Genomic DNA, 214476 nt, shown 5'->3' with positions numbered 1-214476 from the left:
GATGTGGACATACAGAGCATAGGAGGCTATTTCAGCTGCTATATGGTTGGCTGTCTGTACAGTTATGCAAGTTCAATGCTATTAAAGAACACGTTTCTTCATATAAAATAAACACATTTTTATGCAGTTTAGAAGTTTTGGGGCTTTTTTTTGGCTCCTACGCTGCTGAAATAAGGGCGTCCTTTATTTCTATTTCTGAAAGTTGGCAACCCTAGGTGCAAAATATGCCGTGAGCATCCCAATCTGGCCGATAAAAACTGTAACTTTTATACTGACTCTACAGACTAACACGCACCATAATTTGTTAATTCATCTTTATAAGTGAATAAATATCGTTTCGCCTATAACTTATTCCTGCATCCCTCTTTTATCGATCCGGCGAGACGGGTCACCGCGTTTTTGGAGCCCCAAGTCACATATCCAGGGGCTCCTCTGAGCACCAGACCAAAATAATTATGTGCAGCCCTGGTTATTTTGCTTGGCAACCTGGAGGAGAAGCTAGCACCTCCTGAAACCTGAACCACTGACGTCTCCAACCTGCAGTAGCAGAAACACAGCAAGCGTCTCCAGGGACAGAGATAAGTTCTGCTGTCTGCCTCCCGCTGGAACAACCAGGTGGAAGCTTTCATTTATGTCAGAGCTTAATTCAGTGCCAGTTGAATAAACTTGTGTCTGGCCGTAGATTGTGAAGATGGAGGGCGGCTTAAAATGTCAGTTTGTGAAAACTAAGATTGGAAGGCAGTATTGCACGTTTGTGAGATCATTATTCATGCACAGCTAGGGTGTAGAGAGGAAAAAGGAGGGAGCAGTCAGGTTTTAAGGACTAAAAATGAAGGGATAAGGATACGGAAATGGTAAACAATATTTTTTATTAGAACTTAAAAATCTGCCACAGAAGAATAATCTCAAAAACAAAAAACAAAACAACAAAAAACAAACAAATAAAGCAAGAAAAACAGAAGTAGAAGACAAGAAGACAGGAGCGCAACAGATACCGGCAACAGGACAGGGAAGGAAGAAAACACATGACTATACAGTATACAGACAAGATTAAGAGAGACAGGTGTCAACAACAGCACAGGAATAGGCATTACAGAGGACAAGCCTTTCAAAATAAAACAGTAAATTAAGTCGAATAGAAAATGGGAACACAAACAGAAAAGAGCATCAATAAACCAAGAATAAAACTTATAACAAAAGAAACAAGCAAGACTCAAAAGATCTCTAGCTAACAATGATTCCCACACGATGACAATGTCTCCAGTGCACCACCCATCTGTCTGCAGGGGGCTGAAGTCAGCAGTTCGGTCATACTTTGGCTGTTTTCCAGAGTGCAGGGTCATTTTAGGGAAAAGGTGCATTTCAAGGCAAATCCTTACTATATCCGAATCGTTTGTAAAATTACACAAAAAGAAGCGGAGAACAAACCAGACGAAACACAGCTGATCCCCAACGTTCACGAGCTGCAGGGACAAAGGCAATATCAAAGGGAAAGACATCGGTTTCAGATTAGAGCATAATTCTGTGCTGCCTTTCCAGCATCTTATCGTGGACTTTTTTACTCACTCAGAAAAAATGTTTCTACCCATAATCCACTGCTAGTACGTCTCAGTACTCGTGTGACTCATATCTTCTGACTGTGACAATGACTGGTACTGGCACTGATGAATGGACTGAGCTCATAAATGAGTGATCATGTCCAAAGGTCGGTTCTTTAACGGCTAAATGTGTCAACTTTCAGTAACTATCTCTTAAGAGTTTTCATGGGGAAATGCAGCTGTGAAGCCTCTCTCTGGCACGACAAACAGCAGTCGATCATCATTAGTTTACAGTTTACACCTGTAATGCACACACTCCTACACCATCGTTCACTTCCTCAGAGCTGTCACCCAATATCAATTATCTCTGCAACTTCTTAATTTCTTGCTGTTATTGTTTTCATGCAAACTGCAAATAAATACCAGTAAAATTTAATGAAGTCCTCTGTGTTTTTGTCTTGCCTCCAACTGTCTACTTTTTTTTCTTTTAATGTCTTTTATTCTTTGGCAAGCATTGATGCACTGTATATGCATTCTATTTTAGTGTCTATACTGGGTGCTTAAGGCTAGATCCCCCACCATGTCCAAACTAATCCATGATCAGTGCAACATTTGTTGTTGAATCTTCTTCATTCACTTTTAAATCCAATTTGAATTGACATTCTTTATTTAGATATAAAAGCCTATCATTTGAATCTCAGTCTCTGCTCTGCATGGTATCTGAGGAATCTGCAAACATAAGAATCATACAGTACGTAAGTGTTTCTCTCAGGAGACTTCGGGAATACCCTGAAGTGTCTAAACGTGCCGATCAAACAGCTTCCCCTGAAATGCCAAGGGAGAGCTGTAAAACCTTGGCTGATCCACGAGCGGAGGGCTTCTGTGGTACAGGAGTTCTCCTCGCAGAGAAACACCAAGCCTTCAGCAGGCTCCTTCTTTGCACTTCTGCACTCTGAACCTGGTCTGGACCGCCGACAGATGAGGTGGAGGTGGAAAGCAGCCTGCAGCAGGTCCATGAGGAAACAGCCACACGGTTTTGGAGCGAGGTAACATGTGCATTAGAGGTGGGGCCTGCGCTGAAGGAATGGGTGGTAATGTGTCCTTGCGGCTTGGCGAAGGGCACCCCAGTTCTCAAGCAGCGCCCGTGCAGGACGTTGTGGAAGGCTCTTTTGAACTCCTGGCTGAAGCACGGGTAGATGATGGGGTTAATGCAGCTGTTGAGGTAACCGAGCCAGAAGGTTATCTTAAAAATGGTTTCAGAGGGCTTCCATGATGGGAAGATGGACCCTGAAAGAAACACACAATCGGACACTAATCATAAAAAGAATAAAAAATAATGAAATCCCAGGTGTGACATCCCCAGTCACTGCCTATGTTTTTTTCTTTTTATTCACTATATCCACTGCCTTCTCTTGCATGTTACGAGAGAACTTTGAGTCTATAAAAAAGGCTTACTATACTGTTTTTTTTCAAAACGCAGTATGCAGTATGCAAACAACTGCACAATCTGTAGAAGGCAAAAAATAGTGTCATATTTTTCACAAAAATGTCCAGTATGCAAATGACTAGTCTACCTTGCGTACATGCTTATATGAGACATCAGGAGAGATTTCTCACCCCAACGTCTTTGACACCTTTCCTTCAGACACGCTCTGGGCCATAAAGGCAAGCAGCAACTGGCCGGAAGAAGAAGAGAGGTGGGTGGAAGTGGAATTCACTGAGCCAGCATATACTGCCCAGGCTGAACAATCCTATAAATTGTTTCTCGATCAATTATTAAAACATACATTTCCATGCTACTTTCCATACATATTTGTGACCGTTTGTGATGGTCCAACCCTTTCTGTTCCAGTTTGGAGAAACCTGATTAGCAGCAGTTCATTGCTTTGTTGTAAATATAATCATTCCGCAATTAAAACGGCACCAAAGATTTGTGTTCATGTGAAAATAACTACCGTATTTTTTGGACTATAAGCCGCTACTTTTTTCATAGGTTTTCAACCGTGCAGCTTATACAAAGGTGCAGCTATTCTGTGGATTTTTCTTCCACAGCTCGGGGCGCTCTAACCGGAATTAGAATCAAAACTAAGACAAAATAAATGCAAAGAAGAATACGATACTTCTTCTTTAGCAGATAGAAGTAGAAGCAGATTTCAAACAGATAAATAGATAAATAAATACCGGTTATTTTCTCTTGGTTCTGTCCCGTTTTAATCAGCAAAGTTGCTGCTGTGTTAAAATACACTGTTAGGAAAGGATCTATTTAGGTACAAACATGTACATCATTTACAGTTCAAAATCCTTCTGTACATGTAGTAAATATCTAATCTAACAACATAAATATCTGCGGCTTGCATATCTTTTTTTTTTTTAAATAGAGCGGATGCGGCTTGTATGCAGGTGCGGCTTATAGTCCAGAAAATATGGTATTTAATTTCCTCAGTTTTAGTATGTCTCATCTAGCGTTTGCAGTCCTCTGTATGTTCCACCTGGTAAAAGCAGCTAACGTAAGTTTTTGGTTGTCATCCCGGTTCTCTGTTCTGACAACTGCAGATCACTTACAGCCATGTGTCACAACAACAACGATCACAGAGCTACAGTGGACATCCGAGCAGAAGCAGGGGTGAAAGAGAAATGACTGAAGAAGACCAAGCCAGAGTAAACCTGCACCGTTTTGTAAACACTATCTTACAATTGATCACAGTTTATTTATTTGTGTGAGTTTTCTTGTTTTTTTTTTCTGCTAAAAGCTACATGAATGTCCCTGAATCCAGACTGATAAAGACATTGGTTTTCCACCTCGGTGAGGCGATATGCACCAGTCTGCACAGGTCTACCTGAAACTAACCCGTTTAAACACTCAGGTGCTGAGCCAACAACAGCTGCTGACCCACCAGCTGTGCTGGACCCCACTGACATTGGTTCATGCTTATATCCCTGAACCATCTCTGGACCGCTGCCTGTGCATTTTGTGTCTGCTTGAAGTCTGCAGCTAAATTTAAAGTGATAGTTGAGTTTTCCACATTACTGTTCAAACGATGCAGAGATTAATGGGTGAAATTCTTTTTTGTGAGTACGTATGAAATGTTAAGTAGGATAACAGGCAGAGAGATATAAAAGCTGTGGTGTCTGGAAAGGCTACAAGAAATACTGTATTACTAAATTTAACTCAAAAGAGAGTGAATTCATGCTGTCCAGTTAAAAAGTATTTCGAGATAAACTGATGCTGCTGTATGGGCACTTTAGGATAAAAGCTAAAATGTTAAAGTCTGCGGGATGGAATCCTTTAATCATCACGAATAATTCAGTTCCTGTCAAGGTTTGACATTCCCCCCAGCTTTCAGTTTCTGTCTTGCCCCGCCTGTGTCCCATCTGCCCTGATTGTCTGCACCTGTGTCTCGTCATGTCTTGTTATCCCTTGTGTATATCTGGTCTTGTCATTCCCTTGTTCCCTGTCGGACCGTACTGTTTTGTTCCTCATGTTTCCTGCCACGTTCTTCCTCCTCCAAGTTTTTTGATCCCTTTAGTTTGTTTTGATCCTGCCAAGCAGCACTTTGTTTTTCCCTTTTTGTAAAATAAATCCTATTTTTTGCCGACTCCTGCCTCCTCCTCTCCTGCGTTTGGGTCCACACCTTACCCCCAGACGTGACAGTTCCCTTTTATATGTATAGTGCTTATTCACAACAACATCAATGCACTTTACAAAGAAAACAAATTCAGTCCAATTCGGTTAAATTGTATGCCAATTTAATCCATCCATCCATCCATCATCTATACCCGCTTTATCCTCTGCAGGGTTTGCTGGAGTCTATCCCAGCTCATTTTCAGGCGAGACGCAGGGGTTCACCTTGGACAGGTCACCAGTCCATCGCAGGGCCTGATTTAATCCAATTCATTCCAATAAGGTCCAGATTCAAGGTTTATCAGAATCAGAATCAGGTTTATTAGGTCAGCTTAGAAAAACTGTTTTTGACTTCGGATACACCGGCAGCGACACGATGGTATTGTGCGCCTGTTTTATATATTGCTAATCAATAGAAAACAGCAAAGGCAAGGATCCTAAGGAAATGCATCAAATCTTCCATTGGTTCTAATCCTCCATCAGGAAGAGTAAAGAGCACTGCACCAGTGCATCATGGGAGGTCCCCCAGTCATCTACAGCTGCATTACTAAAGGGATGGTTTGGGCAACCTGAGCCATCCTTAACAATCTGTTTCATAAAAAAGAAAAGTGTGAAGTCTAATCAAAAAATTCAGAAAGGGGCATGTACAGTACATTTGAAACTGTATTGGAAAGCAAAGATTGGAGAAATATGATCTTTCTCCCTGATCCTCACCAGAAATCTTGCTACAGCATTCTGAATGATCTGGATTTTATTCAGAGTAATTTATGACATCCTACTAATAGGGAACTTCAGTAGTCCATTTTTAAAGAAACAAATGTTTTATTTGAGTTGCTAAATTACAAGGCAATCTATTTGTGAAGCGCTCAGGGCTAAAGACAACAACGTCATTGACATCTGAGTTTCCAAGCAGGAAATTAGCATTTATCCATGTCTTTATGCCACTTAGAGGGTATCCTTCAGGCATTTGCATTCATGAAGCGCACACTATCATGAGTCTAAATATGTAAATGAATCTTCAGTCAAGAGAGCGTTTGCAGAAATTAACAATTTACAATTTACAATTAACATTAACAATCAAGATAAGGGATTACGCCAAGATATGTCAATTATCCTGGCTGAACTTAGTCTCAAGTCAGTTTCCAAAAAATGAGGGCAGATAAATTACCATGGACATTTATTCCCTGCAGCTATCCTGGTCTAAACCACGTTTACAACCAGCATGTCCTAATCCTGCTGCTCCACCTGTTCAGTCAGCTTTCACTCTTATTAAGCTTCTGTATGTTACTTCACTTTCATTAGTGTATGAACATTTTACTGAAAAACTGGCATTGTATTCATCATAATTATGATTTTACACTCACTGGTCACTTCATCAGGTATGTCTGGTACACATAATAATGACTCTTTGAAGGCTCATACTCTTACTGCCGCCAGACAGCAAATATGTTTTCGGTCTTATTACTGCAGTTATGATTACTGAGATTGGAAAGGTGATTTTGATCAAGTCAGTGATGAGAGCCGTAGTCCAGGCTAGATACAGTCCCTGTTATGTCAAGCGTGATGCAGTTTAGCTTTTTTTTGTAAAGGATAAAGGTAACTAAATGCACTGAAGTTGGGTTTTTGAAGCAAACATTTGGAGTTGTGGATAAAGTATCTCTCATAAATAAGTCATGGATAAATGAACAATAGCATCTCCATATTTTCAAGGCCAAATTTCTTCAGCCAAACCATACATATACCGTATTTTCTGGACTATAAGCCGCTACTTTTTTCATAGGTTTTGAACCATGCAGCTTATACAAAGGTGCGGCTATTCTGTGGATTTTTCTTCCACCGCTCGGGCGCTCTAACCGGAATTAGAATCAAAACTAAGACAAAATAAATGCAAAGAAGAATATGCTACTTCTTCTTTAGCAGATAGAAGTAGGTAGAAGCAGATTTCAAACAGATAAACAGATAAATAAATACCGGTTATTTTCTCTTGGTTCTGTCCCGTTTTAATCAGCAAAGTTGCTGCCGTGTTAAAAGACACTGTTAGGAAAGGATCTATTTAGGTACAAACATGTACATCATTTACAGTTCAAAATCCTTCTGTACATGTAGTAAATATCTAATGTAACAACCTAAAATATCTACGGTTTGCATATCTTTTTTTTTAAATAGAGCGGATGCAGCTTATATGCAGGTGCGGCTTATATTCCAGAAAATACAGTATATTTATTTGTGTCAGACAAAAAGTTGATCAAATCAATCAACATTTTTGGGAACAATTGTTTCTATCTTTTCTGGAAACAATTCCAGATGAGATGTAAGTTTCTTCAATACTTGTTTGTCTTTGTTTAGACTTCATTTATATTTCTTCATGAAAAATGTCTTTTAGACATTTTATTGAACATAAATGTTTTTTTTGGCATCAACCAAAACCATTTCCAGTTAATATTCTTAAAGATGTTTATCCTAAAAGTGATGCAGGAGGGGGAAGACAGATGTTTTTATGCCCTTGTTGGATGCTTTATCCCTGATTAAGGTCGAAGGCTCTTGGATCACTTGTACAGTCTATTTTGTCCCAAAATTCAGCATCACAGCATGGATTTGGGCACAAACCATACCTCAGATCTGCATTGCTTTGTTTTCTTTCTTTTATGTTTTGTTTTTCAAATTTTACTTGTAACATATTTTAATGTTTCAGAGAGAGATGCAGAAAATCTCAATAAAGGCACTATTTGCAGTGCCATTAAAGCTGTATGCAGGGCACCTTACAGAGCTATAACATAACCAAATACCCATGCTGTGTTACAGCTTCCCCTGGTGTGATCGATCCTCTGAACTGCGTATACATCCACATTAAACATCCCTCAGGGGCATATGAAAGAGACTTTGTGAACAGAAAAGCCTTCACAGGAAATTGGCCATATTGGCAAACAAGCAGGTAATCCAAGAGAGACGTCAACACATCAGGAGGAAAAATGTAAAGCAATATGCTTTGAAAATGGACAAAAATCATGAAATACAAATAGTCAGAAAAGAAAGTTGATCTTTTTGACCAAACAGTGAGAAGGTGGTGCAGGGAAATGGGATTTACAACAACAATAACAACAAAGCATTAACTCCTCAAAAAAGTAGAAAGAATGAGAAAAAAGAACGTTAGAAAGGGCTAAAGAGAGGTGGTCATGGACCGTGAGCAACTGGATGAAAGTGATATTTAGTGATGGATTTCAAATCTGTATTGGGGAAAGAGAGGATGCTGGAATCTTGTTGGAGTGGCTAAAATGAAAACTATGTGGATGACTGCCTGCTGAGCAGATTTCCACAGTCATTGGTGGAACAGCCTGTGTATCAAAGAAAGGAGCAGAGGAGATGGCAGTCACCGTGTTTACAGTAAATGTGCACTGAAATGTTGGACTCGTTTCTCTTTCTCCTTTAAATAACAGTGATGATGAAGTCATTTTTCACACCAATGCACTAAAACTTTTCTTCGGGAAAGACAAATCAGCTCACAACGTGGCCAAAAACCCATCCAGACCTTAATACAACTGTTAATATATGGTGGAAACAACAACAACACCGTCTACTACAAGGCTCAGCTTTGATCTGCCAACTGCAGCAACTTGTTTGTTGTGTTTTAACACAGCCAGACTGGTTAGCTTTAAAAAATATATTATTTAAAAACATATTAGGAACAAACACTTTTATTTTGGGCATCAAATATCTATTGTATTATATATGATATTTAGTTTTTAACATTCTCTCTGAAGTTCTTAAAATGTTGCCTCACTTCTACGATGATGTCTCAAAAGTTACTGTAAACTAAAGCAAAGTAAATCAGTCATTCATTCAATAGTTAAAAATGAAATGAAATGAATGAAATGTATTATAAGTAGTGACTTGGGGGTGTTTCATCAAATGTTGCTTTCTTCCCTGGTGTGTTAGTTAGTCCTACAGTACAACAACTCTTTTCCACCTGTTTTCCCAGTGCTGTCAAACTGATCTGATTCTTACTTTTGATGTCACTCTTTCAGGACCAGGGGGCTTCTTGCCCCTCATTTTTGACCTGCACCAGGCTGGGAAGACTGAATCTGCAATAAGTAAGCAGCTTGGTGTGAAGAAATCAACTGTGGGAGCAATTATTAGAAAATGGAAGACATACAAGACACTGATAATCTCCCTGGATCTGGGGCTCCACGCAAGATCTCACCCCGTGGGGTAAAAATGATCACAAGAACGGTGAGTAAAGATCCCAGAACCACACGGGGAACCTAGTGAATGACCTGCAGAGAGCTGGGACCAAAGTAACAAAGGAACCGTCAGTAACACACTACACCGCCATGGACTCAGCTCCTGCAGAGCCAGACGTTCCCCCTGCTGAAGCCAGTGCATGTCCAGGCCCCTCTGAAGTTTGATCGAGCATTTGGATGATGCAGAAGAGGATTGGGAGAATGTTATATGGTCAGATGAAACCAAAATAGAACTTTTTGTTGGAAACACAACTTGTTGTGTTTGGAGGAGAAAGAAAGCTGAGTTGCATCCAAAGAACACCAAACCTACTGTGAAGCATGGGGGTGGAAACATCATGATTTGGGGATGTTTTTCTGCAAAGGGACCAGGACAACTGATCCGTGTAAGGGAAAGAATGAATGGGGCCATGTATCGTGAGATTTTGAGTGAAAACCTCCTTCCACCAGCAGGGCATTGAAGATGAAACGTGGCTGGGTCTTTCAGCATGACAATTATCCTAAACCCATCGCCCAGGCAACGAAGGAGTGGCTTCATACGAAGCTGGTAGTGCAGCCGTTTCACAGCAAGAAGGTCCTGGGTTCAATTCTCGCCAGGGACGCTGTGTGAGCTGAGGGCGTGTTAAGTTCCCCCATGACTTCAGCGCCCACACCCTGGGTGGGGTTGGTGAAAGGGCCTTTCTGTGTGGAGTTTGCATGTTCTCCCCGTGTTCCCTTGGATAGCTAATGTGAGCTACCCTCACAAAAACATGCAGCAGTCCTGGGCTATACATGCCCCCTCTGGCCAACCGGGGCACCAGATGGGGTGGGGAGGATCTGGCCGGAATAACGTGATCCTTCCACGCGCTATGTCCAGCCGGAGTAACCCCACCCTGTCTGGTGAAAAGAAGCTGCTCACTCCTGAAGTAAGGAGGAGACCTGAGCTCAGTGTAGGAACTCCCGGGGTTGGTAGAGGAAGCAATTCCCAGGACTGACACTTAGTTAGGAGCACTGGGTGATGAAAATAGGAAAAAAATCGGGGACAAAATATATATATATATATATATATATATATATATATATATATATATATATATATATATATATATATATATATATATATATATATATATATATATATATATATAAAAAGAAACATTTCAAGGTCCTGGAGTGGCCTAGCCAGTCTCCAGATCTCAACCCCATAGAAAGTCTTTGGAGGGAGTTGAAAGTCTGTGTTGCCCAGCGACAGCCCCAAAACATCACTGCTCTAGAGGAGATCTGCATGGAGGAATGGACCATCTCTCTCATAGTTGAGATACCTGTGATGAAAATTACAGGTGGTGAAATGCTGCATCAGGCCTCTCTTATCTTTTTAAGCGGGAGAACTTGCACAACTGGTGTCTGACTAAATACTTTTTTGCAGCACTGTACTGTGTGTGTGTATATATATATATATATATATATATATATATATATATATATATATATATATATATATATATATATATATATATATATATATATTCATAAAAGAAATTAAAAGCCATAGAGTCTTCATAACTTTACGCCTCTCTGGTCTTGCTCAATGATGCAGCATTTCACAGCAGCTTTCCTTTATGAGCTGCAGTCACCAACATTTTATGAGCTCACTAAGCACTCTGTAGGGACTAAATGACTTTTTTGCTACAGCAACAAGTTTTCAGCGATTGAATAACAGAGATCATCAGCACTACTGCAGAAAACAGACTTCCCATCTAATGGATTAAAGACATAGAAAAATTCAGTTATTTTCTTTTCCAATATTTAATCCAATAATCGCAGCCAATCAGTGCTTCAGTGTGGGAATGAGAGCTGTGAGCCATGAAAGTCTGTTCTTATTGAAATGCATAACAATGTTTCTATGACTGGTTGCCCCAGGAGTCACACGGGGACCGTAGATGCTTCCTGGCTCTACAGCCCATTAGGCCCTGTGCTTGTTATCTATAATGGCTTTCTTAGGAGGCAGCAGTAGTTGGGCTCATTCCATTTCACCCCACAGTAGAAACCCACTCCACTGTTTGGTTTGTTCTATGTGCTTGCTTGTAATTGGATTTTTTTGATGGACCTTCAGAGAAACCGAAATTATGCTGCAGTTGAGGGGGAGATGTTTTGTCCACAGAGGTGAACATGTTATGTTACATTGTCCAAGCGATTTGTTTGGGATGATAGAATATCCACAAAATATGTAAAAGAAAATCTGGAAATACACACAGAATCAAATTAGGAAAGAAAGAAGTCCTGACGTTGATTTTTATATCTTTACGGACAGTGGGAACCCTGCGACATTTAGTCTTTTTCATCAATTTAACTACCGTAGCTTAAAGCAGCACAACGTAACTTTCAGCTTTTGTTGAGTTTGGCGGCATCTTTTGGACAAAAGCGGTATTGTTTTACCAGAAAGAACACTACGTTTCCCATGAGCACCAGCGCGTACTGCCGGAAAGATCCTGTCCCGTCGTGTGCATTTGTTTTGATAGCGAATGAAGACGGGACAGACTTTTCTGTTTCACCAAGTGAACAGATGGAACACACAAAAAAAATGTTAAACTGCTGGAAAGGAACTGGAATTTACCGGGATACCTTAAACAAGGAAGCCAGGGAGCAGTATATGGAGAAAATAATGATTATTAACGGTCTCGATCCATATGAAATCCCTACTAAATAATGGAGCTCCTCGTCGGAGCTGCATTCTTAAGAAGGATTTACTGCCGCAGTTCTGCACAACCCACGTCTTAGGCTACCTTGTTTAGGAGTGTTTGGCAGCTGCTTTGGTAAATGTTTGACTCGCCCTGTGTTTCAATAAATTTGTATAATAGTACAACATACAGTACATGTTTTGCATTACTCTTACTTTCTCTTTTCTTTTTTTTTGACTGCTATATTATGCTGAAGAGACTTTCCTCGTGAGATTATTTTTTTCCTCTGCAGCTCCAAATAGAGTTAATATTTTTTCCTCAACAAACTAGTTTTGAAGATTGGGGTTAATCGCACCGCAGAGAGCTGGCCAGCAACTGCGTTTAGCTGGAGAAGTGGGAATAAAACCTGTGTTTTGATCCGACCCCGGTCTGTGTGCGTGTTAGTTTGTTTACTGTGGAAGGTTATGTTTGGTCGTTACAGCCGCGATCCAACCGAGCCAACGCTCTTTCACTCTTTTACTCTGTTATCTCAGATACTTGGCCTCCGTGGTTCTGCCTCCGAGCAGGAAACCGGTGAAAAGTTAAACCATTAGCGATCTTTTCCCCAGGTCTGTTATGTGGAGCTGCTGCTGCAGCAACGGGTTACCAGCTTCTGCGGAGCTCTGCGCTCCACGCCCCGCCGATTTTCGTCTCGACTGCGAATCGGGAAGGAGGGGGAAGTGACGTATGCCGTAAAGCAGTCAAAGCCGTAAAATATTGTAGTTTTTAGTGTGGCAGGGTTCCTACCATGCTCCTCAAAGTTACATAGTGCCAGTGAAGGTGATACAGACCCTCTCAGACCATGACAGAGGTTCATTAAACCTGTTGGAAGTTGATGTACCATCACAATGACTCTGGAAATATGATATTAAGGTGGAAAAGTTACGTTGTGCTGCTTTAACCTGTTAATATACTGTCTATCCACTTTTTCATCTAAGCCCTGCAGAGCAGAGCACGTCAAAAAAGAGAAAAAAAGAAGAAATGGAGACTAAAAGCTGGAACAGGTGTGATTTTGTGCCAGCAAAGAGATAAAAGAATAAAAGAATACTGACGTTGATTCACATGCCAGAAAAAGTTAGGACTGTAAAACTTTAACCACTTTGTAAAGTGTCATTCAGGATGTGTGAAATGTGTGATTCAGGATGTCAAGAGATGTAGTCTCAGTGTTATTTTGTCCCAGTCTTCTTGCAAAAATTGCTACATTTTTCATGTAAAAAAATCTCCTCTCGTTCTCTGCTGGGGTCAGGTCAGGAGAGCAGGCGAGCCAGTCTAGTACCTGTGGCTCACCCTCTTCTTCTCAGCCGTGCCGTGAACCTGGTTCTGCACCGTCTTGTTGAGAAGTACTTGTGCTTAGTTAGAAGAGAATCAGTCTTGAAGGCAGATGATGTCGCTTGAAACTCTCAGTTTAGTTTTCTGCATCAATGCTGCCATCACAGAAGTATTTGGTGTGGAGCAATATTTATTATATATCTGATTTATATATATATATCTGATATATCTTATGTATCTGATGTGTGCGTTGTGTGATGGTCCACCCCAGATGTCTTAGAGCCCAGACACATGAATGCTGCTTTTGAAGTTTGAAATAGAGCTTCATTTTTGTAAGGCTTTTAGTTGACCTTGTGAATGTTGCTGCGTATTGTAATGCTTGAGAAAGGTTGCATTTGTGCTTCTATCACGGTTCTTAATGTAGTGCCTTCTGAGTGGTCTGGAACACGGATGTTCAGTAGACTTTGATGCTTGTACCTCATGAACCTGAGTCGTTGAATCACTGAACTATTAAAGTGTTAGCATCACACAGGTTGAAGGAGAAATAAGCCAATCTCTTCTTTGTTCCTCAAAGTTTCAGGCTTTCAGGGATACTACGCTTGTATCAAACCACAATGAAAATCCCCCGTTCATGCCACCCATTAGGAATAACATCATTATTTTCTGTCTTGTTCCTGGCCACCGTTAAATTGCTTCTGTAACAGCTTCTTTTGGGGACTGCTGGCCTGACACAGTTATAACATCACACACACACAGACATGCACACACATGATCCTTTTTTCTTTTTCTTAGTCTTTTCTCCCCCTAGTTATTCCTACTGTGGATATTTGAACATAACATCAACATGACACGAGCAAGCTGCTCTCTGGGCGTGTTACAAGTTGTATATTTTAAAGTCTTTAAATGTGAATTTATAAATTCCAATCTTTTAATCCACCCGGTTCCAATCAATCTGAATAATGAGCTCCAGATTAAATCTGAACTGGGAGCCAAGTGTTACCTTGCACCCCCAGGTCCACTACAGTGATCACTTATCACAGTCCCTCAATAGGAATTAATTATTTCAAAGGTAAGAAAGTAATTAGTTGTTTGTGTTGTGATGACATCGCCGATATCACCCTCTGACAAAATACAGATACAATTAGTCAGAAAAACCTGTGATTCTCTTAGTGGGGCTTTACAACAGCTGAACTACACTGAACAATCAAGTTTTACTTTGGCCTCGATATGAAAATTTGACCTAAAATATGTAATAATTGCAGAATAAATCAAGTCTCATTTAAGATACTGACACTAAGTCATATTTCAAAAATAACTGACTTATTTAAAGGAGCATGAGGCTCCTTTTAAGAAATGAGACTCTCTAGCGCCACCCTTCACCACGATGGCCGTTGGGGGTACTGCAGCCAACAGTGAAGCCGGCACGGGAGAACGGGGAGAACGCGCATGCAGCGTCATGTGACGTCACATCCTCAGGACAGCGCGGGAAATTTGGGCCCCAATTGCAGCACATTTTGCAGCACACAGCCTGTTCAAGGCAACGGAGAGATACACTAGAGGAATCATTCTTTTGGGTTTGGAACGCTTCACCTGACATTATTACTAGAAAACTTAAAATGCATATGGATTTTTTTCATAAATCCTGCCTCAATCCTGCCTCAAGCTCCTTTAAGTGCATAGTTTACATTTGTGTCATTTTAACCCTACTTGGATAAAAAAGAATAAAAGTGTGGCATGTTTGGCATAAAGTATCTACAAACTAAAATGAGTGAGTTGGAAAGCATTAATCAAATGTTTTACCTGGTTGGACTTCTTAAGTGTGCTGCAGCCTTAATCACTCTCAGCTGCAATGTCACTGCAGTATGCTCAAATTACTGCTTTTACTGATGTTGGTTTTGTTGCTCAGCCGAGAGGTAAGTGCTCGCACTTTTTCCACTTTGACTCAGAGCATCAGAAAGAGGCACAGGATGCATAGCCATGGCAACGCGGAATATTGTGAATAATTCTTCTGCAGTGAAATGTATTGATCTGTTTTGTTTTCTTGGCTTCTTGCTCATGACATAACCTAAGTGGGACCACAACGGGCAGAAAGAAATAAAAAAAATCTCGATGTAAAAAGTTGGCAAAATAGGGCACCAGTAGGGCAGCCCATATTTCAGAGAAAGCTTTGCTGCTTCAGTGGGATGCCTGCAGAAAAATACCTCATGCCCAAATATGCTGAAACTACGTAGGTTACTTGTGGGCAGGCCCGACTAGGGGTTTCCCGCAGCAGACCCACATGGAGGCCAAAAGTACCAGCGGTCCCGTCAGCTGATCCACATGTGGTCTTTGTGGGTTATTTATTGACAAACCCTTCTGCGGTTTTCCCTGCAGAAGACTCAGATGTGGCCTCATGTGGGTTAGCCCTCTTTGGCCTCCTTTTCTTTCACTGAGAGTGTCTAACCTTTGTGAAAAATGAATGAAGAGAAAGAGGTGAAAAACAGCAGTCCCGAGGTTTTTCTCGAGAACCCAACTCGGGAAATGAGCGATATCCTAACAGAGTTCGAACACAAGCAAGGGAAGCGACGCTGAAATGATCACCAGAAGCTTTGACGTGGCCTCCAGCCTGTCACTGTTGAGTTTGGGTTCCTGTTTTTTTTTTTAAATCTTACTATATGTGAAGATGCTCTTTTAAATTATCTACCAGAACTAAAGAGTAAGATGATTGCAATTATTCTGATCAGCTGGTATTTCTTGGTTTTACTCTGAAGAGAATCTCAGACTGTGTCACTGTTACCCCTTTTACACCAAGCAGGTTCCAGGGCTGGTTCTGGGCTAGAGCCAGACTTAGCACCAGTTCTTTGGTTTTACACAGCCTAAGCACCGGCTCCTGGCTCTCAAAACTGGTGCTAGACAAGAACCAACTCTTTGCTGGTCTAGAGGAAAGAACCACGTTACGTCGGGAGCTACGTGCCTACGTCAAGGGCTGGGGGCGGGGCTGGGGGCGGTGTTACTGAACAACCAAAGCAGAGTAAACACGGAAAAGCGCCATAAAAAATATCACATATAAAAAAATATCACAGAATATCTGTACCGTTTCTGATTGGGTGGGCACTGCGCATCATTTTTAGACACAACAATGAACGGCGGAGGGACCCGGAGGGACCCTACTTCGCAGCAAAATGACCACAATAGAGAAGTGCAGAACAGAACACACTGCAGGCTGATTTATGGTTCCGCGTTTCACCAACGCAGAATGGTGCGCGTCGCCGCGTACCCTACGCCGTACCCTGCGGCTTAGCCGTGGCAACAGAGCTTGCAGGGCACCTCCGCAGCACTGCAGCACCGCAGCACCGCAGCCACGGCGCTCCACGGCGCTCCACGGAAGAGCACAGCGTAGTCCTCCATCTTTGTTGTGGTGACTGAATTTGGCGCTAGTTGTACCGGGAAATGGTGACGTACACAGTAACGTGATGACGTGGCTCTCTGGCCAGCTGCTGGCCAGCACCAGCTTGTGTAAAAGCAAACGGTTCTTACTTAGAATCAACCGCGAACCGGCTCTAGCACCAGCACTAGCACCAGCCCTGGAACCAGCTTGGTGTAAAAGGGGTATGTGTGCAGAGGAGCTTTGGAGTTACCTACCGATGGGTAATACCAGGAAAAAGGGAAGCCAGCACAAAATGAAGCATCCTACAACAATGCCTAGAGTCCTCGCAGCCTTCTCTTCTCTTGAGAACTTCAGCAACTTCGACAGGGAAAAGGAGGAGCGTTTGTGCATTGCAGTATCTCCTTCATTCTCCTCTTTGTCTGTCTGGGCAGAATTCCCTCTGTGTATCCTCAACCTCACTCCCTCCATCTCCACTCCTGCTCCCTTCTGGCATTCCCTGAGGGTTTTGGTCTCTCTTCGTGCCACAGTGTACACCCGGCAGTACATGGCTAAGATGATGGCCAGTGGTATATAGAAAGAGCCTAATGCTGAAAACAAAGCATAGCCGGGCTCCTCTGTGATTCGGCACACAGTCTCATCCTCTGGGTCGGGCTCCTTCCAGCCAAACAGAGGGCCCACCGATATGGCCGCTGAGAGTCCCCAGAGAGCGGCCACTGCAGTCAGGCCTCGTCGCCCGGTAGCCAGAGCAGGATAGCGCAGAGGGTAGCTGACAGCAACATACCGATCGATAGAAATCACACACAGGCTGAGGATGGAGGCGGTGCAGCAGAGGACATCTAGGGCAGCCCAGACGTTGCAGAAGGAGCGACCAAACACCCACCTGCCGAGAGCTTCCGAGGTGGCAGAGAAAGGCAGGACGGCGGAGCTGAGCAGCAGGTCTGCGGCTGCCAAGTTGGCAATAAAGTAATGTGTCACAGAACGCCACTGGTGATGGAACACCACGGACAGGATGACCAGGATGTTGCCGAAGACGCCAAACACGACGAAAACCACCAACACAACCACCAGAATTATGACTTTGGCTACATCCACATCTGGATGATTTGAAGAACTGCAGTTGGGGCAGAAATCTGCAGCAGAAACAACGCTCGTGTTCTCAGCAGGTAGCATTGTGAACAGCTTTAGGGCATTACATTTCTTGCACCCTCATGGAACTCCTGTCACATTTTTCCTCATGGACTGCAGTCCCAACCTTGAGCTGTTTTCTGCTCCATCAGTGCAGGAGATGAAAGTGTTTCCGGCCACATAAAATCGCTCATCCACTTCATTTGCAGATTCAGCTGCTTCTGCCAACAATCCACTCATCACATGGACAGAAATCCTTGGCTGAATATCACGTTTTGACACAAAAACACTGCCACAGTTCATCATATTAGTCAGAAAACAGACAAAAGAACGTTCAAGATGCAGTCTTTGGTGGATTTGAAATGTCATGTTGAGTCATGCTGACAGACCTGACTGCAAATTCTGCAAAAGAAGAAAAGAGAGAGCATATTTAACAACACGTTCACAAAAGCAAGCTTTTATAAAAACTCCAAACATTTTTTTTCTGTTCTTTTTCAAAGAAACAAATCAATACACAAATCGCACAACACATTAAATATAAATAGCTAAAGAAGCTGATTACACAGCACACAGTTATGATTAAAGGGTAAAAGCAAACACTTAGCAGCTTTCTCACTTCATTACAAATGCAGCAGGGAAACCAAGTAAGCGAACCAGGGAGCATTTACAATTTCCTTCTCAGCCAGAAAAGCCGTGCAGCCTGCTGCATTTGTCTTTTTCCCTCTGTGAGGGAATAACTGACAAAATCGTATCAGGCTTTTGTTTGACCTTTATTCAACCAGCCAGATTGATGTTCTGTAAGGATGGCGAGATTATGAGAAAAAGGAAAGTGAGATATAATCAAGAACAACAACATCAGTAAACATAAGGACACTGCAGCTGAAATAATGATTCTTCAGGGGTAAAAGGAAAATCATTTGTGGCTTTATGAGAAATCCAGCCAAGCGTGCTGTGAGAAGATAAATGAAAGCAGAGCTAATTATGTTTTTCAGGGGAGACATTCAGCCGGAGCCTGTGACGGCTTCCTTGAAGGACTTGCGTGTGCAGGGTGGGATTTAACTCATCCCTCAGATGACAGGCCAGGAATTGAGCCATGAGGGGGTGGGGGCACTATATAACCCCCGGTGAGGGCTTCAGCTGCTGATAAACCCACTCAGTACCCCTCTCACTGTACGTGTTTGAGATAAAGAATGTCGCAGACGGAGATAGGCGATGGCATAGCAAGAAAGGATGAACCCCCCCCCCCCAGCTGAGATAAAACCTTGGGAGAGCACAGTCATGCTTGTCACATGTTCACGCAGGATCAAAGGCGTCTGCTTGCAGCATGTCCTACTGTGAGGCGGAATCAAATATGCCCAGATAATGACGCTGGAATTTCTGACATCAGCCGGAGGAGGGCCTAAAATGAAATAGGTGCGGAATCTTGGATCGTTTCTTTGTTTAAAATGCATTTCCTGTTGAAATAAGACCTCACCCCTCATTGCAATATATAAATTAAATTACCAACTAATTTTAATTCTAATAATTATTCTTGGCATTATCATGATGTATTGTTTCATAGTTTATTATTATATTAAGTTATGAAATCTCATGGGATGTTAAACTATAGTATTATTATATTGTTATGTATAATAGTATGGTGATATAATTTGGTTATATGTTATACACACACACACACACACACACACACACACACACACACACACACACACACACACACACACACACACACACACACACACACACACACACACACACACACACACACACACACACACACACACACACACACAAACTGATGTCGTCTTTTGTCGTTGGTTATGTTAATAAATAAATATTAAAAAAATAAAATAAATCAAAGTAAGATAAAGATTTTTTTGTGGCTCTACTGGCCCTTTATTCAAGTTGCAGACAGGAAGGGTGTAGAGAGAGAGAATGGATGACATGCATCAAAGGTGCACAGGCCAGGATTCAAACCTGCGACCACTGCAGGAGGACTGTAGCCTCAGTATATGAGCTGCTGCTTAACCCACTGCGCCACCCAGCAGCCCGTAATGAGATTTCTTATTGTGATGAAGCGCGGGTGAAAACAGATTAACTGCAGCCAGAGTAAAGTTTTTTTCTCTCTTGAGTGAGCAAATGGTGGATTATCAATGCGTTAGAGTGAAATGGGTCAAAGAGGAAATAAATAAACAGTGAACCTGAGGTAAAACAAGATTGCTGACAGGTATGTGATGCCATCCTTTATTTCTACGCCCAGCAGAGATGTGATGCATGTCCTCAGGTTTTGAGATGCAGTTGTAAAGACAACTATTTCCTGGATTTAAAACCAGCGCCATTAATCAGTTCCAGGAGGTGCATTCATGTCATAGAGCTTATCGGGTGACACATGGCACTTATAAGACTTTATTAGCATCCGCTGCATTGATGGCTGGCCCAAGGCTTGACACACAGCTTCATCTCAGTAACCCAAAACACGTTTCTCCTCATGCTTCATTCATGCATGTATTACAGTGGATGTGGCAGAGGGGTGAAGGCAGCACAGAGACGAGATGATGAAGAGGTGTAAGATGTGAAAAGTGATCTTTTCACTTTACTTCCTCTATTTATTGCCCTCCTGCTCTTTTGAGCTCCATCCGATAACTTCTTGGTGTTTCTTTTTTTACTGTTTTCTTGTGTTGAGTCGGTCTGCCATCGGGGAGCACAGAAAATCACCGTAGGTTGTTGCACCAAACTGTATTTTCTATTCCAAGCTCTCAAAGAGGATTGAATGTGCTTCGACAATTTTCTTTTCATTATCTTTGGCTTTGGGCTTGGACCACTCTCTGAAATGTTATAAAGTACCAAGATAATGTGGAGATTAAAAGATAAGTATACTGCTAGTTGCCATCATGAAGAGATTTTCTTTCCATTGACCAGCTGCCAGTCCCTGCAGAGACTGAAAGCAGCATATCCTTCTCCACGGATAAGATTTGATTAAAAGTCATCAGCGAACATTCTATTACACCGATTTAAATCTGAAATCCAAAGAGTGATCTGATCGTGTTGTTGCATTAGCGGACAAGAGGGAAAGATGGAGCTTTGTCCTTGAAGCGGAGAAGCCATAACAGAATTGAAAAAGTCAGCCAATTAAATGTAGGCCCGCATTCATAATTAGGGTTTTGAATGAGGAGACAGAATATCAGCAAGCAAATTAGTCAGCTTAATGTAGCCTGACTGAGGGCACTTTCATACAAATGAACAGTTTATAGTCTGAGGCAGAGTTAATATCACAATGGTAACGTACAATATGAACTTCGATTATGGTAAACCAACTTGACATTGCCCAGCTCTGTCTGTCTGTTCAGGCAAACTGGATCCAAAGTTCTCGTGTGCTGTGATGCACGGGAGATCTGCAAAAATGATCAAAGTCGTGCACATCTTACCAGTGCATTAGGCTACGCCGTAGACGGCGTAGCCGTGGCTCTAGAGCCTGCACCGCGTGGCTCTAGAGCCTGCACCGCCATCCGCTCTCCGCTCTCCGTTCTCGCCGGGATGGAGACGCCGGTGGGCAGGATGCAGGTTTGGGTGGGCATAGCCCACCCCTGCCCCCCCCTAAAACCGGCCTTGGTGCTGGGTGATGACAGACCAGACGCTGAGGGGACTGGCCCGGGACTTTGACAAAACGGGAGGCGCAGACTTCGCGTCAAATAGGCAAGAACATCTTTATTTAATTTAATGATGCCAGATCTGGCTGGGGTTTTTATTGTAGCATCGGCTATCTGCTAGTTGAAACGTGTGGTCTGTTAGTTAGATAGTTCATGCTTTATGGTGCGGTACTTTTTTTAAACTTTTTTGTAGGTGCGCCGTCACCTTAATGTTTAGCTGTGTTTTCATCTGTGTTTCTGGGTGTCAAAACAGTGGACGGGGGCTAGCAGGTGCCACTGTCTGACGTCACTACCCAGAATGCATTGCGGTGTAAACAACAATGGCGACCTACGAGTTAAATTATATTTTCAAATTTTATAAAAACGAAGACATCAAAAAGGTTTTTTATATCACATTGTTATAATTGATACCAACATTTATCTTTTAAGACCTACATGTCTTAATAGCCAGGGTTCCCTTTAAATCATAACTACCTGTACATAAAATGCTTAGCCAAACTTTTAAAGCAAAGTGTGGAAAAAAATGGAAAATATTACTCAAAAACTAATGTTTTTTTAGTTATGTACATATATTATAATATATTTACATATGTTTAAGCATTGGTGAGGACCAAGTGGTTATGTTTAGATTTTTACTGATTAGAATAAAGCTGTACTGGTTTTATTTAGCGAGAACATTATGTGGAAACCAAGGTCTGAAAACCTTTCCAAAGAAGTAATACTTGTCAAGTCCTTTTGTAATAGTTCTCTCATATTTGTCATGCTAACTGAGGCCTGTTGAGGACTGACATGATCTTTGATTTTTCTTTTATTTGTATCTTTATTTATTTTAATGTTGCAGTTTCCTGGGGTGAGCAATTGCTTTTCCAAAAATATTGCTATGTCTGTCCTCTGTCCTCCCGTGTTGTATTAACTCCTTCATGCTGCAGTCTAACAAAATGCTTTGCCCACAGTTGCTGCTAATTGATAAATCAAGTACATGTGATTAGCAGCCTCTTGTGGAGTAATAGTTTATTTAGTTTTTCAGACACCGTTTATGTATTTTAGCTTTTTTTTTTGTTTAATCAATCAATAAAACATATAAAGTTATATGTTACATTTTATACATCTGCGGTTATATTTACCTGAACAAGTGGTCATGTCTTGATTGTTAAACCTTAGAATTTACTTTCTTTTTTTCATACAAGTGCATATTTATGTAACTTTGTTACCAATTTGCACTTTAATCAGGGTATGACCACCTTTTCTAGGGGCTCACCTGTAACACAAATGATTTAGCTCCATCTCCCAAACTCCCAAATCATTTAATAAAGCAGGGAAAGCGGGACTCAGAGAGTTTTCTCAAAACTATCATCATTATCCGTATTAAAATCCAACAAATCCCTTTCCACCACCGCTGCCCTGATTAAATTATTTCTTTCACATCATGACATCACATCGATGTTTCATTTCAGTATTTTCTTCTTCAACCAGGCTAGACTAGGTAGTCCACACATACAAATTACTCTTTCCATAAAAATATTAAAGGAGGAGGCCACTTCTGTGAGGAACTAAGGCACATCCAAATTGCATCTCACATGAAACACTGGATAATTTCACAATTCAGCATGTGTATGACTTTCATCATCAGTGCATCAACCCTGAACTCCAGCTACTCAAAGTATCTTGCTTTTCATCCACCTGAAGAGGTTAACTGGTTCGTGCAGTTCAACTCCCTTGCTGCAGATGTTTTTTTTCCTTTTTAAAATTCCTTTCTTTTCATTCACTACATTTATTCATATCCCCGTCATCATCTACAATTATTCTGGCTTGAATAGGGGCCTACCTGTTGAGGGGAAATTATCTGAATTTCAATTTAAACAAGGCTGATGGCAAACAAATCTGGCATTTTTTTCTAAATGTGTGTGTCAGTGGCCTGTAAAAAAACAAAAAACAACAATCTCGACCTCTATCACATGATTAACATTCATGAAATCAAACAACCACAATGATTCACAGGGAAAAAAAATTCAGAGTCCCTCAAGCATAGAAGAAAGCCCCTGCACAGAGGGGAAAAAGAAAAGAGTCTTACCTTCCTCGGGGTCTGCACATCTCACTGCACCCAGAAAATAATTCAGCTAATTCTCTCAGAGTAGTCATTTGTTGTTGTGTCTGCTACAGACAGCACTGAGAGCCCAGCCAAGTGCTGTTCTCCCTGCTGCAGTCCTCTCTTCCCTCCTCTGACGGAACATAAAGTCACAGAGGACCACGATCCTGATCCTCACAGGCCCCGCCCCCGCCTCAGTTCACAACCTTTTCAATACAGGGGAACCCTCCTGGTTGGACTAAAGGTTGGATTCATGCTTTTACATGACCACCACAATCAAAATTAAATGAACATATTTAAACACAAAGAGACCTGATTGTTACTTCTTCTTTTTTTTATGTCTTGTGACTTCTTGCATGATTTTAACTGTTAAATTTTTAGAAATAAAATAAAAAATCAGCAGGTCAGACTTAAGAAAATTGGAAATCAGTAACAGCTAGAAAACTAGTGCATCTTTAGTTTAATGCTTAAAAAGTTGTAATAACAACCTAAAAATGTGTCGCTCTATCGTCAAGTTTAAGAAATTGTTTAAAGAAAATATTGTAAATAAATATAAAACACTATAATTATAAAGTATACTATCAAAAACATTCTAGGATGTGAAATGTCAATTTTATATTTTGTCTTACTTATTTTTTTTTATCCTCTTTATGTATTGTTTGTTTTCACTGAGTAAAAGCTAATGTCTCATATTTTTTGCTGATCAAAAGAAAAAAGGGTAGGCACTATAAGCTACGGCTTCAGCCTACACCTTTTTGGCAAAAGAAATGTTGGTTTTTTTTTTCTTCCTTTTCATCTTGTTCTGTACAAGCCGAAATAAAGATTCATTCATTCATAAAGATTCATTCATTCATTCATTCATTCATTCAAATATTGATCTATGTTCAAATGTTGATTTTGGTTTTTAATTAGTTAGTTGATTATTTTAAAGGGTTGTTTTGGTATGAGAGAAGGGGTAGAGATGTCACGATTGACAGTTTTGATTGGCATTTGCACTGGATGACACACCAGGATGAGTGATGTGAAGGGGAAGAGTGTTTGTTTCAAGCTGGAAATATCAACTGTTCTGGACTAAATTTGGCTGTAACAGTAAGTTCTGGGATATTGAATTACTATTAGAGAGTATATTCTCAATGTAATGTAATGCCTCTCGTATTTCCTCTTTCTTTATAAATGAATATGTCCCAGCTGGACCATGGGGCTACACTGTGCTACGCTGGTTTGCGCTGTTGGAGAGATTTCTGGCTTTTTCTAAGACTAGTGTATTAAAGAAAATACCTATATACTGTACATACCAGTTTGCATTAATAACAGGATTTGGTTGGAGTGAACACCCCATGGTCTGATTACTACCCATTTGCCCCTTTTGAGCCAGTCATGATTTGAATAGACCAGGGGTCGGCAACCCATAATGTTGAAAGAGCCATATTGGACCAAAAACACAAAAAACAAATATGTCTGGAGCCGCAAAAAATGAAAAGTCTTGTAAAATCCTTACAATGAAGACAACACATGCTGCATGTTTCTATATTAGTTATAACTGGGGGAAGATTTTTTTTTCATTATGCACTGCATTATGCAGAAAAGTCGAAATGTCGAGAAAAAAGTTGAAATTTCGAGAAAAAAGTCGAAATTTCGAGAAAAAAAGTCGAAATGTTGAGAAAAAAGTTGAAATGTCGAGATTAAAAAGGAAAGGAAAAGGGAAGAAAAAAAGAAGAAAAAAGAAAAAAAAAGGAAAAAAAAGAAGAAAAAAAGAAAAGAAAAAGAGAAAAAAAAGGAAAAAAGGAAAAAAAGAGAAAAAAAGGAAAAAAGAAGAAAAAAGGAAAAAAAAGAAGAAAAAAAGGAAAAAAAAGGTCAAACATTTTTTAAAAAGCTCCAGGAGCCACTAGGGCAGCGCTAAAGAGCCGCATGCGGCTCTAGAGCCGCGGGTTGCCGACTCCTGGAATAGACCATTTTCACCACTTCACTTACGAAGAAAGAAAATGCAGTAAATATGAGAGAGACTGACTGAAATAACCCAACTTGAGAGTAAACTGCTGGGCAACTCCCAAAGGCTATTTCAAAGTTTGAAGAGCAGGATTATTTAGCCACCTTTAGAAACTTTAAAATCAAAATGTCACATCAGCAGAAAAAGAGAAATGAACCATGACTATAAAAGAAAAGAAACAGTAAGCATGTACGCTTACCTTTTGCCTGAAAGCCATTCATTTCAAGTTGTGTGTTGGAGGACTGGGTGTGTGAGGTTCCTGGGAAGGTAATGACTGCCTCAAGCCTGCTGCCAGACGCTAGATGTACTGCCACACCCCCTGTATGGGGCCAGGAGGTGCCAAGGAGTACATCAATAATATCTCACAAATGATGGATAGGCTATTTCATCTTTCAGGTTATTGTTTCAGGCTGACTTATTTATGGCCGAGCAGTTCAGCAGTCGGACCGCAGTCTTCTCAGAAACTGCTGAGGGCCCGGGCGTCTGCGTTCACCCTGACCCCCCCAGCTCTGTCTCAGATTCAGGAAGAGTACGTCTATCTCGGATGACAGAGTTGTCTCATATTTTAGCTGTGGCTGGGAGTATTGATCACATTTCTGGATCTTTTTGGGCCTATTTTATCTTACAACTTTCAGTTCACGTTTGAGGGCTGTGACATTGTCCTCAGACACGGTCCAGGAATAATTTTATTCTCAAGTGGTCGATGCAGAAATGGTTTGTCCAAAACATGATAAATAGATGAACAAATTAGGAAATGGTCATCCTTAGAGGTGAAATGGTTGGCCGGGTTTCCCGACGTCGAGATGGTGCTCTGTTCAACTTCTTGCTGGGGCCTTTTCTGTGATGTTTACTCCGAGTTTACGGTGATTTCTTTCAGATACTCCAGCTTCCTCCCAGTCTTGAGTGTACTGTTTGTCTCATTTGTCTCTTTGTAGCTAATGGACTGGTGACATGTCCCCAGCGTACCCCTCCTCATGATGATCACTGATGGTTGTGACAGTCTCTGCTGTCTAAAACCATCAATATAATTATAACATCTAGAGGCAGAAAATCAAATGCTTGGAAATGAAATCATGGTGTGTTGGAGAAGAGCTATGACACTTGTTTAATTTGTTGGCCACCTGCTGGTACCCTCCGTGAAGCCGAAACCAACTAATGAACACAAACGCAAGTGTGAGCTGCTAATTAGCAGAAGAACTAAAGAAGACATCAGTCTATTATTTATTAATTTAAACCAATTTACAATACTTTTGTTCCACAAAGAAAGTGAACATTTAGGTTGTTATAAGACGCTTATCAACATGCTGTGCTATAAATTTGGAGTTTTTCTGACGGTGTGACTGAATATGAATATTTTTCCTCTCCTGCACAAATTATTTGTCCTGGTATGATAAAAAATTACTGTTATCATTGTGCAAATAAATAAATAAATAAAAATAAATAAATAAATAAATAAAAAGAATATGAGACCCAGGTCAGATTCCTGTCGGGCGCCACTGTTTGCTGCATGTCTGTATTATATATATCCCCCGACTCCTTTCAGGATATTGCTCTGTATTATAGTGCCTGACAAAGATTTAAGAAAGTAATCTAAATGAATCCCTTGCCACGATGGGTTCATACTGTCAGAAAATAAATAAAAATTAAAGTAAATATAAAAATCTTTTTTTTTTTGTCATTTCCCATAAGGCCCCAGCTCCTCTAATTTTGGGCTGTACTGTATATAGTCCTTCGATTTAAAATCGTCTTACCATTTCTTTTCTCCGCCCCCTGTTTTCTCATTGCCAGGGGAATGCAAATACTTTCAGCTCCAGCCGCTTCTGTTAAGAAGAGAAAGAAATAACCATTTTGCTGTTAATAGCTTCAGTTGGTAAAATGGTAAATTATTCATAGGGAGGTAAACGTTTCCCCTCATGAGATTACTGCGCTTAATTGTTCCTCCACGAACTGCCTGAACGTCACCATCCTGGATGATTTCTGTAATGAGAAAATGAAACATGACATTCAGTCATTTTTTTACAAACTGCCATGAACTTTTAATATACCTCCAACATTTCATGTTCTGGAAATTAGACTTAAAATGTCTCTTACATGAAACCAAGCTATTCAGTTTCCACTGACTCCAGTGCTTTATGTGGAAAAAAATAAGTGCCGTTGCTCCCCCTATTGACCAGCTGTCTATCACACAAATATGGGACAAAAACATGATTGATATGTATACAGTCTACAATATACATACTGTATAGTCTGTCAGTCTATCATTTTATTGTACAGAAATGACAAAGAACAAAGCCGGTTCTAAATCAAAGATGAAGCCAGATCCAGATGAGCCAGTGTGTTTATTAACTGTAACCTTCATTTATTAACCTTCATGGTGTTGACATGGCATGGAAAATATCATTCAAAAAATAAATATATAAAATAAAAGCATCTCAAAAACATAAAATAGATTCATTTTCAGTATTAGGGCCTGGCCTCTACAAACTCATGCTACTTTTTTTAATATATTTTTATCCCCGATATTTTTTCCCCATTTTATCACCCAGTGCTCCTACCTAAGTCAGTACTGGGCATTGCTCCCTCTACCAACCCCAGGAGGTCCTACACTGAGCTCAGGTCTCCTCCTTACATGAGGAGTGAGCAGCTTCTTTTCACCAGACTGCACCTCCATTTTTCTGAAACTCATACATCCACTTGAATGTGTGCTGCATAACGTGTAGTGCGCGATGATGTGGACGGCAAACATTTTGCATCGAAACAAAAAAGTTTTATTTTGAGGCTGCGAATATATTTTTTATCAACAAAAAAAACTAGCCGGGAACTGTGGCGATGTTGGAGTAAGGTTCTGACTATTGAAGAAAGCCGGGAAAAGTCCCGGGACACACCCTACATTGGAAAAAAGTGCAGGAGGGGCATTTAAAAGTGTTGGTACTGCATACCGGTGCATACCGGCCCACCTCAAGCACTGATTGACTCCCATGTTAACATGCCCCATAAACTTAGAAATTGGCCTCAATAATGTTGTGTTATAAAGTCTCTTTTTCATTGCCATTATACTGCAACAGTTGCATTTACAAAATGAAACAGGGGTTTCAATGGTTCAATTTGTTTATGTTTTTAGGGTTGAATAGTATATAGTAGTATAGATGCCGGATATAGTCATTGGAAAAGTTTAATCTTTTATAAGGAAAATGTGCTAGTTTTGCTGTACCTGTAGATCTTCCCTAACGTTAACCAATAAGGTTTTATTACCTCAAGTGGTTAACCCCAGTGGTTTGGTAGGTAAAATTATGTCTAAGCATAGGCTTGACTTAACTTTAAAGGTCGTGGAGAATACCACCCGTCCAGAAAAGTCTTTAACTCTAAATACTTGTTTTATAACAAATATAAAAATGTAAACTCAAAAACTAAATAACTATATTGTGAGAAAGTGAGCAACCCCTCCCCTTCTCACCGTCACCGGACTTGTTTAATGTGTGTGGCAGAGTGGAGGATTGGGCGTGGTCTGTGGGGGAGCAGCACACAGGTGTACCTGGTTCTGCTGATTGGGCCCCCCTGCCTGGCTTCATAACCAGTGGCTGGATACCAGAAAGGGGGCTGCTGAGTGGAGCTAGCTTGCTGAGAGGCTATACTCAATGTGCCATTTTTTAGAATACTGATTTTGCCTTCGTCTGTATGTCTTTGTGCTTTTTTGCATAGAATAAAAAGCCTTATTTTTTGGCATTCCACGCTCTGCAGGGTCTCTCCTTTACACCTCATCATCCAGGTCCAGTTTGCCTGATCCCCTTGTACGTGGGGAGGCCGCTCTGGTTCCTCACATATATATAATAAGCATGTTCTCTATGACCACCCTCCCCCCACTGTCCTTCAAAACAAAGTAAGATGACGTTCTAGTTTCTTATTCTTTTATGATATCAGAAAACCAGCTACCAAAGAATAAAAGAAGCATTGTCACAATTAACTAGCCCCGGTAGCTAGCCTAAATAAACAGATACCAGCAGAGGTGGAGATTGGTTACGACTGAGACAGAAAACAGAAATAAAATGTCTGAAGTCCTTAACCAAACAGAAAGCACTCCAACTACTTCACCTTTGAAAGCCAATCACAAAGATAGGCCTACAGCAGTATCATTCTGGGGGTTCAAATATCTGTAAATCTCCTTTCACCCATGGTTTCTTCAGTATAAATGAAAAGTTCGAGGAAAGGACCTTCCAAAAGTTTTTAGTTCTTAGATGTGGAGAGTAGACCCATCATAATAATAGAGACAGCATGAAAGATAACCTGCCTACAGCTGATGACTGCTAGTCACAGGAATTTATTTTCTCATTCAAGAAAATATATATACTTTTGTTAAAAAACACTCATTCTTATGATGTGTTTGCCAAGTATTTGTTTCCCTCACAGGGACTTAAACTGAAGACTGTACAGACCAGAAGCATATACCTAATAATTTAATTTTAAATGACTGCTGCTGAGATTGAGAATAAAAAAAAAAAAACATTCACACACATACACACACAACTGAGAGATGCTGAAACAATTAAACATCTGCCCTTGTTATGTATGTAGTCATGAAGTTTCCCTTCCTGAGTTAAATAGATAAATAAGAACAACTGATCATACTGGCTCCATAAAAAAAGCAAAAGACAACGAAGATGTATAGATTTTGATAAAGATGTAATCATCTGTGAGGAGCAGATGCTGCAGGGCTCAGATAATGTGCAGAGGAGGTTATGAATTTTTCAAGTTGTGATAATTACCGGCAATCTGGAATACTGGCAGAAGACATTATCAGGACAAATCCATCGCCAACGAAAAAGTTTGCTTTAAAAAAAAAAGAAATAGTACAACTGTACCAAAGTGGCGAGAACTATTTAGGAGAGTGTGCCACATTTCACCTCAAAAGGGAATCGGCCCTAAAAACAATAAATCTCAGATTTCCCAAAATGATGCTTTGTGCACAAAATCAGTGTGTCACAGAAATTCTCATCACACAGCATGAAATCAATGAAACAACCACCAAATTGTGCAATCTTGGGGTGGAGGTGTACTGGATCAATACATGTCTTTTTGTGCTTGAGTTATTGTTCCCGTTGTAATTCTGAAAACAGATGCTAACTGAGCTTGGCAATTAGCTCTGCATAAGTGCCACAACTAGAAACAGCCTCACTGGTTGTGCGTCATGCTTAAAATAAGCTTGTGTGTTTACACAGTTACACAGCTGCTCAAACAAATCTCAGTGTGTTCATCAAAGCCTGTGATCCTTACAAATAAAAAGTAGCATTTTTGTGTAAGTAATGACCACCCGGCACTCACAAGATGGCAGCAAAAGGCCTAATATGAAACTCTGTATTCTCTTTCGTATACCTATAGTACATGTCCATGAAATTACTTTGGATCGTAGAATCCTATGAATTAACTCAAAATGGCCACAACTAGGTAAGGAAACAATATTTGTCTTTGATGACAGTCGACGTCTAAATGTTTAAACATGGACACGAACGCTTGTAATGTTATGTGGTTTGTAAAATTAGTTTGACTAGTTAGCTCAGGATAGGAAATGCTTGGTATCGATGTAAAGACGAACTTAACTAGTTTGAATCGACACAAATGAGAGAACCGATTCCAAATAATATCATACTAATGTACGACCACTTGTGGAATATTGGGTTTCATTACCGTGGTATCACACCGAGGCCTCGTGTTCATGGTCGATGGGCGGTCCTTCTGACGTCCTTCTGCGGAACTAAAATACAGATGAGCCCAATCTCGGATAAATGCGAGTCATCATGTTAAATGGTATATCTCGCTGTACATGTCTGACAGCAGCTCTGCAGATATTTCAGCTGGGTTCAGCTGAAGGATCTGGGAGCAAGCTAACTTTGATTGGCATACAATGGGCGTGTTTCCACTGGCTTCCGAAGCAACATGACTGCACCCCGGCATGAAGAAAAACAGGCCTCAAAACTGGTCTTAAGAAACCAGTTGGTGACCAAATCCATTGTTTTATACAATCTATGAACATTTCCTAACTTTTGATGGAAGTTACCCTGCAGCCATAACACATCGAAGACATAATTCATTTTGGCAACACACTATGTCAGCCCATTCAAATTTAAATAGATGGTGATGCTCAGCATGCTCCCAGAATGTACCTGTGAGCCCACACTTAGGAGGTCACGGTTAGCTTTCATGTTTATCTCACATCATTCATTATTCATTACAAAACAACCGTAATTGTTTACGGCACTGTGTAAATCAAAAACAATCGAATTAGCTGGCAGAACATAATGGTGGACAGACTTAGAAAAGTAAAAAAAAAAAGCAGGACGCCAAATGAGAATATATCTTGGGCTGTGTTCTGAAGTTCCCACTGGTCGGAAACTTCCTCAAAAAATCTAATAAGTTGCTTGAGAATTTGAACAACGTTCATGCCTCTTCCAATCTCTCTGTGGAACTCCACAACCGCCTCTCTCTGCTGCCGAGGAATATGCTGTGCTCACCAGAGCGCATGCATCATGAGCTGTAATGCACAAGCATATTTAAAGCGGACCTATTATGGCATCTAATACCTATTTTAAACAGGCCTTGAATGTCTTAAAAACAAGCTTTTGATTGTTTTTGCTAAATAAATTAGAAATTCAGTCTCTAAGCCATGTCTTAATCTTCCCCGTTTCTAACCTCCATCTCTATGCGGGATTCTGAGTGGGCGGGGCTATGATAATGAGGCACTGTGCTGATTGGCTGCCTGACGAGATGACGCGAATGACGCGATAAACCGCTACGAAAAAATGGCGGAAGCTCCGGCCGGCGGAGTTAGTTGTGGTCATGGTTTCACGCATCGCTCCAGCCGTGACGTCACGACGGGCGCAGAATCTGAACGGATCGTAGAAGCCACATGACACTGGACGGCTCATCCAGGCGGCTGTACAGACACTGCAGAATTTGGTTGCTTTCCTCCTTCTCTGAGTTGGCAGGCTGAGGGGAGACCACTTTATATATGTTAAAGCAAGAAAAAACGTGTTTTTCATAATAGGTCCCCTTTAAGTCACTTTACTACAGAAATCTGAGGTGTCACGACAGATACCTGATAACGAATCATTGATGTAACAAATGAGGGTAGATGCATTTTATAAATAATAAACATTGTACAACTGTTTCACATCCACACTTCTACAAGCAGTGGCATGCAAATGTTTACTTGAAGCATGGGAGCGGATGGGTAGGGGGGACTGTATGGAAGGTGTGTGGGAATTTGATTGGTATTTGTCCAATCAGAACCAGCACGTCCAGCTCCTCCCCCAATCAAAGTCAGCTCCTCCAATCGTAGTCAGGGGCTTTGATCTAGATCCATCAGCCAGCGGCTCTGATTGGAGGAGCTGCAACCGGAGCGGTGGAAACTTGTAAGCTGCATCACGAGTTGCTGGTTGTGCCATAGGAGTGGATTTGTTTCCCTTATATCCAGTTTATGAAATATTATCTGAAAAAAGAGGTCATTTAAGCGAATTTGACAAAAATGCACTTACCAACTGTTACTTTAACCTGTGCACTCCCTGAGCTAAAAAAAATACTTTCTGTCACTTTAACTGTTGTCCAAACAATGTTTTGCCAACCAGGTCCTACTCTTGTTTGCATTCCTTCTAGATTCCTCCATCATGCTAATTTACAAGTCTTGTTAAATCTTCCCACAAAGTAGTTGCTGCCATAACTCATTTCATGCAGTTTTCTTTCAAGTATTGGCCTTCAGAAAAAAGAGATTAACATGATAATCTGAAAATATGGAAATTGTTTTAATGATGCATGATACACTTATTAACAGTTCATAATACTACCACCAGCAGCTTTCTTAGTTCTCTGACCTTGTGTAAACTCACTCTCTTAAATACAAGTCAGGAAACCTTGTTAGTCCATAGTTAATCTTTTTAAAAGGTCTGATCGTGCACTTACATCCATCAAATGTAAGACACGCTGTTCCTCTTTGCTGTGTAGATATGGTTAGGCAAATGCTTCAAAGAAATTATGTCATTCATAATTTAATTTCTTGTCCTGTGCAGGAGTCCACAGTGATGCAAGGAGATGCCTAGCAAGAAAAATGTTAGGGCGAAAAGATTATTTGGTTCCCATTTAATCAAAGAGTGCATTTAGAGATAGGCAAAAAGGATTTGAAATTAGCACTTTTGGTTCATTAACTTACAAAGAATCGGGTAGACAAAGGGGAGGACGGCTACATCAACCACTGAGGCAAGAAGTAAAGGAAGTGGAAATGAAGGCCTGAGGCGTGCAGTTAATGGCAAGCATTTGGCTAAGCCATCTTGAAGAATGAACTGAACACTACAAATGCAGGGATTACGACTTATATTCAAATAAGCACAACCGGCTCTTTGAATCCTTTCATGTCTGCTCCAAGCCATTAAATAAATGTTATTCCTGAGTAAACACTTGTTGAGTGGGTTTAGCTTTGAACGTTCTCCATAAATAAGGGCCCACTATTCCTTTTTTTTTTTAAACTTAAAATAATGCTGTAGCAACCTCTTTGCCACCGCGGCCGACCGACAGGACAGAGGACACAGGGTTTCAAGGAGGAATTGTTTTATTTCACCCAACGCACGTGCAGTCTCCCTCAGCAGCTTCCTCCAGCAGCAGCCTCTCTCTGGAGCGCAGCTGCTCCTTATCAAGGCAGGCAGGGTGGAGAGGTTGATTGGACACACCTGTACCCAATCTCCTGAGTGGCTGCCCCTCCACCCTGCCACAAATGCTTTATTTCCTTTGACTATTCCTGGATTTCCTTCTTTTGTGAATATCCATCCATCCATCCATCCATCCATACCTGCTTTATCCTCTGCAGGGTCACGTGGGTCTGCTGGAGCCTATCCCAGCTCATTACAGGTGAGAGGCCGGGGTTCAACCTGGACAGGTCGCCAGTCCATCGCATATATGCCACGACATATACAGACAACCAGACACACTCACACTTACACCTACGGGCAATTTAGAATCATCAATTAACCTAGCATGCATGTTTTTGGACTGTGGGAGGAAGCCGGAGTACCCGGAGGGAACCCACGCAAGCACGGGGAGAACATGCAAACTCCACACAGAAAGGCCCCTGCTGGGTCTGGGAGTTTAACCAGGGACCTTCTTGCTGTGAGGCAACAGTGCTAACCACCAAGCCACTGTGCTGCCCCTTCTTGTGAATACTTACAGTTAATTAGAAAAAACGTTACTTGATTACAAAAAAATGAGTAAAATATAATTCTGAACTTATTTTACTAAAATATATCATATAAATGCATTCCCTGGGAAAACATGACTCAACTCATGTGAAAATGAGTTGTAGTGTTGGTGGTGGTGGCGTCAACAGCAACCGTAGGTGTATTCCTCCTGAGTCTTCTCTCCTGTCTCCTGGCTGTCCTAACCTCCTCCAGCAGGCGAGTGCCATCCTGGCACAGCTGACGCCAGGTGTTACTATCAGCAGCCACAGCTTCCAGGGCCTCAAGTCTGATTTTACACTTCCTTAATGCAGTCTTCAGCTGGTCTTTATAACGCTTCTTCTGCCCTCCAGCTGAGCGACGACCATGGTGTAGCTGGCCGTATAGCACTTTGCAAGGCAGGCAGTCTGAGGGCATCCTTACTACGTGGCCCAGCCATCGTAGTAAGTGCACACACACACACACACACACACACACACACACACACACACACACACACACACACACACACACACACATGCGACAGTCCAGCTATCCCACGTGGAAGGGTTGTCCTCTCATGTTGGCCTAGAAGGGTCCTGCGCAGGCATGACCCAAGTCCTGAACCGGTCCCTAGTGGTCCTTCAAATAATCACTTTCTACAACTGCTTTAAGCAGGAAACATGGATAATGCTCCTTGGGGCAGACATTCTACATCAGTGTTGTCCCATTCTGGCCCTCAAGGACTGCTGTCCTGCATGTTGTAGATGTTTCCCTGCTTAAATACATCTGGTTCAAATAAACAGATTGTCATCAAGGTCTGCACAAATCTGTTCATTACACAATCATCTGATTCAGGTGTGCTGAAGCAGGTAATCATCTAAAAGAGTGGTCTTCAGTTCCGTTCCTTGTGGGCTGGTGTCCTGCACATTTTAGATGTTTCTCTGCTTTAACACAACTGATTCTGATTAATGGTTGTCATCGGCATGTCAAGGTCGCACAAGTCTGATAATGACAGTCATTTGTACTACGGTGTGCTGAAGCAGGGAAACATCTAAAACAGGAGGGCCGGAATTGAAGACCACTGATCTAAAACATACACAGTGACCTTGGAGGACCAGAATCGCACACTTCTACTCTACATGTTACATCTCAAATACTGAACCAGGCCAAACTACAGAGGATGGGAGTGTGCAGCTGGATTGCATGTTCTGTGAGGAACCAATTAAATAAGAGACCCCTCTTTTTTCTGTATTGCAGAAAAAGATAATTGTCTTCATGGGCTATTTGTGATGTACAGACTGCTCTAATAAATACATTAATAAAAACTTTAATTAAATAAAATAACATCACACCCCCCATTTAATTGCATATAACGTATCTTCATTTGTATCGATTATACTACTAAAAAAGTATCTATTTTATTCAGTTACATATTTAGATTTTTTTTCCTTATGAGGAAAGCTGTTTATACCTTATTAGGGCCCTAGCTGTAACTAGATGTATCACTCAAGAATACTGCTCACCTTGCCATGATCTGCATTCACCCCATTTCACTCTTCCAATTTGATTCTGAACAAGCCCTGTCACAATCAATAAACAACTATAGTGCCCCAGAAACATAGTGCTCGTCATTGTATCCTAAGGGTGCGTTTTCCCCAGCAGGAGAAAGTTTTTAGACATCGAAATACAGAGAAGGTTCTGTTTTGGTAGATTTACTCACATAGAAACGTTTTAATGTATTTATAGTAATAACACAAATGCTCATCTCTGTGTGCAACTCAGTAATTTTATCCATTCCCTCTACTGGGTGTGTGAAGCAGCCCAGACACAATGCAGAGCAGGTGGTGAGTTCAGCAGGTGTGACACTACTTCAGTAAATACCTGAGTACATGTTACTAAATGCTGACATAATTTACACTTTCTTCCCAAACTGCAAGTTGACAGTAGTTTCCTTTGTGTTGTAACATATGAAACCATGTTAGTTTGATTTTATGCTTTTAAGACATGCTGTTTTCTGTATTGCACATAGACTCTCATAGAGTTAATATATTCTTGGCTACTTCATATTTCTACATGAATGAATGAATGAAATAATTTATTTATTTTGAACATGTATATAAAAAAATTAAAAAATATAAACAGTAACATCTTCATATGTACATAGGTTCGAAAAAGGAGTAGGAAGAAGTATACACTTTTTCCTAATTCCTACCCCTTTATAACTCTATGAATTTACATTATTGCTATTATTATATCTGCACAATATCCATATAAATATAGTCTATATGAATACTATGTAAACATTGTATTACTAGATAATTATCCATGTAAGTATATAGAAAATATAAATATTACATAAATATTATATCAATATATAGAAAATACAAATATGATATAAATCTATATAAATATACACTATATAAACTACGTAAATATCCCTATAAATATATATATATGCTACATACATAATATATAACATATATTACATAATTATAACTATCCCTCTCAACATAATATATACTACATAAATATCTAAACATATCTTAAGCAAGTATAATATACAATTTTTCCCAATTTTATTTGTTTATCACACTCGTTAACCCATTTCCTCTTCCATATACCTGTTTATATATGGAGTGCAGTGTATATGTATATTACATATACATTTTTGAAATATGAAAGCAGTGCCTTAAGTGTGTTTCTACGAATGTAAACAACCATAATTAAAAAATACTGTTTATAACTGCTTGGCATGTAGTTATTTATATAGCACAATTCAAAGCAAGGTAATTCAAAGTGCTTTATATCATCATTAAAAGCGGCAAGTCATTATTATACAGCAAATAACAAATAAAATGAAATAAAATTATGAGAAAAGAAGGTAAAATAATAAAAAGCACAAGTTGCTGAAAACTAAGGGCAGCAGAGTACAGCAGGTACACATCTCATTCGCGGTTTTCAGGAAGTATTTCATTTAAGAGTATGCTTAAATAACAAATAAATGAAATAAAATGATAGGAAAAGAGATAAAATAATAAAAAGCACAAGTTGCTGAAAACTAATGGCAGTAGAGTACAGCAGGTAAGTTTGTTCCACCGGTGAGGAGCAGAATAACAAAACGCTGCCTCACCAGGGAAGAAAACTGAAGTTATACGAATACGTTTAAAACTTTTCAGAGAAACTGTAATGTTTCATACAGCCATCCCTTCCCCCCCGCAGCGCAGCTGCCGCTTTAACAACAAACCAGCAAGTCAACGCAAGAAAGCGTCCCAGACTCCTGTGCGCATGCGCTGTAAAATCAAAATAAGGAAGTTATCGGTTGACAACAACTCTGAGGCTCATTTAAACATTGGTTTTGTTTTCTTGACATCACATAAAGGTAAGAAAGTAACAATGAGAAGACATTAGTGATAAACTAATGCGCCCGCGTTATAGTTTACAGCGTGTGGCTGATAGCGTGACTTCCTGCGGGCTAATGCTTGTTTGACCTGAACAATCACGACGTAGAGTGGTTTTAGACGTGCATTTAAGTTAGTTAAAGCTTCAGCTTTGTTTTGTTACTGGCGGTAACACAACCTATGTCATTGTTCATATGGTTGTGTTATAGCTAGATGAAGCACAGCCACAGTGTAATGTGGTTATTAGGTTGACAGATATAGGATAATACCAGCGTGTGTGCCACATGTGAGAGCTCATCCTGCCTTGGTGAATTATTTCTCATGGATTTGTGACTCCTGGAGCTCAAGGCAACGATCCTTGACAGAGCCAACATCTCCAGGGTACAAGAGTTAAGGCTTAAGCCTGTGTGGAGCGTTTGGTGTTGCAGGACTACTTTGTGTGTGTATCTATATGTTATTATATTGCATAAAGTATAGATTTGATAATTATTTTAATTGATGATAATAATATTAATGAAAGATTTGAAAAGGCAAGCTGGTATTTTTAGAAGTAAATTTAATCTAATAAAAAAAAATGTTTTGTTTGTGGAAAGCAAGAATTGGTAAATTGTGTTAACCCTTTAAAGGTCAGTCGATAAAATACTTTCATGGACAGGATCTCAGCCGAGCTGAGCAAAAAAGCACAGCTCTTGATTTACCAGTCGGTCTTATGTTCCTATGGTAGTGATCAAAAGAACGAGATCGTGGATACAAGTGGCACAAATGATTTTCCTCTTAAGAGAAGGTGATTTAGAGTCAGGGGGGATCGTATCTTGGACCAACCAGACCCAGAGGAGGCTGCTGGCCCGTCGTGGATCTGACCTCCTGTGCTTCTCCTGGTCTGGGCAACTCCCAGACCCCAAGGAGGGGGTCTGCCCACTGAGGAGGGGCTTTCTTATTTTTATTTATTTATTCATTTATTTTATTTATTTATTACATTACATTACCCCCATACATTTATTTCTAATTTGATTGATTGGCAGCCAACGGTTAGCCATTATCACTTGTTTATCCATAATTGTCATGCTACCGTGCTTAACAAACCAGTTAACTGTGTCTACCAACTAAGCAACTAAGCATTGGCTAAATGTGGCAGTAATTTTTGATTTTTTTTTTCACCATCGAATCAATCAATCAGTCAACTTTATAACTAGAGCACTAATCGCAGATAAAAATCACAAAGTACTTTACAATAACAAGCAGAGCAGGATAAAAGAAGAAAGAAGAGATGTATAACAAACAGGGATTAAGAACATAAAAAAGAAACAAAACAGCAAAATAAAACCGAGTTTAAAAAATAGCAAAGTCAAGGTTATTCAGTCAACTAAAAGCTTGTCCAAATAAAAGGGTCTTCACTTCAAGAGTCAGCACTGTTGGTCAGACACACATAGAGAGGAAGAGCATTACACGATGGACTGAAAAGCATGATCACCTCTTGTCCTTTACCGGGATCTTGGGACAGATAATACGTTTTGTTCTGATGACCCGAGTGAGTGAGCTGGGGCATAAACACTTAAAAGATCACAACTATATTTTGGGGCTTGGCCATGAAAAGCTCTAAAAGTCAGTACAAGTATTTTAAAATCAATTCGTTGCTCTACTGGCAGCCAATTTAAAGAACCAACATGTTAAATGAGGTCCTGTGCTGTAGACGTCTCCTAGCAGCTCTGCATGTATTTGGGTGGGGATCAGATGGAGGATTTGGTAGCCACAGCTTACTTTGACTGATATACGGTGGGTGTGTACCTGCCGGCTTCCCGAGCAACGTGGTTTTGTTCAGTATGAAGAAAATGAGACTTTAAAACTGCTCATCAGAAACCAATGTGTCACTCAAGAATCTAGTTGCTTATTTAAACCCCGTTCCTCTATTCAGAAGAATCAAAAGTTCCCCAAAGGCTTCCCAAAAGCAGAAGTGACTTGGCATAAATGAACTGAGAGGATAACTTTTCTCTTAAGTTTTTTTCTTTCTTTTTTCTTTCGGTTGCTTTTTCGAACACGTGACCTTACTTTTAAAAATGTTATATTTGTTCTTGTCTGGAATAGGTAGCCATATTTTACAAGATTTTAATTTACATCTTCATTATACACTGAGAAAGTAATTATTGTGGACCTCAGTAGCCATCTTTGACATTTCTTGATGTGTATTATGATCTTTGAACAAATCAATAAGCCGAGTTGCTTTAATTGTTTTTTATTTATGCTTCAGTCTTATTGTCTTCCTCTTTTTTTGTTTGCATTCATTAAAGCAGATGAGCTTCACTTATATTGGACTACAAAACAAAACATTTAAATTACTTTTAAACAACTTTTCCGGATCTTTTCTTCCAAACAGCTCTTTTGTCAAAATGAAGGCAGCTAGAAGCAACATATTATCCACTGGAACCTCCAACAACAAGGTCAAGTATTCACGGTTGGCTGCTGATGACGATGGTTACATAGACTTACAGGTGAGAAAGACTTGTGTGTCGCAATAATCTCAAATGTTTTTCATACTAGACATCAGTGCAACATTTATTACCACTAACAGTAAGTCAGAAACAAATCCAAAGAATGGATTTCCCGTTAAGGAGGTAGTAACAACTCAAGAGAGCCATGCAAAGACGTGGCATTAAAGTTAGAATAAAGCTGCTTCTTGAGATAAGGTCATACATCTTTATACATGCAGTATGTGTATGAATTCATTAAAAATAATATGATTGCATTCAGGGGATTTAGTCTAACTAGGGTTTTCATTATAAACAGCAGCAGCTCTCTTGCGCATTCACAAAGATATTCGGCAGGTGATTATTCAGCTATATTTGAGAATTTGTTACACTACTCTGGATTCAGGCTGTCTCAGTATACCGTACATCAGCATTTAACTGATTCTTTAATTCTCAGATTATTGATTTGTTTTCAGAATAGGCCACAGCTTAGATACTCATTTCTTTTGCATGATGATTATAATAAACCTCTTAAAAAATACTATAAAATGTTGTATATTTCCGAAACTCGTTGCAGTTCAGGAAGAGTCCACCAAAGGTTCCACACAAGGCGATCGCTCTGGCAATATTCCTGTTCCTGGTTGGGTCCTTACTGATAATCTTTGGGGCGCTGCTTCTGGCAGGAACCATAAAGGTTGAGGTGAGTTCATGTAAAACGTTGTCTTCGTGTCAAAGATCACATTGATGGGTCTGAGAAGAGAAAGTTTGGACACAGATGAACTGTGTACTTCCATCATGTAGACTGAAACAAAGTGTTTGGTGTGTTATGTTCAGCATGTTTTTGTCAATCACATCCTGCAGGACTTGTTCAATGAAATGTGCAAAACAAAATCAGAAAGAGTTCGGATATGGCAAAAAAAATTTACTTACTTATGTTTACTTTGATTTTATTTATTTCCATTCCATTATTACATTTTTTTTCTTGTCAGCTTCATTTAATTTGTTCAATTACTTACTTTCAGGTGAAAAAAAAGGTTGCTCTGGGGTCATTTAAAGGTGACCTATTATGGTTACTATGGTACTCACAGTTTGGTTAAACAAAGGTATTCATCAAAATGTGAGTCTTTGAGGAGCAAAGATCTGAACATGTGAAAATATGTGAGAAATCTCTTGAAACGTTATAAAAAAATCAATTTTCATTAAAGAAATGTTGGAAGTATTTTCCTATTCCTCTCTCTACAGCACATGAAATCATTAAACATTTCAAGGAAACTGGAGGAATGCAAGCATAAACTGCACACCTGCGGTCTCTGATTCATTAGTCTGCACAGCATCAGGGATAGCCTTTCTGGAATAGCTGATGTAACCACACGGGGTTGGTTTAGAAACCCTTGTTAAGTACTGCAGTACTGAGCAATAATCACTAATACAACTGCCAACATTCACAAATATTATACCATGACACCATCTTAAGATGTGTTTGCAGAAAGAACTAAAAGCAGTCTAATTGTCTAATTGCTTAGTATCTATCTATCTATCTATCTATCTATCTATCTATCTATCTATCTATCTATCTATCTATCTATCTATCTATCTATCTATCTATCTATCTATCTATCTATCTATCTATCTATCTATCTATCTATCTATCTATCTAATTTCATATTTTCTAAATTAATCTCTTAATTGAACTAACTCTCTGCAACAAAGGATAATTAAACTCCTCCAGATAAATGAATGTCAGTTTGTAATATATGAGACAGTCTCATTAATTTTATGATAATGATGATTTGTGTGGCTGTCATTTTTAAGACTACAGCAGACAATAATCTGGAGGTGTTAATGTTCTTCAGGGTGCAAATGCAGATGCTCTACTGGCTCAGGTTCTTGATGTCTGATCTGTTTTCATACCGTCTCTGGCATTGTTCTTTGGTTACGGCTTTTAATCACAATGTTTCTGTTTGTCAGAAATAAATAATTGGTGTCCCTTCAGTGTGAAGTATTCAAATAGCAAACATTGATATAGGTAGAACAAGAAATGACTTAGACAACATTTAACTTAGAATTTAGGAACCATCTGAACTGAGAAAAGATAAACATGATGGGGAATCTGATCAGATATCCCCTACCTGATTTTGGCACATGATCAACTGCTTGTCTTGGCAAGAAAACATAGGTGAGGTAAATTTAGTGATCGGTGGTTCAGTCCCATTAAGTGACCCAGCGAGCCATAACAGCGAGGATGACTGCACAATATGAGGTTGCTTGAACGAGCCCACCTCCGGGAAATTAGTCTTTTTTGTGTGTGTGTGTTTGTCACAGATCAGACCTGTGTTTTTTCTGGCTTTCATGAGACAAAAAAAGCTCTGTTGCAAGTGAAACCCAGTCTTGCTTGTGACATTGAGACGATGAACACAACATCCAAAAATTCAAACTCAAATCATTAAAAACCCCCTCACACCCCTACAAAGAAACCGCTTTCTTCATATTTTATGGTTCTGCAGCCAATTTCCTGCTGGTCACAAGGCTTTTTGGTGTGTTTAAACATAATGAATGATTTAATAGCAGGAAGCGCCAACTTCAGTGGATCTCTTGCTGTGACTTCCGCATCTCAAATTCATGCCACCATGTGGGAGATTTCTGAGCCTGAACGTTTTATATTAGTAATTATCAGTAGGATCTTAATGGGATTTTTTTTTCTCGCTCTTTGGCCCAGTCTGCAGGTTGTATTTGTAGAAATTTTAATCAGACTTCAGCATCAGAGTATTGGAGCCTGCTGTATTTGCCAATCAGGCCACATGAGTAAAGGTATCATGTCTAATGCTGGGAGATTACAGGAGATTCGAGACAAAGAGCAGACTGGTTTTTTGTGGAAAAAAAAGGAAGGAAGGGCTTTAGACTGAAGAACAAGGTTTAATCTGTTATTAATTTCTTGTTTTACATCCCTGCGAGCACTTGGGCTGAGGAAAATTCGAAACAACTTTCTGCGAGAAATCAAAAAATTTGAAACTAATTAAGGAATTCAGTTGTTTTATATTTTACTCAAGAAGAGACTGAATCTGATTAAAACCAAGACTTGGGTTTTTCCTATAAGTCTGGTCTGCATGTTGACAAGTAGTACACGGTTTTGATCCCGTATTCATGCTGCAGGAGCAGTGGGAGGTCTGCAGCAACTCCGTGCATCAGCCTGCCATCTGGTGGAGGATGCACACCCATCACTCTGCTGTTGATGGAGGCGGCCTCTGCCTCCTGGTGGTTAGCCGGCCTGCACCACAACCAGCTGCTGATTTACATGAAACCAGACCTCAGATGAATGCAGTCGTCACGCCTGCACACCTTCTTCACCCTTTTCATTTGAACGATTTATGTTGAGGCATAATGAGTGCCCTGGTGTTTACTTGGCTGAGTGTAATATTGTGAATCCTCTTCTGGCATCACATTATCTGATAATATATTCTAATGTGTGATTTGTATTCATTTATGTTTGAAGACATGGTGAGGGGACATCAGAGAGTACAAAAGTAGCTCTGATGCATTTGTAAAAAATCTGCGGTTTAACGTTAGCGAGCTTGCGGCTTGGCATAAACCTTTCACTGTAAAAACATATTCTGTGATTCTGTGTCGTCTCCACAGCATCCCGACCGCACCATTCCCGTCATCATCATCGGCCTGCTCGTTTTCCTTCCCGGATTTTACCATTTGAGGATAGCCTACTACGCTGCCAAGGGTTACCGAGGTTACTCCTATGACGATATCCCAGATTTTGGTGACTGAAACAAGAGAAAACTGCTGCCTGTTCTTCCTTTGACGTATGGCGTACCCTGTACTGTATGCTGCCCCTGTTTACTTTATGAATGTATGAAACAAAAGAGGCAATATTCATTCTGCCATCAGGTGGACTTTTGCAGGAGCTTTGCTAATATGCTATACATTTATCCATATTATTTACTTTTTTGCCCTGTTTCCTCTAATTTCTTTTAAACTTTTATTGCTCCTCAGAGAGCAGCTGTTTTTTTGTTACCAATGAATAGTGAGGGGTCAGTAATATGTTGCTGTTACACACACACACACACACACACACACACACACACACACACACACACACACACACACACACACACACTACTACTTCCACAGGGTAAGATGCAGCCAGGTGCTGCTAATTATCAGCCCTTGATGAATTGATTCTCAGCAGATGTTCAGATGTCTGGGAAAGCAGATGTTTTGTCAGTTTGCTGGTTTGGAGCACTCAGCTGGTTAACACACTATCAATAGGGAGAAGACATAATCATTACTGCTGCACATCAGCTGGACAGAACTTGTTACAAAACCATTTCCAAATGATTAGAATCTATTGGTTGGTTCAGCTTTTTCACAATCAGAGGATATGTTTTTTCCTCAGTAAAACACGGAATCAACGGAGTCTTCACAGATGCCGCTTGAATGTTGGTTTCACAATATTTAACTTGAATAAATGCATTATATATTTGTATTATGCTAAATCCTTATGAATGAATTATATTTGCAGTACTTGTAAAGTTGATGTACAATGTGGTTGTATTTGTATATCTTCTTGCTTTAGGTGTATTTTAAACTACAATAAATACAAATTGGTATAAATGAAACTGCCACGCTTGAGATTTAATTGCACCTTGTTGTATTTAAATTGAATTGATCTGATGTTTATCAATAAACTATATATATATATATATATATATATATATATATAAAAAGTTTAAATGTGGTATATGGTTATGACTCATGAATATGTTTGGGGGTCAACGACTGATCTTACTATTGCCTTAAGCAAAACAGGCATCAGGACTAGTTCTTTTTTTCTTTAATGAAGATACAGTAATAGGGGGGAAAAGGTAATATTAAAGTCAGATATTGATATCAGCAGAGACAGAGTGATCATAAATGCTCATTTAAATGCTCATAAAACGCGTGGCTGTTAGTCGCAGGTCTTAACGGGTAACTCATCGCCTTATTTAGCTCCTTATTTGGCTTCCATCATCACCTGGACATTTGAGATGAAATAACAACAAAATAAATGGGCAAACAAAGACTGCACAGGTTTAAACATCCAGCACATTTCAGGCTGGGATATTTTAAAGTCCGCTTTGATGCGCCCTGGACGCTTTGAGCGTAAAGCCTGAATTATGGTTCTGCGTTAAATCGACGCAGAGCCTACGCCGTAGGTTATCGCGGCGACGCGCACCGTACGGTAAATACGCCGCAGGCTCTGCGTCGGTGTAACGCGGAACCATAAATCAGCCTTAACCAGGAAACAGGAGCTCCCTCCGGGGGGAGAGGGAGGAGGAGGAGGCTGGACCAGAGCAGCGGAGCGTCGATGCCTCACTCACCTGGACGTGAAAAGAGCACCTGTTGCCGGTGGGCTTCTGAAAAAGCTCACATTTCAGCCGGACTTTCCAGGCCCGCCCGTCCATAAAACTCGCATTGGACTAAAAGATACCTGGAAAGGATGAGTTTGTGAAAAGGGAGTTCCTCAGCGGCTCTAACTCTGGTAACAGGTATGATATTGGGGGGTGTGAGGGGGGGAACTACCTTTCAGTTTAACAAAGAAAAGGTTTTACACATTTAAACTCTAGTGATAAAGAATAGTTATAATGTTAAGGTTGGCACAAAGGCAGGATAGTGAATTCAAACATCAAAGGCTTTGCTAGTGACCTCTGCCTCAGGTGGCTTCTGCCTTCATACGGTGTGATAACCTTTGTAACGCGTTACTATACTCTCTCTGGACTCTGACAAGTGCTCACTCAAACAGTGTTGTCTGATAATTGGAAAACTTGCTTCAAACAAGTAAAATGATTTTTTTTTCTGAAATGCAAAAGCCTCCATTTATCCATGAACACAAACAGCAGTGAAACGTAGTCAGAGTCAGATCCAGGATATAAATTGTTATATTTTCGACTGTTCTACTGACCTGATATTAAATCCCTTTTTATTTCAGCGATTATAACGGAGTTATGAGTTACCTCATACCATTTCCTGATGAGCTTCGTTTAGTGATTTGGTCTGAGGAGGCTGCAGGCACCAGCTGGCAGCAGCTTCTAGTTATATTTTCCAGAAAGTTTGGACCCTAGAGGGAGCTTAGTGGAAAATAATGATGCTTGTTTCTTATGAAAGACAAAAACGGGTGTGGAATCCTGTAAAAATTTAACCCACACATTGAACACTAGACCTCTAAAATTCAAAGCAGTCCGAAACAGAAACATGATCCCACACTCACATTTTGCATCCCGACTCTTTCTTTTTCTTTTTTTATTCCCTTCTTTCGAAAGGCCCTTTGTTGCATGCATTGATAATTAATAACTTATGAAATTATTTGGTATTTTAAAATATCCCTAGACCCTTAAACTTGACTGCATAATTAAAATGTTTTCTTGTTTTTTTAATTACTAGGACTTGGAAGCATCGATTAGTTTGATTAGTTTCGATATCAGTTAAAAGGCAAATATCTTAATAGTTTCAAATGTTGCTAAATCCTGATTGGTGGAGGGAAGGAGTGGGTGATGTCAGACTTTTCTTAGCCCTGCCCACTTCAACGTTTTTAAATGGCAAGAGACTGGAAGGGTTGAGAGGATCTGAAATTATTGTTTTATTTGTGAGTAGCAGGAAATGAGAAGCTTAACATGTAGGATAGATGTGGGCTTGATTATATGTTGCAAACACTTTGATAAGGTTTTTTTTTTTTTTTTTCAGGTAGCCTAATATTATAGTTTGCAATCATATTTGTGATGGGCGTTAACAATGTTTTATTTTTCCTTATATGCTATGCCCTCATCTTCATGTCCCTCCCATCAGTCAGTTGTATCTGTATTCATCGGCCTTTATTAGGTAAACCTGCTATATCAAATGAAGAGGTATAGTGGAAGTACTTGTTTTCATAAATGAGCACCGCTGGAACGGTTCAGAGCCTTCTTCCTTCACTAACTTGTGCTTGCAGATGAAGCAGCAGCATTCTGCTGCTGTTTTTTTTAAGCTATGCCACAAAATGTTCAGCCCACAACTTTATCTCGTTCTCTCAATATGCACGGTGTGAAATGTCCCTGTTAAGACCCGGTAGCTCATTTTTGTCCTGTCTCCTATCTCCAGGGGATAGTTGAGCAGCACACTGATGAAAAGGTTTTTGAAGATAGTGTTGTATTCCCAAACGTCATTCATACTGGGTCTCCGCAAGATTAAAAAACAACAAAGCAAAACTGAAACATAGTCAGATTTCATGTGTGATCGAGCATATAATATTATCATGTTATTTATAGAGGGAAAAGGGTTAAAGTTGGGCTCCAGCCCCGAATGACTAGTGATAATGAAGGTGATGGGAATATCAAAAACATTTGCCTGAGGAAAAAATGTCCTCATCTGAGGGTCAATCAGAAAAAACAATGTGTAGTTCTCCCCTACCAAAACACAGTGGACAGTAATCGTGAGTTTTAGCTAGGGATGGGCGGTATGGACTAAAAAAATGATCACGATAATTTCTGGCATTTATCCCGATAACGATAAAAATGACTATAAGAAAAATACCAATTCAACTCCACCTTTGTAACTATAAATCTATCACCACATTCAGTCTTTGGAGCCAAAACACTGCTCTAAAAGATACTAAATACTACAAAACTACACCAATTAAATTGAATTAATAAAAACCAATGAAATGAGTTACACCTGTACTGCAAAACTGGAATGACTCAGATCCGCCATGTTTGTTACACAAACACGTATCAATGGGAATTTATCCTTTTTTCTTTGTTTCTTTCTTTGTTTCTTTCTTTGTTTCTTTGTTTCTTTCTTTGTTTCTTTCTTTGTTTCTTTGTTTCTTTCTTTCTTTCTTTGTTTCTTTCTTTCTTTCTTTCTTTCTTTCTTTCTTTCTTTCTTTCTGGCTCATTTCTTTCTTTCTTTCTTTCTTTCTTTCTTTCTTTCTTTCTTTCTTTCTTTCTTTCTTTCTTTCTTTCTTTCTTTCTTTCTTTCTTTCTTTCTTTCTTTCTTTCAGGCTCATATCTTTCCTTCCTTCCTTCCTTCCTTCCTTCCTTCCTTCCTTCCTTCCTTCCTTCCTTCCTTCCTTCCTTCCTTCCTTCCTTCCTTCCTTCCTTCCTTCCTTCTTTTCTCCCTTCCTTTTCTCCCATCCTCACGTCCTTCCTTCCTTCCTTCCTTCCTTCCTTCCTTCCTTCCTTCCTTCCTTCCTTCCTTCCTTCCTTCCTTCCTTCCTTCCTTCCTTCCTTCCTTCCTTCCTTCCTTCCTTCCTTCCTTCCTTCCTTCCTTCCTTCTTTTCTCCCTTCCTTTTCTCCCATCCTCACGTCCGTCCTTCCTTCCTTCCTTCCTTCCTTCCTTCCTTCCTTCCTTCCTTCCTTCCTTCCTTCCTTCCTTCCTTCCTTCCTTCCTTCCTTCCTTCCTTCCTTCCTTCCTTCCTTCCTTCCTTCCTTCCTTCCTTCTTTTCTCCCTTCCTTTTCTCCCATCCTCCCATCCTCACGTCCGTCCTTCCTTCCTTCCTTCCTTCCTTCCTTCCTTCCTTCCTTCCTTCCTTCCTTCCTTCCTTCCTTCCTTCCTTCCTTCCTTCCTTCCTTCCTTCCTTCCTTCCTTCCTTCCTTCACGTACGTTGTGCGTGGATTTAACACAGAACCATAAATCAGTTTTACACAAAAACGTCATCAACGGGAATTGTTTTTACCGCGAGATGACAAATTCTTACCGTGGGGAATTTTTTTGACGGTTTATCGTGAACGGTAAAATATCACCCATTCCTAGTTTTAGCTATGTTGGTGGCTTCAAGTCACATGACTGTAACCTTTGCTAGCCATTAGGATCATACTTAAAATCTGATATTTTGAGCTGAAGACCTAAATCTGACCTTCACACCAGTCATTTGTGTTTTTTTATTCAGAGTTTGACTTGGAACAGCCTTCAGCCCAGAGATTAAAAGCTTAATTACAATAATCTCTCCATTTTCGCAACAGCAGCTCCACTTTGGATGCATTCAGCAGCAACCACTCATATCATGTGAGCTGTGGGACCGAGGTGCTCTTTGCAATGCAGATCAGCAGAGATGTCTGTTTAAAGTCTGTTTTATTCAGATGTAACAACTCTTTTTTTTTTCTCTTTTTTTTCTTCCTTTCTTGTCCTCAGTACATTACAACCAGTAACATGCAAAACATTTCACAGAGAATACATAAATAGGAGCTGAAAAAGTTTAATATGCATAAATATGTGTATTATGTCACGAGGGTTAGTCTAGTGAAAGCATTCAACTGGAAGTGGAGCTGTGCAGAAATGACTCTATTTGATGTGACTTTACAGCTTAACAGTGAGTGTGCAAAATGGATTTAGTCAATAAAAGATTGTGGCATTTACCTTGACTCAGAAAAAAACGTCACGTTTATACTCTCTCTCTCTCTCTCTCTCTCTCTCTGCTCTCATCTTGTGTCCTTGTCCGACTTTACTTGAAGTCCACATCACACAACTACACGGAAGGGCTTCACTGCGTTTGAATATTAGAGGAACAGGTTTTTCCTACCCGCAGGCAAGTCATGAAAGAAGAAGTTGTGGACTACCACAGGGTAGATGAAATAATGTCAGTGGAAAAGCAACTCGGAAGTAAATTGATCAAAATAAAGATGCGTCTGAAAGGCCACTATCAGCGTTCTCATGCTTGAGATGTGGCCGGCACTCACTCTGATGAGATTTTTCCAAATCCCAAAGGTGTTATTGATGAGATTAGTAGAGAAGATCTAGGGATTTAAACTCCGATTATCGGAATATGGTCAATATGATACTGTTTATAGCTGTCTACAAGTATGTGCTTCGAAAAAAAAGATTTAGTGTCACTCTAAAGTTTTCATCACACCAGGCAATTCAAATTCAGGACTACAAAAAGAAAGAAAAGGAAATTTCTTTGAAGCTGTGGTGTAGTTTGTCCTTTTTTTGTGGTGGGATCACGCTGTTCAATGCGTTCAGTGCGCTGGGAAGGAAGTTCAAACAAAATTCTTAATTGTCTTACTTTTCTCTTCATGTTTTCCTGTTTAGCTAACAGCAGGTTGACATGTAAAGTTTTCAGTCAAACATGTACAGAAATATTGACTTTAGTCATTTTAATACCTTTTAATAGTCATACTGTAATTGTTTATTTTGAATTAAGTCTTCACAAGCTGCAATTTTATATTATCTTAGTTTCTTTTTTGTAGTAAAGTGCTAAACTAAAATTATGCGTAAAATATTTTATCTGCCACATTTTAGCTCGCTTAATAGTGAGTGATCCATGCTGTTATTGCTGTATACTCATCTCAAAGGGTCAGTACATCGTTAGACACATCTCCATGTACATTACTTGGCAACGTTTGTTACCTTGGACAGATTTTTTTCTTTTCTTTTTTTTACCTCACCTTTGACACGCTTGTTGTTTCATGAACACGTTGCCCATATTTAAATTTTTTTAGTTGCTCAAAATTCCTGCAGTCAGTTTTCATGGGTTGTTACAAAAAAAATGTCCGTGGTGTCACAATTTGTATGTTTACAAGAGTTGAACCACTCTTTGTTATGATTATAATGCTCTGATTTCCAGCCTGGTGCCTCTAGTTATGATGATGTAGTGATATTTTGGACTGGGAGTTTTCTCAGCGTGTTTTATTTTGAAAATAAACTTTGTTCATTGTATCTGACTCCCTGCTAGGCTTAACTTCTACATGCAGCTTGTCGAGATTTCCTAATGTGTGTGTGCGTATTTATATAATGTTTTTTTTTGTGAAGTGGAATGAATATAAGCATGATCTGGAGAACATATGATCAATCCCAGGAACTCCAGAGAGAAAATGATTAATGGGCTGTTCATTGATGGAAATATAGTATATCGTATGAAGTGATTTCTCTTTTGTATTACTGGTAAAAATCCACTTTTCCTTTTTCCCACAAGTTGGCTCAATTTCTTATGGTCTTAATGAAAAGTTGACAACATGATTTGGTCATAATATTACAGGAATAACGTACAAAAGTCCCCATAAAACAATGTTTCGAGGCAGAATCTGCTACCCCTCCCATCAACACGGTGGTACGTACCTCCAAAGATACTCTATACAGAAGATAGCGCATTACCGTTACTGCCAATGGTATGGAATGGTATACACTTCCTGTCTCCTAAGTGGGCGTGGTCGCCCCTCTCCCCACATCGTTTTGGAACATACAACACTAGATACAGTACAACTTTCTTCCAAAAAGACTTTTATTTTAGTTTTAAACTTCATTTTATCCGATGGGAAAACGACTTTGGCAGTTCTGCAGTGACCGACGACTCTGAGCAGAGCTATGAGAGCCAAATCTCGCGAGAGTGTGTTGCTCAGACAAAGACGGGTCTCAAACAAAGTTCATTTTCTCCTAATCTGTCCGTCTGAAAATTGCCATTTTGGTGTCAGTATGTACAGAAGGTTTGTGGCTTTTGAAAAATGGGTCCCATATTTACTTAGGTTACTATGGGGCGAAGGAATTGGTAATAATCTGTGCTCACGTTCACTTTTCCCATAGGACTCAATAGACTCAGGACCTGCTTCCTGTCTCCCAAAGGGGCGGGGCAGTGGGGAAACCCACGTGACACAGATACAGGAAACACAACCGTAGTGGGCTGTCTCATTTATTGAACGTCTCTGGTACCTTTTAATAAATCAGTCATACAGCTTTGCATCACCCGGTTATGACAAGATGAGGAAGCTGGAAAAAACCTGACCAGCATTTGCGATGGCACAGTCCCCTGCAGATATGAACAGCTGACTGAATGACGTGTTTACAGATGTAGTTGGCCCCAAACAAAGTGACAGGCTTGCGTTATGTTTGACCTGTTAATTTAATTGTCACGTAAGACACCCAATACATGACCTCAAGCACAGGGGAAAAAAAGGCAACTTTTAAATGTGAAACTGGGGGGGGTAGTAGTTGAGAAGCCTTTCAAAAGCCATTCAAGTGCATGGTTTCGTCTCACTTTCCTATTCTGAGAGCAGTGCCTTTGAAACAATCTTTTTCTTAGTTGAAAGCCACATTTTTCAATTGAGTGCACTGTGTACTTTGTGGCACTTGCGATATTCCAGGTATGACCTTTCCCTCTCTTTTTATTTGTTCTTCAGTCAGGGGTTAATGTTCACTTAGTTTTATGGCAGAAACTAAATATAGGAGTAATCCTAACCCAGTGAACAAACGACCTGTTTTACCGTAGGGAGCAGCGCATGTAGCTATCTAAATCAACACAGGAAATGGATAACACCCGTATCGAAGACAAATTTGACGACAGCAATGTGGACCCCAGCAATACTTTTTGGAAGACAAATTGAATTGGATCGGGAAACATTTATCTTTTGGTTTTAAGAGTGCTGTGGTAAGCGTGGCGAGAGCTACTGATAAATGTGCTGCGGTGCGTCAGTCATGATTAATCAGCTGGTCCCCTTTGGTTCTCTCTTTATGTAGATTAAAATGGCAACAACAAACTTTCAGCCTGCCACTGATGTCTTTATTTCTGCTGGCTGATAGTGACAGGCTGCACAAGGATGCTTCCTTTCGGGTTCCAGAGGATCATTTATTACAGCTTTGAATGATTTGCAGAGAGCTGTGCTGTCAGTGTGTTTATATTGATGCACATCTTCAGCGTCAGGAGGAGGGAAAACATGTCTAAGCGAATGTTCTGGAGACCATCTGAATTATGTTCTTGAGAGTTCGTTTGAGCAGGTTGCTTTGCTTTTATTTGGTTGTGATTTTGCTCAGACTATTTCTTGCACCTTTTTTAATTAGATCTTTTATGTTTCTTGCCTCTTGCTTTATTTTCCTCTTTCTCTCCTGCATCTTTTGTTTTTGTCGGTGTCACCAGACAGTGCTTTGTGGAAATGTCTGGTTTTAAATCGCTGACATGGTGATTGTTATTATTGAGTTTTCGATCCTTAACAAAAGCACATCGATGGAGTACGAGATGATGATGCTGAGCATCTGTTCATTATGTGCCAAAAAAGGATGTTAGTCACAGGAACAGAAGGCTGCAGTGTGACTATTTGTTGTTTGCTTCTTGTGTTCTCTGTAAAGGAAAATAAAGCAACAGTACTGAAGTTGTGCAACTAACTTCTCCTTGGCTGACTTTGTTCAGTCTCTGCAAACGCAGCGGGCCTAAATCAAATACAATAAGTTGAGAATGAAACTTTCTGTGCTTTGCATAAAGTCGCACAGCTGAAGGACAGAGGACAGAAATGTTTACGTTCCAGTGGACTGTGTGAAACAGTCGTACTGCAAATTTTGCTTTTATATTTTTGATTTTCACATGGACTATGTAGAAAATGTGTGTAAATCGTGCTGTTTGCTGGAGCATGGAATGTGTTGAACCAAGCACGGCAGCTGTTGACAGCCTGCGTAATTGTTTTCCACTGGTTCAGACTTTGCCTCAGCCATGAAATGAAAAAGCCCATAAAATCCTTATGGTTATGGCTTGAAAATAGAGTCTGCACAGGGGCTGAAGCAGAAGTGTGTTCACTGCTCATATTAAGGTAGTGCAAAGATCATTCAAGATGGCAAGAGCTTTGTTAATCTCTGATCTTTCAAATCTATTAAACCATTTAAGACCAAATAAGCTTTGGAATATTGTCCGCCAAACAAGGCTGCTAGAAGATTTTGTACTGAATGATACAGTCCTGTAGCACTGCAAGGACACACAATGAGTAATGACCATTGAGGACAGCTGAAGAGCTGAATGGCATCAATTCAACATTGCCAACATTTCTTACCAAGAGTGAAGTCATCTTTCTGGGTTATACTGTGTCTTTTCTCTCTGTCATTCCTAAAACCATCTCCGTTTTCAAACCACAATCTAAAGCAGGAGGGCGGGACATAGCCGAGATCTAGTAGCCTATTGGCTATTGATTGGCTCAGTGCCTTATGTTAACGCGGGTAAGTCATTAACAACTTTATTAGTGACATTATTCTAATATACGACCAAGAAGGAAGACGTTAAAAACGTAGCTCTGCTTGTTGGTTCTCCATGACCACAACAACAGGTTTTTGGCAGTCTTGAAGTTGATGCAGTGCGCTACTAGATCTAGATGTTGGCTATGTCCCGCCTCCCCGCTGTAGATTGACCCGGCTCTGATTTGACATTCATCTTTAGAATTGCAAGCATAACCGAGAGAAAACAGAAATTGTTTAAGAACTGATGGAGAAAAAGAGAAGTGTAACCACAAAAGATGGTTTCACTCTTCTTTAGAGATATGTTATATCTTGGATACAGATTCTGGGTTTTGGTTATCAGATTTTAGATGCTGATTTCTGATTTGCAATACATCAGGCAATGATCTGACATCTGCCTCGTTACTTTGCACTTTTATCCCTCTAGATTGCAGTTTTTTATTGTCAAAATTACTTCTTTTTTTCCCCTTCATCCAAATCTGGGTTGGTTGGTTGGTTAGTTAGTCAGTTAGTTAGTTAGTTAGATTAGTTTTATAGACAAAGACAGAAATCTTTTCTAAAATGTATTTTAAAGCTCTATGATGGCAGGGTTCTGGGGATGGATGATGAGTTCCTGGATGTTGTAGGGTTGTCTTGGTTTTTCTATTTGACATTTTATTTTTTCGGCGCCCTAGTTTTGATTTTCCCATCACTCCTGATTGTTTGCACCTGTGAGCATATATTGTCTTTTATTTTCTGTTCATCCTTGCTCGTCTGTCTGTCTGTCTACCTTTTTTCTTTTTACTGTCCTATTACTATTCTGTTTTGCTGCCATGTATGTTTTGTCCACCCTTTTGTAGTGAAGGGTGTTGTGCCACAAAGGGGGTGCTGGTTCAGTTGTTAAAGAGTTATTAATAATCGTCTTACGATAGTTATTAATAATTAATAAAGGAGATTACTTATCAAAATGAATTATCAAAATGAATCAATCAAAACGGGGCACCACCTGACTTATCAGGAAAATAATAACTTAACAGCAAAATCAGTCTCAAAGTAGCTGTTATTCCCTACGTGCCAGCCTGTTGCCAGGGGTGTCGCTATATAGTAACAGTGAAGGAAGGAGTCCGAGCACAGAGCTTTGCAACCAAAAATAAACACAAAAATCTTCTCTCATTCAAATTAATCAGAATGTATTTACACAAGTGGTAAAAGATAGTGAAACAAAACTTGGGATAAATTGTGATGGCTAAACTACACATAAACAACAACTAATTAAACATTAACACAAACTATATACGTGTGTGTGTGTGTGTGTGTGTGTGTGTGTGTGTGTGTGTGTGTGTGTTTGTGTGTGTGTGTGTGTGTGTGTGTGTGTGTGTGTGTGTGTGTGTGTGTGTGTGTGTGTGTGTGTGTGTGTGTGTGTGTGTGTGTGTGTGTGTGTGTGTGCGTCACGATGGCTGTTCATACACGGGAAAAGAAAAGATGCCTGACAAAGTCAGGTGGTGACTGAGTCTTGCGTGGTTCAAAATGGCGGACGAGATTTTGTTTCATCCACTGAAAAACAAACTCAGAGGCGTTATGGCCTAGATAAGAGTGTGTGTGGGGGTTAGTAGGAGAGGATGAGAGGGGAAACGTCAAACCCAAGACACTAGAATAACTTCTCACTACCAGAAAACCAAGTTCTTCTGATGTTTCCCACACAGAGACGCACCATTGTGAAACTAACCTCACCTGTGCGCTCTGGTCATTCAACTGGGAAATGAGGAAGGGCTTTGTTCTCTGTTGTGGAAGAGCATGTAATCAAGCAATGTGGATGCAGCAGTAGACAAACAATAAAATAAACAAACACACTTAAACTAATAAACACAGTTATGACGGGATCAGCGGTCCGGCTCACAACGTAAAACTAAACTAGTTAAATGTGTTAACTATGTTTCTCTGCCCGGACACAAAACAGCTTCTTACGAGGATCTTTGTAGTTGAAGAAAAAGGTGGTTTGGTCATCGTTCCTTGGTGAACAGCTGGGTGGTTACGCTCCACAGGTGATCCTGATAAAGAGCGTTTCTCTCTCTCTCCTGCTCTCCTCATCTCAGTGTGGATAAGGGTGCAGCATGGGAACTGCAGCTGGGCCTCCTTCAGCTCCAGGCCGGTCCAAAGGCGTTCACGTTGGGGCATGCAAGGGTCCCTCGTTCGGCTCATCTGGGGCTCTGAACGTTTGCGGGTCACTCGTTGCAGCGCTGCAGACTATGGTTGCCATTTCATGGCCACCAGACGGTTCTTCAGGCACGATAATGGGGAAGGCCAACCCATAGCTAGTAGTTCTTCATGCTAAAATAGGAGCTGTGGCCTTCTTCTTAGCTCACAGAGAACTCCATGGGACCGTGGACAGGTCAGAGGTAGAAGAGATCTTGGGAGCAAGAGAGGAGGAACAAAAGAGTTTGGGAGAAAAAGCACGAGAAATGGGGGAGCCTGCTCTTTATAGCTGGGCCCAGGTTGCCATACATCGACTGTGGCCTCTCCTGTGATTTGGGGTCCATTCCCAATGAGGGGGCTATTCCTTATCATCGAAGGGCCGTATAGGGAAAGCCTGCCGTGGCTTTGAGTCATTATAGAGGTTCCTTCGTTCGAACCATGAGGTCGGCTGTAAGAAATCAGGGCTGGCCTCAGAGTTAGGCCTCAGAATTGAAATCAAGTCTTTCCATGTTCAACACAGGACTGTGGCCCAACGAGGGTTTTGTGTTTGTTTGAGAGTTCTTTCTGTGCAGCACCTTTTTTAAAAAATAAGACTCTTTTTTTTTCCAAACTATGGACTTTGGATCTGGCTCCTCCCCCCTCCCATGCCTTAACATGCGACATATACATCCTCAGCAGGATCCTGGAGGGGCCATGAGAGTTTGCCCAACAAGTTCAGATGTTCCTTTTGAACTTCGAGAAGGCATTTGACCATGACCCTTGGAATACTTCGTTGTTTGGCTGCTTCAAGTGTATGGGGTATGGGACCTGTAGCTACGGGCTATGCAGTCCCAAACAGAAAGGGGAGTTTGGTCCACATTGCTGGATTAATTCCTGGTGGTTGTTGGACTCCGTCAGGACAATTGAAACAGATTAACATGTTCTATGACCATTCTAGTTATTCTATGCAACTTCCTAGAGCTAGCAAGATTTGAAAGTGGCGCTTCCTCTAAGCCCCGCCCCCCCCCGCCCCCACCCACGAGCGCTCCGTCCAAAGCCATGCCCCCACAAACACGAACGCGCATACGATTATTAAACATTTTGGACAGAACATTTACAGCAAAACTACCCCATGTCTCATTCACCTGTAAGCGGGGCCGGTTTTAGGGGGGGCAGGGGGGGGCTCCGCCACCCAAACGTGCATCCTGCCCGTTTGGGTGGCGGAGCGCTGCGGTGCGCTGCGGTGCGCTGCGGTGCGCTGCGGTGCGCTGCGGTGCGCTGCGGTGCGCTGCGGTGCGCTGCGGTGCGCTGCGGTGCGCTGCTGTGCGCTGCAGGCTCTAAAGCCACGGCTACGCCGTAGCTGCGGCAACAGAGCCTGCACGGCACTGCAGCGCGCTGCCGTGCCGTGCACCGGCGCTCTCCGCTCTCGCCATGAGACGCCTACATCCCCACGGACCCCATACAGCTTCCGAGCCGGAGCTGCCGCGGCTTTTCACAGCTGCGGCTGTTCACGTGTCCCCGCGGGCTGCTGCTGCTGCAGAGGCTGCTGCTGGGCAGAGAGCAGCAGCAGCAGCAGCAGCAGCAGCAGCAGCGGACTAACGGCTCCCGCTCCCCGGTCACACACAGCGGAGACCGAGCTGCTCTGGAAATAACTACATAATATCTATATACTGGGGTCTGTGGCAGAAGGGAGGGAGGGGGTTACACTGGGACACTGTGAGCCCAGGAGGACCCGTGGGAAGTGGACACGGGGGCGGCTGGAAGCGAGTGCGCGCATGGGACAGGGCGGGGGGGCGTGGTTTAAAATGAAGACATCTGATTGGTTCTTTCCCTTCCTGGACCTGGACCAATCCGTATCATTCGGACCGAATGGGGGGGGCTTAGAGGTGCCTCTTTCAAAATTATTGCTAGCTCAGGGAGAATCAGGGAGAATGCCTTTAAACATAGTTTTAAGTTAGAATTAGCAGATAGTTTAGACTGGTAGCTAAGGTTGGGCCACTTTATGCCAATTTAACATTGAAAGAATAATCTTATGTCATCCACCACTGTGCCTCTACTACATGAACCCCTTAATAAAGCTTTTTTTAAACATGAGTAACACTTATATTTCACCACAATGTAGGTAAACAGATGGATTGTTTAAAAGATGTCAGACATATAAAATATCTCCAAGAATCACCATCATTTTTTACTACTCTGCTCTCTTGAGCTGGGGTTGTATGATGTATTTATACCCACGTAATGTTTTAAACACCAAATCACAGAAAATATCAGACATATTTCTTTTTATGTGAAACCTTCAGTTCACTTCCATACAACACCTTTATTGTGTGAACAAAGTGTATTTATGCTTCATTACCTGGAGGTCAGAGAGGTGTTTCCATTGTGAAATCATCCTGATGCATAATTATATAACTTCAGTACATTGCCAGGTGAAAAAGTTAGTAATGATAAAATAATCTGTCCCAAAACTGATTATTGTGTTTTCTCTCAGATTTAAATATTCAATCATATATTGTTCATTGATCCAGACTTAACTGGTGGTTGTATTTTTGACATTAGGTCTGACTCCTCGATACTTAGGCGCTGCCATCAGCTCCAATGCTCTCTGTCCTTGAATGCTGAGTCTCCTGGCTGCTGCAGCCGAATGCCTTCGTTGATGTACTCAAAATAAAACACTTAGACGCTGCTCCATGCGTGACTCTCCAAAGATTTATTTGACAACTATGACATTTACTTCTCAAGAAAAAGGGGATATATTGCCAGGTTATCTGGTTGCACAAGCTGCTATACCCATTTGTGTAATGATACGGGATGAATTGCAGTTATTGGAAAACTGTATAAAAATGTGAATGCTCCTCTCCTCGTTTTTGTATAATCATGACAGAAGTGACAGCTCTACTACAGGCTTTTTAGCTTGGAAAGCTGTTACAGATGGCTATCTTCTGTGCAGCCAAGGAAATAATGTGAATGTGACCATGTCTCTTCTGTCAACAGGCTGCAAGTGGCGTGAGTGACAGATATGGGGTCAACGAGATCGTACTGGCAGACTGTGACAGTCGTGACAGTTATTTACAGCTTGTGTAAGTATCTGCACTGAATTCTTTGAAAGATCTTTGACAACTCAATACAATCCCATTACAACCTGGGTCCAATCTCTCATACTGCTGCTGTTAAACCCAGCAGTGACCATTGAAGGTGTAAGGACCGAGGTCCGCGGAAAGGCGGGAGGCACGGTGAATCTGGAGTGTGTTATTCCCCCATCGGACCCTGCAGTTGCATCCCAGCATGTGGTGGAATGGATACGTCAGGGACTCGACATCCCTGTTCTCATTAAATTTGGGTCCTATGCACCTCGAGTTCATCCACATTATGAGGGTGAGTATCTATCATCAAAATAAGTAGCCTACATGGCTTGTTCCGGTTCACTTTTACTGCTATATTTTATTGACATTGAATAAAGTAAAATGTTTTACTAAAATTAACGGCTGTTCCTAATGTAAATGCATTACTTTCGTAATTACGAAACTGCCCAAGAGTTTACTGAAGACTAGAAAGCACAAGGATTACTTGGTACTGCCAACATGCCTTTGATAGTCAGTGTTCGCAGCCAGGCTTTATATGTGATTACACAGGTTAAAGTGTTCACACTGAATTGCTTCAAAATCTCTTTGACTAAGTTGAAAACATTTACAGGGATCCTTTTTCTCTTAAGGGATAATAACAACTGAAGTATGCACTTTCCTGCCAGAAACATTCATTTGTGGGTTGTTGTGGAGTCGCAGATGCTTTTACCGAGAGACTTTCACCGGTATCTGGGTCTCTGCGCCACACCTACGGTCTTTCAGACAGGCTAGTTTGAAACGAAATGAAACTCTCACGTTACATCATCCTCCATTGTGCACTTCTCTGCCCACAGCACAGAGAACAAAGACTGTCCGTGGTGATAAAAGTTCCTCAGAGGGCTTAGACTACCATTGTGGCTTCTGTTATCCTTTAAAGTCACAAACAATGAAACACATGTGGGGGTACAGAAGAAAAGAGGGCATGTCTGCGTGACCCTTTTGTTCAAGCCATTTTCTTTTCTGCGGAGACACCCGAGGAGATATCCAGGCTATGAACTTCTCCATTCTGAGTTTCTTTTGGAGTAAAATCTGTGATTTTGATTAAGGGCCGTTTGAAGGAGCCACCTGGGGTAGCAAGGACATACCTCACCTCAAAGAGTGCTGTGTTCTGGCTACCACTAGGATTAAGATGTCAGCCTTTTCATTCGTTTTCAGAAACAGTGAAGACGAAGGTTACATAGAAGCAGTCAATATTTATTTAAATAATTACTGCTAAAGCAAATGTTTTAATTTTCTTCAAAGCCCATCTTACTCACTGTTGCATCAGCCATTCCTGGCTGTGCAGTTATTCACTCTTTAAACCATCACAAATACATTTTGAATTCTAGTATACTGTATGTAGACGTATGGAAATGAAGTTATAATTCACAGATGCGTTGAACAAAAAAATGGATTGTTAGCCTTCTTTTTCTCCCCATGAAAGGCTTTTACATCATTGTTCTTGCTTGAACTCAGGTCAATGAATCAATGGATGGATTGATCAAAATATGGTCTGACTGTGGCCCTGACTGTGACTTTGCCCTTTGCCATAGAATTATAACTTTGTGCTTTGTTTATATAACACAAAGCACCTTCTTAGCTCAGAAGATCCACCTATAAAGCGAGGATCTGGTTATTCTGGAAGTTTAATAATTAGTAGTAATTAAAATTAACCATTTGCTCCCTCAGAAGAGTTCATCACAAAATACACCGTCATTTCTCCAAAACAGCTGGAGGTCATCGTTTTTAATAAATAGTTACCAAACTGGAATTTATAAAAGCATTTTTGAACACATTCTGTGCTCTTTTGCGTTTGTCCAACATCAGGATGTGCAATTTGTGATTAATTAAACATAGAACATTAACAGGTGCATCGTTCAAGTCACTGTGCTGTATTTGTTCAGAGTAACCACATCTTTGGCATCCGATGCAGTGCTTGTGCTGACTGAATAATGCAGAGTAACACGCTGTAATCTGTGCATTTATGTGTGTGTTTTATCTGTGGAAAAGATCAGTGCCTGCTTTTAGCTGAGTCAAAGCCTTTCTCATTTGAGTAGGGTGCCACTCCCTAACCCAGCCTGACATGAAAATGTGATACTGACATTTACATAGCAATAAAGTTGTGGCAAACCTGAGCTGATGAATTGTCTTAAGTGGGAGCAGGACAGACTTTAATTTAGCCCAAGCTCATAAACGGCAGTAGCCTTTTGTTGCTGACTCAGACGACGAACCACAACGTACATTGATGTCGTAGCTCATTACCCTGGATGTTGGCTGCAGAGAAAGCAGGGCTGTATACTGGCAGTAATAACCCTAAAATTTGCCTAGCCTTTGGCCCATGAATTATACCTTTTGCTCACTTTACTCAACTGTGGAGAATTCTTAACAGAAAAGATTCAACTCTACAAGACGGGGGATGCTATTCACAAGCCTCTGTGGTGGCTCACAGAAACCTGTTATTGTACCGTTACAAAAGGTTTAAAAAGATGCTTTGTTCCATCTGATGCTGAGCCGAGGTTTTCTCACAGGTAATGGCTGGTGTCTTAGTAACAGGTGCAGCATGGGAAACTAAACACTATAGAGTCGAAGTGGCTGGTGTGCATTTCATCCCCTCAGGCGACACACCTTCTCAGGTGTCTCAGCAGTTTGTAGTCAGAATCCAGACGGCAACTGTTGTTCTGCTTCTGCGATACTAATGCAAGTTATCCAAGTGATTTGCTGTGAGCCTCATCATCATCGTCTATTATTCATCCCTTGGCTCCATCATAGCTCTGTTGAGCCCGAGTTCTGAAAGTTTTAGTTTTTAAGTGTTTGTTGAACTTTTATATCACATTAGAGACTTTTTGAGCATTTATGGCATTTATTTTTTATTTTGACACGCTGGTTTTCCAGGAAAGCTTTGATTATGTAGGTGGCACCAAGGTACTGGAAACTGATGTGTCAAATATGATACATTTGGCATCAAAAGATATTGAACCCCGGGTGGTCACAAAAGCACAAAAGATACATCTCACAGTCTACAGGCCTCCATTTGTAGGAGATATTAAGGCCCCGTTTACACATAGCCGGGTATTTACAAAAACGGATATTTCCCCCTCTACGTTTTGAAAAATTCCATCGTTTACACGAGATCGTTTTCAAAATCTCTTCATTTACACTAATCCGCATAAATACGCTGTTAACGTCATGCCAGCCAATCAGAATCCTGGAAAAAATATCAACAAATGACACGAGTAACTTCCAGTTAAGGCTGATTTATGGTTCCGTGTTACACCAACGCAGAGCCTACGGCGTAGGGTACGCGGCGAGTTGGCGACGCACACCGTACGGCGCGCATCGCCGCGTACCCTACGCCGTAGGCTCTGCGTCGATTTAACGCGGGACCATAATTCAGGCTTTACTTCCAAGACGGAACAAGAGTCTTTCGTTTGGAGTGACAGAGAAGTGGAGTTACTTTTAAGTGTGACTTGAGAATATAAAACAGGTAAAATACAAGAAAATATTGACGGTGGCCAAACTAATTGTAAACACAGGTCGCACACATGACGCTGGTGACGTTTCTGTCGCATAATGTGACGTTCTGAAGCCCAAATCTCCGTTTTCCTCTGTTTAGACGCAAACGTGAAAACTGAGTTTTTGAAAATCTCCACTTTGGCCGGAATTTTCAGAAATGATCGTTTTTGGTAACTTTGAGCTCCGTTTTCGTGTAAACGAACGGCCAAAACGCATGAAAACGCCTCAGTTTTTGCTCCATGTAAACGGGGCCTAAAGCTCTAGTGGGCTTTATTTGACAGCAGTTTGATAGGAAACGGGGGTAGAGAGAGGGGAAAGACGCAGCATAAAGGGTCAAAGGCTGGGAGTCGATCCCGCCCCTGCTGAAATTGCATTGTCTCTTTATTTAAGGTAGCTGCTCAACCAAACGAGCCATATTTGTTGAAAACTAAATACAGCATACAACCAACGAAACCGGGTCACGGGAAAGGTCGATGATCCCAAACACACCAGATCTACAACAGAAGGGCTAAAAAAAAGTTCAACCTGATAGAAGTATTATGGTTAAACGTTTCATCCGTTCATCTTCATTTTAAGACCAAATGATTTTCCTCATGTTGAAAACCTTTAGAGTAGAAAGAGCTACTCCACTTTCTTGTTCACAACTGTACAAGAGATAGCAAGGATTTAAAAGTATTCGCTGTAATAGAGCAAAAGATCAAAGGATTACTGTCAGGATCCCTCAGTACTCATTGATCTACTGACTGTATAAATGCACTGTTTGCAAGCTCTTGACGTGCAAATCCCAACACAATCAGCCTGTGTGCTGAAGTTACATCTTACACACGGCCAAAAAGACTAATGTGCTTCCTTTCTCACGTGGACAAACATGACAGGCAGCTGCAGTCTGGGAGTACTCATGTTCAACACAGAAGCAAGCAGCACTGCACTTCAATTCAAATTTCAAACCGTGACACAGTGGAGCGTCATAAAGCCGCAAGACATGAAGAGTGCAACCTTATCTGTCTTTTTCTCTAACCGAAACCTGAATGAATGCCGCTCCACAGTTTGCCAAGAGCTGACGACATCCCTTAGAAACGATATGGGCGTGCTGCCCGTGAATATCACATTTTCAGGGACATAAATGTCTGTGTTGCACAAAATGGTATTGGATCTAAATGATTTTCCCCTTTTAAACCAAACAAGACACTATAATTCAAGTAAGGACTTTTTTTTCACATTATTTTGAAACTTCATCTCCATGTGTTAATACATCCATTGTAGAAAGAAAATCTATATCCCGGGTGGATCTTTTACTCTGAATAAACGGGAAACGCACACACTGTGGCCATCTAAATCTTCCTATCATGAGCTCATGAAAGCTGAATTTCAACATCACACAAAGATCCTGACAATTGTACCAAAAATAAAAAAAACATAACACAAGTAAATCATTAATGATGAGGAACACAGCTCTGCACAGTGACAAAAACACGGTAATGGATCAAACATAATTTTTAAAGGACCAGTTGATTAAAATTCCAATTAAGATGATGTGATTCACTTAAAACTTCAATTACCACAAACATTATAATTGTTTCTAATTTGTAGCTCACTTCACGCAGGTACTGTAGCTTCATTTTTCCTTCAAAAGCTAATGTTTTAAGGGTAATAATAATAGAGTCTTTACAACTCTAATTTGAATCTGCACATTCTTTTCTTTCCCCACGTGTGGAGAGTCGTATCCCTTCAAGACGCTGACTGGTTTTGAGTTTCTGTGTCACCTGAGAGTGTCTCTGGGGATGAAGCCTTTAGGGAGCTTCAGTTGGAGGCAGTTTGACAAATAGATGCATTGTGTGTGTGTGTGTGTGTGTGTGTGTGTGTGTGTGTGTGTGTGTGTGTGTGTGTGTGTGTGTGTGTGTGTGTGTGTGTGTGTGTGTGTGTGTGTGTGTGTGTGTCTGTTTGCAGGACTGCATGTTGAATTGAACTGAGAGAATATTGTTTGCCTGGATGAGTGAAAAGCCTGCAAAGCAATGCTTTGGCTAATCTAATGCTGTTGTGCAGAGCAGAAGGAGAGGTAAATATTGCTGGTGAGCATGATTTCTGTATACATTTCAGGCTGTCTTGTAGCAGTTAAGCCAATTTGTTACTACTGTTTACTCTGCTGTTATTTTAAAGTAAATTCACTGCAGCGCATTTCAATATTTCTAAGTCCCCTTGAAATCCGATTTAATGTTTAAAGACGTATTCTGTTCTTTTTTCTCCACAAGGGGACATGATTTACTGAGGTCTAAATTAAGATGGCTCTGACATGCTTTGGTGAAAATAAAACTCAGATGCAAAACAAAAGCTCCCTGTTCGACTATGTCAACACCCCCCCCCCCACCCCACCCTTACTGACATGGGTTTTGCAGGTTTTCACGACCCACTTCTGATGAAATGAAATTGGTGGAGACTGGAAATCATTTTGATCTAAGTTGGGGATGTGTCAGTAATCGTCAAATATACACCTGCCTGGATGATGTGGTGTTTTAGGTAAAGGCGTCTCCATCTACAGGGTATGTTTCCTTCTTTTAAAATGTAGAGGTCCTGAAGCACAAGAAATTCTACATATATACATACATATTGTAATGAAATAGCTTCAAACATAACTTCAAACATATATATATATATATATATATATATATATATATATATATATATAATATCATTTTTATTATATTTTTATTATATATATACATATATATATATATATATATATATATATACATATACATATATATGGCATGCCGTTCAGGAAATTAATATTTGAATATATTGAATGAACCTTGAATATATTGAATGAAACCCCGAATATATTGAATGAACCTTGAATATATTGAATGAAACTCCGAATATATTGAATGAAACCCCGAATATATTGAATGAACCTTGAATATATTGAATGAAACCCCGAATATATTGAATGAACCTTGAATATATTGAATGAACCTTGAATATATTGAATGAAACCCCGAATATATTGAATGAACCTTGAATATATTGAATGAAACCCTGAATATATTGAATGAACCTTGAATATATTGAATCAACTTTGATATATATTGAATCAACTTTGATATATATTGAATCAACTTTGATATATATTGAATCAACTTTGATATATATTGACTCAACTTTGACTGACGTCATCATTAACGCCATCTTGGACATCATATTTGCTGCTGCTGCAAAATATGAGCCAGTCAGCTCCAATCTAGCCACAGAAACCAGAGAAAAAAATATCAGTATCATGTTATAACATGAAACGTTTATTGTTAGAACAATAAACGTTTCACGTTTATGTACTATTAATCACGTGATAGTGTGTTGTGGCTGGAGTCGGGCCGGGCTGAGTCTCATGTGTTCCGGTTGTGAACTGGCATCACCACGACCCAAAACATGGATAAAGTTACTCCACTGTTGAGCTTTCTACGAAATCGCGGTGTACCAGAAGAGTTCCTCTCACGCATGGAACAAGAACATGTGAGTGTATAAAACTTCTTGTGAAAACTTTATTTCACTGCTGTCAAGGCTCAGTCATGCAGCTAGTATAACCTAGTTAACTTAGTCAGCCAGCCAGGGTTACCGGGTAACACCGGTACTATGCACAGTTTTGCATCCCTGCCCCGAATTACCATGTGATTTCTATCAAACTTTGATTTTAAAGTGTCATTACTGAGTGTTAAGGGGTTGAGTTAACGCGCGATGACGCAATTCTAGCAGGGATGCAAAACTCAGCATAACACCGGTGCAGTTACAACAATTACCAGGAGAAAGAGATGCTGGTTCTTCAGGTCCTCTGTATGAACCGAACTGAACCTATATTCAACCAGAATGACCCTATTTATACAAGAAACCACATTTACTAACATTACAACAAAATCAAGTTATTGGGCTACTTATAAACTTTTTATCCCATAGCCTACATACACTCCAACATCTGCCAAGTAATGTCAACTATTTAGCACTTTTAAAACAGTATTACAAAGTGCACCGATTTAAGCTTCAGACCCCAGTATAGTTGTTAAAGGTAGCAGTGTGTGTGTGTGTGTGTGTGTGTGTGTGTGTGTGTGTGTGTGTGTGTGTGTGTGTGTGTGTGTGAGCATGCACATGGCAGGGTTCCCACGGTGTCCCCTCATTTTCTCCTCCTCTCCTTGTACTCTCTTGCTCCTCCTCCTCCTCCTCCTCTCCCCATCACTCCTTCTCTTCCTCTCCTTCTCCCCATCACTCCTTCTCTTCTTCTCTTCCTCCTCCTCCTCCTCCTCTCCCCATCACTCCTTCTCTTCCTCCTCCTCCTCCTCTCCCCATCACTCTTTCTCTTCCTCTCCTCGTCTCCTCCTCGTGGAGTAAGAGCCTCATTATTGCGCCCTATGATCTATATATTGTTCTGCTTATTTTAAACTACTATTAATGTCATGGAAATTGCGTCAAATATTATGGAAAAGTTTAGCAAATTAATTGATAAAACTGTGGGAACTGTGGTGGGAGGATGTTGTCTTGTCCTTGAGTTGTAATAATTCTGTCTGTCTTGACAGATTGATGCCACAGTCATTGACTGTATGGATGATGACACTCGGGCTGGAACATCCCAACATATGGAGATCAGATATCAGGAAGACGCTTCTGTATGGAAAATCAAGGTGCAAGTGCAAGAGAACCAAAATAACATTCACTGCTTGAAAAACTAAAGAAAAAGATGGGCATTGATGGGAATGATGATAAGAAATCTGATCAGGAGGAGACTTCTTCTCCAAAGCAGAAAATACGTTATCGAAAAAACTACAGATCGGCTGAAAAGAAAGACCAGAAAAGTTGAGTTAGGGTGGATTCATGAAGGTAAACAAGTGAAGAAATGTAAAAGAGGCGGAACAAGGGCCATTGATGTACCCAAAGAACCAATAAAAGCTGACATGTTACAGTATGCTAAAGACCTTTTTTCCCACACGGAAAAAAGAAATTTGGAAAATTTGAGACATTTAGTCATGACATATTAAACTATCAGGAGGAAGCTGTATTTGATGAAAATATCACAGTTGGGGAACTGTGCACGGTACTTAGGATGGCAGAATGAATCAATATGGTTAAGTCTATGGTTTTAGACACGTCATTTTGTGATATTATATATGATATGAGATGCATGTTGCTACAATGCCTAAATGAAAATAAATGAATAGTTGCAGCTTTCAAAGTGAATGTTCACTGTCATTTTTGGTCTTTCATAAAATTTCATTTTTCTCTTATGTTTATTCATAGAAACCATATCAAATTAAGACCTCTCTCGTTCTATATGAACGAAAATAATGACAAGTGCATGACAAATGTACTTGATCTATAACATGTTTTATTTATTCTTAAATGATTTTGACATTTTTCATATTTTGGCATTTGACAGAAATCTGTCAGTAAGTGAGTGTTAGTAGTTTCACTGATTATTGTCATCCAAATACGATTTAAAACAAATCCACATTGGAAACATGAAGGTTGACAAATGTTTTTGGTATCAACAGTGAAAAAATGTCTGTTTTATATCATGAAAACAAAAATAAAGGGATACAAACAACACAACAGTCTCAGAGTTTGGGCAGGAAGAACCTCTTCTCATGATGAGCAGGACACAGCACTGAATGAACTCTACTGCCACGTGGGACTCAGGAGCCTGGCCCCTTTTTGATAGTTTTAAGTGAGCAGATGTGCAGTGCACGCAAAATATTTTGTTAAACCCATTTAGATATTCTCTTTTTCTGCACAGATTAAGACGTGCAAACTGGTCTTATACATTTTCCATCTGCCAAACTGTTTATCAGCAAGTTGTTGCATATGACAGCAAATGTGTTGTCACCCAATTATTATTTTTTCCTACTTAATGCAAATATTTGTAAACAAACAAATATCCATGGTTATTTAAAGTTGATCATTTCTTTGAATTTAACTGGAATTTGTGTCTTTTTCATTACCAGTGGTGTTTATTGCACTGTGATTGACGGTGCAGAAACAGATGTCTTTAAAAAATGAATATAGGATCTATAGAATATAGGGCTGTGGGAACATGTAGACACGCTCCCGCACAACCAGTACACTTCATTTCAGTCAGCAGGTCAGAATGCTTGTCTGTAATTTCCAGACAAATTTATAAGGCTTTAAGTATGTATGTTCTCAGGAAGGGTGTAAGAATTTCTCTGCCATTATAAGGCAACACAAGCTGAATACAGTTTCATCACAACTTTGTTGGCATTCTTGTTTACAAGCCTCCACTGCTTCCTGAGAGACCTCTTTCAGGTGATCTTGTCCTCCAAATAGACGAGGGATGGTGTACATAAGAATTGGACGTCCATTTGGAGCTACTGCATTTCTGCTGTTACGGATAATGTGGGTATTCCATAAATGCGCACCTTGCTGCAGCTCTTCCTGTAGAACAAAATACCAGTAAGAACAAAGATTAATGTAATGCTTCCTGTTATGAGTCAATATGATACATGCAGATATGTTCTCTTATGGACACACACACACACACACACACACACACACACACACACACACACACACACACACACACACACACACACACACACACACACACACACACACACACACACACACACACACACACACACACACACTGCTACCTTTAACAACTATACTGGGGTCTGAAGCTTAAATCGGTGCACTTTGTAATACTGTTTTAAAAGTGCTAAATAGTTGACATTACTTGGCAGATGTTGGAGTGTATGTAGGCTATGGGATAAAAAGTTTATAAGTAGCCCAATAACTTGATTTTGTTGTAATGTTAGTAAATGTGGTTTCTTGTATAAATAGGGTCATTCTGGTTGAATATAGGTTCAGTTCGGTTCATACAGAGGACCTGAAGAACCAGCATCTCTTTCTCCTGGTAATTGTTGTAACTGCACCGGTGTTATGCTGAGTTTTGCATCCCTGCTAGAATTGCGTCATCGCGCGTTAACTCAACCCCTTAACACTCAGTAATGACACTTTAAAATCAAAGTTTGATAGAAATCACATGGTAATTCGGGGCAGGGATGCAAAACTGTGCATAGTACCGGTGTTACCCGGTAACCCTGGCTGGCTGACTAAGTTAACTAGGTTATACTAGCTGCATGACTGAGCCTTGACAGCAGTGAAATAAAGTTTTCACAAGAAGTTTTATACACTCACATGTTCTTGTTCCATGCGTGAGAGGAACTCTTCTGGTACACCGCGATTTCGTAGAAAGCTCAACAGTGGAGTAACTTTATCCATGTTTTGGGTCGTGGTGATGCCAGTTCACAACCGGAACACATGAGACTCAGCCCGGCCCGACTCCAGCCACAACACACTATCACGTGATTAATAGTACATAAACGTGAAACGTTTATTGTTCTAACAATAAACGTTTCATGTTACAACATGATACTGATATATTTTTCTCTGGTTTCTGTGGCTAGATTGGAGCTGACTGGCTCATATTTTGCAGCAGCAGCAAATATGATGTCCAAGATGGCGTTAATGATGACGTCAGTCAAAGTTGAGTCAATATATATCAAAGTTGATTCAATATATATCAAAGTTGATTCAATATATATCAAAGTTGATTCAATATATATCAAAGTTGATTCAATATATATCAAAGTTGATTCAATATATTCAAGGTTCATTCAATATATTCGGGGTTTCATTCAATATATTCAAGGTTCATTCAATATATTCGGGGTTTCATTCAATATATTCAAGGTTCAAGGTTCATTCAATATATTCGGGGTTTCATTCAATATATTCAAGGTTCATTCAATATATTCGGGGTTTCATTCAATATATTCGGAGTTTCATTCAATATATTCAAGGTTCATTCAATATATTCGGGGTTTCATTCAATATATTCGGGGTTTCATTCAATATATTCAAGGTTCATTCAATATATTCGGGGTTTCATTCAATATATTCAAGGTTCATTCAATATATTCAAGGTTCATTCAATATATTCGGGGTTTCATTCAATATATTCAAGGTTCATTCAATATATTCAAGGTTCATTCAATATATTCGGGGTTTCATTCAATATATTCAAGGTTCATTCAATATATTCAAGGTTCATTCAATATATTCGGGGTTTCATTCAATATATTCAATGTTCATTCAATATATTCGGAGTTTCATTCAATATATTCAAATATTAATTTCTTGAACGGCATGCCATACATATATATATATATATATATATATATATATATATATATATATATATATATATATATATATATATATATATATATATGTATATATATACATACCCGATAAATCTCAACAGACTTTGCTGTTTGGGGACTGGAACGCCACCTCTCTAACTCCTGTTTTTACAGGGAAATACATCTGCAGACACAAATATACCTATTTGGGAATATCAGAGATCACTGTATCATAAATTTGTTTAGCTCGATGGTTTAAGGTTTTGGGGCACAACTTTTAAATTCAAATATAGCATTTAAAAATGAATTCCACATTACTTTCTAACCTGACTATACACACTCCAGTTCATTAGTGAAGTCAACATGTTGGTACATAAGCTAGTTGTACTTCACAGAATTAGGACTTTGTGCTGCGGGCCAGTGGAGCTGGGGATCATGTTCTGTCTTTGTGAACATAGAGAGTGCTGAAATTTTTATGATGACATGATGTGAAAAGGTAGATTTAATAAGTTAGTTGAGGAAAAGAGGTGAATTCACTGCAGCTCAGTAGCACAGACAGCAGTGCTGCATGGCAGAGTGCCACTAACAATAAAAATCAGAATGACCTTAAAGGCCTTTTAAATTAGCATCATGAAATATTTGAGCTTATAACCAGTCTGTGTTTAACAGATGGCTGTGTTTTTCTTTGATAATGAGTTATATGTTTAACTAAGATGATTTTCTCAATATTATTGTTTTAACTATATTACACCATCATACTTTATATATATTTTTGTTTAAATATCAGTTTAATTGGAAGATAATTTTGATCACTATTAAAGGAGCATGAGGCAGGATTGAGGCAGGATTTATGAAAAAAATTCATATACGTTTTAAGTTTTCTAGTAATAATGTCAGATGAAGCGTTCCAAACCAAAAAGAATGTCTCCTCTAGTGTATCTCTCCGTTGCCTTGAACAGGCTGTGTGCTGTAAAATGTGCTGCAATTGTGGGGCTGAATTTCCCGCGCTGTCCTGCAGATGTGACGTCAAATGACGCTGCATGAACGTTCTCCCCGTTCTCCCGTGCCGGCTTCACTGTTGGCTGCAGTACCCCCGACGGCCGTCGTGGCGAAGGGTGGCGCTAGAGAGTCTCATTTCTTAAAAGGAGCCTCATGCTCCTTTAAGAAACGTTGTCTAGTTCTTGCGGTCTCAGGTAACTTTGGACTCCTGACCCATTTGTGTCTTGTGACAACTGCATAACTTTACGACACTTGTCACACACTTTGCACACAAACTAGTGTATGCTGACTGAGAGAGTCTAGCTTTTCACCTAACTCTGATGGCTTCTGTGTTGTACTGCTCATCCAAGTCAGCCTCACTTAAAAATAAAGACTCCACGATGCCAAACTTAAGAGCCTCACCACAGATTTGGTTTGTTTTTTTTTTTAAACAAAGTTTCATTATCACTTGCTGTTTGTCTAGGTTTAGGCAAGAATCCTCCTTTGTTATGTTTAGGACTTGGTCTGGATTCAAATGAACCCTTTTTAATAGATTTATTTTGATACTCATACTAGTATGATAAATACTGGGACATACTGCTAAAAATAAGGGTTGGTAGATATTTTGTCCGTTGTTATTGTGTTCTCCTTCTTCCTTTAAAGGGGACCTATTATAAAAAACAGGTTTTTTCTTGCTTTAACATATATAAAGTGGTCTCCCCTCAGCCTGCCAACTCAGAGAAGGAGGAAAGCAACCAGATTCTGCAGTGTCTGTACAGCCGCCTGGATGAGCCGTCCAGTGTGATGTGGCTTCTACGAGCCAATAAGATTCTGCTCCCTTTCGTTACGTAACGACGGGAGCGATTTACATAGGTTGGCCTCCGATGCGTGAAACCACACCAACAACTAACTCTGGCTGGAACAACAACTAACTCCGCCGGCCGGAGCTTCCTCCATTTTTTCGTAGCGGTGTATCGCGTCATTCAGGCAACCAATCAGCACAGAGCCTCATTATCATAGCCCCGCCCACTCAGAATCCTGCATAGATAATAAGGTTAGAGAATGGGAAGATAAAGACATGGCTCAGAGGCTGAATTTCTAATTTATTTGACAAAAACAATCACAAGCTTGTTTTAAAGATAGTCAAGGCCTGTTTAAAATAGGTATTAGATGCCATAATAGGTCCCCTTTAAGTTCTTAAATAACTGGATAGATCTAGCTATCTACGTAAGCATTATGTTGGCACTAAAAGGTTAATTTAGGGTGGAAAATCCCAGTCAAAATTGTGACATGGTCCTTCTGCAAGGTTGCGGTTTCCATAGGTGGCATGAATGTTGCTAAAAATAACATGAGCAGCCTTATTTAGCATATCAGGATACATCAAGAGAAAAAGCCCAAGTTTATCAAGCCAAATGAAAAGAAGGACACAACTCTGGAGTTTTAGAAATAGGATAAATTCCCCAAAGACAGCGAGATACCCAGAGCAATGATGGACAAAGCTGTGGAAATTTCTGAAACTGCTCTCTCCAAGCAGTTATTTTTTTAATGTTGGCTAAAAGAAGTGCAGATAATCATCATTTGTATTCAAATGTGAACATATAAATGTGTTTTTATTTCCCATGTTTGGGTCTGTGCTTTCAGTTTCAATCCTAGATATCTTCACTTAATATATTTGTATTTAATGTTAATTAAACAACAACAAAAAGCATGTTTAATTTTCTTTTTTTGTCTCGTGAAGGATGGGACGTCCAGGGAGTACTTGTGTTTTTCACAATAGTCTCCAGCAGATCACACTGACTGAAATAGGAATAACTGAGTATAGAACATGGATGGAGGGACGGATGGATATTTGATTGGTTAAAAAGAAAAACACTGCTATCAGATCAATACTTAGTATCAGCAAAATACTACTACTACTACTACTACTACTACTACTACTACTACTACTACTACTACTACTACTACCACCACTGTCATTTAGCAGACGCTTTTATCCAAAGCGACTTACATCTGAGAGAACGAAATACATAAAGCCCATGTGTGGTATCGGTATTAATAAGAAAAAAGTGGTATTGGAAAATCTCTCCTTTTTAATGGTTCCCATGGTTATCAGCTTTGCCCAAAAAACGTGCATTGTCCTTGAGTGATAAAACACTCAGTGGGTACAGCAGGTTGTTGGTTCAGTGTATCATTGGTAAACATCTTGACAAGGCACTACATATTTACAGATGATTCATGATTCAATCCTCAATAAAATGAGACGACACAAAATAAAACATGTAAATATAACTATTATACATACTAAATTTGAAAACTAATTTAATTCGAATGCTGACCAGAATAGGTCCTGTTTATCTCACCTAACACTCAAATTACTTTTCCCTCAAATCTCTTCAAAACACACATTTTTTAAATGGCAGCATTAGTGGTATTAGGTCACGCTTTTACTCCCCCTCCCAGTCTATTCTTCCCCTCCCTTTTATATGATGACACCATGTTCCTTCCCTCAACATCCCTGCCTCAGCACAACCTTTCCTGCTAGGTGCCACAGAGACCCGTATCACACTAATGCAGTCAACATGAGAGAGGGGAAGAAAAAAAACCAGCTCAGGGTCAAAGGGTGGGATTTTGAAATGTGCTAATCCCCTGAATGTATGCGTATCTGTCTCCACCCTCCACCCCCCCAGTGGATTTAGTCCACTTTGGAAGCTTGGAAAATTAAATAGGGTCTGTTATCACTGCCAAAATACCCAACTTCCTGGTTCATTTTTACTGCCAGGCGTTTCCCTCTCTATCACATTCACAACAATTCAGAGGCTCTGTTAATAATTAGCTTCGAAACAGACATTCCAGTGTCAGCGAGGCAGACGGTTTCATCTGTCTCTTCACATTTGACTTTAATCGACAGTTTCTCTTCTTCCATGCTCTCCAACACTGTTGGGTCACTGGTCAATTATGTGTCTGTTAAGGTGTTAAAACCAGGTGGACAGTTGTGTGCTGTATATTGGAAAAAAATAAAGGGGTTGATTTTTGGAACTGGCAACCAAGATATCCGTTTTCTAAGTGTGTGGACATGTGAGTAGTGTAATTGTGCATTTCTTTGAGTGTGTTTTGAGAACATTGTTAAATTTCTGTGCAACAGAGCAAACACAAAAAGCTACTCACCCCCTTAGACCCAAAAGATGCCCAGGGTAAGCAGAATGACATGCGTTTGGCCCCTCACATTTTCCAGCTTGTTTACCCTTCTCTCTTCTTTTCTGCTCTCTGGGTCTGCAGGGAGGGTGTCTCTGGTGAGGGTCAGCGCACTGAGGTTGGAGCGCCTGCAGCTGGATGACGAGGGCTCGTACGAGTGCAGAATACTCTCACTGGACAGGCCCACGGATGAGATCTGGAACAGCACCTGGACCGTGCTCTCTGTAACTGGTGAGGCTGATGCAGTCATTTGCATGATTTCAAAGTGCATTATACTCCGCTTAAAGACAAATATATGTATATATATATTTGTTTTTACATATACATATATATATATATATATATATATATGTATATATATATTCCAGGTTGCGATTTGTGAGGGGGGGGGGGGGGGGGGGTAATTTTGAGAAATATTTTTATTCCGAAAAATTCCCACACAACAGCGGGCCAACATTATAGGCTATATGAAAACTTGTTTCTTGTGTAAACCTTACACTTAAGCTAAATAACGTAGGCGGTAGGCCTATTTTGAACATGAACTGAACCACTGCATTTGCAGAAATATTTTCTCCTAATATTGTTTTTAAATGTGCCAAATAAAAATAGATAAACAAAATTAATATTTTTTTAATTCTTTCTTGATATCAGTTTAACTGAAAACATGGGAGCTTTCCTCAGCCGGGGAGATGCTGCTGTCCACCATCCGATCAGCAATGTCAGATCTTGTTTCATCTTTTCATCAGTGACCTTTTTTTTTTGAAAACTTTAGTCAATGTTTTATGATTGTTGAAATTATAGATCCCTCACTATCCATCTGCTCTCAGTCATGTTGTTTTAACAATTCGTTGGCAGCTCAGTGCTGATTGCTCAATCCAGCCGTGTCTCTTTTATAGACCCAACATTGGTGCTGGCAAATGACCCGACTGTCAAATCTCACAGCAACAAGTGGCCAGTTGAGATCCCTGTTCAGTGCTTGCCTTGTGCTGTCCGAAACAAAATAAAGATTAATGAACCCAAGAATAAAAAAAAAAAGAAGGATGTTGTTACAGCAGAAAAAACACCTTGAATCCTTACTGGACTTGAAAAGATGTTCTTTCTTTTATAATGAGTGGTGGTAATGGTAATAATTAAAGAGAAGGTAACAACTAAAGTCTCGCTGTCTCTGGAGGCTCCCACTGCTTTTCTTTAGAGGTACACCATGCTGATCAAATGTTGCTGTTTTCTGCTGCATAGTGTGCACCACCAGCCAAATTTGGTTTATTTATAAGAGTAAAAAATAAAATGAAATAAAGAATGTTTTTCAGCCTCATTAAGCTATCTCTGGTTTTTAAATTTGAACTTCCTCACATCTTGTATTTCATCTCTTCTGCAAAGCAGAGCTTAGGCTTCACATCTTGACAGGTAGAGTATGAAACAGTTCTCTAAACTTTTTGTTGTTGTCAAAAAGTCTTTCAAAAAGCATCTAAAGTTTCTGCATGGATCGGGTTTTCCTATGTGTAACTTTAACGACCTCTGACTTTTCTTCACAAAGGGGATAATGGCACACTACCTCCGAGTTATCATCATACTTGTTGATGGGTTAAAATATTTAATCCTGATATGAAATATGCATCATTATTTTTCGTTCTTTGAAGTTTAGCTGTGTTTTGGAAAAGCTTTGCTATGAATCCACACTCAAACGTACGGAAGAAATCATCCGTGTGTTGCTGATCAAAGCGGTGCCAGACAGTTTCTCTCCACTGGTCTGGGTGAGCTTCAGGTTTGAGATGAAAGTAATAATAGATTGTGATTGCGTGCTTATGGCGTTCTGTTACATGCCCTGGAGCTATGTTTTTTACCTATTGTTTTTTTTTTTAAATCTAGTATATGAGAGTGTTGGTGGCCTTCGCAGTCTGGAAATCCAGAAATAAAAGAACTAAGTAATGAACATGCAACAGTTCCATGAATCATTACTGTGAAAAACAAATTTTTAAGCACAAACAAAAAAGAATTGCTCATTTATTCATGACATAAAAGTAAAATATGGAGTTGGAGAAGATGCAGGTTTATGTTTGTATTGTTTGCAAACCTTTAAAAAAACAAAGCTCTCCGGTGATATGTGTGACTTATAAAGTGGCAGCAAAATGTTTACTTCAGCAGAACTTAAAGGCAACATTCGCAAAAGACGTTTTCCCTTTTCAGTTTTAGAAATAATAATGCATCTTCATGTCAGTACACTGCACAAGCTGCTGTTGCTTTACAAAGAAGGAAAAGCTGCTGGCACACCTTATCTCAGTTGGAAGAAAAAAAAACAAAAGAAGTTGGTTGCACAAGAAAGGAAGGATTTATAGTAAAGTCCTTTTGTTATTGCTAGGGTTTGAAAAGCATTGTTTGTCTTCTTGTATGCTTCTCTTTTGATTTGGACAGGTTCAACTTGTCACGTTCAGGTGATTTGTTTGTTCCTTCACAGACAATATTGTGTTTTGTTTTGTTTTTTATAGCACCACCCACCTTCACTAAAGTCCCGCCTCCTGTCCTGGAGGCCTTGGTTGGAGCGCACCTCTTGCTTTCCTGTGTTGCTACTGGCAACCCCATACCAACCATCACCTGGCTGAAGGATGGCAACATCATTCAAAGCAGAAATGATGAGGTATGTGTGTAAGTTAAACCAGCATGTGTAATGCGTTCATGCAACTCTGCCATAAAAAGGAAGAAATAAATACATCTGTTTATTTATTTCTCTCAAATATATAATTGTAGTCATATACTATCAGATGTGTCATGTAAAATTGTGAATTACTTTTCTTTCATGAGCCCCTCACAATTTAACTGCATTTTATTGTGTAAACAACAGTTGATGTGTTGAATCTTGTACTTGAAAGTGATGTTATTTGTTGCTTTTTAGATGTTCTCCAGAGCTCTAATTGCAACCTATACACAGTATTGTATTACACAGGTACATGTTATACGCATAATGTGAGCAACTCAGACCTTTTGCCAATTCTGCAGAGAGAGGGAGTAGCATTGCAGCATAACCGTGCATTCGTCAAGCATGAAAAATCGCCTGTGGTCGCAGGATGCCTGCATCGCGCCGCCTGTCGACGCTTGCAGTGATCGAGGATTTAAAGCTGCGCTGCAGAACTGAAGGGAATATTTGCGTATATTTGGTTTTCCCTTTCACCATGGATCGCACTTTGGGAAACCGTCTTTATATTTCAGCAGTGCATTTGCTGAGTTGGCACAGGTCCCGTGCCGTAGGTCCATCTGGGTCCACAAAGTGCTGCGAACCCCACGGGGAGTTTCATCGTCTGATATCTGAGCTCCGTTTTGACGATGCTTGGTTTCGGCATAATTTCCGCATAGATAAGACTGAGTTTGATGCTCTCCTTAACAAGGTTGGTCCCTGGATCAGCCGGATGGACACCAACTATCTGCGAGTCATTGGTCCGGTTGAACGCCTGCAGTCTGTCTGCGGTGAACACCACTGACACACCGGGTAGTAGCGAATTTGGTCATAATGTTTAAACTGTGTTTTTTTATTAATAAACACGGTTTTTAATGATTTAATTTAACAGACCATACAGCTCCTCCAGTAACCATCAGTTACATGTTTCCCAAAACAAAAATGTCAGTTTGCTAGATTAAATAGATTAATTCCTGATACAATAAGTTTATGTGCACAGCTATGCTAATGTATGCATGTGAATGAGTATATGTGTGTACACGAAAGTACAATGTGCATTGGGCAAGGCTTCTTGCTTTGGGAATCCCAGTCTGTGATTGGACGCTGCCTCAGCGTCGCTGCTGCTAATTTGCATAAAGTTGAAATTCTCTCAACTTCAAATTGATGCTCTGGACCCCTCGATCGCACCTCACCACCTCCATCGCCTCCATCGCCTCCGACGTCTCTTGCAGCGAGCGTTCATAGACAGTGAATGGCAGCCAGACGCTTATGACGCCCGTGACGCTTTCGGTGTGAATGCACAGTAAGACCTCAAAGGAAGTACAGGGAGCTCAAATTAAATGAATCAGTACTTCCACATGCCCTGTTTAGTTGTAGTTCGACAAGGCCATTAAATTGGACCCATTCGTCCGTCCAATATAGATGCATGTTAAAGGAATCAATGTACCCACTGGAGTATGTCAGACTCTGCCAGGATAGGTGGGGATACTGCTCTCAACTTGTTAGCTCTGGGCTTTTCTGATTGACCTATTGTCACACGCAACAAATAAATCTATAGTTTCACTGCAGTAAAATAGAAAAATGAAGAATTAGACACATGTGCAGCTCTGTACATTTTGCACGCTTTAGTTTTTATTTTAGTCTCTGTATTGCTTGTTCCAGTAGCTTCAGGTCAGTTCCTGGAGAAGTGTGGGGGGAGCTTAGGACACGTCAGCATATGGAAGGCTTAGCCTCTCAAACATCTCTTCCATTAAGAAATCATCTGACACAATTCAACATTTGAAGTCTGCAGTGAAACATCTGAATAAGATACTGTTGTTCTGTAAACTGTATCAAACACAAGCTATTTGGCAATGATAATGAAAAATGGGTTTGAAAGAAAATGTGCTATTGGCTGTGTCAAAAAAAGAATAAAATGCAGGAATATGTCAGTAAGTTATGGCTTGTAGTGACATCAACAGCTCAAACTGTTGCATATGCTGCAGCGCCTTTTTCTGTCTTACTTTATGCGTGTACCTGTCCCTCTCCCTGTCTGCGTAACAATGATATGTCATAATCTTATATGTATTGTTTGCATCTAACCAGTACTCAATTTATCTGTCAAATCATATTTACCAGGGAGAAGTCTTATCTCTGCCAGCAGTGAGCACACAGTCAGCAGGGCTGTACACCTGCCACGCCTCCAACACTGAGGGAAACGTGACTCGCGTGACAAAGATCATGATCAAAGGTCAGTTGTTGACTGCCTGTCTTTCTGTGCATCTATCTTTTGCGCCTGTCAGTTCCTTCACTTGCTCTGATCTCTGTGTGCCTGACTGGCTTAAAGCCACCGCAATTTACATTTTGGTTTCTCTGTCTTGCATCACTCAGCAGAGCGGTAATAGAAACTAAAGTTGAAAATGACCCTTATCTTTTAACTATGTGATTTCTCTTTTTTCACCAGCATATTGAGTAGGGATGTTATCTAGGACTTTGGAGTGGAGTCTCTTCATGATTAAGCGTCTTATTTTGATGAGTTTTTTCAGAGATTTAGATTTATATGAAAAAAAGTAGACCTGTTTACTAATGCAACTTGTGATAAACAACACCACTGGACGTGATCATTTATTTAAGCAAAAATTACAATCAGCATGTGAAGAACCAAGTATCCTTTAACTGTTTCCAAATAGGAATTAAGAGAGTAAGTGGCAGCCGAGTGCTGCCAATCAATGCAATTGATTTGGTGATCATCACCTACTCTCTACGAAACCAGGCATTTTGACAGCTCCACTGTCCGGAGCATTCGTCTATGTCTTAACATAATACCAAGGAGGAAAGACATCAGCAATCATCTTCAACCAGCAGCCATTGTAGTCCATCAATCTGGGAAAAGATATATCTTTAAAGCGATTACAAGTCCATCATCCTACAGTGAGAAAATGAACAGGTTGAAAACATTCAAGTTAGTTGTGACCTCGCTATGAGTGGAAATCCCAACAAACTAACCTCAAGGTCAGACTGTGAGATGTTCAGAGATGCAGCCAAAAAAAGTCCAAGAGCTAAATCAAAGAATCTACAGGCCTCAGCTGTCAAATCAAATGATGTAATTTATTATAGTCAGTGAAAGTACATGAAGAAATCTGGGTTTTTAAGGTTTAAGGTTTTTAAAAAAAATGAGAAGGGTTGCCAGGAGAAAGCCTTGTTACCTTGAGCTTGAAAGTACAGCTTAGGTTTGCGTAGTAGCATTGGAATAAACTCTATCTAAGATCCAAAGACAGACGAGACCAAAGGAATATCTTTGGCGTAATGCACAGAACTAACAAAAAACGAAAACAGCGTATAGCCAGAAATTGCTGGTAGCATCTATCAAACGTGGTGTTGGTAGTTGATAATTTTAGCTTCTTGTGTAGCCGCGGGACCTTGCACCTTGCAGTCATTGGCTCGTGTAGAAGCTATAGTGGAATAATTTCCCTACCAGCTGAAGAGAAACTGATCGTGGAGTAGAACAGCGGTCCCAAGAACAGGAAAAAAATGCAAGTCCCAGTTGAAGTTCAGACCTCAGCCTGATTGAAATGCTTAAAAGATCTATTTATTTAGAAAAGCTTACAAATCTCAATGGTCTAAGCTAACGATGTAAAGAAAAATAAGCCAAAACTCCTTGACAACAAAGTCTGATAAAGTTGTTCAGAATGTAATTTCGCTGCTGAAAGTGATTCTTCTATTGTATTTAAACCTAAGACATTTCTGGAATTTAAATACATTTGTATGTGTATTTGCTTGAAAGCATATTGTTTTTGGATGTCTGAAATAAAACTCAAACAACAAGGCAAAGCAACCTTGTCAATTTGATTGTGGCCACTTAAGTCTGAAAACTTGTTTTTCAGTAATTCACATTTCTAGGACAATATGCAAAATGTTATACTGCCACTCAAGTTCACCTCCCGCTGTACCGCACACACTGGCATCTTATTTTGTAGCAATGATTTCAAAAGAGGCACGGATTTCCAAAGATGCATCTCCATTGCCTAATGCCAGCTATTATACTGTAGATATACAGTAGCTGAGCAGATCTGGCTGAAGGTCAGGTTTTGTTCTGGAAGTGTACTGTGATTTTGGACAAATATCTCACTCATACAGTATGTCACGAAGACCTTGAGACATTGTGTCTACTTTTGAAAACCAACAGAAGACTCTTAATGGGAGAACTCCATGAAGCTCTCCAGCATATGGCTTTGAATTATATTAGCACCAACATTTCATAAAATTATTTTAAACATTAAGGAAAATAAAAGTTTACCCTCAAATAAGAACTAATATCAGCCTCCTATTGAAACCAGACAAGGATACTACCTCCCATCGAGCTACCACCCAATATCCCTTATAAATGTAGATCTCAAAATATTCTGCAAAGATCTTTCCAAACGTTTGGAAAGAATAACCCCTTCTATTATACACCCGGATCAAAAAGGCTTTATTAAGCGTAGACATTCTTCTACTAATACACGTAGACTAATTAATATTATAGATCATTCGAATATCAATAATCTGGAAACTACAATTATATCTCTAGATGCAGAAAAAGCATTTGGTCGGGTAATCTGGAAATTTCTATTGGCAACTTTGCATACATTTGGATTTGGCAAAACTTTTATTGATTGGATAAAGATATTATATAGCTCTCCCAAGGCATGTGTAAGGACCAACGATCAAATTTCAACAAGCTTTAACTTGCAAAGAGGTACCAGACCTGGTTGTCCTCTTTCTCCTTCACTATTTGGGATATTTATTGAGCATTTAGCAGCTTCTATTAGGCAAAACCAAAATATTAAAGGCACACAATGCAAAACTTTAGATCACAAGATAAGTCTTTATGCTGATGATGTATTACTCTTCCTCCAGAACTCACGAACCTCACTGTCACAGACAATTGCACTCTTACTCTACTATCAACTGGTCCAAATACACTGTTTTGTGCATCAACTGCAATTTCCAGAATACAACCACTACTAAATTACAAACAGGGAACATCAGATATTTAGGCATAAACATCTCCCCTTGGCTGTCAGAGCTAACAAAACTAAATTATGTTCAGCTCTTAAAGAAAAATAGAGGATGATCTTACCCAATGGAATTATCTTCTCATTTCAATCATGGGGAGAATTGCCACCATCAAAATGATGGTTTTACCAAAAATAATTATCTTTTTTCAATGATACCCTTCAAGCCCCCTTCCTGTTGTCACTGGACTCATACGTATCAAAATTTCTTTCACCACAAATTAGCTTAAAAACGTTACAAAAAACCAGACTGTGGAGGTTTAGACTTACCCAACTTCCAGTACTACTTGTTAGTTAATAAGTTACAGTATATCTTAAAATGGTGCAAAAACCACCCACTACTGTAGATAGTTAATGGCTGGATTCAGAACAAGTGTTTTGCAATGATTGCAATGGAAATGTCAGATTTACCATTTATCAGTCAAAACAAATCAAGCATCATAAATACTTTAAAAGTATTAATATTAGCTCAACTCTGACAGCCTGGTAGGACTTCCTGAAAATAACCAAAGTATCACTTTCTCCATGTGATCGCACAGCCATCTAGAAAAACCAAGACATTCTGAAAAATGATAAAAAGACAGTAAACTTCACTCAGGGGAGAGACCAAGGAAAAAAATAGTTACAACATATAATCATGAGTGGAAATTTTGTACCCTTTAACACACTCACTGTTCAATATGGAATTAGCCGTAACACATTTTTAGAATACCAACAACTCAAGTCCCTAATAAGTAAAACATATAAATTCAACTAACTGGATTTGCAACTTCCCATTAAGGTGAATGAATTACTTAATCTAAACACCCCACAATTACTATCAAAACTCTACAGGTTAATATCCAGAAAAGATAATTCAGTCTCTCTTCCGATCTCAAAATGGGAGACTGACTTATCTCTTAAAACTAATCAAATTTCTTGGTCACAAATATGTTTAAATACTTTCACTATGACCAAGAATCCAAACTTGCAACTTAAACAATACAAACGTCTTTACGGAATACATTATACAGGACAAAGGATGTTCCAGACCGGTTTTGCACCCTCTAATATCTGCTCACAGTGCACAGAGAACACCCCTGATAATTATATGCATGCTTTATGGTTTTGTACACCGGTACGGAAGTTCTGGAAGGAGATATGTGAAGATGTATCCACATGGCTCAATTACAGAATTCCTGTGTGCCCCACGCATTCTAGCTCACCTGGGTAATATCCACATGGAACCTAACATGGCTCACTTGGTTCTCACTGCCTCATGTATCGCAAAGAAAACCATTCTAACGAACTGGAAACAAAAGTCTAATCTATGTATTAATCAATTTCGGAATCTTTTGGTAAATCATATCAGTAACGAGATAATGTCTGCTTCCACTAAATATCATTCGGCAGAACTGCATTCTCTCTCGTCCCCGTTTATGGGCTTCATCACCTAGTGGGGTCGGGTGGGTGGTGATCCTGTAACTCTTGGAATTGGGGGTTTACTTGGGGGACTGGAAATGGATTTGGGGGGCGGGTCTCTGGGGCAACCCGGGGGGGCGCGGCAGCTGGGGGACTCATTCCCAGGTTTCTATGTTCTTTGTCGTGGGTGTGAATGGAGACATCTCCCGCTCCACACTGGGGGCTCTGACAGCGGCGGGGGGGCTCCTGGGGGTGCAGCGTGGCGCTGGCTGGGCTTGGTGGACCAGGGCCATGCCTCCTGGCTTCGTACCCCTCTCCTCCTCCTGCTCCCCTACATGACTTACGCACACACTCACTTAGGTCCGAGGGGTTGAGGGGTCCAGGGTGTGGCATACGCCGGGACTACCTGCTCCTCATTTTTAATAACATCTTAGACAACTCTACACTCAACAGATACACACTCAACAAGGACACTTAGGGTCTTTCTTCCTGTCAAATGTGGCTACTGGCAAAGCCGTATGGTGGCCTGACCTCCCCCTCCCTGTTTTAACCACATTAGTCACACCACACACACTCGTCACCAGGGGCGGGAGTGAGGTCGTCCTCCACCCATGTTTGCCGCATTCAGCCTGGGGCAGGGGGACCACAGGGGGGGGCTGATGGCTGAACCCGGGCATGGGCTTTGCCGTGCTGCCTGGGGGAGATGGGAGTGGTGAGAGAATGATTGTCCATGTCTTTGTTAGTGAGTGTATGTTGGTGTCTGTGTGGGTGGGTGTCCTGCGGTGGACCGGCGGCCTGTCTGGGTTGTGCCCCTGCCTGTCGCTGTAGTTGGCTGGGGCGGACCCCGTGACCCTGCAAAGGATAAGGCGGGTATATAAAAAGGATGGATGGAGGGATGGTTGAATGGGTGTCCGTTGTCTAACTTGGGTTTGGGGCTCTTTGCTGTTGGGCGTGTCTGGGTGGCTCCTTGTCGGGGGGTTCCTGCTCTCCGTGCCTGTCTCCGCTTCCCCCCCGCTGCCCTTGTAGCTGGGCGCGCCTTTGGTTTTGGGGTTCCCGCTTTCGTAGGGATGGGTGCCGGTCTGCCGGCATCGACGGTCGAGGTGGCCCCGTCCCTCCAGGCAGGCTGGCCGGCGTGGACCTCTTGGCCCCATGGTCGGCCTATGTTGGGTGCCTTGTGCTCAGCTGGGTCCTGGTCCATCACCGTAGGTTTTCTTGGCTGCGTGGGGGGGGGGGCTTGCTGGCGGGGGGTTTCCTCCCGCCCTCTTCTGGTCCTCCGTGGGGCTGCTGGTGTCCTGGGTTCGGGTTTCTTCCTTGTCGGCTTCTGGTCTCTCGGGTGGCGGAGTCCTGCCCTCTCTCCTCCACTGTAGTAGCAGTTTAGGTAAAACCTTGCTTTCACTTTGCACACACACACACACACACACACACACACACACACACACACACACACACACACACACACACACACACACACACACACACACACACACACACACACACACACACACACATACACACACACACACACACAGACTTACACACCTGCTCACTCATCTCCATACTCACCCTACAGTTTTGAGGGACAGATAATCGCAGTAGCCTGGTCTTGATTCAGTTTTAGAGACCTGAAATGGTTGCTGTCTGTGTCTCTGCCTGTTCTTGTGTCTGTTCGCTTGTTTTCAAGCCGGTGTCCCCGTTGTGTGTTTTCTTGTGTTTCTCTCATTTCAAATTTGCAGCGGATGTCACCCCTCAACTAAAATCATCACATCCATTTTTCTAAAATCATGACACACTGAATGGAAAAATATAAATGTTTCTTGATGAGAAAGGAAGAAGGTCTGAATAGAATACTATTGTAAGGCGTACAATATGTCCAAATATACAGATTACAGATTAGCAGTCCAGTTCGGCGATGAATACATGAAGAATATGCAAATAGGCAACTGTGTATAATTGGATTACACCAACACAGCTCTGCATAATACACTGTGGAATCTATCTCTGATTTGTTTATGCACTCCTACTCCAACTCCTACTGCGCCCCTAAACCCCCCCCCCCCCCGCCCGCGGAGAAAAAGGACTCATTTGTACCAAGGTGCATGAGGAACACAAATGTGAGTGTATGTCAGTGTGTGTAAAACACACTATGTCCACCTTTTGACTAAGAGGCTATATAGCTTCATCTGAGCTTTGGATGCATTTTTTCGCAGCGTTGCCACACTTATGGATTAGGTAATACTAATACTCGATCTAGATGGAGTGTGTCTGAAAGCTTTTAGCAGCCCTTAAACTGTCACTCATGCGCATATCCATCATGCATGTAAGATTATAAACCTGATCTGTAATGAGTGCAGCAGAGATTATGTGGTTGTTTATATGTACAGAGACCTCTTTTATTAGCTCTTTGCAACCAGCTCACATATCAGCGTGAGGCTGGCGTGGCAGATAAATGGGACATCATAACACCACTCTGCAGTAGCTGCGTGAGATTAATTTTCAAGGCAATTATGTAGTTATATTTAACAACACAGGGTCCTGGGAATATTGTGACATTACTATTTTGTGGTTTCTTTAAAAGGTTATGTCTGAAAAATTATTTATGGTTGCTTTGTTGCTCATTTTCCTTCTTGACCTTTCACCTCACTTTATATCAGCGCATTTATCAATGTGCTCGTTGTGTGGAAGGGAATATAAAAAAGAATGGATCCAATTTTTACCATTCAGGAGCAAGTCTTCATTATTTTCAAGAAGGTAGCTTTGGAAATGATGACAGTTACATTTTCATCCTGTTTTTATGCTACTTAGCAGAGAAGAAAAAAAGTGAACGTTACTTGTTGCTTGAATAGAAATGACGAAATCAAAAAGGCACAGACAAAACCCTGAGAACAAGAAAAGGTACATACAATTATGAAATGTATTATTATTATAAAGAAAGCAAGTAAGACATTAATAAGCAGTGATGCACTGTGTCGACGAGAAATTAGAAAGTGATCAAAACAATGGAGCAACCCTGAAAAAGGAAGAAGAGAGATTTACAGAAGAGAGAGAGAGAGAGAGAGCAGTCATAACTGTGAATGCTGCAGGGCACAGATGAATTAGTTCTTCATGTAAATTATAATAATAAGAACATTGCATTATGTGTTTTTCTTTTCAGTAATGCTTCATAGAGGTGGTTTTTCTTGAGCCTCATCACTCCATTTTCAGTTTCCCTCACCCCATGAACACTCGGGGTGAAGAAAACTAAGAGCCGTTGCCTGTGTTGGAGAGAGAAGATGATGACAAATGGAAGGAGATCATGTGTGACATGTTGAGTTAGTCATTTGCTGTCTGTTGTCGCTGCCGCCTCACTTCACTTGCACCCATCCGCTCCACTGAGCAGCCGGTCTGAGTGATCCCTCGCTGACCAACCTGACATGTTGATTCGGCCGAAAAAAAATGTAGACTGGATCCGACGACGTGTCACACGGCGAGAAAGGCGAGCGAGACACACATTCGCAGACGCTCCCAGATTTCCCAAAGGCGGTGTGTATGAGAGGCCTGAGGATTAGGGTTACAGACAGGCACATAGATAGTTGACGTTGGGGTGAGACTCTAATGGTTGCATAAAGTCAGCAGAGAAAGACGTGAAATAATTTGAGACAAGTGTTTTGACATGAATACCTTTAAAATTTACATTTCTCAATAGACTGCAGTTCTTGCTGTTAAGTTTTTAGCAAACTTAAAGTCTGCTTTTCCTAACCCACGCTCACATGTCTCACTGAGAGGGAGAGTACAGGGATACTTCATAATCTGTAATACCTACATCCTTTTAAATAAAGGTTTTGCATATGTTGTCAGAGAGGATAGGACAATCTTCTGCTAACACAGATGTAAAGCAGTTTTTAATCCTAGTTTATTTGGTCCCACTCATTGACTTCACAGAGTATTTCTCCACAGAAATGTTTGGGATTTCTGTTAGATTCCTGATACCTCACAGGTCTGTGTCATCTGAAAGCTTGTATCGTCCTCACCGCTTCATCGACAGATCATGCTGAGAGGCAGAGTTGGTATAATTCAAAGCTGCATGTCAGATACAAAACAAGACACTGAGCTGGATTAATCCATATTTTGTGTTTGTAAGAAGGGATTTTAAGTCTTTCGCATTTTTTTTTTCAATTTCAGTCTATTGTATGTTTCTTAACCAAAGCCTCTGTTGTGCCACAAAGGGGGTGCTGGTTCAGTTATTAAAGAGTTATTAACAAACGTCTTACGATAGTTGTTAGTAAAGAAGATTACTTATCATTACTTATATTCGAATCATGCGGTTGGCTGTAAGAAATCAGGGCTGGTCTCAGAGTGAGGCCTCAGAGCTGGGCCTTAAAGTTGAAATGAAGGCTTCCCATATTCACATAGGACTGTGGCCCAACATCTCCTTTGTGTCTTTTCTTTCTGGTTGAAGGGCAATGAGTCACAGTATTCTGAAGCAAAAGAGTTTCATTCATTTAGGGACTTAAGGAAACGGCAAATGGACAATGAGAGGTTCATGACACCAAACATCTGCCTGAAGACGATGTGCAATTATATACATATTTTTAAATGGCATTAATTATTTCCAGCATTTTCAGCAGACCATTTGCATGAGTTTTGTTATTTCCCTATAAAAATGTTAAACCATCTAATTTCCCTTAATTACAATAATGTTTCACAAACTTTTCATTTTGGTCCCCAGGATTACTTTAAACTTACATATCAAGTGTTTCAACTCAGTCTTTTCTCTGGTCAAATTAATGCTCGTATTGCTGCTCAGCTAAACTTGATAATTTTCAACGAGGACAAAACCATTTCGTGACCTGATCTGATGTCTTTTGTCACCTGTTTCTCTCTAGGTCCTCCTGTCATTATTGTTCCTCCCAAAAACACGTCCCTCAACATGTCCCAGGATGCATTTCTCCAGTGCCAGGCAGTGGCCGACCCCCCCAACATGACCTATGTGTGGCAGAAGAAGGGGCAAAATGTCCATCACATAGAGTAAGTGGAGTCCTCACTTTCCTTTACCGTAAACCCTTCATGTTCTTACATATGCATGTGAGCAGGTTGCGCTAAACCCGCTTTCTTCCAAAATAATGTAGCAGAAAAAAGTCTGTTTAATATGCCTGTTGTTTACTTTATGTTTGTTTCGCTGTGAAAAAAATACAAATATAAAAGGTGCAAAGACATTTTTTTTCTTACTGCACCACAGAGACAAATTTGGAGAGAAAAAAACCTGCTTCTTTGTCTATACAGATATTTAACTCTGTACGTCTTAGTTCCAAACAGTGAAGCTGCATAAAAACCTGTCACCGCGGATCAAACAAATCCACAAGCAACACCTTCAGGAGCACTCTTCATCTCTGAAGGCTGCTGTACTTGTGTGTTAGTCCACAGAGGGATTTGATTACGTTTTTTTGCAGTTAGCGGAGGAACTTTTAGACTGGATCTAGTTCCTGCTTTTACCCCAGAGCTGCACGTGTGGCTACATTGCTCTGAAGTGCAGTAGAAAATAACAAGACATTAAAATTTACTCATGAAATTCTTGAGAAATTCCCTTAAGTGCATTATTTTATTGTCTGATATTGGCCTGTCACGGATACATCCAGGTGAAGATGTACAATGTCAGATATGTTCTTTTTTACAAAGATGAAATCATGGGTCAGAGGCTAATTCAAAAACTGTGCCATAATGTGGTTTGTCCTAAAAAAGCTGCTTCAACTTTATTATTCACAACGCTGTTGGTTCCTGTCTGTTTCACAGTATGGATCACAGATGGGTAAAATACGCTGATAAAGCGATCGTGGTATCACCTGTTGATTTGTGAATGCCAAGGTTTAGCATTTAGCCGTCTCCATCTTGACCTTTTGGGAGGCATTGATACCTCTCTTTCTCTTTATGCTATTAGATTCATTTCAGAAGGACCACCGAGTGATCTGGTATGCATTCAACCATGAAACCTAAAAAAGACTTGTGGGAAAATTGTATTACCTCCGAAGAGGTTATGTACTTGGTTCCGTTTGATTCCATGTTTGTATGTTTGTATAGCTCACTCAAGAAGCTATAAATGAATTTGCATGAAGGATTTTTACCAGAGGCCAGGATTGGTCTGGCTGGATACAATTTTGTTGTCAGCCCAGTTTTTAATCTGGTCCCAGACTTTTTTCTGTGTATCCTTGGTAGAGGATATTGGACTGTCCCTGTTAACTTTTGCTTCAAAAAAAGAGTCTGCAATGTTGAGTCAAGCAGTATTGCTGCAAAAAGTTGACTAGATTCTGAAATATATAGCTGGAAATATGAAAAACAGTGAACTCATTGTTTACTTTGTTTTACTATTATTAATAAACCTTTAAAATAAACCTGTCCCTCGTGTAAATGCTTGATAGAGATGTATGTGTTTTTGTATATACTGTATGTACCATTAGATTGATACTAGAATTTATTTTTTTCTTCCTCTGTAAAATCGCTGTGGGCATCGGATCCAAAATTCCAAGCCCAATTCTAACTGAAACACATCAATTTTAAATCTTAGCATCCCTTAATCATTTATGACAGACTCAAAACTCCTGCCACTCAAGGTTTAAAGAGTCAGCTATAAGATCAATTTTTCATGGAAGTTACACAGATGCCTTTTTTGCAAATCCCTGCAGGGATGATTTGTTTTTCTTTCTTTTTCTTTTGTATGTGAGCTAACTAACTTTTGTTTGCCTTAAAATAGCAACACTTAGCAAGTGAAGTCCTGATAATGCAGCAACAATGCAAAAGAAGGCTCCTTTGAGGCACATGCAAGCTCATTTGCTTGTTCTATTCACCAAAAAAACAAAGTGGCATGTCTTGTGTTCCCCAAGACGGTCTGTAATGAGCTCAGCTTTGTTGTTCCTGCTTCGGACCATGCCGTCACTGTCCTAACATTTTAACTACTGAAATAGACAGTGCTCTCAAAGGTAATGCCTTAACCATTTTTAAATGTCTAGTTAGTATACAGGAAATGCATTTGCTTCAGTCTTGTCATGTAATTTTAGAGTGACTACAATGCAAAAGACTGAAGGAAGGAAGATAAGAAAAACCTGTGATGGGAGCAGGTGAAGAATGGATTTAGTGACAATATGTTTGTAGCAGGGCGAGTGCTACCGGGGCCGACCGAAGGATGGAGAGACACGGAGTTTCGTGCAGACCCTTTTATTTACTCCAAAACACCGCCAACACGTGAACAAGCACCTTCACAGCAGCTTCACAGCTTCAGTCTGAACCCTTGCTGCTGGGCAGCCATGCCTTATGAAGGCTGGCAGAGTGGAGAGGCTGATTGGGCCCACCTGTGCCCTAATCAGCCTGAGTGGCTGCAGCTCCTCCACCCTGCCACACACCCCCAACGCCAACCTCGAGCCGGGGTCCATCCGGCCGAGCCTACTCCCCCCCCCCGCCCCCTCGGAGCGGGAGAGGAACTCTCTGGGCTTCCTGGTCGGGTGGTCGCCCACGGCGTCGGCCTGAGCCGCGGAACGGTCGGGGTGGTCGCCCCCGGCCCGCCCGCCGTGGAGGATGCGCTCGGGGCCGGGCCCATCGTGGCCTCGGGCCACCTGGTGCGCGCACGACTGCCTCCTTCACCTCCGCGGGCTGCTGGTCCGCCTCCAGGACCGCCTCGTCCCCCACACTCTGCTCTGGCCGCAGGTCCGGCCCCGTCTCCGCGGGACCCGCCGTCGCTGGCGGCTGCGCCTCCGAAGCCGCCTCCCCCGCCAACTCCGCCTCCGTCTCCGCCTCGGGAGCCGTCGCCTGGCGGCCTGCAGCCACTGCCTCACGGCCGGTCGGCTGCAGCGCCACCAGCGCTTCCGCGGCGAACCTCAGACGGGGTGCAGGGATGGGTCGCTCCGCGGGTCCCGCCGCCTCGGGAGCCGTCGCTTGGCGGCCCGCAGCTTCTGCCTCCCGGCCTCTCAGCTGCGGCGCCGCCAGCTCCTCCCGCGTTGCTGCGGCGGCCCTCAGACGGGGTGCAGGGGTGGGTCGCCCCGCGGCCACCAGGGCTTCTATGGCGGCCAGCTGCCGCTCGCCCTGGTCCCGGAAGGCGGCCGCCATGCCCGCCATGGCCCGGGCGAGCGTGTCCAGGGCCCGCTCCATGCCTCTCTCCTCCATCCTTCGCGCCCCACGTTGGGCGCCAGATGTAGCAGGGCGAGTGCTACCGGGGCCGACCGAAGGATGGAGAGACACGGAGTTTCGTGCAGACCCTTTTATTTACTCCAAAACACCGCCAACACGTGAACAAGCACCTTCACAGCAGCTTCACAGCTTCAGTCTGAACCCTTGCTGCTGGGCAGCCATGCCTTATGAAGGCTGGCAGAGTGGAGAGGCTGATTGGGCCCACCTGTGCCCTAATCAGCCTGAGTGGCTGCAGCTCCTCCACCCTGCCACAATGTTACTTTGAGGAAGGTCATACAAGAAGTCTGTGTTTTATATGACTTTTTGATGGTGTTGTCGTCATAAATGAAACAACTAAATTATTATTCCGTTCCACATTAAGACATTAAAGGATTTGTGGATAGGAACTATGACATAGTCTGCTTCTAATTAAAGAAGGACTGTAGGAATGAAAGAAAGCCGAATGAAAGCCTTGAGAAAATTGTGCTCTGCAAAATTGCAAACAAAATTAAAGGATAACTTTTTCTTACTTAAGATATAAAATTCAAATCAACCTTTTAAAAAAAGATAGAAAATCAATCACCTCGGACATTACATAAATCCAAAGTAACTTCCTGGGGCCTGATATTTTGCACCAGCAAAACTATTTTGAATTTTGCTAAAGCTGGTTTTACCTTGGGAATAGTCTGTTACTTCAGGCGAGGAAAATAAATTCACATTCAGATCTTGATTTGTTAAGTCAGTGCAAATGTCTTCAGCTTCTTGGTTTTGTCAAATCATAACAAAAATCCTCTTATCATTGTCTGTCACCGTATCAGGCAAGTACAACCTCAGACAAAAACAATAAGATACATTTTTGATACTTTTTTATTTAATTTTTCAGGAAAATAAAGACAAAGTTTTGATTAAAAATAAATAATGTGGGGAAGAATCCTGTTCATATTTATGGGATTTAAAATTGATTAATTGCACCCTTTTTTAATTATTCAACAGCAGATATTTTGGCTTACTTGGTGTTAACATACACCTGAATAGGTGTATGTTAACACAATGCCGCCAGGGCAAGATGTGAGCATTTTTACTTAGAGAAGCTATTTGTAATCATATCTTTTTTTTTTCACCTGCTTTTTTTCCTTTTAAATAAACATTGGGATGGTGAAAAAAGGATATGTTGTTCTATGTTTGAGGTTGTATTCAAGTTTGTTCGTGAAGAAAAGTAAACTACTACATTTGATTAATTAAGTAAATTAGCAAATGAAACACCTGCAGATCAAATCAAGACGTAAACCGTCTTAACGAAACATTCACATGTCTTATTGTTTTTCTCCAGATATAAATAGTGACTTGAGAATGAAATTAAAAATATTTCAGCACTTAACAACGGAATAGCCTGGATGCACTTACATTACATTACATTGGATGCAAGGGAAGGGCAGGGCAAGACCATTTAAAGATTTGAAATCAAGTAACAAAATTGTAAAATGGCCTCCTAAATGAACCGGCAGCCAGTGAGGATCAGACAGGAGTATGGGGCGCTCTCTATCATGTTCCAGTTGAAAGCCATGCAGCAGCACCAGCTGAAGGCGATACAGGGAGGACATACTGTACGAACATACGAAGAAGTCCAGCAATGCAGCCGAGTTGTGATGAAGGCATAGAAGACAGTTTTAAAGTGATTCTTCGAAAGAATGCTTTTCATCTTTCCAACTGTCTCAGCTGAAAGGAGCTGTTTTTCACTACTGCACCGATCTGACGGTCCAGCCTAAAATCCTTGTCCATCTTAAAACCCTGATTCGTGACAGCAGGATTGTGCCAAAGCCCCGTGTCCACTGGGTGACTTCACAGGAGTCAAACACTGGTGAAGCCATGTTTTTTTTTTTTTTTTATAATTCAAATGTATGAAGTTCAGAGCCATGGCTGGACTGACAGACTCATAAAAGCGTTGCTCAGTGCCGAGTAGACAGTCTAATTAGGGAGGGAATTCTTCATCATTGGCAGCACATCATATACCAGACAATTACCCACTCTCTCAGAAAACAGTAGCTGGGATAAGGTTGACCAGATGGAGGTTAAATTTGCATATCTTCTCCTCTCTACGTTTCTCTATCAAACCCATCATCATTCTTTATTGTTGTACAGCAGTTAATAATCAACCTCATTCAGATGAAGAACACATTCAGAGAGGCTTTTTGGAGGCGGCATACTGTTTTATACTGTTAACAGCTGGGTGGAACATATGAGGATTATTCAGATTATCTATTAATAATTATGGTAAAATAATCTCTTTTGTAATTGCTTTTTATATATAGTAAGGTGCTCAACAGCAATGCCAGAAAAGAGATCCTACACTCAGCTGTCAGGCATTTCAGTTTTACACTTAAGGATCTGCTTTCAGTCACTCTTTTTAAGGTAGCGTTTAGAGTCTGCCATGTTTTAAGAAGTGTATATGCGGATATATATTGCATTCATTGTCTTCTGCAGTCATTCCAAGTGGCCTCTTACACATTTTTCAAGTGATTCATCCTTAATACATGAGAAATACTGTATTGGCAAGTTGAGCTTTAATACTAGGACACAGACTCATTTAGTGGTCTAGTTTGATGCTATTATCAATGCAAGATGGGAAAGAGAGCAGTGAAGAAGCATATTCAAGTTGCTCACAGCTGATGAGTCAATTCGGCACCAATCTAATGAACCTAAATGTTAAATCGTGAGTCTTTCCGTGAAAACACATTGTCAACATGCATATAAACAGTGGGGCAAAAAAGTATTTAGTCAGTCACCAATTGTGCAAGTTCTCCCACTTAAAAAAGATGAGAGAGAGCTGTAATTTTCATCATAGTTTCACTTCAACTATGAGAGACAGAATTGGGGGAAAGAATCCAGGAAATCACATTGTAGGATTTTTACTGAATTAATTGGTAAATTTCTCGGTAAAATAAGTATTTGGTCACCTACAAACAAGCAAGATTTCTGTCTTTCACAGACCTGTAACTTCTTCTTTAAGAGGCTCCTCTGTCCTCCACTCGTTACCTGTATTAATGGCAACTGTTTTAACTGGTTATTAGTATAAAAGACACCTGTCCACAACCTCAAACAGTCTCACTCCAAACTCAACTATGGCCAAGACCAAAGAGCTGTCAAAGGAACGAGAAACAAAATTGTAGACCTGCACCAGACTGGGAAGACTGAACCTGCAATAGGTAACAGCTTGGTGTGAAGAAATCAACTGTGGGAGCAATTATTAGAAAAATGGAAGAAATACAAGAACACTGATAATCTCCCTCCATCTGGGGCTCCACCAAGATCTCACCCTGTAGGGTAAAAATGATCCCAGAACTACACGGGGTACGTAGTGAAGGACCTGCAGAGAGCTGGGACCAGAGTAACAAAGGAACCATCAGTAACACACTACACTACCAGGGACTCAGATCCTGCAGTGCCAGACGTTCCCCCTGCTGAAGACAGTACATGTCCAGGCCCGTCTGAAGTTTGCTAGAGAGCATTTGGATGATGCAGAAGAGGATTGGGAGAATGTTATATGGTTAGATGAAACCAAAACAGAACTTTTTGGTATAAACACAACTTGTCGTGTTTGGAGGAGAAAGAAAGCTGAGTTGCATCCAAAGAACACCAAACCTACTGTGAAGCATGGGGGTGGAAACATCATGATTTGGGGATGTTTTTCTGCAAAGGGACCAGGATGACTGATCTGTGTAAGGGAAAGAATGAATGAGCCATGTATCGTGAGATTTTGACAGCATGACAACCATCCCAAACACACCACCGGTCAAAGAAGGAGTGGCTTCGTGAGAAACATTTCAAGGTCCTGGAGTGGCCTAGCCAGTCTCCAGATCTCAACCCCATAGAAAATCTTTGGATGGAGTTGAAAGTCCGTGTTGCCCAGTGACAGCCCCAAAACATCACTGCTCTAGAGGAGATCTGCATGGAGGAATGGACCAAAATACCAGCAACAGTGTAGAAAACCTTGTGAAGACTTAGAGAAAACATTTGTCCTCTGTCACTGCCAACAAAGGGTATATAACAAAGTATTGAGATGAACTTTTGTTATTGACCAAATACTTATTTTCCACTATAATTTGCAAATACATTCTTTAAAAATCAGACAATGTGATTTTCTGGATTTTTTTTTTCATTTTGTTTCTTATAGTTGAGATATACCTGTGATGAAAATTATAGGCCTCTCAATCTTTCTCTCAATTAATGTATAACAAATCAGATGAGATATATTTAATCTCCTTTTCTGCACTGTGGCGAATAACTTGGAGGAAAGAAAAAAAGAATAACCTCCTACACACTTGATGCTTTGAGTGTTTGTTTTATTTAACACGGATGGGAGAGCTGAACATTTCACTCTGGTTTTGAAATAGATGTTTTATCCTTTTGACGCCGAAGATTTCCCTTATGTGTTTTCTAAAAGGTCTTTGAAGTCGCGTGTGAAGATCGTGGTGGATGGAACGCTTCTCATCTCCAGTCTCATCCCAGAGGACTCGGGGAATTACACTTGTGTCCCGACCAATGGCCTGCTGACTCCACCAGCCGCCTCAGCCATCCTCACAGTGATGCGTATGTATGAGAGTCTGGTTGGGGTTCTGAATATCACAAGGCACTTTATGGTTAAAATAAAAGAAATGTTTGAATTAAAATATGTTTTGTTTTTAAATATTGTATTATCCAAATACATAGTTGAAATATTAAAGGCGCCATTTTATGCAAATACTATCTCTATTCATCCTGATCAAGCACCACAGTAGTCCTTTTACTTTGATCGGGAATCCAAAGCCTCAAATCCTCGGCTTCTCTGTGTACTCAGGTAAATGCCTGTTTGGTTTCCCACTCCCCTCATCTTTGCACACTCTGTTGTTATTGATTAATATCCAAACCATCAAATATCATGTTCTGGGTCTCTGAAAAGCGCCTAGAGACAACTTTGTTGTATTAGACGCTATATAAATAAAATGTAATGTAATTGAATTGAAACCAATCAAACACATTCCAGCCACTCATGTGCCAGAGATAATTTGAGGAAGTTTCTTTTTGACTATATCACGACTAAAAATTCTGTGTCAGAATGCTTTGATAACTACAATGTACAGCAGTGACTTATCCCATCAAGACATAAAAAGGCTCCCTTAAAGTATTCACTTTATACAGCCACATAGGAGGGCAAACTCCCCTGAGTGAAGCCCCCACTTAACCTACAGTAGATGCATTTCATCCCTCTGTGTTTCACTAAAGATGTGGTGTAACACCCCGTCATTGCCTCACTAGTAGAGAGGGTTGTCTCCTAACTGGAAATTGTTGAATCCATTGACTGAAGAAACAGTATTACATATTGTATGCAAAGTGCATATTAGGCCTGGGTGATAAACATGCATTTATCCAACGCTGTCCCGCTTCCAACGCTGTCCCGCGGAGCAATGCGCTTCAGCAGGCTGCTCTATCTGAACTCTTGGCTTCAGAACACCTGCAGGGCTCTTAACATTGGTTTTATCGACAATTTTAATCTTTTCTGGAATCGTCCCTCCTTTTACAGACCCGACGGACTTCACCCAAATAGGCTGGGGGGCCGCGTGCTGGCTGCAAACATTCAGCACGCGGTTCTGTCGGCTCCACGGGAGTGACTATTTTCTGGCCACACCCACACTCCCAGCTCTGGCCCGGAGTCTTCCTCTTCACCTGTGGAGCCAGCCGCTCACAGCACTGCCCCCCTCTCCAGCTTCCCCCACAGGTCACAGTCATCATTGCCACCCCCACCAGATAATTCTTCCATAAAACCAGCTACATCTGGCGCCACCCACACACCAGATCCTCAACCAATTCATCCCCTGGTCACCGCCCGTTTTCCCCGTCAGATCCACAGACCCACTGGTTTTAACAGAGACAATCTTGTTTTTATCAACCCGGTACGTTGTAGTCGTGAGCGCACGTCCAACACAGACATTAACTTGGCTGTGTTGAACGTGCGCTCTCTTTTAAACAAAACCTTTATTTTAAATGATCTTATTGTGCATCACAAACTTGATGGTATTCTTTTAACAGAGACATGGCTTGGCACGGACGCTGCATTTTCCCTCATCCAGGCTTCTCCACCAAATTTTAATTTTTTATTTACTACACGGGGTGTTAGAAAGGGAGGCGGCACAGCTTCAATTTTTAAAAACATATTAGCTACAAAGGAGGTCCCTTTTAACAACTACTCCTCATTTGAACACCTTGCCTTTGTTTTTAGCAGTCCTCCTATTCTTTGTTTAACTGTTTATAGACCACCCCATCACTCCACTGTTTTTATCAGTGAATTTTCAGAGCTTTTATCAATCATACATACCACTTACAACAGAATTTTAATAACTGGTGATTTTAATCTACACATTGACAATACCTCCGACCCACTGTCGAGAGAATTTTTAAACCTTTTAAACTGCATGGATTTTACCCAACATGTCACACAGCCGACTCACAACAGAGGACACACCCTGGACCTAGTCATAACCTATGGCCTGTCCACCGGTGTGTCCTCTGTTGTCGATCTGGCTGTGTCTGACCATTACTGCGTGTTTTTTAACGTCACCAGTCTTAATCATCAGGAAGCCTCGATGAGAACGGTGAGGAAACGCTACCTAACTCCTGAAGTGGCTGCAAATTTTATTGAGATTTTACAGACTAGAATCCACTCTGAACTCAGTTGCTCCACTTTTAACAAAAACCATAAAAACTAAGCCTACACCCCCATGGAGAACTGAGGAAGTCAAAAAATCAAAAAGAAAATGCAGGAGTGCTGAGAGAAGGTGGAGAAAAAGCAAACTTACAATACATTATCAGATATTTCGTGATCAACTCAAATCCTACAATAAAACCGTCAAACAAGCAAGAATTGCCCATTTCTCAAAACTCATTACAGACAATAAAAACAATTCTAAATTTCTTTTCTCCACCTTCGATCTTTTAACAAATGTACATTTTAAGAATTCCTCACAACCACCAACAGACAATCTTTGTGAGGATTTTGCAGACCACTTCAGAAGTAAAATTGACAACATTAGGTCCAGTCTTTTACCACATCAAAATGTCATTTTTAACACATCTGGACAGTTGCTTTTACCCGAGGAAACACTGGAGAGTTTTGCCCTGGTTGATGCGAGGACACTTGGTCGAGTTTTCTCCCAGGTAAACCCAACAACCTGCCTTTTAGATCCCATTCCCACATCACTTTTAAAGACATTTTATGAATTCTTTGAGGAACATATTTTAAATATAGTAAATTACTCTCTTCAGACGGGTGTCTTCCCTGCCGCCTTTAAAATGGCGGTGGTGAAGCCCCTTCTGAAGAAGAGTAATTTAGATCACAGCATTTTTAATAACTACAGACCTGTATCCAACTTACCCTTTTTAAGTAAGATTTTAGAAAAGCTGGTTTTTAACCAAGTAAATTATTTTTTAATAAGAAACAATATTTCAGAGAAATTTCAGTCTGGCTTTAGGATGAACCACAGCACCGAGACAGCCCTTTTAAAGATTTTAAATGACATCAGGTGCAATTTAGATAACCGCAAACTGACAGTCTTGGTTCTACTGGATCTTAGTGCCGCCTTCGATACAGTAGACCATCACATTTTATTAAACAGACTGAAGCACCTGGTGGGCCTCTCTGGTACTGTTTTTAACTGGTTCCGCTCCTATCTCACAGATCGATCTTTCTTTGTAAGTTTGGATACATGTTCCTCCAGAATGCATGAAATTAAGTGTGGGGTCCCCCAAGGGTCAATTTTAGGTCCGCTTCTTTTTAACCTTTACATGCTTCCCTTGGGGGACGTCATCAGGAGACACGGCATCAGCTTCCACAGCTACGCTGACGACACACAGCTGTACATCGCCGTGTCTCCTGATGACACAGGGCCACTTGATGCCCTTTTTAACTGTATTTTAGATATTAAGTCATGGATGGCAGATAATTTCCTACAGCTCAACCAGGACAAAACAGAGGTTTTAGTTATTGGTCCTGAAGGCCGGAGAGAGAAACTTTTACCAAAACTACAAGATTTTAAACCTTCGCAACGTGTAAAGAACCTGGGTGTTATTTTTGACTCTGAGCTCACTTTTATTCCACACATAAAGAATATCACGAAAATAGGTTTTTACCATCTTAAGAACATAGCCAGAGTCCGCCCGTTTCTCTCTCAGGCCAGCACGGAGGTGCTGATGCATGCTTTTATCTCTAGTCGTTTAGATTATTGTAATGCCCTGCTCTCTGGTCTTCCTAAAAAGAGTATTAAGAACTTACAGCTATTACAGAACTCAGCCGCTCGCGTGCTGACGAGGACCAGAGGGCGGGAGCACATTACACCTGTTTTAAAATCGCTGCATTGGCTCCCCGTCCGTTTCAGGATTGATTTTAAGGTTCTTTTACTGGTTTTTAAGTGTCTTAACGGTCTTGGGCCATCTTATTTATCTGATCTGCTTTTACTGTATCAACCCTCACGGACCCTGAGGTCCTCTGGTACCGGCCTTTTAACCATTCCCCGAACCGCGACCAAAACCCACGGTGAGGCTGCATTCAGCCATTATGGCCCCTCTTTATGGAACAGCCTGCCAGAGAACCTCAGGGCCGCAGAGAATGTTGATATTTTTAAAAGGAGGCTCAAGACACACTTTTTTAGTTTGGCTTTTATCTGATCTCATTTACCTAGTGTTTTTAGCTATATATTGTGTGTACTTCTTTAGCTCTTTTATCATCTCTAAAACTTTAATCCATTTTAGTGACTTTTTACTTTATGTTATTTATTATTCATCTTAAGTTTTATATATATTTCTCTAAAAATTTTACACTTTTAGGCATTTTTTTTTACTTTCTTTTAATCTTTTAGTTTTTAGCTCCAGTGTTTCTTCAAGGGGGTCGTTCACACTGGGAGGTGTGCCTGCTCCGCCCATGGGGGTGTCGTCATGGGGATCCCTCAGGCCTGGGTAACTGGGGGGGGGCTCCACCTTCTGTGTGGGGTCTGCCCCGGTCTGTCCGGGTTGGGGGGGTCTCTGTGGGGATGCTTCTGGTGGTCGTGGTCGGTGATGCCTCTCGGTGTGGACGGCCACCCATAGGTAGTGTTTTCCTCACCTGGATCGTTAGTGCTAAGCCATGTCACCAGTCCACTTATTGTGTGTGTGTGTGTGTGGGTGTGGGCGTGTGAGTGTGTGCACAGGTATATGAGTGTGAGTGAGTGTGTGTGTACCATGGGGGGTGGGGTCGTATGGAATGTTTTAAATTGTGTTTTTTTATTGTTATTTTATTCTGCATGTAAAGCACCATGTGTTGCATTTTATATTGTATGATTTGGCGCTATACAAATAAATAAAGTTTAAGTTTAAGTTTAAGTTTATCGTTATCGTGCATTTATCTTTATAGGGGTAAAACTGCCCAATTTATCGTGATATTGATTTGAGATCATATCGCCCAACCCTAGTGCATATGGATGAATTAAAAAAACAAAACAAACAAATGAAACACACTTATTCAAAATGAAATATTCTATGCTATTCTAAAAGTGCTTTGTAGAACGTATACAAGGTTAAAACAGGTTTATAAGTGCAGACCATTCACAAATGCAGCAAATTGTTTTAAAGATGTACTAACCAATCTTGGGGTCTGAGCCTATGGTAACAGGAAGAGTAAATTGTGGTGGAGTGGAAGCTGGCAGTTGACAGATATCACTTAAATTAAATCATTAGTGAGCCCTGAGCAAAGTCAGCAAGCAATTCCCAAAGCTCGTTCCCATGACAGGACAAATCAGTAGCACTGCCTGAGCAAGCTACGAACCACACAAAGTCATGAAGTCCTGCGTTCGGCCTTAGTTCAGGTCAAAGTCTTCATCAATGGGCACCTTCCAGAACTGATTACAGTTATTGTTGTTTTCCTCACTGACCATTGGTTTTCAAGCATGAGCCCAACCTGGGCGAGCCCATGGACTGGACTTGACCAAGCTGAGGTTCAGAAGGGTTGAGGTTCTGCAACACTAATAGACTAATGTGGACATTTGCATTGGCTAAAGACATTTATGACCATGATAATAATATAGGTAAGGAATGGCAACTTCTAAGAGCTGAAATTCCATTTAAATATTTATTTAAAAATATGGTTTTAACAATAAGGTAACAAGGTAATTTGCATTTTAACTGAGTTTCATTCATCTGAGTTCATTTTTATTTGCTTGAGAGGTATTTTTATCTTCCTTCAGTGGGAGTGGAGTAAAAACAGAACATGCTGAGTGTAAACTGTCAGTGGAGTGTTTGTTTTATAAGTGATAATGAGCTTTTGGAAATTAAATTTAGAATCAACAGAACCGGTCTCTCACCTTGTAATAGCTGGGATAGTTTACAACGCCCATGACTCAACAGAATAATGGTGATTATTAAAGGGAGTAAGGAAATAAAAAGAAGATGGATGGGCAAAGAGGTGGTCATAAATTTCAGATGCAGCATGCAACAGTTTAGTAAAATGCACTCCACGACAATCGAAATTATAGTATGACAAATATTGGAACATGAAAAGACAGATGTTTTTATGTTTAAAACTAGACTTAATGATTTTGAAACACCAGCTGTTTGAATTCTGGTCTTCATTCAAGAACATATCTAAGATTTTGACCACATTTTCGGGTGTTTTGCATTTTAAGTCTTTTAGCGGCCATGCTAATCATTTTTTTCTCCATAACAACGTTCCCCTGTATTTGACTTTGATTTCCATAGGGGCAGTGCTGACGGAAACCTCTAGATGATATGGGATAGGCATTCAACCAGTCAGAGAAACGAAGCATGAGGTCACGTGACCCACTGGTTTCTGAAGACTGGTTTTAGGGTCTGTTTTTCTTAGTGCGGGGTGCAGACATGTTGCCCAGCAAGCCGATGGGAACACGCCCACTATGTGTCAGTCAAAGTTAACTTTAAGCCCAATGCGGAAGTAAGATGGTTGGCCCTTGGGCGGCACCTATCTTAGGGCCTGATTTACTAAATGTTTGCGTGAGAGAGAGTCTTTATTCTGCTGCATGCTATTTTAAAAATGGTTGCACAAGTTTTATTAAAGGCCACTTTTTCTTTAGTTCTTCGCCTTATATCTTGCCACCTTCTTTTAACCTCATCTGCCGTTCTTTTTGTCTTACCAACTGCATTTATTCTATCGCAGATTTTCTCCCATATTGCGTTTCTTTTGGTAATGTTTAAATTTCTTTGCTGTAGTTCATGAATGTGTTTATTTGCCTCTTCCACTAATATCTCTAACTCCAACTCGTCAAATTTCATTTTGCGCTTGCGACTATCCTGCTTTCCATCCAGACTCTCCATGGCGCAAACCATAAGACACGCAACACCTCATTTAAATACTGCAGTTTGCACCTGTTATCAATTGCGCAAGCATTCTTAGTTGATCACCCGCAAAACACACAACAACAGCACGTGCAAACTTTTTCAGTGCACACGCAATTTAGTACTCTTTATTTAGGATCTTAGTAAATCAGGCCCTTAGTTGGCTCCTGGTTGTTCTTGAATGAATCATTGCATAAACCCCGGCCCCGCCCTGTTAGGATTGGTTCAGAATGGTGAAAATGGCAGTGAATGGGCCGGGTTACCAGACCCATTTCATGAGGGAAAATTTTCATGAATTGCTGCCTGTGCTTACTTTTAAAAGGTATTCGTCATAAGTTGTACTTAAACACCTCTCTCACATGCAATTTCCTGACTATATTTATATTTATAATCTCATGAAACATAAAACATCCACCCACTACCCAGTAGTGTTGTTATAGTTTCAGGAGTGTGTTTTCTTACTTTGTGTCTACCGTTCTAAAAATGTTCTTGGATCAAATATCAAAGACATCCCTATCTCTTTTTTCTTGCCTCTATTCAGATCCCGCCCAGGCACTTCACATGCCGCGGGAAACATATCTTCCCATTGGTATGGACGGTGTGGTCCGCTGCCCAGTGGCGGCTGAGCCTCCTCTGCTCCGAGTGGACTGGATGAAAGATGGAGAACCTCTTGATCTGTCCTTGGTAATGACAGATAATAAGACCCAGACCGTTTACATTACACTGAAATTACACACACAAAAATGTGCCAAATTACCCACAACACTCTGCAAAAAGGTCTTAAGACCTTTGAGGTTTTTGTCAACAATTGCCAGGATATCACTCAGGTGATGTAGACTCATGCAAAAAACATTTCAAAAAAAGGAAAAAGACAACATTACCCCCTCAGGAGACTCTTCTAACTCCTCTTGTCAAACTTGATTTGGGGCTGGACTGCCCTGTGGGTCTTGGTACATTACCAGTTGACACTGATAGATTGATCTGATTGACTCCAGACGTGTCAGGAGGTGCGCGAACGTCCTCAAATGGTCCAGCTGGGATGGAGTCCAGCTAATGTGTTAGTGATTTAAAAGCCCTCTTTGTTGACATTAATTCAGGGAGATCAATGGCATAGAGAGTGTAAATAAGAGTCTAAATCAGGCTTTTCGCAGCTGCAAAAGCTGCTGGGTGGGAAGGATTTTCTTTTTCTCTATTTAACAACATTTTTTATTTAAAACACTTCATAAATTCCTTGCTGCTTCACACTGATTAAATGCATTGTTCAACAATAATTTGGCTCTTTGTCAGCTTGGCCACAATGCTAAGAAGGAAACTGAAGTTATTTTTATTTTCTCATGTTTGCAGCGAGGAGCATGTAGAAGCCCTATATAAGGTTTCTTTCATATTAAAATCATGTTTCAGATATATTGAATGCCATTGCCTTTTTTAGATTCAGGATGATTTAGATTAATCACTGGTGACATGCTTTCTTTTAAACAGTGCAAGCTATTTGGTAAAGAGAGTGTTTCCATAATAGTGATTTAGAGGAGAGAGACCTCCACGTTTTATTATTTCTATCTAGTCTGCAAACAAATGTGAGATTGAGAAAATAAATAGATGGGTTCTTTGAAAATTTGTGGTTGAGCTTCAGGAAAACAAAATCAACCTCGTATTGTGTTAGAAAAGATTACTTCTGATTGTTCTTATGAAAATGGAGCATGGGCCGCGGGCTCTCACTGTAACGACTGACTGAAAAAGGAAAATGAAATAATGGTGCCACTAGGGAGTACAGGAGGGAATTAAGGTGACTGAAACAGAGCCCAGAGTGGAAGAAGAAGGGATTCAAGGGTGTTCAACCATCACTATGTGCTTTAAAGTCCCATTTCTGTCCCTTGTTTATAACTACTAGATAAACAGTGAATGAATCGTGTTGTTTTCTTTTAGCAGAGGCATGCATTGTCATCATCTCAGTCTGACCATGGGGCTTTATATATATATATATATATATATATATATATATATATATATATATATATATATATATATATATATATATATATGTATCTGAATTTGTATGCGTGCAGTCGCTGTGTAGTAATAGCATACTTCCTCTCTTTACTGATGGATGGATCCTCTCACTTTTTTAGTGCAAGGCCATTCAATCACATACATTTTAATGAATATGGGTAATGTGTTCAAACTTAAAAGCTTTGGAAGTAATCCCTCAGGAATTCCTCATCACCCCGTGATCCCTTTTTTTTTTCTTTATTCATTCTCACTTCCATCTTTTGCTCACCTCATTGAGGATGTGAGTGAATGAACCAATATAGATTAGGTAATGGGAACAAACTTCCCTGCATTTTTAACCTTTATGCTCATCATTTATTTCCGATTGGAAAATTATATTTCCTCGTATTACTTTCTTTCAACTTGAGAACCCAACACGGCAGCATATGAAATCACTCCTTGTGTTTTATATGCAGAAGGTTCACCCGATCCTCAGCACCTTGGTTTGAGCGATGGACATGTTAGTGGAATGAGATGTACCTCAGGAGATGGGAGAGATTCCTGCAGTGCAGGACAGCGGGGCTGCAGTCAGGCTCTTATTCAGCCAGTTTTTCCAGATCTTTAATGGATGTCAGAAGCCTGCATACCAGCCGGGACATATACTCACAGATCCAATCCGGAGAGAAGAATAGCAACTTAATCAAAATAAGAGGTTAGCTTTGAGAAGTCATATCATAACATAAGCCTTTTAGTGTGGCTTAATGGAGAGAGAAGAAATCTAAAACGTTAATGCTTTTAATGAAAATGCTAATAAAGATTATCCTAAAGACTGAACACGGTATATCTTTTATGTATATTTGGATTCAATTAAATCAGAGCAACATGAGGTCATTTTATAATCTCCAGGTCATTTAGACTCTAAAAGATTTTAAGATATTAAAATAGTGCATATATTTAAAGGTTTAAATTCTTCTAGCTTGTGTGAAATGTTGTTTTTCAGTGTAGGCCTGGGGCAGGCAGAAATCCAAAAACATCATTTCTGCAAATCCTTCAAAAACAATTGAGAGTCTAATATGGTTCTTTTACATTTTTTTTTCTCTTTCTGCAAATTTCTAGAATAACAGATGCATATGTAATTTAACATCAAAACCACATACTGTATGCCCTCTTTGTTTGTCGCTCTCAAAACAGAAAGATGATTATGGTTTTCTTTCAGTATCCAGGATGGACGTTAAAAGCCGATGGCTCTTTGCTCATGGCTACGGTGAATGAGGATGCAGCAGGCACGTATATGTGTGCTCCATATAACAGCTATGGCAGCATGGGTTCTTCCGTCTCGACCACCGTCATTCTACAGGTGTGTGTGTGTGTGCATTTGTGTGTGTGTGGTGGAATACTTTTCCTGCACTAAAAAACACCAGGCTGCTGGTCAGACATGCCTTAAAAATTTAGTTACTCCCACTCAATCTGTCTTTCTGCTTCTGATGTCCTGTCTTTTTCGACTGCATTTTAATTAACCACTACTGCATCTGTCACAGCAAATTAAAACACTCAACAGAAATGACATTTTACTGACCTTTTCACACCCTCTGATATTAATAGAAGTCAATGTCGAGTCACTACAATGGTGGCACATGGTGGGGAGTTAATTGTGTGGCTAATCCTTATTATTAAAATAATCTGGTCCAAAGCAGCAGTAATCCAGTCCCAGAATCCATTGCTGGCACTGCTGCAGTCTCTTTGATTCAACTATATTATTTTGGCAATTCACAGGACCCCCCCTCATTCAGCATCACTCCAGAGAAGCAGTACAAAGAGGAGGTTGGCAGAAAGCTGCTTATACCCTGTCAGGGAAGTGCAGACCCAACAATTAAAGTTACCTGGAGCAAGGTAAGTTCCCACTGCAGGTCCCCCTATTTTCCAAATGACTCTGCAAATATTCTTTATTTTTACTGTATGTAAAGAAGGTAAAAAATTCTTACAGGACAAAAGTCTAATTTCTACATGCTTACATGCAAGTCATTTACTGGCAACATACGCAACCCTTCCAGTTCAGGTCGCTGCAAGAGAAAAATAAAAATGTATTTAGTGGTTCTGGGCTTCAGTTTTTTTATATTAATTAACATTTTCTAAAAGCAGCTTGTACAGCAGGACAGTTGTCTGGACTTGCGTTGAATTCCAAAGGTGTCCATAATAAAAGCGTTTAGAGCCGGCAACTTCTGATTTAGAATGAAATCAAGTATAACATGTCTTTCATCTGCTGAAAGTGTCCTTGGCTAAGCGCCGTGTCTGCGGTCCTTTACATTGTGCATTCCTTTGTGCTTCTTCAGAAAGGTTTGAACAGCACATCGTACTTTCAAATTCTTGTATAACTACACTACTCGTTTCTGATGGACTGACTATAACGCAAAGAAAAATAATCACTGCCTTTGTGCAAGACTACCTAGATAGAAGAACTGATGACAAAAGGGTAGTCATACTGAATAACAATTTGAGTTATACTGTTCTTCTGTTCACTCACTTTGTATTTTATAAATTGATTAAAAAAATACCCACATTTTATATTTTTGAAAACATTCTTCCTATATAGCATTTCTCTCTTTCTCTCCTACATAAGAGTTTTTGCATTGTACTGTATTCTCCCTCTAAAACCTGCACATATCTGTCAGCATAGAAGTTTTGTATCACAGATACTTGTTTTTGAATTTAGCACCGACAACAAGCAGGATGGACCAGCTCCTCTTTATTCAGGCAGATGTGGTGACCATGGTTTCCAGAAAGCTCAGTCCATTTTAAATGAGCTTAAGGCCAAATAAGGCAAGAGTATTTCAGGATCATGTTAAAATGGGGCTTTTTCTTTGCATGATGGAGCTTTGACTGAGATTTGCTGATGTCACGCTGAGCTGTGTCCTCAGACGGTGGTTTTTGGAAGTGTTCCTGCTTTTATGTAATATTTCCGTTATAGGTTCATTTTTGATGAAAGATGAATTTTCAGTGTTGATGTCATTCACACATACATATTTCTCAAACTCTTGGAATCGTTGGGTATTATATGTGGTAGATGATGAGATATGCAAAGCCTTCACAATTTTATCCTCCGGTACATCAGTTCGATTTTCTATCTTTTTTTAAAACTATTTCTGGATGCAGTTTTTCAGAGGTCGGTAAACCTCTGCCTATCTTTTCACCTGTAAGACTGCCTCTCTAAGGTGCTCTTTTTTTACTCCCAGTCATGTCACTAACCGGTTGCCTGTTAAACTAATTAGTTGTAAGCTGTTTCTGTTTAGTGCTGCTTAATTTTCCAGCCTTCTTTGATATGTGTGTCTGCTATCAAAGTCAAAATGAACTAATATTTTTCATTACCTTTTCATAATATTCATGAATCACCACTGGAGCTATTTCCCACAATGCATCAGCAGCTGTCTATCACTGTCCCGTGGTGACTCCTCCATATACAGTATCAAACACATCATAGTGAATAAGTGAGTGAACAAGTAGACAATCCAAACACAGCCTGTGTCGATATTAGATCAAAATCTGAGCGACGGCAATAAAAGTGATGCAGCAGGTAAAATGTATGGCCCTTCCCGCCCCTAAATATGATATCTAATTTGAGATATCTGTTTCATATGCTGTGAAAAATTCCCCTCTGGACTCTCAAGTAGAGGAAGGAAGAGTTCAGCTTAAAATGTGGCTTCGCAAAAGATAAATTAACCAAATCCGCCAGTTATTTCATGTGGCTTGAACTGGGCAGACCACATGAGCACAATTTTGCTTCAGAAATTCTTCAGAAATGTAAGTAGGAACATGGAGATGCTTATCTCAGACAGAGAACGATGATTAAACCTAATTCATGAATTTTGGAAATGTAACTTGGCTTGGATGCAGGATTGCCAGGTATAATGTCGGGTAGACTCATACGACGATGAAGAATGTGCTCATAACTTCCCTATAAAAGCTTTGAGAAATTTAAATATTCCATCAAATGACATATACATTCAAAATAGTTTAAAAAGTAATTTTCAGCATTAAACCAAAGAAATTTGGTAAGATCTGTGATTTTTTTCTTTATTTCTCATTAATCAAATCATCAGATATGATATATGATATGTATGGTATGTATGATTAGAATTACATGATTACAACACACATTCATTTCAAGCTATGTGGCTCTCGGGAGCATCACAGATGGGCTTCCCGAGGGGGGGTGGAGGGGTTGCAGCACCCCTACTGACAGAGAGTTGTAACTGCAAGGAATCAAGTTGACCAAAAAAATCCCTTCATCTATCCATTCATCCATTTTCTACACTCACTTAATCCAATGCAGGGACACTGCTGGAGCCTATCCCAGCGCACCAAACACATCAAATGAAAAATAAAAGAAAGAGGGTCAAAGAGGGTCCTGTATATATGGCTTTTCATAGAAGAGTTTAAACCAGCTCTGTCATTTATTTTTAAATGAAACATATTTTTTAGAACTTTCCTGTGTTTTCCATGGAGCCTGCGTGAGGCATACACACATGTATTCACAGCTTGTGACAAAGCTAGGGGTGAAGGATTACAGATGGTGACCAGCAATGCCAAGTCCATGTTTAGGGCTTTAATTCAAGTAAGCTGATTTTTTTTTTTTCATTTTTTGCCAGATTACATCCTCAATTTGTTCTTGGTTGCAGTGATTTTGTTGACCATCGTGTAGGCCCGCCACTAGTTGTTTTATTGGGATAAGTCATCTTAATTATAGGCTGTCTGAAAACTAGCTATTATAGAGTGCCATTCATAGAGTGTTTGCCATATTGTAGAGCTGTCCACAAACTGTATGTACTGACATTTGTTAGACCACTCATAGTGCTCTCTAAGTATCCACTTATGTATCATACTAAACAGTGCACATCTGAAGTTCAATGCATTAGCCAACAGTTATCCATTATGTTTTAATCATTGCAATAGTCATGACGCAATGAACATTGCAATTTCCATCTAGAGACCATCTCCAAACAGCTTGCTGTTCCTGCTACTTCCTGGAACTACAGCCCAGTACAATAGCCCAGAACAACTTTGACCTTCACTTCACAGTTCACTTTGAATCTCTTTCCAAGTATATCAGTGTTAGATCGCACCATCTGTCACTGTTTAAGCCAAAGTGGACGACTGGGGAGGACTCCACTGTTGAAAGTAAATCACAAAAAACAGACTGGAATTTGTCAAAATGCATATTGTTTTGCATTTTGTTGCAAATGAATATGCCATAAAGCTTATGGGAGAATGTCCTTTGGACAGATGAGACAAAATTGGAGCTTTTTGTTGGGTCCCATTGACTCTGGCTTCACAGATGCAACAATAAAGTACTCAAAGAAAAGGAGACTGTCTCATGTGAAACACGGAGGGAGCCCGGCAATGTTCTGGGGCTGCTTTCCTGTGTTTAGCATGGGGTGTCTTAAATCTTTGCAGGGTACAATGAAATCTAGAGACTATCAAGGCATTCTGGAGCCAAATGGGCTTGTAGAAACCTCGGTCTACAAGTGGAGAAGTCTCACTAAGAGTTACAGAAACCACTTGATTGCAGTGATTGTCTCAAAAGGTAGTGCAAGCAAATAATGTTATTATCTTGTTTTTTTTTTCTCTTTTGGTCAAGGCCAGTTTTAGAAGTTTGTTTCTGCAAACAATTCAGTTGAACCAAAGATAAAAAGCAAAGTTTTTTATTTGTCACCTTTCAGTAAATTAGTTTTATTGTTACTTTTGTCAGCTAAAGTTATTTCAGTGACCATTGTGGGATTCTTTTTTTAATAGAAGGCTACCAACACATTTGTCCACAGCTGTACATGTTGCGATAGTTTAGTTGTTTTGCTTAGTTTGTCACTTGTTTATTGTGAAATGGAAGCAGTTATGTTGCAGGTTAACTCTTCTAAAATGATTGCATTGTTAGATATATGAATGCTATTGTGAATTGTAGATGTTGTGTATGCTTCCTATTGTTAAGCCAATCTTTGTAGTAATAGCACTTCTGACCATATGGGGGTAGCATTCAAATGTGTCATCCCCTGGTGTAAGATACGATGATGTTTACCTCTAGTTCTATTATCAGACGTGCCGGTACATCCCGACTCATTAGTACAGTATTTTCAGTGGCTCTTATGTCAACACACCAGATCTTTATGTGGTCAGAAGTGATATCGTCACATAATGTGGCTTTAACAGGAATATATTATGTTTGGAGTAATTGCAAAGTAAAAAAAAAAAAAAAGAATGCCAACTTAAACCTGGAAATATGTCATTTCATAACATTTCATAACGTTATTTTCTCCAGGATTTGTGAATGTTTGTTTAAAATTTCCAATCCCATCAAACACATGGTTTAAAAGAAAACCAAAAAACAGTTGACACAGCAGGTAGAATTAAAATGTTGGAGCTTGTGTTCATTATATGGAGGCTGAAAATCCCCACGACTCCCCAGGTTTAAATCCTGCCAGTGTGGCGAGTCAGCTGACTCTCTTTACATCTTTCCTGTCCTCCCTGTTGTATAATAAGGACTACCATTGCAAACAAAAATAAAAACAAGTGTGCAATAGAGATTTAGGCAAGTGCAAGTTCTTGCTGTTCCATAGACATCCGTGACATGAACTGAAGGAGGCGATGAGATTTGACTTTAAGTGATCTACGCAGTGGTAACTTGTACTTACACAAATGTGCAAACAAACACTGTTGTAAAGCATATGCTGACGTTTGGATATATTTGCACACATTTTAATTTGGTTCATGGTTTTCCTGATGCACTTTTCTAAATGAGAAAGACAACATTTTCCACATCGCAGTCCTGCATGCATTAGACTCATGGTGACTCATCCTGCACTCAGGCATGTATACATAAATTTATCCAATCAAACATCTTTTAGGGCGATTAAGCAACCCCTCCCAACCTATAAAACTGCACTTGACCTTCGCTTGTGGGTAGTAGTAGCTGTCAGAGCAGTGTAATGTAATGTAGGAGGTGTGTGTTTTCATAGAAACCAGCAGAAACTTTGTTTAGCCTGCCAAAAGAGTGTGCTGGAGGTCTAATTTATTCATTTCTTATTCTTCCTACACCTCTTCTTAAAAAAACATTTAGAAAAGGGGGGGGTGATTGTTTTGTAGATGGCTCTCTGCAGCCCCACAGTATGTTGGGTTGTCGTTGTTCAGCCAGCCCATTTTAGTTATCCGGTAGTCTAATCACACAATCACATGCTCTATTTCACTCTGAGATAATATGCAATACTATAACAGGCCATTTCATTTGTCTATGAAGGACAGTAACTAAGGACCATCGCCAAGAGATGCCGAGCATGGCCCCGAGCAGAACCTCTGTCAACCCTCTGAGATCAGTGCATCGATGTTTTAATCTTCACTGAGCTTTTGTCAGCAGTTGATCTGGAAGTTTTGGGTGGTTCCACATCTTTTTTTAATGTTTTTTTCTTTCTTTTACCTGCTTGATAAGAGAATCATTCAAGCACACTGAAACATGTCACTTCACACCGCCAAAGAATTCCTGAACACCTTATTGTGCAGGTCTGTCAGTAACAGAAAAGACGTTAACAAAGGAACATCCTGTTGTGGATCAGTCTACAGTCTCAGGCCACATGTCAACTGTATTTCAAAATTTCAACTGAATCCTGGTTTCAGCTTTGCTATTTTGATGAAATGCATAAAGACAAAAAGAAAGAAAAATACTTCAAGCAGAAAGCCAGAGAAAAATAATTGACTTTTAGTATGTGACCCAATAAAAAAAATGTAATAAATAGTTTGGAAACGATAGATTTCGCGAACTGTAAATGTGTCCAACTGCGAATATTCCAGCGAGGATTTTAAGGTTTAGAGCAGGGGTGTCCAAAGTCGGTCCTCGAGGGCCGATGTCCTGGATGTTTTAGATGTTTCCCTTTTTTTATCAAACCGTGATACAAGGAGCTTGGTCATCAACAGAACTCTCCAGACTTTGATGACAAGGTGGTGAAGACCGTTAATTAGAATCAGGCGTGTTGATGCAGGGAAACAACTAAAACATGCAGGACACCGGCCCTCGAGGACAGACTTTGGACACCCCTGGTTTAGAGGCACAACTCCAGCAACTTCTGTCACCTTCCTCCAAGCTTCTTCCCTCTACTCAGTGTCCCACGAGGCAGGCGGTGAGAGATCATATACAGAGGGAAACCTGTTACAGCCACAATTAGTTTTGAGTTTTGAGATTCACACTGATACAACCACTAGAGTAGCAACCTTGAACCTTCCTGACGGCAATGATCCAGAGAGCTATAACGAGCTTGATTGGACAACGCCTTCGTATTGGACGAGTTAGTTTGCATAAAGTCAAGTGGTGCTTAACTTTCTGACATGCTGCCCGAATGCTCTGCCTTCCCAAGATCCCTATAAAATGCCTCCTTGCTTTCCATCGAAAATGAATTAGAGTGCAAGAGATGCCTTCAATGGACACCCACCGTTAGCTTACAGACTGGGCCGCAATAGCTGATGCCTTCTTTTTAGTTATCTGGATGAAGTCTGATCCTTGAGTTTAGAGAACTGACTATGCTACCTGAGGCACTCCAATAAAAACCAGGACGGTGTGCTATATTTAACCAATATTATAATACTATTTATGATATTATATTTGACCAATAAAAGACATGGCATCTCAGTTTTTCTATTTTCTTTTTTTAAATGTGATTCTGATATCCAAAAGCCAAAGATTGCACTGATAATGAGTAATAACTGCTTTGTCATTTATGAATCCTGAATATAGTTCCTAATCTGTCATCATCCAGTAATCTAACACAGTGGTCCCCAACCCCCGGGCCGCGGCCCGGTACCGGGCCGTGGGTCATTTGGTACCGGGCCGCACAAAAAGAAAAAATATTTCTGTAGAATCCCCAACTGATGATGGTTGACTCTCAAACTGATGGTTCACAATGTTTTTATTCCTTGGATGTAAATACACTGCAAACACACCGTAAGAGCTATAAAGGAATAAAATAAAATAGTTAGTCTTTCTAAATTCATTTAAGTTTAATATACATGAATACATACATGAGTAACCATGGCAACCAAACTCAAGCTGGACATAAATACGGCATAAAATGTGCAAATAAAACAAAACCTTATCAGCAGGTGCTTTTTGTGTCAGTTAGGCACCACTTTAGCATTCCAGACACTAGTTTAGTCTTTCAGACAAACTTTCTACTGCCGTTAAACTTTTACCGTTAAAGTCCGAAGCACCGGATGTTTACAAGGTCTCGATGCCTTCAAAATAAAAGCACTAAATATCGGTCTCCTTATTATTATTCCTATAGAGAAAATCCCACAGTTTTTAATGCCGATCTTGTCATTTTATTTAGTTTTTATCAACTACACCTTTAGATTGGGCCGTGAAAAATATTGTCAGACATTAAACCGGTCCGTGGTGCAGAAAAGGTTGGGGACCACTGATCTAACAGATGTCATACTGTATAGATGCTGTATTTAGAGATTAGTTTTAGGCATGAATGGTCTCAATGTTCTTTTTATTTTATTTCATAGGTTGACCTTGTTCGCCGCATTTCTTATGCCATTGAGCCCAACGGTTCCCTTCTGCTGCAGCCTGTCATCAAGGACCACCAGGGGGCGTGGGAGTGCAGCGCCTCCAACCGCGTAGCCTCAGCGAAGACCCGCACACGAGTCTTCGTCCTCGGTGAGTCCGGCCTGACGATCCTCAAGAGGACAGTGATTACATGAGTTGTTCACATTTTTAGTTTTGACTTCTCTTTCCTAAATGTATTTTTTGTGTACCTGTTATACCTAGCATAGGCTGACTGCCTGTGCCTCCACTCCGCCTCCAATGTATAAATGTAGTACATCAAGAGCTGGCCTCTAAACTTCTGCTGTATCAGGTTGTTGAAGTGCTGGCTGGTTTCCATCAACTCCTCTTCTCTCCCATCATTACAGGCACCAGTCCCCATGCGGCTACATCCCTGTCAGTCTCTCCGGGAGTGAGGGAGGCTAACATATCCTGGAAGGCAGGCTTTGATGGAGGATCAGCACAGACATTTTCAGTTTGGTGGGTTTAAAGCCTCCCACTTTCTTTCCTGGTCGTAACCATGGCATCCATCGACGGTGCTGGTATTACTACATTGATCTCCAGGATGAGGAATTAATTTATCTGTCATCACCTCTTGGCATCTACAATAAAAAAAGTGCTGCTCAAGAGGATAACTTTATAATGCAATGACCATCCAAGCTTCAATAAGAAGTTATTTTTATGAACAATACCCTTGTTTTTAAATCGGTTTAGAAATCACAGATGGGGAGATTTGTTTACATGAAAGACTGATGTACTTTTGATTAAAAATACACCAAGGTTCATCAAAATCACATTGTAGCCTTGGAGCACTACATGAGAGGAAGATGAGATAAGCTGTCTTAATCTCTGAGAAGCACACGGGTCATCAATGCACCATGACATAGGAAAACGTTTTATCAGCATGACAAATATGGAAGTTGCAAAAGAGCAGCAGCAAAATCCTGAAGACACTTTTAGGTGATGTGACTATTTTAACTCTAAAAGTTAAACTTTTTCTGGACTTTTAGTACCTTGATAAACTTACAGTATGAAAGCTTTTTTGTTTGACAAAAAGATTTTGTCATAAGGTTTAAAAGTGAAAGCAGAAAGCGTCTTTGTGGCATTAAGTGGCTTTCTCCGTATGAAATTGGAACAACAAGCAGCCTTTTCCTGGCTGCCTCCTCTCGTGGTCATGGGGGCTCCGGCCGGGGCTTCCCTCTGTCACCTGCTGGGAGTGGGCGGGGCTTGCTGGCGGGGGGTTCCCTCCCGCCCTCTTCTGGTCCTCCGTGGGGCTGTGGGTGGCCTGGGTTTGGGTTTCTTCCTTGTCGACTTCTGGTCTCTCTACACACCTGCTCACTCACCTACATACTCACTGCACAGTTTCAGACTACGTTCACACTGCAGTTCCCAAGTGACCCAAATCTGATTTTTTGCTCATATGTGCCTCAGATCTGATTTGTTTATGACAGTGTGAACAGCACAAGTCACATGGAATCTGATCTTTTCAAATCACATTCAGGTCGCTTCCATATGTGGTTCTAAATCAGATACAGGTCTGATGTTTTGCAATGCGACCTCAGTGTGAACAGCCAGGTCGGAATCAATGCGACTTTGACGTCACTTGAGAGCGACCGTTGTCATAATACTGCGCTGGCGGGGGCGGGAGTCACTCGGAAGCGATCGGAAAAGATGTTTATCACATCATGATCCCACCACTCATGACTCCGAGTCGCATCCACACACACCTCTCTACAGATGAGGCAGCCATCGCTCCACAAAAAAGCCATTATTAAAAATGCGGCTTTCTTTCTCCTCCTTCTCCTCTTCATTAACACTTGCTCACAGTTTCGTCGGCTTCCACCACACAACAACTTCAAAATATCCCCATGTACGCTCACTTCTGTTGCCTCCATGTTTACCGCCGTATGACGGCGTGCTGCGTGTGACGTCTTTGTTATTGTTCCTCTGCACATGCGGGTCAGTTCAGGGCCGCGATGCGTTCACACTCCAGTCTGATATAGGACACATTTTAAAAGATAATGTGAACAGCCACACAAAAAAATCGGATATGGGAAAAAATCGGAATTGAGCATTAAGGCCTGCAGTGTGAACGTAGTCTTAGAGACATGAAAGGGTTGCTGTTTGTGTCTGCCTTTTCCCGTGTCTGTTTGTTTGATTGTTTTCTCTTTTGCAGATTTCAAAGGCTTGTGTGCCTGTTTTTTCCCTGTGTTTCTCTCATTTCAGACTAGCAGTGGATGCCCCCCCCCCGACCCCCTCCTAACATATGTTTATATTAATTATAAAGAAAAAAAAGCATTATAGATTACATTATATATTAAACTGCATATATATGCTTTATGTTTTTACCAAACTTGGTATTAGCCATTAACATATAAGCAGGCAAAAAAAAGAATAGAAAAAAAGAAGCAGCCTTTTCCCAAGTGCAATGGCACACATTCACACTATTCACACCATATACTTGCAAAAGCTGTTATTATGCAGGAGAACCGAAGCTCCAGGTCAAAAGATTTTTCTTTTTTTCCTTTCATGATTGCACTTTGTCCATGTATTTTGCTGTATGAGGTTGACCTGTACAATAAAATAGCATGCAGGATGTAGTCTTTGCACTTCATTTCAAAGGGGCAATTCATCTTTTTTTTCTCCTGCTTTTTACCTTATTATCATAAACAAAGCTAAACTTAAATGAAGTTGCTGAAATGATCTACAAGAAAATCGTATCTTCAGACTGACTTTGATATATTTTTTCTCCTTTTGGTTTTGAATAGGTATAAAGGTTTCTTACTTTTTCCCTTTTCCTAAAGCCTAAAGGCCGACTAATTGTGTAGAGCCGCAGCTCTGGCAGAAACATGAAAACTACTCATAATTGGACTTTCAAATTCTGTTCAATACCAGGGATATATCTCTGCCACAATATCTGATGATGAACATGAATGATTAATGAAACCCACTTTTCTGTCATGTTTCATATAACTAGACTGCCAGAATTCCCTGCTGGTCTTTTGTTCTCACTGCTTTTCCCTCAATGCCTCCCTCTCCCTCTGCAGGGTGAAGAAGATCTCAGCTAATAATAACGTGGGGAAGCAGGACTGGTTCTCTGTGCCCGTGCCCCCCTCCTCCGATGCCAGGCTGCAGGTGTCGGGCTTGTCTCCTGCGACAGACTACCAGTTCAGCATTCTGTCTCAGAATAAAATTGGCGCAGGGCCCTTCAGTGAAATCGCCACTGCACGGACCTTGGGTCAGTACCATCCCCTTTGGTTTTGAGTCGTGAAATATTGATACGAATGGAGCTGTCGATCCTTCTGATCTCATGTTAGATGTCTTTATTTTGTGTCTCTCTTTCATATTAATAATAAAGAATGGGAGGCTTGCAGTGTTACTTTGCTTGGAATGTGCTGAACGCTAGTGTAACCGGTTGAAAGGACACATATTGCCTTTAGCAAATTAAGATACAGTTTGAGTGATTTAGCCAAAGGCCAAGATGAAACTTAGCTGATGTGTGTTCATCACGGTTGTCTGCATTATGTACTCAAGGGTATTTCTGGCAGTTCATTCAGGTCGTCGAGGTTGAAATGTAATATCAAATGAAAAAGTTTGCCAGCTTTGCCATAATATACACCTTTTCCCTGCAGTACCCCAAAACAATCAAACACCGGCTCTTTCTAAGTTTACCCCAAGACCCTTACTTGTTTTTTTTTTTTGGTACTTACAAACATGAAAGTAAATTTTACATTTTAGGTTTGTTGGAATGCAGATCTAGCAACACCCTGTCCCTTAAATGTCCCTTCAAGTGCTTAGGGTGCTTCTTTTGTCTCAACATTCAAGGCTGTGATACAGAACAGAGGAGGCAAACAGGCTGAGCTGGTGTTAGCTCAACAACAGGAAGGTTTATTCTTGTGTCTCTAAAGACACTTGAGATATCACCAGATTTCAGCTCCAGTCCCATTTTACAATATGGACGTAACACCCCCGAGCTAGAGCAATATGAGTTTTGATATTTTCAGCAGCTTTTTTCCAGTAAGGTTGCTTAGATCCATTAAACATCAGCTCCCTCTGTGGGGTTCTCCATGGACACTCGCGTAAACTGATGTTTTCCAGTGATACCGTCAATCCTAAAGTTTGAATTATTATTGTTATTACTTAGGGCTGGGCGATATGGACCAAAAGTCATATCTCGATATTTTCTAGCTAAATGGCGATACTCGATATATATCTCGATATTTTTTCTGTGCCTTAATTGGGGTTTCCCCCAAAGCATTATAGCATAGCATCTCTGTTAGCATCTCTGTTAGCTTCATTTTTTTCTGAGGCAAACCCTTAAAAAAACAGTCAATTTTAATACAAAGCCAAATGTCACACAGGTACATTTGTTAACAGAGGTCTGCACAATATCAAAATGTATAAAACAAATGAAATAAAAATAAACTGCTTGCATATATAGAATAAAAATGCTTCTTGAATAAAATAAAACAAATATCCCTTTCCTGCATAACAATTAAATTAAAATACACTGTGCAATTAATACAATGTAGACAGTAACAGGCAGACTTTTCCACTGAGGTTAACATTTGTGCAAATCTCAAATAAAACATTCAAGTCAATTTGTCACAAAATAAGCTATATCAAAATCATTAAAAAAAAAAAATGTAAAAAAAAAAAAAAAAAAAAAAAAAAATTTTTTAAATCGATATAAACGATATTGTCTCGTACCATATCGTGTTTGAAAATATATCGATATATATTAAAATCTCGATATATCGCCCAGCCCTATTATTACTACATCATTATAACATCACTATTAGTGTCAATTTCCTCTGCAGTTAATTTAATTTTTCCACCAGAACGTATCAGTTTGATTGACTTAAACTCTCTAATTCTGTCTGCATTAGATCCTCCTCGGAGCAGAAATAAACCGAAGCCTCCTGCGTCGCTGTCAGCTAATCAGGACTCAGCAGGTGTTCTTCTGCAATGGTCCCTTCCTGAATCTCAGCAGCCTCCTATCACCGGCTTTGTTCTCCAGGCCCACACTGAGGACGGGGAATGGTTTAATTTGGATGAGGACATCAGCGCCAACAGTAGCAAAATAGTAGTTCCGGGTCTGCGGAAGGTAACGAGCATATCGCGCTGCTCTCACTGTGCCTAATCAGTCCATGCTGCTTGTTGAATATCTTGGAGGTTTTAATTTAGACTACACCTCAGTTGTTTTATTTTGTGGATTGTCAGTCATGCACATTACACAGCAGTCTTCACTTCTCGTATTCCTCTCTCTGTCTCTCTCTCTCTCTCTCTCTCTGCTGCCTTTCCTTTAATCTCCCTCCTTTTTCTGCTGTATTGACCTACATGAATTCAAATTAAGTTCATTAGCATTGCAAGCGCGCTCATGTGTTGACAAAGTGTGGTTTCATCCTATGTCCTTCCCCTGTGTGTGTGTGTGTTTGTGTGTGATCCTTGTCTCAGGACCGTGTTTACGAGCTGCGGCTGCTTTCTCGTCATGGGGTGTTGCTGAGCGAGCCCAGTGCATCAGTCAATGTCTCCACCTCGGGTAAGAGTTGGAGAGCAACCGTTCCCCTTTACATACCGTCTCACCCCGCCCTCTGTTTAAACACGTCTCCATGTCCTCGTCCAGCCTTTCCCTGTCCCTATTTCTTGTCTTGTCCCCATGTTCACCATTAGTTTAGAATTGGAGCAGGGCTCTGGGGGACGCTGGCCAATTCTGACATACAGAAACTGCTCCATTAGTAACGTTTCTACAGTGAATTCATTTTTCATGATTTTTTAGAAATACAGATCGACACAAATATTACACAAGACATTAAAACGATTTTCACCAAAGGGTCAATATAGCTCTGATATTGCCCAAGGTGTGTCACAGCCATCATAACTGAGGTTATTAAACATGTCCCTGCTGATTATTTCTGTTTGATGTCCGACTGTAAAACAGTTTTATTGCAATAATGATATAAACATACAATTGGAATTTTATAAACAAACAAACTATATTGGGAATATATGTTTTAATTTAGGTCAAAATAACATATACATTTATAAATAAAAATGGTTAAATAAAACATAATGAAAAATAAATCCCCCATGATGCTAATATAATGTTTTTGTTGTCGTTTTCATTACCATACCTTGCAAATGTTCACGCTTGCCTTTCATTAAATTACTTATTTTTGTAGTTATGACTGAACTTTACAGTGACATAATGACTTATTTTACTTTGTATAAGTCACTGTTGAAACTGTGACGCAGGGACAGAGCTCTACGCCACTACATCCCGACTCCTGGAGTTCGTCCCGGAGCAATTACTGGCTGTATTGCTGGGCGGTGTCGGCTTCGTGTGCTTGGCACTGGTCTTGTTGCTTGGGACTGCCTGTGTCATCCACCGCAAGAGAAAGCAACGTCGCAAAAAGAAGAAGGATGGTATAATGCCACTCACTCTGGAGACTCAGCAGACACTCACTTTGATGAATTGCATCATGAATATCATCATTTATTCAATAAAATATTGAATGCACTTCCTATCCATTATATAAATCATATACCCTTAAGCATTTTGGTGTTCCTCCTGTCCTCTCGCTCGTCCATCCAGCAGTAAAAGTTATTGATGTCATCTACATTACTTGCTAATTAGGGTAATTTCTCATTAGTGTCTGATAAATGTAATTGTAATGAACTTTTAGACAAGTCTGGCTGCTTTGGGCCCTTTAATGGGCTCTTATTAAGGTTGATCATGTTTTTATTTCAGCGTCATTTCTCAATGAATTCAGATACCATCTTGTTCCTCTCCCTCCCTTTCAGAGCCCCTTCCTGCCATCTATAAATGCTCTCCATCAATGTAAGTTCCCCTTTATCATTTCATTGTAAAGCCTCCTATTGACCTTTTGTCTTTTTCTTCTCTCTGAGTGTGTTTGCAAATGCCAGCACTCTCTTCTCCCATATTTTCTCTTTCCTTTCTCTTCCTCATCTCCATCTGTTAATGCAGTTGTTTTGGTGTTTCTCTGTCTACATCTCTCACCGCCCCCTTTTTTGCTCTCACTCAGTCTTATTTTCAGAGACTCTGTTTCTTTTCCTCTTACACCCCCGTGTTTCTTACAATGTCTTTGTGCCACCCTTCCCTCTCTTTTTCTCACTCTCACAGAAAGACTTCAGGCTCTGACAGTCCAGACAGTTTGTTGAAGAAGAGCCTACTTCCAGCCAGTCCCCTGTACCCCACAACTTCCTCTACTACTACCTCCTCTTCCTTGCATACAGACTCCTACTCCTTTAGCGCGGAGAATCATCATCCGGGCCAACATATAATGTCAAACTCCGACAAATGTCACTCTACTAAGAGGATGTCACTAATTTCTACTCCAATTGAGCTGATCTCAAGAGGTCCAGATGGACGGTTCACACTCCCACCATATGAAAATGACACTTTGAGTGTTGACAGCAGAAAACATGCAAGGTATGATCAATATGCCACAATTAGAAGATCTAATGTGTCATTAGACTCGGAAAAGGAGGACAGGAAACAGCTGCCTTTTGTGCTTTCTGTTGATTTCCCACCTTGCAAACTAGAAGATGATTCCACAAGTCAGATGTGTGACATGGACCGGTTCCTACCCCGACACACTCCACATGGTGAATGTGAGAAGGGAAGTTACTGTGGCTTTCCTGACCTCCGCAGCCTGTGCTCCAACAGTAGTCTCGACACCATGCGTCATCACAATAGAGAAATGACTCCAGCGTTTCCAGTACTCCCACATATCAAGTCCAGCCTGGGTCAGCAATCTACAACGGCAAGCAATCTGGTACTCCAGATGGAACATGACCGAGAGAGGGGGAACCTGAATCGTTGCCTGAAACTGGCTCAGGAGAGAGAAGAGCTTGAGAGGAAACTCCAAAGGTACACACTGGAGAGAAACTCTGTGAGAGAAACAAAGCAGGAGCAAGTAGACATACCACGAAGGAAGGAGAGGGTTAAGGATCTTGGATGGGAATGCAAAAGCAGGACCTTGCCACATGGGTATCGCCATGGTTTCAAGGAGAGCTCCCATCTGTCACCGAGGCATTTCTTATCATCTTCTGTCCATTGGGAAGCTCATCCTTTTGTTTCTCAGCCAACTCTGATTCCATCCAGGAATCATCTCAGTACATCTACACCTTCAACGGCCTCCTGTTTTAAGTCTGACAATCATCCTTCTCCACCCATTTTTCAATGCAAGGATGCAGACAATCTTTCTAAAGACTGTTTAACACTCCCACATCTATCATCAAAGTATCAAGGACATGAAAGAGCAGAGGGAGTACCAAAGGACTATGATAACGCAACACACTCCACAGTTTTAGAGATTCAAATGAATGATTCACACTCTGAAGGACAAAGACAGAAACATCTGAACCACGGCAGTTTTTCAACATCTTTCCAATGCAATCAATACAAAGAAAGATGTAATTTGACTCTTGATGACCTCAGAGACTCTTCAAGATTGGAAGCGGCATCCCCTGAGTCTCCTGAGGAAGACTTGAGTGTAGAGATGAGTGTAGATGAGCCAAACTCTGAGTTTTTCATGATGCAGCCTAAAAAGCCCATGCTGCACCACAGAATTGCCTCTCATGTCCAGCACGGATGCACATTGGTTCGTAAAAGGCAGCTTGAAGATACAAACGGGAGCACAAACTTAAACTGCCATAGTCTTGCTTCTGTGGACAACATTGATAAGGTCCTACATTATCCACAACCTTCTGAACAAGAGCGATGGAGAGCTGCGAGCCAAGGCTCAAACATCAGGAACTCAAAACAGCGAAGTCAGAGCCTAGACTTGAGGCGACTGAAGCAGAACTCTTTTCTGGCACCAGATGCATGGGTAGACTCTCTCAGTCAGGAAAACGGTTCTGATGCATCATCTTGTCATCCTCATTCTCTGTTCTGGAAACCCCAAATCTCTCTGGCCAGAAAGCTGTCCAAACATCCTAAAAATTCTGGGACATCTAACCCAGCTACTCTCCATTCCTCTCCTCCTGTGGATCATTTATCTCCAAGGAGCAGTCCACTACCACATCCTGACGTGCCTTGCCACTACGAGCCAAAAGGACACGTGTCCTTCTCCGCCAGTGGTGCCACAAACAGAGACACAAGTTACATAGACAAGGACGTTTCTGTATTCGTACCCCCTGACAACAATGACCTAGAGGCACTGGAGGTGGAGGCAGGAGACCACGAGGAAGCATCAGAGTTGAGTGGCAGCTACAGCAGTTATGCCAGCAGTGGCCGAGGCAGCATGGAAACTGCTAACGGGCGCCTTTCATTGTGTCAACTTTCCCCAACCCTCATCATCTCACCTGAGACTGTATTGGACCCCCAGACGGGCTCAGTGGAGAGGCACAGTAACCAAGAGGAACGACGCCAAAGGTAGGAAGTCTAGGTTTGGTCAAAGACACTCATGGAGCTTCATATGTAGTTTGAGATAATCCTATGCTTTCTTGTTTAACCTAAAGAAATCATAACAGTACCAAAAAGTACTTGAGAGTTTTTGTGTGATTTTTTGTGTTTGTAGTTATGAATCTTAATCATTAGTTAAATTCAAAATGAAATAGATGGCATCTTTGGGAAAGAAAATTGTGTGTCAGAAAATGATGACGGAAACTTCAAGACATTAGTTAAGAAGATGACGCTTGGGCATGGACCGAGCTTCAAAATGGACATGTTAAGCTTTTAGGAAATTGTTAAAAGTATGAGGTGAGGACGGTGAAGAGGAACGGATGTTTAAGATTGATGGGTCCCCTCCTGTTTTTCTCTGGGTTTTGGTTCTCGTAGATCTTTGCAGGGTTGGCATGTCGGATTAGAGATAGACAACAGAAAATATATGGCTGAAAGTGTGATATGTTTAAGTTTCTTTTCCTGCATTTGGCCTCCCAGATAAGGTTCAACAGATAAGGTTCAACATCAGCTCCTATAACGTACAAAACACCTCCCTTTTTCAGTATAAATATGACTGGATTGATGACCACAGTGTGCATTTCTCTCCTAGCTCTGTGGTTTGAGAAGAGTGTACCTCCGGCTGGAAAACATTGTGCATGATATAATAAAAACTTATATTAACATTTGATTCGGTTCACTGGTTTTCTTATGGTGCACCAGACAAACGAAAATGAGGATCTTTCAGACAATAAACCCAAACATACTTTAAAATATTTGTTTTTTTTTCAAAAATAAAGTATTGGATTGACCCTCCCAAAGCTTTCACTCCAATCCTAAAGAAAGTTTGTCAGCAGCACTGAAAAGGCAAGGCAAGGCAGGTTTATTTGTATAGCACAATTCAACACGAGGTAATTCAAAGTGCTTTACATCAACATTAAAAGCGGCAAGACACAATTAAACAGTAAATAACAAGTAAAATGAAATAAAATGATAAGAAAAGAGGTAAAATAATAAAGTTGCACAAGTTGTTAAAAAGTAAGGGCAGTAGAGTACAGCAGGTACGTATTTAATTTAAGAGTACGCTTCAGTAAACAGTAGATTTTAACCCTGATTTAAAAGGAATGTGTAAGCAAGAATGCACAAAAACCTAATTCTTTAACAAAGCTTAACCAAAATTAAATTATAACATGTATTGTGGGAAACTTGTGGACGGCAATAAAACAAGCTCAAATTAAAGTTAAAACACATTGAAAGAAATTCCCATGGAATACTAACCTAGTGTACACATCCGACCTTTGAGAATGTTTTTTTTTTCTTTCCATAAAGTCTATTTGTCTTTCTGATTATTCTGCTTGACCCAAAACAGCTTAGGTTTCCTCAACTTTACAGTCTGTATGCAAACTTTCAGTTGCAACTTTATTCCTGACTTTATGAAAGTGTGTTTAACATATCAACTGTCTGTATCTGATATTAAGTAATATGTTCTGATTGTTTTAGGAGAAAGCCCTCCGTAGATGAGAATTATGAGTGGGACACCAGTGATTTCTGCTCGCAGCCCGGAGACCATGACCGTGAGCATTTATCTTTTACTCCTGACATCCCAGTTTATGTTTAGTAACAAATATTGTTGAAAAAAGAAAAACCCTATACATTTACCATAACTTGGAATGATTTCAGTATCAGACAGAGATTGCTTGCAGGGTGGAGTTATATTCTGTAGCCAGGCGAGGTGTGTGTTTGATCAATGACAGCAATGTTAAACGTCCTGTGCTTGTACATGCTAACACATCAGGAGATATAGTTGCTTTTCCTATCTCGAGTATTAACTTATTGCAAAAACCAGTCGGGTATTCCTGCAAATATAACATTCCTTGATTGGTGTAATTTTTTCAAAATAGCAGATATGATTCTCCATGTGGTAGAAAGTAGCAGCAATTTAACTGGCAGTTCCTGAAAAATTGAATGCTTTATTCTATAATCATATTAGGGTGACATTTGGGACCTTATTTCCAGAAACAAATTTAGAGAAGCCAATATTTATTATCCAGCACATAAACTGGATGTTTAAATATTTTGAGATGTTAAGTATAAAAGGGATGAATATCACAGACGTCAGAATGAAATGGCATCTGTGGTAAACTAAGAAGAATTAAAAAAACTATTATATCTCAATTTTGTTTCACCTGCAGGACTACAGAAGACAATTAAGTGCTGTAACCTTGCCAGCATGCAGAGCACCGCAAAAGCACAGAAAAATTGTACTGAGCCGTCTCCGCTCCCCGGACGTCAAAGCAGTTGCTCTGCTGAGGCTGAACCAGCCGCCGTGCTGTTCTGACACCACCAACAGTACCAACCTTTGACTCGTTTCACCTGGTGTGTTTCTTCATGAATAAACATGGATCACTAGGTAAAGAGAAGAAAGCTAGTTTCAATCTTGTTCCCTTTTTTTCAGCTACAAAATAACAAAAGTAAAGCCAAAGGACTGTACAGCATTTGTAGGGAAGGATTTTCTGTTTGGACTTATTGTTAAGCTTCAGCTGAAAAATAAGTAAATGAAACAGAGAACTCACCTTTTTGAAGAAGGGGCGGGGCTAATTTGCACCAATTATGGTCAAGGACTCAAAACCATGTCCGATGACACCATCCACGAGTCTTTATGTCAAACCATTCAAAAGTTATTGCAGAAAATAGGATCTACAGTATAAAATATCGACCAACCAGAAAAAGGGGCGGGGCTAATTAATGCCAATGAAGGTCAAATACTCAAAACCGAGTTTGATGACACCACCCACGACTCTCTATGTCAAACCATTCAAAAGTTATAGTAGAAAATAGGGACTATCAAATATTGACCAATCAGAAGAAGGGGCGGGGCTAATTAAGGCCAATGAAGGTCAAGTACTCAATACAGAGTCCGATGACACCACCCACGAGTCTTTTTGTCAAACCATTCAAAACTTATGGCAGAATATAGGAACTATCACATATCAACCAATCAGAAGAAGAGGCGGGGCTAATTCATGCCAATGAAGGTCAAGTACTCAATACCGAGTCAGACGACACCACCCATGACTCTTTATATCACACCATTCAAAAGTTATGGCAGAAAGTAGGAACTATCAAATATGGACCAACCAGATGAAGTGGGGGCGCGCTTTTTGGTGTCCAGCGTCCCCACGGTAACGCTTTTGACTGAAAATTAATGCGCGTCGTCGCAAGATGGAGACGCACATTTGATGTATAACACACCTGGGTGCACGTTACAGTTCGGGCGAAGAAGCGGCTGAAGAAATGGCATAAATTTCGCCAAAATGACACGATTAATTCAAAATGGCCGACTTCCTGTTCGGTTTCGGCTATGGCGCCAAGAGACTTTTCGTTAATTTGCGAAATGATACAGGAGTGTACCGATTTTCGTGCATGTATGTCAAACCGTATTGTGGCACAAAGTTTTCTAGGGGGCGCTGTTGAGCCATTAGGCCACGCCCATTAATGCAAACCATGAAATATCAAATTTATCACCAGGCCTGGCTTGGTGCAAAATTTGGTGACTTTTGGGAACTATCAAATATGGACCAATCAGATGATGGGGGGGGGGGGGCGCACTTTTTGGCGTCTATTGTTGCCACGGTAACGCTTTTGAAAGAGAAAAGTAATGCGCGTCGTCGCAGGTTGGAGACGAACATTTTGATGTATAACACACCTGGGTGCAAGTTGCACCCCGGGCCATATTAACTGTCGAAGGAATGGCATAAACTGTGCCAAAATTACGCGATTAATTCAAAATGTTCAACGCCCATTAATGCAAACCATTAAATATCAAATTTTTTGCCAGGCCTGGCTTGCGTTCAAAATTTGGTGACTTTTGGGGCACGTTTAGGGGGGCAAAAAGGCCGTCCTTTCGTCGGAAAAATAAAAAGGAAAAGGAAAAAAAAAAAGGAAAATTCCTACATTTACAATAGGGCCTTCGCACTGTAAGTGCTCGGGCCCTAAAAAAAGAAAAGGTTGCTACTTCGCAGATTTAACTTATCAGGGTTATTTTTGGAACGTAACCCCCGCGAAAAATTAGGGATTACTGTATTCTCAGGGAATCAGTGGCTATTTCAATTGCAGAGCCAAATTTTTTTCAACGCATGGCATACATAATGAGGCTTTGATAAATCAGTTTCCAATATGTAAAAAGCCGACCCTACATGTAATTCAGACTGGTTTTCTTAAAGCAGCAATGCATTCTCTTCAAGTCCAAATTCAAGCGACTCTTCAAGAATATATGTCTGGTTTTGGCAGCGCCGTCATCACTAACCACTGTAATGTGGGTGGGTGGGGGCTGGGGGGGTATTACTTTGATTATTACTAACCAAAGTAATACCTCTCTTGGGCTGCCAGAACTCACTGGCAGTGCAGTGAAGCTGTGTTTTTAAGTTATGTAATGACAACATGCACAGGGGGAGTTCGAAACAAGTCAGGTTGGCTTCAAAGTTTTAAATGAAGATTGGGAGGATGAAGAAGAAACGAGAGCAGAGATGAGAAAAATTGTTTTTTTTTTGCAATTCCTTAATATCTTATTAGTAACAATTGTACAACTACAACCTGCCTAACACTGGCTGCCTCATGTTCAAGTTAAGAGTTGTTCAATCTAATTAAAAATGATTCACTGAAGCCTGTGCTACTGTACTAATACGCTTTATATTTAACTCTTATGCATCCACCTGCTGTTGTATGTCAGTTTTATGATTGCTGAGTTTGTTGGATGCAGGGGAATGATTTTTGTATGCACAGAGATATTTTCTGTTGCTGTTACAGTGAGGAATGTTGTCATTTTATGGCATATTCATAATTTCCTTTCCACTTATATCTTACTGTAGTCACAGTCATTTTAATTTAGAGTTAAAATGAACCTCTTTTACATTAGAAATAAGTTAATGCATTCATAACGTGGGACAATTATCATTTATCCGTTGGACTTTATTTCATTTCTTTTTATATATATATATATGATATATGATATATGATATGATAATATAATATGACATTTCATTTTTGATTATTATTAATTTCACTAACCCTTTGTAAAGATATTGTATGCTGATAAATAAAATAAATTACATAAATTCTACTGTTATATTATTGTGCTATATTCTTTAAAACAAAACACAGTAATACAGCATTTAAAATAATAACAGTAGAGACATTAATATCTATAATAGGTGTGAATGTTACTGTTTCTGGTGCCAGCATGTAGCAGTCTGTGGTTTACTTGAATTCAACTTTTTAAAATGGAACCGCCCGTGTAGCGTGTTTGATGAACATCAGTTGGAAACCAGCTTGACAGTTTTTAAGACAGAAACATCCACGATGGACAAAGTCATCCTATCTTTGCTCTTCCAGTCACACTTTGGGAATGTTAAAGTATGTCGAGCTCATACAGGACCGTTGTTGAGACTAATGTTCATTATCTTCTTATTAACTGGCTGGCAGTCACTTGCAATCCTTTGTAAACACCACAAGGAAGCCTGCAGTCATTTAACTGTCAGACATTAATCCAGATGGCCAAAATTGACAAAAATAATATGAAAGCATGCTTCTGTGAGCAATGCAACGATAGTGATCTTTTCCATTAATAATCGTTTTAATAACCTTGCTCTCCCTACTGAGAATATATGCCAATACAACTATTAATGTGTTGTCTTTGCACCTTCATATGTGACTGAGCGCTCAAATTTGTGAATATTAAGCGTGTTTTGAGGGCGATCAAGCGTCACTTTGATTACATTCTGAGAAGTTTATATTTCCCAAGTGTTGGTACCTTTCACTGATACCAGAAGTATTTAGAAGCACTGCTTTTTACCAAGTCTTGCTGTCATCTGCAGACTCTTAAGCAATCAGTCCAGCAACTTTTCAGGCATACATTTTCCAAAGCTGCCACAAACCTTATACGAAAACAAGCTCTCTTTTCTTCATGAACAATGAGTGTATTTTTCCAAAGGCAGTCACACAATTGAAACAAACTATTAATTCATAGCTACACATCAGCACTGATTTTTAACCAACACTTCTTTTTTTTTCTTACAAATTTGAATCCATCCATGCAGGGGCGGATCTCAAGAGCCGTGCCCCCCCTGTTGCCCCCCTCATTTTAATGCTACTCTGACTACTCTGCTCAAAGGCTCCAAAATGCATTGAAATAAGGCATGAAATTATATATTTTTTTAACTATAAAAGATCATCTTTGACCTTTAGTCTGTGTGATGGACCTCCAGCCATGTGCTGTGCCGATGAGAGGACGTGGCAGCATTGGAGAGAGTAAACTGGCAAATGTCTGTTGGCTAAATAAGCTTCCACAGCCCACAGGTGATGTTTTCACTTATTTTTAGTACAAGTCAAGTTACATTTATTTAACCAAGTTATATTTTAAACCAGGAACAAACATCCAAAGGCAACTGTTCAGTAGTTCACTATCCTACATCAGTTAATCGCCTGCCAAAACAGGCTGTTATGTCTAAATTGTTTTTGTATCGCAGCTGGCTCTTAAGTCTCAATCAACAAGTTTACATGCTCACACCACAGCATTTCTCACGCTGAGAAATCATGAACTTCACCACACAGTAAGTCCAACAGCCCATGTACGAGTCAAAGGCAGATGACGCTGCAGTGCGCTGAGCGCTCACAGGTCAGACCAGCTGTTTGGAGAAGCTGTTACCAACCTATCGGCCAATCAGAAAAGAGAATTCTTTTGTTGCCATGTAAGTGCTGAATTTCAGCGTCAAGGCTTCATCTCCTGTAAGAAAACATTGGAAAACAGGTGATTGCCGGGCGCACCGGCGCGACGAGGGGGACGAGACAGAGCTCCGTCACCCCCCCTCACGCGTCCGCCGCCACTATCCCCCAACGTGTGTCCGCCTCCGCCGGCCCTCGCAGGCGCAGTGGTGCGCGGTCAGCGCAGATCCTGAGTCCACCGGCAGCCGCGCCCACCGCGCAAGCGGCACTCTCTTTTTCCTCTCACCCCCGCGGGTGAGAGCTGCTGTTTGGGGGGTGGCAGTTTCTGCGAGGGGTGCGGAGGTCCCCGGGCGGGTCCCGCACTTCGCGACCGGGCGTCCCGATATGTCACTCACAACACTCCCCCCTTTTTCCAAAACTTTATGCGAAAATGTCGGCGATGATGCGGTGAAATCAAGCGAGCCCCGCATAATTCGCATATTCAGCGCGGACATATGCAATATTAACCCCAGTAAAAGTGATTTTTCTGCACCAGACATTGAAATCCACGGAAGGTCTGTAAATCCACGGACAGCCGTGAAATCCGCGAAAAATTCCGCGATCACGGAATCGCGGATTCCTGGAGGGTCTAACCAGGAGAAGCAAATGAAGAAAAGAGAATGGAAGAGAATTCAGGAGGTTCAGATGTGAGGAGGGCCACCGAGGGAGGAACAGCAGCAACAAAGTGAGGAAGAAGACGAACAAGAAGACAGTGGTGGGAGGGATGAAGACAATAATGTGCTTTAAGGAAAATCCTTTGTTTTAAGGTTAGATGTGTGAAGCTTTGCAATTCATCTTATTTGATCTCTGATTGCAATTAACCACATCCTGTGGTAGAGAAACAGTGTTGGCTGCATTTGGTCATTTTATTTGTCACTATGTTTTTTTCATGATTTTTTTCCCAGACATATCAAGGTGCAAAACGTATTTACGGAAGAGTATCAGGGCCACTGAAAAAGATAATTCTGAGATTAAAGTCAGTATTCTGACTTTTTTCTCAGAATGTTTTCTTCAGTGGCCCTGATACTCTTCCATAGGGATGCACCAGTGCAATCTAATTTAAAGACGTTCCCCAAAACCCTCCAAGGAGCAGCAAAAAAAGTTTACATTAAAGGAGCATGAGGCTCGAATTGCAGCACATTTTGCAGCACACAGCCTGTTCAAGGCAACGGAGAGATACACTAGAGGGCTCATTCTTTTGGTTTGGAACGCTTCATCTGACATTACTACTAGAAAACTTAAAACGTATACGCATTTTTTTTCATAAATCCTGCCTCAATCCTGCCTCATGCTCCTTTAACATTAGAATTTCCTATACTGCGCTGATGGTGTCCCATGCCACCCTGTCTAGACCCCTACCACCCCTTTGTCCCCCCATGTAACATAGTCTAGATCTGCCACTGCATCCATGTACCAACCCATCCATTCTCTACACCCTCTTCAGGGTCACAGGACCTATCCCTTTTAAAATTTGATCTAAATATTCATCCTTTTCATGAAACAAGGAATTATGGAAACATCATTTCCCGGATGATGGATGCTCTCTGCCAGAGATATCTATTTCTTTCAATATATATTGCATGTACTTTCAAGGATTTACTTTCAAGGATTTAATCATGAAATGTTCTCAAAAAAAGTAGAAGGCACACAACTCACCTGGGTCAGCACAATATAATAAACCATCATAAGAAAATTATATTTACAAAGTTAGGGTGAAAACAAGTGCTTTTAAAACATGATTGCTATAATGCTTCCCATTACAGTTATTGTGTGTACTTGGGTGGATTATTCTCAGAGCAACACTCTTTTAATGTCTTTGAAGCAACACATTATTTTCAAATGCCATGAAGTGACACTAAGTCACAAACCAAACAAGGCCTTATGAATGAAAATATCATCTACAATTTGAAAAGAGCGACCATATGGCAGCCCCCGTCAAGAACAAGAGGCAGGATGTTCCAAAACAACCGATAAGACAACGCTCTGGTGAGGACGCTGAAATACACCGAATCTTGGTGTAATTATTGATTCAGACCTGAACTTCCACAGCCATCTAAAGTGTATCACTAAATCTGCCTATTACCACCTGACAAACATTGCTAGAATGAAGGGGTTTCTGTCTAAACAAGACAAGGAAAAATGTATTCATGCATTCATTTTCAGTAGGTTGGATTTTTGCAATGGCATCTTTACAGGCCTTAACAAGAAATCTATCAGGCAGCTGCAGCTGATCCAGAACACTGCCGCCAGAGTCCTTACAAACACCAGGAAACTGGACCACATTACACCGGTCATGAAATCACTACACTGGCTTCCAGTGAGTCAAAGGATAGAGTTTAAAATCTTACTGCTGGTCTACAAAGACCTGAATGGTCTTGGACCAAAATACATGCTGGATCTGTTAGTTCTCTACTATTTGTTGTGTGTCCCATGAACAAGAACAAAGCAAGGTGAGGCAGCGTTCAGTTATTCTGCTCCTCACCGGTGGAACAAACTTCCTGTAGACCTGAGGTCTGCTGAAACTGTCAGCTCCTTTAAATCAGGCCTAAAAACATTACTGTTTAATTAAATACTTACCTGCTGTACTGTACTGCCCTTATGTTTTAACAACTTGTGCTTTTTATTACTTTACCTCTTTTCTTATCATTTTATTTCATTGTATTTGTTATTTACTGTTTAATTGTGTCTTGCCGCTTTTAATGTTGATGTAAAGCACTTTGAATGACCTTGTGTTGAATTGTGCTGTATAAATGAACTTGCCTTCCCTTGCCCTGCCTTAAACCTTGAAGGATAGTGATGAAGCATTATCTGTGATGAAAAAATGTAATAAGAAATTAAAGCTGCAAGCAATAAAGGTCAAGGACTCAGAACTAAGTCTGATAACACCACCCATGACTCTTTATGTCAAACCATTCAAAATTTGTGGCAGAAAATAGGGACTATCAAATATCGACCAATCAGTAGAAGGGGCGGGAATAATTTGCACCAATTAAGGTGAAGGAGTCAAAACCGAGTCCGATGACACCACCCACGACTCTGTATGTCATACAATTCAAAGGTTATGGCAGAAAATAGTAACTATCAATTATGAACAATCAGAAGAAGGGGCAAGGTTAATTCATGCCAATGAAGGTCAAGTACTCAAAACTGAGACAGATGACACCACCCACAACTCTCTATGTCAAACCATTCAAAAGTTATGGCAGAAAATAGGGACTATCAAATATCGACCAATCAGTAGAAGGGGCGGGGATAATTTGCACCAATTAAGGTGAAGGAGTCAAAACCGAGTCCGATGACACCACCCACGACTCTGTATGTCATACAATTCAAAGGTTATGGCAGAAAATAGTAACTATCAAATATGAACAATCAGAAGAAGGGGCGGGGCTAATTTGCACCAATTATGTTCAAGGACTCAAAACCGAGTCCGATGACACCACCCACAACTCTCTATGTCAAACCATTCAAAAGTTATGGCAGAAAATAGGGACTATCAAATATCGACCAATCAGAAGAAGGAGCGGGGCTAATTTGCACCAATTATGTTCAAGGACTCAAAACCGAGTCCGATGACACCACCCACGTCTCTTTATGTCAAACCATTCAAACGTTATGGCAGAAAGTAGGAACTATCAAATATGGACCAATCAGATGAAGGTGGGGCGCGCATTTTTGGCGTCTATCGTCGCCACGGTAACGCTTTTGACTGAGGAAAGTAATTCCCATCGTCGCAGGATTGAGACACACATTTTGATGTATAACACACCTGGGTGCACATTACGGTTTGGGCCGCAGTAACGGCCGAAGGAATGGCATAAATTGCGCCAAAATTACGCGATTAATTCAAAATGGCCGACTTCCTGTTCGGTTTTGGCCATGGCGCCAAGAGACTTTTCTTTAAGTTTTGACATGATACAAGTGTGTACCGATTTTCGTGCATGTACGTCAAACCGTATTGTGGGGCTTGAGGCACAAAGTTTTCTAGGGGGCGCTGAGCCATTAGGCCACGCCCATTAATGCAAACCATTAAATATCAAATATTTCGCCAGGCCTGGCTTGCATGCAAAATTTGGTGACTTTTGGGGCACGTTTAGGGGGACAAAAAAAGGCCCTCATTTCGTCGGAAGAAAAACAAGGATAAAAACGAGAAAAATTCCTACAGATACAATAGGGCCTTCGCACTGTCAGTGCTCGGGCCCTAATAAATCTGAAATGACTGGTCAGAAATCATTTCAGCATTTGAGAAAATACAATCAAAGGAAATCATTACTCAGATCACATCATGCCCAATGCCATTCACAAAGCCTGTGGGGGCAGTGTCATGATCTGAGGTCGCTTCAGTTGATGATGCCCCGCAAAAAGAACAAACTAAATGTATTAAATGACCAGGCTTTACACTGATTGACCCGGACCCCCCCCCTCCCACACACACACACACACACACACACACACACACACACACACACACACACACACACTTAACGGCACATTCATGTTCTAAAATGGCTCCCAATGCCAAAATTAATTCAGCTGTAATTTTGAGAGAGCACAAGAGACCATTTTTACACATTGATTGACCACCACAGAGTCTAGATCTTAACCCCACTAAAATCTTTGGTGTCTTCTGGCGAAGACTTTACATCCCCATTCCAAGCACGGAGAGAGCCTGCAAACTCTACACTTATATGCTCTGCTTCAAACCAGAAACCTTCTGGCTGTGAAACTGTAATGCTAACCACCAATCCTCCATGCTGTCAAAACATTGCCACAACCATCGCAAAGCGTATTCAAAACTAAAGGATGGTCCAACAAAATGTGTTGCGGCTTCTTTTTCTACTTCTTACTTTAAACCAACCCCCAGTGGTATGATTGCTTGTGTTCATTAACATAATGAATACTAACCATTAACTGCTAACAACTAGAGAACGTTACATGTGTCATCATACAACCACAATTTCATCTGATTCTGATCAAAATATTTTAATTCTCATTGGTAAATACATGTGAATTTATTAATGGACCTTGTTTATATCAAACCCAGAGATTAATGGAAGAAAGGAAGAGACGAAAACAGATACTTCGGCCATTAAGAAACCGAAGCTCTGTGGTGTATTATTAAGACATCGCACTGATCACTCCTGGAAGCATGGATAGAAAGTAGGCTTCTGGGGCCTTTTTCAAGTAACTAATTCTAATCATGAACCCCATTATATTATCTGTGCTGGTTTTCTGCTGGATTATATCATTATACTGCTGTTATCTTTGTTCCTTTACATCCGCAGAAGCAAGAAAGGACGAAATATTAGAAGTCAAACTCAAATGAATCTGTTAAAAGGAACCCTGGCTATTAAGACATGTAGGTCTTAAAAGATAAATGTTGGTATCAATTATAACAATGTGATATAAAAAACCTTTTTGATTTCTTCGTTTTTATAAAATTTGAAAATATAATTTAACATGTAGGTCGCCATTGTTGTTTACATTCTGGGTAGTGACGTCAGATGGTGGCTCCTGCTAACCCCCGTACACTGTTTTGACACCCAGAAACAGATGAAAACACAGCTAAACAGGTGACGGCACACCAGAAACACAGATCAAAACACAGCTAAACATTAAGGTGACGGCGCACCTACAAAAAAGTAAAAAAAAAAAAAAAAAAAAAGTGCCGCACCATAAAGCATGAACTATAAAAACACCATAAAACTCAGATAGACTAACCGACCACACGTTTCAATTAGCAGATAGCCGATGCTACAATAAAAACCCCAGCCAGATCTGGCGTCATTAAATTAAATAAAGATGTTCTTGCCTATTTGAAGCGAAGTCTGCGCCTCCCGTTTCGTCAAAGTCCCGGGCCAGTCCCCTCAGCCTCTGGTCTGTCATCACCCAGCACCGAGGCCGGTTTTAGGGGGGGGCAGGGGTGGGCTAAGCCCACCAAAACGTGCATCCTGCCCCGGCGTCTTCATCCCGGCGGCGGCGAGAGCGGAGAGCGGGTGGCGGTGCGCTGCAGGCTCTAAAGCCCCGGCTACGCAGGCTACGGCGTAGGCTACGCAGGCTATGGCGTAGGCTACGCCGTCTACGCAGGAGCCTAATGCACTGGTAAGATGCGCACGACATTGATCATTTTTGCAGATCTCCCGTGCATCACAGAACTTTGATCCAGTTTGCCTGAACCGAGACGTCTTATGGGCTCCCTCGTCAGCCTCCACGGCCGGGAGAGGGCTGCTCATCTATGTTTTAGATACCTGTCCCAGTTAAACTAACGCGGCTTATCTTCCCAGAGCCACTGCTCTACGTCATCGCCCCCAGAATGCATTGCGCAGGTAAAACATGGCGCCTCCCGCAGGTCAAAATATGTGATAAACATTGTAGATTTTTAAAGCAATTAGATTATTTTATGTGTTTCTAACAACATATTTTAGTATAAGAGAACAATTGTGGCTAATTAGGGACTACATGTCTTAATAGCCAGGGTTCCTTTTAAGCATTTAAGAGAATAAGAAGATGATCAAATGTGGTTGTTATGGTCCACATGATTCATAAGACCTACATTATCAGTGTTATATAAAAATGTATGCTTCTGATTATTCAGTACTATTTGCAGAGCTTCAGAAATGGAAGAAATCTCTTCTTTTTCTGCTCCTTTTAATACAATGTTACCTATAGGCTATAGCTACATGTAAGCAATCTGTGAGGTGTTGATAGACTGTTAGATTGTAATTTTTTACACTGAATGGACGTCATTGACCGATAACATACTCACTAGTTTTTAATTACATTAGATAATTGCTACATTTTTATTTTATTAATGCTATTAGCAGTGCAGCACCAGGTGATCCCCATCCAGGCAAAACAATCTGAACTACTGTAATGTCACTGTAATCTCCTGTTGCCTCACAAATAGAATCTTCCTGGTTTGAGTTTCATTCAGGGTTTCTGCAGGGATTTTGCATGTTCTTCCTGTGATTGCTTGGTTCTATTCCATCTTTTCTGTCCGCTAAAAAGATGGCTCTCTATACCGTAGACACATAACATAGATAATGAGCTTCCTGTCCTGCCCTTAGCCCAGTATACACAAAAAACCCAGCTATTCTATTCAAACAAAATAAAGGTTTCATGACATTGTTGCTATGATACCATGTTATTTACATTACACAAACCATTTATGATCTATACTGTCTCAGCTACCGGTGCAGAAAACATTAATTTACATGTGTGTAACAGATATCTTAATCTAAAACAGGATTGGCAGGCAACAGGGTGACATTTATCATCTAAAATTGGGAAGCTGGGGATCAATTTAACAACATTCAAACTAAAAGAAGAGTAATATATCGACAAATACAGCCACCCAAACTATGAATCTCAGCTACCTTTCAGAATTTAGGTCTGCTCAGTTATCGTAAGTGAATCACTCCCACACACGTCAATGTACACGTTTTACCTGGAAGCCAAGCATGTGTGACAGTATGCCACTTGAATTAATGAGATCCAGAGCAAATTGTCAAAAAATACACTGTAAAATGCACTAAATGATTTTTTATTGGCCACTTTAGTGATGAAACTAATGTGACATGAGAGTGAAATTATGACATCCAGAGCAAACTTAACAATAACGATATACGAATGCATATAATTAATTTTCATCTTCTTTCAGTGCTTAACATATGTATGCAGTATTTGGTTGAAAACAACTGAGAGCAGCTCATACGTTTATCTTTCATTTTTCACAACACACAAATGAACCGCAATGATTCCTGGGGCCTCCTAAAATATATCTGTGGCAGGGTGGAGAGGTGGATAGGACACGCGCACCTGTGTCCCATCCGCCTGAGTGGATCTCTCCACCCTGCCTGCCTTATAAGGCGGAGCTGGACAGCAGAAGAGAGGTCGGAGCTGCTGTCATGCGGAGGTGCTTGTGCACTGTGTGTGGGTGATTATTAAATAAACGGTTCTGCACGAAACTCTGTGTCTCTCCGTCCTTCGGTCGGGCCCCCGTGGCACTCGCCCTGCCACATCTGGCGCCCAACGTGGGGCTTCGAAGGACGAACAAGAGAGGCATGGAGCGGGCCCTGGACGCGCTCGCCCAGGCCATGGCGGGCATGACAGCCATGTTCCGCGACCAGGGTGAGCGGCAGCTGGCCGCAATGGAAGCGCTTGTGGCCGCGGGGAGACCCGGCCCTGCGTCAGCAGCGCGGGAGGAGCGGGCGGCGCCGCAGCTGACAGGCCGGGTCGGAAAAGCTGCGGGCCGCCAAGCGACGGCTCCCGAGGCGGCGGGACCCGCGGAGGGACCCACCCCTGCACCCCGCCTGAGGCTCGCCGCGGCAGCGCTGGTGGTGCCACAGCTTAGAGGCCGGGAGGCAGAAGCTGCGGGCCGCCAGGCGACGGCTCCTGGGATGGAGTCAGCGGCTGCGGAGGCGCAGCCGCCAGCGACGGCGGGTCCCGCGGAGACGGGGGCAGACCAGCAGCCCGCGCAGGGCTCGTCGCGGAGGAGGAGGAGGCGGCCCCGAAGGCGGACCGGCAGCTGGCGCGGGCCCGCGTCACGAAGGAGGAGGTGGTCCTGGACGCACCGGGTGGCCCGAGGCCACCATGGGCCCGGCCCCGAGAGCGTCTTCCACGGCGGGCGGGCCGACGCCGGGGGCAACCCCCGCGACCGTTGCGCTGGTCAGGCCGACGCCGGGGACGTCCCCCCGACCAGGAAGGCCCGGAGGGTTCCGGGCTTCCTCTCCCGCTCCAAGGGGGCGGGGGGGGGGGGGTGGGCTCGGCCGGACGGACAGACCTCGGCTCGAGGTTGGCGTTGGGGGTGTGTGGCAGGGTGGAGAGGTGGATAGGACACGCGCACCTGTGTCCCGTCAGCCTGAGTGGCTGCAGCTCCTCCACTCTGCCACAATATCTCATTGACAGTTTTTATTCATTACTACGCCACAATCATCCAACTATTGAAATGATGCTACCTTTGTATTACAGCCCTGAAAACTGTTAATAAAAAATCACAACAGTCAAAAAAAGTATATTTCCTTTGCAATGAGTTGTCTGACAAATACTACGCTGTACTGCCCTCACTTTCTTTTTTGTAACTTTTTTCTGTTCCCCCTTCTTTCTTGTTCACTGCTCTCTTGACCATCATCCTCCATCTGCTGAAAGGACAGAATTTTTTTACATAAATGAAGTATAAACAATGAGCTTCCTGTCCTGCCTTTAGCCCAATGACAGAAGCAATATTTATCACACTGAACAGTAATGTTGCATAATGTTATTGTTACATGACATTATTACAACAATACTGGTTTATCAGAGCTCCGCATCACTCCGCCTTCTCCTGTGAGATAACATGAGGGAACATCATGTATCACAGCCAGATTTCTTTTTCTTACTCCCTATAATATTCAAAGCAAAGGTGAAGAAAAGCTTGACTTTGACACAGCGATTGAAAATCAAGTTTTACTTTTGTTTTCTTTACTTTGGAGATGTAAAAAGAAAAGTCATGGCCCTGAACCAGACATCTTCTTTAAAACATGTTGAAATAACTGATTCTATCATCTAATTTCACTATTCTATGCCTGATTTTAATCTTAATCTCTGAAGAAGAACAACACCACTGTTTATTTGCTTGATGTGCCACCATTTCAGCCAGCTAGATGCCAACGCTGCTTTCAGCAGATTGATGCTGAATAGTGTGGGTACTAAGTGTTTTCAAACATGAAAACTCCATTAATAATCCATTATTTGATCTTTTCTCTCCAAAAACAAATGAGAATTCCAGCATCCTTGACCAAAAAAAAACAGTAAGAAAAGTTCTGATTAAAAAAACAATATGCTTTTATATTGGTGAGTTAACAGCATGTCTGTTGAAAATGTTCTTTAGAAAATAGCCACATTAATGATGTTATGTTGATTTCTAACATCCCACTTCCAAGGTGCATCAAATGCACCTTGAGCCTTTGAGCCTTGAGGTTATCAAAACCATCATTAGGCAAAGTTTTGAGAGCTTTCCAAATCGTTTGGGGACTTTTGAGTATGTGAATTTGGGAAGCTGAGGATCAACCCAACAACTTTACTACTACTTGGGCCTTACTCAGGGGCCGAAGGTTGTTCATCTTAGTTGCCGTTCCAGTGCTTGAACCTGGGTCCTCCAGACCCAATCCCACCTCTGTAGCCACTAGGCTACCACCCCCTTTCCAACTAAAAGATGACTAATATAACGCCAAATACCGCCACTCAAACTATCAATCTCAGCCACCTTTCAATAAGACTAATTGGCCGTATTAAGTTGTCTCCAGCTGTCTTAGAATTTAAATGTGTGCAGTTATCTTAAGTGACTCGCTCACGCTCACGCCAATATGTTTCACCGGGAAGACAAGCATGTGTGCATTTATGAGTTACCATTTTACTCTAATGAAACTAATTTGACATAAGACTAAAGTAATGAGATCCAGAGCAAAAATACGACACAAATTTTCAGTAGGTTTAGGACTTTGTTTACAATTGTAAATATCATAAATATTTTTAATACATTTTATGCTTATTAAAATGATACAGAAGAGGATTAAGTTTACTGAAGAAAAAAAAAATAATTCTGAGAAAAAAGTCAAAATTCTGACTTTAATCTCAGAATTTTAACTTTTTTCAGAAACTTAAAACAAAGCAAAAAAAATGATGGCGGTTTTTTCTTTCATTTCTAAAAAAAAATCACAATTGTGACTTTTGTCTCAGAATTCGAAGATCAAATAGAATCAGATAAAATCAGAATTCTGACTTCTTTTTAGAAATGAAAAAAAAAAAATACCCTCCCTAAATTTTATTGTTTTAGCTTTCGGAAAAAAGTCAGAATTCTGATATTAAAGTCAGAATTCTGACTTTTTTTCTCAGAATTCAATTATTTTTTCTTCAGTGGCCCTAATCCTCCAACGTAAAATTATATATCTTGAATGAAATGTAGAGAAGGGCAACTTTTTCTGAGAGTAGAACTGCAGAGCCTCCGTTTGTGATTCCCACTTGTTGTAAATACATTAATTTACTTTCATGAAGCAGATGACTTCTTCCAAAATGGGATTTGTGTGTAATGCAGGGACACTTCCTTCCTTCCTTCCTTCCATCCATCCATCCATCCATCCATCCATCCATTTCTATACCAGTTTTATCATTTGCAGGGACACGGGGGTCTGCTGGATCCTGTCCCAGGTCATTACAGGTGAGAGGCAGAGGTTCACCCTGGACAAGTCGCCAGTCTATCACAGGGCATGGGGACACTTAACCATGTGAAATGGAGAAATTTAAAAACTTTCCAACTGACACCCAAACTATCAATCTCAGCCTCATTTCAATTGCTAGTTTAGCTCTCTTAGAATATAAATTAGATTAGTTATCTTAAGTGACTCACTCACCCTCAAGTCAAAGCACATGTTTTACCTGGAAGACAAGCATGTGTGAAAGTACAAGTTGCCACTTGAGTAAATTAGATCTAGATACAATTGCCAAAGAATGCAAAACACTGCACTGCAAAATGCACAAAATTTTTTTTTATTGGCTTTAGGAGACATTTCGATGTTAAGAGCTCCATGTTTTATTTAACCTTGCAGATACTGATAATTATTTTTATTTTTCTCTCTTCAAGCATCTATTTGTTTTTGAGGTGCTTTATTTTGGTGGCGGTAAGCATAAAAATAACCATTAGTGCTTGTTGTTGAGGATAACGGCAATTACAATCACCAGCCAAGTGTAAAATTGCTGTGATTATAAGCAATATTACCATGGAAATATGTTTGGAAGTGGATCATTTTAAGATTGAAACCTAAATGGGCATTTTTCAATTAGTGTATCTGCGCATGCAGCATTTAGTCTGAGAGGCGTGAATTCACAACATGTCAGGGAAGTTAATTACCTCACTGAACGCCTCCCAGCAGAGCATGGCATATCAGCATCAGGAGAGACAATGTCTTCTCTTTCGTTTTTTTAGGACAGAGGATCTGTCTTAACCCTAAGTTCACTTTAATTAGCTGTTGGCCTAAGAGGCAGGCTTAAGAAACAAACAAACAGAAAAAAACTAAAAAAATCAGTGTGCTTGTTTATCCCAGGGGCAATAACCTTGAAGTGAGTGTTTCTTATTATTCTCATCGATTACAGTGTTCATACAGAATTGATGACCTTATTATTAGGGTTTGTTTCAGTTTGTCCTTGGGAGTTCACTAGTACCAAAAAAAAAGATAACAGAATCTAACTTTCCAGGGGCACCGCTGATATTACATAACATCTTGCAGGGTTTTTTTTTTTTTTTTTTTTAAATCTATACAAATTCCAAGTGACCAATATCAATATTTTTCTTCTAGCTTTATTAGAGATATGTAAGGTCTTTGTAATGAAAAAAGGAAATAAATACTTTTGTATTGTTAATAGCATAGAGAAAACAGATTTATAAGATTTAAATGAAGCATATGAATGTTTGTTGTTAGCTTTTGTAAATGTTTTTCTTTACTTTCTTTCTTTTGTCTTATACATTTGAAACAGCAACTACTATAATGTTTTAAATACAGTGACTGTTATTGGAAAAACAACACTGGTTTAGATTTTGTTGGTTTGTTTGTTTTTTTATCTTGTGTAATTTGTTTGGGTCATACAGAGTCATTATTGTGAGACAGTTTTTTAACTTACATGTTACATGCTCCATTTTAAAGTTTCCTTGTCTTAAATTGCATATTGTCAGAATTCATGTACAGCAGAAGGAGCCTCTTTGCTCATTTTCCTGCCTTCTCAAACTTATCCATCATAAATCTTTTTTGGCACATGTAAATCAAGATAGCAAGTTTTAAAGGATGAAATTCTTTGTTTTGTTGTTGTTTTCTTAAACTTCTCATGATGTGTTGTCTTATTTTTTTTTACATGTACAAAAATAAAATAAATCAAATCAAATCAAATAAATCCTAATGGAAAGCAACAATCAGTGTCCTTTTATTTGTGATACATTTTGATAAATAAACCTGCTTCTTATGTTTTTTTGTCAGTGTTACTTTTTTAACTTAACATATCAAATTCTACATTTTAAATAAATGTGTACAATATTTAAACATCTCCCCATACAGTGATATCATTATGAAATCTTAAAATGATTGCTATTCTCTTTTAGCACTTCAAATGGATAGTTTTCAGTCAGTACACAAGGGAAGCCACTTTCACAGATTTTCAGCTGTACCTGCAGCTTCTGCTTGTCAGGACTTGGAGTTTGTAGGACCCAGTTGCAGGAGACATAGTGTTCCAAAACACGTGATTTATTTAAACAAAATACACTGCTGTGCAGGATCCAAAACAAGAGCTAAAAACTTGAAAAAAACAGTGAGCTGTTTCACAAAACCAGGATAGAGGATTAAGCCGGGATTTTACAGATATCCTTGCTGAATTAAGCCTTGATTAGGTTTCACAAAAGCAGTAGCACATAAGTTACCATCGCAGTATATCAGGTGCAGCTATCCTGCTCCAGACCAGGCTAACAGCCAGGCTTAGTTAAGCCTGGGTCCTTATCTGTTCAGTCAGCAGTCACTGATCAGAAAACAATGTGTTTTGTTCGTGATTCTGCTTATCTGTCTATTTTGGACTTTAAAAAAAAAAAATAAATAGAATCCGCCAGCAATAATATACTTCAGTATATACTGTATTTTCCACACCATATATTATAAGGCGCACCTTCAATAAATTTTAAAACCCTCTTCGTATATAATGCACACTGCATTATAAGGTGCACGGAATACACGGTTAGATACCGTAGGCTACTATAGTAGCTGGGGTTGAGTTACGTATCTACCTGATGGAGCTGCACTACAGGAAATGCTACAAAATGCTACAGCAAATGCAAAAAAAAAACAAGAAAAGTACTGTATGTCAAACTTTATTAACAAAATAAAAACCAGCTTATAAAAACTTTCTTCACTCCCAAAACAAATGCGGAAGGGAACTTTTCCAGTTCATTCCCCATCCTCAAATCCCTTGAAATCTTCTTCCGTGTCGGAATAGAGCAGCTGGGCGAGTACGGCACCAATGGTCCCGGCTCCGTCACAGTCGCCATTATGGGAGTCAGCGTCGCTGCTGTTGTCTTGAATGTCTGTGACCATTCCTGCCGGTTTTAGCGCTGTTACTTCGGCGACACCAACTACAGTACCCACAATCCCCCTGACTACAGTAACAGAAATTACCGTATTAATCATATATAAGGCACGATGGTTTTACCAAAAGTAAATTATTTTTTCTCAATGATACCATGCAAACCCCCTCTTTCCTGGTTTAAATCGTTGGACTCATATGTATCAAAATTTCTGTGGAAAAATAAAACTCCACGTATTAGTTTAAAGACATTGCAAAAATCCAAAGAATATGGAGGTTTAGAATTACCTAATTTTCAGTATTACTTCATAGCCAGTAAGTTACAGTATATTGTAAAATGGTCAAAAGATCATCCGTTAGATAGTCAATGGCTGGACTCAGAGCAAGTGTTTTGTAATGAACTAGAAATCTCAGAGTTACCATTTATTAGTCAAAGTATCAAACGTCATCAATGTTTCAAAAGCATTAATAGTAGCACAACTTTATCAGCTTGGTGGGAATTTCTTAAAATAGCTAAAATTTCACTTTTTCCATGTGACCGTACACCCATATGGAACAACCCAGACATCGTGAAAAATGATAAAAAGATGGTTAACTTCGTTCAATGGAGAGATCAAGGAATACGGTACTTACAGCACGTAATTGTAGGAGGACAGTTTGTACCTTTCAATACACTTATTGTTCAATACGGAGTTAGCAGGAATAAATTTTTAGAGTATCAACAACTTAAGGCAATAATAAATAAAACATACAAAATTAGCCAATTAGATTTACAACTTCCCGCTAAGATAATAGATTTATTGAATCTAAGCACTTTAAAGTTGTTATCAAAACTCTACAGGTTAGTGTCTAAACTGGACGATTCAGTCTCTCTCCCGATCTCTAAGTGGGAGGCGGATCTCTCTCTTAATACCGACCAGTTTTCTTGGTCACAAATATGCTTAAATACGTTTACTATGACTAAAAACCCAAACCTACAACTTATACAGTACAAAGTTCTTCATAGAATACATTATACTGGACAAAGGATGTTCCAGATGGGCTTTGTCACCTCTAATATCTGTTCACAGTGCACAGAGAACACCCCAGATAATTATATGCATGCTTTATGGTTCTGTACACCGGTACAGAGGTTCTGGAAGGAGATTTGTGAGGATTTATCCACATGGATCAACCACAGAATCCCAGTGTGCCCCACGGTATGTATATTAGGTCACCTGGGAGACACTCAAATAGATCCTAATTGGACACACCGGGTTCTCACTGCCTTATGTATCGCAAAGAAAACCATTCTAGTAAATTGGAAACAAAAATCCAGTTTATGTATCAACCATTTTAGGAATCTTTTATCAGATCATATTAGTAGTGAGATAATGTCTGCCTCCACTGAACAACATTCGGCTGAATTGCACTCTCTGTGGTCCCCGTTTATTGGCTTCGTTACCTAGTGGGGGCGGGGGGGTGGTGATCTCGTGGCCCTTGGGGTTGGGGGTCGGCTTGGGGGGTCTGGGGCGCGGGCCTCTGGTGGCCCCTGGGGGGCGGTGGGGGGGGCCGCGGGGCCCTGTCCCTAGCCGGTGGGGGCCTTGGGGGCCTGTGGGGGGGGTTACCTCATGGCGGTGGGGGGGGGGTGGCTGGGGAGGGCTCGGGCGGGGGGCTGTGGCTGGGGCGTCTCCGGGCCTCCCGGGGGGGGCGGGGCCGTGGACGTGGGGGTCCCACCCGGAGGGCCCGGCCCTGCCTGGGTGGGGGGTGGCTGTCTGCGCTGGGGGGGCATTGCTGCCTTGGTCCTCCGTCGCTGGGCGGGGGCCAAGTGCCCCTGCGGATGTGGGGACTCCGGGACCCTTGGGGTGTCCGCCGGGGTGGCCTCGGGGGGGGGTGGGGCCGGGTCCGGGGAGCGGGCCTCCCCTGACCGGGGGGTGCACGGGCGGGCGCGACGGCGGGGTGGCACCATTCCCAGGTATCTATGTCTTATGTTGTCAGTATGAATGGGAGGATGTTGGACCGTTTCCCCCTCCGTCTGGGGGCTCCGGCGGCGCCGGGGGCGCCCTTGGGGGTGCGGTGGGGCCCTTGCCCGGCTCGGGGGGCCGGCCCCCGTCTGCTGGACGGCCGGTGGGGGGACGCGGGTGTCTTATCAGGGCCGGCTTTGCTGGTCCTGCTTCCTGGCTTCGGCCTCCGCTCCCCCTCTTGCCCCCCCTACACGATTCATACGCACATAGGCGAAAGGCGGGGGGTCCGGGTCGTGGGGGGCACTGTCCCGCGGGGCCTGGCACTCCCCGCCTCACGGTTTTAACAGCAAAATAGACACTGCACATTCAACACTTAATAAATACATTTGACAAGGACACGTAGTTCGGGAGGGGGGGGGGGTCTGTGTCAATCGATACTTGGCCCTCCCTCCTCCCTGTTTTTATGGCATTAATCACATGCACTCAACACAAGGGGCGGGAGGGGGTCCCACATCACCCGCGTTCCCTCACCGGCCTGGGCCTGGGACGGGTGGGTCGGGTTACCCGGGCCTGGCGGGGCCCGCCGTGCAGCCTGGGGTGCCTTCTGGCGGTGCTGGATCCCCCCGGGGAGGGGGAAACGGTGCGTGATTGTATGTCTGTGTCGGTGAGAATGCGGTATGGAAGGGTCCTGCCATGGAGGATTTGAGCCTCCATTGGCAGGACATCAAAAACTTAATAATTTATCAATATTATATTATACAAAGATGGTTATTATTATTATTATTATTAGTATTATTATTAGTATTATTATTATTATTATGTATAGTATATTATATTATTATTAGTATAGGTATCGGATAGGTGAATGGATGAATGAATGGGATGCCTGGGTCTGGGGCCCTCCGTTGTCGGGCCTGCGCGGGTGTCGCCTTGTTGGGGGGTTCCCTCTCTCCGGGCCCGTCTCCGGTCCCCCCCGCTGCCTCTACGGCGGGGCGCCCCTCTGGTCTTGGAGGGCCACTTTCGTGGGGGACGGGTGCGCCTGCCCGCGTCGGCGGCCGGGGCGGCTCTGTCTCTCCGGGCAGGCTGGCCCCCTGCCGGGTGGGGGTCGTTGGCCTGAAGGGTGAGGGCCTCCTGGCCGCGTGTCCGGCCCGGACCGGGTGGCCGGGGATTGCCTGGGTCGCGGTCCGCCGCCGCGGGATCCCTGGCTGCTTCTTTCCGCGCCGTGGGGGCCCCGCCCGCGGGCCCCCTCGGCCGCCGCCGGGTGGGGGGGGGGGCCTCGCAGGCGGTGGGTTGCCTCCCTCCTACTTCTCCCCTCTGTCGGGTTGCCGGTGGCCTGGGTTCCGGGCTCTTCCTTGTCGGCCTCTGGTCTCACGGGTGGCGGGGTTGCTCCCCCCCCTCCCCCACTATAGATACACTTCAGGTGGAGCTTTGTTTGGTTTATTACACACACACACACACACACACACACACACACACACACACACACACACACACACACACACACATATAGTCATTTAGTCACATGCATACACACACACACACACACACACACACACACACACATGCATGATCATATACATACACACACACACACATAGACATACACACTGGCTTGTTCACCTGCATGCTGGCTCTCTAGTTTTTGGGTTTAGGTAGCGGTAGCGATAGCTTAGCTCAGACTGCGATCAGATCTCAAGATTTAGGTCGATTGCTGTTCGTGTTTTGGATGGCTCCGTGCCGGTTTCGTGCTTTGTTTGTGGTTTTTTTGTTGCAGATTTCCAGTGCTTGACGTGTGTCTCCGTGTGTTCCTGCTTCCTGGATTGGCAGTGGATGTCGTCACCGTTTTTCATGGACACAACCCACAAACTCAGTTCTGCTGCTCATCCCACAAATGCATGTTCTTTACAGATATTGTACTATTTAAAAGGGAAATAAACAGGCTTTCCAATGGTATAAGATTTATTGCCAGGAAGCATTGTCACAACAAATAAATAATCTACCAAACACAAATGTCCTTAGTTTTTGTGCTAAGTTTAGTCAATATATAGCATTCATTTCACAATTCATACACAAGTGTAATTACCGGTATATTCATTCAAATCTGGACCATATTGTATTCAGTATATTTGTTTCAAATCCAGTAATTGTCTGACTTAAATAACACTTTATAACAGGATAAATATATTATCTCTGTTTCTGTAGCTCAGGGTTTTGTTTCATATTATTTTTCATATGCTTGGATAAATATGTTAAATATGTAATTTTTTCAGCTGGCCGTTATTTTATCTTCAGTTTGAACATTTTGCCCAAAGGCTCTCCTCTTCCTCTGCTGAGCCTGCTTGTTTGTTTGCCTGCCGCCGCTGAGTCACATGACATCATGACATCAAAACACAAGAGGAAGGAAGAAGAGCAAAGGGTGCTCCCCCACTATGACAGGAGCAAGACCTGAAACAGCTGGAGATGCAGACCACCAGGACACCTCTTTGGTGAGGTCACTAACCTGAAACTAAGGTATTGATCTCATAACGCTGGTATTTGTTCGATACCAATACTAATGTTGATATTGATATTGTCAATCTACCCATCACTAGCAAAGTGTGTAGCAATGCTCAGTTTTCTGAAATGTTTTGTCTGAGGGGAGACAGGGCAATCTCCAAAGTTTGAGTTACCATTTCTTTCACAAGATCCCATAGAGTATCCCTCTCAGCCTCTACCATTTGTTTAATTATCAATGCTTCATCTTTCTGCCGTGAGCTAGCCCTGAACCACTTGTTAACAACATCTTGTTGCTTTTATGGATAAATAACTGGATTTTTGTTTGGCATTGATCTAAAAAAATACACATATAAACTACATGTGAGACCCAGGTAATGGGTAATCAAAAATTGTGATTTATGGCAGGAGCTCAGTCTGGCAAGACCATTTCGGAGCATGTCTCACGGAAGTTCATAATTGATCTTCTTTATTAAAATTGGAAGGAAGAGTACGTCAGTAACAGAAGTATTTTTGCATTGGGTTTATTCTAAATCTATCCATGAGTTGTTGTGGTTTCCTTTTAAGATCCATTTGACTAAATATTGCATTTGGTTTGATAAGTAATAATATTGAAATTTGGCATCCTAATGATTTTTGCTTTTTATGGGTTGATAAACAAATTCTAGGTTTTTTTTTGTTTTCCTCTTAGAACTGTTACTAATGAGTTGAGTAAGTTGAACCAGATATCTGTTGGAGTAACTAGTAGTTCTGAAAATAGGTAATACATCTGTACAGCTACATCTGTAGCTGTCTGGCCCATAAGTAAAAGTGGAATGTTGGCGCAGTGTTTTACATCAGTTCTATATTTTTAAGCAAATGAATGTAATAAATGTAAGTGCAAGACTAAGTGAGACTGAACTTTATCAAAAGCTTCCACATTTAATAATACTATTATTTTCTTAGTTTTTCTTTTGAGCGATATGAATTAAGTTGAATAGCCTGATATATTCCTATTTTTAATCAAGTTAAATCTGTATGGATTACTCACTCACTCACTCACTCACTCATCTTCTCCCGCTTTATCCGTTACCGGGTCGCGGGGGCAGCAGCCTCAGCAGGGATGCCCAGACTTCCCTCATCCCAGACACCTCCTCCAGCTCTTCCGGGGGGAGTCCGAGGCGTTCCCAGGCCAGCCGAGAGACATAGTCTCTCCAGCGTGTCCTGGGTCTTCCCCGGGGTCTCCTCCCGGTGGGACATGCCTGGAACACCTCCCTAGGGAGGCGTCCAGGAGGCATCCGGTACAGATGCCCAAGCCACCTCAGCTCTCAATGTGAAGGAGCAGCAGCTTGACTCCGAGCTCCTCCCGGGTGACCGAACTCCTCACCCTATCTCTAAGGGAGCATCCAGCCACCCTGTGGAGGAAACTCATCTCGGCCGCTTGTATCCGCGATCTTGTCCTTTCGGTCACTACCCAAAGTTCATGACCATAGGTGAGGGTAGGGGCGTAGATTGACCGGTAAATCGAGAGCTTCGCCTTTCGACTCAGCTCCCTCTTTACCACGACGGTCCAGTACATCGACCGCATTACTGCGGACGCTGCACCGATCCGCCTGTCAATCTCACGCTCCATTGTTCCCTCACTCGTGAACAAGATCCCGAGATACTTGAACTCCTCCACCTGAGGCAGGACTTCTCCACCCACCCGGAGAAGGCATGCCACCCTTTTCCGGTCGAGAACCATGGCCTCGGTCTTGGAGGTGCTGATTCTCATCCCTGCCGCGTCGCACTCGGCCGCAAACCGCCCCAGCACATGCTGGAGGTCCCGGTCTGATGAAGCCAACAGGACAACATCATCTGCAAAAAGCAGAGATGAAATCCTGAGGTTCCCAAACCGGATCCCCTCCGGCCCCTGGCTGCGCCTAGAAATCCTGTCCATAAAAATTATGAACAGGACCGGTGACAAAGGGCAGCCCTGCCGGAGTCCAACATGCACCGGGAACAAGTCTGACTTACTGCCGGCAATGCGAACCAGACTCCTGCTTCGATCATACAGAGACCGGACAGCCCTTAGTAGAGGGCCCCGGACTCCATACTCACTCAGCACCCCCCACAGAATGGCACGAGGGACACGGTCAAATGCCTTCTCCAGATCCACAAAACACATGTAGACTGGTTGGGCAAATTCCCATGAACCCTCGAGCACCCTGCGGAGGGTATAGAGCTGGTCCAGTGTTCCACGACCGGGACGAAAACCGCATTGTTCCTCCTGAATCCGAGGTTCGACTATCGGCCGTAATCTCCTCTCCAGTACCCTGGCGTAGACTTTCCCCGGGAGGCTGAGAAGTGTGATCCCCCTGTAGTTGGAACACACTCTCCGGTCCCTCTTTTTAAACAGAGGGACCACCACCCCGGTTTGCCACCCCAGCGGTACTGTCCCCTTCCTCCATACAATGTCGCAGAGGCCTGTCAGCCAAGACGGCCCTACGACATCCAGAGACTTGAGGTACTCAGGGCGAATCTCATCCACCCCCGGTGCCCGGCCACCGATGAGCTTACGAACCACCTCGGTGACCTCGGCTTGGGTGATGGATGAGCACGCCTCCGAGCCCCAACCCTCTGCTTCCTCAGTGGAAGGCATGTCAGTCGGGTTAAGGAGATCCTCAAAGTATTCCTTCCACCGTCCGACAATGTCCCCAGTCGAGGTCAACAGCTACCCACCAGCACCATAAATGGTGCCGGCAGAGTACTGCTTCCCCCTTCTGAGGCGCCGAACGGTCCTCCAGAATTTCCTCGAGGCCGACCGAAAGTCCTCCTCCATGGCCTCCCCGAACTCCTCCCAGACCCGAGTTTTTGCCTCCAAGACTGCCCGAGCCGCGGCCCGCTTGGCCTGCCGGTACCTATCTACTGCGTCAGGAGTCCCACCGGCCAACATAGCCCGGTAGGACTCCTTCTTCAGTCTGACGGCATCCTGTACTTCCGGTGTCCACCACCGGGTTCTAGGATTGCCGCCACGACAGGCACCGGAGACCTTGCGTCCGCAGCTTCGAGCCGCCGCGTTGACAATGGAGGCAGAGAACATGGTCCACTCGGACTCGATGTCCCCCGCCTCCCCCGGGATCCGAGAGAAGCTCTCCCGGAGGTGGGAGTTGAAGATGTCCCTGACAGAGGGCTCAGCCAGACGTTCCCAACAGACCCTCACAATCCGTTTGGGTCTGCCCGGTCTGTCCAACCTCCTCCTCCGCCAGCGCATCCAACTCACCACCAGGTGGTGATCAGTTGACAGCTCAGCCCCTCTCTTCACCCGAGTGTCCAAGACATGCGGCCGAAGGCCAGATGAAACGACAACAAAGTCGATCATTGACCTCCGGCCTAGGGTGTCCTGGTGCCACGTGCACTGATGGACACCCTTATGCCTGAACATGGTGTTCGTGATGGACAAACAGTGACTCGCACAGAAGTCCAACAACAAAACACCACTCGGGTTCAGATCGGGGAGGCCGTTCCTCCCAATCACGCCTCTCCAGGTATCACTGTCATTGCCCACGTGAGCGTTGAAGTCCCCCAGTAGAACAATGGAGTCCCCAGTTGGAGCACTATCAAGTACTCCTCCCAGGGACTCCAAGAAGGCCGGGTACTCCCCACTGCTGTTCGGCCCGTAGGCACAAACAACAGTGAGAGACCTATCCCCGACCCGACGGCGCAGGGAAGCGACCCTCTCGTTCACCGGGGTGAACTCCAACACATGGCGGCTGAGCTGGGGGGCTATAACCAAGCCCACACCAGCCGGCCGCCTCTCACCATGGGCAACTCCAGAGTAGTGGAGGGTCCAGCCCCTTTCAAGGAGCTGGGTTCCAGAGCCCAAGCTATGTGTGGAGGTGAGCCCGACTATCTCTAGCCGGTATCTCTCAACCTCACGCACAAGCTCCGGCTCCTTCCCCCCCAGCGAGGTGACATTCCATGTCCCCACTGTGAGGGTTGATGTCCAGGGATTGGGTCGTCGAGGCACCCCGCCACGACTGCTACCCAGCCCACAATGCACCGGCCTGCCATGGTCCTTCCTGCGGGTGGTGGGCCTACTGGAAGGCGGACCCGCGTCGCCGTTTCGGGCTGAGCCCGGCCGGGTCCCACGGGCAAAGACCCGGCCACCAGGCGCTCGCCTACGAGCCCCGACCCCAGGCCTGGCTCCAGGGCGGGGCCCCGGTGACGCCGATCCGGGCGACGTAACGGTCCTTGCTCTTGTTTTATCCATGTTTGGCTTGTGAACCGCTCTTAGTCTGGCCCGTCACCCAGGACCTGTTTGCCATGGGAGTCCCTACCAGGGGCGAAAGTGCCCCCGACAACATAGCTCCTAGGATCACTCGGGCACACAAACCCCTCCAACACAGTAAGGTGGCGGTTCAAGGAGGGGCTGTATGGATTAATGTTAGAAATTACTCTCTGTTCTTCCCCTGCCTCAACACACTCTCATAGACATGTCATTAGCAGATTTGTATAGACCTTGATGATACCTTCATGATGACCATTAATTACAATCAGGTGTGTAGAAGCAGGAGAACATCTAAAACATGCAGGACAGGGGTACTCAAGGACCACTGTTGGAAAACATTGCTTTATATTGCATTAGCTCCAAGCAGGATCATGAAGATTAAAATAATCTGGCTAGTAAAGTGTCAGCAAGAGAGCTTAGTATTCTCAGGTCTACGTAACCCCCAAATCACTTCCCTGCTCACGGTGTTACAGTGAATCCTTGTGATTTTTCACTCCTATGAGGATTGGCCTTAAATAAGATGAGATGGGTGTTGTCTGCAGCTATTCATTTCATTCATAGCAGCTGTACAGAATCACATGTCTACCCAATCTCCATATTCCAATGCATATTCCAAACATGTGCATGCATGGGTATTAGGGGTGTAACGGTATTTGTATTCGTCCCGTCCCGTCACGGTACGGGGGTCACGGTTCGGTTCACGCAGTCATACGGCGAATACGTCTGACTGAGTTAAAAAAAAAAAAAAAAAAAAAAAAAAAATCAATCATCGTTTTTTTTCCCCCTTATAAATATCAACAGTCACGTTCCATTACAGACCTAAATGTGTGATAGTCTGTGCATATCAATAAATATATGTGCAATTCATATATCATCATAAATTGTAGGCTATAATAACGATAAAATGTTCTAATTCTTAATTTACAACTGTCCTGAACGCATCAGGGCCGTGTGCCAACGCGGATTGGCTGTAAAGCCTGATTTATGGTTCTGCGTTAAATCGACGCAGAGCATACGCCGTAGGGTACGGCGCAGTCTACGGCGAGGTAATGCGGCGACGCGCAACCTTCGCCGTAGGCGCTGCGTTGGTGTAACGCGGTACCATAAATCAGCCTTAACAGTCACAGTGAAGGAGATTAGCGCTAAAGTTTAAAAGAGGACTAAATTTGTACAAAGTTTTGAATGTTACCCCGTTTTCCACGTTACCTGGATTATTTTGGGTTATGGAAGAGTCAACTACCGTTGGTGAGTGAGTGTAACCTTCATAAATAATTTATTTATCAGTTTCTTGACCAGCTGCCTATTTTAATGAGCTTGTGTTGTTGTGAACGAGACCGCCGAGTCTATTCTCTGTTATAGAGCTCAGAAATGATGTTATAGACCGCTGTGTCTATATCTATCTAAATAGATTGTGTAATTTAGACCAGTTATGTTTTTTTTGTATTTAAATTGTATCAAAGAATGAACTGAGTCAGTCCGTGACTACCTGAGTTTTCAGAGCCATGTGATTGACAGCTGTCAGGCCTGTGTGTGTGTGTGTGTGTGTGTGTGTGTGTGTGTGTGTGTGTGTGTGTGTGTGTGTGTGTGTGTGTGTGTTCTTCTGAACAAGTTTGTGACTTTACTCTGCTTTCTGCAGCATAGGCCTATAGGCTTGGCTCAATAAAAGTGAGAATAAATGTAGTTTGATGGGTAGGATGATGTTGTTGAACGTTAAAATGACTATCATAAGGGCCCATGGAGAATGCTCCGCCCCCAGACGGCTCTGCCCATATGCAGCAGTAGAGGAGCCCGGGTTCAAGTATTTATTAAAAGTGCTCGAGCCTCGTTACAATGTCCCATCCCGCGCTCACATAAACCAGTCCGTGGTAAAATTAAAAACACTAATGCACAAGTTAAATGTTTTATTCTATTTATTTTACACTTTAATAAGAGATGCTTTTTAGTTTTGTAGCCAATTGAACAAACTTTAACTTTCAAATGCTATGATCAAAATAAAGGAAGAAAAAATTCGTCTTATACATTTGGGACTTTTTGTATTTTTTTTCCAGTTGTACCGAACCCGTACCGAACCCGTACCGAACCCGTACCGAACCGTGACCCCTGTACCGAGGTACGTACCGAACCGTGACTTGTGTGTACCGTGACACCCCTAATGGGTATGTATGTGGGTGTGTATTCGGGTATATCTGTAGGGTGTGTATGTATGTATGCATGTATGTATGTATGCATGCAAGAAGGTATGCATGTGTAGATATATTTATATAATTATGTGTACAATCATAGTAGTGTATTCTTGTGTAATTTTGGCAAAGTTTTGGATATATAGCCTATGTTAATATACATTGTAATTTTGGTAAAGTTCTGGATATATATGTTAATATACATTGTTGTAGTACTATAAAGTACTGTATTACTAGAATATGTTTTGTTTGTTTGTCAAATTTTGAATAGTAAACAAGGGTTTGGCACCTAAAAGCTATGCTTCTGCCAAACCCTTTTCGTTCAGCCATAGTTTAATTTATTTTTTCTGTTTTGTTCATGTTTGTTCTTTTTTTATGATGTTGCTGCTGAACGAAATAAACAATCATCATCATCATATATGTGAAATAAATTGTTATATACATACTGAAAGTTGGGTCTGCTTTTACTGGTTTGGCAACGCACTCTCCCTTTTTTGACTTGGGGAAGTTCACTTTGAAGAGATTTTCCCCGTCACCTGTGTTCTGTGGGCGGTTTGCATTTTCATTGAAATGCATGGCAGCGAGGTAGAGCCTGTGGGGGATTTCTTATTATTTCAAAAATAATTCAAAACAACTACACACATTTAGAGGTAGCATTGTGTCTTATTTACCTGCACAGCATTCCAAGAAAAGGGAAGATCACATTCTTGGGAGCAAAGCGAAGAATCACACTGTGGAAAGCCTCCAGCGCTGATGTCTGATGGTGGGGGCTCAACTTCTCCACATCCTTCAGGATTCTCTTGTTAGACAAGATCTTCTCCAGCTTATAAAAGGCAGGGGTTCCTAAAAGACCATGAATCAAGTTTATAAAAAGTCTGTTTTTAAATATCAATAACACCATAATTCCTGGGAAGATTATGCAGTATCTCACAACAATGCAAATTACTTTTGAGCTAGAATAGAATAAACTTTATTTATCCCCCAAAGGGGAAATTCTGTTGTCAATAATCACTCTTGAACAATATAAACAAAAAAGATTTAAAAAATAACAAATAAAATAGAATTTATAAAAGTCTCAAAACACACCTGCCCTCAGCCACTTGCTCCTGTCCCTAGAGATGCGTAGTGGATGCTGGCTTTTGGGGTACAAGGGATCATCGTGAGTGTGGATGTCTTGTACGTGATTGAGGATTGAAGTCCACTTTGCCACTCTCTCAGGCCCGGTTGTTGAGGAAGCAGCAGTCCAGTAGATGTGATTTTTTATACTGCGCATCCACTTTTTTAACTGCTCACAACCCTTGGTTTTGGAGATCTTATCCATTTGCTTGGATATTCCTGCACATGTAAGCAAAAACACACACATCACAACAAAATAATTTCCCTATGAGATTAACGTTGGTGGGGCTCACATAAGCAGGTGCTTTCAGGCTGTAAAGGTTATAACCACAAGGCTTACAAGAATGACAAGGAAAAAAAGGGGTCTCCCGCACACTGTAAAGTCAAATGCAAAAAACTTTAATAGGGTAAACAAATAAGCAACTTTTCGGTCCACAGGACCTTTCTCAAGCAGAGATTTTTAAAGAAAGAACATTTCAGGTACATATATGGCCTACTGTAGATGGGACAGCCAATCACCGGCTGGGTCAGTGGGGGGTCGCAAGAGGACCTGCAGCTGTAGTCAACTAGTGGTGATTGTATTGCAGCTCCGCCCAGGGGTTGTACCGACAGGCTCAGTGCGTAGTTGATTTGTGAGCCTGTAAAATTAATCTCACCTCTGTCAAGACAGGAACACTCACAAGTGTATATTAACACAATAGCGGACAAGTAAAGAGTAGAAGAAGTAAAAATACAGTGCATGTACTATACCGAGGGAAATAGCCTTGATTATTTTAAAAACTTACAATAACAGTGCATGGAAAGGAGGATCATAGTCATAGTAAGACCATGCCTGTCATAAAGTTCGCATTCCCGCGTAAACCTATGCCGTAGGCACTGCGTTATGCCCCTTTTGCACTAGTATCACTTCCGCTCGGTTCTACCCGTTTTGCGCTTTTGCATTAGGGCTGAGACGGGTGGAGCCGCTCCAAGCCGATACCTTTTTCTGTAACCATTTCAACGAGGTTCTATAGCGGGCTGAGCAGGGACTATTTCTGAGGTCACCACCCTCCTCGCCACCGATTGGTCCGGGGGCGGGGCCGTCAGACGTTTGAATCAGGAAGCGGGAGTCAGCGCGAGAGCGACCCGCGGCTCGTGGCGATTTTATTATAAAGCGCAAAACGTCTGTTTGGTGATCCAACTCTGAGCTGCAGATGTTCATAAACCTGGTGGCTGTCGAGAAAAAATTTAAAAAGCGATGTAGATGGGCTGTTTTACTCTCAGCCGCTCGCGGCTCCAGCTGATTTCTCATCAGCGCCGACATGAACAAAGCGGTTGCGCAATTGAGTACGTCACAGCAGCTTCACCCCAACCTGCCCACTTCTCACATGGCTGTGGAAAAACAAACGGGTAGAGACGGGTAGAGGCGTTACGAGCCGAGTCGGGCCAAGTAAGTCCTAGTGCAAAAGTACCATTAGTGTAACACAGAACCATAAATCAGCCTGAACGGGTAACACTGGAGCAAAGCATATAGAGCATATAAATAAATAAAAAAATTAACGTCACTTACCGCTGACTCGTGTGCAGTTGCCGGGTCGTGTACTGTTGGAACTGATCCTTTCAGGAGGGTAAGGTTCGATGCAAAACTGAGTTTGTATTGTCCCTCGTTGTTGAAACAGCCCGAGGTAACGTGGTTTGCACACACAAAAATTAGCAGGCAACGTAGCTGGCACGTTGCTATCAAAAATGAAACTCAACCAAAGCCTCCTCTGGTCTTCCGGAGCTGGGACATAATACAGACATTTGTGTTGGTTTTTACAACCGACGACAGAGCACTTCGCATGTCTAACTCGAACAGACGCCATCACGATCCAACTGCGAAAAAATGGAGGCGTTCTTGTTTTGGTCCAGGTGTTGTGCCAAAAAGTGATTGCCTGCCAGAATCTGATTTCTCTCTTGAACAAAAATTGATTGAAGGCCAAATACAGTTAATGAAAGGTTGTTTCTACCTAAATATGATTTGATCTCATTCTTGAGCTTCATAATATAAACACTAGAGCCCACATGATTGCTTTGAACTATTTTAAAGGACCATTACAACACAAAATAGTCATTTTCACCTGCCAAAAATTGATTGAAGGCCAAATACAGTTATTGAAAAGTTGTTTCTGCCTAAATATGACTTGATCTCATTTGAGTTTCATAATCTGAAAATCTGTGCGCGCTCCCACGGCCAGAAATCAGATTCTGGCAGGCAATCACTTTTTGGCACGACACCTGTGTTGGTTGTGGGCGTGGTTTCAGCAGCGGAGGCCGACCTATGGAAATGAGCGCCTGTCGTTACGTAACGACAGGCGCTCATTCTGAACGGCCCGTAGAAAGTCACGTGACACTGGAAGGACCCTCCGGGCGGGGGGAACAGACCTTGCAGATTTTCATGGGATTTCTTCTTTTCTGTGTTCGCAGGCTGAGGGTAGACCACTTTATATATGTTAAAACAAGAAAAAACGTGTTTTTCAACACCTTGATGCGTCGAAACTGCCGGAAATACAAAAGAAGAAGAAGAAGAAGAACGTGTTTTTCATAATAGGTCCCATTTAAATCGACGCAGAGCCTATGCAGCGGGTACGCGGCGACGCGCACCGTACGTGCGCATCGCTGCGTACCCTACGCCGTAGGGTCTGCGTTGGTGTAACGCGGACCATAAATCAGCCTTAACAGTTACAGTCAATTTCCCGACTCAGCAAATTTGCGGCCATGAAGGAGACGAGCGCTAAACTTTAAAAGAGGACTAAGCATGTACAGAGTTTTGAATGTTACCCTGTTTTCCACGTTACCTGGATTATTTTGTTTGGGCCAAGGGTTATGGAAGAGTCAACTTCCTAACACACCACACAACTGCCATTGGTGAGTCAGTGTAATCTTCATAAATAATTTATTTATCAGAATGTGTCTTGACCACCTGCTTATTTGAATGTGCTTTGTGTTGTTGTCAACTAGACCGCCGAGTCTATTCTCTGTTATAGAGCTCAGAAATGATGTTATAGACCGCTGTGTCTATATCTATCTAAACAGATTGTGTAATTTTAGACCAGTTATGTTTTTTTTTTGTATTTAAGCTGTATCCAAGATGGAACCGAGTCACGTGACTATCTGAGTTTTCAGCGCCATGTGATTGTGATTGACAGCTGTCAGGCTTATGTGTGTGTTCTTCTGAACAAGTTTGTGACTTTACTCTGCTTTCTGCAGCATAGGCCAATATGCTTGCTTGGCTCAATAAAAGTGAGAATAAATGTTGTTTGGGTAGGGGGGGTAGGATGAAGTGTTGTTGAACGTTAAAATGACTATCATAAGGGCCCATCAAGAATGCTCCGCCCCCTCCGTACTGAGACCCACGCTCCGCCACTGATTATAGTAGACTATAGTTGAGGACTGCAACAGTTCATGTACGTAACACAATTTTAGCATACAGTGAAATAAATTAACGAAAACTGCCACCTACCTGGCAACACTGCAAATTTGTTCATGTGTTATTTGGCATTTTCTGCAGCAGATGCAATTAGATTTTGCTAGATATACTAAAAAAAACACCCCCAAAAAACACATCAGGTATAGTTAATAAAATAAAGAAAACCAAATGAAATGAAACAGAGATGATTCAGCAATAAACCTGAATTAAACATGAAGAAAAGTCAAAGAACTGCAAGAACATGTGCTTGGTGTCCCAGTATTAACAGGGCCATTAAATGAGCTGTTTCTGCCAGTTCAGTTGTTGTGCTTCAGTCCCTCTGTAACTAGACCTGCCAATTAGCATCATGGTCACAACAGCATGGGGACTCGGCAAAAGGATTGCAGGTCAGCCAAAAAGCTGAGAAATGTGAGGCTATTACTAGACTTGTCGTTTGGACATGCTGCATGCTTCCCAGGACTTTTAATACAGGAATGCTTTATTGCAAGACCTGCTGTCATTAACTGAATTGGGCACTGAAGGACATGTTCACAGATCATCTGAAATCAGCCGGCTGGAGTGCATGTGGAATGCTGCCTTTTTTTCAATAAAAATGTGGCTTTTTAAAATTACTTTGATAAATGTTTACATAAAAGTGGAACTTACATTTCATGGAAAATGAAAAAACATATAAAATATAATGTCCTGTAAATTAAAATGGATTATTTATGGCCAATAAGCGCGCCCCCCCTTCATCTGATTGGTCCATATGTGATAGTTCCTACTTTCTGCCATAACTTTTGAATGGTTTCACATAGAGAGTCGGGGGTGGTGTTATCTGACTCGGTTTTGAGTCCTTGAACATAATTGGTGCAAATTAGCCCCGCCCCTTCTTCTGATTGGTCCAAATGTGATAATTCCTATTTTCTGCCATAACTTTTGATATGGTTTGACATAAAGACTCGTGGGTGGTGTCATCGGTCATAGTTTTGAGTCCTTGACCATAATTGGTGCAAATTAGGTCCGCCCCTTCTTCTGATTGGTCGACATTTGATAGTTCCTATTTTCTGCCATAACTTTTAAACGGGCTGTGATAAAGACATGTGGGTGGTGTCATCGGACTCGGTATTGAGTACTTGACCTTCATTGGCATGAATTAGCCCTGCCCCTTCTTCGGATTGGTCAATATTTGATAGTCCCTATTTTCTGCCATAACTTTTGAATGGTTCGACATACAGAGTCGTGGGTGGTGTTATTTCTGATATGCTTATGGGGGGCGGTGGCCATGAGTGCGAGGGCCCGTTCATCGCTGCTTGCAGCTTTAATTAGGATTGTAACATTTATTTTGTAATTGCAAATGATAAAGGATTTGCAGTTACAAGACAAGACTGGAGAGAGTGCTGGAGATGGAAATGCCATTCAGAACAGAGAGTAGATTTCTGGATACAGTGAAAGAGGATATGCAGATGACAGTTTAATCATAGCCAAATCCATAGCTAACTCTGTTTTTCGTCTTGTAAAATTTCTGCCGTTTTTGATCTTCAAAACACAGACAAGAAAACATTTCCAAACGTTAATTCATGTTAAGTGATAATAAACATAACTATAACAAAAAGACCAATATGTGAGATATAGCCTAACGAAGTTAATAGATTTCTCTAAAAAATAACCATACCCCTTCCTTTAAAGTACACATTTTATTACAGATTTTTTTCTGCTCAACAGTTCATGCACATCATTTCCTTGTGATCTGCCATAAATCTTTCATAGGAGACAGATTTGGCATGCTGGCAGGCTGGTCAAGCACCAATTCATGCCTATGTCACATTGTGGTTAAGTTGTGCATAATGAGCTTGTAGCGGACGCTTGGTTTCAATAAAAAGGCGGAGAGATTCGTACGGGTGCTCACATTTTATTACCATACCGGGCACCGTGAAAACTGACGGGAAGATTCAGAAAAAAGGAAAAAGGGGGGGATTAATGTAAATTAACAAGCATTCCACAATTAAACATCACATACATACATACATCACATTCCATGATTCCATCCATGAACAGAAATATAAAAAGATACATTTATTAGAGCGCAGTCAGTGACCACTATAAAAATTCTAAATGTATTAATATTAAAAAATAGCAAAAGCAGCATCATTTAATGAAACAGAACATCCCAAAGATTTAAAATAATACAAATACCTCGTTCCACTACCAAGGGTGCTTGTTTGGAAAGTGTCAGTGATTGATGCCTTCAGGGAACCATCCCGACAATTAATCAAACTTGAAAATAAACAACAACAACCCAAATTAATGTCAAAGAAAGAAAACCCATAAAATAAGTACCATTTTAATTAAGACCCGTCATCAAATTCAAACTTACTTGAATAAAGGTCATGAAACAAACAAAAGAAACGGAGCACAACGCCAAGCCGACCCAACAGCTGAGATGCAACAGGTGTGGAGATTACGCAGCAGAATCATCCCCTCCCCTTTCTACCTTTGCGTTCTCTGCTAAACCACACTGGCGAAAACTGACCACCAGGTGGCAGTTAAAACAATTTACCGGCATTTACACTCCCACCAATCATGTTATGATAATTCATGACCATGAGAATCATACATGATTTATTTTTTTTGTTTTACAGTTCTCTTGGGAGTTCAGCCAGTCGTTGCTCCTCTACTTGATGTCGCGACTTTCTACACCTCACACGGTTGTGTACCAGTTTGGCGACGGATTTACTCCCACCAATAAGCCAAAACCTGTTGGTTCTGAGCTCCATTTGAGTTTGGCTTCGGCCTTGATGGAAAATTGTGTTATGATAATGGGACAGAATGAGCATGGTAATGTGGGAGTTCTCTGGAAGGATGACTGGGTGTTTTACTTTTCGGCTGAGGGATGATTCCTTTAGCCTCCCATCAATCCGAAGTAGGCCCTTATCCTCAATAGGGTCAAGGCGAAAAGGAGGACTGGAACTAGGTAGGTTTCCTCCTCCTGTTGCGCTAGCTTCTCTCGCCAACGAAGCTCCAGCTCCTCCACCTCGTGTTTCTGGTTGGTATGAAGTTTCTCCAGCTCTTCCTTGTGGCTGGCCTGGAGCTCTGACATGGCGCTGCTAAGGCCTTGGGAGCTTTTCTGAGCCATCTCAACAATTTTCTCTTGAACTTGTTGCTCCTTGGCTTGAAGCGCCATCTCCTTTTTCGCAAGCTCCTTCTTCATGTTTTCATCAACCAGCTGTTTCTCAAGGCGTGTTTGTTTCTCCAGATGTGTGTTCAGGTCTGCAGTAAATGACTTCTTCTCCAAAAGCTGTTTCTTGGTCTCTTGTAACTGGTGCTCGATTTCCTGATGTGACTTCTCTTTTATGCTACTTGTAAGCTGATTTTTCAAGTCAGTGACAATGCTTTCCAAGTCCGTGATATGCAGCCCATTTGTTTCCAAAGTTTGGGATAGGACTCTGTTCGCCTCACTGAGCTCCTCCATGAATGCCTTATAGAGGTTGTTAGCCTTCAATTTCTTCTTCAGATGTTGCAGACGAACCATAGCCAGTTTTTTATTGTTTGGTAGTGAGGGTGGAGTACTACTCTTGACGGGAAGGGGTAGCTCATAAAGTCCATCTTCCCTCTGCCTTATATTGTTGCTTAGGAATTGGATGAAGTGAACGTCATCTTGTGACACATACTTATCTTTATGATTCCTTTCATTAAAATCTGACTCAAGAACCCTAAGAACGTCAGCAGCTGATGCTGGGGATATCTCCTTTACTGCTACTCTGTGGACGAAGCTCTGGCTTCCCTGTCTGTCAAGATGGGGATTAGATGATCTCGTTATGCTCCACCCAAGCTCTGTTCTTTGTGCAAAGGGTTCATTCTTATCACCTCTAACAATGTGTGAAGGTGCTAATGCAAACGGACAATCATATCCGATCAACAGTCCCACTTCGCAGTCGAGCAGCGGTGATAGTTTGTCAGCCAGGTGTCTTAAGTGGGGCCACTGCAGTGCCGTCTGATTAGTTGGGATATGAGATTTGTCCACTGGGATGAAGTCCCTAGAGTAGGCCTTCTGTAGCTGGACATGGGATTCAGAATGAATTCCTCTGATTTGCAAACCGTGTACAATCTTGCTTGTTATGATAGTGTCAACAGCCGTCATTGTGCTTAGCTTTAGTTGCACAGATGGCACTTTCACGTTAAGCTCTTTGAGTAGATCTTCCAAAATAAAGGTTGAGTCACTCTGTGTGTCAAGTAAAGCATAAGTGAGTACCTCTCTATGTGGTTCTTCCGCTGATGACAAGAACACTGGTACAATATTAGAGGTAGAGGAAGAACCTTGAATCACAGCATGGGACAGTACATTATGGACTTCCTGACTTGCGCCATTCTCTGTAGGAGTGGGGTTTTGCTCCAATGCTGTCACAGATGCATTCTCCCTATCTTCATATGTCACATATGCCACATATGTTGCATGTATGTCGCCTTTTACAGTCCTTTTGAGATGTGCCCTTTCCACAAACAGCCAAAGCAAAGTTGGTTTTCTCGAATAAATGCCCTTTTATCTTCAATGGGGGTTTCTGCAAAGATAGAATACCTAGCTATGCCATGAGTTTCATCCTTGCAGACCAAGCAAGGTGGTTTTGGCTTGGAAAAGGGTGTTCTATGCATCCCTGCAGAAGAGTTGTTAAACTGGGCACTTGTATTCAGAATATTGGCTCTTTTGGGTAGTCTGTCATCCATGACTTTGGAGTTTAACAGAAATGGCGAGGCAATGGGATTACATGCTATTCTGGCTTCCTTTTGTAAAAAGTCTGTAAAACATGAAAAGCTTGGGTAGTCACCAGATGCATCCAGCTCATCTGTGACAATCCTGCTCCATTGACGCACTATCCAGTCTTGAGTAATTTATGATTTTCTTCACAGTCATTTAGAATGGCTAACCCTTTTAACATGGGGCATAGCCTCAGTACAACCTTTCAAGAAGTCTGCAAATTCTCTAAGGGCAAAAGGGTCAGTTCCACTGATCTTAGGCCATTTCATAAGTTTTTCTCGAAAGGCCCTCTGAACGACGAATGGATTTCCATATCTTTCCTGAAGCAATGCCCAAGCGCTCTGATAAGCGTCTTCAGAGTTCCTATAAAAGAACCCCTCAACAGCCTTGCATGCTTCTCCTGTAAGATAGTGTTTAAGATAAAGCATCTTTTCACAAGCTGGGAGGGGCTTCTGGTCGATGAGGGCCGTGAAGGAGATCTTCCAGTCAATAAATTTTAAAGGGTCGCCAGAAAATGATATTGGTTCAGGGGGGGACAGCCGACTTACACTTAAAGAGCTTGCAATGGCTTGAGCTAAGCTGACAACATCTTGGCTTATTTCACGAGGTGTCTGAGGCTGGAATGGCACAACATTTGGGTTTAGTGAATCTTTGGATTCCATCCTATGGTGAACAGAGTGCATTTCAGCAGGTTCATTCTCTTCGTCGGACTTCTTCATACTGCCTTCAAAAATGTTATAAGCTCTCACCCGGGCTGCTGCTACCGCCACCTCATTTTCTGCTTCCAGCTGTTTTAACCTCAACTTCTCATTTTCTCTCCTTAGGTGCATTTCAGCTTCCTTCTGTCTCATTTCTGCCAGCATTTTTGCTTCAGTTAATTTCCAGTCGTTTTCCAGTTTGCACATTCTGGCTTGTTGAACTTGGATTTTTTGTGTTGCCTCTGCTTGCTTCAATTTCACTGCAAGTTCTGCTTCAGCATCAGCTCGTTTACTAGAAACAGTGGAGTGAGAGGAAGAAGAGTGGTTTGAAGACGTCTCTGAACATACTGTCTCTGTGTTGGTACGTCCAAAAATAGAGCCATATTTCTCCTTATTCAGCATCATCCTCACCCGCTCCTTCTCCAGTTCATCATTAAACGTCTTTTCAATATCTCCCTTCCTTTTATCAACAAGTTCCCCAATCTCAACTGTGAGGGAGAGACAGCATCCATTTTCCTAATCATTTCTGGGGTGGAAGTGCAGTTGCGTCTAATGGGCTCATAGAGTTCACACACTGTGCAGGGCTCCAGACTAACTTTTTTCACTAGGAGCACAGTAGCCCCTAACTGAAAATTTTTAGGGGCACAATCAGAAATGTTAGGAGCGCACATCGTTTATCGACACGCTAACCAAATTTTTACATTTCTACTACATTTCAGTGTATTAGTAATACGTATTTCATAATAGATTAATGAATTACCACAATGTGCTGTTTCAAATGCAGTGTTACATTTTATTGTGCACTTTTAAAGATGCCGCAACATAAAGTAAACTGACAGCACCATTGCTGTCATTATATATTAAACACAGTACTTAACAAATGTACAAATATTGGGGGTACTGGCCAATAACATTTCCCTACTTGTGTCTTTACTAAAACCCTGAACTTACACCAGTTGACCAAATTCACTGCCTTCACTCAAATAACTAAGGATCTTACCAAGAAATATTCTTATTTCTAACCTAAAAATGCCATTACACCTGATAACACACATCACTTAAAAGGTTAGGTGTTTTTCCCACGTGTTAAAATTGAACTTTCATTTGTGTCAAGCAAATTTTAAGTTCTAGTTACGTTTTAAGTTAGAGTTTTGGCAGTGTTCAAAATAAAATGATGAGACCTGCTGTATTGGAGAACATTTTCTTTTTTTTTTTTTTTTCTTTACCGGGTGAAGGCTGATTTATGGTTCCGCGTTACAACAACGCAGAGCCACGCCGTAGGCTACGGCGTGGCTCTGCGTTGATTTAAGGCGGAACCATAATTCAGGCGGGGAACATATCGGAGAACAACCAGAAGAATATAGAGTGGATTAAAAATAAAAGTTAAGCACTGAGCTACATGTGTCTCCCGCCTGGGCCATTGCAGACTCATTGCCTGAGCAAGATGTTACTAAAACCAAACATACCCGCCGTCTCTTTCATCTAACTTTATGTGCGCGCGGCGGCGGCAGCGTGTTGTGTCGCATTAAATGTGGTCCGGGCGTAATACCTGCTTTGAGCTGGTGAAATTAAACGAAAAAAAAAAATAAATAAATAAATAAATAGATCCCCCAACTCATTCCCTTTCACAGTCATTGGCCTGCAATATGCGGGTTCATTGACCCACCCCTTCCACGTTTAACGTGTAAAAGAAAAAAAAAAAAAAAAAAACTGGCAAATTTACTGGTCGCACGTGTGCGAGTGGACATGAAATTCAGTCGCACATACTCAAATTTTGGTCGCAAAATGCGAGCATTTGGTCGCAGTCTGGAGCCCTGCTGTGTCATGTTTGGATTTTATGTTTTGTTGAATATTATCAAGGTCATCCAGTGCACAAAATACCTTCAATTTTGTTCTGGAGTCCCTTGCTGTTTGCTTCCAGGAATCATATGCCTTACTGAAGGCTTTCTTGTGTTGTTTAGCCTTCTCCTCCCGTAGCTCCCGAACTTTATCTGTTAAATTTCTTTCAAGGGAGCTGGCCCTTGATGGTTGGCCATTATTGTCCATCTCTTGTGATTTGAGTGACATTTGATTGCTTGATTTACTTAGAAGATTTGTGTTCGATCTGCTGGGTTATGGTTCTTTTGGTTCCCAAACTGATACTTTAACACAGTCACAAATTTTGACATTAAATAAACAGTGACCAAACTGAACACACATAAGTGCTATAATCACACAAATTATATTACTTAACCCTTTCAAATGTTTCGTTTAAAGTGACATTGTAAATACATCATTTAAAAAACAGGAAATTCATGCTGCAGCTTTTACCAAACTTTTAACAAAAACTCTTAAACCCTTAAAACCTCTAATAACCTTCGGGCTTATTTCTTAACATTCAACTCAAAGGCGCTGTAGGACGTTACTCCATTTACATTTCTTTAAATGGAACCGTTCCCCCAATCCTCAAACTAGCTGCCATCACACCCACCCTAAAAAAACCAGGTGCAGACCCATCTGACCTCAATCACTACAGGCCCATCTCCAACCTTCCCTTCATCTCCAAAACTCTGGAAAAGGTGGTAGTAGCACAATTACAGTCCCACCTAAACTCAAATAACCTCCACGAACCCTTCCAATCCGGTTTCCGCCCCAATCACAGCACTGAAACAGCCCTGGTTAAAATCACCAACGACCTCCTCCGTGCAGCTGACTCTGGCCTACTCACCATCCTCATCCTCCTGGACCTCAGCGCAGCTTTCGACACCATTTCTCACCCAATACTCCTGGACCGCCTGGCTGGCATTGGGATCACTGGTGTTGCACTCTCCTGGCTTTCATCTTACCTCACTGACCGTCAACAGTTTGTCCAACTACAGAACCATAAATCCGGGTGCACGGGTGTCACAATGGGTGTCCCCCAGGGGTCAGTACTGGGTCCACTTCTCTTCACCATCTACCTCCTACCCCTAGGTTCAATTCTCCGTCACCATGGGATCCATTTTCACACTTACGCCGATGACACACAGATATATATCTCCTCCAACCCCACCGCTGCCATTCCTCCCGCTTCCCTCACCACCTGCCTACACGACATAAATACCTGGATGAGCAATAACTTCCTCAAACTCAACGGCAATAAAACTGAGGCTCTTCTCATCGGCTCCAAATCCACCCTCACCAAGTCGCAACCCTCTCCCGCCCCTCCCATCATCATCGACGGCTTCCCGGTACCCTTTTCCCCCCACGTCAAGAGCCTCGGCGTCATTCTGGACAATACACTCTCATTTGCACCTCACATCCACAACATCACCCGGACTGCTTTCTTCCACCTCCGCAACATCTCCAGACTTCGTCCAGCACTGTCCCAATCCAGCACCGAAATTCTGGTCCACTCATTCGTCACATCCCGTATCGATTACTGTAATGCTCTCCTCACTGGCCTCCCAACCAAACTCACCAACAAACTACAACTCATTCAGAACTCGGCCGCCCGGATCATCACCCACATCAAGTCATCTGACCACATCCCCCCCGTTCTTATCCAACTCCACTGGCTCCCAGTCCAATACCGTATCATTTATAAAAACCTCCTCCTCACCCACAAAGCCCTTCACAACCTAGCCCCCACCTACCTCTGTGACCTACTGAAAGAATACACCCCCTCCCGTACCCTCCGCTCAACCTCTGCTGGACTTCTTTCCACTCCCACCTCACACCTTAGCAGCATGGGTGCCCGAGCTTTCAGTTGTACGGCACCCAGACTCTGGAACTCCCTCCCCCCATACATAAGACAAATAGACTCCATCACCACATTCAAAACGCAACTCAAGACTCACCTGTTTAAACTTGCCCATTCACTTTGACCGGTCACCACACACTACCTCCCACCATACTGTTATCTGTACTGTTGCTCCTTGATTGTCTATCTGTATGTATTGTGTATGTGTGTATGTATTATAATTTCTACTGTATTACTATTATATTTCCTGTATTGTATTGTTTTGTTTTTATTCTGTAAGGTGACCTTGGGTGACATGAAAGGCGCCGTTAAATAAAATGAATTATTATTATTATTATTATTTTTTCAGTCCAGTGTCTTTCACCGCATTTTCGCGTCGGCTGCGTCGGCTCCTGACGTCTGATGCAGGAAGATGGCTCGGGCGTGATGGGCGAGTTTTCACTGTAGCGGACCCTTGGTTCTAATAAAAAGGCGGAGAGATTCGTACGGGTGCTCACATTTTATTACCATACCGGGCACCGTGAAAACTGACGGGAAGATACAGAAAAAAGGAAAAAGGGGGGGATTAATGTAAATTAACAAGCATTCCACAATTAAACATCACATACATACATACATCACATTCCATGATTCCATCCATGAACAGAAATATAAAAAGATACATTTATTAGAGCGCAGTCAGTGACCACTATTAAAATTCTAAATGTATTAATATTAAAAAATAGCAAAAGCAGCATCATTTAATGAAACAGAACATCCCAAAGATTTAAAATAATACAAATACCTCGTTCCACTACCAAGGGTGCTTGTTTGGAAAGTGTCAGTGATTGATGCCTTCAGGGAACCATCCCGACAATTAATCAAACTTGAAAATAAACAACAACAACCCAAATTAATGTCAAAGAAAGAAAACCCATAAAATAAGTACCATTTTAATTAAGACCCGTCATCAAATTCAAACTTACTTGAATAAAGGTCATGAAACAAACAAAAGAAACGGAGCACAACGCCAAGCCGACCCACGGGAGACAACAGCTGAGATGCAACAGGTGTGGAGATTACGCAGCAGAATCATCCCCTCCCCTTTCTACCTTTGCGTTCGCTGCTAAACCACACTGGCGAAAACTGACCACCAGGTGGCAGTTAAAACAATTTACCGGCATTTACAGAGCTCTTCATTTGTCCTGCTGTAAAAAGCTGACTAAAAGTAAGTCACCTTGAAGGTAGCACACATCTCTAAAACGTTAAAGGGGACATATTATGAAAAACACGTTTTTTCTTGTTTTAACATATATGAAGTGGTCTCCCCTCACCCTGCCAGCAGAGGGGAGACAAAATCCCATGAATTTCTGCAAGGTTTCTGACCCCCGCCCGACAGAATCCCCCAGTGTCACGTGATTTTTTTTTTTTGAGCCGATTAGAATCTGCTCCCGTCGTGAGTCACGACAGGAGCAGATTTCCATAGGTTCAGCCTCCGCTGCTGAAACCACGCCCACAACCAGCTCTCTCCGCCGGCTCGAGCTCCGCCATTGTTTAGAAGCGGTGGCTGTTTGAACAGCGAGGGAGAGTAGAAATGAGATTTTGCATCGACACTTACCTTACTTACTTACTACAGAACTACAGATGATCCACCATCTGTTCTCCAAGCTATTTATTAAATAAATGGTCTATGCTCTTGACCACCGTTTGCTGCGTCGATAACGCGGCAGCTCCGTGGCGGGACACGGGGGCTCGTTAACCGAGAAGGAGACGCGCCTGCCAGGGAAGCTGCGCCGCGGAGGCGCAGCTTCCCCGGCAGCTCCGTGGCGGGACACGGGGGCTCGTTAACCGAGAAGCAGACGCACCGCAGATGATCTACAGGTTTGGAATGCTTATGAATGTGGTCGAAAACGCAGATCTTCGGTTATGTGTGGAAGGTTTTTTTTTTTTTAAACGATATAATGTGGATACAAATTATTTTATAAACGGAGGGGGGAAATATTCGGTTTTAAAAATACCCGGCTACGTGTGGACGGGGTCTAAGATCCGTTTACACCGTGTAACTGAATGCGAGCGTCCGACTATCACGTGTGACATCGGACGCTCTCTGTCCCCGCTGAAACCACTAAACTCGCGGCCAGTTAGGACAGTCAATACAAAAAAAATAAAGCAATGGATTTTATTTTGTCGCAGAAGCTCCCTGACATGGGACATGTAGCCGGCTGCTCTTCTCCCCGGAGCGAGGCTTATTCTCCTCCCCTGCTACACGTCATTCAAGCAGCCAATCAGCACAGAGCCTCATTATCATACCCCCCCTTCCCTTAAAATGAAGCACAGAAAAAGGGGTTAGAAGCGGTAAAACTATAGACATGGCCCACAGGCTGAATTTCTGATTTATGTAGAAAAAACAAGCTTTAGATTGTTTTTAAGACATTCAAGGCCTGTTTAAAATATACATTAAATGCCATAATATGTCCCCTTTAAAGTACCTACCTCTGCATCATAGCATTGACATATCGTACTTTCCAAAAGCATTAGGCACCCATAGTCTTGCCGTTTTATCAAGGCTTTTATAACATCCATATATTTTAATCCAAGAACATGGCTCTCTTAAATCTAAATAGAATAAAATTAATTAATATCATTGCAAACATCTGTATGATGACATCCTCCTTAAAAAAGTTCAGTCTGTATTTGGTTCTTAGAGGTCACACTAAATACTGACTTTGGTTGACCAGTTTAGGTTATGTATCTATTCTATCTGTATATTGATATACAAACTAAAAACAGATATATGTGGTGCCAAAGAGTTTTCCATATTTCTGTATATGCAAATTCCTTATGCCATGAAGACTGATGCACCTCATACATTTATAAATCCTGCCATTTTCACTTATTTCAACATGTGGGCTTTGTCTTTCTGCCCATCTGAGTTAAAGGAGACCTATTATGGCATTTAATGTATATTTTAAACAGGCCTTGAATGTCTTAAAAACAATCTAAAGCTTGTTTTTTCTACATAAATCATAAATCCAGCCTGTGGGCCCTGTCACTAGTTTTACGGCTTCTAACCTCTTTTTCTGCGCCTCATTTTTAGGGAAGGGGGGGGTATGATAATGAGGCTCTGTGCTGATTGGCTCCCTGAATGACGTGTAGCAGGGGAGGAGAATAAACCTCGCTCCGCCAGAGCAGCCCGAGCCTGTAAATTATCACAACACTGAATTTTCACAAATGGAAACTTTATTGTTAAAAAAATAAAATATGAGTTGTATATAAATAACATTTATGCACTATTTCAGCCGGATCTGCCCGGCGGATGCTGAACGCTGGCCCCGGAGCCACACCGGGCACCCGGGAGCAGCGCTGCTGGATCAGCGCGCATCACCGCGACTTTAACCAGGGAATCTGACCGGTTCCGACCGGCCGGGACCGCAGGAACCGGCCTGGACTGGTAGCAGGGACTCCCGGGGACCGACCAGCGGAATTTCAGCCGGATCTGACCGGCGGATGCTGCGCGACGGGCGCCGCAACCACACGGCGGGCGCACAGATCCGCTCCGGAGCGCATCCGCGGCGCATCGCCCGTTACCGGGGACCAAACCGACAGATTTGCCTGAAAATGTCGGAGGGTGAAGCTGGTCCACCCTGGGACAGACCCCCAAGGACCCAGCTCCCAAACCACCCGGGAACCTGGATGATTTAACCTGGATCCGCTCCGCCGCGGCGCCGCGTCCGACTGGCTGAAGGAAGCAGCGCTCCAGCAGCGGAGAGAGCTGGTTGTGGGCGTGGTTTCAGCAGCGGAGGCTGAACCTATGGAAATGAGCGCCTATGGTGACGTCACCATAGGCGCAGATTCAGAATGGCTCAAAAAAAGGTCACGTGACACTGGGGGACTCTGAAAGGCGGGGGTCAGAGAGCTTGCAGAATTTCATGGTATTTTGTCTCCCCTGTGCTGGCAGGGTGAGGGGAGACCACTTTATATATGTTAAAACAAGAAAAAACGTGTTTTTCATAATAGGTCACCTTTAACTTTTTTGCATAATGAACTTAATAAATGTAATAAATGTAGCATTGGGCTGTTATGAGTGATACTTCTGAGCCCATGTGGCAATACTGATTTGTGTGGTTTAAGGCATTTCCCAGATTTTCTAACTTTTTTCTCACAACCATGTCTAATACAGAGTGACATGACAGACAAATTTGCTGCTACCCATTTCCATCAAAGAAAGTAAACCCAACAATGGTGACTGAAAGTTGATGTTGACAAAAGTGATAATAAGTGTGAGAGACAGGAAGTCAGTGTAAAGATCTAAGAACTGGAGTTAAATGACCTTGGCCAGCAACGCTCTGAACTAACTGCATCTGTTTGATGGATTTTTTAGGGAGGCCCATGAGAACAGTGTTACAGTAGTCCAGTCTACTGAAAATAAAAGCATGGACACATTTTTCTATGTCCTTTAATCCTTGATATGTTCCTCAGGTGATATTAGGCTGACTTAACAACTGTATTAATGTGGCTGTTAAAATTCTGGTCTGAGTCCAAAACTTCTCCCTGACTTTAGATCTTTCTTTCATGGCTCTAGGGCTGTTCGATTTTGCCCAAAAATAAAATCTCGATTTTTTTTCTCTCAAAATCCAATTTTCGATTACGATTATTTTGTGAATTGACAAAAGGCAAAGAAATGATTTCAAATATGCAGTTTTTTTTATCAACAATAACAAATCTACTGTGCACAACTGTTTATTTTCCTATAAAAAAATATATATGTTTTGAATTAGTTTTTTTGGGGGGGTACAGTTTTTTTTCAACAACAAAAAAAGTCCCTGGGAATTTTGAGCATAAGGGTAATAAAGTCAACACAGTTCCTTTGATTTAGGCTTGATTTTAATAATATTTTTTGTGGAATGACTTTTAAGATTGATGAAAATAATGAGACATTAGCTGATGTCATAACCCATGGCAAAGTTGATTACTATTGAAGTGAAGATGAAAGTATTGGGAAAAATGCAAAAAACGGTTGTATTTTTTGTACAAAAAATGACTAAAAATCATTAGAAAAGGCTTTGTGAGTGTATTTTTTGACTTGGTGTTCTTCAAATATGTGTTCTGTGTATCTGGGAATCATTTATTGACAGCCTAACCAACTTATTGAGCACTTAAAGAAAATAAACCTAGTTCGCGTCACCCAGTCAAAAAATACAGGCTTCAGTATACAAAAATGGCCATAACTTTTTTTCGCAATGTTTCCGGCAGAGCAGGCCTCTCATTCTGTGGACCTTAATGACCAAATTAATAGAAAAAACACACAAAAAAGTATAGCATGACATCACAGGTTCAACCCATTTTCAAGAGCTTTTGGGCATGTGGATCCCCGACTATGGGGATCAAGGTGCCATCCACTACACCAATCACCCGAGGGATCCCATCCATGGCGTGGAATCCTTGGTGGACCTCGCAGATCTCCTCCCTTGTGGTGGGCATCTTGATGTGCGATCGGGCATGGCGCAGGAGGATCGGTGTCACGGCTGCCACACTCCGTGATACCGACGCTTTGCTCAGTCCGGTGCCGTCCCCCACCACCTCCAGGAAGCTCCCCACTGCGTAAGAATGCAGTGCACCCAGTAACTGGACCTCCGAGCTCAGGGCGAAATTGCACCGGGTTGCCCTCCGGATATGTGGAGACACCAACGTGATGAGGCGTTGTATCTCAGCCCGTGGAAGCCGGTACCTCATCTGGACAGCCCGGTCCAACAGCAAGTCCAGGGGATTGAAGTGCTGATACACGGATGCGTTCATATAAACAGTTCTGCTTTGCACACGGCGATGCGGTTGATTTGCAGCGAGAATATGCTGTATAGCAGCCATAGTATCTCACACGTGTGATGTGGCAACGCCTTTATATAGAGCAGTGTATGAAGTCTCCCATAATGAGACTCAGTTGCCTGATGTGTTAAATGTGGCAGGTTTTGAGGGTGGATGTGGATATGTTTTTGATGTGCCCTGGGATGTGTGCAGACAAATTATGATAAATGATAGTCATGATGATCGTTTTATTTGTGCGTAATGCATAAAGCATATACAGGAACACACTTGTTATTCCTTATTTTTCTTTTTTTTCCCCCTTTGCTGTCACCGATGTAAGTATAAAATAGATCAAAATTTGTGCGGTGTGCATTGTTTTAATATCTCATTGCTTGGTGTGATATTGATTTGCCTGACGCGGGTGGATCTGTGAGTCTTTGTTCACTAAGAAGGCTGTAAAGAGTGGGTCAGCAGCATCTTACATTTCCTTCTTAATGAAAGAGCTCCTTAAGCTAAGAGCGACTCTGGAAAACGCGTTTTCCTTTCACAGCCTCCTCTAGAAGGTTTGAAAGAAGCTCTTTGCTAAAGGAGCTTGAGGCTAGATTTATGAAAAAAAATTGTATACGTTTTAATTTTTTTAGTAATAATGTAAGATGAAGCGTTCCAAACCAAAAAGAGTGAGCCCTCTAGTATATCTGTCCGTTGCCTTGAACAGGCTGTGTGCTGCAAAATGTGCTGCAAGGCTGGGGCCGCTTTTCCCGCGCTGCCTTGTGGATGTGACGTCACATGACGCTGCATGTGCGTTCTCCCCGTTCTCCCGTGCCGGCTTCACTGTTGGCTGCAGTACCCCCGACGGCCGTCGTGGCGAAGGGTGGCGCTAGAGAGTCTCATTTCTTAAAAGGAGCCTCATGCTCCTTTAAGAGCTTCTTAACTGATCTCGGAAACCCGGCCAAGGTCTGTTTTCAGTTCTTTTCAGTTTGAATAAATTCAGTTTCTTGTACAGCCTTAAATGCACAACAAAGTATTTTAGGGTATTTTACAGAGAAAGTAAAAAAGATTGGCTATCTGACTGTCTTTGGCATTTACAAACTGTTCAGTCACTGACTTTATCATGGTTAATGCTTGATTATTTTGAGATCTTATTTCTTCTCCCCCTCATTTAATTTTTTGTTCTGTGGACTAAATATATACAGTACAGACCAAAAGTTTCGACACACATCTCATTCAAACAAATGGGGAAGTGTGTCCAAACCTTTGGTCTGTACTGTGTGTATATATATATATATATATATATATATATGTATATGTATATGAACTAAGTCACACACGTGATTCGAGAATAAGTCAATAATGAGTCTTTTTTTCCCATTTTCCTCTTGGCTCCCATTTTCTTTCAGTTCATAAAACCACGCACGCACGCACGCACGCACGCACGCACGCACGCACGCACGCACGCACGCACGCACGCACGCACGCACGCACGGACAAACAAACACATGACACAAGGAAACCTCTTCGCTCACTCTTGCTGGTTCTCTTGCCACCCAGGAGAGTTTGCTACTCTTGCTGTTTTAACCTCCATCCCGGATTGTCCATGCTGCTTATGCCACATGTCACTCGGTGAACTGCTAGTCTGCCACTCATCTCTCACCACCTTGTTTTCATCCCCATGTGTCCCTGCACATCACCGAACTGCTGTTGAGATTTCACATCACAAGGATCGTTTGCACAGACAACCTCCCTTCTCAACAGGTGGCAATTTACAATAGACAAAGCTTCCCTGTTGCCATCAGTCAGATACCTCTTTATTTTTCTTCCCCCCACCACCCTGCCACCTTCTGTCTTTCTTTTTCTCCTTTTTACAGCAGCTGCACATGCTCTGCATGCAGCATGACTCACGACACAAAGTGTTATCGGTGATGATACTGCAGCAAGATATCTTTTTACATATACAGCATACACTGCTTCTTCTTCCAATTTAAAATCTATATATATCAACACTGACTTTAAAGAGATGATGGCAGAAAAACATACAAAACAGAGAGAATACCAATTTAGTATCATGCCAGTGCAACAGTTGCAAAGATGGTAAACACTCTACAATGAGTCTCACGCCAGTCTATGCCTCTCAGCCCTGAGCCTGCCTACTTTTTCTTGCATTAAATTGCTTTTGAACATTCATTGCAAAAGTCAACATCTTATTAATTCTTTTCATAGCTAAACTTGCTATACCTAAAAATGCTTTTGGTCATCCAAAACAAATACTTTGCAAGACTACAACTTTAAGCTTTGATTAGAGCTGGAGCCAGGAGATGGATCAGCAAACTATCCTGGGTGCATTTTCCATTTTGCTGGTGAAAGCGGTAATAAGCCACAAAAGAAAGACTGAGTGGTGTAAAAGGTTTTGCATATTTGCATGTGAAAGCCTTTACACAAACAAATTGACAAGATACACTTTCCAAAGTAAAGATTGTCCTTCTTATTAAATTATATCATGTTCAACTAAGACTAAATATTAATGTTGACCACTATGGGGAAATGTGAAAAGATGGCGTGTATTAAATTTATTGAATTCTTTTACTGTGCAGTTAATGTATGATGCCCTGCTTTGGGACCTAAAGCCATTGTAACAGATTGTTCTCGTGAATAAATTGCTCTCTCCTCCAAGAATATCACTATGCTCTCTCAAAATGACTGCGTATGGTCTTGATTCTAAAATCCTTTTTAAAGTGCCTTACCCTCTTCGCCATTCAGTCTTCCTTATACCTCCTGCCAAAGGTAACAGTGCTGCCAGGTAAGATGGTTATATATCACATGGGCCTCCTGTCTTGCCCAGAGGTATTTAAGCAGGTGAACAGAATTGAACTAATATCTACCATCTGAGGCACAGCCTTCTGGAAATCAGTAAACATAAAAGTTCCACAACCTTTTATTTATTATTGTATATCTACATCTTTAATTTACATTGCTGCACATTTTTACTAAATATATAATATTTCTCATTTATTTACACTTTTTGCAACAGCAGTCTACCTTTCTACCTTCCAGTATATGTTCCATTTTAAGGGCAAAATGTAGTGAGCACAAACTCCTCTTCCCACCCACGACAAGCAGACCAAAAATATACTACAGTTCGGTGCCTGTTCCAAGTCTAACCCACAGATGAGCTGTGTGAGGTGAACACATGCTTTCATAGAGCATTTCAAGAGGCTAATCTCTTAATCATCATGTCAGTAACAGCGTTGTTGCTACATGAATAGCAGAATCCCTTTAGAAATGTCTCTGTATTAAATCATTGTGTATTTGCTGGCCCATGGTTTCTTTAAAATTGATCCTTGCAAAAGGAACATAAAAGTAAAAAAACTATTCATTCTATGCTTGTTACCATGCAATTAGGCGGTTCAAGGTTATACCTATTTAACATTTTCAAGATAACACGTTATTGTTACTTTGTTTGAGTCATCTGAAAATACAGTATGTCATTCAATGATGAATTTAGATTTTCAGGGCACTACCCAGATCAGGGTAGCATTATCCAGTTCTCAAATCTTGATCACAGACCAGCTTCCTATTTTGGTGCATTTTCTGTACCTCGGATGCGGCCAGTGCAAACCTTGTAAGGCAAGGCAAGGCAAGGCAAGTTTATTTATGCAGCACAATTCAACACAAGGTGTTTCAAAGTGCTTTACATTAACATTAAAAGCAGCAAGACACAATTAAACAGAAAATAATAAATACAATGAAATAAAATGATAAGAAAAGAGGTAAAATAATAAAAAGCACAAGTTGTTAAAAAGTAAGGGCAGTAGAGTACAGCAGGTAAGTATTTAATTTAAGAGTACGCTTCAGTAAACAGTAATGTTTTTAGCCCGGATTTAAACAGTTTGAGCAGACCTCAGGTCTACAGGAAGTTTGTTCCACAGGTGAGGAGCAGAATAACTGAACGCTGCCTCACCTTGTTTGGTTCTTGTTCTTGCGACACACAACAAACCAGATCCAGATGAACCTCAGGGGTCTGGGAGCTTCATAGGAACTAACAGATCAAGCATGTATTTTGGTCCAAGACCATTTTTTCCTTGCCACTTGTTTGGCTTAAGGCTTTTCTCCCACTATGGGAGTTTTTACCTGCCATTGTTTATGTAATAATTGCTCGGGGGTTTATGTTTATGTCTATGTTCATGTTCTGGATCTCTGGAAAGCGTCTAGAGACAACATCTGTTGTATTAGACACTATATAAATAAAATTGAATTGAATTGAGTTGAATTGAAATTCAGTGCTTTGTAGACCAGCAGTAAGATTTTAAACTCTATCCTTTGACTCACGGGAAACCAGTGTAGTGATTTCATGACCGGTGTAATATGGTCCAGTTTCCTGGTATTTGTAAGGACTCTGACGGCAGGTTCTGGATCAGCTGCAGCTGCCTGATTGATTTCTTGTTAAGGCCTGTAAAGATGCCATTGCAATAATCCAACCTACTGAATATGAATGCATGAATACCATTTTCCATGTCTTGTTTAGACAGAATCCCCTTAATTCTAGCAATGTTTTTCATCTGGTAATAGGCAGATTTAGTGATACACTTTAGATGGCTGTTGAAGTTCAGGTCTGCGTCAATAATTACACCAAGATTTCTGGCTTGATTTGTAGCTGTCAATGAAATTGAGCCAGGGTGAGCACTGATCTTTTCCCTTTCATTTTTAAGGCCAAAAATGATCACCTCTGTCTTTTCTGCATTTAGCTAGAGATAATTCTGGCACATCCACTCATTGATTTGATGAATAAAGTTACTCAATGAGAGTAGGGGACTGTAGTCATGTGATGACACTGAAATATACAGTTGTGTGTCATCGTCATAAGTATGGTAGGAAATGTTGTGATGTTCCATAATCTGAGCTAGGGGTAGGATATAGATGTTGAATAGAAACGGTCAGAGAATGGACCCTTGAGGAACCCCACATGTGATCTATCTTGCAAGTAAGATTTGAACCATTGAAGCAAAGTGCCTGTAAGTCACACCCACTTTTCCAATTCGATTCCTCATCATTTCATATGTTACAAGAAATCACAACACTGAATTTTCACAAATTTTACAAACTTTATTGTTAAAAAAGAACATAAGTTGTATATAAATAACATGTATGCACTATTGCTGGCACAAGAAAGGACCGTGCATTTCTTCTGAAGGTGTCGTTGTACAGCTTCAGGTGCATTGCTTGGAAGATCTGAAACCATAAACAGAAGAAAAATGTATTATGGTACTAATAGAGCCACCGGGGCCCTTCACCGGTCCGGTCCGGTGTGTGGCCTCCGGTGCTCCGGAGCTAAGCTAAATACTTAGCCCATGAAAAGATCATACTTGTAGACAAATATAAACAACATAATAAAAATACCGCATAATACCTCATAATAAAAATCACCTTACCGCTGACTCGTGTGCAGTTGCCGGGTCCGTGCTGTTGGAACTGATCCTTTAATGAGGGTAAATGTCGATGCAAAACCTAATTTTAACTGTCCCTCGTTGTTCAAACAGCCACCACTGCTAAACAATGGCGGAGCTCCAGCCGGCGGAGAGAGTTGTGGGCGTGGTTTCAGCAGCGGTGGCCGACCTATGGAAATCTGCTCCTGTCATTATGTAATGACAGGAGAAGATTCTGAACGGCTCGTAGAAGTCACATGACACTTGATTCAGCTGGGCGGGGGGTACAGACCTTGCAGAAATTCATAGGATTTCATCTTTCCTGTGTTGGCAGGGTGAGGGGAGACCACTTTATATATGTTAAAACAAGAAAAAACTTTTTCATAATAGGTCCCCTTTAAGACTTTGTTGAGTACAGTGTCAGTGCTGTTGTGTGGCCGAAATCCAGACTGAAATATGTTAAAAAGATTGTTTTGCATCATAAAAGCGTGAATTTGCTGGTAAACAACCTTTTCAATTATTTTCCCCAAAAATGGCAGATTTGATATTGATATTAGTTACTAAGTGTCGTAGCATCCAGGTTTGATTTTTTTAGAAGAGGTTTTCAAGGCCTGGGGAAACTGGCCTGCTTGAAGAGAAGTGTTTATTATCTGCAATACATCCGGAGCTATGCAGTTAAAAACTGTTTTAAAAATTTTGAAGGCAGAATATCAAGACAGCATGTTGTGGGCTTTCATTTTGAAACCATTTCCATTAGGGTTGTATAATCTAAGAGGCTGAAATGTCCCAGATTGACTAGAGGATGGGAAGGCACAAGTGTTATCATTCCTGAGCTGGAGCTGCACATTGCTTGTCTTATCTTTGATATTTTGTTTGTGAAAAAGGCAGCAAAGTCATTGCATGCCTTTTCAGACAACAGTTCAGGGGGGATTGAGGCTGTGGGGTTTGTCAGTCTGTCTACCACAGAAAACAGCATTATTACTGTTTCTACTGATCATCCACTTAGGGTAAATTAGTTTGTTATTGCTTGAGCCAAACTGGCCTGAGAAATGCTGGCCTCTTCCTGGGTTAACCTTTGACATGCCAAAGGTCGAAGTTGAAAGGGCGTAGCTTGAGGGTTTAGCATAAGTTGATATTCTGTAACAGGGCTGTCAAGAGCAACTTTGTCGGTCTCATCCACACGATTTCCAGGCATGTCAAAATTGTTTTATGCTTCGACACGGGCCTTTGCCACCTTTACTTCGCCCTCTGCTTGCAGCTGCTTTAACCTTAATTTACCTTCTTCCAGTTTAGTTTCAGTCTCCCTTTGTTTGAGTTCTGCAAGCATTTTTGTTTCTTCTAGCTTCCACTTGATCTCCATTTTATCCAATTCTGCTTGTTGATCCTGTAGAATTTGAGTGGCCTTTTGCCTGCTCCACCTTTGCTGCCAATTCTGCCTCTGCATCAGCTCGATTACTAGAAGACCTGAAGAGACTGCTAGAGGACCTGGAGAGACTGCTATCTTGATCATCACATCTGTTGAGCTGTGAAACAACTGTTTCAGTGTTGCTTCTTCCAAAGACAGATCCATATTCTCTTTTGCTCAACTGCATCCTCACTCTTTCCTTTTCAAGACGATCATTAAAGATTTCATCGATGGTCTCCATTCTTTTATTTATAATATCAGCAATCTCCGATGACAAGACGCTACATGCATCCATTTTCTTTACGACCTCTGGAGAAATCCCAAGGTTGCCCTTAGTCCGTTCATAATGTTGGCACACGTTGTCATATTTTTTCTTAATGTCGCTTTGGAACTCTTCAAGATCCCCTGGTGTACATAAAGTCTTTAGTTTAGATCTTATGCCTTTGGCCGTTGATTTCCAAATTTCATAGGCTTTGCCAAATGCCTTTTCCTTCTTTATTGCTTCCTGGGTTTGCAGCTCTTGGCCCTTATTTGTTAAAGTTCTCTCTTGTGAGCTGGAGCTTGTTTGTTGAGCCCCTGGGGTACTCTTTGTTTCTTCAGCAGGTGCAAGCATTTTACCTCTATGACTGTTTGTTAGCTAAGGGGGGGGCTTTAAGTGTTTTACAAAAACTCAAATCTAAAGGTTATGATTTTCACTTATGTTTAACATAAGTTTGCATTAATAAACAGTCCCACAATAGCCAGAATCACAAAATCATCTATAAGGCTTTCCCTGGAGTTACTTTGTTAGGCTAAGCTGCAGCCTTATCATTTGTTCAAAACCACAAGTTTAAGCATTTAACCAGGAGACCATCACACATTCACAAATAACATTTTATAAATGAATTGGGCCTTGAACATTTAATCATGAGTGTCCATTAAATCAATTGCTGGCATAAACAGTTCAGACTGTGAGTGAAATTACCCCTCTTAAACCAGAGTTTCTCGCTGTAGCCATAGCCCGATGAAGCCACTGCTTGGTGATGTTGTCCGTTTCGAGATCTCAGTTCAATGTCCGATATCACTTCCTCCAGTGCGCAACCCACTTGCGTCGCTCCGATGCAGCGTTGTGGCTCACTGCCTCCATAAGCGCTGAGTTTCACTGTTACGGTCCCTCGGCATTCAAGACAAAGGCTGGAGCTCGACTGGTGCACACCTTTATTTTCTCTTGGCACCGTGAAACTTAAAAACACATGAAAGCTTTCATTACAAAAATATATTAATTATAAGAACAGATGACAGCCATAGTCCAAACATAAACAATAATCACCTCACTTCGCCTACCAAGGGCGTAAATATTTGCTTCAAACGTCTCCGCTCCACATAACCCTCTTCTGGCAGCAGCTAGACAGATGTCACAATTAATACAATAATATAAAAATGCTGTCGCCTTAATATATTTGGGTTACGTACCGATCTTCATCAGTTTCTCTACTCGGGTGAATCGGCTTACACGTGAGACAAAAACGGCGTGTGACGACACACCTAACCCCCGCTATCACTTTCGGGGCACCATGCCAGCATAGACCCAATCGGCCTTGTATAGCCCCCTGTTGGTCACTTACAGCAGGATTTCGTAACACAGGTGAATCAAGCAGCCTTTTTGGCTTTTTCCCCATTTCTTATTGTTGTGCCACAGGGGGGGTGCTGGTTCAGTTATCGAACAGTTATTAATGATTGTCCTTCGACAATTATTAATAGTTAATAAAGTGGATTATTTATCAAATTTAAATATCAAAATGAATTAATCAAAACGGGGCACCATCTAATTTAATCACGAAAATGATAACAAAACAGCAAAATCAGTCTCAAGGTAAGTTATTCTTCAGAATAATAGTGAAGGAAGGAGTCAGAGCACAGACCTTTGCAACCAGCAGTTGTGACAAATACGTGTAAAATAATCACAAACAACTTCTCTCATTCAAACTGTTGTGCCACAGTGGGTGTGCTGGTTCAGTTATCAAAGAGTTATTAATGATTGTCGGAGGACGATCCTTAATAATTAATAAAGTAGATTATTCATCAAATTGAATCTTCAAAATGACTTAATCAAAACGGGGCACCACCTGATGTAATCAGGAAAATGATAACTAAACAGCAAAAATCAGTCTCAAGGTAAATTATTCTACTCAATAATAGTGAAGGGAGGAGTCCGACGAACACAGACCTTTTCACCCAGCGGTTGTGGCAAATATGTGTGAAATAAGCACAGACAACTTCTTTCATTCAAATCAAATCAGAAGTTATTTACACAGGTGTCAAGAAGGCAAATTAGCCCCGCCCCTTCTTCTGATTGGTCGATATTTGATAGTTCCTATTTTCAGCAATAACTTTTGATTGATTTGATATAGAGAGTCGTGGGTGGTGTCATCAGACATGGTTTTGAGTCCTTGACCATAATTGGTGCAAATTAGGTCCGCCCCTTCTTCTGATTGGTCGACATTTGATAGTTCCTATTTTCTGCCATATTTTTTGAATGGTTTAACATTAAGATTCATGGGTGGTGTCATCAGACTTAGTTTTGAGTCCTTGACCTTTATTGGTAAAAATTTCACACGCGAGGGCATTACAGTAGTTTTACTAGAAAAAGGGTGACTTAAGGCAGAGAAATGCTAACTGATTATTACTAATAATATTTGTTATTATTACTATATTAATCTGGTGTCTTTCTCTCTGCCTGCAAACAAGCTCGAGTCACCCCACTGCTGAAAAAACCCACACCAGGTTGAAAACTACCGGATGGTCTCACTGCTCCCATTCATGACTAAAATTCAAGGACGAGCAGTCTTCAGTCAGGTGAAAGAAAGTACGTGTTCGTTTGTCTGGTGAATCAAGAAAGACTAGTGGAAAGAATTACAGGTTAATACAACTTTTAATCATGTCAAGCACAAGGTTTTTCCGGCCGGAGGTACATTTGTCTTACACCACGTAGGTATGAGAGAAATGCACCACGTTTTCATGAGTCCAGTTGTCACTTTCAGCTCTACATTTCCTTTAACTGTCTCCCATCTGAGGTGTCAAACCAGACCGCAGATCAGACCCCCCAATGCTAAACATCTGTGTCTCCCCATTGTCTTCTCTCAACAAATTGTATGTGTATTGCTATCAAGGGGAAATCACCTTAAGGTGTCACCTTTCCCCCGTCTCCTCTCCTACAATGTGTATTTGCATTTAACTTCTAATCTAATTTTTGTCTACCCTTGGCTCTCAATCAGAATGAGATTACTTTGAAGAGAGAGCCTAGACAGTTTTGAGCTTCAATAATTTCATGAAATCCTAACACAGGTCTCACAGTTCCTTCACGACATCTGCATGTATGCAGAGGTGTCAAATGTATTCACATTCATTACTCAGGTAGAAGTATAGATACTAAAGTTTAAAAATACTCCTGTAGAAGTTGAAGTATCAACTCAAGTTTTTTACTCGAGTAAAAGTATAAAAGTACTGGTTTCAAAACTACTTAAAGTATAAAAGTAAAAGTAATGTAAGGGGGGAAAAAGCCATTAAGGACAAAAGCAATTGAAAATTAATGCATCTTAGTATAATGCAAATATATTTAAGAACCATATATGTGTACTATTGAGCATTAACATGTGTTTCAGAGAGCAGAAGATATGATGACTAGTTGCCTATAAGTATTGTAATGGTGCAAAAAGTCAAACTTCAGAGGCATGTTATCATTTATCCTAACCTTTATTGGAATGTACATCCAAGTTTAGTTGCAGGAATCTGAGGGCAACGGATGTAAGAACAAAACTGGACATGAACATCTGTGCCACAACCACAACCAAATTCACTCTATCCGGATGGAGCAATTTAAATGGATAGTTTTTTTTAAAGGCAGAAAAGGAATAGAGTAACGAGGCTGTTTTTAAAATGTAATGAGTAAAAAGTACAGATAATTGCGTGAAAATGTAAGGAGTAAAAGTAAAAAGTCGTCTGAAAAATAATTACTCCAGTGAAGTATGGATAACCAAAATTTCTACTTAATTAAGGTAACAAAGTATTTGTACTTCGTTACTTAACACCTCTGCATGTATGATCCACATCAGTCTGGCATTAGGCAGGGCCACTCAACTGAAACTGCTCTTCTCTCAGTTACTGAGTCATTACAGGCTGCCAGATCTGCTGGTCTATCCTCAGTCCTCATACTGCTTGACTTGTCTGCTGCCTTTGACACAGTCAACCACCATCTCCTTTCCACTTTCTCAAAGCTTGGCATATCAGGATCTGCCCTCTTGTGGTTAATGTCTTAACTCGCAGGAAGATCCTTCAGAGTATCATGGCAAAGACGAGTGTCCAGATCGCATGAGCTGACAACAGGGGTGCCGCATGGATCAGTGTTCTCTTTTCACTATACACCACTTCACTAGGTGGAATTATCAGCTCTCATGGTTTCTCCTACCACTACTATGCCGATGACACCCAGCTTTTCGTTTCCTTCCCACCTGGCGACACGGCCGTCTCAATGCAAATATTGGCCTGTTCTTTTGATATCTCTGCATGGATGAAGGACCACCACCTTCAGCTAAATATTTCCATGGATGAGCTTATTGTCTGTACAGCCAGTCATTCCTTACCTCCTCAGATAAGCATGCAGTTGGATTCCACCACACTTGTGCCCACGTCTTCTGCTAGGGAATATTGGTATCATATTAGACAGCCTGCTGACCTTTTAAGGACCATGTTGCCAAGGTTTCCCAGTCTTGCCGATTCGCTCTTTACAACATCAGGAAAATCAGACTCTACCTGACAGAACATACGACACAGCTCTTGGTTCAGGCTCTGGGGCCTCATCTATAAAGCTTGCTTGCGCAGAAAAAGCGCCTGAAAGTTGCGGAAGCCGCCTTCTACGCAAATCCTCGGATCTAAAAAGAAAAAACTAACCGAAAAATCTGCTTATCTTTACGGCAACTAGGACCCTCCCGTAAGAATTTACTTAAGACACGGGGAACTGGCGACGCAGGGTTTGAGGTGGTGAAATGAAGCCAGATTCATGTCATACTCTTAATAATGTCATCACATATCACAAAATATATCAGACTTAAAATAATAAAATAATAAAATAAAATAATATAGCGCTGATCGTGTTCCTCTGTGTGTGAAGCTCAGTCAGTCAGGACTCTGGTGCTGCTGGAGCTGCAGCCGCGGTGCAGGACACGCCGGGAACCTCCTCCACCGCTTTAGGACAGAACAAATGAGGGGCTGCGTTTAGGGAGCCCCACGGAGCCCCTCATTTCTTCCCTAAAGGGACTCAGATTTGTTTTCATATATATGAGTTTTACGGGCGCGTGAAACCTTTACGTGCGGGTGTATGGTGACTAAATTATGGCCCCGCGTTAAAACGACGCAGAGCCTACGGCGTAGGGTACGCGGCGACGCGCACCTACGCCGTAGGCTCTGCGTTGGTGACGCAGAACCATAAACCCGCCCTGAGCCGCTCTGAGGGGAGACGGGAGAGGAGGGGGTGATGCGGGGCTGCGGGGCCGTTCTCGTATCGCTTTCATACAGTGTCTTGATAATTTGCAATTTAAGGCTGAGCCTACCGTTAGTTTTTAAACTGTAAAAAGTAAGGGGAAAAAAAACAAGATTTTGAAAAGACGGGGGGACGTGTGTCCCCCTGTTGCACCGGGGAACTCACGGCGTTCCGCGCAGCAACGGCGTGCTGCCACTCACTCGCTTTATTTTATACTATTTATTTTACTTTTACTGTGACCACAAAATAATGTGGTTTTCCTGTCCTCCTCCTCATCAACAACATCTAGATCTTAGATCTCAGTGAAATTCAGTGGCACGGTGGCTCGACACGTTCATTCATTCATTCTGAAGCCAAACAGGTTGCAGGAAGCCACTGCGCATGCTCAGCAGGCTCATTCATATGCAAAATGATTCCATTTTTGGTAGAAAGTGGGCGTGTAGAGGGCGGGATACCAGGCGGATTCACGTGCGCAGCCTTCCAGCTGGACTGTGATTTATAAAGAGAACCTTACGTGGAAGTCTGCGTGCACGCGGTTTTATAGATCCGGATTTTTTTTTGCGCCCACCATTTTCGGCTTTTGAGCGTACGTGCACTTTTAGTATGAATCCTACGCAGTCCATTTTAAATGAGGCCCCTGGTCATGTCACACATTGACTACTGTAATTCCTTGTTGATAGGCCTCCCTGCGTGTTCAGTTAAACCAAACTGCAGATGATCCAGAATGCAGCAGCACGTCTGGTTTTCAACCGACCCAAGACAACTCATGGCAGTCCGCTGCTAATCTCTCTGCATTGGCTTCCAGTTGCAGCCAAACAATTACCCAAACGGCTCCTGCCTATCTTCACTGCTTCATCCAGAGCTACACTCCCTCTCGACAGCTCTGCTCAGCCAGTGAAAGACGCCTGGTGCTTCCACCACAATGTGGCGTGAAATCAGTAGCTAGACTCTTCTCCTTCATTGTTCCCTAATGGTGGAATGTCCTACCAAACTCTGTCCAATCTGCAGGGTGCGTACCTACTTCCAAAAGCAAGCTAAAGACTCTTCCCAAGACACAGCACTTTTTAAGACGTAGTTTTCTTGTATAAAAGGACTGTTGTGTTTGGTGGGAAGGGAACACAGAAAAAGAAAACCCTAGCATTTGCATGGCAGCACCTGTGTCCAACTGGACTCACAGCAGTCTGACCAGCACTTATCCAAGCTGGACCCTCCTACTGTATGTGATTTCTTGCTTGTGTTCTCTCAGATGTAAGTCGCTTTGGATAAAAGCCTCTGCTAAATGACAGTAGTAGAAGTAGTAGTAGTAGTAGTATTACTGTTATATTTTTTATGTTCTGCATTGAAACCTTTCAATGAAAATATGAAGAAAAAATATACACAGTAATTAGCTGAGTAGAGTACACCCCTCTAATTTTCTCCCCATTTTCTCTAATAGCCTTCCCCTCTCTTCTCCGCAGAAAAAGTTCATACTTTGCAATGAATTAAGAGCCATGTGCTATTAAAAAGGGGGTTTTGCTGACATCACTTTAAGCAAGATAAGCTGGGCCTTTATCATCAAAAATGCTGAGCAAGCACTTTGTAGTCCAAGAAAATCTCGGTAAGGGAAGCTTTCAATGGAAGATCACATATAAATAAATATATATATATACCTCCTACCTCCTCACACTGGACAGTTTAAGGAGTAGCTTCAGCAGCAGACTCTTCCATCCTCTCTGTCTGAAGGAATGGTACAGGAGAATCACCTTGTTGTTGAATTGTGCTATACAACTAAACTTGCCTTGTCTATAATTTTCTTCCTGATGTCCTCAGACTACTCTTTGCTTTACTTTCATGTTTTTCAGGTACTTGTACTTTTTCTGAATTAACAACATGATGCCAAACAGCATATAGATTAGTTATTATTCATTTACAATCAGAAAGACTGACTGCAGGTTTGAAGACACTTGTGACTGTTGTTACAGGAGAAACTTTATTTTAATATGTCACTATGGTTAAATTATTTTCCCAGGCATACCAACTTATACGTTGGGAGTGGGTTCCATTGAATTTACTAAAGCACAATTTCTTTATTAATGGACTAGACTGGACTTTCAGAACCTTCAATATAATCTTCCCAATAACACATCTTCAATATCACCCAACATAAATATGCAAGTCGAATCAAGACAAACCACAGTCAAGAAGGTAACTTATTCCTTTATGTTACACACCCTCACTTTTGTCAGACTTGAACGGACACCATTGTTAATCTTGAGGTATCTCTCCAGTGATATAATATGCTGTCTAACTTTACATTAAGTTCCCAAGTAAGTCAGAAGTTGCTAAATTGTTTTGTGGTGCTTGAGATACACATTTCCATATTTGATGCATACTTCCACTACATTTTCTAGAGTTCGTTAAAACCACAATGTGTAGTTAGTTAGCCATTACCAGTTTTTCCAGTCTAAATTTGGAAAACTCAGAGAATCTTTGCATACCATTCTATAAAATCCTTTGAGGTATCCAGCTATTTAGCCTTCATTATGCTCCCTCTCTTTCTCTTTGATAATATACCACTCCCTCATTTTGGTCCCATGTGTTACTTTCTATCATTGACAGCATGGACGGTATGAATTGATTTCACACTGCCGGGTTATGATTTAGCTTTTTGTTTAAGGTGATATGTGGTAACTTACTGTATATCCATTGTTTTCTGTCTGCATCATTTCTCTCCATTGTGGAAAAAGGCAGTTACGTCATCCACACAGCAGACCATTCAGGAAGGCGCGGGTGCAAGAGGAAAATGAATTATTTTACCGGTTGCACTCAGTAGTGCTGATTATGCAGTGAAAAACCAGTAACGTGTAATTATCAATATAAGACTTAATTTACTTCACAAGTCATGGTGAAGATTTGTTTCCTTGTGCAAGTTTCATGTATATCAATCAGCCTATCGATCCTTTAAAGTGTCCTCGAGGAAAACACTCAACCCTTGTTTGTTTTGGCTCGGTGTTTAAATTAATCTATATTGAATGTACCACAGCTTGATATGTATAATCTACTCTAAAATCCCGAATCTCAGTACTAACTATGCTCTACAGTGAGAATTCCTCTTTAAAAATACAGTTTGTGGTTTGCATTCCCTAAAGATAAATGTCATTCTTTTCTGTTTTGTACCTACAGGATGTGCATCTGATGAACAAAATTCCATCTATTCTCTTGCACTTTTACTGAGAAATCAAAAATGCTCTTAAAAAGAATTAGCATTTTTAATCAGCTCTTCCCCAAGTAATTTCACTACCACTAGCAATTAATTGCATGGCTTTTATCTTACAACTCTTACATTCAACTTTTTCAACTGCAGCAGGCAGTGGTTTGTAGCAGAAAAGTGTGCCAGCTTCCAGCACCACACAGCATGCATAAAAGTTAGCAGCCAGCTAATGAGCACGGGATGTCCCCCTCTGGAGTCAGTGAAGAATAACTAACAAGACTAACTGAAGCTGACTCTTGGACTTGTCAGCTGGACATAAACACAATTAAAGCTGCAAGCAGCGAAGAACGGGCCCTCGCACCCTTGTGCACGTTCAGGCGTGCTGCAGTGGAAGCGCTTGTATGACTTGCATGTAGATTTTTCAGGCATGGACATTTAGCGGATGACACCACCCGCGACTCTCTATATCAAACCATTCAAAAGTTATGGCAGAAAGTAGGAACTATGATATATAGACCAATCAGATGAAGGGGCAGGGCTAATTTGCAGCAATTATGTTCAAGGACTCAAAACCGAGTCCGATGACACCACCTATGAGTCTTTATGTCAAACCATTCAAAAGTTATTGCAGAAAATCGGAACTATCAAATATGGACCAATCAGAAGAAGGGGTGGGGCTAATTCATGCCAATGAAGGTCAATTACTCAATACCGAGTCCGATGACACCACCCACGAGTCTTTATGTCAAACCATTCAAAAGTTATGGCAGAAAGTAGGAACTATCAAATATGGACCAACCACATGAAGGGGGGGCGCGCTTTTTGGCGTCTAGCGTCGCCACGGTAACGCTTTTGACTGAGAAAAGTAATGCGCATCGTCGCAGGATGGAGACGCCAAGATGACACGATTAGTTCAAAATGGCCGACTTCCTGTTCGGTTTCGGCCATGGCGCCAAGAGACTTTTCTTTAAGTTGCGACATGATACATGATTGCCACACTCATACCCACACACATACAGTATACACATAGCCACATAGACATATACACACACACACACTCACGCACACATACACGTATATACAGTATGTGCTTTGACGCCAGTGCAGCAAAGCAACGGGTAACATGTAATGTAGTTTCCCCATTGATTTATAACGGTCACGGTGATCACAGTACGCGTAGTGACTACGTGTAACATTTACACGTTTTTTGCGAACGCACGCATGAACGCACGCATGAAGATGATAGAACATTTTTGTGACACGTGCGTGCGTGCGTGCATTGTTACGTACGCAGACTACATCACAAGCCACATAGATGTACTATTTGTATAACGTTTATGCCGTTGTGCTGTTTATTGTGTTTTTGGAATTGATATGAGCGCGCAGCGGTGCGTAAAAGTATATATTTATTTGTTACAGGTTTGCCGGAGCGCGCTCCGGCTTGCTCCCCCTCAAATTAAGCCCTGGCTAGGCTTATACAGTGGCACACTAGCACAGCAGCCCGTCATTACAGCCCGTCATAACTATAAAATACAGTAGCCTACGCCAACTTTTTATTTATTTGAATAATGTGACAGGTTTTATTTTATTTTATTTTTCCATCATCCCTCCCTCCTGTCTGGAGGGGGGGCGGGAGCTGGGGGAGGGGGTGCGGTACCAAGAGGAGGGGGTGCTGCCGCACCCCCAGCACCCCTACTTCCCGCAGTGCAGAATGCAGAATGATGTCATTCTGCATATTAAGTAGCCATGTGCTACTGCACGCTACCTAAGCTTCTCTGGCCCAGCAAAGGAAGCTGTCTTACTTTCTTTCTTTATTCATTTAAGGACAGTTGTGCCTATTATTGACTCGATAGCACCATATACTGGATGAAAATGGAACACAGAGAAACTACACGACACGCTTATGTGATGCGTCTGTTGCGCACGGAGGAAATGTACTTCCGGTTGCGAACAGTCAGAGAATGCGAACGCACGTGTATGTGATCGCGTAAAAGAAATCTTCTTACAGTGACAGACAGACATGCACACGCTGTTAGTGTAGTACGCAGCTTCTTGTTACGCGTGATCTGATCCTGGTCCTGCCTTCCTGCCTGCTCTTCCCTCCTGTTGAGAAATAAAGTGAACCTGACTACTACCACTTTGTGCTCTGTGTGCTGCTTTTGGATTCTCTGCCGGCCGTAACACTCCAACTCCCAGCATTCCTCAGTTCTCTTCATCATGCACTGCACTTGTGTCCTTATCACCTAAACCATTTTAGCTGGACTCATGCCTATTTTTACCCTACACAATCCCCAGTTGTTCATGCAGTATTGTTTTGTCCACATGTCAATCTACACCTACTAACCTGTGTCTCTCTACGTGTCTTTACGCACTGACTTCTAGATTACTGCACTTGTGTCTGCCTGCTATTTTAAAACCCTGACACTGTGAAGGTTTTGTAAAGAATCTTTGAAATACAGAATGTCCAACTCAGAGTTCCTTTGTGTGGATCTGTTTTGTACATATGAACTTTTTCCAAGGCTCCAACAACACATTAAATAAAGCATGCCGAAACAATCAGTGAAAATTAATTTATTTCCCTTTGGGGATTCATAAAGTATGTTTCAACTGAATTGAATTTAAAAACTAACTGTACTTATTTAACACTTTTTTTTTAGTAATGCAAAAAATCTTCATTGGCCAGCAGTCTATTCAGCTGCTTCATAGTTTTTGACGGTCTCAGGTGATTTTAGGATGATCTGAAGGTTTTCTTGTTTGCTTCCTATCAGACTTCGTTTCTATATCTAAGAAGATTATTACATTCTTATTGACTAACTAAGTGTCATACAGGACTTAAATCGGACCCAGTGTTTCCCCTACCATTGTATAGGCCTGGCGGGGCCGCCAGGCCAACGAGACCCCCCGCCAGGCCTAAAAAAAAAAAAAAATCAATGATCATTTACGTTTAGGAGTGCCTCTGCGCAGTGCTGTTCTGCAACTTGAGTCAACCTGCTTCGTTGCCTAGTAACGATGCGAGTACCGCTGCTGAGAGCGTGGGCATATTATTATACATTATGGGATGTATAGAGTTTGTAGCTAGCCAACTATGGCGCTGTCAAAAAAAAGAAAAAATATTGTGGGCGACAGACAACATGATATAAAGAAATCTTTCTGCCATGTACGTGTGTTTGTGTTTGCATGTGACGCTGCAGGGAAGCATGAAGGAAAAAACAGCCCGACGACACACCATGCGTCCGCGGGGTCCTAGCGCCAGGCACATCAAGGCTGATTTATGGTTCTGCGTTACACCAACGCAGAACCTACGGCGTAGGGTACGTGGCGACACGCACCGTACGTTGCACGTCACCGCGTACCCTACGCTTCGCTTTGCTTTGCCTTACCCTACGGCGTAGGCTCTGCGTTGGTGTAACGCGGAACCATAAATCAGCCTTTACCATCGCTGACACCGGTCTGACTAGTGACCCAGTAAAAAACAACGCATTTAAACACAGAACATCTGGCTGGGATCCTGAATGGCTTCATAACCATAAATACAGCCCTTGGTTGTACCACACTTCCCATGGTAAATTTCCAATTTGTTGTTTAGCTTACATTTTTGTTCTGATTGAGCTTATTTTTTTGGTAAGCAATAATGATGAAAATAACAGAGACAATAGATTGTCTTTCCACTAGAACCACTAAAGGTTCATTTTTTCCCCCAGTCAAATGCATGTACTGTAACTCTGTTATAACAAAATGGGTAAAAAAAATCTTCTACAATGTTTATTTACAACTGATATAATCTCAATTTTGAATAGGGATGTTTTGTCACATATGCCGTCAGCACAAGCAGCCCGTTAAAAGAGAATGGGAAGATAAAGACATGGCTCAGAGGCTGAAGTTTTAATTCATTTAGAAAAAACAATCAAAAGCTTGTTTTTAAGACATTCACGGCTTGTTTAAAATAGGTATTAGATGCCATATTAGGTCCGCTTTTGGTGACTGCATACTTGCCAGGAATGAATTCCTAATAACTGCCTCTGTACTGAGGAAAAACATTTTGTTTTTTGTTTTTGTTTGTGCTTTCTTTCCTCAGGTTTCATATTTAGATATATAAATTCATAAATTCCCTTTGTACATTAAACTGTTTCTTTTTTAGAGAAACTCATTTACATAAACAGTCACAATTGTTCGCACGTTGTTTGTCATGTGTTTGCATCACTTTCATTAATACACAGATGAATGCATTAAAATTAAATTAGCATGCCCTCACATAGCTGCAGGCTGCCAGGCACCGCATTGTTGGGAAACTGTAAAATTGTTTTTCTAAGGTAAGAGCTTTTGCATTTAGAAACATTTATGTAAGCCTTCTTTCATTTAAATATGATTGTGTATAATATGCAAGCGTGAGAGAGAAATCACATCATAGGATAATTGTTTGCTTCCCTCTGGGAGCCTCTAAACTCAACTACATCTCCGCCCCAGCCCTTCAACGTTGGAAATAGAGTGATGTCTTTGAAATGCCCTCCAGACTTCATTACTTCAGAAAGATATGATGACTGTATCATTAAATGCCAGCTTTTACAGATATGTGACACCTATTTTTCGGCTCCCTTCATGCAGAGATTAATTCTGCAGCATGGCACTGGACCATGAATGAACATACATGTTCTTGCTAATGGTAGTGAAAGCAAAGCCCTGAGCTTATCGTTCTGTGAGCCTCTTCAAGATCTGCTGAATTCGTTTTTTGTTTCTATGTGTTTTTGTTCTTTTTTTGTCTTTCAGGTATTGAGAAGCTTGTTTCTCCATCGTTGCAGAAAATTTATAATAAGCAGATGAGGGAAATGTGTTGTTGGTCACTTTGAAAACTTAAATAGAAGACAGCTTACAATATTTCCCTACAGCAGAAAAGATATTTGTCCTTGTGATTGCAGTTTTGGCCCCAGTTGTACAAGTATTCTGACAGAGGTTGCGAAACGTCAAATCAACAAAACCACATCCAACTCTTTAAGGGTGTGCTTCCAAACCTGACATCAGTGGCAAGAAACAGGAATATACTGTTACTTTTTTAATGATAATTCTGTTAATGAAACTAGCACATAATGTCAGGCTTTTCATCACAAGTATGAAGAGTGTTTTCATTGATCAATAAAAAGAGCAATACAACTGTTTTTATTTTTTCAAATTACGTGCTAAGAAATGTGCAACCTTTTGATTTGATTTTCATTTACAGGAGGCAGGACCAATGGACAAAAAAGAAACTGCCTCTGGATATCATTAGATAGCCATGCAACCAGAGAAATTTCCTGCTGTTGCGGTCTGTTGCCGTTGCACGGCGTTTGCAGGCTCTGATCTCTCCCGACTTTTTTGTCTAAACTTAGATTGTTTTCTGGTAAAATAATACTATATCTGGTAAATTTCTGTCTTTATTTCAACACTCGCACATTTTTCTCTTCTGCAACTTTCATTGTCACCAATCACCAATACATTTTCTGTCTGTTAGCCTCTGTTAGCCTCTTAGCATGGCCTCCCCTTCTCCCACCGTTTCACCTCTCTGCTGCTCAGTGTGTGAATTGTTTAGCTATTCCTCTGCCTCCTTTAGCGAAGACGGTAAGTGCTTGAAGTGTAGTTTATTTGTAGGACTGGAGGCGAGGCTCAGTCAGTTAGAGGTCCAGTTCCGCCAACTAGACCATGGTCCGATAGACTCGTCAGCTAGCCAGGCTAAGTTAGCGGCGGACCGGCCTATAGCAGCTGCTGTTAGCCGCTCCCCTGCAGCTCCCAAGCAGCCGGCCAGGCAGGGCGGCTGGGTGACGGTTCAGAGGAAGCGTAGTCCTAAAGGGCGCACGGAACACCACCACTCGCTTCATGTGTCTAACCGTTTTTCCCCACTCAGCGACACACCCGTTGAGAAGCCGACCCTGGTGATTGGCGACTCAATAGTCAGGCATGTGAGGCCGACTCCGGCAACCATAGTTAGGTGCATCCCGGGGGCCAGAGCGGGCGACATTGAAGCGAATTTGAAGCTACTGGCAAAGAGTAATCGTAAATTTGGTAAAGTTATCATAAATGTCGGAGCCAATGACTCCCGTCTTCGCCAGTTGGAAGTCACTAAAATGAATATTGTCTCGGTGTGTAACTACGCCAAAAGTATTTCGGACTCTGTAGGTTTCTCTGGTTCCCTCCCCAATCTGACCAGCGATGACATGTTTAGCTGCATGCTCTCGCTCCGTCGCTGGTTGTATCGGTGGTGTTCAGAAAACGACGTGGCCTTCATTGACAATTGGGAGACGTTCTGGGGAAAGCCCGGTCTGATTAGAAGAAACAGCAATTCATCCCACCCGGGATGGTGCAGCTCTTGTCTCTAGTAATTTGGCCAGTTTTATTACTCCCCCTGACAATGCAGGGTCCAGGCAAGGATGCAGAGCTGCAGTCTAACACACTTCTCTGCTGCTTCTCGAGGACCAACGCCTGCCAATAAAACTGTAGGATTGCATTATGTAGTTGGCGACTCTAAAACTGTAGGATTGCATTATGTAATTGGCGACTCTAACCAGGTGCCTAGCAAAATAGAAGTGGTTGCAGTTCCCCGCCCTCCAAAAGTTCTCCAGGTGCAGCGTTATAGGGGCGTTACCCAAAATAACCTTGTAAAAATTAAAACTAATGCGCATTTGGTACCAATAAGAGACCGAAAAATTAGATGCGGACTACTAAATATACTGTATGATCGTTAAGCTCCAAGTCTCTGTTAGTAAACGATATAATTACAGAGAGCAGGAGTTATATTTTCTGTTTAACAGAAACATGGCTACAGGAGGAAGAGTATGTTAGTTTGAATGAATCAACTCCGCTCGGCTACTTTAATCATCATATTCCTAGAAGCACGGGCCGAGGCGGAGGAGTCGCAGCAATTTATAACTCCAGTCTCCAAACAAAAACTGAACCTAAGTGCAATTATAATACATTTGAAAGCTTAGTCTGAAATTTCCGAGCTGGAAATCAGAGAAGCCAGTTTTGTTAGTGGTAGTGTACCGGCCCCCTGCTGGTGCTTATCTAGAGTTTCTGTCTGAATTTTCAGATTTCCTATCTGGATTATTGATCAGTACAGATAAATTAATCATAGCGGGCGACTTTAATATTCATATGGATGTTGAAAGCGATAATCTTAAATAAGCTTTCAATTCTCTTGTAGAATCAATGGGTATCTCACAAAAAGTGGACAAACCGACGCACTGTTTTAATCATACCCTGGATCTCGTTCTCACCTACGGTGTTGAAACTGATCTGTTGGTGTCACCTGTAAACTCCCTTTTATCTGACCATTATTTAATAACGTTTGAATTTAATATTGTCGATGTTGAAGTGCAAAATAGGAGGTATTACTTTTTGTGTATTTATATAACTTTGTTTTTTCATCTTAGCTCCCTCCCCTTACCCCCCTGGGCTGCACTTTTAAATAAGAAATTTGTTCTTAATTTGCTTGCCTGGTAAAGGTTTAAAAAAAAAAAAAAGCAGATGTTTGTCTGATGAAGCTTTTAGATTTAAGGAGGCCATTGCTCATCTTACGACAGTGGAAAATAGTGAAGTAGTCGAGGCCAGTGGCCTAGGTTCTAACTCTGCAGATGTTGATTTTCTTGTTAGTAACACTGCTGATTTGTTGCATTCAGCTTTAGATGAAGTTGCTCCTTTGAAAAGGAGGATTTCTAGCCACAGGAGCTTAACTCCCTGGTATAATTCAGATATCCGCATGTTGAAACAAAACGTGCGTAAAATAGAAAGGAAGTGGTACTCGCGTAAGTCTGTAGACTCCTATCGCGAATGGAAAGATATTCTAATAGTATATAAAAAAAGCCATTTGCAAAGCCAGAACAGCTTATTATTCAACGTTGATAGAGGATAACAAAAGTAACCCACGTTTTCTGTTCTGCACTGTAGCCATGCTGACAAAGAGTCACAACTCTGTTGAGCCGTGCATTCCTGCAGCTCTCAGTAGTGAATACTTTATGAGCTTCTTTAACAGTAAAATCACAAGAATTACAGAAAAATCAACCAGCCGGTTGTGGGCGTTTCTTCAGCTTTAGTGACTTCCCTAGGCTCTGACTTGACTCTAGACTGTTTCGACCCTATAGACCTCCCTGAGCTGACCTCACTCGTTAATAGAGCTAAGCCAACCACATGTATGTTAGACCCCATCCCGACTCGACTATTCAAAAATGTTTTTTCTCTTATTGGTGCGACAATACTGAACCAAATCAACCTATCCCTAAACTTAGGATATGTACCACAGGTTTTCAAAGTTGCAGTAATTAAACCTTTACTTAAAAAAACCTTCTCTTGACCCAGACCCCTTAGCTAATTATAGACCAATTTCCAACCTTCCATTTGTATTTAAAATTCTCGAAAAGGCAGTTTAAAGCCAGTTATGTGACTATTTGTATAGAAATGATCTGTTTGAAGTCTTTCAGTCAGGGTTCAGAATGCATCATAGCACGGATACAGCACTGGTTCGAGTCACGAATGACCTTCTTATGGTCTCAGATAAGGGATTAGTGTCCATACTGGTTCTACTGGACCTCAGTGCTGCTTTTGACACTGTAGATCATGGCATTTTACTGCATAGGTTATAGCATGTTGTTGGGATTAAAGGGAGAGCTCCACGTTGGTTTTAATCATATCTTTCTGACAGATTCCAGTTTGTTCATGTACAGGACTGTCTCAGAAAATTAGAATATTGTGATAAAGTTCTTTATTTTCTGTAATGTAATAAAAAAAACAAAAAATGTATACATTCCGGAGTCATTACAAATAAACTGAAATATTGCACGCCTTTTATTATTTTAATATTGCTGATTATGGTTTACAGTTTAAGATTAAGCTTCCCAGAATATTCAATTTTTTTTAGATAGGATATTTGAGTTTTCTTAAGCCTGGGGGTGCGCTGTCTGAAGTTTGGATACTACAGAGTGCAGGCTGCAGCAGCGTCGGCCGATGGGGGGATGTACACCGTTATTGCGATGACGTGCAAGAACTCCCTCGGGAGGTAGTACGGCCGAATGCTAACAGCTAGCAGCTCCAAGTCCTTACTGCAGTACCGTTCCTTCACCCTGATGTGTCCCGGGTTGCACCATTTGTCGTTCACAAACATTGCAATGCCGCACTGTTGTTTAGTGTACAGGACCCTCCAAATGAGAGATGGTGAATTCTATTCTTGCAATCAAACTTGCTTTACCTTCAAATGACCTACAAATGTTCCTTAGATGCTTTCTTTAATTAGGCATCCTGGATCTGTAATTGTGCTGCTGCTGCTGGCTCTGTCTGCTCAGCTCAGAAACTTTAATCTTTCTCCAACTGGTTTACCACATTTTGAAGGCATACATTTATAGATGTGAAACGTCTGGTTAATTGATTTTCAGGTGGAATGAAGCTTTTTTTTAATGAATAAAGTTTTCCATGTTTCACACAAATGCTTTGATTTATTATTTTGTGCTAATGTGGTCAATGCAACTCGTTGTTTGCCAACTATTTGGACTGTCAGGAGGATTTGCTGGATTTTATTACAGAATACACAGACCAATCCAAAAATTAGTATTGCAACTATTTTTTTCCCATAATATAATATTTCATAGAGTAGTTACTCCCAATGGGGTTTCACTCTCAGGCTATCAGTGTATAAAAACATGTACTAAAGCTGAGGTAAAGTCCTGTGTTGCTAATACATACTTGGTTACAACCACTAACAAAACTTCTAACTCAACTCAACAATAAATGAGTACAAGTCAAGTTGAGGTCAAAGCAGTGAAGGCTGAACTCTGTATTCAAACATGTCATTTAGCCAGCTTTTTCTGGGACTTCATGTTTGTCATGAGAGTTCAAACCTGTCTTTCATCCAGCCTTTTCAGATTCTTCATGTACTTCATATAAAATCCCAGAGGAAAAGAAAATTTGAAAAAAGATCTTAAAAATGTTTCATTTACTTCGCCTAGAAAACTATGAGATCTGTGTAACACCAAACTGAGACTAAGGTTTATTTCTCCTGTTTCTCATCTTTTTCTCCTGAGTAATAAGATGCACTAAATCTCATTTTAGTCTCCTTTTAGGTTTCAGAAGAGATCTCAAGAAGCTCTAATGTAATTCTCAGAGTTTCTTAACCTTTGTGTCTCTTTGTGATCTCATGCAGAGAAATCAGAGAGCTCTCTCTATAAACTCAGTCTATTCTCATCCTAGCTTCAGTTTAAATCTCATTCTAAACTCAGACAGAACAAATGAAGAGCTTTCCACAAGCACTCATTGATTTCTCCCACTCCGATCAATGTTTTGGTTGTATTTAATCATCTATCTTGTTGACTCAAATCCACATTATATATTTTTAATTATGTATTACTGTAAGCAGAATGAACATTTATGATTATAGGCTTCAGAAACCTTCTGCTTTTATAACAATTATATTTTCTATGAATATGTTTAAGTATTCTACTGCACGTAATTCAGGTTTTATGTCGTGGACCCCATGAAACACATTTTAAAACAACAGTACAGTATTTATTGGTTATTTGGCAGCAATAAAGTTACTATCAGAATATAATATCAATATCAAAATATAGCACTTTTTATCACTTAAAAATAGTACTACCACTACCATTGCTTCCAGTACACATTTGTGAATACAGTTAGGAAAAGAACTATCAAAACAGTAAACAGAAAACCACACTTTTGATATTTGCATTATGGAAATGTTATTTTAAGAACAAGAAAATATATTTCAGCTGTATCAAAGTTTAACTGACAAAACTCAGAATATTAATAATATTAATATTAATAAAAAAAATATACATTTTATTTATAATGCACTTTACATTACTGAGAATCTCAAAGTGCTATAGTTGGATAATTAAAAGGAAACAGAAATAATAAAATGAAGATAAGAGATAAAAGCGATAAAAAGTCATGACATGGCAGAAAAGAGAATAAAACAATTAAAAACTAAAAAGAGCTAAAAAAGAAAGGTTTTTAGTCCTCTTTTAAGATCGTCCGTGGTTTATGGTGCCCTCAGGTTGTCAGGGAGGGCATTCCATAGACGTGGGGCAGCGACACTAAAAGCCCTGTCACCCATGGGTGTTTGGGCACTCTCATCAGGATCCTAGCTGCAGAGTTTTGGATGTATTGGAGCCTCTGGAGCCTCTTGCTGGGGATCCCGATGAGAAGTGCGTTACAGTAGTCCAGTCTGGGGAGACAAAGGTGTGGACCAGCTTTTCAGCATCTGGGAGGGTGAGGGTGCGATGGAGTTTGGCGATGTTGCAAAGGTGGTAGAAGGAGATCCTGCAGAGGTAATTTATGTGGGAATTAGTTAGTGTCAATGTATTCAGATGTCTATCTTTTCATATTAAGCCCCAAAGTGATCTATTTGTGTGACAATATATTAATAAAACTATTTAGATTATTGACATTTGTCTTGGTATGGCATCACAATACTATCTGTCCATCAACTTGAAACTTTACATTTTTAGTAAGGAATTTCTACTAGTAGGAAAAATCATGGGCTCCTCTGTTCATGTTTAGTCCTTTTCAAGTTTGTTAGGGAAATGTGCAGCAAACACGATCCAGTCATTGAGGACAAATCAATGAACATCAAGTTGCCCAAAATACTTTCAAGTCCAACTACTGTCCTTTTTACAGGAACTTCCAAGAGGCTCACAATATGGAAACATGTCCCACCTGTCAAAGTATCCCATATATATACATATACATATATATATATATATATATATATATATATATATATAATTATTATAATTAATAATAATATAATTATAATTAATATGTAAATAATTAATTATGATATAATTAGGGCCCGAGCACTGACAGTGCGAAGGCCCTATTGTATCTGTAGGAATTTTTCTTCAGACGAAATGAGGGCCTTTTTGCCCCTCTAAACGTGCCCCAAAAGTCACCAAATTTTGCACGCAAGCCAGGCCTGGCGAAAAATGTGATATTTAATGGTTTGCATTAATGGGCGTGGCCTAATGGCTCAACAGCGCCCCCTAGAAAACTTTGTGCCTCAAGCCCCATAATACGGTTTGACATACATCCACGAAAATCGGTACACATCTGTATCATGTCTCAACTTAAAGAAAAGTCTCTTGGCGCCATGGCTGAAACCGAACAGGAAGTCGGCCATTTTGACTTAATTGTGTAATTTTGCCGCAATTTATGCCATTTTTTTGGCCATTTCTTCGCCCGAAACGTAACATGCACCCAGGAGTGTTATACATCAAAATGTGCGTCTCGATCCTGCGACGACGCGCATTACTTTTCTCAGTCAAAAGCGTTACAGTGGCAACGATAGACGCCAAAAAGCGTGCCCCCCCTTCATCTGATTGGTCCATATTTGATAGTTCCTACTTTTTGCCATAACTTTTGAATGGTTTGACGTGTGGGTGGTGTCATCGGATTCGGTTTTGAGCCCTTGAACAAAATTGGTGCAAATTAGCCCCGCCCGTTCTTCTTATTGGTCGATATTTGATAGTCCCTATTTTCTGCCATAACTTTTTAATGGTTTGATATAGAGAGTCATGGGTGGTGTCATTCGCTAAATGTCCAGGCCTGAAGACATCTACATGCAAGTAATACAAGCACTTCCACTGCAGCACGCCTGAATGTGCACAAGGGTGGGTTAATTATTATTTTTTTTGTCCTGCTGATGGAGGCCCAAAATTTTGTGCGTCTTCCATCGCAGGACCCTTACATACCCACGCTCACCGACAAAGACATGGACACTCATTCACTCACCGTTTCCCTCTCCCTCTCCACCACCAAGTAGCCCCCCGGGCAGCACGGCGAGCCCACGCGAGAAACCGGGCACGGCGACCACCCCGCCCCAGGCCGACGAGGGAACGCGGGTGAAGCAGGCCCCTGGTGTTGAATGGATTTGGCTAATGCAATAAAAACAGGGAGGGGGAGGTCAGGGTATCATATTTGACGATGACCCCCCCACTCCAAAGACGCTAAGTATCCTTGTTAAGTATATCTCTATTAATTGTTGAGTGTGCGGTGTCTAAGACGTTATGAAAATCGTGGGGCAGGGAATACCGGGACACGTGGGACAGTGTCCCCCATGCCCCGGACCCCCCAACCCCTCGGACCTATGTGTGCGTGAGTCATGTAGGAGGTGCAGGAGGGGGAGCGTTGGCCGAAGTCAGGAGGCAGGGCCAGTGATACTGGCCCCAGTAGGCGCCCACGTTCCCCCGTTGGCTATCCAGGTCGACGGGGTCCGGCCCACCGAGCCAGGCCAGGGCCGCCGGCGCCGCCGGAGCCACCAGCAGAGGGGGAGATGGCACAACATCCTTCCATTCACACTGACGACAGATAACATAGACACCTGGGAATGACTCCCCCCGCTGCTGCGCCCGCCCGGGGAGGCCCGCCCCCCGGACCCAGATACCCCCCCCCCGCACCCCCCCAACGGACACCCCTGAAGTCCCAGAGTTCCCGCAGACGCAGGTGCACACGGCCCCCGCCCAGCAACGACGGCCCAAGGCAGCAATGCCCCCCCAAAACCAAGTTCTTCTGATGTTTCCCACACAGAGACGCAGCGCAGCTGGGCCTCCGTCCGGTCCAGGACGGTCCAAAGGCGTTCACGTGGAGGCATGCAAGGGTCCCTTGTTCGTTTCAACCCGGGGCTCAGAACATTTGCGGGTCACTCGTTGTAGCGCTCCAGACTATGTTTGCCATTCAATGGCCATCCGACGCTTCTTCAGTCACGATCATGGAGGAGGCCGGCCCATTGTTAGTTGCTCTTCATGCTAAAATAGGAGCTGTGGCCTTCTTCATAGCTCACAGAGAACTCCATGGGACTGCGGACAGGTCCGAAGTAGAAGAAACCTTGGGAACAAGAGAGAAGGAAAAGAGAAGAAGAGAAAAAGAGGGAGAGAGTGGGGGGAGCCTGCTTTTTATAGCTGGGCCCAGGCTGCGACTGCGCCCCCCCATGCGGTTTGGGGTCCATGCCCAATAAGGAGGCTATTCCTTATCACTGAAGGGCCATAAATGCAAATCCTGCTTGGGCTTTGAGTCATTATGGAAGTTCCTTTGTTTCAGCCATCCGGTCAGCTGTAAGAAAATCAGGGTTGGTCTCAGAGTGAGGCCTCAGAGCTTGGCCTTAAAGTTCAAATTAAGGCCTCCCCTGTTCACATAGGACTGTGGCCTAACAATGCCAAAGCTGCAGGTAGAGGCTACAAAGACATGTTGAAACATTTTTGTTACTTTACAGTTAGGTGTAACTGAGTAAACAAGTCTCACCTAAAATTTAGCGCACAGGAAAGAATACCGATACAGACGGTGTTTGGAGAAAGAGAGACTCAGGCAGAGTAATGTTTAAATAATTTTTTTTTCAAACTGAAAATAAGAATACAATACTGCAAATTACATTTACTTAAAAAAAGGGAAAGCCTGCTAAAATCTCCAACAGATTTAATACTGGACAGAGAATTTTCTGCAATCGAGATTAAAATATTGAGGGCTGGCCAGCCACATGGTAAAGATTGTCCATAAAACAGAGGACTTGCTCCGCCTGCTACACATACACACTAAACCCAGTAAACTGATGAGCACATGAGGCCTACCAGGAGGAATCAAGACTGCAAATAATCCTTCCCACAGCGTTTCTAAACTAAGACTAATCAGGAATGCACAAGTGCAGCGCTGCGCAATCTGGGAGTTGGAAGCGGACAAAACTGTTGGATACATGGGGTCATCAGTGTGAACTTCTCTTTTACATGAAAAATGGTATTTCAAGAGAAACAGTAATGGTTTTGAGACATCCATTTGCACAGTAATTTCAAACTGGACTTCACTAACAGGAGGACTGTACTAGCTGTTCCAGCTGTACCCTCCTACAGTATGTGATTTTGTGCTTGTGTTGTTCTCTCATATGTGAGTCGCTTTGGATAAAAGCGTCTGCTGAATGACAGTAGTAGTAGTAGTAGTAGGACTATCAACCTGCTCTTTTTTCTCCTAGTCATTGGGGGGAAAAGTGTTGCTGATGCACAGCAAGTTTTTTTAGAAAAGATGATTTATACCTATGACGGTGGAACTGCTTGTCCTGCATGTGATGTTCTCAGTTTACTATAGCTTGATGCCTGTGCTTGTGCTACTTTATTATTCAAGGACAAGGCCATACTGACTTTAATCAGGTGTGACTATTTCTCCTAGTAATCAAAGCTTCAGCCTTAGAGGAACTGTCAGAACTAATTTACTCTATGGATTTAAGAATTTCTACGTTAAAAACATCAGAGTAATTTTCTTCATTAGGTAGCCTTGTGAAAGAGAAAAACTTTGCTTTAGATACAAATACACAAGGTGTTAAACTAATAACCTGGAACATTCAAGCATGATAGCAGAAATTAGGGTTTTCTGGGGTAAGGGAACCGGGTAGGTGAAGCGCAAAGGCACTTTCAAAAGCTTTGCAGAAACTAGATCACTTGTATCCAAAACACAATCAGACAGACTAAACATAACCACACCATCAGAAGATCAATACATCAAGCTTTGTTCTCTGTTCACTGGAGATGTTTTAAGGAATGTTATATTTCGAGGTCATCTCTAATACATTTAAAGGAGTCTGCATAAATAATGGCAATTCCACCTTCTCTTTAATCTTGCCTGACAGGCTGCTGGAGGAAATACCTTTAGCTTCAGTGGAATAACAATAGGACTAACTTGTACTTGTGATGACGCTGATGCTGATGCTGATGCTGCAGTTGTTTTTACTCAGAGAACATCCAAATGAGTAACACGTTTTCATTTGTGTTGGTCAGTTCAGTTCCAATTTTGGAGTTGCTAATAAGTCTCACACTGGAATGTTAAATGTCTGAACAAACTTATAGATCAAAAGAGCTCCTTAAGTGTAGCCAATATGGTATATTGAACAGATTGGGGGGCACTTGGTGTTTAGCAGTGCCGCCTTACAGCAAGAAGGTTCCTCGGTTGACTCCTGACGGGGGCTTTTCTGTGTGGAGTGTGCAATCCCTGTACAATGTTAAGCTTTCTTTGTATCATTAAGAAACCATGTGTTTTTCTAATTACATTTCAGTAAACACTGTGTCTTTGTCAGCTAAACCATAGCATTTGGCATTACAGCAAATTAAAATTGTATCATTTAAAAAAAAACAACTCTAGAGACTGTAAGCAGTTCAGTTATTACTTGAATTAAATGTTTCATGCTCACATTGAAAAGCTTTCTTCAGGAGTTATTTAGAAGACTACACCCCCCCCCCCCCCCCCCCCCCCCCCCCCCCTAATTAAAAGCATCAGTCTCATGGGACGTTTGTCAGGTAGAGTTTTCCAGCTCACGCTCAAGTTGTGCTTTGCACATTAAATTGTTAAATTCTGAAGAATCACTCAGCACGTTGCAATCAAGTCTGAGAAGTATGTTAATGAGGATGCAATCACAAGGTGAGTGCATTTTGTTGTCTTGGTTCTCTCCATAGTATTGACATTACTGTAATGTACTTTACAAGACGCCCAGCATCCAACAACAATACCTTTTTTAATGTTATTTACTATTCCTTACTTGATTATGAGAACAGGTTTGATTAAAAAGGCAGAAGCATATACTTGGGATTGGGAAAAGAGGGAGAGAAGTATGAATGATGCATACATGCAAGTGAAGCAGCAGGCTTAACGTTGTCTATTCTGTCGACATTTGAATGTCACTGTTGATTCTGTTTGAAAGAAACAAACAAGGGATGAGATTTATTCCAAATGAAGAGTCAAGAGCACTGATTTATCAAAGCCACAACATGACAATGCACTCAAGAGTCATTACTTTTTGAGCAGCTATGAGATGTTGCACTCCTTCAGAGCAAAAGTGCCTCTGACATCTTGAAGATTAGTCTTTGCCAAAGTTCTGTACCAACATTATTCTGCAAAATCTGTGTGTTTTTAGATTCACACAGCAGGAAACATGCTCCACCAGCTACTTTTGTGAGTGGTTCCAGTTAATCAGAGACGATTGTTAAAAGTGCTCCTCTGCTCTCCTGTATGTCATCTAATCCATATACCTAAAGGTAAAATCAAGGAATTAGAAAGCATGGGCAGTGTACATGTACATCACTTATGACATCTTATAATGTAATTAATATCCCGCTCAACAAAGGACTCAGTTATGAGAACCCAATGAGTCCACATTGTATACATGGTTAACAATAAGCCAGTAACCCCAATTAAGGTATCAAACCATTTCAATAGTTTTTTTTTCCCATTTTTATCACCCAGTGCTCTACCTAAGTCACATTCCTGGGCATTGCTCCCCTCTACCAACCCCAGGAGGGCCCCGCAATGAGCTCAGGTCTCCTTCTTACCCTGAGGACTGAGCAGGCCGCTTCTTTTCACCAGACAGGATGGGGTGCGTGGAAGGATTACATTATTCCGGCCAGGTCTTCCCCACCCCATCTGGCACCCCGGCTGGCCAGAGGGGGCATGTATAGCCCAGGACTGTGTGCATGTTTTTGTGAGGGTAGCTCACATTAGTTACCCAAAGGGACACGGGGAGAACATGCAAACTCCACACAGAAAGGCCCTTTCACCAACCCCACCCAGGGTGTGGGCGCTGAAGTCATGGGGGAACTTAACATGCACTCAGCTCACACAGCGTCCCTGGCGGGAATTGACGGCTGCGCGGCTGCACTACCAGCTGCGCCACCGTGCCACTAAAAACCATTGCAATTGTTAGCTTAAAGACAGCATTCTTTGTCCTTATGAAGTGCATTGAGCAAATAGTTATCTTTTCAATCATGTATTCCAGCTAAATTAAACCTTTGAATATTTTTTTCCTAAATATAATTCATATAAATATTACTGAAACTGGAGTTAAAGGCCACTGCACACAGAAAGAAAGCCAGCACACTGACAGAGGCCACCCCGTGTGCATTAAAATGGAAGATAACTTCTTAAGCATTTTTTTCATCAAAGCAAAACACTTAAAACATTTTAAAAAAAAACATTACTTCAACATTTTTGCCGCTTTTTTCTTTTTTTTTCCTGAAACGAGGAATGAAAACCAATCACAATTAAAGCTGCAAGCAGCGATGAACGGGCCCTCGCACTCACGTCCACCGCCCCCCATAAGCATATCAGAAATGACAGCACCCACGACTTCCTATGTCAAACCATTCAAAAGTTATAGCAGAAAAAAGGGACAACCAATCAGAAGAAGGGGCGGGGCTAGTTCAGGCCAATGAAGGTCAAGGACTCCATACAGAATCTGATGACACCACCCACTACTCTCTATGTCAAAACATTCAAAAGTTATAGCAGAAAAAAGGGACAACCAATCAGAAGAAGGGGCGGGGCTAATTCAGGCCAATGAAGGTCAAGGACTCCATACAGAATCTTATGACACCACCCACGACTCTCTATGTCAAACCATTCCAAAGTTATAGCAGAAAATCGGGACAACCAATCAGAAGAAGGGGCGGGGCTAATTAAGGCCAACGAAGCTTAAGAACTCATTACAGGGTCCCATGATACCACCCATGACTTCCTATGTCAAACCATTCAAAATGTATAGCAGAAAAAAGGGACAACCAATCAGAAGAAGGGGCGGGGCTAATTCTGGCCAATGAAGGTCAAGGACTCCATAAAGAATCTGATGACACCACCTACGACTCTCTATATCAAACCATTCCAAAGTTATAGCAGAAAATCGGGACAACCAATCAGAAGAAGGGGCGGGGCTAATTAAGGCCAACGAAGCTTAAGGACTCATTACAGAGTCCCATGGCACCACCCACTACTTCCTATGTCAAACCATTCAAAAGTTATGGCAGAGAAAAGTATTCTAGGGGGCGCTGTTGAGCCGTTAGGCCACGCCCATTAATGCAAACCATGAAATATCAAATTTATCGCCAGGCCTGGCTTGCATGCAAAATTTGATGACTTTTGGAGAACTATCAAATATGGACCAAACAGATTTCAAAATGGCCGACTTCCTGTTCGGTTTTGGCCATGGCTCCAAGAGACTTTTCTTTAAGGTGTGCCATGATACAGGTGTGTAGCGATTTTCGTGCATGTACGTCAAACCGTATTGTAGGGCTTGAGGCACAAAGTTTTCCAGGGGGCGCTGTTGAGCCGTTAGGCCACGCCAATTAATGCAAACCATTAAATATCAAATTTATCGCCAGGCCTGGCTTGCATGCCAATTTTGGTGCCTTTTGGGGAACTATCAAATATGGACCAATCAGATGAAGGGGGGGCGCGCTTTTTGGCGTCTAGCGTCGCCACGGTAACACTTTTGAAAGAGAAAAGTAATGCGTGTAGTCGCAGGATGGAGACGCACATTTGTATGTATAACACATCTGGGTGCACGTTACGGTTCGGGCCGTATTAATTCTCGAAGGAATGGCATATATTGCTCCAAAATTATGTGATTAATTCAGAATGTTCAAAATGGCCGACTTCCTGTTCGGTTTCGGCCATGGTGCCAAGAGACTTTTCTTTAAGTTGCGACATGATACAGGTGTGCACCGATTTTCGTTCATGTACGTCACACCGTATTCTGGGGCGTGAGGCGCAAAGTTTTTTCGGTCTGAACCAACCAGATGAAGGGTGGGCGCGCTTTTTGGCGTCTAGCGTCGCCACGGTAACGCTTTTGAAAGAGAAAAGTAATGCGTGTTGTCGCAGGATGAAGACGCACATTTTGATGTATAACACACTTGGGGGCACGTTACGGTTCGGGCCGTATTAACTGCAGAAGGAATGGCATAAATTGCGCCAAAGTGACACGATTAATTCAAAATGGCTGACTTCCTGTTCGGTTTCTCGACATGACGCCCAGAGACTTTTCTTTAAGTTGCCCCATGATACAGGTGTGTACCGATTTTCGTGCATGTACGACAAACCGCATTGTGGGGCTTGAGGCACAAAGTTTTCTAGGGGGCGCTGTTGAGCCATTTTACCACGCCCATGAATGCAAACCCTTAAATATCAAATTTTTCGCCAGGCCTGACTTGCATGCAAAATTTGGTGACTTTTTGGGCACGTTTAGGGGGGCAAAAAGGCCTTCCTTTTGTCAGAACAATAAGAAGAAGAAGAAGAAGAATAATTCCTGCAATTACAATAGGGCCTTCGCACTGCAAGTGCTCGGGCCCTAAATATGTTGGTAATGTGTGGGCCAACCACAAAAATCTTTGGAATTTTGGGTGGAATCATTTATTTTTTGTCCTAGCCCGGTGCAAATTACATAAATAAAGTGCATGGTTTGGTCGTGAAAAAATAAAAAGTAACGTTACGTGAACAATAAATCAAACGCTCTCTTCCATGAGGTGTGTGTGTTTAGGAAGTAAAGACTGGAATACGCTATTCACAATAGCACAAATAGTGGGGTTTTACTAGGGGTGTAACGATACACTAATCTCACGATACGGTACGATACACAATATTGAGGTCACGATAACGATACGATACGATATTATAGCAGTATTTTTTTAACAACCTTGCATGAGGAACATATGACTAGAAAAAATTGTCTTTTATTTGAAAGACACAAAATACAAAACAATGCTGTGCATTTGCCCTATTGTTACAGTTTGTAATGCTTTATAACTGTTTAAGTTTTAAAGAAAAAGCCAGACCAACCATTTTCCACAAACTGAACTAAAAGTAAATGTCAGGTTTGCATTATGATCTTCAGTTTCATACAAGTAAAAATATTTCGCCACAAACTGAATAGTTTCGCTCATGTATGATTTGACTTTTTTCTTTTCCAGAAATTTAACTAAAATTAAATAAATAAATAAAAGTAAATAAATACATACACACACATACAATTTTACATCATGAAAAAGATTGATTTATGCTCACCTTATAAGTGTAAGAGGAGATTTATTTTTGTTAAGAAGGTTATTTTGGTAATTCAGGGTTCATTATTTTATAAATCTATTCTTTATATTCCGATGTAAATCAGGGACTATAATGACACTAGTCAGTTTATCTGTAGTTGTTGTTAGTATGTTTTAGATTGGGCGAAGTGATACAGCACTAGGTGCTGTGTTGATGTTCTAAAATCCTACGCTGTTGAGCGGACATTAAAGTACACTCCAACTCGGAAGAAGTTTCCCCGTGTTTATCCTACTCACGACCCGAAAAAGGTTTAATTTAATGAGGTAAGGCTTAACTCTACACCAGACTTAAAAGTTCAGAGCTCAAAACCCTGCAAGAGTCCTGTGATCGGGACCGCAAAAAGGTACTACTTTCTTCTGAGCGGAGGAAGATTTTGGTCCGCGGGTCGAGGCGCGGTCGGATGCGCGTTTCTAGTCAACACAATAGATTAATATTAATAACCCAATATCGCGATACACTTTGTCACCTCCACGACACGTTTCGTGGCGTTTTTGTATTGCAAAATTTCGTGGCACGATATATTGTTACACCCCTAGGTTTTACTAATATTTATATCGTACAAATATTTAAAAAAATATTCGTACAAAAAAAAAAGGTCGGAACCCTTAGTGTAGCAAGATTATATCGCTATGTTTCTCCTCGCTCTGTCTGTGATAGGTTTGTATAACTGTACGTCCAGACGCAAGCAGAGCTGAGGCATTTGGCTGAGTGGTCAGCGCTGCCGTCTTTGGTGTGAGAGATTGAGAGTGTGAGACCCACTGTATGCGAAGTATATTGTCACAAATTCATTTTTTCTCCCCCGGTACTGCGTACCGGCACTGAATCTTTTGGTGGTATGGAGTACCGGATCATTCTGGCTTACTTTCACCCCTGCTTGCATGTAGATGTCTTCAGGCCTGGACATTTAGCGGATGAAACCACCCACGACTCTCTATATCAAACCATTCAAAAGTTATGGCAGAAAGTAGGAACTATCAGATATCGACCAATCAGATGAAGGGGCGGGGCTAATTTGCACCAATTAAAGTCAAGGACTCAAAACCGAGTCCGATGACACCACCCACGGCTCTCTATGCCAAACCATTCAAAAGTAATAGCAGAAAGTAGGAACTATCAAATATGGACCAATCAGATGGGGGGGGGGGCTTTTCTGGCGTCTGTCGTCACCACGGTAACGCTTTTGACTGAGAAAAGTAATGCGCTTCGTTGCAGGATCGAGACGCACATTTTGATGTATAACACACCTTGGTGCACGTTACTGCTCGGGCGAAGAAGCGGCCGAAGTAATGGCATAAATTGCGCCAAAATTCCACGATTAATTCAAAATGGCCAACTTCCTGTTCAGTTTCAGCCATGGCGCCAAAAGACAGGTGTGTAGCGATTTTCGTGCATGTACGTCAACCCGTATTGTGGGGTTGAGGCACAAAGTTTTCTAGGGGGCGCTGTTGAGCCATTAGACCACCCCCATTAATGCAAACCATTACATTTTTTGCCCGGCCTGGCTTGTGTGCAAAATTTGGTGACTTTTGGGGCACGCTTAGGGGGGCAAAAAAGGCCCTCATTTTGTCAGAAAAATAAAAACGGGAAAAAAATTAAAAATTCCTACAGATA

The 214476-nt window shown here is 41.5% G+C and overlaps 3 protein-coding genes across 6 annotated transcripts; 2 read left to right on the top strand and 1 right to left on the bottom strand.

Annotated features, from left to right (window-relative positions):
* Window positions 1-2251: 2251 nt before the first annotated feature.
* On the bottom strand, window positions 2252-18013 carry adra1ab (adrenoceptor alpha 1Ab). The gene is made up of 2 exons (XM_061733472.1): window positions 16982-18013; window positions 2252-2825 (listed from the first exon to the last, which is right to left on the bottom strand). Exons 1-2 carry the CDS (start codon window positions 17895-17897, stop codon window positions 2350-2352), a joined length of 1392 nt encoding a protein of 463 aa, XP_061589456.1. The 5' UTR covers window positions 17898-18013; the 3' UTR covers window positions 2252-2349.
* Window positions 18014-38032: 20019 nt separating this feature from the next.
* LOC133454745 (transmembrane protein 230-like) lies at window positions 38033-45248 on the top strand. Its single transcript, XM_061733471.1, has 4 exons — window positions 38033-38142; window positions 40533-40647; window positions 41201-41323; window positions 44257-45248. The coding sequence occupies exons 2-4, from the start codon at window positions 40546-40548 to the stop codon at window positions 44395-44397; spliced, it is 366 nt and encodes a 121-aa protein (XP_061589455.1). The 5' UTR covers window positions 38033-38142; window positions 40533-40545; the 3' UTR covers window positions 44398-45248.
* Window positions 45249-45982: 734 nt separating this feature from the next.
* igsf9a (immunoglobulin superfamily, member 9a) lies at window positions 45983-143387 on the top strand. 4 transcript variants are annotated; one of them, XR_009783501.1, is made up of 22 exons: window positions 45983-46157; window positions 59710-59795; window positions 59896-60090; window positions 75782-75928; window positions 78181-78329; window positions 80481-80592; window positions 89662-89803; window positions 97368-97513; window positions 104835-104977; window positions 107496-107636; window positions 108053-108169; window positions 115817-115967; window positions 116222-116333; window positions 118901-119091; window positions 120743-120960; window positions 121311-121395; window positions 122109-122279; window positions 122658-122694; window positions 122998-125253; window positions 126760-126833; window positions 127452-127669; window positions 143172-143387. XR_009783501.1 is itself a non-coding variant. In XM_061734447.1 (21 exons), the coding sequence occupies exons 2-21, from the start codon at window positions 59735-59737 to the stop codon at window positions 127595-127597; spliced, it is 4791 nt and encodes a 1596-aa protein (XP_061590431.1). In that variant the 5' UTR covers window positions 45983-46157; window positions 59710-59734; the 3' UTR covers window positions 127598-130288. The 4 variants fall into 4 exon arrangements, 3 of the variants coding, with proteins under 3 accessions (XP_061590431.1, XP_061590429.1, XP_061590430.1); XM_061734447.1 differs by lacking the exon at window positions 143172-143387 and having other exon boundaries at window positions 59899-60090; window positions 127452-130288; XM_061734445.1 differs by lacking the exon at window positions 143172-143387 and having other exon boundaries at window positions 127452-130288.
* Window positions 143388-214476: the final 71089 nt, after the last annotated feature.

Source organism: Cololabis saira, chromosome 11 (genome assembly GCF_033807715.1).
Source record: "Cololabis saira isolate AMF1-May2022 chromosome 11, fColSai1.1, whole genome shotgun sequence".
Lineage (NCBI taxonomy): Eukaryota > Metazoa > Chordata > Actinopteri > Beloniformes > Belonidae > Cololabis > Cololabis saira.
Note: the sequence above shows the minus strand (reverse complement) of the source record. Positions and strands in the feature narration are given on the sequence as shown.

Coding starts and splice junctions, on each gene's coding strand:
- adra1ab (XM_061733472.1), bottom strand. CDS start 17,897: ATGCTACCTGCTGAGAACACGAGCGTTGTTTCTGCTGCAGATTTCTGC. Junction 2,826..16,981: donor TTTCCTGGTATTACCCATCG/GTAGGTAACTCC, acceptor TGTTTCTTTCAG/GGTCCATCTTCCCATCATGG.
- LOC133454745 (XM_061733471.1), top strand. CDS start 40,546: ATGAAGGCAGCTAGAAGCAACATATTATCCACTGGAACCTCCAACAAC. Junction 40,648..41,200: donor ATGGTTACATAGACTTACAG/GTGAGAAAGACT, acceptor AACTCGTTGCAG/TTCAGGAAGAGTCCACCAAA. Junction 41,324..44,256: donor CAGGAACCATAAAGGTTGAG/GTGAGTTCATGT, acceptor TCGTCTCCACAG/CATCCCGACCGCACCATTCC.
- igsf9a (XM_061734445.1), top strand. CDS start 59,735: ATGGGGTCAACGAGATCGTACTGGCAGACTGTGACAGTCGTGACAGTT. Junction 80,593..89,661: donor GACAAAGATCATGATCAAAG/GTCAGTTGTTGA, acceptor GTTTCTCTCTAG/GTCCTCCTGTCATTATTGTT. Junction 107,637..108,052: donor CGACCACCGTCATTCTACAG/GTGTGTGTGTGT, acceptor GGCAATTCACAG/GACCCCCCCTCATTCAGCAT.